Below are 288,358 nucleotides of genomic sequence, written 5' to 3' on the forward strand. Positions count from 1 at the left end.
TATACAATTTTTTTCTGTTTTGGTATGTTGCACAGTAAATTCACTTCCAGGATCAGGTTCACATAGTTCTTTTTGCAGATCACTTATTTTATCACAAGACATTATACTTTGTAAACACAAAATTTTTTTTGCTATCTTCATTTCTGTTTCTTATGAATACATCAACTGATTTTACCACTGAGGCATCAGTCATGTCTTCACTCAAAATTGTGGGATTTAATTGTTCAAAGCTTTTTTCACTTTGTTTGCACCTATGTCCCAGAAAAACAACATTCTCTGTCTTTTACATGAATATTTTTATTTATTCAACACACTTCCCTACTTTTTCATCTTAAATTGCAGTACACCATTCAAATAACTACTAACACTACCAGCTACCATTCATTAGAAGAAGAGGAAGAAGGAAACAAACTTAAAGGCAATATTATGAAAAGGAAAGAGGAAGAAATAGGTGAAGAAGAGATGGAAAATATGGTACCATACTACAAAAAGGATTTGATATGGCACTGAAAGTCAATCAACGACAGAACTATTCTACTTGGTACGTAGGATATATGAGGCAGGCAAAACACCCTCACACTTCAGAAGGAAAGTAACAATCCCGAGAAGACAAAGTGGACAAGTGTGACATTAACAATTCACTCATGCAAAATACACTCCTGGAAATTGAAATAAGAACACCGTGAATTCATTGTCCCAGGAAGGGGAAACCTTATTGACACATTCCTGGGGTCAGATACATCACATGATCACACTGACAGAACCACAGGCACATAGACACAGGCAACAGAGCATGCACAATGTCGGCAGTAGTACAGTGTATATCCACCTTTCGCAGCAATGCAGGCTGCTATTCTCCCATGGAGACGATCGTAGAGATGCTGGATGTAGTCCTGTGGAACGGCTTGCCATGCCATTTCCACCTGGCGCCTCAGTTGGACCACCGTTCGTGCTGGACGTGCAGACCGCGTGAGACGACGCTTCATCCAGTCCCAAACATACTCAATGGGGGACAGATCCGGAGATCTTGCTGGCCAGGGTAGTTGACTTACACCTTCTAGAGCACGTTGGGTGGCACGGGATACATGCGGACGTGCATTGTCCTGTTGGAACAGCAAGTTCCCTTGCCGGTCTAGGAATGGTAGAACGATGGGTTCGATGACGGTTTGGATGTACCGTGCACTATTCAGTCTCCCCTCGACGATCACCAGTGGTGTACGGCCAGTGTAGGAGATCGCTCCCCACACCATGATGCCGGGTGTTGGCCCTGTGTGCCTCGGTCGTATGCAGTCCTGATTGTGGCGCTCACCTGCACGGCGCCAAACACGCATACGACCATCATTGGCACCAAGGCAGAAGCGACTCTCATCGCTGAAGACGACACGTCTCCATTCGTCCCTCCATTCACGCCTGTCGCGACAACACTGGAGGCGGGCTGCACGATGTTGGGGCGTGAGCGGAAGACGGCCTAACGGTGTGCGGGACCGTAGCCCAGCTTCATGGAGACGGTTGCGAATGGTCCTCGCCGATACCCCAGGAGCAACAGTGTCCCTAATTTCCTGGGAAGTGGCGGTGCGGTCCCCTACGGCACTGCGTACGATCCTACGGTCTTGGCGTGCATCCGTGCGTCGCTGCGGTCCGGTTCCAGGTCGACGGGCACGTGCACCTTCCGCCGACCACTGGTGACAACATCGATGTACTGTGGAGACCTCACGCCCCACGTGTTGAGCAATTCGGCGGTACGTCCACCCGGCCTCCCGCATGCCCACTATACGCCCTCGCTCAAAGTCCGTCAACTGCACATACGGTTCACGTCTACGCTGTCGCGGCATGCTACCAGTGTTAAAGACTGCGCTGGAGCTCCGTATGCCATGGCAAACTGGCTGACACTGACGGCGGCGGTGCACAAATGCTGCGCAGCTAGCGCCATTCGACGGCCAACACCGCGGTTCCTGGTGTGTCCACTGTGCCGTGCGTGTGATCATTGCTTGTACAGCCCTCTCGCAGTGTCCGGAGCAAGTATGGTCGGTCTGACACACCGGTGTCAATGTGTTCTTTTTTCCATTTCCAGGAGTGTACTAACACAAATTATTTGGAGCATAATAAAAAGACTCGTAGAAACCAGACTCTGGGAAGACCAGTTTGTTTTCCAGAAAAACATATGAAAATGTAAAGCAATACTAATCTTATGACTTATCTTGATAGAGTAAGTACAAAGGCAAACCTATGTTTATAGCATTTTCACATTGGAAGAAAGCGTATGACAATAATGACTGGTATACACTCTTTGAAATTCTGAAAGTGGAGCAATGAGATGCAGGAAGCAAGAGATAATATGCAGCTTGTACAGTAACCATACTGCAGTAAAAAAGAGTCAGACGAAATGAATGGGAGGACATAACTGAGTAGAGAGTGGGACTAGTTTTTAGCCTATTCCCCTTGCTATTCTATATGTACACTGAGCAGCAGTAAAGGAAACAATGTGTGGAGAGCTTCATCAAGCCAGTTTTCAGACTAAAGACTGTGACAACATCTATCACTGAGTAGCTGTAGCTAATTGAAGTATTATACTTAAAAAATGACAAAGTGCAACTGAGACTCTCCTTGGGACATAAAGGAAAAAACTTGAATATCCTTGTGTACATTTAAGAGTGAGAATGGGTAACATAAGTTATGAAATGGGAACAGGTGAGAGACTAAAATGAATTTTTATTGGATCAGCAGAGAACTTACTGAGAAAAAGAAACTCAGATGAACATGTTTTTCATGTTCTTAGTGGGAACAAATGAGGTAGCAGAAAATGAAATCAATGACCGAGTGATCTCCCTCAAAAGACGGCTACTTGAGCTGAAAAGCGCAAATCTGATGGTCTTCTCTGTTCCACATCAATATGACTTGCCAGTCTGATCATGTGTTAACAAAGAAGTGCAAAGTGCAAATAAACAGATCCTAAATATATGTACAAGTTTCAAAAATGTTACGTTTGTGGACATAATCCATGTAGGAAGAAGATTCCACACACGTCATGGGTTGCATCTCAACAGACTAGGGAACGACTTAATTATAACACAGATCCAAAAAGCAGTGAACAGCAAATTGAATGTTTAGTGTTGTGCTACAGAGGCCATCCCTCTCCCTTGGGAGAATCAACATGAAATGCCGGGGCAGTAAAACAATACATCCGTAGGATGAGAGTGATGTTTTTCTCAGGACAATAACACCTTTCACCAGTGCAACACCAGATGCAAGTGTATGTGTTTTATATGTGCCTCAAAAAGACTTCAATCAACATGATAATAATTTATCACTTTTGTCATTATAACGTACAGGGTTTAGGAAACAAAATAGATGCTTGTGAATCATTTATCATAGGGCTATCTCCACATGTAGTAATAGCTACAGAACACCATAAAACAGTGGACAACATTCAGAATTGCAAAATAGAGGGCTATAGCCTAGTTACATTCTAATGCAGAACACATGATAAAGGTCATGGAATTGCCATCTACTCAAGAAAATGTAAGTTCATAACCATCGTGGAAAAAGTGCTATGGGGGAACAATTTCTGTGTTGACATTTCGAAGTTGCAATTCTTAAAATTGCATTTTACACTGTTCCTTTCTATGTCATAAGTGTATATAGATCTCCCTGAGGAAATTTTGGTGCTTTTCTGAAATCGGTTGATGAAGTTTTAAGTAAATTAATGTCGTGTTGTAGGAGTATAAATCTTGTCATACTTGGGAATCTGGGCATCATCACTTTACATGATGGCCAGGAAAGCAAATGTTTTACAGATTGTATCCTATCTTATGGGGCTACAGATCTTCTTGGACTAGTACCCACCAGAATAGCTAACACACATAGTTGTTCAGTTGATCATGTTATCACAAATTATGACTACATCTTCTCAACAGATGTAATAAATGGTCACTTTTAAGGTCATATAGCCCAAGCCTAGTGCTAAAATGTAATTCCAATTTCAAACCAAGAAAAATCTACGAGCACAGGTGAATAACGTCTGAAAAAATCATCCCTACACTAAGACATAGTTTAACCAGGGATCATGGGAATCAATTGTGACTACCATTGGGGTCAACAATAAATGGAACATGTTCACAGAAATTCTGACCGAGCACTTAAAGAGGGTCACGCCATTAAAAAAAGTCAGTATCTAGAAAATTCAACCTTCAAAATAAATAATTATTGTGTCATTAGATTTTAAAACAAAAGATCTGAAAGAAAAAATAGAAAACATGTATAGCTTACACAGACTGACCAACCCAGAGTTACATAAAGAACTCTACAAGCTGTACAAATATAAGTGCTGTAAAGAAGTCAGGAGTAAAAATCAAAAAGAATGAACCAACAGATATGAGGCTCAGACAATGTTTCAAAGACTTGTCAATTGTAAATAAAATCAGAAACAATAAAACAGAAACTAAAATTAATAATGTACAACTAACTGTGAATAATGAAGGTATATCTGATCCCCTTCTAGTCAGCAATATTTTTAACAATTACTTCACAGATACTGTTCAAAATTATGTCTCTATGAAACAGGACATACAGCAAACATTTGAGTCCAGTAACAAACAGAACTGCAGTACACTACCCGCAGTAAACACATAAGACATTCTGCAGCTTATTTATAGCCTCAGAAACAAAAAATCAGCAGGAGTAGATGAAATTTCTCCACATCTATTGAAGAAATGCAAACATGAGCTAATGAAACCACTAGTTCATATAATAAACTGTGTTTTTGAAGGCAAAATGTTCCCTCACAAGTTGAGACTGGCTGTAGATAAACCAATACACAAAAAGGGGGAAATAAAACATGTACAGAACTACAGACCCATTGCTCTAATATCAACTTTTAGCAAATTGTTAGAAGAAACAATATTAAAACAAATCCTGAAGCATTACAACAATGCTGACATTTTAAGTGATTTCCAACATGGTTTCAGAAGAGGCCAAATTATCATGTCAGCAGCAGTACAATTTGTCCATCATGTACTTGAAAAAATAAATGCAAAATCCAAAGCAGCAGGAGTATTCCTGTATCTCTCAAGGGCTTTTGCTAGTGCACATAATGACATGCTCTCATCAAAAACTGTGAAGAGTTGTGTCGCTGGAAAACTCATGCAATTTCTAGGAACATGTAAAGGGTAGACAACAGTGCATGGAGGTTATATACCCTAATGGAGAAATACTCAAGAGGAGGTCAAATGCACAAAATATACATTTTCGTGTGCCTCGGGGCTCCATATTAGGTCCAGTCCTATTCATATGCTATGCAAATTATTTCCCGAGTTCTCTTGACAATAAGCAGTTGATCACTATGTATGCAGATCATACATCTGTTGTCTGCTGTGCAGACATTGAGCTCAGCCTAGTTGAAGAGATACATAACTTTTGGTAAACCTCTTTGTATGTGAGGTCGTGGTCCAAGAAACTCTTCTGTTCCTGACGTTTCCTCCAGGACTGCACTGGACATCCTCAGAGGCACTCCTCTGCTGAGTCTTGCAATCTATGTATCATTCTATGATACATAATTTTATTGAAAAACCAAGAGCTCACTTTGAAAGAGACAACCTAAAACTAAATGTAGAAAAAATTAATATTATTCAATTTAAACCAAGTGGTCCAAACAGACAAAATACTATAATTGATGAAATTCTGGAGGTTGACTTCCTTGCACAAAGGTTATCATCCACAAGTTCTGCCTACTGGATGAGAAAGCCTGAGCCATTGCCAGATTCCGGCATTCTGCAGCTTTTAAAGAACTCCATCCTGAGGAATGGGAATTTTTGGCTGGAACCACATGAAGAATGCTTTAAGTGTGGGAAACACCATTCAGTACCACTCTCCTGGGCGAATGCGTTAAAGGTAGCAGGACCAATCCATGGATGACAGTGATGATTGAGAGTTTTGAACAAATGAGACCTCTTGCATGCTGCCTTCCTGGCCCACCCACAACTGATCACCTCATTTATGATTGTTAATTATGCCAGCCAATCTGCCATAGGTCCCATCCTTCAACAATGCCTTGAAGGTATCTTGCAGCCACTGGTGTTCTTTTGCATGAAGCTCCCTGAGCCACAGCGGTGTTGGCAATGTATAACTACTAACTCCTCACTGTACATGAGGTGGTGAAGTAATTCCTCTCCTGAGCAGAAGGACGGGCCTTCTTGGTATTTACTGACCGCTCCCTCCTTACAAAGGAAGGCATATAGAATTCCCCTCAACAGTTTTGTCAGCTGGAGTACATAGCACAATTTGCAGCTGACATATAACATGTGGTAGGTGTTGACAATATTGTCGCCGACTGCCTTGGCCACTCCTGCACCCTCACCACTGCCCTCGATTACACAGCTCTGCCTGCCGCTCAGGCATGTGATCCTGCACTGCTAAGACCATGCAGTGACTGAAATACTGGCCTCAACCTCCAACTGCACACAGTTCCTGTTATGGGCTTACACATCTGATGTGACTTTCACATGAGTTGTGACCTCCCAGGCAACTCCACCTAGCATATCCACTCCTACTTCCCCCCTGATTTCCACAAGGTGGCATTCAAACTCTCTACAGCCTGTCACAATCTGGCATCCATTCATCCATGGCCGTTATGCAGCAACATCTCATCTGGATCAGTATCCAATGGGACAGCACCAACTGGAACCTCACCTGCCACTTGTGCCAGTGCTCCAAGGTAGGCTGTCACGTGCATGACCCTATTACTGCATTCCCCCTAGTGAACTACAGTTTTTCCCATGTCCATTTTGACTTTGCAGGTCCCCTTTCATCATCAAACGGCCACCTGTACATCTCACAATCATTGAGAAGTTCGCTTACTGGCCAAAAGCCATTCCACTGTCTGACATCATGGCAGATATAGTCACAGAGGCTTTTGTGGGCACCTGAGTCTTGCACTTTGAGTGCGTCTACTGTGTAGTGATGGACAGTGGATGTCAATTCATATCTTCCCTGTTTAAACAGCTCACTGAAACTTGTGGTACACTCATCCATTTTATGACTAGTTACCACCCTGCCACTAGTGGCATGGTGAAGATATTCTGCAGGACCCTACAAGCACCCCTTACCTGTCAACCTATAACTTTGTCTGCAACACTGCCGTTAGTTCTCATAGGCTTGCAGGTAGCCCACAAAACTGACTTGGGTGTATATGCCACCAAAGTCGTGCACAGACAGCTGACTACAGTCCCTGGTGACATCATGGAGCCCCAGCCTGCTAGCACCACCTGTCCCTGGCCTTTGTACAGCACAGACTGCTTTGTGCACCTTTGCCCTGCAGCCCCAAATTGTCACAGCGAGTGCAAGTCCTTCATACATCCAGGACCTCTGCACATGCGTGCTTGTCATGCTCCAGGTGGACACCAGTGAGCCACTATTCTGCCTGCAGTACTCAGGCCCACCCCTTGTGTTCAAGTGTAGGGAGAAGACCTTTTCCATACATCTCCACAGCACTGCCATCACAGTATCCATTAATCAGTTGAAGTTTGCATGCATGCTCAACCACCCCTGCCCTCACATGCTGCCACACATTGAAACTGAGGTGACACCCTGGCCAATGCACCCAATGCAGCAGGCAGCAAATAGGACCCAAGAGGAGTGATGTTCACACCACCACCTGTCCCTATGCCACATGCTGCCCTGGCCCCACCACTATCCTCTGGCATCCTTCCTGAATCATGAGGTGCCAACACCATGCTTTTGACACTGAGGCACCTGTCACCTTCCCCCTGACATTTGCACATGCCTCATATATGGTTCATATGGCTCTGAGCACTATGGGACTCAACTGCTGAGGTCATTAGTCCCCTAGAACTTAGAACTAGTTAAACCTAACTAACCTAAGGACATCACAAACATCCATGCCCGAGGCAGGATACGAACCTGCGACCGTAGCGGTCTTGCGGTTCCAGACTGCAGCGCCTTTAACCGCACGGCCACTTCGGCCGGCGCACATGCCTCCACTGCATTGCTTGACCTGGTCTACCAGAAAGAGGTGGCAGCAGCAATGGGCACCTATGACACACGGCACTGGATGGTACACTTTATTTCACCCATACTCTCATGCTCTCTGCCAGGCCCTGCCCCTGCTATGCAGCATGTCCAACTTTTGCTGCTGATCATGGTGTATTGACTGGTGGAGCAGTTAAGTGTTACCCATGTGCCAAGCTCATGACATGGTGCCCCAGAGGCCACTGCACACCTTGCCACCACCTCCACTGTTGCCAGTGGCCCCACCCGTGTGACACAATACCATCCCCCACAGCAGCCCACTGATCGATGCTGGGAGCAGTCACTGCATCCTGCAACCTGCTTTCTCTTTGTCACAGAGGGGAACTGTGTGACAGTGTACTATTATGCATTTGTGCCCAACACCTATCTGCTCTAGCAACACCTATCTGCTCTAGCAGATGATCTCGCCTTGTAGCAGATGACATGTCACACACAAAAAAACTGCATCATGAACTGTATGCATCTGAGAACAAAAGTTTTCTCTGGCCTGCCATGCACCTCTTTGCTGCAGTGCATGAGATTTTCCCTAAAGCATGCAACAGGAAGCGTCCCCAACTCTCAGCACTTCCTGCACCAGTCCACACAATGAGTGCAGTGATTCTTTGGGTGCTAAGTTTATTTTCAAGTTGTTTTATTATCAAAACTTGCCATAGTGCTACAGCACAACCCATGGAGACATCAGTGGTCTCTATAAGGCAAACAGCATTGCAGACTCCAATGATGCCTCTGGAGGACTGGAGGTATCCTCTTCACTGAGCCCATTAATTTGTAGCGAGTGTGGCAAGATCCAACCTCTTTTATGTGAACTATATGTAAGCCACTGCAGTGCCACATGTGTTGCTTTTAGAGACTGAAATCTTCAGTTGCAAACAATGGAAAATCCAAGATGGAATAATGACAATATTATAAAAAGGATAGTTGCTGCTTACCATATAACAGAGATGGTGAGTCACAGATAGGCACAATGAAAGACTGTCAAACAAAGCTTTCTCCCAAACAGGTCTTCATCAGAATCGACAACATATACACACACACTTACCCAAACACAACTCACACACATAGCACCACAGTGTGGCCTTGACAACCAGAGACATGTATTGTGAATAATGTACACTCCTGGAAATTGAAATAAGAACACCGTGAATTCATTGTCCCAGGAAGGGGAAACTTTATTGACACATTCCTGGGGTCAGATACATCACATGATCACACTGACAGAACCACAGGCACATAGACACAGGCAACAGAGCATGCACAATGTCGGCACTAGTACAGTGTATATCCACCTTTCGCAGCAATGCAGGCTGCTATTCTCCCATGGAGACGATCGTAGAGATGCTGGATGTAGTCCTGTGGAACGGCTTGCCATGCCATTTCCACCTGGCGCCTCAGTTGGACCACCGTTCGTGCTGGACGTGCAGACCGCGTGAGACGACGCTTCATCCGGTCCCAAACATGCTCAATGGGGAACAGATCCGGAGATCTTGCTGGCCAGGGTAGTTGACTTACACCTTATAGAGCACGTTGGGTGGCACGGGATACATGCGGACGTGCATTGTCCTGTTGGAACAGCAAGTTCCCTTGCCGGTCTAGGAATGGTAGAACGATGGGTTCGATGACGGTTTGGATGTACCATGCACTATTCAGTGTCCCCTCGACGATCACCAGTGGTGTACGGCCAGTGTAGGAGATCGCTCCCCACACCATGATGCCGGGTGTTGGCCCTGTGTGCCTCGGTTGTATGCAGTCCTGATTGTGGCGCTCACCTGCACGGCGCCAAACACGCATACGACCATCATTGGCACCAAGGCAGAAGCGACTCTCATCGCTGAAGACGACACGTCTCCATTCGTCCCTCCATTCACGCCTGTCGCGACACCACTGGAGGCGGGCTGCACGATGTTGGGGCGTGAGCGGAAGACGGCCTAACGGTGTGCGGGACCGTAGCCCAGCTTCATGGAGACGGTTGCGAATGGTCCTCGCCGATACCCCAGGAGCAACAGTGTCCCTAATTTGCTGGGAAGTGGCGGTGCGGTCCCCTACGGCACTGCGTAGGATCCTACGGTCTTGGCGTGCATCCGTGCGACGCTGCGGTCCGGTCCCAGGTCGACGGGCACGTGCACCTTCTGCCGACCACTGGCGACAACATCGATGTACTGTGGAGACCTCACGCCCCATGTGTTGAGCAATTCGGCGGTACGTCCACCCGGCCTCCCGCATGCCCACTATACGCCCTCGCTCAAAGTCCGTCAACTGCACATACGGTTCACGTCCACGCTGTCGTGGCATGCTACCAGTGTTAAAGACTGCGTTGGAGCTCCATATGCCACGGCAAACTGGCTGACACTGACGGCGGCGGTGCACAAATGTTGCGCAGCTAGCGCCATTCGACGGCCAACACCGCGGTTCCTGGTGTGTCCGCTGTGCCGTGCGTGTGATCATTGCTTGTACAGCCCTCTCGCAGTGTCCGGAGCAAGTATGGTGGGTCTGACACACCGGTGTCAATGTGTTCTTTTTTCCATTTCCAGGAGTGTATTAACATTGATATGCAGGTGCAAAATTCTTTGATCAATGACAGCAGTCTGCACTCTTTCATGTTCAATGCAGAAAGTGATACATCATCCAGTTCTTATGTGCATCCTCTATACCATATCTTTGTGATCCTTACAGATGCCATGTCTTTCAGTTGACTGTCATTCATCTACTAATCTCTCTTATTATGACCCATAGTGCATGACCTGTATGGAGGGTTCTGGACTTTGTGGAGGCCATGGCGACAATACTGGAAGGTCTCATGAACCATATCCAAGTCAGTGGTTTGGAAACAGTTCATTTAGCTGTTTGCAGACACTGACAGCAAAACATAGTGAAGTGCCATTTTGTTTAAGTGTAACAATGTTAACAATTCCTCTAGCCCTTAATTATGGGAATAATGACTTGTTAATCATGTAAAGTTGGCTGTGCTGGTTTACCAGACCATCTAAGAAGAATGTTCCGAGCAGATTATTTGTCATTACTCCGCCCAAATCTTAACATGGGATGGATGGCACTTGATTTTCTCATAAAACTGCAAATTGTCTTTTGCCCCAAAAACCACATTATAATTTCATGACCTATAATAAATGACACACATACCAGAGAACATAATGTTTTTTGATCACTGACATGCAAGAAGAGTGAGAGCAGCATTTATATGCATGTACAGTTATTTCATGTCATGATCATTCAACTCATTCACTGAGAATGGCCAAAACCTTGAGATGTTCAGGTCTTTCTTAAAGTGTTAAATTTTAATATCGTCTAGTAATAAAGGGTAGATCTGATCAACAACAGTAAAAAACCATTGTACTGTTTTTGGTATTCATAACAATGTTTATCCACATGTCTTTTTTTTATTTATTTATTTATTGTTCCGTGGGACCAAATTAAGGAGAAGTCTCCATGGTCATGGAACGAGTCAATACATGAAATTATAACACAATAGTAGAAACAGATAAAATGAAATACAAGAAACGTATTCAGGTGACAATTTGTAAGTTTAAATAAAGAAAATCAACAATGTAACACTGGAATTTGCTTAATTTTTCAGTTCTTCCAGGAGCTCCTCGACAGAATAGAAGGAGTGAGCCATGAGGAAACTCTTCAGTTTAGACTTAAAAGCATTTGGGCTAGTGCTAAGATTTTTGAGTTCTTGTGGTAGCTTATTGAAAATGTATACAGCAGAATAGTGCACTCCTTTCTGCACAAAAGTCAAGTAAGTGCATTCCACATGCAGATTTGATTTCTGCCTAGTATTAACTGAGTGAAAGCTGCTAACTCTTGGGAATGAGCTAATGTTGCTAACAACAAATGACATTAAAGAAAATATATACAGTGAGGGCAATGTCACAATTCCCAGACTATTGAATAGGGGTCGACAAGAGGTTCTTGAACTTACACCACATATAGCTCGAACAGCCCGTTTTTGAGCCAAAAATACCCTTTTTAAAACATAAGAATTACCCCAAAAAATAATACCATATGACAAGCATATGAAAATAAGCAAAGTAGACTACTTTCCGTGTTGAACTGTCACTTATTTCAGATACTGTTCTAATGGTAAATAAAGCGACATTTAGTTTCTGAACAAGATCCTGAACGTGAGCTTTCCACAACAGCTTACTATCTATCCGAACACCTAGGAACTTGAACAGTTCCATCTCGCTTATAATATGCCCATTCTGTCTGATCAAAATATCAATTCTTGTTGAATTGTGAGTTAGAAACTGTAAAAACTGAGTCTTACTGTGATTTAGCATCAAATTATTTTCCACAAGCCACGAACTTATTTCATGAACTACATTATTTGATAATGTTTCAATATTACACACAAGACCCTACACTACCAAGCTGGTGTCATCAGCAAACAGAAATATTTTTGAATCACCTGTAATACTAGAAGGCATATCATTTATATAAATAAGAAACAGCAGTGGCCCCAGTACCAACCCTTGGGGAACGCCCCACTTAACAGTGCCCCATTGGGACTGGACATCACTACCACTCTCAATATTGCAGAGAATTACCTTCTGCTTTCTGTTCTTAAAGTAAGAGGTGAACCAATTGTAAGCTACTCCCCTTACTCCATAATGGTCCAACTTCTGCAGTAATATCTTGTGGTCAACACAGTCAGAAGCCTTCGTTAAATCAAAGAAAACACCTAGCGTTCACAACCTTTCATTTAATCCAACCAAAACCTCACAGAGAAAAGAGAATATAGCATTTTCAGTTGTTAAACCATTTCTAAAACCAAACTGTACGTTTGACAGCAAATTATGTGAATTTCAATGTTCCAATAACCTTTTATATACAACCTTCTCGATAACTTTAGCAAACACCAACAGCATAGAAATAGGTCTATAATTGTCAACATTATCCCTGTCTCCCTTTTTATAAAGTGGCTTCACTACCGAGTACTTTAATTGGTCAGGAAACTGACCACTCCTAAAGCAAAAGTTACAGATATGGCCAAGTACTGGGCTAACATACATAGAACAATACTTCAGTATTCTGCTAAATACCCCGTCATATCCATGAGAGTTCTTGGTCTTTAGTGATTTAATTATTAACTCAATCTCCCTCTTGCCAGTATCATGGAGGAGCATTTCAGGTAACAGTCTCGGAACACTTTTTTCTACGAGCGCTATATGATTCCCTGTTGGGACTAGGTTTCTATTCAGTTCACGTGCTATATTCAGAAAGTGATTATTAATACTGTACATATATGCGACTTATCAGTAACACGGACATTCCCACTATGCACTGATCCTATATCCTCAACCTGTTTCTGCAGACCAGCCACTTCCTATATGACTGACCATATGGTTTTAATTTTATCCTGAGACTTAGCTACTCTATCTGCATATCACATACTTTTTGCCTTCCTAATAACTTTTTTAAGCACCTTACAATACTGTTTGTAATGGGTTGCTGCATTTAGATTTTGACTGTTTCTAACGTTTTGATATAATTGCCACTTTGTTCTACAAGATATTCTTATCCCTCTAGTCAGCCACCCAGGCTGCCTGTTTGTGCTGGTACCCTGTTTTGAATGTTCTAATGGAAAGCAACTTTCAATGTCTAACTGTACTATGCTATTAATCTGTAAAGGAGCTTTTGGGAAGGGGGGCAAGAGGGTCTGAACTGTATATAGCATGTCTTTTCAAAGTTTAGTGACAAGGAATTGGTTTGGAATCATTTATTAATGGCCCTAAAAATTTCATTGTCTGATATTTCTAAAATTATGCTTGATCTGCTATTTATCTTCTGCAAACTGAATGCACTATTAATGAAAGGGCAATGTAAATGTCATGAGACTAGGGCCTCCCATCAGGTAGACCGGTTGCTAGGCGCAAGTCTTTCAATTTGACACCACTTAGGCGACTTGCGCATCTATGGGGATGAAATGATGTTGATTAGGACAACACAACACCCAGTCTCTGAGTGGAGAAAATCTCTGACCCAGCCAGGAATCAAACCCAGGCCCTTAGGACTGACATTCTGTTGTGCTGACCACTCAGCTACCGGGGGCGGACGTAAGGTGAATAATACACACAGGTAAACATAAAGGCCCCAAGATGGAACCTTGTGGGACACCATGTGTAATTAGTTCCCGGGTTCATGGTGACTGATAGCCTAGTACCAGACTGTGTCCTATTCACACTCTGCATTTTCTGTCAGAGAGACAAGATTTGAAGCATTCCTGTTAACCGTAATATTCTAATTTGCTGAGAAGGATGTTGTGATTTATGCAGCCTGTGACATAACACAGAATAGTCTGACAGCCTAATTTATTGTCTAATAAATGAAGTGCATTGTGGCTGTAAAAGTGAAGTTTAATGAAAGTTTGAACTCGTAACTTACAACTGTGTTTAATTAAAAACATGTACATTGTTTCTGTAACTATTTTTACAGAATGTGAGCACACATATGAGGACAGGTACCCTAAAAATAGCTGTGGCAAGCTAGATAATTATATAAAGAAAATCCTACAGAACCTTACATTCTAGATAACAGTGCCTGAATAAAAGTACGCGCTGATGAAGGAACATAAGATGACTGAATTCCCATGTTTTAGTCTGAGCTTCTTTTTTTAGGTACTTGGTAGGGTCAGTGTTACTTGTGTATGCCCACATTATTTTCTATTATATATTGCATATGCCTTTCAGTTTTCCCTCCTTTGCCATCTAAGCATCTGATATTCATACAATTGCTTTGTTAGTTTTCCTATATCTACCATCTCTCTTCCCTTAGTTGTCAGCTTCTACAGATTTTTATTTCACTGCTATCCAGTATTTCTTTGCCATTTTGCACTTTCTGACAGTATAGTTTTTTTTTTTTTTTTTTTTTTTTTTTTTTTTTTTTTTTTTTTTTTTTGCTATAGTCCCTTTTGTCTGCTCCATTTTATAGGTTCATCTTTTATCAGTTAAATTTTATATTTTATGTCATCCAAATGTCACTGCTGCCGTTGTCTTTCCGCCTAAGTGTTCCTCCTCTGGCTTCACTGTTTCACCTCTCAAATCTACATATTTCTGTTCTAATTCTCTTTCCTATTTCAGTCAATTGGTGCCTTGTTCTTCCTTCCAAACACTCAACATCCTCTGGTTGTTTCAACTTAAGCAGGTCCCACTGTGGTGCTTCATCTCCTACCTGGGGTTTTAAAATAAAATAAAGTTTGTTTTTGTTAATGTCGTTGATGTTAGCCTGCCACGAGAAAACAATATAAGGAAAACTATTTATTGTTTATGGCTCATCTATGTCAAAGAGATTTCCATGTACCCCTGCATTCCATTCCTGAAAATATTGTTCATCAAAATCACCTGCGAACATTCCTAAATAATTATAATGTAGTGCTGATTTCAAATTATGGTAGCCAACACACATCATAAGCATGAGGCATGTTCAAAAAGTAAGGTGACTTCATATTTTTTTTATTTTTATGAAATAATATTTATTTATTCATCAATATTCATGTTGTCCTCTTCAAAGTAACCCCCTTCAGATACAATACACTTGCCCCAACACTTCTTCCAATCCTTGATGCACTTCTCATAAGCACTTTTTGGTAAAGCCTTCATTATTTCCAGAGATGAAGTTTTTATTTCCTCAATTATTGAAAATCTTCATCCTTTCATAGATCTCTTCAGTTTTGGGAACAGGAAAAAGTCGCAAGGGGCCAAATCTGGTGAATATAGAGGCTGAAGAATGATTCTCATGTTATTTTTGGCCAAAAAATCTCTCACTAGCAACAATGAATGAGCAGGTGCATTGTCATGATGCAAAACCCATGAACTGTTTTTCCACAATTACGGACTTTTTTGCATATTGCTTCTCACAAATGGCACATAACATGAAGGTAATACTCCTTATTGATCATACAACCTTGAGGCAAAAATTCATTATGCACTACACCACGGTTATTGAAAAATATAGTGAGCAAAACTTTGATATTTGATTGAACTTACATGCTTTTTTTGGTCTTGCCTCTCCGGGATGCTTCCATTGGGATAACTGGGCTTTGGTTTCAACATCTTTACAGTAAACCCATGTTTTATCACCAGTTATGACCCCTTTAAGAAAATCAGGATCATCATTGATGTCATTCAAGAGCTCCTGCAACAGTTCTTCTGGTCAAAATTGAGAAGTTTTGCAACAAACTTTGCTGACACACATCTCATGTCAAAAACATCCAAAAAAACTGTGTGACATAAGCTGACCAATATGCCAACATCTTACAGTAATTTGACGATTTTCCAAAACAATTTTTTACGCAGCTTCGACGTTATCTGTTGTTGATATGCTGGGGCATCCATAGCAAGATTTATTTATTTATTTATTTATTTATTTTCTGTCCATATAACAAAAAGTTTTCGGACACTGTCAGGAAAATTAGATTATATTACACATATACAGTAAAACATTTACATTCTTTCATAACAACATATGGATCAGACACATGTCTGTACACATCATTTTTCAAAAGGGCACTACAAGTAGATTCCTCTATAGTGTAACACAGTTTAGCTTATATTTATAATAGACCTTTAAATATGTCTGCTTGTGTCTGTATATGTGTGGATGGATATGTGTGTGTGTGTGCGAGTGTATACCCGTCCTTTTTTCCCCCTAAGGTAAGTCTATCCGCTCCCGGGATTGGAATGACTCCTTACCCTCTCCCTTAAAACTCACTTCCTTTCATCTTTCCCTCTCCTTCCCTCTTTCCTAATGAGGCAACAGTTCGTTGCGAAAGCTTGAATTCTGTGTGTATGTATGTGTCTTCTGTTTGTGTTTCTATCGACCTGCCAGCGCTTTCGTATGGTAAGTCACATCATCTTTGTTTTTTATATATATGGCTTGATTGCATTACAGAATCAGCTTTATTAACAGAGTTAGTAAATTTCAATATGCGTTAGTGGAATGTGCACTTGGATTACCTGCAACTCTGAAACTAGTTCTCATATCACAGAGCTCTGATAGCCACTAATTCCATTTCAGCATTATCTTTAATTTGTTGGTTTACCCTTTATGAAATATCATGATCAAAGTGGACAATATAAAATGCCACTGTGTCATTTCTTCAAGTTTTGACAGTTCACATGGCTCTCTGTGGCCTTAGAACAACATATTGAAGCTATAATCAGCATAATGTGAACTACTTCAACAACTTATTACAGAAAGAAAAATGGCTAGGAGTGTACAAAATGAATGATATAAATGAAAAATTCGACTCTTTCATTGATACATTAACCCATTTCTTTGAACTTGCATTCCCACTGAAAACATTGACCATACGGGGAAACTCTAGAACAAACAGCTGGATCACAAAGGGAATAAGGGTTTCATGCCAGAAGAAAAGACTACTTCATGAAATATGTAACTCAAAAAATTCCTCACCTGTAGTATGCGCATACTATAAAAAATACTCCAAAATATTAAGAAAAGTAATAAAAGCAGCAAAAATAATGCGTAATGATGAAATCATTTATAATTCAGCTAATAAATCAAAGGCTATGTGGAGTGTTATAAAAAAAGAATGTGGAGAATACAGACAACCTTGGAAAAATATAACACTATCACAGGTGTTGCTGAAAATATGTTACAATCAAACTTTAAGAGCATCCAGGCAAATGAATATAAAATAAGTACATGTAGAGGATCAATGTACATCAGTTCTGTTTCACAAGATGAAGTAGCTAAAGCAATAAAAGGACTAAAAAATTCCAAATCAGCCGGTATTGATGGTATACCTGCAACAATGTTAAAGAAGAGCGCATCAAACCTAATTGAAGTACTCACACATTTATGCGACTGCTCACTTCAGGCAGGCACTTTCCCTGATGTGTTAAAAACATCAAAAGTTATTCCTGTATATAAAAAAGGGGATGAAGACAATGTAAATAACTACAGACCCATCACAATTTCCTCCTGCATCTCTAAAGTATTGGAAAAAGTTATGTATGAGAAACTTATGAAATTTACACTCCTGGAAATGGAAAAAAGAACACATTGACACCGGTGTGTCAGACCCACCATACTTGCTCCGGACACTGCGAGAGGGCTGTACAAGCAATGATCACACGCACGGCACAGCGGACACACCAGGAACTGCGGTGTTGGCCGTCGAATGGCGCTAGCTGCGCAGCATTTGTGCACCGCCGCCGTCAGTGTCAGCCAGTTTGCCGGGGCATACGGAGCTCCATCGCAGTCTTTAACACTGGTAGCATGCCGCGACAGCGTGGACGTGAACAGTATGTGCAGTTGACGGACTTTGAGCGAGGGCGTATAGTGGGCATGCGGGAGGCCGGGTGGACGTATCGCCGAATTGCTCAACACGTGGGGCGTGAGGTCTCCACAGTACATCGATGTTGTCGCCAGTGGTCGGCGGAAGGTGCACGTGCCCGTCGACCTGGGACCAGACCGCAGCGATGCACGGATGCACGCCAAGACCGTAGGATCCTACGCAGTGCCGTAGGGGACCGCACCGCCACTTCCCAGGAAATTAGGGACACTGTTGCTCCTGGGGTATCGGCGAGGACCATTCGCAACCGTCTCCATGAAGCTGGGCTACGGTCCCGCACACCGTTAGGCCGTCTTCCGCTCACGCCCCAACATCGTGCAGCCCGCCTCCAGTGGTGTCGCGACAGGCGTGAATGGAGGGACGAATGGAGACGTGTCGTCTTCAGCGATGAGAGTCGCTTCTGCCTTGGTGCCAATGATGGTCGTATGCGTGTTTGGCGCCGTGCAGGTGAGCGCCACAATCAGGACTGCATACGACCGAGGTACACGGGGCCATCACCCGGCATCATGGTGTGTGGAGCGATCTCCTACACTGGCCGTACACCACTGGTGATCGTCGAGGGGACACTGAATAGTGCACGGTACATCCAAACCGTCATCGAACCCATCGTTCTACCATTCCTAGACCGGCAAGGGAACTTGATGTTCCAACAGGACAATGCACGTCTGCATGTATCCCGTGCCACCCAACGTGCTCTAGAAGGTGTAAGTCAACTACCCTGGCCAGCAAGATCTCCGGATCCGTCCACCATTGAGCATGTTTGGGACTGGATGAAGCGTCGTCTCACGCGGTCTGCACGTCCAGCACGAACGCTGGTCCAACTGAGGCGCCAGGTGGAAATGGCATGGCAAGCCGTTCCACAGTACTACATCCAGCATCTCTACGATCGTCTCCATGGGAGAATAGCAGCCTGCATTGCTGCGAAAGGTGGATATACACCGTACTAGTGCCGACATTGTGCATGCTCTGTTGCCTGTGTCTATGTGCCTGTGGTTCTGTCAGTGTGATCATGTGATGTATCTGACCCCAGGAATGTGTCAATAAAGTTTCCCCTTCCTGGGACAATGAATTCACGGTGTTCTTATTTCAATTTCCAGGAGTGTATAAATAAAAACAGCATCCTATGTAATGAACAACATGGATTCAGAAATAAGAGGTCAACGACAACGGCTGTCTATGAGTGCATCAATTCCATCCTAAACCTGATGGACAAAAAACAGGAAACAATAGGAGTCTTTATTGACTTGTCAAAAGCATTTGACATGGTGGACCATAAAATTCTGCTATCAAAGCTAGAAAGATATGGTATTCGAGGTCTGTCCAACAAGTGGATCCGTTCCTTCCTGACAAATCGTGTGCAGGCAGTGTGCGTCAAGCACACAGATATTGAACTAAAAACTGTATCTAATCACTTATCTGACTATAAACAAATAAAATGTGGTGTACCCCAAGGATCCGTATTGGGACCCCTTCTGTTTCTTCTGTACATAAATGATCTAAGCTTAAATATTGATGCACACAAATCAATCATATTTGCAGATGACACCACGATTCTATTAAAAGGAGACGACGATGAACAGTTACAGCAGACAGTAAACACGGTCACGAAACAACTTAGCAGCTGGGCACAGAGTAACCAGCTTGTAATAAACAGTAAGAAAACCGTTGCTCTAAAATTCCACAATGTTCCTAACAAGGACATGTTTATCCCATCAGTCTCTATCAATGATGAACCAGTTGGTAACAGTACTGAAACCAAATTCTTAGGACTTTGGCTGCAGAGTAACATCAGATGGAATAAGCATATTGAATGTCTCAATACAGAACTGAGCAAACATGTTATCTTCTTTGTTCATTAAAATCATGCTGTAGTGAGAAAACAGTAATGAATGCATATCATGCGTACTTTCATTCTCGTCTTAGATATGGGGTCACCTTCTGGGGAAACTCTAAAATAGCTAATAGCACTTTTAAACTACAAAAAAGGGCCATTAGAATCTTGTTTGGGTGCAAGCCTAGAGACTCTTGTAAACCCCTGTTTAAGAAATCTGGTATTCCCCCATTACCGTGTGTATACATTATGGAAACCCTTTTGTTCTTTAAATTAAATGTAATAGGCAAGGACCAGAGGCTACAAAAAAACTGTGATATACATGAGCACTTTACCAGACAAAACAGGAACTTACATATGACTCAAATCAGCACAGCACTGTGCCAAAAAGGCACTTTTCACATGGGAGTTAAGCTTTATAACAAACTTCCTGAAAACATAAAAGCTATCACTGAGGTCAATACATTTGGAAAATCTCTAAAGTCATATTTACAGCATCACTGCTTTTATTCCATTGAAGAATATTTAAATTTATGAAATGTGTTATATAAATACTTGTGCGTAAAGTGTATTATTGTAAGCTTAAATATGTATTATTGTAAGCTTAAATATGTATGCCTTGAAATTACTTTCAGCCTGTATATTTATAACTTGACTTGTCCAATGTCTTATGCATAAGCTGCTATGTAGACAACAGGACCAATAAAAAAAAAGAAAAAAAAAAAAAAAACATTTTCCCACCCTCTGCCAATGACAGCCCATCTTCTGGAGTACTGTAAAGTATTCATCTCTAATAAGAATATATATCTGTCAGCAAGTTGTTCACCATCTGATGTGCACTAAATCATCCCTCATAAATCAGCAAACCACCATGTGACCACAAGTTGACATTCTTCTATCACACTGCCCACCCACTTCCACACATCGTCTGAAAAGGATTTCACCTTGTTATGTTACATCTCCTTAATCTTCTGTCTTCCTACAATTTCTTCAACCTTAATTTGAAATTCCCTAGCCAATAAATTATGGCTGAGTCTACATCTAATCAGCAATTTAATACCTGGTGTCTATATCACTTACCATTATATTATAGATCCAAAAACTTCAAGTCTCTCCAGGTCTTTCATATATGCAGCCTTCTTTCAAGATTCAAATACGAGGTGTATGTGATAAATTTCCATCTGTGTGTAATTCTACCGGGTGGCTCCCCCTTTCATTCCTTGCCCCAGTCCATATTCCACTATTTTTCCTTCTCTTGCTTTTCATAATATTGAATTCTAATGCCCAATCACAGTGAAACTTTCATCACTCTTAATGTACTGAATAAGTTCTTTTATCTCATCATTTATTCTTTCAGTCTCTGTATCTGCATAGCTAGAAGACATGTAAATTTGTAATAATGAGGTGGACTGTGGCATTGTGTTTATAATGACAGTGATAAGATGTACTCTACGTTCTTTGTAACAGTTTAACTGCATTTGTGTTTTCTTGTTTAGTATTAGACATTTAATTCTTTATAGATAACATTTGACAAAAATCTTGCTCTTCATAACACTGCAAGGCATCAAGTGACATTATATCTAACCTCAGCATGCCCATTTCTCTTTTCAAGTTCTTTAACCTATATACTTCATTAAGGCATCTAAAATTACAAGCTCTGACTTACAGTATGCCACACTTTTTCTTCTTTCTTTTTTCTTCTTTTGATGACATGCTTTTAAGTATTCCCCACCTAGTGATCTGAATGGAAGACTATTTTACATTTGGAATATTTTTCCCAGGAGGATGCCACCAGTAGCAATGCATGTCCTTGGGAAGCATAGGGGCTGTAGTTTCCTTTCCATTTCAGTTACACCACAGTACCTACATGGCTTGTCCAGCTTGGCTAATGTTACAAGATCAAACTAGTCAGTCATACCCTGCAGTTACTGAAATGGTTGCTGAAGTGTAATAATGCATCACTGCTCACCTAGTCATACAGCTTCAGATAATTTTGTCCATTTAGTTTCAGTATATTATACTTGTTAATGTTGAGTGGGGGTCATGGGGGTAAGCTGTTGGTCTTTGCATGAAATATCATCCCTGCATTTTGTAATTCTTTTCTAGCAAAGCGACCCCTTTGCATGCAATTGCATGGTATGCATTAGCCTCCAAGAACTACATACATTACCTTCCAAATAATTTATATATAAAACATGATCAACCAAAAAATCCCATCACATTTTCATGTTTCATGAGGTATGACAGAACCCCCCCTCCCCCCCCCCCCCCCCCCATGAACGATGGACCTTTCCATTGGTGGAGAGGCTTGCATACCTCAACAATACAGATAGCCATCAGAATCATCTTCACCTTAACACCAGTCCGTGTAACACATCCTTCATTGCTGTAATCCTACTGGCCTCAACTGCACTAGCCCCCATACTTCACATCCGATTTCACCATGCCCCAGTATCCTAATTTCATTTATTGTGTATCAACTCTCTTCCTCACCTTCTCCACCTCCTCTGTTCTGTCACACCCTTCTCCACATCATTGCAAGCCATAGTCAACTTGTGCTACATGAACTCACTGATGCTGGTGTCATGTTGCATTCCTATCCCATGCACCTGCTGCCTCATCCTGCCACATTCTTATCACATGCTGCTTCCTTCCCAGACATCACACAGTCATTAAACACCTTTCCCCAACTCTCCATCACACTCCCTGCCTCCACTGTGTGTGTGTGTGTCTGTCTGTGTGTGTGTGTGTGTGTGTGTGTGTGTGTGTGTGTGTGTGTGTGTGTGTTACACCAAAGTTTTTGGTCATGTCTATGTGTCTGTTGACAACACATCACCTGTGCTATTAAGTAAGTTGTTGCTTTACTGTTGAACAATCAATAACCTTTTACTTTCAATTTAATTATTAATATTTCTGTATTAAATTTAATAATATAGTCAGTCTGCCTTACATAAAATAAGTGGTTCAAAATCCTCTATCCAATCTGTCAGTGATCATACTTGCACCAAAATGCAAGATAACAGAGAGAAGGCTGAAATACTGAATTCAGTCTTCTGAAATTGTTTCACAAAGATTGTAACACAGTCTCTTCTTTCAGTTATCATAAGAACATTAAAATGGCAGGTATTAAGATAGCGAGTCATGGAATAGAAAAGCAACTACAATTGTTTTTTGTAGTGGAAAGACTGGATGAGATACCTATAAGATTCTACAAAGATTATGTGAAAGAATGTGCTCTCCTTCTAGCAGTAGTTTATTGTAGATTGCTGGAGCAATTAAGATACCTAGTGACTGGAAAAAGTGCATGTCATTCCCATTTTCAAGAAAGAACATAGGATAGGTACACATAATTGTAGATCTATATAGTTAAAGAGAGAATTCAGTTGTGGTTGCAATAAAGGCATCTTCAGACAATCCAGGAAAATTACAAAACCCAGCACAAACATAATGGCCATATACAAAAATTTTGTTTTATACAATTGACCACTCATTTCATGAGATTATTATTTACTTATAGTTTGGTAAGTGTTAAATTTTATATTTCTTACTATGGGAGCCAACAGAAGCTATCAAGGGCAGTGACGTACATTTTCACAACACTAGAACAAAGTGTAACTATTTCTGTAATAGAACAACGTTAAAAATGACTGATAGAAGTCGATATATCAGTGGTTTGATTTGGTATAACAAGCTACCAAACTCTCTAAGAACGTACACGGGAAATGTTTTTAAAACAAAATTAAAATCTTTTCTAATAGAAAAATGTTTATATTCTTTCAATGAATTTTGAGATAGTGATTGTAACATGAGGCATTAGCGTATCAGTTGTAATGTGATAAATGTAAAAAATAGACATAAGAAGCAACAGCTACAGAATATAGTGTATTTTATAAGTATAAATATAACCATAGTATTAAGTCTGACGTTTGCAAAAGCCATCATTACGATGGCTCCACGCAAAGAAAATGTAAATAAATAAATAAACGAATATGCTGGTTTTTCTTTATTAAATGAGAAACTATTTGCCGAAAACCACACAATAAAGCTTTGTATTTATGTACTTATGTGTTCATCCACAAATCATAGTACAATGGTGTAGGATTTGTCATGAGAATACTATGAAAATAAATAGCTCAAAAAATATACATACACACAGAATATGTAAGGGTGCTTTAAGAGAATAGGACAGGGGGCCCACAATGGCCTTGATGCAGGAATCGTCTCAGAATTTGACTTAAATGAGTTAGGAAAACCACAGGATACGTAAATCAGGGTGATGAAAGGAAGAATTCTGCTAACAGCTGGTATAATTGTTGTTTATTAAAACACAGCTGGTTTTGCAGCCTAAAGCTGCATCATCAGGTGCAACAACATTAAAAGATCATATAGCCACACCCATCACTCCTAGTTAAAATTTGCTGTTCAGTGAATATTGACAATGTTATGGCAAGAAAAAGGTAATGAAGATGTGTTCCATTCATTTAGGATAAAGTGCTGAGAGGTGAAATTTGTTTGCTGCAGAGCAGTGTTTTAAAATTTGCTTGGATTGGTGTGATGATAGACAACCCAAAGTTGGCCAAAGTAAATGCAGGTCACCAGGCTGCCCTTCCTTCATACTGATGCAGGCAAATTTTATAACATGGGTCTATAACAGCAAGTTTCACCTTTCAGAAATTCATCCTAAATGAATGGAGTAAGTCTTCATTACCTTCCACTCACCATAGCATTGACAATATTCATTGTATACTAAATTTTGACTGGGACTGATCAATGTGCATATGATCTTTAAATGTTGTTGCACCTGATGATACAGCTTTAGGCTTGAAACTGGTTGTGTTTTAATAAACAGCAATTTTACCAGCCGTTTGTGGAATTCTTCCTAACATCTTACCCTTCAACAGCTGTGGATGCCCGGGATATTAAATAGTTTGTGAAAAATCAGGATGGCCAGACAGGGCAAGTTCCATCCTCCTCAACATGAGGACATTGTCTTAACAACTGCACTGCTTCATTTGGCTGGTTCCTATTCTACAATGTTCTTTAATATAAATATCACTACTCAAATTAATGAGCCCTACTAATAACTAAGGAACCACTCTTTGTTCTAACTCCAGTTCAATCAGAAAGCTAACTTCATTTCTTTCAGAGGCGATATTCTTCATGCCCTCCTCAGCATCTGCCCGTAATGAGTGAGATATTGAGCTCAGGTGAATGACAACTATTGTGCTCTATAAATCTTGGCACATGATTTTCTTGCAAAAGTATTGTGATTTGAGTGGGTAATGTATTTATCGCCCTTCATTATTTCCCACTACTGTGAATCCCCTTACTAATCTTTGATTGTTTAGTAAACTTTACTTACAAATAACACTTTAGGTGCCTTTTTAAACAGGTGTTTTTTAAATCTCTTTCACATTTTGTGGCAGTTTATTGTACAATTTTACACCCTGATAGGAAATAATGTTTTTAGTTTTTTCTTTATTTTTCCTTGGTAAATGAAAGTCCAACTGGCTCTTCTTCCTGAATAATATATATTACTATTAGTCAAATACATAGTAGTATTTCCTTTATTTGCACAACAAATTAATAGATTTGCTCTCTGGTGCAGTAAGGATACCCACTTTTTTAAATAGTTCATTACAGTCAGCTCAACTACTACTTGTAGTTATTACTCTTTCAGCCCTTTTCTGTGTTTTAAAAGTTATAGACACATGTTGTGCCTTCAGTCTCCAGAAAAGTGTCCTGTAATTAAGAATATAACAACAAGACAATCAGTTATGACAAAATTATTTAATTGGGTAGATAAAAAATCTACACACCAAGCAGTGGCAGAACACACACATAAAAGATGGTTGTAATTGGCAAGCCAGTGGCTCCTTCTTCAGGTCGAAGGATTGAAGGAGAAGGAAGAGGAATGAAGGGAAAGGACTGGAGAGGTCTAGCAAAAGGGGTAGGTTTTGGGAAAGTCACCCAGAAGCATGGGTCAGGGGAGACTTGCCATACAGGATGATAAGGAAAGACTGATTGTTGGGGACTGCATTCATTCAGGTTTGAAAACATGAGAGCTTAAAGGTGGAAGACAGGGTAGTGGCTTTTCACTTTTATTAACTCATGCATGATGTTCAAGCAGTAATCTCTGTCTGGATATTACCTGTCTTCCAGCTTTAAGCTTTCAGGTTTTCAATTCTCATCCAATGCAGTCTCCAATAATCAATCTTTCCTTCTCATCCTGTACGGTAAGTCTCTCCTGACCTGTGGTTCTGGGTGACTTTTCCAAAACCTATCCCTTTTCCTAGACTTCTGCAGTCAATTTCCTTCACTCTTCTACCTTCCCCTTCAACCCTTCTACTTGAAGAAGAAGCCACTGGCTCCGTAACCTTGCCAGTTACAACCATCTTTTATGTGTGAGTTCTGTTGCCACTTGGTGTGTAATTAAGAACTGTATTTCACCACAAAATATTGACTGTTAGAAACAGATTATAGACCCTAAGAGCAAAACATGCAGATGCCATGCTTTTTGCCAGCATCTCTGTGTGTTATTCTATGTTAATTGACAATCAATATTCATCCCCAAATACTTCTTGCTTGTTACACCATCAATAAATTTATCACCTTTGTTTAATGTCACAGAATTGTGATTCCTCTTTATGCTGAAGTGCATACTATTTATTTTTTATGTTCACTGTTAATTTATTTTATACTGAACAATCATAAGCATCCATGAGAGTTTCTTTAGCTTTCTGTAACAGAAATTCTGGTATTTTAATAGTGATATGAAGAGAACTTTATCTGTCTTATACTATCTGGAAAGTATTTTATATATTTTAAGAACAGAATTGGAATTTATAAACTACCCTTAGGAACACCTGTGTTCATATGTTAACTAACTGAAAATTATTCTACTAAAAATTTGTTTAGCAGCAGAGGAATGTACACTCTCTACCTTCTGCATCTATTCATTTGCTATTCCTCCTAACAGCTCGTGCACCTAGCTTTCTTAGTAGAATTTATTGTCAACAGTGTCAAAATCCTTGGACAAGTCTAAAAATATGCATCTGACACAGTAATCCATGTCAAGATCTTCAAGTACCACTTATGTGAACTCGGTAATGGCTTCTCCGACTCTGGAAACCACATTGAGCTTTGTTAAAAATGGTGCATTTATTCATGCAAATCATTAGTCCATTCCTTTATGATTGATTCAATTATCATTTAGTATTAAAATAGTATTGAAACTGGTCTCTGTTTTTCAGTGCTCTTCCCATTACCTTTCTTTAATAAGAACACAACCTGTGCATGCTTAGGAACTTGGGAAAAATATGGAAACAAAAAGACTCATTCTCTGTGTTTGTTAATGGGCTTTGTATGCCGTCTACACACACCTTCAAAATAGAGACTGGAACCTCATCTATACCTGCTGACTTATTATTTTGTAACTTCTGTATTGTCTTCCTGACTAACAATATTTGTTGTGGGAACCAATGTCATTGTGCTTGCTATGTAAGTCATTGTCGGTGCTACATGTGTTTTAGGAAACTTTTGTTGCAAACTCTCTGCAATACCAGAGAAATAGTCATTTACATAATTTTCCATTTCTTGAGGATTTTCTATTCTTCTGCCCCTACCTTTGATTTGTATGTTGTTATGATTGTGTCTGCCTTTTCCCATTTCTCATTTTATGACATCCCACACTACTATACTATTATTATTTGTATTATACACATTCTTTGCATTATATACACTGTAGTGCAGAACTTAGGGGTGACAGTAACTTTCACATGAACTGCCACTGTTAAGTAACATAGCTAGATGAAACCTGGACCATACATAGAAAGAATTGCTGCAGTATAGTACAGAAGGTATCTCAAAGAAATAGTCAATGAGATTAACAGAAATGATACTTTTATTGAAAAACAATAATTACACTGAAGTCACCATGAACATTAGAAAGGGCAGGACATGGTTGTTAATAGATTGAAGGATCACAACAGACAGCAGTGCATGCACTAAAACATGCTCTCATGCTGGCCACAAGATTAGTGAGGGGTTCTTGTGGCAGGATGTTCTGTTCCTCAACCAGCATGGTTGACAAATACTGGATGACACTGTACAACTCTCAATCACATCCCACATATGTTCAATGGGATTTAAGTCAGGGGAACAGACAAGCTAATACATTTGCTGAGTATTCTCTCATTCCAAGAGTTGCTCCATCTTTGCTGTTCGATGCAGTCATGCATTGCCACCATAAAAAGTAAGTCAGAGCAGAAAGCATCCCTGAAACGATGCTCATGGGAAAGGAGTAGACAACCACAATAACATTTAGTGGTGAGTGTATCATGTTCAAAGATTTGGGGACTAGTACGCCCATGCAACATACGCTTTCCCATACCATAACACTTGGATGACCAAAACAATCATGATCAACAACGTTTCTGGGTGCCTTATATGTTCCCACTTCCATGTGAGAGTATGTCCAGAATCACTACTCGAACTGAATCTGCTCTCATCTGAGAAGAGCATGCAATTCCACTCCAATCCCTATACTCTTGGCACCATTTCAAATGGTCCTGCCAATGTGCAGTTGTCACAGAACACAATACACTGGTTATCAGGCAAATGCCTTGCATTCCTGTTGAATGCAGTTGCAGTTCCACACACTGTTTCATATGGGCTCCTTCCTGGCTGTTGCACAATGTAGTGATCATCTGCTGCTGTAGTTGACTGTGGTTGACAACCTCATCTCCTTCAGGCAGCACTGTCTGTGGCTCAGAATGTTCCTCAGGCTTGTGAAGCAATTCTGTGAGCAATACAAAACTACTGCATTACACTGGTCATTCTCAGGACCAGCTCTGAGGTGGACCAAGCCATGCCACTGCCCAGGGCAGAAGGTTTATGGGGGTGTGAAAATCTTAAATTCTAATATGGTTCCAAATGGATGAATTGACCAAGAGAATTAAAGTTTTATGTAGATGAAGAAGTGTGAGAATAAGCTGTAATAACAAATCATTTATAAAATTTAGTGTCTTACTAGAGACTGTCTATAGTATTGCGAAACAGTTGACAAAGGAAGCACTGAAGTTAGTTGCCTTGGTTGCACCTTTCAAAATAGCAAAGATCACAACTGGCAGTGGTAGCAATTCTGTTTCTACCATGCACCTACACAACACTTGAAATGTAACCACATCAACTTGAAAGACCCCACAGAAGCAAAAAACTTTGTAATAAAGAAATCAAGATAAAACTCAGCATATGATAGCCTAATGGTTCCTCACACACTTATAGGGGTATTGCTGAGAGAAACAATGTAGTAGAGAAAGAATAAGTAAAATATGAACTGACCATCATATGTCATAGTCCTCTGAATCCAGACAATGTGATTAAGGGGTGTTTACATGTGGAAAGATGTATGGTATCCTCCTCCCACTACTTCCCCTCATTTGAATTTGCCATTAATACCACTTACAGTGCTCTTCTTCTTCTTCTTCTCACAGTTCTCTAAATTAATTTTTTCTGTTATGTCTGTAACTTATTTGAAGTTATCTCTTTTTCCTCTTTTTTCCTCAGAGTTGAAGCCATAATCAGTAGATCTTACTATTTAAGATAACGCAGAAGAAACCTGTAAAACTATATTTTGGAGCTGAAGCAACTAAAATGCACGAACCGTTTATACAGTTTCATCATATTTCAGACTGTTTGCATTGCAATAACTTTATTTAGCATATAACTGTCACCTTTCATTAGAATAAATGAAAGTGCTTTTGGAACTACTTGCTTTGTGTCATAAATCTTAGTCGTGCCAGGTTGGAAAACATGACTTCTCGATATTCAACCACAGCCATTTTTCCTTTATGTACTATGGACACACTAAGTAGGCACTGGTGATTTATACACAAAATAAATAAATAAAACCATTTATATGTAAGTCACTCGCTGTCCTGTGACCATCCACTTTTTACAGCAGAAGTGCTGATGTTTCCATCGACAGCACAGTACTCAGTTGTTCTGGTTGTTACACAACTTGCACCACACGCTTTTCTTAGCTTAGAGAACAAGAAAAAGTGAACAGATGTTAGTTATATACTTTGCAAGTCTCATAACTCAATTTTGGTTGCATAATTAATTTTGTAGTTATAACCTGAAATATATTACACTGTAAATGTTTCATTACTGTCTCACTGACCAGTGCCCCATAACTAGCCTATCTCTGGTCTTAAAGCCAGTCAAAGACATGTGAGTAAGCATGGGTATGTAAAAATAAGACATCATGGAAAAGGGTGGTATCTGAAAATGGAAAATTGTTGGAAGTTCCACGCAATGAAAACTTTTTCCTTAAAGATAAGTTGCCGAGAATATAATTCCTCAGCATACCATTCAATGAAAATTAAATGACAGCCATTGGAGTACATCTGCAGTTAATTCTGTGAGGCTAGGATCTTTTTAGGGTAAAGTCATAGTTCAGACTTGCAGTATAGGAAGCACATAGTACAATTACATATTTTGGGATGTCAAGCTTAAAGTCAATCTATTTTATCAAAATATTACATAGGTCAAAAATTAAACTCATGAATTTCTGACTCATATGATTTAATTACAGCCCACAAATCATGTAGGTACATTATATCCATCTGCATATCGTTTAGTGACTGAAATAGGAATGGTGAGTATGAGTGGATGTAGCTTAGCATCCGATTAATGTAAAGCAAATATTGAAAAAGAAGAAGTTACCATTGTGATATTTCGCTTGTTATGAGACTAATGGTAAAATACAAATCTGAAGTATGAAACTCCAGTAGCAAACCAAATTTTGCAGAAGAACTAGTTACCATTCTGATATTCTGCATGTCATGAGACTAATAATCAAGTACAAATTTAAAGTATTCATCCCTAGTGATAAATTCTTGTTACAGGAGTGTGTCATTAAGTAATAAATTTTAACAAGGCAAAATATACTTTGAAATTCTAATTGCAGATATTTATCTGATTTTTAGCATTGTCCTCCACAAAAATCAGATGTCTTATTTGCTGTTTGCTGTCTGGAAAAATTCTGTGCATGACGTTTGGTTCTCTAAATAATGCAGATGACACCAGGCTTGCAGTTAACTTTTTATGATATTTGCTAGATTTGACACAAAGCACACCACAGTTTCACATACAGGTAACTTTGAAAATAAATGATAACATATGAGAGTTACACCCTGTGATCAAAAGTATCCGGATGCCCCAAAAATGGATGTTTTTCATATTAGGTGCATTTTGCTGTCACCTGCTGCCAGGTTCTCTATATCAGTGACCCCAGTAGTCATTAGACATCGTGAGAGAGCAGAATGAGGCACTCCACAGAACTCACGGATTTCGAATGTGGTTAGGTGATTGGGTGTCACATGTATCATACATTTGTACACTAGATTTCCACACTCCTAAACATCCCTAGGTCCACTGTTTCCCATATGATAGTGAAGTGGAAACATGAACGGACATCTAGAGCACAAAAGTGTACAGGCCGACCTTGTCTGCTGACTGACAGAGACCGCCGACAGTTGAAGAGGGTCATAGTGTGTAATAGGCAGACATCTCTCCAGACCATCACACAGGAATTCCAAAATGCATCAGGATCGACTGCAAGTACTATGACAGTAAGGCGAGAGGTGAGAAAACTTGGATTTCATGGTCGAATGGCTGCTCATAAGCCACACATCACACTGGTTAATGCCAAACAACACCTCGCCTGATGTAAGGAGCATAAACATTGGACTATTGAATAGTGGAAAAACATTGTCTGGAGTGACAAACCATGGTACACAATGTGGCAATTTGGTGGCAGGGTGTGGCTATGACGAATGCCCGGTAAATGTCATCTTCCAGCATGTGTAGTGCCAACAGTAAAATTTGGAGATGGTGGCGTTATGGTGTGATTGTGTTTTTCATGAAGGGGGCTTGCACCCCTTGTTGTTTTGCATGGCACTATCTCAGCACAGGCCTAAATTGATGTTTTAAGCACCTTCTTGCTTCCCACTGTTGAAGAGTGATTCGGGGATGGCGACTGCATCTTTCAACTCGATCGAGCACCTGTTCATAATGCAGGGCCTGTGGCAGAGTGGTTACATGACAATAACATCCCTGTAATGGACTTCCTGCACAGAGTCCTGACTTGAATCCTATGGAACACCTTTGGGATGTTTTGGAATGCCAACTTCGTGCTCAGCTTCACCGGCCAACATCGATACCTCTCCTCAGTGCAGCACTCCATAGAGAATGGCTGCCATTCTCCAAGAAAACTCCCATCACCTGATTGAATGTATGCCTGCAAGAGTGACAGCTGTCATCAAGGCTAAGGGTGGGCCAACACCAAACTGAATTCCAGCATTACCGATGGAGAGCGCCACCAACTTTTACGTCATTTTCAGCTAGGTGTCTGGATATTTTTGATCATATAGTGTACACTGACATGGAGCGTAACCAGATTGTGACATAAGTACAACAATGACTGGTGGGTGCTGCCACTGTTGATAAGTACATGACAACAATAAATGTTTTTCATTACATGGTTGATTGTATGAATCAAATAAATTTACAATTACACATAGATGATTTACGCAATCCCATGTTCATTATCTTGTCATAAACGTATCTGTGATGTTATACATAAATTATGTTTTGTATTTAATAAAGCTTTTCATATGTAAAACTGGGTTTTGCTTCATGCTGCACAATGTATTCTACAATGGTTTTATCACTTCATTTATTTTATTCCTGTCAAAAACATGTCTTCCTGTTATAAGGTATATCCAAAATATATAGCTGGTTTTTATCAGTACAGTTCATGAACAATGAAAGCACTGATGTTTCCACTTTGTTTGTAAGGTATCTTTTGAGCTCTTGCTTTCAAGTTGTACAATCAGCTGAAGTTTGTAGGTATTATTAATATCATATTGGCTGATGAATTCTGTGAAAGGTAATCATTTAGCTGGTGTTTCAAATCTGTACAAAATATGGTATCAATCTAGCTACTAAAGTAGTTTCACATGATTCATAATATCCAACCTGGTCTGCCATATTATACCATCTATCTTAGGAAGGTGTCAAATGAAAACATATTGATGTTCTTAGATTTTTTTTAGTGATCAGTGTTGTAACTTGGACACATAACACAACCAAGAATGTTAGTACAACTTTATTAGACTAGGGCACATAAGTCAATCACCATAACATGCACTGAACATAATAAGATAAGGCAAATGTATGCAAGCAGTAGTAGTTGAATATGAGTCTAGTGCAGCAGGATTTAAATAGGCACTCGGTCAAGGTGGGCTGTATCTAAAGTTCACATTATTTTCTTTCACAGTGCACTCTGACAGATGACATTGCACTGCTAATGTGCAGGGTTTTCAAGTGTGTGCACATTACTTCATTCCTTTTCCCCTTGGGAACAGCTTGGATTTTGCAAGATATCTATGAGGTCTTCCTCCATGAGACTATGACTGAGATGACGTGCTGGTACTGGCGTATATAGTTGAAAGTACTTGGGCCCAGGCAGCATCACAGTCCTCCTCCACCTGTCAACCCATACAGTAGGATGGGTGACATTGGCATGAGTTCCATGTCCACATCAGGTCCAGAGCTTGGTAATGGCAGCTGAGGTGGAAGAGATGGCTCCGGTGTGGACGGCAGCTGCATCAGTGCTGGTAGCGGTATTGGGGAAGTTGTACCAGGTCATCCACCAGTCACTGGGGAGCCTGCATATGTTGTGGTAGGGATGCAGCTGCATCAGGTGGTGCCCAGACAGTCATCCTAGGGTGTAAATGTGACAACGGCTGCAGGGGTTGTTGCCCTGCCCAGGCTGCAGGAAATGCAGGAGGATCCAGGGCTGACACCTGTGGAGCAGTTTAGTGGGGCTGTTATCACCGAATGATGTGAACCAATAGGAAGACAGATACTAGAGATGGGTAGTTTGCAAAGGAATGGTTCAACAAGATGAACGAAAGGACGGAGGAACAAATTCCAAGGAACGATCGGTTCATTGTTCATTTCGGTCGCGGCAGTCTACTTATAGTTCCTGGGAATGAGGAACGATCAGTTCATAGTTCACTTTGGGCACAGCGGTCTACTTATAGCTCCCAGGAACGAGGAATGATCAGTTCATAGTTCACTAGTTCACTTTGGTCGCGGTGGTCACTTCGGCAGTTCTCGTTCCAGCCTCGGTCGCCTGCTCGTCTCAGTCTCGGTCTCCCTCAGCCGCACTCGTCGTTCTTCGCATGACCACCTGTCTCAATTCCACTTCTGACTGCTCCTAGTTAGTTCAGTATCCAGTTGTTCATTTCATTCACTGTGCTCACCCATTTTACTTGTGTTCCAAACTGTTCTTGTACTTGGCTCTGGTTATTCAGTGTCCATGACCGGTAATCGGAAAGTAGTTTATAGTTACGTAAATTACATAAAATTATGTTGTATGTAATAGGTACGTCTTTTCAGGTAACAAAAGGGCATATCAGCTCACTTCATTATATCGATGAACAGCAGAAGTCATACTTATAACAAGGCAAGTTTTTTTGTTATTCATATATTTTTTGGTTTCATTGACTTGAATTAGAAACTAACTTTCAATAATTTGCTTAATTTTTAGTGTAAGAAAATTCATATAAAACGATTTTCGTGTATCTTTCATATACAAAACATTACATTTAGAAAGGCTCTAATTATTTTTAAGTTTGGATGTTTCCAATTTGCATTACTTGCTAGTTTGGTTTCTCTGAAAAAAAAATGAAGTGAGTTGTGGGTCATTTTGGCTCAGTAGGAAAAGCTGTGTCTCTCCATTTGAAAAGACATAGATTGCCATAAAATCGTATTTACTTATTATCTCAAAAACATTTGTTCAGAAGGAGCGTTCAAACCAAAAACCTTATTACTGCGAACTTAATAATTATTATTACTGGTGCATTAACTTTAATAATGCAACATAATACCCTAAATTTTACTAAGCATGTGACACAGGTATGATGAGAAAATCACATTTTATTTTATGCTGCCATAAAGTCTTTACTTCGCCTACGAACTCAGAGACAACGTGAAGTATATATAGGGTGTAAATGATTATTGTTTACAATATAGCATAGCTATGTAGTGGAAGTCGAAACGAAAAATTTTATACAAGACACTTGTGGTCTATTAAGTTGGGAAACAACCACCAACAATTTTACAAAACTGCATGAGCTATAGCCCATGCGCGTCACGTGAGATTTTCATGTTCTCTTCTCCAGCTCTCTGCACATCGTCATTGATTGTTTCACAATTGTTGCTTGCATTAGCTTGTTATTTCTTCACTGCGTATTTATTACATGTTTGTCTGTTTGTCGCATCTGCTCGTAACGAGCAACACATCGTCTGTAATTGGCGAGCAGTCTGTACTAGGGGCCGGTTTACCGTGCGCCACCCTATATTATTTCCTTGCGATCAGCCACACAACGCTACAGTTGGCTAAATGAGAGGTTCTGCAGAATCACAGAAATTACTTCTAAAAGTGTGTAAGAATTCTGTAATGAAAAAAAAAACTCTATACTCCAGCGGGTAGCCAAGTGCCCCCTCTTGGTGCCCTCCATCCTTCAGTCACCTACACTACTAGTTTTCAGTTTCTCCTAAGAACCATATACCAAGCACAAATGAACAGTGAATGAGTAAAAATGAATGGTTCCCAAAAAAGAGCTATCAGTAGTGAACTAATCCCTGAGGACGAACGAGTTTGACCATCTCTAACAGATACTGATCCAAGGCAAGGTCACATGGGGACCAAGTCAAATACTTTTTCATTTGCATTTTGAATGTTCTAATCAACCTTTTGGTCTCACTGTTGGACTATGGGTGGAAGGGCATAGCAAAAATGTGGTGAATCCTGTAGGCATTGCAGAAGGAGGTAAACTCCTGTGACACACACTGAGGCTGTTATCAGAGACCAGTGTTGCCAGAAGTCCTTCAATGGAACTAATTCAAAAGGACTGACGCAGTGGCAGGCACTGAAGTTGATGGGCAAAGGCCAGTATATGGGAATTGAGAGAATGTATCAATGACCATTATCCAACATGTATTAAGGTAAGGGCTGGCAAAATTGATGTGGATACGGTTCCAGGCCTGCAAAGGTTGTGGCCATGGAGAGAACATTGGCCGTGGGGCAGCTTGCTGCAGTGTGCATTGAGAACATGTTGTAACCAAATGAGTGATGTCGCCATCCAAACAAGGCATAAAAACATGACAGTGGGCTAACACCTTGGTGTGTGACACCCCTCCAGTGATCAGCATGCAGCAGTGGCAACACAGAGCTGAGGGGACCACTGTGCAAGGAGCTGAATAGTCCATAATTGGAAATAGAACACCATTAACTACAGAGAAACAATGCCAAAACACATAGCAGTTATGGAGGGGTTTTGATGCCTGCAATGGGGGCACCTCAGGGCTGCTATGTCATATGCTAGGTACCACTTTCCATAAAATTGGATTGGTAGCACTAGCTGGATGACCCAAGCACTAGTGACTGGAAAACCATCGACAGTTTGTTGAGCGCATTCTTCAATGTGGAAGCTGAGTAACTCCTCCCAATCAAAAACTGGGTCTGGATTGGCCAGAAGATTGCAGACCACACCAGCATTTGTATGTTTAGCTGTGGGGCAGAAGTTGTACTGAGAGAAGAACAGCGTCCAAAGCTGAAGGCAATGCACTGCTTTGTTTGGCAACAACACTGAGTTGTTAAACAGTGAAACTAATGACCTGTGACCCTCGATGAGGGAATTTTACATCATACAGGAAAACATGAAACTTCTTTAAGGCATAAACAATGGTATGGGCTTTTTACTCTATTTATGAATATCTAGTCTGAGCTGAATTAAGTGTCTTCAATGCTTATGCAATAGGCCACATGGAACCATCAGAATATTTACGAACTAACACCACCGTCCAGCCCCTGCTGGGATAAATCTGTTGCTAACATTAAATGTTGACCCGGTTGGTAGGTTATGAGTCAGATTGTAACATAGACTTCAGTTTAGAAAACGTTGTTTCAAACGCCTGTGCCCAGTGGAAAGATGTCCCCTCATGCAGATGTCATGGTTGTGCAATTGATGCCACCCCTGACAAAAACTGATGAAAATAAGCAATCTTACCTAAAAACGCTGGAGTTCTCTGACCGACGTAGGACACAGATGAGGCACAATGGCAGACACATTCTTATGAAAGGGTTTGATACCAGCACTAGAGACCTTGAACCCAAGATAAACAATAGAAGACCGAGGGAAGCAGCACTTTTCGAAATTGCATTTTAACACAGTGGCCTGTAACACCAAAAAGAGCATATGTAAGTTGTTGAAATGTTCAGCTGCAAAAGAGCCGGAGACCACAATATCATCAAGATAGCTAGCACAGCCAGTACAGACCTGGTGAGTTGTTTGAGAAACAGTAGAAATATCACTGGGGTGCTGGCCACATCAAATGGTAACCCAAAGTGTTGATACAAGTCAAAAGATGTCTTAATGACCAACAACCATTGAGAGTCAGCATCAATGGGAATCTGCAAATATGCATGGGAGAACTTGACCATGGAAAAATACTGACCACCAGCAAGCTGAGCAAAAACTTAGTCAGGGCATGGCAAGGGGCATGTGTTAATGATAGACTGATCATTGACAGAAACTTTGAAATTGCTGCATAACTGTAACTGTCCCAATGGCTTCTTGACAATGACTAGGGAGGTACCCATTCACCGGATGTGATCAGTTGGATAACCCTGCAGGCTGTGATGCAATCAAGCTCTGCCTTGGTTTGGTCATGGAGTACCATCAGCACTGGGTGAGCCCGAAAGAAATGGGGTCTGGCTGAAGGTTTCATGGTGATTTTGACATAACCCAAACCCACAGAAAACAAGATGGAAAATTCAGAGCATAAAGAGCCGAGCTGTGTATAACACACATGATATTTTATACACAGGGTGATTATATTTAAAGTTAAACTTCCAAACCGCTGTAGAAATATCACCACTGGTCACAATGATGTCAAATTGCAATGAGATATTGTCGGAGAAGGGGGAGAACATATGGCAGAAGAAAAATAAATAGTAACAGAATGTAGCAATAGAGGGTGCCGTAAGCATCATAATGTAATAGTAATCAACTACAAATGACAAATTAATCATACAACAATGCCCAAGGTGTATGTTTGATGTTAGACAAACTGTACTACTCAGTGTGCATGGGTGTATAGGTGTGATACTGTTAGTTATGTAGACCCATCAACCACGGCAAGGTCGTAAAACATCAGATGGGAAACATCGGTTTTTAATTGTACTGAGGCCAAAAACTGCATAAAATGCATCATTCACATCAGTTTTTAATTATTCTGAGATCAAAAACCTCATAAAAAGCAAAAGTCAAAATCAAATCGGATTGTTAATTTACGTGTGGTTGGCACAAAACATGTTCAATATGCTGTCCACCATTCTCTGCAACAAGTTGAAATCAAGAAACAGCACGTTCCACAACTGATCAAAGTGTTTCTGTGGTCATGTGTTGCACAATGCATGCCTTCAATACAGCTAGGTTTGCAATTGGAACACTGAACACAACATTTTTCAGATAGCTCCATAGCCAGAAGTCACACGGATTAAGATCAGGTGATTGCGACACCCAGGCTATAGGGAAACGGTGGTTGATAATTCTAGCATTTCCTAAATGGCACTTCAGCAGCTGCTTAATTGGATTTGCAATGTGCAGAGGTGGGCCATCTTGCATAAAAATGATCCCATCCACACATGCACACTGTTGGAGAGCTAGAATGATGTGGTTGCACAAAAGACACTCACAGCGCTTACCAGTGATGGTACAGGTAACAGGAACAGAAGCACCTGTCTCTTCTAAAAAATATTGCCTTATGATAAACAATGCCATAAACCGGCAGCATACAGTGACCTTTTTAGGATGAAGTGGTAATGGTTGATTTAAGTCTGAATTTTCCATTGCCCATATTTGACAATTATGTGTATTGACATATCCTGTCAGATGGATGTGGCCTTCATCTGTCCACAAAATCTTCCACGGCCAATCATTGTCCACTTCCATGTGAGCAAGAAATTCTAAAATAAAGATCTGTCTTGCTGGCAGGTCAACAGGAAGAAACTCGTACACATGGGTAATTTTGAATGGATAGTAAAGAAGGATGTTTCATAGGATTTTACACACCGTGCTCACGGGTATGTCCAATATTCAGGCAATTCTCCATGCACTACACATTTGCACACCACCACTCATCTCCTCCTGTATTGCTGTGGCCACTGCTTCCACTGACATCGAATCAATTCGTTTTCTCCCTCTACCAGGTTGCACACCAAAAGAAACCATCTTTCCGAATTTCTGAATCTTTTCTCCAGATTCACAGCAGTCATTGGACCAACACCTTTTTTCAAACCCTTCAGTGTCTGGAACTTCCGCAGAGTGATGTGTGCACAGTCATCATTCTTGTAAGACAGCTTTACAAGCAGAGTGCAATTGTGCATTGAGACAGTCATGGTGAACATCACAGACACGAAAGGAGGAAAAGCCATGTACCCGGCATGCTTATACCAACTTCAGTGGGTCGTACGCATGACAGGTGTTTTCATATACATATTATGACACATACAGCACCATCTATTTATCAATTTTCACACTATTTTTTTCTTCTGCCACACGTTTTCCCCTTTCTCCAATAATATTCCATTGCAATGTGACATCATTCTGACCAGTGGTGTTATTTCTACAGCATTTTGAAAGTTTAACTTTAATTATAATTTAATTGTATATCAGCAGCTAAGTGACAATGATGGCTTAAGCCATGAAGCTCAGTTGCCCAAGTCTTATAAGAATGTACCAGTTTCTTGTGACACCAATAGAACTCAACTCAGGCGGTATTGACATGCATCCGTTGCAGTAGTATTTCAAAAGAAGGTTGCACATTTTATCAAAAGAGAGTGAAGACAGATTGGCAGGTGTCCCAGTTGGTAAAGGGTTTGATACAAATGAGGTGATAACCAAGACAAAAAGAAAGCATGGCATAAGGTAACATCAGTTAATCCAAATGCATGAAAATGCTGCCGCAACTGTTTTTTGTAGGCTTCCCATTCTTCGACAAACTCATCGTAAGCCGGAAACAGTGGGGGATAAATGACCAGGATAGCAATAGGCAAAACATGAGGTGAAAGGGGTGTTGTGGCAGGTCACATAGATTGTGATGGACCCAAACTGGCCAAAACAGAGGCAAGCATTTCCAATATCTGGGTTTGATTATGTTGCACACCAAATGGCTCCTGCTGCTGACTGAAATGCTGCAATGCAACAGTAAGAACCCTTTGCCAATCAATCCACCAGCATAAAAACTCATCTGTAGCACGCTCAGACATCATAGATGCAATGGAGAACCAACCAGAGACTGAAAACTGCATGGAGAATGATCCCACACTTATCACCATTTGTGTTGTAACTTGGACACATAACACAACCAAGAATGTTAGTAAAATTTTATTAGACTGTGGCATCTACACCAATCACCATAACATGCACTGGGCACAATAAGATAAGCCAAATGTATGCAAGCAGTAATAACATGATGGCTGAGTGCAGGCATAGCATTGCAGGGTTTAAATAGTCACTCGGCTGTGATGTGCTCTATCGGAAGTTCACAGTATTGCTATTTTGTGGCACACTCTCACAGATGACAAAACATTGCAGGTGAGTGCAGCTTTCAAGTGTGTGTGCATTACTTCAATCAGCAATATTAAGTTTGTGTTACACAAGTAGAAATTCATGTAAAGGTAGTAACAACTGTCATGATATGCAGGGCTCTGGAGCATACTTTTGAGAAATTCATGAAACAGCTTGGTGCTTTGTTAAGCCTTTCAGTTTCTTAGCAGAATGAATTAATACTAACTGGAGACTTCAAATAAATTTTCTAGATTGTAGTTAATTTAGAAACATACTAGATTCCCTAGCCATCACATATAATCCATCACTCTTTGTACGGTCTGCAGAATTACAGGAAGCCATGCCAGTGCTGCTGATACCCTTTTTTGTGCCCACATCCTCGGTGTAAAATAATAGATTAAGTCTTCTAGTTATGTCTAGTCTCTCTCAGAGCATGATGCTCCACTACTGATTTTTATCATGACATGAGACAAATGTTGTTCCAAAACAACTTGTATCACCACTTTGCATTCACCTAAATTCTTGGTTGCAAGTGACATCAGAAAATCACACAAAATAAAGAGACAAGTATACTTTATCTAAACTGATGCTGAAAATCACTGAGTTATATCATTAAGCTTTTTATGGATGTTGTCATTTCTCACTTCTTTTCAATTCAATAATTCATTTTGCCATCTTCAGGTCCCATATGCTTTTTTCAAATCAATGAACTTATCGTATGGTGCCATAAAACTGTATGTCGTGAATCCCATTTGTTGTGCAACTGATTCATACGAAAGCGTTGGGATTCACAATATCCAGTTTTATGGCACTATACGATAAGTTCATTGATTCAAAAAAAGTGTATAGGGACTGAATATGGCAAAATGAATTGCTGAAACTGGTTGCTTTCAAAATAAAGTAAAATATCTTGAAGTGTATGGCTTTGTGTGAAGTTTATTGAATTGAAAAGTACATACCAGCCAATACCCCCTGGCCATTATGGACGAACAGAAATTTTTCACTTCTTGATGTCCACTTTTCTCTTGCACCCAGTCACTTTCTTGAAGGTTTTTCACATCAAAAAATCATTCTTTGAGCTTCTTGAAGGTCTTCCACATTATCTTTTTCATCGGGATCTCCTCCTGCTCCTCCTCCTTCTCCTCCACTGAGATGCCCACATCACAGTAGACATTTTGTTTCAGTTTTATTTTTTGTTTATTCTTTTTATTATTTTTTTAAGCATAGTCTCTTCTATACCCATTATTTCTCTGATCTGAGATTTCAAGTGTTGGAGTAACTCTATTTCTTCTGCAGGAATCTGTTTCTAAAGGAAAGAGTTCCTATTTGGATTTTTTTGTTCAGTTATCAGACTTCTGTCGTATGAATGGTAATACTTTCTACAGAAGAACAATGAGTACACAGTTTATTGTTATTTTTATTATTTTGTCACTCCACAATACTGAGTTTAATTGTCGTATTGTTCCACCCTTTGCCAAGCTCTATTATTTGTGTCTTCACTGTTTTTATCACTTTTTGTGAATATCACTCCACGTTCTTGAAAGCCTTACATTCTCTTATATTCTCTGTCCCAGTCTCTAGATCTTCAGTGTTGTCTTCACCAATCTGTAGCAATTCAGTTATTGATTGATTGTTGGGGTCCATTTCTCATATTCTTCTCTTGAAGTTTCAGAACGTAAACTAATATAACCTCAGTTCAACTTTTACACTTACAAGCATGTCACATTGTGTTCACCTAAAGACAATAGTGTTGGCTTATTTTACATATTTTTGCTCCTAATTGTACTAAGGGGTTGTCCCATGGGGTAGTGCATACAAAGTAAGGAAGTAAGTATGTTGTATAAATCAGATAACTGCATATCTTGCACAGGCCTTTATAGGTATTCCTACACCTCTGTGATCTCTGGACTTCTTGTTTTGTGTTTATATGTGACACAGATGTATTTATATAATTACTTGAAGTGTTTTTACTTAAACATCTTTGATGAGGCATAAGGGAGCTAACTGGTTACATCCAGAAAGAGAAACGCACATAAAAACCTTGGAGCCACCTGAAGAAGAGGGTGTAAGCCCTCATTATGTGCTGTGGGAGAAAATAAAAGTGTCCAACACAGAAATTTGTTTTAATTTGTCTTTATATCAGTTTATAAATCACAGTCAAGAAAGGACATAATATGGTTATAATATGTTAAGGTTAGTTGGGGTATCTGGGCCATGATTTTACAATGTGATCACGTAGTTCCTAATTTAGTACTAGCCTGAGAAGCACTAATATGTTAAATTAATATCTGAAATATCTTTTCTTATAATAAAACATGCAGCCTTCAAATATATTATACAGGAATGTAATTTTATTGATATTTAAACTTAAAGGGGAAAAAAGCCTAATGAGCCCAGGCACACCTACAAAGTAGGGAAAATGGGCCACAAGGGCCTTAGTTCCATACTAACTGTTGTTGTTTGAATTGAGGTAACTGAGCCTTTTGGCAAACATATAAACCCTATGAGAAAATTAATACAAGTCATTTCAGTGACTCTATAGTTGAATTATTGACAATGTAAGATAACACCTTCAAAGTGATTGGGTATGAAATTAATTCAAAATTTCGAATAACACAACTTTTATTAAGAAACAGGAGTTACAATTACTAGTAAAGATCAATCCAAATACAGATATTAGTATTATACCATATGTGTAGTTAAAAAATGTTAATAAATATTTGATAGGTCACTCAAATCATCAGTAAAGCTAATCATGTTCTTGAATCTAGCAGAGCTGCTTTTAAGAGGCTTTGACAGCTTCCTTACTACATCTTTTTTGGTAATGTAAGCCTCTTCTTCTGTTTCCATAAACTTCATTGTTTGGAAATGATGTCTGCAAAACATGACATCATATCCAGTGCTCAACTGGTTTGTCACTTTTGCTATGTACAGCCTGAAATTCACTTCTGATTTTCCTTAGACTTTGACAACACAATATTCACCCACTTCTATTGAATTCACATCATGTTCATCTACTTCACTGTCAGAATAACATACAGAAAATTGATTGCTTTCTTCACTTGTCTCTTCAGTGGTGTTATTAAGTTTCTTCCCTTTAATTTTTTTGCTGGCAGCAGGCTGGAAAAGGTTGATCTTTGCCAACTCTTTCTTCTTTTCTCTTCCATTCTGTTTGAGTGTCTTTCTGTTCGCTTCCTCCTGCTTTTCTGTTTCCTCTTTTTCTTTCATTAATAAATGTTGTTTTCATGTAATAATCTCTCAGTTGGTCACAAGTCTTTTACACTTCTTATCATCTGTTTCAGGTTTTTTCTCACTCTTAAGCATGTCTAATAACAGGTCTTTTGCTGCATTCTCCTGTGGGTGTACTGGCTACTCCTAATGGGCTTGCAGCTGTGGATTTGTAGCTGGTGGGTTTGTAGCTGTGGATGGAGGGATAGCAACCATTCTCAGTGGCGCTGTGTCTATAGGGTTAGAAGCTGAAGTGATTTCTGAAGACACTATGTCTGTTGAGTGGACGTCTATTTCCTATTTCTTGTCGGATGGTAGCTACCTGTGGTGGCACATTTGGATTTAGGTGTTTTTTTTTTTTCATCAGATCAGTATCTTGAATACTGAAGTTGGGATTGCTTCTTTGTTAACCCCCTGTACTTCCCAATCACAAATTCCAGTAGTCTTAAATCCATTGATAAGATTTGTTACGGGCACATCTTGGCTCAGTCTGGTTAACAGTGAGACAAATGTCTGCTTAGGGATTTTTTTGCATGGATTTCCTCTTTTCCATTTACATAATTCACTGTCTCATTTGGTCTTGAGGCTTTTCAAAACTGCCACATCGAGAGGATGTAGTAGGTGTGTAGTATGGGGAGGTAGCTTCATAATGGTGACTTGATTTTGTTGTGCTAGTCTAATCAGTTTAGTTGAAATATATGTAGTGTGACCATCATAGCTTAACAGCACTGGTCTTTCTTCACCTATATTTGGTAGAAACAAATCACAAAACCAATTGAAGAATAAAGTGGTTTCCATCCATCCATGTGCACTTGCTGAAACTGCTGTTTGCAAAGCAATTCTCCATTACATATTTTCCTTTGAATATGCACAGTAGTAGAAGCTTTTGTCCTGCAGCAGAACAGCTTAAGAGCACCGATGTACTTTCACACCCAGATGTTGTTGTTTCACATCTGCTTTTTGCGCCAACAACCCCAACAACTCTGGTTTTCGATGGATCATGACAAAACGAGGTTTTATCACAAATGAAAATCATCTCTGGTTTTCCATGAAGATTCAGTTCCCTTACAGTTTTTTGTAAAACATTAAAGAAGTTGTGTACTACCCATGGGTTGATTGGTCACACCTTATGTGTTCAATACTTTGTGGTTTCTTGAGTGACAAGTGGTGCCTAATTCTAAAATTTATAAACCAGTCTACACCAGGCCTCTGGTCTTTGAATCTACAAGGAATGCTGTTTTGTCTGATGTAACATTGAACTAAATCCAAAACTTTTTGTTGAGATAAGCCAAAACCATTTTCATCTATTACTTTCAAACAGTTCACAATCTCTTCTTCTTCAGCAGCAGACAAGAATGATTCAACACCACCACCACCTTTGCCATCTCTTGAAGTGAATCCTTTACCATGTGTGCCCAGAATATGATGTTTCAGTGTAGATCCAGGAACACTGTAGAATGTAGCTTCTCCCCTGGTGATTCTATTGCCATTCCGAACGTCTTTAATAGTCTTTTCTAAATCCTATTCAGAATAGTTAATGCTAGCCGAGTTTTTCTGACATTTGTTCTCACCATATCTGCAAAAAAAAGTTAGTGAGATAGTCAAAAGAAGTTTAGGCTAGGTTAAATTAAGTTTAGATTAGACAGTCGCAGTTAGAACTCAAATAGTAGACATTAGGTAAAATTAATTTAACACAATTCACAAGGAAATAATAAAAACTGACTTGAGTAATGAATTAAAGAATAACAATAATGATAATTAATGTACTTGGGGTAAATGGATATACTTGGGGTAAATGGGTCCTAGGTGGGCCCAGATACACCAAGCACTTGGACCAATTGCCCCATTTTTGACAAACTTTTGGGGTAACTGGGCCACCCCCTCAAACTTATAACCTAAAGGGTCACACATGCTTCCAGTAACATTTCAGGTGTTTTCCATGCTTCTACTTTATGCTAAATTACTTGTAACATTAATAATACTTACAGTGACCCCCTAGATATTCTGTCAAATCGTGATGACACCACGTTGCTATAGAAATCCAGCACTAAAAAATTCTCAAATCATGTTCTGTAAATCCCATCATAAAGAAGAGCCTGTGGGGATATGGAATGGGTCAGTTCATTAATGGGCAGAAACGGCCATTGCATCCTATTTTTATAAAATATGTAACCAACAAATTCTGATTGTTGTAATCTGTTAGTGCTGATAATTATGGGAACCACTTAATTTGTGTATATTATGGGAGGGGAAAAAGGCTGGTGCTTCTCTCATAGCAATCAGCTAGTGTTTTTATCTTATACTTCACATAGATAATGTTGTGTGGATGGCAAACCAAAGATTATGTTTTATTGGCAGAACACTTAGAAGATTTAACAGGTCTACTAAAGAGACTGCCTACTCTACACTTGACTGTCCTCTTCTGAGTATTGCTGTCCAGTATGGGATCCACTTCAGGTAGGATCAATGCAGGATACTGGAAAAGTTCAGAGAATTGCAGCTCATTTTATAGTTTTGATAAACAGGGGAAAAAGTTCCATGGACATCGTAAGGGAATTAGGGTGATAATAATTAAAAGAAAGGCATTTTTTGTTTCAATAGGATCTTCTTGTTAAATTTCAATCACCTACATTCTATGAATGCAAAAATATTTTGTTGGTGGCCATCTACATAGGGAGAAATGACCATTGTATTAAAAATAAGAGACATCAGAGCTTGAACAGAAAGACTTATGTGTTCCCTTTACCCATGTGATGTTCAAGAGTGGACCAGTGGATAAATAGCAAGAAGGTGGTTTGTTGAACCCTCTGCCAGTCACTTAATTGTGAATTGTAGAGTAGTCATGTAGATGTAGTTGTAGTCTTAACTTTTTTTTAATATTTTGAGATTTTCAATTAATTTTTGATGTCTGTGAGTAGAATGTTAAGGTGTTTTGCACCAGAATATAACACATTATTCTGAACCTTACACTGTGATGCAAAGTCTTGATGGAAATTACTTTTAGTTTTAGCACAGTGGATGTCAGTTGCACAGTTTATCCTAATCACACTCTTGTTAATAATTACAAATTCCATTAGAGAGCATTCATATACATATAAGAATTTTTAGGTCCCTGAAGAGGCCTGCACAAGATATTTGTTTCCTAGCTAGAGACATATTCTTAGTGCACTCTTCTGTGAGATAAATACTTTTCATACCATAGCTGCATTGCCACAGAAGACCTGGAATAGGATACTATTGCGTCAAAGTTTGCTAGCAATCCTGTCCTCCAGCCAACTCGGTGCTAAAGAGAAGGAGAGAGAAAGAGTTATGAGTGCAAAGCAGGCAGAACTGTGCCTGTGGTTAACTTATCTGCATGCCAGAGCCACCTCAATTCATTATTATTCATCAAGATGCTTAGGACCTTCACAAATGAAGCCTCATCTAATATGTCCCAATTGAGCATTTTGATTTGTTTGGAATTTCATAGTATGAAACTTTGTAAGATTAAGAGATTTAAATGGTTTGCTTTGAACCAGTTTTAAACCTGTCCAATGAATATACTTGTGTCATCAGTCATCAGCAAACATCAGAGTTTCTGAAGAATGTTCCAATGATCTGATTAAATCTTTTATGTAGGTCAAAACCAAGTCTTAATGGACAACTTATTTAATGTTTCTTATTCCTGTCATATCATTTGTTAGTGTAGCCAAATGTTCTCTATTGTTGAGATAAGACTTCATCCACAGAAGGGCAATGAATTTAATACCAATCAGTTTTATTTTCGCTAGGAAAATCTTATAACTAACACAACTGAAGGACATGGAAAAATTTCATACAGGCCAACATGATAATTTTTCTCAGTTAGTTAGTTACATGCTCCACACATCATCTAAATGATTCCTTTATCAAAATGTTGTGGAATGAGTCAGTTTACAGGGAGTATATGCATCATTAGTGTCAACATTAATGAACATATTACCTCAACAGGTTGACAGTTTTTTTTATAGGCTACCAGCTTTATGATAAAAATTTGTCCATTAAATAGAAGGAGTTGTCCAGTAGAAACGATTTTTAGGTTAGATTCAAAACTTTCCTTGCAACTTGTTTTTCTAAAACTGTGATGGATTACTTGTGACAGATTTCTTTAGTGAATATGTATATATATTATGATGATTCACCAACAACACTGCACTTTCGTGCACTTGCAGCTGGCGGAAAGCCCAAATATGCCTTCACATCACGTCAAAGAGCTCTCTCCCATCACTAAATGTATAATGGTCATTCTCTTCCGACCTACATAATGATCACAGTTGGACATCACATATTTATTAGTTCCATTGCTCACTTTTGTGTAATTGATACTTTCCTTCTAAATGAAGAGCTGCCCCAGGAAGTTATTCCGTAAGACATTACTGAGTGAAAATATGCAAAGTATGTTATTACCCTGATTTGTTTGTTTCTGGGACTAGCAATTATATAAAGAGAGAAAGTAGTTGAACTTAACAATCTGAGTAGCTTGTAACATGCATCTTCCAGATCACATTTACATCAATATATACACACAAAAATTTGGGGTATTGCACCTTGTTTACTGACTCTTGTTCATGTCCTATATAAATTGTTGGAATGACTACTTCTTGTACTGAACTGAATACTGTGTTTTTTCTCAAAATTTATGAAGAGTTCACCTTCAGAGAATCACTGAATAATTATTAATGATCTCTTCTATTTCTTTCTCTCTAATGGGATTTATTAGAACACTTGTATATCTGCAAAACAGTACCTATTCTGCATGATGAATTTTAAACGGAAGGTCATTCACATACCATATATAAGAAATAGGTGTGGACCTAAAATTGAACTATATGGGACTTCTTTTGTGATATCTCTCCAGTCACCAAAATTTTCTCTCCTTGCAACATTGTTTGAATTATTCAGCACCAATTTTTGCAGTTTGTTTGTCAAATCTGATTCAAACAAGTCATGTATAAAGCTAACAATTCCATAACACTTCAGTTTTTCCATAAGAGTAACATAATCTATGCAGTCAAACACCTTGGAAAGATCATAAAAGTATTTAAGGCTTGTAGTATCTGGTGAGTGACTGTATCAGCATCATTCTCACTTGAGTGCCCCTTCTGGAATCCAAACTGTAATTTGCTAAGTAAATCATTTCCACTTAAATGCAAGACTACTCTTGAGTACACCACTTTTCCAGATGTTTGAATGATATTCCTGCCATTTGAATGTACAGACACATTTATTTCATATTACAGTCCTGATTTTGGCCTTCAGCCATTATCAAATACAACAATGTTGGGTACAATTATACTTGATCAAGATGTATTGAACTAGGTGTCACAGTGTGTAGGTAAGTACAAAATCACCAAAACGTATGGAAGGCAGTGTAATATGATTGTAATATACCGACTGTGAGTATCAGTGAAGATGCACTACTAAAATTGAGCTGACAACGCTCTTTGCTGTGGAAAAAAAGCATCTAGTTTCTTTGCAATTGTTGGAGATAAGGAATGCATATTGGACATTGTGTTTTCTTGAGGTCAGATAAGTTTTGCATGTAGATGTAATTTGAAGTGCAGGGGTCAACTTGTAATTGCAATTATCAAGAATAAAAAAATGTTTATTATGAAAAAGAATGTAAGTATTGTCTATGAACTTTTATTCGATGTTGGATCCCTGGACCTTCATAAAAACTATTAGTGTGTTTAGTGATAAAGTGCACGGCGATTTCTTCACAGATTAACAATACTGGTTGAATCTGGTACTATCATGGTCCGAATGATGCGCAATATTTCGCCATCAGCTTGTGTATTCAAAACGTTCCCTAAGCAACCAGTTTGTTAGTAGAAGATACCACACTGCCACTGTTGTTCAACCTTCTCATTCTGAAAGTGTTTCGAGAAAAATCTTGTGGCAACTGTGAGTACTTTAGCTGCCAAGAGAGATGGAGTCTTCACCACGAGTTGTAGCAGTTTTCTGCCACTTTACCCTCTGAGAACCAGAGAAATGGAAACCTACAACTGTCAACTCATCCTGTACCTAACCTGTTCTCTCCTTACAGCAGCCACGGAGAAAACATAGTCATCTACAGTCATTTTTTTTCTTTCACAGATTTTATCTTAGACAGGCAAAAAATTTTAGAATGAATGCATCTAGACAAAAAAATCAGAAGAGAGTTTAAATGCAGTACCTGTATTATCTGTGTCAAAGTCAAAGATCAAGCAAGTTAATTAATTAATTTTTTTTCTTTATGATGTAGCAGTTCATTAAAGAGTGGCAGACCACACCAGCTAACAAACACATTTCCAACCCTAAAACAATTGAGCCACAGAATGAACATCAATACAGTAGTTACAGTTTGGTCCACTGCCCATGTAACTACTGTATTGATGTTTATTCTGTGGCTGAATTGTTGTATGACTGGAAAACATGTTTGCTAGCTGTTTTCCATACATTTTGGTGATTTTGTACTTATCTACATGCTGGGACACCCATTCAATCCATGTTGCCAATGACCTCACTCAACAGGGTCTAATTATGCCCAATATTGTTGTACTCGATACTGTGTGAAGGCTGAAATCATGATAGTAAAATGAAATAAAGAAGTTTGTATATTTAAGTTGCAGAAATACCATTCAAACATTACTATATGACCGCAGCCCAAAACCATGAAAAAATTATAAACTGTTTCGAATATTTCAGGAAAAGATGTTACTAAGAAACTGTACCATCATTATTCAAACCTTCCATGCCACCTTTCATATAAGTAGGTTTAACACTTATTTTAATCTGCCTGAAAAAAATTCCATATGTTAGTGACACATTACATATATCACTAAAGGCATTGCTTATTAAGTTAGAACAACTTTTTGACAGTTTGTTTGAAAGCCTGTCAACTTTTGGTTTTCATAATTTTTATAACTCTAGTCAAATTAAATCAGGTGATGCTGAGGGAATTAGATTAGGAAATGAGATACTTAAAGAAGTAGATGAGTTTTGCTATTTGGGGAGCAAAATAACTGATTATGGTCAAAGTAGAGGGGATATAAAATTTAAACTGGCAATGGCAAGGAAAGCATTTCTGAAGGAGAGAAGTTTGTTAACATTGAGCACAGATTTAAGTGTCAGGCAGTCTTTCCTGAAAATATTTGTATGGAATGTACTCATGTGTGGAAGTGAAATGTGGAAAATAAACAGTTTAGACAAGAAGAGAATAGCAGCTTTCAAAATGTGGTGCGACAGGAGAATGCTGAAGATTAGATGGGTAGATCACATAACTAATGGGGAGGTACTGAACAGAATTTGGGAGAAGAGGAAATTGTGGCACAACTTGACTACAAGAAGTGATCAGTTGGTAGGACACATTCTGAGGCATCAAGGGATCATCAATTTAGTATTGGAGGAAAGTGTGGAGGGTAAAAATCATAGAGGGAGACCAAGGCATGAATGCACTAGACAGATTCAGAAGGATGTAGGCTGCAATAGTTATTTGGAGAAGAAGAAGACTGCACAGGATAGAGTAGTGTGGAGAGCTGCATCAAACCAGTCTCTGGACTGAAGACCACAACAACAACAACATAACTTTATTAAATTGAATGAAGGGTGTTGGTGATATTTCTATTGTTAAAGTTTTGTGGAAAGGCATTTTTAATGTATTCTTGTACTTTTTCAGCTGAACCATTTAATCTTATTTTCACTGCTGTGTTTACAAAGAGACTGTTAAAAGTGCTCACAACTTCTGTATTACCAGTTTGTAACATTGTCATTTAGTATAATTGTAGCAGTACTTTAAACATTGACTATATTATGAAAAGGGTAGATTGCTATTCACCACTTAGCAGAGATGCTGAGTTGCAGATAGACATAACAAAAAGACTGTCAAACAAGTAAGCTTTTGGACAAATAGGTCTTCATCACAATTAGACAACTTATGCACACATACTCATGCAAACACACCTCACAGATACATGACAGAAGGCCACTGTGGCCAGACTGAGACTGAGTCTGGCCTCAGCAGCCAGAGACTGTGGTCATCTGTGTGTGAGTTCTGTTTGTGTCAGTATGAGTGTAGGTGTGAGTCTGTTGGTGTATGTTGTCTAATTCTGATGGAGGCCTTTTTGACTGAAAGCTTATTTGTTTGACAGACTTTTTGTTGTGTCTATCTGCGAATCCGCGTCTCTGCTATATGGTGAGCAGCAATCTAGCCTTTTCATAATATTGTCATTATTCCATTCTGGATTTTCCTTTGTACATTGGTGGTTGTCTTGTTTCCCATCTCACAATGTTCCATGTATTTTTAATTTTAATACCTGCATTATTTGTTTGTGTCAGAATGTGCACATTTCTGGACATTTTAATGATTTCCCATAGAATATTATACAATTTTTTGTAGAGTCCAAGTCTTCAGTTCTTCCAGAGTTTAGTCCATGAGATAATATAGTGCTTTCTCAGTAGATAAGCCTTTATAGAAGCCAAACTGAACTGCTGTTGAAAGTGGCTTAGTAGCCTATTTTAAGCCACCATCTCAACATTTCCGAGAATGTGGAAAGGAGGAAGAGGTCGCACGCAGATCTCAAATTTTGTAAGTACATGTTACTACCATATACTTCAGTCTTTCAAGGAACACTCTGACTCATCAACTAGTTGCAAAGATTTCTGGTTATGTAAGTCTTGTTGATTGATTTTTGATGGTCCATTTTCATCCTTGTGTTTTAAGTTAAGAATTCATAAAATCTATTGGCAATTACTTAAATTTACTATGATCTGCATCACTGCCATTGTAATTGGGAGTTGCAGTTGCTGTAATAGCTTAATTTGTTTCATGCCTAATAATGCACCAGAATGGCTTTGCTTTGAATTTGGAATTTTGGACTTTGTATGCATAGTGCACTTCTTTTGTCATACTGATGACATGGTGAACAAGTTTTGCAATACTGTTTGTAGTGCCCCTTTAAGTCATGATTAGAGTTAGTCTTCTACATGAAATAAAGCTCTCTCTTCCTAGGACAAGATACTTTGATCCCAGATGCTAGCCTCCCTTTCTCCCAGCCTTCATTGTAATTCACCCTGCCTTGATGGAAAGGAAAACTGGATTTATAGTGCTGTAAGATTAATTTTGGAAAGAATTATGTTGATTACCTACTACGTCTGACTTTGGTAAACCTTGTCCCATTGTTCTTTAGTGTTTTGTCTCTGAATAGCGTAACTGATTCAGTATTTATTGTCGCATGAACATGTATTCTTCCCTTATTAATTAAATCTGATTGATGGGAATGCTTGAAGGCTGCAATTTGATTATCATGTTCAAATGAACCATTTATTATGATTCTCAGATCTATTTCATGAAAGAGAGCTCAGTTTAGAAGTACATTATCAATCATTGTCACACCATGTCCTGTTGTTGCTGGGATGTTGCTAAGGGGAAAAAACTCAAGATTGACATCAGTAACTATAAGTGCACTCAGTCATAACTGTCTGAGATGAAATCAATATTGAAATTTTTACGTAATGTTGCTTTCTACTTGTTTTACTAAATCTTGTTAGTACCCTCTCTAATTGCTCAGTGAAGTTTAAAACATTTGCTATTGTGGTTTGTACATTGTCAGAAGTATGATCATGGATGTTTCCAAGCATGTTATTGAAGCAGAGCACTCAGAAAGCTGTGGAATGAAGTACTCTTTTACATCAGCGGCCAGCAACTATATCACACATTTTGTATACTGGTACACTATGTGATCAAAAGTATCTGGACACCCCTAAAACATACATTTTGTCCAAACCTGAGAGTAAAACCCAATCCATAGAGTGGCATCATCTGGGTTCCACTTGGAAGAGGAAACCAAGACTTTCACGAACAGCAGGACGAAAGGTGATGGCCTCCTTCTTCTGGGATCAGTGTGGTGTCATTTTCATTGACTTTTTGGAACCTGGCTCCACAATTAAGCGGGACCATTACTGTTTGTCAGGGTCAGCTCATCAGACTACACCATGACAATACTAAACCACATACAGCTGTAATGATGCAGTAGAAAATCAGGAAAATGGGTTGGAAAATTGTTCTTCTTCCTCCCTACAGTCCGGACTTGGTGCCGTCTGATTTTCACCTCTTTGGTCATCTGAAGGCCCACCTGCACAGTAAAACATTTGATAGTGAGAAAGACCATATTTCCTGTGCCAAGCGATGGTGTAAAAGTCAATCCCCAGAATTTTACCAAAGTGCATTTACGGCATGGAAAGACTGTTGGGCCAGATGCATCACAGCTGATGGAGGCTACATTGAGTAGGCTCAATGTATAGCTAAATTTCCACGTATGTTCACAAAAAAATTTCATTCTCCTCTTGCAAAAAAATAAAAAAAATTAGAGATGACTTTGCAAAACTTTTTGAATGCCCTTTGTATTACTGGCATACTGGAAGAATGGCAGCCTATGGTACACTGCTGACTGGTAGCTGGACCATAGGTGTCAGCTGAGGTTACAGCATCCCTCTTTTGTACAGAGTAGACAGCAGAGCAACCTCACTGTGTGGTTGTGATGTAGATGGCAGTCAAGGATACTGCAGTCTGGTCTTTCATTTTAAATTGTTAGGAAATAGGCAGCTGAATTCAGAACTGTTTTATTTCTCTTGAATATGATACATGTGGGAGTGAAAATGTGAAAGACATCTAAAACTATAACAGAAGATGAAAACATGAAGAAAAACTGTAAAGTGCTTTGAGGAACTCAGTGATTAAAGTGTATAAAACTGCTGGTGCCCATTATATGCCAGAATGGATAAAATGGAACTATTTAACTATGAGAATGTTTTTTCTGAGATGGGTGCCACAGTTGTTAAGTCCTGGCAAAACCCAAATGGAATAACAAGTTTCTAAGTGATGTTTGGACCACTTTAAGAAGAATCCCAAGTCCAAGGAGACAGGGGGAGGAGGGAGGGGGTGTGGGGAGCTGTGGAGCCTGGACTGGTGCAATGCACTCAAGACAACATGCAAAGGGTTCATTTGATAGATTTATAATTTTTTTAATGTTAATTTAAGAGAGATTAGTTAAATTTCTAGAAGTTCCAAATTATGGTGGGAAGAATACCATGTTTTTTGTTTGAAAGTAGTGAAAGGTGGTACTACTATTGGCTCAGCTATGGAGGACAGGCTTCCATTGTTTACGAGTAATTTTCCCTTCCATTTTATTGAGCTTACTAGTGTACCAAGGAACAAAAAAAGGGGGAGGAGCAGCCATTATTTTGAGTCTTGTTGATTTCCTTTGTGCATTTTTCAATATACTATTGTAAAGTTTATTATCAATTATATCTCCACTGTTGAGGTAATCAGATTCTCCAGGAATGTTCCACTACTGCGGTAATGAAACTCCCCATTACAGTCATACTAGTTAAATGCAACACTTGCTGGAGCACTGTTTAGCTTTGCAGAATACCACATGTAGTCCTGTGTGCACTGCATTATGCTCCTGTGATCACTTTCACAGTGACTTTATTCTCTTCATTATGAGCTCGTTGACATTGTGCTGATGGTATCCAAGATTATGTTAAGCCATTTTATAGTGCAAGAGTGGTGTGTTAACTGCATGATGAAGTTAGATGAGCTATAAACTAAAATTACATTTATTTAACATGGAAGGTAACACATCTTCCAGGAACAAATATTCAGGCTCAGTATGAGTCTCATCTCACAAACTTCAGACTTCATTCTGCTGAATCAGGAAACAACAATCATTTTTCATGGTTGGCAAATTGACAGGAGGCAGGAATTAATGTGTTAAATAGTCAAACAAGCAATCAGAAGTAGCTAAAATTGGAATTAATTACCAGTTTCAGTTTATTTTACTGATACTTAATTACAACATGCCAAGATGGTTCAACTGGAAGTTATTGCTTCCATTCATGTACATGCATGACTGTATTTACTTTTACTTAAGACTCTTTTGATGTATCACTATATGTTGTTTTAAAAATTATAAGACTTTGTTTTTGAGTGTTCTGTATTACAGAATTGGTAATCAGTGACTTTCCTATTTTAAAAATGATTTTCCAGCATGAATGAGGTACTTAAAATATGAAAAGGAATGGTGACATTGCTAAGAAAGGGCAATCTGCATTTGATATCATGATTTTTGTCTTTCAAATGCTGTTAAAAATAGCGCACATGATGAAGGTAGTGGCAGTAAAAAGATTCAAACTCAGCTTTAACCAGAAGTTCACACTTCACAGGAAAATTAAGAGGATGAAAACTTCATGCTGCCAGAATGGAAAAAGCAGCAAATGATTCTTGTTACAGTCACAATATTATTTCATCTGATTAGTATGAAATAGACAACATCTCTTTAGAACATAAATTCTGTGGATGTACTATATGGAAGAAATAATGTGTTGGAAATTTCAGTTTTGATATTTGTTCATTAGAGAAATTGAATCCTAAAAATGCTGAAATTAAAGAAACAGTTCAACATGATGCTGTTCCTCTCATTCTCCAGATTCCTGTTGATGCTTTGGCCACACTTTTCTCTATTTCATATCTGTACCTCGAGACTAGCTTGTGTGTAGTGACCAAAAATAAAACACTCAGATTCAGATTCAGATTCAGATTCTTTATTAGTCATTCAGCATTGTTACATGCAATAGACTTCGTCAGTTCACTTAACCTATTAATTTTACAAAAAAAATTTTACATATTTAAGTTGATATTGGGCATTTCTAAAAATTCTTCTAATGAATAGAATGGATTAGTTAACAAGAAGTTATGAACATTGTCTTTAAATAATTTGTCAGACTTGATTGACCCATTTTTAGACAATTTGTTATATATTTTAATTGCCATATACTTATGACTATTGTTAGTTTTAGCTAATCTATTTTGTGGCAACAGCAGAGAAGTACACGTTCTTGTATAGTAGCCATGTCTTTCATTTGTTACACTTAAATTAGGTAGTTCAGCAAGTATGTAGTTAACACTGTCAAGAATATATAAATTAATTACTGTTAAAATTCTATATTTAGTGAACAATGGTTTACAATGTGTTCTATTATCTACCTTAGCCATTACTCTGATTGCTTTCTTCTGGATCACCATAATTTCATTTATTTTTCTGCTGTTTCCCCAGAGTATTAACCCATACCTTAAAACAGATTGAAAAAAGGCAAAGTACACTGTCCTTACGTACTCAAATGTCACACAACACATCAGTCTCTTCAACAAATATATAACTCTTGACAACCCAACCACTATGTGATCAACATGAGAGTTCCATGTTAGACTGTTGTCAAGAACAATACCTAAAAACTTTGCGTTTTGTTTTTCTATTTTTGTAGTCTTTGATAGACTGAACCACATATTCTGGGTCTTTTCCTCATTTAATAGCAGACCATTGGAATTAAACCATGATGTCACATTTTCTTTTGCCAATTTCATATCACTTACAAGGTTATCAAGTACATGGTTTACAGATAGAAAAGTTGTGTCATCTGCATACATATATGTCTTTACATCTATATTTCCTGGTAAGTCATTTATGTGTACAAGGAAAAGAAGTGGTCCCAATTTAGATCCCTGTGGCACTCCATGTTGAACCTCGAGTATGTTTGACAGATGACTTCCTGAACTCACCACCTGGTTCCTTTTGTTGAGGTATGATTTGATGAGTTTTAAACTTTTATCACATATTCCATAGTACTCAAGTTTAGAGAGCAGAAGTGAGTGGTCAACACAGTCAAAAGCTTTGCTCAGATCACATAAGGTTACCTGTGCGTGCGCATGGTCCTCAAATGCTGCTAGAATGTCTCTGACTAAGAGCTCTATGCCATGTATAGCTGACCTTCCTTTTCTGTAACCAAACTGTGATGCACTTAACATACCATTTAGTTCTAGGCACTCATACATCTGCTTATATATTATGCCTTCAAAGACTTTTCCTAGTACTGGAATTAGTGAAATTGGTCTGTAGTTTGCAGGATCTAATTTGACACCCTTCTTAAAGACTGGAGTTACCTTGGATAGTTTGAGAGGATCAGGAAAAAACCCTTCTATGAGACACAGGTTTATAGAATATGTTAATGGTGCTGCAATGTAATGTATGATTTCTTTCAATAGATTGTTTGACATATTAAAAATATCTGTACTGTATGAATTTTTCATTTCTTTGACTATTTTAAGAACTTCATGTTGGCATACCTCTTTGAAGTGTTTCAATGATGATCCGGCCCTATTATGATTTAGGTTTGCTCTCTTCAGATAATCTATACATGTTACATTGGGTTTACTGATCAGCTTTCTGATATCATCAGCACAGCTTACAAAATATTTATTGAATGTATCTGCTGGTATTGGGACTGTCTTGTCGAAGTTTCTGACTTCACCTTTAACAGTATTAATTACTGACCAGGCTGTTTTGCATTGGTTTTTACTATTTTTTATGAAATTTGTGTTGTATCTTAGTTTCGCTAATTGCAACTCTTTCTTATACAGTTTCTTAGTGATTTTTTCGAGATCCTTAATTTCATTAGAATTGTTTGCTTTGGCAAGGTGCTTCAACAGCAGTAGCTTATTTTTTAGATTCTCCAGTTCTTTGGTGTACCAAAATTTACCTTTTCTTGTTTTATGGTATTTCTTTTGAACAAGATGGGCTTTTAAAATACCTGTTAAGTAATTGTGGAATGTTTCATAAACTGTTTGGGCACTGGAATCACAGTTTTGAAATAATTTGTCCCAGTTTGTTATGCTCAACTGGTGTGTTAGTTTTATGAGATTGTGTTTTGTTAATATTAAGGTATTAGATTTTTTTAACTTTTGTCCAGCCTTGCTCTCATTCCCTTTTATAAAATGTCTTAACTTTACTGTTAACATGGAGTGGTCTGAGAAAACAAACTCCTTTACCTTGGTGGAGTACATATCACGAGCACAGTTGACAAAAGCATTATCCAAACACGCTTGTAGTCTTGTTGGTTCTGAATTTACATGATGGAAGTTGTGCTGCCTTAGCATATTCAGTAACTTATTTACACTGGGTTTGTTACATGTTACATCAGAGCTTGAATTAAAGTCTCCCCCAATTACAGTTACATACTGTTTCCATTTCGTTATGTAGCAGAGTACACCGTCTAAATTATCTAAAAAAGTTTTATCATCTGAGTCAGGGGAATGGTAGATACATACTATGATAAGTTTCATTATATCACATATGATCCCGGTAATTTCAAAGTGTTTCTCTACACATGCCCAACTAAGATCTAGTTCTCTACACTCTATTTCACTTGAAACATAGATAACAGTACCACCATTACGGTACTGAGATCTGCAAAAACTGTTTCCATATTTATAACCTTCTGGTACATAGTATTGTATTTGTTCTGGTTTAAGCCAATCTTCTGATAGACATAAGAAAGAATACTTATGCTGTGGCAATGACTCATCCAGAATTTCAACTTTATTTTCAAGACCCTGAATGTTCAAAAATAGGATGTTGTTGTGACTTATCTGTGAGTTAGCAGGCTGGTTTTTCACATTTTTATTTTCTTCTTGGCTTGAAACCACAAAAAATTATCGCTGAATGACACAGATGTATTTTTCCTTTGGCTCCTCCTTAAGCATTGCTGTGTTGCTGCTCCAGTCGTTGTTGGTTCTGTTACTGCTGCTGCTTCTGCTGATAATGATGGTGCTGCTGCTGTTTCACTTATTTCTGGTGTTTGTTGTTCCATAACTGCTGTGCCTTTCTGTGAATTATTAACATTTGGAGTGTTCGCTTGCATTAATAAAATTTCACGTTTGTCTTGGAGAGGTGTAGCTTCACTGATTGCAGATTTCACATTGGATTCTACAGGATACACACACTTCCTGTCCATGAGAGGTATGACTTTTCTATCATCACACTGCACATTTGAGATTTTATTTACAAGTTCTAAAATTTTGGTTACTATTACGTTTTTTCCTAGTACATTTAGATGGGAACCATGTGTTGTGTGAAATCTTTTCCCTAAATTGCTGATGTTCACAAATGTTACATTTTCAAACCGCTTGCAAATATTTTGCATCTCTTTATTTGCTGTTTCAATTTCTTTATTTACACAGGACCATTCTATCAAGTCGTAACGGTGTGGCACTGAAAAAACAATAACATTTGTTCCTCTCAGCTCATACAGTTTTCTTTTTAGCGAGATTAAGAGATCGTTTTTTTCGTTCCTAGCTATATCATTTGATCCCGCCAGGAAGATGGAAAAGTCCTTTTTGCTCAATGAGGAAATTTTTTCTTGACTCATTGACGTAGCAGCACTGAATTTTGCTCCTGGTTTTATTGTACAGTTAAAACTAAAATTCTGACTCTTCTATTTTCTTTGTTGGTTGTTCAATAAACTGGAGAGCACTGTCTGGTGAAGTGTGCAGGGACTACAAGATGGCAGGACAAATCTGCCAGAGGCAGTGATGGGAGGCTGTGGGGGAGGGGAAGGGAGGGAGTGAGAAAGGAGAGGAGCAGAGGGGAGAAAAGACTGGTGAGTGTGTTGGTAAAGAGCAGTGCACAACCATAGTGAGACGATGTGTTTTTGGAGGATATGATAGAACAAAAGGGATGAAAGCTGTTGGGTGGAGGGTGGGGGAATGGTATGTTGTGGTATGTTGAGGCTGGGGTAATTTCAGGAGCAGAGAATGTGTTGTATGGATAACACCCATCTGCAAAGTTCAGGAAAGGTGGTGTTGGGAGAGAGGATCTAGATGGCCTGGGTCATGGAGCAACTGTTGAAGACAAGCATGCTATAGTTGCATATTGTGCCACAAGGTGGGAGATGGTAGTTAACCTTACTACACTTTCTCCTTTCCTGAAATTATCCCAGCCTCCACATATTAATATCTACTGTCCCCACACCCCGCACTCAGCAGTTTCTGGCCCCTTTGTCCTATCACCTCCTCCCAGTTCATATCACCTCACCCTCATTGTGCACAGGTCTCTGGCAACACCACATCATTTTTTCCCTGCTTTGTTCCTCTTCTTTTCCACTCTCCATTCCCTACTCCCCTTTCCCCCACAGCCTCTAGAAGCTGCACCTCGCAGATATTTCCTGCCACCTTGTAGTCCCTGCATACTCCACTAGAGAGTGCTCTCTTCTCCCTCCACCCATACTCCACTATCCCTCCACCTTTCTTGCTCCATTCCAGATTGTTGCTTTCGTTCAGTGCAATAGTTGCAGTCTGTCCACAGCAGCCAGAGATAGCGGTCATATGCATGTGATGTGTGTCTCCTAGCGTGAATGTGTGCATGATGTGTATCTGCTTTTGTGTGTGTGTGTGTGTGTGTGTGTGTGTGTGTGTGTGTGTGTGTGTGTGTGTGTGTGTGTGTGTGTGTGTGTGCATTTTCCTTTAGTTTCTGAAGAAAGCTCCAGTCTTTTCATTGTGCGTGTCTGCAGCTCAGTGTGTCATATTTGCAGTGAGTGGCAATCTATCCTTTTCATAATAATTGGTATTCCAACTTGGACTTTCCATTCAGTGAAATAAGTTTATCACTGAGGGGTGACAACTATTTTAAAGATTGTACAAAAAATATTAACTTTATTGTGGACCAGCCACTGTGATCTCTTCTTATAAGATAACCCGGACAAAGAAAGAGCCTCAAAGACTGTACACAGTTGGCTGTAAGTGCACTACTCATTTCCTTTTGTGCAGATCATGTAAGTCATACAATTTTGAAAGAATAGGAAACAGCCAAATACTACTCAGTTATTCTTTATGCAACTGCTGACTCACCATGTATTGACCAGGCTGTTTTTATTTTATTTTTCCTGAGTCTAGTGACTGAAGACAATTAGAAATAGCAGCATACAGTTTAAAAATGATTGGCTGCATTTGTTGATTGTCCAAATATATAAGTAAATAAAATGTGGTTTAACTAATAGCAAATCCATTATTCTCAAAAAGAAAAAGTTCCACTTAGTGACTGTAGCGTCCAGTAGTATGATGGCAGCAGTGTCATGAGTGGGGAGTAGAAAGTACACGATTAGATAATTCCTACAAATATTTTAGCTGCATTCTCATCTTCATGTATGTTACAACCTGAATCTGTGCAGTGTTCAAATTACTGAATGTTGTTCTCGAGCTGCTTCTTTTTTGGAATGTTTGAAAATTAATTTAATTTGTTTAGTTTTGCAATGAAGTACTTCCTAAGCAGTTGGATGCTCTGTTCAAAGCACATCACAGATTTGTTGATCTGCAAAAGTTGAATGTGTCAGAGCTTTTGAAAATAGCCTTCCTGGGATTAAAGAAGTTTGAAATAATGTACATCAGTACTTAACAGCTGAAATTTGGAATAGTATAAAGAGGATTGTAGACTATCTGAATACTTTTGAATGTATACCAATGTCATCAGTATGGTAAAAAGCTCTCACTGCCAAAATTAAAGAAGCCTCTCTCTACAGGCAGGAGAAGTTATGTTGGCTATTGCAGTGTTAAACATTAACACCCACTAAATTTAACAGCATTCTGAAGAAAGTGGGTAGATATTTTGCAGTAATGTAAGTTGAACATAGTTTCAACCTTCCCAGAAGGATGCTCCATTAAAAATCACTTTGTACACAAGGCAGTGAAGTGTGATAATCATTGTTTTACAGTGGTAGCTGGTGGGGCACAGGTAAAAAGTCAATAAACTTTCTAATGGCATTGTTCCGTATTGTTTGTCATATAACCTTTGTCTATATCATACTACTTAGAAAATACTAGAAAATAGTACACATGGTAATTATAAATTTATAATTATAGGTCTAATCCAAGAAATTTAAATTAACAAGTATTTTCAGCAAATAGTCTACTTCACTCATTTGAAAATCACTGTAAGAACCACATAACTCCAGAAAGCAGGACACTAATGAGAGATGGCCCAGATTGCTGTTTGCAACAATTCTTATTACCAGATGGCAGTAGCAGGTGGGAAGGAATGCAGTAAGGCATATGACAGCAGGATTGTACTACTGGTAGATGCCTGAAATAATGCAAGTGGAAATTTGATCTACAGACAGGGCTGTACTGAGGCCATGGTGAGATAGGCCCACCCAAAGTACAAGACACAGAGGGGGTATGAAAACTGACAGACAATGTAAGCTTGAAGAAGAAGCTTTCCCTCAGCACAAGACTGAAAATGTCTCAACAGGTGCACTTTGTTCATAGAGCTGCTGCCTGCACAGCTAGCCCATGTTAAACAATGGTGATTTTGCTGATACTTTGCTACAGTATTGTAGGATCTCAGACGTTGACCGCCAGGTCTTGAAACAAGTGATACGCTGTTTGACTAAAAGCTTTCTATTTTTGCCAATTTATGTCAACTAAGCTGCGAAGTGAAACATTAGTCTAGACTGCTTCAAAATATTTGACAGAATATAAGTGACATGGGAAACATATTTTGCATATAACATACCATTCATCTCACTTTATTTTGGTATCAGAAAAGTGTTAAATGAAAGCTCTCTCTATCATGCAAAGAGGAAAATAACATAATTCTCAAATACTACATAGCTGCCTGCAGTAACTGAATGGAAAAAATATGCAAGAAACAATCTATATTATAAAAGGAAAAAATCATTAATGTAATGCACTTGGCAACAGTAAGATTGAAGGATTTAAACTACAAATTGTTGGTGTATCCAAACTGTTCACATAAATTTTGCATGCTTTAATTTTCACCTATTCACACCTCTAAAGAATTTTACGGCTGTAATATGCTTTGAGTCCAATGAAGAAATTGTGACAGCTAATAGGATATTTTGCAGATCTTCCCAGTCACGTCTGAGGGATGGAATTTATGGGGAAAAGTTATCCAAACTGTACTGACATAAAAGTGAACTATGTAAAGAAAAAGTAAGTGGTCTTTTGCCTGGAAAAATACAGACTTTCACTGCAAAGCCTAGAAAATTGTGTGTCTGTAACAAGTAAATTATTTAATTTTTGAAACTCAAGAAGTTACATAACACATGTAACATCATTCCAGCTGACAATCCTTGAAACGTGTGTACTAACTGACTAAGTACAAAGGAAGAGCTACTGGAAAACATCCTGTCATGGTAATTATAGTAGTAAAACTCTGGAAGAATGTAAATTATTTGGGAAGTGCCATCCTGGGAATCAGTTTTTGCTTGTCTCAAATGTTAGTCAATTATCTTAACCATATGCCACCTTGTTCAGTACTGGACATTTAGGAAAGTGCATACTATATTGTTTATTTTTAAGTCTCTGCTGGTATATAAGAGCACCTCTTAAATAATTTGACATTTCAGAAGCTTCCTTTACCAGGATACTGATTAGCTGGCTATTTTTCAAGGAGCTCTGTGCAGATTGGGGGAGTGGCCATGCAAGTAAAAAATGGTATTCCATTTGAGTCCATAGACGTATCACAGCACTGCACTGAACGGATTTGAATATTGTGCAGGGGCAGTTTAATTTCGTGAAACTTAACTTCTAAATGTTGTTGTTTATAGGTCCCATAACTCTGACTTCAGAGTATTTCTGCTCAAGCTCAAGAGGATTCTTGATTCACTTTATATGGAGTATCAGATATTAGTTATATCTGGTGACTTCAATATTAATTTTATATATGATTGTGCAAGAAAAAGGATGTTGATAGATCTCCTAAATTCATATGATCTGATGCAGACTGTATTTTTTCCAACTAGGGTGCAGGGTATCAGTAGCACAGCCATAGACAATATTTTTATTCATTCTTCATTACCAGATGGGCATTCTATTAGTGAAAAGGTGAATGGCCTTTCAGACCATGATGTGCAAATTTTAACACTAAAAGGCTTTCAAACAAACTATGTACGACAGCTAATGCAATAGCAATAGAGAGTTTTTCAAACCTCACCAATGAACAATAGTGGCAGGATGTTTATAGTGCCGTTAACATAGATGACAAACATAATGCTTTCCTTAACACATTTCTCATGCTCTTTGAGAATTGCTTTCCATTAGAACGTTATACATTGGTACTAGCAGTAAAAGGCAGCCTGGGTGGCATAAGGATATTATGTAGAACAAAGTTGGAATTGGAATGTAACAATATTATGAGAAGGAAAGTTGCTACTCACCATATAGCGGAGATGCTGAGTCGCATATAGGCACAACAAAAAGATTTTCACACTTAAAGGTTTCGGCCAATGGTTTTTGTCAACAATAGATTCACATACACACAAATACACACACATGCAAACGCAACTCACACACATGACTGCAGTCTCAGGCAACTGAAACAACACTGCTCTGTGGTTTAGGTTGCCTGAGACTGAAGTCATGTGTGTGCGTATGTGTATCTATTATTGACAAAGGCCATTGGCCGGAAGCTTTAAAAGTGAAAATCTTTTTGTTGTGCCTATCTGCGACTCGGCATCTCCACTATAAGGTTCTTAAAAATGTTATTAGTAAGGCAAAGAGTATGTGGAAGGCAAGTAGAGTAACTAATTTACAGGATAAAATTAAAACCATATAGTCAGTTGTGAAGGAAGTGTTTGGTCAGCAGCACAAGGTTAATGATATAAAGTCAGTTCATAGTAAAAATATTTATATTACTGATAAATCAGATACATGTACAGTATTTAACAATCATTTTCTGAACATTGCTTGTGAATTAAACAAAAATTTAGTTTCTACAGGGAGTCATATAACTCTCTTGGCAAATGCCTTTTGAGATTGATGCCTGAAATATTCCTTTTTGATACAGACAAGGAGGAGATTGAGTCAATAATCAAATCACTGAAGACTAAGGACTCTCATGGATATGGTGGAGTGCATAGCAGAATATTAAAGTACTGTGCTGCACATGTTAGCCCTGTGCTTGGCCATATCTGTAATTTTTCCTTTAGGAATGGTGAGTTTCCTGAATGATTAAAGTACTCAGTAGTAAAGCTGCTTTATAAAAAGGAAGAAAGGGATAATGTATACAATCTTAGACCTATTTCTATGCCATCAGTGTTTGCTAAAGTTATTGAAAAGGCTGTGTATGTAAAAATAATTGATCATTTTAAATCACGTAGTTTGCTGTCAAATGTACAGTTCAGATTTAGACGTCATTTAACAACTGTTAATGTTATTATTCTCTTTTTTCTGTGAGGTTCTGGTTGGGTTGAACAAAAGATTTTGAATGCTATGCATATTTTTTGATTTAACTAAGTCATTTGGTTGTGTTGATCACAAAATATTGCTCCAGAAGTGGGACCATTATGGAATATGGGGAGTAGCCCACAATTGGTTCACCTCTTACTTTAAGGGTACAAGGTGTTTGTTTATAAGTGGTGGAAAAATTGAAATTTTTTATGTCTTTATTAAATTCTATAGTCTTTCCTGATTACATTTATATATGCATTATAGGGTTTCCAATTAAAAATGACCTATACACACCAAATTTTAAAGTTATGCTCATGTATGCCACCACACCCCTTTTATTTCTGTTACAGAAACCAGTATTATTCTGAAATGAACTGTGAACTTTCTGTTTCCAGCGATTATCCGTATGATACATTATATATGTTGGTAACAGTGCAGGTTTCTAGTGTCTGTAAATGATTATCTTTGCTAGTATTTACTTTCATTTTGCTGAAGCAGTTTGTTCACGTGTTACTGAATGTTTGTTGCCCAAGTGCTACATATATTTCTGGAATTACATATCCTTTAGTGTGCAATAAATACAAACTATGCCATACATCAAGAAATTCAATAAAAGGAAATTCTGTGGTAACCAGTTCACAAACAAAGCAAGCCACACTGTTGAAAGTAACCTACGTATCAGTTCTTCAGGGAAGAAACTCCGACATGGCACACCTCCTGGTGATTCAGATTTTTGTGTTAACAATGATGCTGTTTGTAGTGGATTTGTTGTTGTTGATGTGAGCATCTTATCTTCTTTGATAAAGAAAGTGGCAAAATGGAAGCAATATGATGGTGTAGGCTGTCTGGAAATAACTGAACAACAAAGTAGCATGAAGGGTTTTGCGTCAAAATTAGTTGTTCTGTGTAGATCCTGCAATAAATCTACCTTGAAAATTACTTTGAACATTGTGCATAATTCATATGATGTGAATTTGAAGTTAGTGTACGCAATGCATGCAATAGGAAAAGGTAAAAAAGGCTGCTCAAATGTTTTGTGGTTTAATGAACCTTCCTCCCCCTCCCAGTAGGTTCAGCAAGTATATAAAAATACTTAACGTTAGATATACAAAGTATCTAGGTGATGGGGACACTAAAGCTTTCAATAAAATTAATGAGTTCATTGTTTATGGTGATACCTTGGTAACAAAACTGGAGTGTTGTGGACATGTGCAAAAGAGGATGGGTGCTAGATTGAGGAAGCTATGAAGAGAAATGAAAGGAAAGTTGCTGTCTGATGGAAAATCTCTGTCTGGCCAAGGCAGATTGACAGAAAGTGAAATAAACCTTCTTCAGAGTTATTATGGACTGGCCATTGGATGAACTGCTCCTCTGAATGATGTTACAGCAATGAGAAAAACTGTATGGGCCACCTACTTTCATAAGTTGTCCCCAGATGACCACCCTGTGCACGGACTTTGCCCTAAAGGAGCAGGAAATAAAACCAATTTTTAGAGATCTGACAGACCCTGTTTTGCTTAGTAAATGTCTTCATGGGGGGCACTCAGAATACAAATGAAAGTTTCAACCATTGCATATGGGAAAGATTACCCAAGAAAGTTTTTGTGGGACTAAATACATTAAAAGTTGGTGTACTAGATGCAGTGATATGTTTTAATGATGGGATGATAGAAAGGTTGGAAGTCCTGAGAAATTTAGGCATAAAATGTGGCTCTAATATGGAAGATCAATTGCTTGCGCGTGACAGACAATGGTTGCTTGAAGCTGAAAGATTCGCTCTTCAAGTTACCAAAGAAGCAAGAAGTGCAAAAAGGAATGCCAAGAGGAAGCTTTAAAATGAAGAAATGCTGCAGGATGAAGACTATGCTTCAGGAATGTTCTGGTACACAGTTTAATTAGACTCATAGCTTCATTCTCAATTTCCTGCAATTGTATTTTTCAGAATTCAGGTACAAATAGTCCCTAAAGTTTATAAAGCATTGCTCTAATTGTCTTTTGTAGCTTGAAATAGTCTGTACTTAAGCAGTAGACCTAAGCTTTACTGCAGGATCAACTAAATTATAGAAAAAAATAACATTTTTATTAGGAAAGAAATTATAAAAATTAAAATGTAATGCATAATATTTTCTTATCCTTGTAATATACATAATAAGGGGAATGAAATAGGTCTAGTACTTCTTCCATCATGACATGCATATCTGGTAAAAATTTGGTCTCCTTCAAACGTATAATATTAGATTAAATGGTACTTCAATTTGAGGAAGCTTTTTGGGAAAAAAATGCATCAATTTCTTTGTAATTTGTTAATAACCCTAAGCAGGTTCAAAAATATTCAAAATACTTCTGATTTGTTTCGAAAGTGTGCTGCATTACCTGATATCAACAAAAAATCTGTAAAACACAAACATAAACAGTGCCTGAAAGAAATATGTGTTGATTTTTACATAATATTGAGCTGGAAAAGTACCCTGTATCCTTAACAATGACAGCAAAAGGTCATTATTCACAGTGTTGAGAATGGCTGCGATGTGGGGTCTGAGTGGGGTATGGTCAATTGGGGGGTGTCCCAAGGATCAGTGTTGGGACCACTCCTGTCCCTTATTTATATAAATGATATGCGCTCTAGTATTACGGGTAACTCTGAAATATTTCTCTTTGCTGATGACACTAGCTTGGTAGTAAAGGATGTTGTGTGCAACGTTGTCTCAGTTTCAAATAGTGCAGTTCATGATATGAGTTCATGGCTTGCAGAAAATAAACCAACACTAAACCACAGTAAGACTCAGTTTTTACAGTTTCTAACACACAATTCAACAAAACTCAACACTTTAATTTCACAGAATGGGCATATGATTAGTGAAACTAAACAGTTCAGATTTCTAACTGTTCAGATAGATAGTAAACTGCCATGGAAAGCCCACATTCAGGATCTTGTTCAAAGACTTAATACTGCCATTTTTACTATCTGAAAGGTATCTGAAGTAAGTGATGGTTCAACACAAAAATTAGTCTACTTAGCTTATTTTTATTTGCTTATGTCATATGGTATTATATTTTAGGGTAACTCTTCCCATTCTAAAAGGATATTTTCTGCCCAGAAATGGGTGGTTTGGGCAATAAGTGGTGTAAGTTTGTGAATCTCTAGTCAACTGCTGTTCACTAGTCTGAGTATTTTGATATTGGCCTCTCAAAATATATATTCTTTAATGTCCTTCCTTGCTAACAATATCATCTTATTCCCAGGAATAAGCACCTTTCACTCAATCAATACTCTGCAGAAATCCAACCTGCATTTGGATCAGACTTCCTTAACTCTTGTGCAGAAAAAAAAATGGTTCACATGGCTCTGAGCACTATGGGACTATCAGTCCCCTAGAAATTAGAACTACTTAAACCTAACTAACCTAAGGACATCACACACATCCATGCCCGAGGCAGGATTCGAACCTGCGACTGTAGCAGTCGCGTGGTTCCAGACTGAAGCACCTAGAACCGCTCAACCACACTGGCCGGATCTTGTGCAGAAAGGTGTGCAGTATACTGCTGTATCCATTTGCAGTAAGCTACCACATGAATTCAAAAATCTTAGCAGCAATCCACACACTTTCAAAACAAAACTGGAGAGTTTCTTCATGGGTCACTCCTTCTATTCTGTGGAGGAGTTCCTTGAAAACTTAAGCTGATACTTATATTATATTATTGATTGCTTTTACTTAAACTTATGGCTTGCCTTTTTTTGGGTTCATAAACATTTTATTTCTGTTGTTAATTTTATATTTTAATTTCATGACTTTGGAGATTTGCTGTTCAATTTGGTCCTAATGAAACAGAATATCATTTCCTGTGCTATCTAAGAGTGCAGTTCATAGGAATGGAGACTTTTTAGAGATGTGTTAAAACAAATCTCAAGCTGGTTTGCTAAACAGTGGACATATCCCCCCTGCCTAATTGTGAATGCTGGCTTCACTATCAGGTTTTGGGAAATGTTTAAACTTGTGATAGTACGAAGAAAACAAACGGAAAAGATATGAATATTCATAGTAATTGCTGTTTGATTCAGAGTACATCAAGATTCCAAGATTTTCTTTAAAAACACAGTTGTTGTGATTAAAAATCACACTACCTACAAATGAAATGGTCTTAGGAGGGGTGGAAATGGGCCCAAAAATGTGCAGTGTGGAAGTCTGGTAGCTCACTGAGATGTACTACTTCTTCCATTTAACACCGTGTTTGACCTAATGCAACAGTTTATAAAGGTCATGGCCCCAACAGGCTGTGGTTTTGCATGTCTATATGACAAATTCTCGTGGCTTTCAGCTGCAGCAGTTGTTGTTTTTGTTTATTCCAAAGCCTGGTTTTATGGAGCTCTTCATGCCACTCTATTCTGCACAAGGCTCTTCATTGTTAAGTAACTGTGCAGTCTACTTCCTTCTGAATGTGCTTACTGTATTCATCTCAACATCTATACTCTGCAAACCACTGTGAGGCAGATGGCAGAGGGTACATCCAAATGTGCCAGTTATTAGGGTTTCTTTCTGTTCTGTTCACCTATGGAGTGTGGGAAGATTGATTGTTTGAATGCCTCTGTGTGTGTAGTAATTATTGTAATCTTATCCTCATGATCTCCATGTGAGCAATACGTCAAGGGTTGTAGAATATCCTTCGAGTAATCATTTAAAGCTGGTTCTTGAAACTTTGTTAATAGGCTTTCTTGGGATACTTTAGGTTTGTCTTCAAGAGTATGCCAGTTCAGTTCTTTCAGCATCTCTGCAACACCCTCCCATGGATTAAACAAACCTTGACTATTCATGCTGCCCTTCTCTGTATATTCAATATTCCCTGTTAGTTCAATCTGGTATAGGTCCCACACACTTGAGCAGTATTCTAGAACCAGTCACACAAGTGATTTGTAAGCAATCTCTTTTGTAGTATGATTGCACTTTTCCAGTATTCTACCAATAAACCATAATCTACTACCTGATTTACCCACAACTGAACCTATGTGATCATTCCATTTCTTATCCCTACAAAGTGTTACACCCAGGTATTTGTATGAGTTGGCCAATTCCAACAGTGACTCACTGATATTATAGTCATAGGATACTACATTTTTTTCATTTTGTGAAGTGCAAAGTTTTACATTTCTGAATATTTAGATCGAATCACCAGTCTCTGCACCATCTTATCAAAATCTGACTGAATATTTATGCAGCTTCTCTCAGATAGTACTTCATCATCGATAATGGCATCATCTGCAAAAAACCTGATTTTACTATTAATATTATCTGCAAGGCCTTTAATTTACAACATGAACAGCAAGGGCTCCAACACAATTCCCTAGGACACAACCGAACTTAGTTCTACATCTGACGATGACTCTTCATCCAAGATAACATACTGTGTCCTCCCTACTATATAGACCTCCCATATTATCACACTTTCGACAATAAGCATAGGTGTGGTACTGAGTCAGATGACTTTCAGAAATTAAGAAACATTGTCTCTACCTGGATGCCTTGATCCAAAGCTTTCAGTATGTCATGTGAGAAAAAAGCAAGTTGGATTTATGTAATTGGTGTTTTCAAAATCCATACTGCTTGGCCCTGAGGAGGTCATTCTCTTCAAGATACTTCAGAATATCTTCTAAGATTCTACTACAAATCGATGTAGACAGTTGCAACCTGTGCTTGCTGGACACTAACTTTGGTGCCACTAACAGCCTTTACAGATCATCAGAATTTCTTTGGGTTTTTTGAAGTGTCATTTGACAATATTCTGCTATGGCAGTTACTGGGGGCATCACGCATTGCCCTCTTGACAGCCAAACATGTTTCATTCAGCATATCTCTATCTGTAGCCCTATTGCCATTTCTTTAGAAGTTTCTTTTCAGTTATAGTATACCATTATGAATTCTTGTAGTGCATACATATCTATCCAGTGTGTGGTCAACTATTCTTTTAAACTTGAGCCAGAATTCCTCTACATGCTCCTGACCTGTGCAGAAAGTTTCAAGTTCCTTATTGAGATATGACACTGCTGAGTTTTTTATTTAATTTACTGAACACATATATTTCTGCTTGTTTTAGTCGTCCTTTGTACTTTGGTTATCATTGTTGCCACAACTGCGTTGTGGTTACTGATACCAGTTTCGATGAGGACATCCTCAAGGAGGTCAGACCTATTTGTTGCCATTAGAGTTAATATATTTCCATCATGAGTGGGGTTCCTAACTATCTGGTCTAGGTAGTTTTCAGAGAAGGCATTTAGTAACATTTCACAAGATGTCTTATCATGCCCACCACTAACAAAACTGTAAGTTACACAATTAACTGTTGGATGATTAAAGTCTGCACCGAGGATTACAGTATGACTGGGGAACTTACATACAAGTGAACTGAGGTTTTCTCTAAAGTTTTCAGTCACATCAAGAGGTGAGTCTGGTGGCGATAGAAAAATCGAATTATATAATTATCTCACATGCACCTTCAGTTTCTATCTCAGTGGATTTGAGTTTATGGTGGCAGTCTCCCTCTATGATTTTTAACTCCTGCATTTCCCTCCAATACTAAGTTGGTGATCCCTTGATGTCTCAGAATGTGTCCTGTAAACCAATCCCTTCTTTTGTTCAAGTTGTGCCACAAACTTCATGTCTTCCTAAATCTATTCTCCCAGTTGTATTCAGCACCTCCTCATTCATCATGTGATCTACCTATCTAATCTTCAACATTCTTCTGTAGCACCACATTTTGCAAGCTTCTATTCCCTTTTTGTCTAAACTGTTTATTGCCCATGTTTCACTTCCACACATGGCTATGCTCCAGACAAGCACTTTCAGAAAAGATTTCCTAACACTTAAATTTATATTCAATGTGAACAAATTTCTTTTCTTCAGAAATTCTTTTTTTGCCATTGCAAGTCTGCATTTTATATCCTCTCTACTTTGGCTGTCACATTTATTTTGCTGCCCAAATAGCAAAACTCATCTACTACATTAAGTGCCTCATTTCCTAATCTGAGTTCATTAGCATCACCTGATTTACTTTGACTACATTTCATTATCTTTGTTTTGTGTTTGTTGATGTTCATCTTATATCCTCCAAAACACAGCCCATTCTGTTCAGCTGCTCTTCCAAGCCCTTTGCTGTCTCTGGCAGAATTACAATGTCATTGGCAAACAATTTCGTTTCCCTCATCTTTAATTCCTACTCAAAATTTTTCTTTGGTTTCCTTTATTGCTTGTCAATGCACAGATTGAATAACTTTGGGCACACGCTGCAACCCTGCCTCACTCCATTCTCAACCACTGCTTCCCTTTCACACTGTTCACCTCCTACGACTGATGCCTGGTTTCTGTGCAACCTGTAAATAACCTTTTGCTCCCTGTATTTTACCCCTGCTACCTTCAGAACTTCAAAGAGAGTATTCCAGCCAGCATTATCAAAAGCTTTCTCTAAGTCTACAAATGCTATAAATGTAGATTTTCCTTTCCTTAACATATCATCTTAGATAAGTCATAAGGTCAGTATTGCCTTGCGTGTTCCTACACTTCTCTGGAATCCAATCTGATCTTCCCCAAGGTTGGCTTCTATCAGTTTTTCCATTCTTTTATAAAGAATTCATGTTAGTATTTTGTAACTATGACTTATTAAGCTGATAGGTCAGTAATTTTCATCCCTGTCAGCACCTACTTTCTTTGGAATTGGGATTATTCTTGAAGTCTGATGGTGTTTCACCTATCTCATACATCTTGCACACCAGATGAAAGCATTTTGTTATGGCTGACTTTCCCAAGGCTATCAGTAGTTCTGATGGAATATCGTCCACTCCTGGGGCCTTGTTTCAAGTTAAATCTTTCAGAGCTCTGTCAGATTCTTCCCACAGTATCATATCTCACATTTCAGTTTCATCTACGTCCACCTCCCTTTCTATAATATTGCCTTCAAGTTAATCTCCATTGTACAGACTCTCTCGATACTCCTTCCACCTTTCAGCTTTCCCCTCATTGCGTAGGACTGGTTCTCCATCTGAGCTCTTGATATTTATACAGCTGCTCCTCTTTTCCCCAAAGACCTCCCTAATTTTCCTGTAGGTGCTATCTATCTTTCCATGAATGAAATGTGCTTCTAAATCCTTGCATTTGTCCTCTAGCCATTCCTGCTTATCCAGTTTGCACTGACTTTTTAAAATGTTTATATTCCTTAATGCATGCTCCTTTTTCTGTATTTTTATATTTTTTCCTTCACCAGTTAATTCAATATATCTTCTGTTACCCAAGGATTTCTACTAGGTCTAGTCTTTTTACCTATTTGATCCCCTGCTGCCTTCACTATTTCATCTCTTAAAGCTACCCATTCATATTCTACTGTATTCTTTTCCCCTGTTGTAATCAACCATTGCCTAATGCTCCCTCTAAAGCTCTCAGCAACCTCTTGTTCTTTCAATATACCTGATCCTGTCTCATCAATTTCCTACCTCTTTCCAATTTCTTCAGTTTTAATCTACAGTTCATAACCAACTTATGATCAGAGTCCACATCTACTCCTCAAAATGATTTATAATTTAAAACATGATCCCTAAATCTCTGTCTTACCATTATATAATTAATCTGAAACCATCCATTGTCTCCAGGTCTCTTCCACAGATACAGTCTTCTTTTATGATTCTTAAACCAAGTGTTAGTGATGAATAAATTGTGCTCTGTGTAGAACTCTTTCATTCCTTTCTCCCAATCCATATTCACCTACTATTTTTCCTTCCCTTCCTTTTCCTACTATTGAATCCCAGTTCCCCATCACTATTAAATTTTCATATCCCTTAATTGTCTGAATAATTTCTTTTATCTTGTCATACATTTATTGAGTCTGTTCATCATCTCCAGACCTAGTTGGCATATAAACTTTTACTACTGTAGTAGGCGTGGGCTTCGTGTCTATCTTGGCTATGGTAATGTGTTCACTATGGTGTTTGTAGTAGCTTACTCACATTCCTATTTGCTTATTCATAACTAAGGCAGATATATTCGTGATCCCATAAATCAAGTAATGCCAGAAAGATGTACATTTTGATACAAGCTTTACAACAAAGTAACTGATAGCATTGATATGCCTCTAAAATATCAAGGAGCAATATTATGTGAGGGATCTGCCCCCTTCCCAAATCGCTCCTGCAGTAACCATGAAGACAAGATTACAGGTATTCAAGCTGTGATTTTTCTCATGCTCCATATGAGAATGTTGGTGTAGTGACACATGCTCTCTGCCACGCACTTCATTGCAGAATATCGTTGCTGATGGAGATAAACCTCCTCAGAAGAAGAAGAAGAAGAAGATGAAGAAGTACTGACTACAAAATGACACATACAAAGTGTATGAAAGTAGGTGCAGCACGTCACTAGAAGTGCATTTTACAGACTCTTATATTGACTAGCTCACACATAACTGTAGTGGTGTGTTAAATGAATGTGCTGAAAAAATCCAAAAATATGTTTCTTCTATAGAAATATTCTATGAAGGGAAGTGAGTATCTTCTACATGGCCAGATTATTATTTAAATGTAATTCAAACAAGAAAGACATTCAGAATGAGAAAAAATATGTATTCGTTTATTGTGGCCCTTTTTTTTCACTTTTCTATAAATGGTTAGAACTGAATGAGATTTCTGTGTCATGCACTAGTTTCTGAGCTCCATTGATGTGGCATACTTAGCAACATCATACAAACGTGGCCAGTTTCTTCAGTTCCAATCACTGTTCCATTAACTATCTCTGAACTGTGTAGACAAATGTTATTATGCGTAAATTATCCAGACTTTTTAAGAAAATAAACTGATTTGAATTCAAAAGACAATTACAACCAAAATTACAATGTATCTATCTAGGAAAAAAAAACAATTTTTTGTTGATAATTCTTGTCTTCCTTGGAGTATGGTTCGCATGTCTAAGTAAATATTCCTAAATTGGTTTTTTAATCAGTTGTTTGATGAAAAAGCAAACATTTATAAGTACATAAAAAACACTTTATTTAAATACTTTTTACATGATATCTATTTCCATACAGCACAGAATATTAAGCTTTGTGTCACATCAACAGACATCTGTATAGAAAAATGATTATTTCCATACATTTATTAGGAGTTCTAAGGTTAAATTTCAGTCTTTTGAGAAGTCTCAGTGTTTGACACATTTTCCCTGTATTTAACATTTAATGTATTACATAATAAAATATCAATATGCAAAGTTGCAGGTCTCTATGACACACAAAGATCTGAATCTGCACCAGATTTCAATGTAACTTTCAACTGTTGATAGCACTATAATAATTCATAAAGCAACTATCACAGCTTGAAAATGCAGTTCACCTTACAGTTTCAGTTTGCATTTCTTAAAAGTATGTCTGTATTCATTGGCTTGTTAATAGCACCTACACTTCACATACTGTGAGCAATTTATTTTATATCTCCATTTTTACAGCAAAATTTTGTAAGATGTGGTAAATTTCCATCTGTTGAGTGGGAAACTAACAATTATGTAGTGGAATGGCATTGACAAAAGATTTTTAAAATCTTAATTAAAAGATAAAATTATTTCATTGATAATAATGTTTTATTTTGTCAATGTCAGTCACCTATTGAATGGTTCATCTTTCAGCCAGATTTTGGTAATTTTCTTCTCAGAATGATTTGTCATTGTAATATCATAAACTGACAAATTTCTTTACATACACTTTATTTGGAATTCCAAGCAGTTACCTTAACTCATATTACCCGGACGGATAATCTGCAGACCTGCGACATATTGTTTGGGCAATATCAAAATCTCCAGAACAAAATGCACACATAATGTCTCATTCCAACATAACATAAACTATGAACATGTCAACTGTAGAATAAATATCTCTGCTGGTGAGAAGAACACCACATTTTAAATCATTCCATAGACTGCAGTCAAGAGAATGCATGGAGGTAATAAAATAAATAAATTTGTACAAGGGAAGAGCCAAAACAATTGTAGAAAAGTATTTTCAAAACTATAAAACACTTGTGTAAACAACAACTCATGTTACTTACACATGTGATGGCTTTGAAACACATTTATTTATGTTTACATGAATATCAGTAAACAGCATAAATCTACATTTAAGTTCACTGCACTTCTATCAGCTTTGTTTGTAAATTTTAAGACTAGCAATATGACACCTTATAGGTGAACTTCATGCTAATTCTGCTTCCCATATTTTTTACTTCTCACAATATCCAGTGACAAAGCTGTGAAACCTAATTGAGCCATGCAAAAAGTGTTCTGTCTTACAATTGTTTCCAGAAGCATTTTGGTGATGGAGTTTCCCCTTAATGATATCTCATTAACCCACAATAAATATTACTTTTGCTTCATGCTTACACATATTTCTTTTATAACTGTAGTCATGATGGTACTTTTGGAATAAGTACTAATATTTTACCAAGTCATACTTCCTATAATACTACAAATAACTATTGCAAAAAGATATACTAAATTAAATGCCTGAGCAACTGATGTACAATTAACATAGACAAATCAAACTAACAATGAGCAATATAATACTGTTGAAGCTATACATGAAGATGCATGTACAAGATGAATCTTAATGAGAACTGTTCATTTAAATAAGTTGTGAAAGATGAAAATGTATGAATATGCAGGCAAACTAAATGATGTTCTGTAGTGAAAAGGCCATCACATTCTAATGGTGATACAGCTTCCTAAAGAATTCTTGCAGAACAAGAAGGTCATGTTTATCAAGATTTTCACTGTCTTCACTGTGGAAATTTCTCTTTTTTATTGTCTGTCCTGGACCTTCATCCTCACTGCCTGGCATATGCTCACTGTCTTCCCCATTGTCACTCCTTTCTGTGTTGTGATTTATCAATTTCTGTGAATTTTCAGTATGAACAGAGTATTCAGCAGCTGAATTAGAAAAATCATTTGGTGTAGTGTTATCAGTGAACTCTTCTGTTGCATCTGTAACATCTGTCGTACTTAAGATGGATGTATTTTCTTCCTCAGTTATTTTTTCTGCTTTTTTTAACCAGCTTTCTGGAAGTGTAACTGTTTCAGGAGTTGTTTTTTCCTGGCGTGATTCAGACACGTTTTGCTGCAACTCAGTTCCACTTAATGACACATTGTGTCTGAATGATACAACTTCTGGCAGTATTTTTGGTGCTTCATCAGTTGAGCTGCTGTTTCCTGTTATGGCTTTTATGTGTGAATCATGACTTGCGGACTGCTGATTTATTGATGTCCCATTATAATTACTTATCATTGTAGCAGGTACATCAGTTTTTGGTTGCTCTGTAACTTTCTCTGTCGTAACTGGTTGTTCAGAAGTGGGAAAAGTTTCTGCTTCCTCAGTCGTAATTTCTGTGGTGGTTTCTACATGTTCTGCATCCAGAAAACTGTCTGCAGCCACTTTTACTGCAGAAATTCTTTCCTGGGGTATACTCTTACTTTCCATTGAAATTTCTGGACTGGTATTGTCTTCTGTTGTTGTTAAATCAATATTTTCTGTAAAAGAACTTTCCTCATGGATAACTGATTCAGTTGTAAGAACGTCACCTCCCCCTTCAGCACTCATGTTATATTTTTTCTGAGATATTCCACTCTGATCATTTAGAAATCCAGTCATGTAACCCTTTTCCAAGAGTTTCTTTGTTTCTGCATCGTTTGTTTGAGCAGTAATAGTTGCTACAGAAGGCAGTGTATCATTTGTAACATTGTCCATTTTTAAAGGTGGAATCACATCCATTACCTTTTCAGTTTGCTCTTCTTTTGCACTACTTGCTTCTTCTTCATCTTCTGCAACTACTACATCCATCTGATGAAGTGCCATTTCATCTTTAAACAGTAACACTGGTGGTTCTTCTCTTATGAATGTATCTGATGCATCTGAGTCAGAGAGATGTGTTCTGCTTTGGACATCAGTGGGCTTTTGAGGCTTGACTTCAATATTTTCTGCAGTTTCACTAGATTTGTCATAATCTGCAACTGAGCTTCCATTTTGTGGGAGACTCTCAATATCATCTGACATTTTGTAACTTTCTTGCGAGATAAGTTTGCTGCTTTCAGAACTGTTTCCATTTATTACAGAATTATTTGCATTTCCATCAAGTATTTTCAGGAGCACCTCATCATGCCTTGTTGCATTTGTCATTGAGGAAGTATTAACAGTTTCATTGTTAATTTGAGATAGTAGGTCAGTTTCTTCTGTAACTCCTTCTAACGTAGTTAGATCAACACTCAAAGCTAATTCCTCAAATTCTGTTGTTGGAGTAGGGTGCTGATTGTTTGACTTAAAAGCTACATTATCTTTTTGGTTGATTATTATTCCTGTTGAAGTTTCATGTGGAATTTCTGTTGTAGTTTGACTAGACTCCTTATCATAATCTGTTGTTGAGACTTTTTCGTCAAATGCTGAGCCACTGTCTGTTACTCCAAAAGCTTCAATTGTAGTTGGCTTTCTGCTGTCATGTTTATCATACTTGTAAATTATTCTGTCAGTAGTAATTGGTGGTCTGTTATCATCAGTTGATTCTTCATCATCATCGGTTATTATTCCACCATCAAACTCGTCATCATCTGTGACACGTATATTTGTAATAATGGGCGAAGTTCTCTGTGTTTCAGCTTTTTCATTTTCAGTTAGGGAAAATTTTTCTTCGTTATCACTGGTACTGTCATTTTCTTCATTTGCTTTTTGTGTAACAATATTAATGTCAAACTGGTCTTTGTTTACTGACTGATTTTCTCTTGCTTCAGTCTCAAGCTCATGAGACTTAGTAATGTGATGAACTAAGCTCTCTGTTGTATAACTGTCACTGCCGATACCTTGAGTGGTGTAGGAATGTTCACTGGTTTGGTCTATTTCTTCTGTAACAAAGTCATTTTGTACATTATTTAAAGCCTCAGGGAACTCTTCATTTGCTCTTGGTTCGTTATCAAAACTTACTGAAACATTATCACTGTCAGGTTGAACTGTAGAAGTGATAGCACTGTGTTCTTGAAATTCAAGATTCACTGTGTCACCTTCTGTCAAATACTCCACTGTACTAGCAGTAGAAATATCCTGACCATCACTGGGATCTTCTGTCAGGTTTTCATCTGCATGAAAGGAAGTAACCGTGGGTAGATGTCCTTCATTTTTTGTTTGTTGGTTGGATTTTTTTACAAATGAATTTGTTTCAGCAAGTGTATTCCTTTCAGTAGCACCCAAAACATCTAAATCATTTTGAAATTCAGTTGTATGACCACCATTATTTTCAGACATCTCAGTTCTGAATTGTTGAGTGACTTTTTCTGAGTTTGCAGCAGCTTCACTTTCTAGAAGTTTCAAGGTAGTTTTGTCTGTTACATCTTCATTGGCACTATCAGTTATAGTCTCCAGGTTTGGTTGAATGGTTACAGTTGTTGAGCCTGGTATTTCTGCAACTGTCCTACTAGTAGTACTTGGTTTCTCATCTGTTATAATGTCTTTCACTGCTTCTTTGGAATAATTAGGTGTCTGTAGCATTTCAAACGAATTTGATTCAGTTGCTGCTTCTGTTACTTCATATGAAATCACCTCTTTCTGAATTATAGGTTTAATTTTGGCTGTATCTTCAGTGATCATTGGCCCTTCTTGCTCCTCAGATTTTACTGCTTCATCACTCTGTGGGACATCAGTTTCATGTGTATTTGATTTTGCTGTAGCACCTGAAACTTCTCCTAATCTCAAAACTCTTTCATCTGTATTGGTTGAATCCAGTTGCTGGTCTTCATCCAGTAGCAATGTACGATGTATGTGATTATCAGTGTCTCCTGCCATAGTTGGAACAGGAAACTGTGGACGTTTCCTATTTATGGTCTCTGTAAACATAAAAAAATCTGTTGATTTATAACTTTACATAGTTTTACTATACATTTAAAATAAAATTTAAAAAATATTGGCCAGTGAACTGATGTAATAAGACAAATATTCCTTTGAAACATAGATGCTTAGGCTATTTTGGATACTAATGTATTTGATGTTCTGCACTTTCTTTTCTGCAGTTTGGATGGGTTTCAAATGAAGTGACTTTAACTGGGTTGATGAACATTTTTAAAATGTTAATTTAGTGGCACAAATGTAAGATATTTCACAGAAACAGCTGCTACAGCTCACAGTGACCATTTATTATGTTCCTGAGGACAGGCAGCATTAATGTATGGTTCAATATTTGGTGATATACACCAGAGGAAAGAGAGTCCCCCATTCAGGTCTCTCAGCAGAGATTACTCAGAACAACAAATCTAACATCCTAAGAATTGAAAGCTGTAATGTTTGATCACTTAAGCAACTAAACAGAGTAAAGAATAGGTATATATATATATATATATATATAAAACAAAGATGATGTGACTTACCAAACGAAAGTGCTGGCAGGTTGATAGACACACAAACATACACACAAAATTCAAGCTTTCGCAACCAACGGTTGCTTCGTCAGGAAAGAGGGAAGGAGAGGGAAAGACGAAAGGATGTGGGTTTTAAGGGAGAGGGTAAGGAGTCATTCCAATCCCGGGAGCGGAAAGACTTACCTTAGGGGGAAAAAAGGACAGGTACACACTCGCACACACACACATATCCATCCACACGTATACAGATGCAAGTAGACATATTTAAAGACCTAAGGTAAGTCTTTCCGCTCCCGGGATTGGAATGACTCCTTACCCTCTCCCTTAAAACCCACATCCTTTCGTCTTTCCCTCTCCTTCCCTCTTTCCTGATGAGGCAACAGTTTGTTGCGAAAGCTTGTTTTTTTGTGTGTATGTTTGTGTTTGTTTGTGTGTCTTTCGACCTGCCAGCACTTTCGTTTGGTAAGTCACATCATCTTTGTTTTTTGATATATATATATATATATATATATATATATATATATATATATATATATATATGTGTGTGTGTGTGTGTGTGTGTGTGTGTGTGTGTGTGTGTGTTGAAGTTAGAGATAGTGGGAATTAGCAAAATGTGGTGGCAGAAAACACAGCATTTTTGTTTGTGAGTACAAGGTTAACTGCACAAAATCAAGTAGAAGTAATGTGCGAGGAGCTTGTAACACCTATATCAAATAGAAGCAGGTTTATATTATGCAACTTGTGTCTGTAATTATGAAATATTTATTCTTTGTTAGTTAAGGTCATTGATTTGTGACAGGAAATTTAAAGTTTGTAATGTGTACATGGAAAAAAGATAAATGATTGTTTAAAATGATGAAAATTTATAATATGTGTAAGTTTATAAGATAAACAATGTGTACTGGAAGCTGGTTCATGCTTAGGGCACTTGTATTGTAAAATGTAAAAGATGTAGTGAAGTCACTCCACAGGGAAGTGGCATGGCGCAATGTAAAACGTGGTTTTGGCGGTAGAACTGGGCGGCTCCTTGGTGTGGATGGTACGCAGTCAGTGGCTATTTGTTGCATGGTACACATCTTCAGATGTGGATTTGGCTGTTGCTTGGTACTCTTGGCAATAAGGAATGGCTCTAATAAGTTGAATAAATGTTACCAAGAAAAAATTTTACAGAGCATTAAAACATCAAGAGCCATGAGTACAGTTACCTGCCACGTCCCTTGCCACCACAACTTCGCCACTGCTCCACCAACTTCATACATACAGATATGTATCAGAGCATGGACCAGTTAATTTGTGTGAGTGATATTAATATTAATCCAAATGCTATTAATCTGTGTTTGGAGCCGTATCTTCTATCCTGATCATGAACCTATGCAAGGTCCCCTCCTAAGTGTTTATAAAACCAAGTATTCTGTTTCAAATGAACTAGTGATTTATTTATGTTTTTCACATGTGCAAGGATAAAAAAATTGAAGTTAATTAGAATTTTGCTAAATTATTCTCAGCTTATTGCAGAGTATCGTTTTGCTAAAGTACTGTGCCAGATTGTTTTAATGTTACTGTGTAGTCTCAAAATCAAGAACTCAGATGGCAGGCCAGTGTTAAGCAAAGAGGGAAGGTCAAAAAGTGGAAAGAATATTTAGGAAAGTGGAGGGGGGTAAAAATTGTAGATGGAGACCAAGCCTAGGCCACTGTAAATAGTGTCAACTGGATGTAGATTCCAGTAACTATGCAGAAGTGAAGCAACATCAAACCAGTCTTTAAACTGAAATCCAGAACAGCAATTTTATCTTTAAAGCATTGTTTAGATCCTTCAGTGTTGTTTTATGACACAAGTGTACTAACTGAGCATCCAACCTAAACCCAAAAGAAGAAGAACAGGTGACACCTGAAATGTCTCATCACTGTTTCACAGTCTCACAACAATTAATACTGTACAATTTTAAATAATCAAAATTATCTGCTGGTACCAGAAATGAACATTAAGGGTGACACGTGAACTGAATTAGTTTGAGTAAAATTCTCTACCTGGAGTTAACACAGAGAGAAACAACTCAAGAAGCTGGCATAAATTCACTTCATACTCTTAACCATTTCCATTGTGTTTGCTATAAGGTTATATTTTGCTGTCTTTAAGAATTTTCTCCTTGGTCAACACAGTTAAGACAAGAAAAATGTTTACGGAACAGTAGTGATCAGTAAGTTTCTTTCTTGTTTTTTGATGTACTATACTAGTCAATGCCAGGTCAGGACTGGTGTAGCTCATTTCCCATTTCGCTGAGAATAAATCATACCTGTACAGAGGTTATTATTATGATGAGGTCACCACCAGTCCCAAAGGCATTTTAAAGCTACTGCCAGTGGCTACCCATACCCTCCTCCCTCTGGGTGGACTCAGTGTACCCCTTCTGACTGAGACTAGTGTAAGTGCATGGTCACATATGACATTGTTTTCCAAGGTGTGTTGCACATCATGTATCAGAGGCAGGGCATGGGGGTCAGCACAGTATTTGCCTCAATGGGTATGGAAAACTGCTTAAAAACCACATCCAAGCTAGCCAGCATACTGGCACACATAAAAAATCTACTGGACGGATTCAACCCAGGGCCAGCACACTTCAGTCTCTCAGAAGCGAGTACTTTAACATGCTCAGCTATTGAGGTGTGTCACTAAGCTTCTGCCTGACTCAAAGTAAGAAATAAATTATTCTTACAATTCCATGAATGAAATATGGATTTTAGTAGCCAGTGCAACAGTTTGTCTGATCATCAAGACTGATTTTAAATTAGCAGTAGGAGATAAACAACAGTTATTTAATGTCATTAAAAAAGCAGCAGCAATCAAGTTAATTTTGTATGCTAAAATCAACTTGAGTGAGCATAAATAGCTTTTAGCAGTTTGACGATAGTTAATTTGAATGTAGCATCTAAAAGCTCCTTCAGTCACATAATCTAAATATTGATGCATTCCAAATCACTGAAAGCTCTTTTACATGACAGAAACATGGGACAGGACAATTTAAAGAAAAAAAGAATGAATGATTTTTTAATGCTTCCTGTTGCTCTTTGTGGCCATACTTACCCAGAGGAGGGCAGTGGTCATACTTGGGGCAGCAGGCACCTGGTTCATATCTTGGAGCACAGTCAAGTCTGCGATAGCATTCAAGTGCAGCACAGACTACATAACCACCTCTGCAGTAGCAAACATGGCACGGACGCTCAGCAGCTTGCACCTTTTCACCATTCTGATATATCTGCCCATTGAGCTCACATTCTGTAAGGAAAGGTCAAGTGTCACAGTGAGTACTTTACTTCATTGTCCTTCAACAAAATATTGTATGACTTGAATTTAGTAAGATAGTCAATAGAATCTGTGGCAAACATTTCCAGTCGCAGGGAATCACAGAAGATTTACCTACAATAAGATCTTAGCATGTAGACATACTGATACACATACTGACTGCACTGACAATGTGCAAATAATATGATTCCAATAGCAATGAAATTATTGTTTCAAAATAGCCTGTAAACAATTTTTCTGGCTGTTATGAACCATGCATGAAAAGTTCTCAGTTAACTTGCTGCATCAAATTTTGATAAAATCCCAAGCTTTTGATGACTACCTCCGTCATCTTCATCAGGGGTAAAACTGACTGTTGTGGACCGATGAGGCTTCCACTTTTACAAGCAGTGGACGGCTTCTCATTGGCTGGATGACGTCGTGGTGAAAATGGCGTGTGCGCAGATGGTGGCCTCTGTGTCCATAGATTTTGATTGCACGCTCTATCCAGCGTTGCTTGCAGCGCCATATCGCAACAGGCGGAGAACTGCGAGGAGTGTAAGAAGTCTCCCTCTGTGCTCTTTCTTTATCAATTGAGAGCTTACATGCATTGCTGAGTGCACAACCGGAGTCTCTGTTGAAGTTATTTTCACAGAGTCTAGTTTCAACTGCTTCCCTGATGACAGAGTCCCAAAAGTTTGAAGCATGAGCGAGTAGTCTTGTTTCATCGAATAAAATCTTATGTTTATTTAACAAACTGTGCTCAGCCACCGCTGATTTTTCTAGATACCTGTATTTCAGGTGACGCTGATGTTCAACACAGCGATCGGCAACAGTTCTTATAGACTGGCCCATATAATTTTTGCCACACTTGCAAGAAATGCTGTAAATTCCCAGTACTGTCATGCCGAGATTTTCTTTCACGGGTCACAACATTTCCTTAATCTTCCTGGGTGGCTGGAAGACTGATCTGATTCCTTGCCGGCTCAGGACTCTGCTGATCTTCCGATCTTGCTGGTCGTTGCTCCACGGAATGGTAGCCACGCGATGTGTTGGTCCTCTTGATCTGTTTGAACAGCGTCCTTCCAAGGTTTCTTCACCATAGTAGATCTGATATCACGATCAGAATATCCATTTTTTGTGAATACCGTCATCAGATGGTTAATCTCGGAGCCGAGATGACCCTTGTCCAAAATAGTCCTTGCTCTGCGTACCAAGGTATTCAGCATAGCTCTCTTCTGAGCTGGGTGGAGAAAACTATGCACGTTTAGATATAAAACTGTATGCGTCGGTTTTCTGTAAACTGAATGTCCGAGACATCCATCTGATTTTCGCTCCACCAGCACATCTAAGAAGGGTAACTTCTCATCCTTCTCCACATCCACTGTAAATCTTATGTTCTGATGTATACCATTCAAATGATCAACAAATGCTGGGTAGAGCACACAATCAAAATCTATGGATACAGAGACCGCCATCTGCGCACACGCCGTTTTCACCATGATGTCATCCAGCCAATGAGAAGCCGTCCATCGCTTATAAAAGCGGAAGCCTCACCGGTCCACGACAGTCAGTTTTGCCCCTGACGAAGATGACAGAGGTAGTCATTGAATGCTTGGGATTTTATCCAAATTTGACACGGCAAGTAAACTGAGAACTTTTTATGCAAGGACTCCATCGCGAAAGACTTCATAGTCATATCATGTTATGAACCAGACTGGTAATTTGCAGACTTTTTACTACAATTTGAAATTAATGTGCCAATGGCCTTGTCACAGTGGTAAAACCTGTTCCCATCAGATCACTGAAGTTAAGCATTGTCGGGCTCGGATAGCACTTGGATGGGTGACCATCCGGTCTGCCGAGCGATGTTGGCAAGAGGGGTGCACTCAGCCCTGGTGAGACAAACTGAGGAGCTACTTGACTGAGAAGTAGTGGCTCCGGTTTCAGAAACTGACATACGGCCTGGAGAGTGGTGTGCTAAGTACATGCCCCTCCATTATCCGCATCCAGTGACTGAGAGATGAAGGCATTTGCTTATATATATATATATTCAGTTCCATTTGTTGTTGAAATGGTCTACTTGAACAGTGCAACTAAACTGAATGAAGTATTTTGTGCATAGTAGACAATCACATATTGTGCATTCCATCTTCAAAGATCTTGGAATTCCTATATTCCCTTCCCTATACATCTGTTTATTAAATTTGTTTATTTCCAATTATAAAATCATTTTCAAATGATCTTGTGACTTCCTTAACCATAAAACAGTAAATCTGTCATCAATGCATAAGTTGGTTTGAACACCACAGTGTCTTTCTAGGCAAGGTCTCACAGGAGGTGTTATGCCCTTGCTCTCGTCTGACCTTTCAGTTGGCTTATACTTTAATTTGGCCTTCAAACCACAGTGCAACTTCGCATATTTCACTTTAACAAGCCATTGCCATAGGTGAAAGAAGTAATGAAGTGACTAAAAAAATCCTAGCTCCCTAAACTTTTGGGTTTGTAGTCTGCCACTTACACACCGAACCACAACCACAATACAAAATCTAAAAATAATTTTTATGTCGACTTCCACTCTTTGTCTAAGGTAAAGAGCATCTGTAATCTGGTGCAGAAATCTTCAACAAACTTCTGTGTGATGCAAAGCAAGAACTGGGAATTCCAAGAAGTTCAAAAATAAATTAAAAGCTCACTTCATTAGGCATCTATTAATCTGATTGTGTTGATCCAAGGGTCATTAATTCCTGTTAGCTGAATGCCATGTAGCTATGCTAGTTGTTAACATCTTTTTACAGCATGCCTGCAATAATTGTTGTTCTTTGATAATTATCAATATTATGCATAGCATATTCCATCAGTTCTTGGAGGAACATAGACATATTAATAACATGAATACAAATTGTTAATGTTCCATAATATTATTTCTTAATTCTTTATATGCAAATAATCTAATGGAAAAGAAATATTAGTTTTGAACATCAATACTTTGTATTCGACTTATTAAAATTATCAGTATGGTCATAAAGTAAAATTCATATGACATGACTGGTTGGAAGACCCTGAAGGGCAGATTCAGTTACCTAATGGTAAAGATTTTTCTTGTTCTCTGCACCCACAGGCACTTTCCTTCGCAAAGTGTGAGAGCTGTGAGTGTAACTGTACATAGCTGTAATGGTGTGCGCATAGTGTCGTGTCATGTTGATGTTGGGGATGATAAGAGAAGGGAGAGGGGGAAACCCAGTGCCAGCACATAGTCTAGTCCTCTCAAAGAGCACCAAGGGGCCCTCTGGGCTTAACACCCCCATCCGATGAATTAATCACCATCAACTATGTCATATGCCCTCACTTCATGAGCCACTGCAGAGAGATTTGGAATTTTAATCCAGGACATTTGCACAAAGACTGGTGATTATGGACTTCACACCACCATCCCTCCTGTCTCCACTGTCATGAAGGCAAAGGAAAAATTGTCAACAGTAGGCGACATTCCCGGATGGGCACCCAGTCAAATACTGGCCACGATAGTTGATTAATTTTGGTGATCTGATGGGAACCAGTGTATCCACTGCAGCCTAGGGTAATATGGTCATGTAAATATTAATTTAGTACTTATCTTACAACTTATTCTGGTTTGATCTTGTAAACATTAACGTAGTGGTAGGTGATAAACTGTGGCATTTTAATAGAACTGTGGAATCTGCAAGGTTCTTTTTTCCTTTCTTTTTTGCCAAAGAAGCTGCTTTACCCCTAATTGTAATGTCTGTAAGTTATCTTAAATGCAAATATTATAATACTTGATTATTGTCAATGGAGTATTTAGAATTAGTTTGTAACCACTGCTTCTCTATGTTACTGTATACCTTGATTTGTCTCATATTCGTGGAGGTCCTCCTTCATAATGGGATGAACAGATAACAGTGAATGAGAATGAAAATATCAAACACTAAACACATGCCTAATTGTCATTTGATTATGTCATCATCATCACCACCACCATAATCATCATCATCAACTCATTGTCACTAAGGCTACTGAGGGTCTACTTTAGACTTCTGCACATACTAGTCTTCAGCTTTAATTATTATATTATATCCTAGCAGTTTCCTGTTTTTAACTACCCATCTTCTGCCAGTTCATATCTAGCTTGTTTCTTTTCACAAAGAATTCGACAAAAAGATATAGCCTTAGTTCATATTTCATCAGACCATTGGCTATATGCTGTACTTATTCTTTTGATTTTGTACTGTAGCATCCTCTATGTCTCTTTATTCTTTTATGTATGTTTTACTATTTGTATCATCTCTACGTTTCCAACATGGTGCTTTCCATTACGGAGCAAACAAATCTCAATTTTTGACCATCTCAGTGCTATAGTACAAAATTGTTAAAGCTTTCATGGCTGCTTGTTGACAAATTGACTGTTGTCTTTTGTCTCAGGTTCTTCAGTCAACATTTGTGTTTTTCTAATGTTTTGCCAGCACGTGTGGCTGGCATAGCCAAAGCTTCACCCTCCAGTCTGCCACCAGCAATGGAGGGTGAAGCTTTGACAATGTCTGCCACTTGTGCTGGCAAAACATCAGAAAAATCACGAAACAAATGTTGGCTGAAGAACCCGAGACGGAAGCCAACAGGCAGTTTGTTAATGCAATAGACTTGAACAATCGGTACATAGTAATTGCAGATTTTACATTTCAAGTGCAATGGAAATTTACTTTTATATACAAGATTCAACTTCTCAGATGATTTCATCATTTTTGTTGTATTATTTTTCTCTTTTCATATCCATTTGCTCATTGTTTCCTTGCTCAAAGTATGTGAACTTCTCAACTGATCGTGTAACATTGCTGTTTTAAGCTTTTTTCTATATCTTTGAGTTCATAAAGTCTTTCTTGCAATTCTTCTGCAGCTGAAGCAAACAAAACAATATTATTTGCAAATCAAAGTTGGTTCTATAATATTCATTGCTGCATACCCCATCATCCACTGTACTCATTTAAAATCTGTTTTAAAGCAGAGTAACTTAACATGATGTTGCTGAAACGAATTTTGACTGTTCCAGCATCTTTATGCAACCTGATCGAAACTTCCTCAAATACTTGCACTGCATTACAACAAAATGATGATTGCGTTCAGCAATTTTGCCGAGATTTTAACACCCAACCACACAGAAGCTAGCAAACATTGTTGTAGAACTCTCAATAAAAATACAAAGAAGGAATCGTTTATTTATTTAATTGCAGAAAGTGGGTGCTGAAAAAGATAAAAAATCTCCCACAATACGCTCCTTAGACGACTAGACGAAACGCGCAACAAATTGTCGTGTTTAGCTAACGTATTATTGTGATTAAAAACAAGAATGATGATAATTCCCGACTTAACCATATGGTAATTTTTCTGCACAAGCTGTGTGTAACGTAGGGTGTACTGAAGGATTTCATCGTATAGTTAAATATTAAGGCAATTGAAGGTATTATTACAGTCAGTCGTCTGGGAATCTCTTAGCTCCTTCCTTATCCGAATCCGAGAAATACATTTCAGTTCTGGAAGTGTCACTCGCTACGTTGATAACGAGCCTATCAACAATAGAATCCATGAAGCCAACCAGGCGCAGCATTTTCTCTTTTTGTTATGACGAGCAGTTCTATATCCCGCCAGCGTTCGGCTGTGACGCGTGAAAAAGCTGCTTGCGTTAGTTCCTGTACGTCTGGCAGTTTAACAATCTTGTTACTTCTCGGGCCAAATCCCGCAACTTAGCTCCAGATCAGTTCTATTGGGTTCATATTGTAGTAGCACAATAGCAAACGTAAAAATGTAGCATTTGTATGACGTGCTCGATGCTGTGAAAATGATTGTTTTTCATGTGTCTGTGATACTTATCTACCTCTGTAGTATAAGACGATGGACATAGTCCAAATAAAAAGGATTAGGTTTTTCATTTTGCCTTAAAATTTTTCTTAATTTAAACAACTTTTATGAACAATATTCCAAAAAACATCTATTGTTAAGAATTTGAACTTGAAATGGAATCAGCAATTTCGCATCCATATGTAACTGGAAACAAGACGACGTGCATTATTCGTAAAAAATGATGATGAGTTTTATAATTACGAGATGTAGGTATTTCAAATTGAAGAGAAAAAAATGATGCTGGGGAGTTTAGATCAAACGCACGAATAACCACTTTCGGTTTACATGCGCTTTACGTTCAAAATGAGATTGTTATCAAATGTATAGTATACGCTGGGAAAACTTTAAAGCCGATTATCTCTGTGAATTTATGAAAAACATTAAGAACGGCCTATTTCTCGGCATTTTTTAACCGTGCTCCACGCGCTTGTTTCGCTGCGGAACAGAAAGCGGCCTCGGCCATGTTCATACTGTGCATTAACAGCGCGACAATCAGAGCACAACGATGCAGAGGCTATGACTGTACACGATTTTTGAAATAAAAAGTACGTAGCAATAGTGTGGTTACGAAAAACGTTGATGGCTTTTAATACATTTGAATATCTTAAAGTTTCATTTAACGTAACTTGATAATAAGATATCTAATACGTAAATAGGACCTACTTCCAAGTGCGTAAGAACACCAGTGTATGTGTGATACGGCTTCTGACCAATCTTCGCGTTTGTATTTGTTTACATCAGGTTTATTCTTATGATAAACGGATTATAGTCCGCTTTCTCGCAATTAATTAAAGCAAGTAATTGATGCCAAATTTGGTTGCACCGGTATATTCAGCTGAGTTCCAGTATAAAAGCACGTTTTTATTATTTAAATTAATTTGGGAAATTTCAAAAACTGAGGACAAAAAATAAGAAATTAATGACAGTTGTTGTCCTCGATCAGGAACGGAGGATAAAGCACGAAAATTGAGGACTGGTCCCAGAAAATGATGACTTTAGTTTAATGATTAAAAGCATAACGAGAGATTTGGGTTGTTGTGCCGTTGGATGTTGGCGGTGGTGGAGGGGGAGGATATCGGAGAAACCGATGGTAGTAAAAAAGAGGTAAAGCCATTTTTCAATTCTCGCCTAGAGCGGCAAAACACCTAACAACGGGCCTGTGGTCAAGATATCAGCATTAAAAGCCTCTGAGTGTGCGAAGTTCAAGTTCTGATTGTATCGTAGGATGTGTGTGACTCACCGCAGTGGTAGTCGGGGCAGCACTGTCCAGATCGCTGTACTGCACGACAGCCAGGGCTCATGGGACAGGCCATGGGCGAGCACACGAAGTCTGGCGGCATGCACACACACCGCTCGCACGCGTTCGCCGACGCCAGCGAGTCGCCCGCGCGGTACAGCACGTCGTCCACCACGCACACTGCAACATATGGAAGGTGCTATGTTGCTTGTGATGCAAATAAAACAAACACCTAAGTAAGTAATCAGCGCTCAAGAGGCCTCAGATCAGACAGCTCAGGTTCACATGTGACACGTACGACATTTTTTTTTTAACTACCGTCCTAGGGAGCTCTGTTGCTGAATTAATCTGGTATTTCACTCGCAGAAGAAGATGGATACGGTTTATCTCCTCGTTGATATCAAAATAATTAGGGATAGTGTTCTAGCTAAGCTGGAGGAGGTTCAAATGGTTCAAATGGCTCTGAGCACTATGGGACTTAACATCTGTGGTCATCAGTCCCCTAGAACTTAGAACTACTTAAACCTAACGAACCTAAGGACATCACACACATCCATGCCCGAGGCAGGATTCGAACCTGCGACCGTAGCAGTCCCCGGTTCCGGACTGAGCGCCTAGAAAGAGGCAGGATTCGAACCTGCGACCGTAGCAGTCCCCGGTTCCGGACTGAGCGCCTAGAAAAGCTGGAGGAGGATGGGAGAAAATAGGGTGGATACGAACTACTCAGTTGATAAAAACATCTAAGAAGAGTCCATAAATGTCCGAATACTGCAACATACCGAACAGGTAGAAGAGCGCGTGCATATATTTGAGGTAGATGAGTCCTCTGCACTTTGGAAAATGACAAATGTATGCGAGAGTTTTCATTTCGTTTTAACTCTTTTGTTTGAATCGGCTCACCCTACAGTTTTGTTACTAACACTCTTACATAATCTGGTCCGATACCATAAAATTAAAAGATAACAGTAGAAAGATAATCACTCACCCAGAACAAATTATGCAGTAGTGAAATGGACAAATTGCACTCATTGCAATGTGTTTCATGTAAACTTAAATGGTATCGCTAGATTAAAAATATCTTTTGAATAAAAATGTTTGCAACTAATGCTCATTATTATACACATTGGCTGAGAAAAAATAGTGAAGCACCCAGAAAACACGGTCGGATGTCAATGTAACTTCGTACACGTACACTCCATCGGCGGGTGAGTACGTAATTAGAATTTCAATTCTCTGTGACAGTTAGAACTGCAACCAGAGTACATTACTGTTGTTGTTGTTTAGTGTTGTTACCAGGCCTGGTATATAAGTTAGATAGGGGTGTGTGAATAGTGTCGGATCTCAGTGGTCATTGTGAAGGACAAGTAGATGCGGCGTACTCGAATGAGATAGTGGCTCTCCGTATGGCCGGATGGTCGAACTGTGAAATATGCAGATTTGTGGGGCATTCGGATGCGACAGTGGCCGACGTTAGATTGCACGGGAAAGTGCAGGCAGGCGTACTCGTCGTCAAGGTTCCGGTCGTCCATGCCTGACCACCAGAGAGAAGGATCACCCTACTGCCAGCCGATGTGGCCGAGCGGTTCTAGGTGCTTCAGTCTGGAACCGCGTGACCGCTACGGTCGTAGGTTCGAATCCTGCCTCGGGCATGGATGTGTGTGATGTCCTTAGGTTAGTTAGATTTAAGTAGTTCTAAGTTCTGGGGGACTGATGACCTCAGATGTTATTTCTCATGGTGCTTAGAGCCATTTGAATCATTTCATCACCCTACTGTGTACGAAGCACATCGGAACACCTTCACATCTGCGCCTGCCTTCCTGGAACAAATAATGGTCTCTTTGCAACATTCTGCGTCAACCTGCACCATCGGTCGGAAAAACTAACAGCAGCAGATGTACAGAATTACTGTCCCATGCATGTTGTTGTTGTTGCGGTCTTCAGTCCTGAGACTGGTTTGATGCAGCTCTCCATGCTACTCTATCCTGTGCAAGCCTCTTCATCTCCCAGTACCGACTGCAGCCTACATCCTTCTGAATCGGCACGATTTTTACCCTCTATGCTGCCCTCCAGTACTAAATTGGTGATCCCTTGATGCCTCAGAACATGTCCTACCAACCGATCCCTTCTTCTAGTCAAGTTGTGCCACAAACTCCTCTTCTCCCCAACTCTATTCAATACCTCCTCATTAGTTGTGTGATCTACCCATCTAATCTTCAGCATTCTTCTGTAGCACCACATTTCGAAAGCTTCTATTCTCTTCTTGTCTAAACTATTTATCGTCCATGTTTCACATCCATACATGGCTACACTCCATACAAATACTTTCAGAAACGACTTCCTGACGCTTGCATCTACACTCGACGTTAACAAATTTCTCTTCTTCAGAAACGCTTTCCTTGCCATTGCCAGTCTACATTTTATATCCTCTCTACTTCGACCATCATCAGTTATTTTGCTCCCCAAATAGCAAAACTCCTTTACTACTTTAAGCGTCTCATTTCCTAATCTAATTCCCGCAGCATCACCCAACTTAATTCGACTACATTCCATTATCCTCGTATTACTTTTGTTGATCTTCATCTTATACCCTCCTTTCAAGACACTGTCCATTCCGTTCAACTGCTCTTTCAAGTCCTTTGCTGTCTCTGACAGAATTACAATGTCATCGGCGAACCTCAAAGTTTTTATTTCTTCTCCACTGATTTTAATACCTACTCCGAACTTTTCTTTCGTTTCTTTTACTGCTTGCTCAAGGTACAGATTGAATAACATTGGGGAGAGGCTACAACCCTGTCTCACTCCCTTGCCAACCACTGCTTCCCTTTCATGTCCCTCGACTCTTATAACTGCCATCTGCTTTCTGTACAAATTGTAAATAGCCTTTCGCTCCCTGTATTTAACCCCTGCCGCCTTAAGAATTTGAAAGACAGTATTCCAGTCAACACTGTCAAAAGCTTTCTCTAAGTCTACAAATGCTAGAAACGTAGGTTTGCCTTTCCTTAATCTTCCTTCTAAAATAAGTCAGTAGGGTCAGTATTGCCTCACGTGTTCCAACATTTCCACGGAATCCAAACTGATCTTCCCCGAGTTCGGCTTCTACCAGTTTTTCCATTCGTCTGTAAAGAATTCGCGTTAGTATTTTGCAGCCGTGACTTATTAAACTGATAGTTTGGCAATTTTCACATCTGTCAACACCTGCTTTCTTTGGGATTGGAATTATTATATTCTTCTTGAAGTCTGAGGGAATTTCGCCTGTCTCATACATCTTGCTCACCAGATGGTAGAGTTTTATCAGGACTGGCTCTCCCAAGGCTGTCAGCAGTTCTGATGGAATGTTGTCTGCTCCCGGAGCCTTGTTTCGACTGAGGTCCTTCAGTGCTCTGTCAAACTCTTCACGCAGTATCATATCTTCCATTTCATCTTCATCTACCTCCTCTTCCATTTCCATAATATTGCCCTCAAGTACATCGCCCTTGTATGAACCCTCTATATACTCCCACCTTTCTGCTTTCCCTTCTTTGCTTCGAACTGGGTTTCCCTCTGAGCCCTTGATATTCATACAAGTGGTTCTCTTTTCTCCAAAGGTCTCTTTAATTTTCCTGTAGGCAGTATCTATCTTACCCCTAGAGAGATAAGCCTCTACATCCTTACATTTGTCCTCCAGCCATCCCTGCTTAGCCATTCTGCCCTTCCTGTCGATCTCATTTTTGAGACGTTTGTATTCCTTTTTGCCTGCTTCACTTGCTGCATTTTTGTATTTTCTCCTTTCATCAATTAAATTCAGTATCTCTTCTGTTACCCAAGGATTTCTACTAGCCCTCGTCTTTTTACCTACTTGATCCTCTGCTGCCTTCACTATTTCATTCCTCAAAGCTACCCATTCTTCTTCTACTGTATTTCTTTCCCCCATTCCTGCCAATTGTTCCCTTATGCTCTCCCTGAAACACTGTACAACCTCTGGTTCTTTCAGTTTATCCAGGTGCCATCTCCTTAAATTCCCACCTTTTTGCAGTTACTTCAGTTTTAATCTACAGTTCATAACCAATAGATTGTGGTCAGAGTCCACATCTGCTCCTGGAAATGTCTTACAATTTAAAACCTGGTTCCTAAATCTCTGTCTTACCATTATATAATCTATCTGATACCTTTTAGTATCTACAGGGTTCTTCCATGTATACAACCTTTTTTCATGGTTCTTGAACCAAGTGTTAGCTATGATTAAGTTATGCTCTGTGCAAAATTCTACCAGGCGGCTTCCTCTTTCATTTCTTAGCGCCTAGAACCACTCGGCCACACCGGCCGGCTGACAGTATCGTGGTGCAATTTTTCAACAAGACAATGCTCAGTCACATTGGGCACGCGTCTCTGTATAGTGAATGCGTGATCGTGAGGTACCCTATGGCCACTAAGATCCCAAGATCTCTCTCCAATACAACATGTGTGGGACCAGCTCGGACGTCAGATCCTTCCCTGTCCCAGTGCCCAGGATATCAAGGAACAATTACAAAAGTTTTGGGCGAGTTTGCCAGGAAAGAGGATACAGTAGCTTCATGGCAACCTTCCAAACCGAATTAGTGAATGCATCCAGGTGTAGCGTGGTATTGATAAGTGAGCTCACTAGCAATTTCTTTCTAAATTTTACTCGATATTGCAATCATTGAAATTGCATCACATACCTCCTCTGTTCGTAAAGTTTTGTTTCGTCCTCCCCTTCTGCGTGCTTCACTTTTTCGTCAGGCAGTGTACTTTCTTTTTTTAGAACACATTTTAGTCATCCTTGTCGCAATGTTCAAGATAGTAGTATATATTTTGTAAAGTTTCGTAATGAAAACAAAATAGTGATCTTTAGCTCAACATTGCTACAAGCCTGTTACAGGGAGTGGCCATAAGAAAATCGCAGGTTGCTGCTTGTTGCGAAATTCAGATACTGGCGGTGAGGGCAGTTTTTGGTATACTGCGGAGTTCGAGTGGGAAGTTCCTTTGAATACATTACAAAAAATTCCCAGCCCATCCATCTCCCGTTACAGCTTGTCTCTAATGCTGTCTTCATCGACGGGACGTTAAAGCCTGATCTTCCTTCCGCTCGCTACAAAATCACATTGTGAGTGTGTTTCTGTATTTTTCCCACATTGTTTGTTATCACAGTAGTCATATGAGGTGCTGACATCGGCAAACACGTAAGTCAAGACGTTAAATTTGTGCGCTCTCTAGGAAGCAGTTTCAGTTCTATTAATAGGTTTCGAAACGTACAAAACTCGTGTAAACAAATTCTTATACCAGGAACAGGTGAAACTTTGCCCGTTTCATCAATATGTAGACAAAAATTTTAGTTGGACATTCGTTTGCTATAAGGCTTATCAGAACGCGTCAACATAGGGTACATAGCCCTTTCTTTATGTCCTTACAGGGTGTGGAGATGATGCTTAAAGGCATTTGACATTTAATGTTATACTTAAGGGTTATCGTGGCTCGTTGTAGACGCAGTGATTTTTTACCTCACCTTCTCGGGTTCGACACTTATTTTTCCTGTTGTCGCCGTTAGGTCTTACGCCGCGCGAATATCTAGAGGGGCCAGTGAAATTAAAACTTCCTCGAGTGTTTTCCGGGTCGATAGAACCCCGACCAATGCCAACCGTAGGATGAACGATCTTTATACACAGTACAACCTGTAGCTGTTTAAACGTGGGCTCTAGACATCGTAGGACTTCCCGGTTTGGAGTCTGAGTTTTAAGCGCCCTGTGGGTCCTCGCTGTAAACCACTTGCTGAAACATGGGACATGGCATCGTATAATTTTTCAGGTTTTATACTATCCTCGACATTTGGTATGGCAGTTGTAAGACACTGGCATGAACAACAAGACTAATATACTCATTATGTTCCTCATCGTCCGAGTGGCAGCTTCCGTCAGTGGCCAAGGAAAATATCGCAGCTGTTTTTGCTGACTTTGTTTGCCTCTGGTAATTCGGGGAGGTCTTATCGATCCTACATAACGCGAAGGCTCCAGGGTCGTTTTGAGTCAACGGCGGCACCTGGTCGATCGATGTGTCAAGCGGCCGCCGCTCACGTAAACAACACCGCCACCGGGGAGAAGCCACTTCCTCTTTCCCCTCCCCTCCCCCCCCCCCCCCCCGAAACATTGCAGAAACTACAGCAAACTATGGCTTACATTTTAGTGTCCTCGAATCCCTTTCCCCTCGCTTACTTCTGTCGAAACTAACGACAACGAGATTCAAGGCACATAAAAGATTAATTTTTATAAGTTGAAGTCGTCACTAAAATAGCTTGACGGTCTGGAAAGTGGCTAAAATGTACACGAAAATCTTTCACTCTCAGGCGTCTTCTATTTATTACGGCATTTGAAACTCAGCATTTAACACCACTGTATTCCTTTGTGTTTCAGTTTTTACTTTCTCACACATATTTTGAGAAGGACGAAATGATTCCGCCCCAGACGGTGCTTGCTATATTCTGTATTTGCTGTTGACCAATTTCAGCTCTTATGCCACTGTCAAGCGGTTAATAATGCTTGGCTGGGGAATAATTTCGCTTTTTTAAAAAGGACATTACATTCGCCACTGACTTATTTATTTCGCTATTGCAATTTCTACAGTCAACGGCGAATATGACGTCCTTTAAAAAATCTACATGACTGTGAACCCAGACCACGAGAAGCTGATCAATAATTCAGTTGCTTTTCTTCTTTCAGGTAACTCAGCGATATAAAGCAGCATCGTTTCGTTCAGTCACAATACTACTGACGTGAGTAATCTGTTACTTTCTATCTATGAAGAAACCTTTCTACCTTAGTGCCGCAGTCATTCGTGCTTCATTTGAGGAATGTTCTTCTTGAACATTAGTTTTTGACGGTTTTTGTAGAAAACGAGCTACGGTAAAAACTACTGACTTCCGCTGCTCATAGAGAACAAATTCTTCAAAGGGATAACCACACATCTACTTAATTACTGAGAAAACTTGTATTTCCTAGCAAATTTCGGGAAGATATGCAAAAATTCCGTGAGGAGGCAGAGCAAAAACGGTGATTCGATTGAGAAATTCCTTATAATGTAAAACCGAAACAAGAGTTCTAAGAAATTTGCGTTGCCACTAAACAAAAAGCGACTTCATGGAGTTATGTTTTTGTAAGGTAGGATGCATTACGGAGCATGCCTTCCACCCCACTTGCATAAAGCGCATTAGAGAGAATGCCGCTCGTACTGCTTACGGTTGATTTGGATATACTTCCCAAAAATAATAACGCAAACAAAAGTAGCTTCCAAATATGCAACTAAATCACAGAATCTAAGAAACCGAGAGAAGTTTGCAGTAAAATATTAGCATACAATACGTGGCTTTTATTAGTATCTTGTGTTCCAGTTACAATCCTACAAAAAATAACATAGAGAAAAGGTGTCTCAGAGTAATATCAGCAAAAATTTTGTTTTTCTGTAATTATAAATACTGTTTTGATGTTAAATTCTCAGTGAAGAAAATAAAAATTAAGGATTAATGTACCAAGTATAAAGATATAGAAATCTTAATACAGAAAGATTAATACTGCAGCAAAATAAAACGCAGCTCTAAAAGTAGGTGAAAAAAGCTACATGAAGGTATAGAGGAAAGCTATGGTAGCAGCACGAAAGATAGCGAATGACTCAGCTATCTGACAATGACCTAATGAAAAAAAAATAAATGTGGGCAGAAGAAGGCACAATAAATTCGTCGTAAAAATCGAAAGAGGAACTGCTGTTTTAAATCATATCTTGAAAATACCGCAATGCGTAATGCCTTTCTTCTAGTTCACAAGTGGAATGGCGAATCAGTTATGATTGGCCTCGTGTTTGACAAGAGTGAAATTTGAGTTACTGTTCGATAACCTAGTCAACAAATCGCTTCTAGCGGGTGCAGAGTTGTTTTCAGCAACGTTCCTGCTTCCTTACTCTGTGTTTAACAACGAAAACCTGTGGAAGAGACAGCCGGGAGATACAGTCCTAATTTCGCTCTTATTGTTTATTTTAGATATTGGGGCTTGATGCATCGGTTTATTACTAGACATACGTCAGATTGATTACATCACTTTCTCTGGTAGATTGTTTAGGAATGTACACGTGCAGGATGCTAAATAACGGCAGTCATATTCTGACAGTAAGTCATATTTACTTACCGCTTTGTTCATTGTCGTACGTTGTATTCTGTACACCGTACCCAAACGTGTTCTCATCCTTGTTGATGGGAACTGAAACATACAAAATATGAACTATTAAGTTTCAAAATGAAGTGAAAACACATTGGCTAGACTGGGAGAAAAAAAATAAACAGTCACTAACACTATTTTTGTTACAACAAAAACAAACTTGCTAGTCCTTTCTAACAATCACAGTTGCAGATTGTTGTTGTTGCTGTTGTGTTTGGTTCTCAGTCCAAAGACTAGTTTGATGGAGCATTCTCCCTCCACCCCACCTTACACCCAGTAGTCTATCCTATGCAAGCTTCTTCATCTCTGAATAATTACTGCAACCTACATCCATAAGAACCTGAACCTGCTTACTGTAGTCATGCCTAGATCTCCTCTACAATTTTTATCTCTCCCCCCCCTTTCATAGACACACGTCTCTCTTTTACCAAACTGACTATTCCTTGAAGCCCCAAGGTGTGTCCTATCAAACTATTCGTTTTTTTTTTTTCGTCAAGCTGTGCTATGAATTTCTTTTCTCTCCACTTCGATTCAGTACGTCCTCATTAATTATTCGATGTACCCATCTAACTCTTATAGCACCACCATTCAGAAGCTTCTATGCTCTTCTGGTCTGAACCGCTTATTTTCCACGTTTCGCTTCAGTACAAGGCTACATTCCAGAAAAATAACTTCAGACCAGACTTAGTACGACTTAAATTTATATTCGAGATTAACAGATTCCTCTTTTTCAGTAATACTTTCTTTGCTATTGCTTGTCTGCATATTGTACCGTCTATACTTAGTTCATCATCAGGTATTTTGCTGCCCAAATAGCAGCATCCATCTGCTAATTTTAGTGTCTTATTTCCTAATCTAATTCCCTCGGTAGCGTCTAATTTAATTCACTATATACCATTACCCTTGTTTCACTTTTGTGGATTTTCATCTATAACCTCTTTTCAAGATACTGTATATTTCGTTCAGTTGCCGTTCCAAGTCTTTTGCTGTCTCTGACAAAATTACAGTGTCATCGGTAATCTCAAAGTTTTCATTTCTTATCCCTGACTTTTTATTTCTTCTCTGAATTTCACCTTGGTTTCCGTTACTTCTTGTTCACTGTACGTGAGTCCGCCCCTGGTAGCTGAGTGGCCAGCGCGACGGAATGTCATACCTAACGATCTGTCTGCTTTCGGCAACGGTGGGGCGAGGACGTACGCTGCGTCCCGCCGTGCGCGACCGTGAGCGCTTGCTTGTGTTTACCTGCTCGCGGCGCGAGTTGTATTTGTTCCAAGTTCAGTGCGACTATGGCACACACATGGCGCCACGATACGATCAGATTACGTTACAACCAGATCACGCGCGTCCTCGAGCCTATGAAATAGAACAGTTCATACGCGACGATCTACGTTTAGATCCGTCGACTGTCGTCGGAATACATTTTTCTATAATGGCGAGCGTCGTTTATGCTAAAATGATCAGTGCAGAGGTCTGCGCGACAGTGGCGTCTAAATACGCGAAGTCTCTCAGATTTAAACATTCTGACGGGCATATCGGTGCAGTGGCGGTGGATCATGCAGGCATGGGCCTGAGGACTTTAAGGGTTTTTGAGCTCCCCTTCGAGGCCCCAGAGGAAGTTATCAAGGACGCCTTTTGACCATGTGGCAATGACATCAGCCACGTTGCAGAAAAATGGCAAACTTTTTCATCATATAAGGTCTATAATGGTGTGCGCCAAGTTAAACTTGAGCTCAAGAAACATGTGCTGTCCTATTTGAACATCGGTGGCTGTCGGGCAATCATAATGTACGACGGTCAACCGAGTATCTGTTCCAGATGTGGGCAGGACGGCCATGTTCGATCGGGCTGCTTACAACGTAGACTTATGCCGACACCAGTGGGAGACTAGGTTTCGCCGACGGGGACGACAATCCTGCCCCTCACCTACGCTCAGACGACGATGCGCACCATAGATGAGGAAGAAACGGGCGGGTGGGCACATCCATCGACGTCAGAAGGACCAAAGGACGAAGAGGGAGGATCCCCGATGCCGACGCAGATGTCGCCCCCTCCACACCAACAACAGCAGTAACAGTCCCACAGAATCCAGACGCAACATAACATTCAGGACGCGATGGACGTGGACGCGAACATTGTCCCGATTGCGGCTTTCCTAGCGGAAGGTGATACGACGCTGGATTACATCCCACATTCGGATACGGATGTCCACATTCGAAAGCAACGTTCGTTTCAACGACAAGCGACGTCGGCGGACCCCTTCTGACGATTGCCTCCTACGCACGGCTGGTCAAGAAGGCGACATTTCGTCAGATGACATGGATGCTGCGCCTGCTGAGGATCTAAGTGGTGTAGACGGTTCGTTTGCCTATACCACGAGTGCCCAGTTACTTCTTGCACCACAGATGCCGCAAGTCGCGTCGATGGATGGCGCTTAAGCACTAAAAGCATTTTTTTATTTTCCTACAGGCAGCATCTATCTTTCCCCTAGCCATGCCTGTTTCCACAGCTTAGGATTTGTCCTAGTCGTTCCTGCGTAGCCATTTCTCATTTCCTGTGTTTCATTTTTTAGACGTATGTACTGTCTTTCGGTTAGTTGATTTGCAACATTTCCACATTTCCTTTTTTCATGTACATTTCTGACGTCGTCAGCGTGGAGGCGATCTGTAGAATTATGAACACTGAATAAATTTTCAGCTGCCAAGATCGCTAAAATCATTTAGTCATATAGATTACCGGTTTCAGCAAATCTCTTTTGCCAACTTCGGATCTGCAAAATATGTGACCGATACAGTAGCTAACATAACAGCATACGTAATCATATCCAAGATTTGCATTATATGGAATAACAACATACCTACGTTGACATTATTACACAATTTCTCCTTCACTAAGTAAGTGGTGCTATACGATGTATGTCCATGGTCCGTCTTTCATTCCATTTCCCCAGTCCATGTTCTCTATTTTTTCCTTCTCTTCCTTTTCCTACTATCGAATTCCAGTCCCCACCCACAATTAAAGTTACTCCTCCCTTAACTATCTGAATAATTTCGTTTATTTCATCATACATTCTTTGAATTTCTTCATCATCTGCGGTTCTAATTGGCATATAATCTTGTACGATTATGGTAGGTGTTGGCTTCGAACCTATATTGGCTGCGATACTGTGTTCACAGTGCTGTTCATGGTAGCTTGCCCTGGTTCCTATTTCCTTATTCATTATTAAGCCTACTCCTTCAGTATCCCTATTTAACTTCATGTTGATAACCTGTAGTGACCTGACCAGCAGTCCTTCCTACCACCACACTTAACTAATTTGCACTGTATCTAATTACAACCAATCCATTTTCCTTTTTAAATCCTCCAACTTCCCTGCCCAATTTAAGGGATCTAACATTCAACGCTCCGACCCTTAGAATCCCAGTTTTATTTTTCCTGATGACGACATCATCCTGAATAGACGCCATTCGGCAATCCGAATGGGAAACTATTTGACCTCCGGAATGCCATCATAATTTAACCGTACAATAGAGCTGCATACCCACGGCTTTTCGCAGTACCTATGTGGCAAGGGTAAATTGGCTAATGTTGTCCCTGCAACTACTGAAATGGCTGCTGCACGTCTTCAGGAGCCACGACCTAGTCTGGCCTCCCTACAGGTACTCCTGCCGCTGTAGTTGCACCTACAGTTCGGCTATCTGTATCGCTGAGGCACGTAAGCCTCTCCACCAACGGTCTTACGGGACCAAACTGCTAAGGTCATCGGTCCATAAGCCTACACACTACTTAATCTAACTTACGCTAAGGACAACACACACACACACACACACACACACACACACACACACACACACACACACACACATGGCCGAGGGAGGACTCGAACCTTCGATTGGGGGGTCCGTGCGAACCGTGACAACGCGCTAAAGACCACGCGGCTACCCCGCGTGGCAGCAAGTCAGAATGCCACCTCCAACAGGACCAAGACTGGCACTGCGATTCAGACCAACCGCTGAGCTGCTTAAAATACAATAAAGTATTCTTTCATTTGTAAACATTTCTTGTCATAACATCGACGGCTCGTCCAGTTAAAAATTTTCGACAGCAAGATACGACCATACATAAACAGAATCCCGCGCAGAGGTCGTGTCCGGATGTTGCAAATTAGCTCGTTAATGACTTTCGTACAGAAACTTCAGGTAGCCGGAACACTTAGTGAAAACGGTCTAGCACACAATTCTCATCTGCCATTTGACAGTAAGTTTCAAGAACAGTGCATCCTTCGATGCAGAGTGAAAAATTCGTTGCGGAAGCTCGTTAGCGGTTTACGAGAAGTCTCTTCAGTAATAGGGCCACAAGTCTGAAAGGTAATCGCATTCGTCATAGGAGGGCAAAGAAGATCTGCGTACCTCTTTAACAGCTACTATCCAGTTCGGAATGGGCTGGCCAAATTTCAAGGATTTGACTTGCCAGACCAAAGGAATACCTGTCGTTGAAATTTTCTCATACCTAACAGTAACAGTCTTAGCTCACAGGACGTAGGAATTGTATCTTATACGGGTAGATTTATAATATTGCGTTCTTGTTAAGATGATAACAAACGGCAGACTGTAGTTGGCCAACAGCTAGTTGCAGACGTTCTGAATTAGCTTACTTCACACCTCATTCAACGAACTCATTTCTGTGTTGCACAAACATCATGTAGCTCCACCTCACTCCCGGATTCATCCATGCATGCATGTACCTATCCCGGGACGCTTTCTGATATTCACGATGAACACGCCACGGAGTATTACTCACAGTCTGCCAACTGTAACGGGATAACTTTCTAAGCAGAAGCCAGCTCTTCTCCAGATGTACCTACAGTGCAGTTATTTAGTTTGAACAGCGCATTTCTTTACCAGAAATGACCCTGTTGCCTTCCCTGGATCTGTGAACTGACTTACCTAGTGCCGGCCGTAGTGGCCGTGCGGTTCTAGGCGCTACAGTCTGGAACCGAGCGACCGCTACGGTCGCAGGTTCGAATCCTGCCTCGGGCATGGATGTGTGTGATGTCCTTAGGTTAGTTAGGTTTAATTAGTTCTAACTTCTAGGCGAGTGATGACCTCAGAAGTTAAGTCGCATAGTGCTCAGAGCCACTTGAACCATTTTTTTGACTTACCTAGTCTCAGGAGGGACTAGAGTTTAACGTGGACTCCGAACCACGATGGACATGGGCGTTTTTCGCACAACCAAATCATTGTTACACTTGAAGAAAGCGATAAGTGATATAAGAAATCTGGCTCATGACTGAACCCAGGACCTTTTGATTTGATGCCTGACACTTATTATATTAAACTACCAACCATCTTTGCAGCACTGCTAACAACCCTGGACCTTTGGCGCTATGAACGAGTGTCAAACGAGTGTCCATACGCCTTGGCTTGTGCCCAAGATTGTTTAATCTTTTTCTCATGATCGCTACACAAGATGTATGATGGAGGAAGCAGGATAGTCGTACAGCCTCCCTCAAATACCAGTTCCTTATCCAGGAAGGGTAAGCGAGAAGAGCGTCGCTTTTCTTACAGTGATTCCTGTTTATGTTCCCTGAGCATCTCAGCTGCATATTCGTATGGGCTATACGAGCTGCTACGGTCGTAGCAACCCGTCCCGGAATTACTAAGATGCCTCCTGTCGGACATACTTGATAATGACTGTCAACGCTCGAATAGTACTCTAGAACTGGTAACAATAGCATCCTGTATAATATTTCTTTTACAGATGCACTGCACTTATCCAAAGCCCTTTTTTCGAAGACTGCGATTCATCTTCCAGACTATTGATTTTGTGTTCGTCCCATTTCATATCGCTTTTTAGTATTAGCCCTACGATGTGACGGGCTCGGCGTTGCAGCTCGGACGTTGGAGCTTTCAAAAAACACTCAGTCAGCTGTACCTTCTTCAGTACAAAATTCAGATAATGACTGTGCTCTGCGCCTGTAAATTTGTAAGCAACTGTTGGCTAAAATCAGAGATACAAACTACATTAAACATCTTTGGATGCACTATGAAGCCATCTTTCCCTTCAGTTGTTACGTGAGTAAACAGAACTTCGGTAACTGGACTAGCGTCCACTGAAGGGTACGAAAGTTACCGTATAGTGTGTAGCACTTGTCTGAGAGTTTGCGAGGTGCTGCTGTCACTGTATTTCTGGACCTTAGGTTAACATGTCAGAAACGTTGGTGACTCCAAGACACGATACATGTTCACATCTCGTCATCCAGCACACCTTGTTTCACAGGATGGAGTCATCTCGAAACCTGCCGGACAGTGTATGGCAGTAGTGAAACGTTTGTTTAGGGATTCTGTGATTCCAAGGAATGCTAACGTCACTTACCCGTCAGACTGGTCTCCAGACCTTCCAGTCTGTGACTTTATGTGGAATCTGAAGAGGATCGTGTACCGGACTAAGAATTCGGGTGCAGTTCAAGTTACAAATTGAAGCAGAAATGACTTACGTCCTAGATGACACAGTGCCCATTATGCAAAACCTGCAGGAACGACTTAGTTAATGTATGTGACAAAGTGGACGGCATTGGTCTGATGTAATTTTTGAAAACTGATGCCTAATGCAGTTTTCAGTTCTGCGTGACATAGTTTGAACCTAGAATAAAGTTTTGTAACGTACCTTAAATTTTTTAAAATATTTTAAATATTTCGTTTCTTTGCGTCTTAGTGCACGAAATACTGATATTTGATAGTGTCAGCGTGTTTAACAAGAGAGACTATTTACCTGATGCGGCGAGAGTGACAGCGGCGAGTACCGACACCAGAAGCCTCAGTGGCGCCATTCCTGACACCTGCAACAAGAGAGGAAGGCGTAGCTTGAATCACTGATAGATGCCATCAAATGGTTCAAATGGCTTTAAGCACTATGGGACTTAACATCTGAGGTCATCACTCCCCTAGACTTAGAACTACTTAAACCTAACTAACCTAAGGACATCATACACATCCATGCCCGAGGCAGGATTCGAACCTGCGACCGTAGCGGTCCCGCGGTTCCAGACTGTAGCGCCTAGAACCGCTCGGCCACTCCTGCCGGCTAAATGTGAAGGGCGTTGCAACAATGCTGCGTCAGTATCAGCCAGGGTATTGCATTGGAGCAAGTCACCATCCAAATAGCGAGGAGAGATCGGAAATCGCGTCTAGTGCAGCAGTTCAACGAACCCGCCGCATATGGGCGGAAGCTCACGAGCAGGATTTTAAAATACCTCCCTGGACTTTAGTTCCCATTCGTATCCTAGTTGCGTACCAATGAGGCACTTCGATCGTAGTGTCAGCGGCACCCACCTTTTAACTTTTCTTTTTAATGTGTGGTGTAAGTGAATTACTGTGGCTGGACTGTCTGGATGAAGAAGTAAATAGGTATTGTGCTCTTTATTTACTCGTAAGAAGGACTTCGTGTTCAGGGTCCATGAGCCCTTCCATGATGGTGGTTTCTACACGTTTTTGTTGGCTACTAAGGAGTTTCGATGATGGCGTGTTGCACCCAATTTCGGAGCTAAAGTTGTGGGGCAACAGATCCAACGTAGTCCAGATGGCGGTTGGTCGGCCAGAGGTCTTCGTTGGTGTCCAGGAGCGTACACATTGTCTTCCTGATGATGTCCAGGATGGGTTCGATGTCCATTTCTTGATGAAGCTCCCTCGTTCGTGCTCATTGAAGGCCTTTGAGAATGATCCGAAGACAGAGATTTTGCAACACCTGTATCTTTTTAATTTTTGTGTTGCTTGTGGCACCCGAGGAACAGCAGCCATGTAACGTGGAGTGCAGGACCGTTGCTTGGTATCGCTTTTCTGCTAATAGAGATATGAGAGCTGGCGAGGAATGGGTACAAGTAGTAAGACTTCTCCACATCACGTTTCTGTGATGTTCAGCTGTCTCTATAGGCGACATATTGCCGCGATGATTGTCGACTACTCGTTAACAACGCAGTGTCGTCTGCAAATTGCGCGAGAACAAACTGCGGGAGCACCGGCATGTCGTTCACCACCCTTTAAATAATGTGAGAAGCGCTGCTCACAGCAGGTGCCCACGAAGACCTAACGCCATCTGACAGTCGCTTCCATCGCGTTTAGCTGCTGCGTGTTGCAAACGGCTGTTGTCGAGAAACTATCACATAGTCAAAATGATGCGATTGTTAAAAGAAATGGGAAGACTTCCAAAGCTCGGACGCGTCGTATGCAGTGTCACGCGTGCAGCTGAAGGTGCACGGAGGTGAGCCGGATGAGCCTTCCTGCGGCGTCGGCGTCCTTCGGCGGCGGAGGACGCGCTGGGCAGCGCGGCGCGTGGCAGCCGACCCGCGGCCCGCAGTGACCACGGTCAGGCGAGGCGAGGCGATGCGCACCGCGGCGCTGCCGGAATCGATGGCTGGCGGCCGCGGGCCGGCGCCGCGCGGGTCACCTGCCGCCGTATCGATCACGCTCCCAACCCTCTCCCTCCCTGTGCCCACGTCCTTATGACAGCTTCGCACCCTCACCATCTTCCATCCCGAGTTTCTGTGTCAATGTCACCAACAGCTATCCCTGGTCACGGAATCGATCGCTAGGGATGAACCTAGCTCCGATTATCTGGAGAGCCATTTAGGATTCTGATAGGCTGTCACACCAACACCAGTGGAAAAATGATCCTATCGGACCACAAAAAGGGCGAATTTGCTCCTGTTTAAAAGTCACTGACTGAAAAGTGGCGTACCAGCTGCCTCGTTCTACATTACTCAGCACTTTCAAAATTTTCCCAAAAATTTTGGCATGCGAACATATTCGCGCCCTCTGTAACATTCAGCTCCCCTCTAACTCCTACAAGCTCCGCTAATTGTAACGCGCTCACATCCACTAGTCCATCGCTGTACGACTCTCATAACCATCTGTTTCCACTTGCCCATTGTCACTCACTCATTCATCCAACTTACTGTTATTATCTGACTACTATTGTCTCACTGTCACTGCCTCCCCCTTGCTCTCTCTTACTGCAACTACCTCACCCATTACTTTCCCTCCCTGCTGTCTCCTTTTCACTGTCACTATCGCTTCCTCGTTGTCATTGTCACCAACTCTGCTTCTCACTGTACTCACTCTCACTCACTTCCACTTCTTCCTTCTCTTTATTCGTCTGCCGGCCGATGTGGCCGAGCGGTTCTAGGCGCTTCAGTCCAGAACCACACGACTGCTACGGTCGCAGGTTCGAATCCTGCCTCGGGTATGGATGTGTGTGATGTCCTTAGGTTAGTTAGGTTGAAGTAGTTCTAAGTTCTAGGGGATTGATGACCTCAGATGTTAAGTCCCATAGTGCTCAGAGCCTTTATTCGTCTCCCATTAGCACTGTCCTCTTCACTCTTTTCCTAGCACTGTTCTGTCACTGACAGCCATGTTCCATCGCCACTGTGTTCCTCTCGTACTCTCACACTGCCATTGTCTCCTTCGCTTTTTCTATACTACAAAAGTTGTGTTCAGTCTTCCAGTATTTACTACTTTTCCGTCTCTTTCCCACTACCAATGTCTCCTTCTTTCTCAACATAAAAAAGGGCGAATATATTCGCAAGCCAAAATTTTTCAAGGTGTTGAAAGGTAGAATGAGGCAGCTGGTATCCCACTTTTCGGTCAGGGTCTTTTAAAGAGGAGCATATTCGCCCTTTTTGTGCTCCGGTGGAGCATTTTTCCGGTGGAGCATTTTTCCGCTGGTTCTCTCCTTTTCGCTTCTACAGCAGGGCATGTCTTCCATATGAAAAGAACTTCACGGGTCAGTAAAATTTTGCTAGTTTATTTATGTGAAACTGAAATAACGCTAAACAAATTTTACGCACCAAACCGGATTTTACGTGCACAAAAATTTTGCATGTGCTTCAGTACTACAACTTGGGGTTCCCAGAACTCTTCTGATAATAACTGAGACACATTAGAACATATTTCTCCATGCTACATCGCTTTACAAACTACGTTTGTGCCTCACAGTATTTTACGAGTACGAGTAGAGTAACTTCGAACCTCTGTATCTCGTAAACGAATAAAGCCACCAAGATAATTTTTTCAGAATTGTTCGATATCGGTATCTTAGGAATAATATCGCAATAAATTTTAGGCATCTGCTGTGAGTAGCCATCTTGGAATCCGCGGCTCGGCCTTGGTATCCAAAAGCCATGTTTTTGGGATGTTTCTTGGTAACGGATAAAAATTTTTGAAAATGGAAAGATGACGCTTTTAGATGAATGCCTAGAGAGCAAACATTTAAAATTTGAGCAATTGTTGCGGTTAGTTATTTAGACATTAGCTGCTCACTGCGAAAAAATGGTAAAAAACGCTTTTTCCTGGTTGCATAGGAACTGATCGTGAACTAAATAATGCCTTCATACGCCCAGTAAGGCGCACCGTAGAACACATCTAATGGAAAAGAACCAACAGATTTTCTCCTTTTGCGTAGACTGCAGGAAGCTTATACTATTCAAACTTTGGTATAGCGCTGTGGGAACAGTTACATAAGACGATCCTTCCGTTGAGTATGAAAATGGTCCCTAGTCCAAGGGCTACCCAGAAAACTTTATCCTACCATTCTGTCACCAATAGAAGCTGAGGTATGAGCCCCCGAAGAAACCCTTTTTTATACGCAGCGTTTTGGAACATGTTGGTAAGGCATGCTGTCACATACATACCGACTACTATAGTCCGCAACCGTAGCTCAATGGTAAACGTCTTTGGCTGCTATGCAGAGGACCTGTGTTCGATAGCCAGTACCGTGAGGCATTTTTTCTTTGTCGGAGGACGCTGCCAGGGCGCACTCAGCCTCATGAGGCCCCATTTGAGGAGCTAATTGACTGAGAAATACAGCCTCCAAGGTTTAAGCAGCCGACAACCACCGGGAGAGCGTTGTGCTGTGCCAATACCCCTTCATACTGCGTCAAAATGACTCCACTGGCAGAGGATGATACGGCGGTTGGTCGGGCTGACTCTCTCAATTGGCCCATATGGGCAGGACGCGGAACTTTGCGTTTTACAGACACTACTGCAAAGAAACGAGAAATTTCATGTAGCATGAATAGTTCACTCTGCAGAGTGGTGTGCGCTGTTTCGATTCTTCGTAACAGGTTAAAACAGTGTGCCCCACCGGGTCTCGAAACCAGAGCGTGCCGCGCGGGGTAGCCCCGCGGTCCAAGACGCGTTGTCACGGTCCGTGCGGCTATCCCCGTCTGATGTTCGAGTCCTCCTTCGGGCAAGGGTGTGTGTGTTGTCCTTAGCTTAAGTTAGTTTAAGTTAGATTAAGTAGCGTGTAGTCTTAGGGACCGATGATCTTTGCAGTTTGGTCACATAAGAGCTTACCACAATTACCAATTAAACTAGAGCGTTATAATTTCGTGGGCGATGCTCTTATCGACTGAAGTATAAGTATCCAAGCACGACTCATGATCCGCCTTATAACTTTCGTTTAGCCAGTTCCTCTCACCTACTTTCCACACGCTAGTGGAGTACCACTCTTGGAAGAAAGATTTTTTCGAAGAAATCGCTGAGCCACTATCTAGTGGCTGTTTACAGAATGAATTTTTCACTCTGCAGTGAAGTATTCGCTCTTTTTTTATTTAAGTTTTCGTGACATACTACAATTGTGCACCTTCCCGGAATGGGAATCCAAAAGTTTAGCGGACTCTTACCAGTAAGAGTTCCAGTCCGATACAGTTTCGTATTACATGGAAATTACTGCTGAACTTTTAAAGAACTAATTGTGTTCAGAAGTTTCTAAAATGTTTTCTAGCCACCAGCACAATTTATGTGGATCTGTAAATTACTTTACTAACTAATAATCATGTTAAGAGGTATCTAAAAAACTGCTGTATACAAATAATAAGGTAAAATAAAATGGTGAGTGATAGCTTCCATCCCTACGAAGTGCAAGCGTCCAGTTCCACGTTGATTGCTTAATTTTGTATTCATTCGCTTCATTGTTTTACGTTTATGGCAATTAATTTCCCACCTACAAAAAAAGTTGAAGAGATAAATTAGACAGAAATAAACAAATAAACGTCAGTAGAGATAAGTTTCCACCTTTTTTCATAAATTGGGAGAGTACATCTATAGGAACCACTGCTGAACTGGGTTCGCGAATGCTACATGCCGTCCATGCTAAATATGTGGCACCGCGAAGACAGGAAGTAATATTAGATTTCATACTCCTCTTGGTGACGAGTACATTAAGACGGAGAACAAGCTCGGACTGGACAGAAGTGGGAAAGAAAATCCTTCTTTCCTTTCGAAAGGAATCATTACCTGAAACTTCCTGGCAGATTAAAACTGTTTGCCGGACCGCGACTCGAACTCGGGACATTTGCCTTTCGCGGGCAAGTGCTCTACCATCTGAGCTATCCACGCACGACTCGCGACCCGTCCTCACTGTTTCAATTCTACCAGTACCTCGTCTCTGCCAGTAAGCAAGCGCACACTCTGCTGCAGAGTGAAAATCTCATTCTGGAAACATCCCCCAGGCTGTGGCTAAGCCATGTCTTCGCAATATTCTTTCTTCCAGGAGTGGTACTCCACATTCCTGTGACGGCGGGATACTGATTGCTGGCGCTGACAATCAGATCTGGGAAAGTGCTGTACAAGTAGCACTAGCCAGTAGCGGAATTTAAATGATGGACCGATTTCCATAGCCTATGCATTTATTACTACTAGGACTGTTGATATTTTTAAAAATATCTGGAATCCGATATATCGATATTTAAAAAATGGATGTCTTGTCAGCCTTCGATTAATCGAAAAAGTTATCGATATATAGATGGAAGAAATATCGACGTACCGGCCAAAAACATATTGGCTGCGCATTATAAGTATGCTGCTAGTTTTCGAGCTGTATATTTAAGTATTGATTTATCACTATATATTCTGTACATAACAAGCTAGTAACGTGCTTATTCTCTTTAGAACAAAAACTGAAAGGAAAATGATGCATCTTCACGCTTGGGTATAACAACTTTGCTAACAATGGTAACTGCAGCTAAGTGAAACAATAAAAAGGTGTCCGATGGGTCCGTCATTATGTTTCGTCACATATCGGATTTTTCTGGAACGCTTCATGTCGACTTCCCTGTTTTTTCCTGCAAACGCCAGTGGCCTAGCAGTTGCACTGCCAAATTGCGTCGTGAAGTTAAACGTTGCAGTTTCTGTTGGTAGCACCGATCGCCGATTACGTCAGGATTTCCCCTCACACGTATCCGCCCACCGCAAAGACCAATCTTGTCATTTAGATTTTTGTTCGTCAGTTTCAGCAACTGATTTTAAAGAACGTCCATGTGGAGAAATAGCTCACTAGTTGCGTTAAAAATTGTTTTTAACGCTACTGATGTGCTGTTTCTTCACATCAAATGTCTTGCTCTTCCTTTCACACCGCCACCCACCTTCCCTCCCTCCCCCCTCCCCCTCCCTCCCCCGTGCAATCGGACTATTTCTTTGTGCCCCCTATACTTTCATAACACAGTCAAAGAAAAATACTGGACGTGATGAAAGCTCAAAAAGTAGTAAGACTCCTTCACACAGTGAAAGTAAAATTACGTTCTACTACAGTTTCAAAAGAAGAACTTCAAATATTTATCGAAAATTGCGAAAAAAAAATAAAATAAAAATATCAGCACTCGATATTGCCATTTCTATATTGAGATATCGCCGAAAAGAATATCGCCGATATTCTTAGATATTTTTTGGAAAAAATATCGTTATTTTATCAACTGCCCTTAGTACTACAGAGCACTGCAAAGATGATCGGGAATTAAAATGTAGTACCCTGGGTCCAGCCTGTCGATAACGAACTATACCATACCACTTCCCTTCGGTTTGCTACGTAAATTAAGATGACGACAGTTTCCCTCGGTGCAGGGAGTCAGGCGCGAGGTGATAACAACAATAGCAGTACAAAGGGAAACTAGTACCCTGCGCTGTAGCTATCGGATCAACAGAGTTTAATTCTTAACTTAGGAACTCTACAGAAGGGAAACCAAGTTGTAAGCAGTTTAGAACGATAATGAGGATTGGTTAATATGTCTGTCTGCGCACTTCCATCGAAGAAGACACAAGCTGTAGCTAGGAAGAAGAAAAAAGTCGTTTTATTTTATAGTAAGTTTCGGTTTATTTTTCAAGTACTGTATGATCTTTATTTTTGTCTTATTCATTGTTTTCCGGTGTTACGTTGGATATGAAAATATGTAGTATCTATCAGCTCTTTTTCTTTAAGTGACTTATCGTGTTGTGTGATTAATTTAGCCGGCCGCGGTGGCAAGCGGTTCTAGGCGCTGTAGTCCGGAACCGCGGGACTGCTACGGTCGCAGGTTCGAATCCTGCCTTGGGCATGGATGTGTGTGATGTCCTTAGGTTAGTTAGGTTTAAGTAGTTCTAGGGGACTGATGACCTAAGATGTTAAGTCCCATAGTGCTCAGAGCCATTTGAACCATTTTTTTTGTGATTAATTGTTAGAAGCAAACCAAGGAGGGCCTATGGTATTGAATCTTCGTTCTAAGGAGATTTGTGCGGAAATAATTACGTGCTTGCAATGCTGAAGCGCCATATTTGGTGGTTTTCGCATTTGTATTTGAGAACTACGAAAGTATGTAGTTTAATTTAGGATCCGTGTTAAAGATATCTCAAGAACGCGTCATTTTTGCACGATTTGTTTTCCATTAGATTCCGAAAATGTGACTTCGGCGAATAAAACTGTTACCAGAATGGTGTTCCTTGGAAGAAGCTACTTTCGTTTGTTGTCACATCTAGGGCTTAAGTTGATTACACGGGAAAGGAATTGCCATTTTATGGTTATAGGCGAACTCAATGTTGAAGAATAAATCTACATCACAATCATTTTGTAAACTGCTGCCCTCAAATTTACATTTTTTCACATGAAGAAGGTGCCAAATTATGTGTCATTTCGTAAAAACCATAGAATTCGAGTTATGTCGTTAAAAATTGCCGATTTCACGTTATATTTTGCGTTATCGCGAAATTTTCCTGTCCCTAGCTATGTTGACACCGTGCGGAGAATACCCACTGCGTTGGCAGTAACGAACGCATTTACTGACGCTGCGGAAAGGCTTGTGGTCATGCCATGGAACTGTTTCGTAGAAGACTCACCGTATAATACGCGTCGGCAAAAAAAAAATGAAGGTTCTTCAGGAGAAAACGATTCCATCCGATGACCAGCAGAGATGGCACGAATACAGCTTACGATTTACGGAACTTCAGTAACAATAGCATGTTCCCCTAGCGAGAGAACCAAATGTCTGATAACCATCACCATGGGTCTACTGCGGAACGGTGCAATGGACAGTCCGCAGCATTCATGCCAGGTGCCGACCGTGGAAAATCTCCGACGAGCTGCTGTCGGCAGCAGCCGGTATCGAGATGCCTCTCTGTCCGCGGAGAATGCCGATGGCCTTTTATTATCGGCGCCACGGCGGCTGACCGCTCTGCGTGGGTGGTGCGCCTCATAATTCGCTATTGTTTCGCCGAGACCCCATTACCTCTCCTAATGACCTCGCGCCCTCATAATTTGTCCGCCCACGTCATTCTCGGTTACAGCTTTCGTGGACACGTCGCGCGTCTGAAGGATCGCGTTTTTCAACGTACTGCGCCTCAGCACAAAGGGAGCGTTTGATCTGAATATTCTATCCTGGAAAGAGACGTAAAGGACTTGAAATTCCATTTTAGTAAAGCGTTATAATCAGCAATAACATCGCGTGTGTGCTACTTAGCGCTTGTAAATGAGTCGCTCGCGTGTTTGCTGACTTTTCTGTCTTTTATTTTAGTTGCGTATACAGATGCTCGCGTTGAGCAGAAATATTGTTTCCCCATGTCACAGTCACGTAATGTATCCTTAAAAGGGGCTCTCTGATGAAAAATAGCCTATTCATTTCAAATACGCCTTGCCAGAGAAACGTTTCAAAGACCGAACGTATTTCTATTACGAGTTATAAGGAATAATGGGAGAAGTTATTGAGATTTATCTTTCAGACATGATACATAGTTCCTAATTTAACGTATGCGTAAGAAATATTGACTATTTCCGTCTTCTGGTGTGGCGCGCAGATTAACAAACATATTCTGTAACATCTTCAGCATTGCTCTTCAAACAGCGATCCCCTTCCCTATCGCCTTTAACCTCCTCCTCTTGTGGCTCCCCTCTCATTACTTTTGCTAGCTGCTTTCAAGTGTTCTTCGCTGTTATATTGTGAGGGAGAAATATTAGTGCGACCTGTATATATCAAAGTTTTAATATTCGTCTGGTACAGTGGACATCTTTGACCTAGAAATAAATTAAAATGGTTCCTGGCCCTCAGTTACGACCAAAGTCATCGGGAGGTTTGTCTTGGTCACCTAGCGAATGCCGGGATTGTACATCCCATCCTAAACATTGCCGATTGCGATCCCCTCAGCCCTGCTCTCAACTTGCTTGGATATTTGGCTCAAAGGACCAAGTCCTACAACAGTTCGTTCTGCTCTTAACGAACTGGGAATGAAAGATGAGAAAAAGAAACCTTTCGCAAAAGGAGCGACGTAGGTGTACTGCACTTGTCGAGCGGATCATAGAGTATACTCTATATACACAGATAATTACATTTCCGCATACACCAAGATATAAATTTGTGTGTGCGATGTACTATCGCATAATTAATAGTTCCCATCACCCGCTTCTGACCAAGATTTTAGGGAAGTTTCCTTTTGTTGAAGGCAAATACTAGAACTGGAAATCCCCTCCACAATATTCTCAATTTCGATTCCCTGTGCCCCACTACCGCCTCGCTGAAAACTCCCTGACTATATGGTGGGCGACTATCCGAGCAGCCTGTTCTACTGAGAGAATAAAAATTATATTAAAAACACTGCCGTTGTTACCGTCATGGGCGGAATATTGAAGTTATATGTACCTCTGTCCACCGTTCAACGTTTTGTATCTTCTCATAATTGTATAAATCCAACTGTTGGCATAAAGTTCACACTACAAGACTCAAATACTGTCGTATAATTGCTAAATGACTTTAGTTGCCTTACTATTCCACCACACATTTAGAATGATGAATTTATGCACACATCTGTTCAAATGAATACGTCTCATGAAGGGCCACCAGTATGAGCTACTGTGCTCCACATCTTAGTGGCATGTATTTCTTTTTATTTACTTTTTTTTTCTTCTTGGATGCGCCAACTTAGGACCACGATACAATCTGAATTCCTTATTCGCTGTTTTTTTCTTTTCTTGTCTCTCATCTGTTCGCTATGTTTTTTCTTCTTGTCTCTGACCACATCAGACCTATTTTCTTTACTCTTCTACCTTGGAATCCTTCCACACTCAATACGTTTTTCCTAATCAGCTCCTGCAGAAAGTGTCATCATTTCTGTCTCTATGCTGTTCATTTTTGGAACACAGCCTACGAGCAGCCTAGAGACAGAAGTGATGACACTTTCTGCAGGACCTGACCATCATTTTGCAGGACAGTGCTCAAGCATGTACAGTGCAAGCTGTTACTGATTTGTTAGACGGATGGGGCTGCTAAGTGCTATACCACCTACTGCACTCCCCCTTACATAAGCCCTCGTGAGTTCAACTCGATTTCTAAACTGAAGGAAACACTTCATGGCATTTGCTTCATAACTGCTACAAATTCGTCGGGCAATAGACGGCGCCGCTCGAATTGTCAACACAACTGGCACTGCTAAGAGTATCCTACGACTTCCACATCGCTGGCAAGGGGTTACACACAACGCTGGTGACTACTTTGAAGGTCAGTAAAACTTTGAAAGACGTATCTATTTTGTCGAGCTGTAAATAAATAGTTGCCACTATTAAAGTGACGACCTTCGTATACCGTTCAACAATTTAAAAAATTGATGATAATCACTGTTTTTCTATAAATCGTTCTGAGAGCTTTCAGGAAACAGACGGAAACGCTATAGGTTTCATTCAGGAAAGATGAATGTTTAAACATGATATCCTAGGGATGAAAACAATATCTTAGTGAAATAATTACCTCCGCAGCGACGCGCACAGTATAACATTAGTCTTGTTTTCCAGGAAGTGTAAGGACGCACAGAGGTAGCCCCGTGCCCATATCTCACGTGGCAGTGCGGTACGCAGAAGTATCTAGTCTCAGTACACACGGTCGCTCAGTTGGCTGGCACGTTGCCCACTACATGGCGCCGCAGAACTTGAACCCGCCTCTCGCGCGCTTCCCACTGTGCCTTTAACACTCCGCGAGCCAGGACGGAGAAAAAAAGGTTTTGCGGACGAACACTGCGGACGTTCCCGCGACCCTTTTCTAGTCTCAGCGAGTGAAGGCAAAAAGTACACAGAATTAAGATGCGAAATTTGCATATTATAATTTATACTTTCACTGTTGTTAAAATGACAAATAATTATCTAAGTACCATATAGCTACTCATTAAAATCACAGTTCCGGCGTCCGAATTCCAGAGGCAGTAGATACATTAATTGTTGTCTCACAAAAATTGAACAAAGTTATTTATCAAAATAAAGGGTGGGGACTCCTGCCAAACCACTAGATCCTCTTCACTAAATAGTAATAGTATTGATAATAATAATGTAAGAAAGGCAATAAACAAGACGTTGAAAACTACAGAAGAATTCATTTACTACCAGTTACATATTAAATATTTTCGAAAATCTTAGTAACAGAGACGAAACAGCATTTAACGTTATTTAGGTGAATATTAAGAGGGTTTTAGGAAAGGCAGGTCATGTTTTGAACAAATGTTTGATCAGAAGTGAACCATTCGACACAGATTACTGAATTCAATAGAAACTGTAATAATATTTGTTGATCTCAAAAGGGCCTTTGATTCCGTTGAAAGACAGACTGTAGATAAAATCATCCGAGAATTTGGTGTAAAGTTTACATTAGCAAATCTAATTCGTGAAAGAGTTACAGACACAGTATCTGAAGTGAAATTTCTGGGAGAAATATCTTTGTCATTCGAAATAAACATAGATGTACGGCAAGATGATGATCTGCCCAATTCTTTTTAATTATGCTCTATAAAAACAGTAAGAATTTGGAATGAAAAACTGAATGAATATAAGATTTTACCTATAAGGATGGGAAGAGGAAACAAAAATATTGAAATAAACTGCCCTGCATTTGCAGATGACTTTGCTATACTTTCTGCAGTAACACAAGTTAACCTTTTAAAGCATACAGCCAATAGGACCGGTTAAAGAATTTCTGCAGAGAAAACAAAATTTTTTACAATTATTAAAAATGCACCGTAATTTCTGAAAACAGATATTGGACAAATTGAAAAGATTAAAACATTCAAATATCTTAGGAGGTAGTCCAAGAAAATGTTTTGGTAAAAGCTGTTATAGAGGAAAGGATACAGAAAATGGGAAGGCCATAAGATAAAAGCAAAGACTTTTAGAACTAAAAATACCAGTCTAGAAGTGCAAAAATAAGGCATTACAATACAGCAGTGAAACTAGAATGTCTGTATGCAAGCGGATGTCTAGGATACTGGAAAGGTGAATCATTAGGAAAATGTTAACCCCATGAAAAAGTATGGAAGGTTGAAATTACATGGTAACGATGAAATTTATCGAAATATAGAAAACATGTCAGCAGTAATGAGAAAAAGAAGACGTATTTTATGGACATATATATAGAATGTAAGACAGTCAAATATTTATGGAATAAGAGGTCAAAAATAAGTTGAGTCCATGAAATAAAAAAAGAATTTAGAAAAAATATAATACGAAAGATGAAGAACAAATCCTCGTGTACACACAACTTGATCTCAGACAGATGCCAGTATCGTACTACTACTCCTTAAAATTACGATGGATCGCCTATAACAACGGCAGTAACTTAGGATTGTACACTTAGCATTGATAATAAGAAAATGTAATTTTACTGACACGACATAACCTGTTATTTGTTTCCATCTCACTCTATTCACACGAGATCACGTGATTTATTTCTACTTCCAGATCCTTTGTTCTCTCTCTCTCTCTCTCTAAACGTGTTTTCATTTTTTTTCCCTTGAATTCAGAACATTTTTGGTATTTCTCAGTGTATGGTCACTTAATTCATTATGCATAATGATATTTTAACAAAACTGGTAGTACAGGTGAATAACTTCCTGTTTAAACGAATTTTGCAGACATCTGCTCCCATTAATACATTTCTACCCTTATTGAAAACTAGTTTTAAATTAATAATTTTCAGAATGAATTTTTCGTTCTACAAGTTAGATGATGCTGCAGCGAAATTTCCGGATAGATCAAAACTGCATGACAGACCAGGACTCCAACCTATACCTTACACGGGCAATGTTATTTGTAACTATTCGGGCGGGAAACGCGACCAGAGTTCACAGCTTCAATTTTGCCAGTACGCATGTACTATTTTAGCAACTCTACAGGATCTCCCCGTATACCTTGCTGGACTACCATTCCGAAGAGAAAGGATATGTCGGAGACGACACTTTGTGGTTGTGTTTGAAATGAAATTTCCTCTTTGTGGCAACATAGTATGCGTTATTATAAAAATTTGTTATACATTCACATTAAAAAATTGATTTACAGTAGAAAAAACGATGTTTGTCTTGACTGATTAATGAGTTGTGGGACTTCAAAATGATTTAAGTAGTTGGTGTAAAAGGGCGCTTTAGTCACATAAGTAGCAAAGTACAATAGCAATTCCGTAAATAAACTGAAATTAGATTATACTAGTTAAAAGTTGTGACACTGAATTTTAATGTGAAAAGTCTTTAAGCTTTTTAAATAAGACAAACGTTATTAACATTCTAAATTTTTATTCTCCATGTCTACATATTTATTTCTCGGCATAGTCACTCCGGTGACGAACATTTCTCCCAGCGAGAGACCAATCTGTTAATATCGTCACTGTACAATGTTGGACTTTGTTGACGGGGCCACAACATCACCCCTGCTTGTATCGTTTCTTCAGTATCAAAGTGAAGTTCTCGAAGGTGTTCATTAAGTTGTGGAAACAGACGAAAATCGGGTGGAACGAAGTCGAGACTGTACGGAGGATGATCGATGATAGTGAATCAAAGGCGTCGGATTGTTGCAAACGTCGCAGCGCTCATGTGTGGTCTGGTACTGTCATGCTGAACGGGAGAGTGCTTCATGTGCGGACAAACTCTTCGAATCCGTGCTTTCAATCTTTTGAGTGTCTCGCAGTACCTTGCAGACTTTACGGTGGTGCCTCTAGGTAATAATTCCAAATTCACCACACCACCTTGAACAACCCAGAACACTGTAGACATGACTTCGCTTGATGATGGCATGGTCTTGAACGTTTTTGGCGTTGGTGGTTCTTTGAAGCGGAACTCCATTGCTGCTCTCTTTTTTCGGGGTCAAAATGGTGAACCTTGCTTTTAGTAACTTGTTTACGGCACGCTGTTTCTCAGCACTGCATAGTTACCTTACACACCACCGTGTTACACGCTGCAGTTCGGAGCCTCTAGCGGCAGAGGATTGCAAGTTGCGGCGGCGAAACGGGGATTTCTTTTTCTTTATTGTTATTTATCCCCCTTGCTCCATAAGGAGGAGGGTGGGCTGCTAGCGGTACAATTCTCCGCGCTTCAGCCAACTGATTAAAAAATTTACGGTTAGAAATGCAAAATTAAATTTCGGGCTGTTTTCTTTTTTAAATTAAAAATCAAAGACGGATAGTTAAACAACGGAAATATATGTATTTTAAAACACATCGCAGGAAGGTGAAATTCTTCTGATAAAAAACGCCGAAGCACTTCTCTTTCACTTAAAATCTGAAGGACCTGCACGAGGTTGAGAAGTTTTCTGGAGGGTTGAGAGGTGTGGTAGAGAGACAGAGGTCTGTTAGATAGGAAAACTATGGAGATGAGAGGTAGAAGTTGAGGTGGATGGTGGGAAAAACAGTCAGTGGGAAAGACAGACGGTGAGGAGTAGCGTGTCGTGTGGATAGGGTAATGGTGGTAAGAGGAAATCGATAAGGATGGATGGAGAGGGAAAGGAGATAAGTGCCCTGATGTAGAATGCCATAGGTGGGGAAGAGTTAAGGTTGGTACGAGGAATAAATATCGAGGCGGATCTCGTTGTTTGAGAGGGTGTTTGTTGAAGTGGGATAGGATATGGATTGTCTGTAGGTGTAGGGACGGAGGGATGTGTTTGTGAAGGCGCAGCAGCATACCAGGGTTGGTGATCTGAGGGTAGACAATGGGGTAGTTGGAATCTAGTTTGCGACGGACAGTATAGTAGATGCGGAGGTGTTGTGTGTGGTTGAGGAGGGGTGGAAATTTGATGAGATGATAGAGGATCCAGGTGGGGGAAGGCAAACGGTGTGGAAAGCGAGACGGAATGCATGGCGTTCGAGGAGTTGGAGAGACTTACAGAACTTCGGTGGGGCGGAGATCCTTGGCGTATTTGCACAGCAGTGGACTGGTCGGATCACGGTTGTGCAGGTGTGGAGAATAGAGTAGTTTTAGTCTATTGTGGACTTGTTGTTGGATGGTTAGTAAGCTAGGTTTCCACGTTAGTTGCTGGTTGATGGTTAGTCCAAGATATTTTAATGTGTTGATTAGCTGGATGGGACGGTTATAAATGGTAACGTAGAAGTCATGGACGCGGAACGTGTGTGTGACTCGTCCTATAATTATTGCATGGGTTTCGGAGGGGTTGATCTTGAGGAACCATTGGTTACACCGTGGGGTACACTGATTAAGGCGAAATGGGGAAGTTGAAGAAGCAATATGCGTGATATGTAATACCTCAACCGATATTGAGAACAGAATAAAAAATTCAGAGGCGTGCTTTTGAGGATGCCGTCGTATGTGATAAATTAGGACTGTGAGTCCACACCTACAGTGAGTTCAGATACGAGTCGGTCCATGAGTCACGTTCAGGTAGATCACCGAGAGAGGTGACCCCGTGCTGTGACACCGAACTCTTATTCGGCAGGATTGCAGTTCAATTCCTCGACCGGCCATCCAGGTTTCGGTTTTCCGCGATTTTCCTGAATAACTTAAAGCGAATGGTGGGATTGGTTGATTTGGGGGAGGGGACCAAAAAGCGTGATCATCGGTCCCATCGGATTAGGGAAGGATGGAACGAAAGTCGTCTGTGCCCTTTCAGACGAACCATCCTGACATTTGGCTGAAGAGATTTAGGGAAATTACGGAAAACCTAAATTAGGATGGCCGGACGCGAGTTTGAACTGTCCGTTTCATCGTCCTTTATGATGGTACATTGTAATAACTTGCTAGGACATGATGATAACATTTATGTTTCCAGCACATTAATGCATCGATGATTTCGCAGGATCACACTGTGCTAAGCCACGATCTGAAGCCCCGTATCGTTTGTGGATCGCTTACCAAAGGCCGAAGCTATCCGAAGAGATGGTTCAAGTGGGTGTAGAATTGAGGATGGTTCATTACCTCTCACCACGACAGCATTTAACTTACTTCAGGGTAATCACGATTTGCCGTGCAGCAAGAAGACGCTGTTAAGAAAGCTATGGACCTTTTTCTGCGAAATATCCCCAGCCAAAGCCCCATTTTGTCACAGTTGTTGGCGTCAGACAGCACCGTTCCCTTGCTAAGGAAGAGAAGAAGAAGAAGTATAGCTTTGACGCCCCATATGATATTCACTGTGGTTGGCTTCTGGGGTGCAATTGTTCTGGATTCTTTGATCGGGCGTAAGAGTCATGTTGCCGTACCATCCATATTTGCCTGATCATTGATGCCACATGATGCATCCATGTTTCGTCTCCGTAAATGGAATGATTCAGGAAAAGCGTTCCATCAGGAACCCCATGTGATGCCTGCGAGATGTAATGCTGTCTTAGCGATTTTCTGACCTTCTGAGCGTTGAGTTGCATCCAATACGACTACGTCTCTTGACAGCTGAGTTACTCGCAGACAGTGTTTTGCTCATCACGTACTTCTGGTCTATCATCACCGAACTGTTCGCACCGAACTCACACACATCGAACTGAGTATGTTTTCTGTTAGTGAGATGCCATACAGATGCTTACAAAAATCTGACACTTTGCGTAAGTCTTTTAGTTCAGTTTCGATCAGCATAGCCATCTTACAAGTGACAGTGCAAGGGGCCCAAGCATCGCATTGTGCCATCTAACGCCAGCGTGCAGACGTCATGGCCGTCCGCCGCGGTTCCAACAGAAAATTTTTGAACAGTTCATGGAATATAAGGACATGGAAGAGTCTTGTACTCCATTTCATTAACAGATGCTCTTCACTTTCCTTCACACCTCCCAAATAATGTTAAACTTCCACTCGGTTTCCCTATTACTGGTTTCGTAACTGCATGTCATTTCATATTACTTAATATTGTTACCCCTGGATTTATAAACGATGCTCCAAGCTTGACAAATTTCTCGGTAATCTGATACCGCCGAGTTGTTTCTGTTTTTACATTTATGTATTTCTTATTTAGATTGACCAGATTAAGGTCTTAAGGTCCTCTCCTACATCAGTCCATGAACAGCACGTACCAAAGATACTACAAAACATTCCCAATAATATAACAATAATTAACAGTAATAATAATGAAGGGCATTTAGAATGACATAGATTAGCTTAGCACATTTTAGGCCATGTTTAGTACCATCAGAGCGGAATGGGTAAAGGAAGAGGAAAAGACTGAAATTACAGTGACAGTGGCTGTTAGGAAAGAACAGTACATACATAGAGAACTCTACCGATAAGGGACTGGGAAATGTTGCGGGGAAGATGGACTGACGATAGTGAGCTGCATGGAATGTGGGAGAGATGGCTAGTGTGACAGAAGGTGGATCTTTAGCTGTCTTTTGAAATTTGTAAGGATGTTTTGAGGAAAATTGTTGCAAAGTCGGGTCCCCGCTAAAGAAAATGGTTTAGAGAACATGGCAGTTTTATGTGATGGTGTAGAGAGAATTTTACTTGGTTCAAAACGTGTGTTTCTGGTTTTCCGTTCCGATAGTAATGCAAGAGTCGAACACAAATGAGGAGTAGTGCAGTGATTGAGAAGATGATAGAGCAAACATTGTGATAGTCTCTACGCGGAGCGTAGTTAGGATAATTGTACGTAGGCTGGTGTGATACGGTCGAAAAACCATACGTTACAAATATATCGTATACAAGCATTTATTTCCAGTTTCAGCCTGCCTGAGCTTTCGTTTGAAAGTCCATGGAGAACGATATCTCCATAGTAAGTACGGGGAGTATTAGTAGCTCTACGAGCTTCTTTTGAAGCTCGAATGGAAATACTTTTGTATATTTCTGTAGTGAGTGAAGTGACACTGACGTCTTCTTACAGACTGCTGTTGTGTGTTCAGTCCATTCCAAGTGATGGTCCAGAATTATCCCCAATTTATGGTCACTGCCTTCCCTGTACACAACAGCATCTTCAGCGAATAATGTGAAAATGCTGCTGACCCTGCCTGAAAATTGTATGCATGTAATGAGAATATTAGCGTTCCTATTACGCTTTACTGGGCGCACACGAGGTTATTGTAGTTTCTGTTGGTCATCCAGTATCCGTTACGCTGTAATGTACTGAGTTGTAGCAGTAGAAGGCTGTTCATATGCTCATGTCTCGGTTGTCAATGGATCGTGTGGTAGCCTTTTTGAAACGGAACCATTACTGGTTCCAGAAAGCAATGACATTGTGTTCGAGCATGAAATCCTGCAGGAAACTGAAGTTAGGGATATTGGTGTGTAGTTCTGTACCTGCGTGGCTTAATGGTTAAACGGTGTTAAACGCAGAAAGATCCTTATGCCTAAATGGGTTTTTAAAGGCGTAATTCATTGTTTCGCAGTTCTGTCTGTTGTCTTCAGTTTCGAAATCAGTCTGGTTTAGGAGAGGCAATGGAAGGTTTTGACCCTTCGTATTCATGTGTCCTCTGACAGCAGCAACATCATGATGTGAATGATAAGATGAGTTATCAGAGTCGACTCTGATTCACTGATCACGCAATTTTCCATCTTTTGATTAAATAAAATGACGCAGACAAGGACGTTTCATCATTTAATGTGCATTGGATCAATCACATTTCAGTAAGACCTCGATTTCCAAAGAAAGTGTTGCGGATCGTATGAACCGTGAAAAGAGTTATTAAAAGAAAGGACGGTCGGAATTTTTAATCTATCACTGCAACTCACCAGGACGGCTTCAACCGCCGTTTGCGTGAAACGAAGACTCGCGTCTGGCCATTGCAATGTCTCTCTATCTGTGTTGCTAGTGACGTCCTTCGGGAATACTCGTGGCTTTTGATTCTTAGAAAGTGATGTTACAACTTTTTATCGTATCTCTCTTAGAATCTGGCGGGTTTGTTGAGTAATATTTCTGTACTTGAAGCTTCATAAAAGTTTATTGTACAGGTCTCTAGAAAAACGTATTATTTGGATCAAAAATTTATTTCCTTTTTTGTGTAACAAAAAATCTGTGAACTGGTGCAGAGGTAAGACACTCGAAACAGCAGCTCAAATCCTCGACCAGCCACCCAGATTTAGGTTTTCCGCCATTTCCTAAATCGCTGAAGGTGAACGTCGGTACTGTTCTTCTGAAAGAGCACAACCCATTTCCTTCCCCGTCCTTCCCTTACCCGAGCTTGTGTTACGTCTCGTCGACGACGGGACTCTAAATCCAAGCATTCCTTTCTTTCTTCCTTGCTTTACTCGACTGCAGTGCCGCAAATGAAGGGCGCCGCGTGCTAAAAATTATATTTTATTTATTTTTAGGAGTGGAAACTCCTGTAAATCTAAAAACTTAATCAGTGCGAGCAATAACTTTTGTCCAAATTTAACGTAATCTGCTAAGGTAGCTCCGTAATAACTGACATTACAATTATTAAAATATTTTATAAAGGACAGTAGGACTCGCATAAGATTTTCGTCAATGTCTTTAACCGTAAAGTTAATGCGTCATATATCAGACGCATAGTAGACTCTGTTACTATGATTATGAAAAGATTTGACCCTTCTGCGAAACCTAAGAAGATGACGAAACGAGCTCTTCCACAACCGTCCAAGAGGACGATACTGATCTTGGTAGGTAACAAGAAATAGTGGTACGTATTTTTTCGTATGTTTGTTAAACGTATAGCAATGCATTTAATATCAAGCATGAAATTCTCGGAAATGAATTCTGTTTTCATGAATAATATGAACAATTTTCTCTCGCTGCGACAACGAATGCTTAATTTCGCGTTCAAAAGTAATAAATTTTTGAACGAATTACTATTTATTCAAAAGTAATAAATTGTTGAACGAATTACTTATGATCAGTAATGTTTCGATGTAAACTTAGAAGCATTTTTTTCGGTGATGGTGTAAACTAAGAAATATGTACCAGTCTTAACAGAGTATCGGACCCTACCGATTTTCCGCTCATACTTCTATAGGCTAGTGCAGCCTGGATTATGTATTACCCGTTTTCCATGTCTTTTTTATGTTCTGTTCTAGCCCAAGCACATGATTATACAGGATGTAACGGGTATAAGTGAAGATTTTTGGTGTGTGGTAGCTTAATATGTACACACGTCAGTGTGTTGATTATTTTTTCTGTCTCGAACAGTGTTCCCCCCAGATATGTCACATAACGTACTAACTGATATTTTCTGCAGGGTCGTAACTCGACAACTAAGTGGACTGTGCCTGTCTAGACTAACAATTCAACAACTGACATGCTGCGAGGTTAAACTAAGCGTTAATGGCTTACTCATGCCGCTTATACTTAGAGGTACCACCCAATTTAAAAACATAGATGTAACAGCTATAATTAGTAGCGTCCAAATACCGTAAATACTGGTGTAATGTTGTTCATTACACTGCCTTCAGTCACCAATAGAAGTGTCTGCATTTATACCCATCACACCCTGTATATTGCTCCTACTTGACTATTATTTAATCATTTATTGAGTTTAAAACTGTGAATACCGTAAAGGAAACAATGCGCCAGCACTCAGTCTCCATCCACAAATTATGCATTATTTTCATTGCTCTATTTTACCCGACATTTAAAAAAGACCTTTCCTAGGACGCTTTTATGTTCATGAAAATTACGTTTCCAAGGAAGAATGATTACGAAGAATCTGAGGTACGGAATGATTGCGTAGAATCTGAGGCATGCAGATTCAATCAGATTTTTAGACATTCTTTCTTTTTGTCTGTTCGTTCTGGCATCATGCAGTTCATGAGTCTTAGAAATTAATAGCCATTTGTTATTTTATGTTTTTGACAACACAATCTGAATACTGCTCTCTTGTCACGCGACTTGGGAGCAATTAGATAAGAGATGAAAGATACTACCCTTCTGAAAACCGTATGAAGGAAAACAGAGGCCGAAACAGCTGTTTCTGGCACTCACCTTAAAAATAGCCCGAAGATCGCGAAAGTGTGTGTGTTTGTGTGTGTGTGTGTGTGTCTGTGTGTGTGAGAGAGAGAGAGAGAGAGAGAGAGAGAGAGAGAGAGAGTTATAAGGAGGGGGGGGGGGGGGCGAGAATATAGACAAAAGATACTTGAAGCTATGTGACTGAAATTCGTTGACTTTAAATACATCTTCCCAGGAGATTCGAATATTTCGTAATTTTGATTCACCATCTGTATAGTTTAGCCGCTTAGATTTCTCTCAGTATTTTTCTGCAGTAGTTCACTTAGATTTATGTTTTTCAATATGTTTTTTCCAGTTTTGATTGCACGTGTCCACTGAAGATTAATAAAACATATGCATATCTTTTCTACGACGTCGAACGGTGACGTGCGTTTAACTTTGGCACACAAGCATACTTTGTTGGTTCACCATTGCTGCGCCTGTTTCTAATGGGGAGAGGAGAGGAGGGCGGCAAAGTGTGGCTCATTATTGCACTTCTTTACAAAAATAGTTAATAACAGCATCCATGGCGAAGAATGCTCAAGAAATAGTGAACTACGTAAAAATCTATTGAGTTTCAAAATGTGAAGCATTGTAAAATTAAAGACACCATCCACAAAGATCATACAACAGAGTATTTTCAGTTTTATTAGCGGTTTTGCCATTTTCTGCGGTACTGCGTGATTGCTGCAGTCACCTTTTATTGCCAGATCTCCTAGTCTTGGTCTTCCTCAATGCTTTAGATCCTCTGTTGCCTGGTTCACTAACGGTTAGGTACTGCTGGTACATCACATGAACTAGTTTCTTGTTCTGCTTAGATTTACGAACTGTGTCTTTAGCTATTAAAGACATACATTAGAATTTTTAATACTTCATTTTAATTTTTTCTTTTCTTTCCATTTATTTAGATTTTTCGCAGTTCGTAAACAGAACTGTGGTTACTGCGGTGGAGAAAACCAAAGTTTTCTCTTCGGTTTACAGACAACACTGAAAGTTTGAATAAACTTTCAGCACTAGCTCACACGACTCTTCAATGTGGGGCCGTGTGCCATTAGCGTGACGCTTCATTATTTACGGAGGTAGGCGTGCCTACATGTATATATTGTGACGACGGGGCGTGGGAGAGTGTCGCCCTATTCGAGAACCTGTGGCCAGACACCAGCGAGTAAGCCACCGCTGGCCGTAAGCGTAAGCGCGAACGGACTGAAACATTTACGAAACCAAGAGACAACTACCGTTACCCGTATGACATATTGCAAAGTGCTTGCCCACAATGGAGGCTGGTTGGGAAATTTGACTGTCATAGGGCGTTGTAGAACACGAAACACTTTTTTACGTTGAACGGGAGAAACAATGTCCAAGCAGTCTTGTGAAAAAGAGAGAAGAAGTAGCGATTCCCTTTCAAAAATCGGCACTAACGGTCGAGAAAGGCATTTGTTGACCACATGCTCTCCAAGTACTGCCGTCCAGCGTTGCGGTTAGACAGGCAGACAAATGTAATAGAGAATCGCAGTGATACGGGGTTCGTTTCTTTCATGTTTTGGAGAATAGGTCAAAATACCGTAATATTACTAAGAGTAAACATGCGTGATACTTCGCATTAATGTTGCCAAGTAGGTGACTGATTATTAGTTTACTGTTCAACTTCGTAAATCATTACTGGTTCTATACCGATGATAGTTAATTCCGTGTTCCGTAGATCATCTGCACATTCTGTATCGAAATGACGTGGAATGAATTAGTGATGGGATGGCAACAAGAAGATACGTAATAATGGCCAGTAAAAAAAGAAGAATGAGACGAAGGTAATATGATTACGTGTATACCTCTTTAGTTGCACTTAACGTTTATGTATATTTTTCTGTAGTTGTGGTACCTCTAAAGGTATTACTCTAGCTTAGTATGATTAATTGCTGAGCCAAAGTACTTCAATTTCGGTACCCACGTTTACCACAGATCAAGTTCAACATTAAGGCTAATTACTCCCACTCTTTTAGTACGTAGAGAATACAAAATAATGAACAACTATGATGAGGAGGCAAGTCTTACCGGTAAATAACCAGGGCTAGGGAGGCGTGCTTGAGTCGGAAAAGCAGTGGGAACCCCCTGGGTTCAGTACGGGACGTTATAATGTTTTAAACCGTGTATCGAGTATCTGAATACTGAATGCAAAGTTATACTTTATTGTGCTGAGCTCACCTCAGGCGTGACAACACATGATAATTCTTGTCGAGATTCCGAGTACTCTTTCAATGTGCTGCATAAATTATACTGTCCGCTAAAGTAAGAACAACACACATTTATAGCGTGTTGGTTTTTCTTCTGTTCGTGCTAAGGGAGAAATAGGTGAACACTATATTGAAGTCACGAAATATTTGACATTAAGTGTTAGATTAATGATACATTTATCAACATGCACAACAGGTAATGAAGATATTAAATGAGTTCACTGCAAGAAGGCACAAAACTGAAACTAATTCGAAAGTATCGGCAATGGTTTCAGTTTATTTGGAAAATTATGGAGAAATAATTTGCCAAAATAAATAGATAATAGAGTACTGCCATACTTTAGTGACTGATAGGTTACTTGACTAATTTGTTAGGTAATTTGGAGGATACCATAAGGAAACATTATATTTAATATATATTTCTTGTTATATTGTTGAATCAGTAGTTAAGAGAAATGATTGACATTGATATACAGATGCAGAATTAAATAATTGCTGAAAAAGCCTACTTCATCCATAATAAGAATTATTAAATGAAGAAGAGGTGGATTAAAATAGAATGTTTGGTTGTTACAGTGACTTACAACGAGATCAGCGCTATGCTTACCTTATATGCTCAGTGTCAACCTTAGGGGGATGAGCAGGTTTCCTATCCTTAGAAAGACGGTTTCGTGACCATTAGCTGCTATTTTGTCTGTAAAGAAAAAAACAACATAATAAATCATTGGTTCACTAGTCTCAAAATAAGCACCTAATGCGTAGCACGTTATGAATCTCATGGTACAGATATGACAACTTTTTTGTATCCCTGGTAGCATTGCATCCGGAGCCACATGAATTAACAGCTATGAGGTACTGCTGAGCGCGCTGCTGGACAACCACGAAGCGCTAATCCTGCTACCAATATAAGATGAGTAAACTGTAATGGGTTAGATGGTTGGAAGCCTCATCCCAGTCAGATGAAACTAATTCGTATGTACGAATTTTATTGTGCTCTTTGGTTGCAAATTAATAATACATTTTTTAAGTCACGAGTCTTATGACTGGTCTGATGCGGCCCGCCACAAATTCCTCTCGTAAATAACGCATATGACTTAGGAAATCAACCCAAGAAGTTTGCCTTCCCAAAGTTCTATCACTCCCTGCAAATCTTTGAAGATTATGGACTCGCTTCGTTTTCTACGTCTATTCACTCTTCCCAACAGAAATACTATCCCAGCTTATCAGATACTCCTTCCTCCTCAAACCATTGAAAATCTGATAACAATAACTTCAACGCTTCGTCCATAATTTCCAGTCCTGTTATGCTTCCGACAACTATAACAACCCAAACCCACACCTACGCACTCTTTAAATCTTACTCATATCCACGCAACCCTGCTGACATCTGTCCTTCCTAGCAGATCTAACCAACCTCTCGATATCTTTTCCTTCATCAGGACTTTTTCCTTTACCTTTCCTTTTTTATCTTTTTTCCTCGCTTCAGCCCGACCTCCACCGATTTGCTTCATCTAAAGTTACCGTGCTTTCTTTACCACAAACTCCTCACACTGCCAATTAAGCCTCAACGCAAACCACCTATTCTTTTACTGTCCCCACACTGCAGACATTCACAACATCTCTTAACATTCCCCGTCCCCGTCACAAATTTTTATTCCCCAGTGCGAATGGTTTCAGTGTAGTACTTTGCCTACCAATATCATATACAGTGCCATGAACCTTTTCAGAAAAAAATGCAGCCAACAATAACATGATCCATTAGTATCTTTATAGTCCTTGTAAACACTTTAGCACTTCCGCAAATTTCACTGTTCGTGTACAGTAGCAAGCGCTGTCTCTGCTTGTCACAAGTAATGCTTTCTCGATCTGTTCGCTAAAGAAGTACTGTACAGTTACGGTAAGCCTTAATTTCGAGGGAACTCCTTTGAAGAACAGATTCAGAATAGAGAAATACATTCGAATGGAAGCTGTGAGGGTAAGTTGTACTTGTTGATGCCAGCGTTTTGCGAGGGAATCAAAAACTCTGTTGCTGCCTTTACCGCTTGACGCTCCGACAGTATGGCAGGTGGCTTACCAGTTTTTGCGAAAAATGGTTCAAATGGCTCTGAGCACTATGGGACTTAACATCTATGGTCATCAGTCCCCTAGAACTTAGAACTACTTAAACCTAACTAACCTAAGGACAACACACAACACCCAGCCATCACGAGGCAGGGAAAATCCCTGACCCCGCCGGGAATCGAACCCGGGAACCCGGGCGTGGGAAGCGAGAACGCTACCGCACGACCACGAGATGCGGGCCCAGTTTTTGCGCCATTGACGCTTCAGTTTCATGTGTCAGTAGCATTTGCTTACGGAAGGCAATCTCAAACTAAGTCCTTTAAAATATAGGTACTGCATCGACCGATACTGTTGCTGCCGCCAGTACTGCAACTGGCCATTGCTGTCTGTAGATTATTGAGAGCCTGATCCCGAAATATTCATTTTTTTGTGATGAATCATGGTTGCATTTTCCGCTGAATAAACGACTCAGGAAATCCTCATCAGTACATCAAGTGCCTCTGCCAGATGTGGGAACAGGAAAGAGATGTGTAATTTATGCAACACGAATTACTGGTCGATCTTTCTCCGTTTTTGCACGTGATGCTAAATAGTGTTACGATTTTCTTGGACTTCTTTCAGAGGCCGCACCCACTGTTTCTCTCCTCTTACACAGCTAGGCGTACCGCCGCACTGTCCCAGCAGCCCTGAGTGCCACGCAAACTCTGGAAGTCCGGAAAACATATTAGTTGACAAGTGTCATCCACAAGGTGGAACTCCGTTTGATTGGTAGGACAGATGTTCCGAAAGAGACTTCTGAGTACAGTGGAGTGCGCGCTGCGGATCCGGACAGACAGTCACGTCCAGGAGTGTAGTTCAGTCCCCGGCGCCGTGCAGCGGCGGTGGGCGGCAATTGCAGGAAGCTCTCCAGACTCCGAGTGGGAGCCGCGAAGCCGAGCCGCTGGGAAACACGTACAGACGCTTCCGTGCCGCGGAGCGCCGCCCGCCGAGCCGCGCTGTTGCCGTCACGAACCCGGGAAACGGGGCCCCTGCCGCCGAGTGCCCAACCATGGAAACGTCAACATGTGCGCCGTGCACAGAGAACCATTTTAAGATCGCATCTGAGCTAAGGTGATTCCCAAGCCGCTGCTTCCTTCCATTCGTTATTGAACTGTTGTCATTATATGACTGGTATTATTTCGTTTTCAGACATGCGCCATTTCCTTGGAAGGAATCTTTCCTTGTACCTTAATATGTTTACTAACTCCAGTTCATCTTCTACCAATGATGACACCGATTAAGATTGTGTAACGGATCGGGACTCGTACCAGGAGCCTTGTCTTTCGCGGCAATGTTGTAACCGATCATACAACCTTGTACAAATTAAACAGAATTTTTGAACAACGGCTTAACTATGATTAAATTAAGATTGTTGTTGTTGTTATGGTCTTCTGTCCAGAGACTGGTTTGATGCAGCTCTCCAGGTTACCCTATCATGTGCAAGGTTCTTCATCTCTGAGTAATTGCTGCAACCTACATCCTTCTGAATCTGCTTAGTGTATTCAACCCTTGGCATCCCTGTACGATTTTTACCCTCCAAGCTTCCCTCCAATACTAAATTGGTGCTCCCTTGATGCCTCAGAACGTGTCCTACCAACCGATCCCTTCTTCTAGTCACGTTGTGCCTAATTCTATTCAGTACCTCCTCATTATTTACTTGATCTACCCATCTAATCTTCACCATTCTTCTGTAGCACCACATTTCGAAAGCTTCTATTCTCTTCTTGTCCAAACTAATTATCGTCCATGTTTCACTTCCATACATGGCTACACTCCATACAAACACTTTCAGAAACGACTTCCTGGCAAATCTATACTCGATGTTATCAAATTTCTCTTCTTCAGAAACGCTTTACTTGGCATTGCCAGTCTACATTTTATATCCTCTCTGCTTCGACCTTCATCAGTTATATTGCTGCCCAAATAGCAAAACTCATCTACTACTTTAAGTGTCTCATTTTCCAATCTAATTCCCTCTGCATTACCCGACTTAATTCGACTACATCCCATTATCATCGTTTTGTTTTTGTTGATGTTCATCTTATATCCTCCTTTCAAGACACTGTCCATTCCGCTCAACTGCTCTTTCAAGTCCTTTGCTGTCTCTGACAGAATTACAATGTCATCGGCGAACCTCAAAGTTTTTATTTCTTCTCCATGGATTTTAATTCCTTCTCCAAATTTTTCTTTTGTTTCCTTCACTGCTTGCTCAATATACGGATTGAATAACATCGGGATAGGCTACAACCCTACCTCACTCCCTTCCCAACCACTGCTTCCTTTTCATGCCCCTCGAATCTTACGACTGCCATCTGGTTTCTGTACAAATTGTAAATAGCCTTTCGCTCCCTGTATTTGATCCCTGCACCTTCAGAATTTGAAAGAGAGTATTCCAGTCAACATTGTCAAAAGCTTTCTCTAAGTCTACAAATGCTAGACACGTTGGTTAGCCTTTTCCATAATGGGTCTTCTAAGATAAGGCGTAGGGTCAGTACTGTCTCGCGTTTTGTAACATTTCTACGAAATCCAAACTGATCTTCCCCAAAGTCGGCTTCTATCAGTTTTTCCATTCGTTTGTACAGAATTCGTGTCAGTATTTTGCAGCCGTGACTTATTAAACTGATAGTTCGATAATTTTTATATCTGTCACCACCTGCTTTGTTTGGGATTTGAATTATTATATTCTTCTCTGAGTCTGAGGGACCGAGATTGTAAGTAAAATTTCTACATTACACATAAAACAACAAGTGCAGCATCCGTACATTCAGTTCTTTTATAAAGATCTTCAGTAATTACACATGGGAAGAAAGTTTTTCAACTTTCATTTGGGAAGAAACTTCCTCCACACTCTTTAACTGGTGGCATTCCTGTGCAGCGTTTTTCTTTTTCGGTACTGTCGTTCCTCTTCCTGAGTGTCCCACCCCTATTTAATCATTCTGCAATTAACGCCCTCACTTGCCCATTTTTCCTTAATCAGACGGGACCGATGACCTCGCTGTTTGGTCCCCTTCCTCAACCTAATTTGCAGGCGTGTTGGAGTCCGAAAATTCCATTCAATGGAAAACATTTTTAGTTATATTTTTGGCATATTAGTTTAAAGATTCGAAATAATACCGTCGATGTCATATGAATAAGGAAAACAGATACACGCTCTGGACGTTTTGTGTACGATACCTTATAATTAGAGAGAGGAATTCCACATTTACATAGAAGTATACATACACTCTAAAAAAAGAAAATAGCTGACTTAGCATTATCTGAATGGGACGGAAATCGGCAGACGTAATGTACATGTACAGACAAACAAATAATAACAGTTTATGCAAGAGAAGGAGCTTCACAAATTGAGCAAACCAACAATACGTTGGACCACCTCTGGCCCTTCTGGAAGCAGTTACTCGGCTTGGAATTGATTGATAGAGGTATCGGATGTCCACGTGGGGGATATCGTGCCAAATTCTGTCCAATTGGCGCTATATATAGTCGAAATCCCGAGATGGTTGGGGGGCCCTGCGCAACGTTCTCAATGGGGGAGGTATCCGGTGACCTCACTGGCCAAAGTAGGGTTTGGAAAGCACGAAAACAAGCAATAGAAACTCTCGCCGTGTGCGGGCAGGCATTATCTTGCAGAAATGGAAGCCCAGGGTGGTTTGCCATGAAGGGCGACAACTGTTCAAATGTGTGTGAATTCCTAAGGGACCAAACTGCTGGGGTCGTCGGTCCCTAGACACTTAAACTAACTTATGCTAAGAATAACACACACACACCCATTCCCGAGGGAGGACTCGAACCTCCGGCGGGAGGGGCCACGCAATCCGTGACCTGGCGCCTCAAACTACGCGGCCACTCCGCGCGGCGAAGGGCGACAGAACGGGGCGTAGAATATCGTCGATGTAGCGCTGGCTGAAAGGCAGCTGCTATGAAATGAAATGACACCACAGACCATCACTACTGGTTAGCGGACCGTATGACGGGGGGCAGTCAGGTTAGTTTCCCACCGCAGTCCTGGTGTCTCGCCGGCCTGTGTGACCGAACGGTTCTAGGCGCTTCAGTCTGGAGCCGCGCAACCGCTACGGTCGCAGGTTCGAATCCTGCCTCGGCCATGGATGTGTGTGATGTCCTTAGGTTAGTTACGTTTAAGTAATTCTAAGTTCTAGGGGACCGATGACCTCGGATGTTAAGCTCCATAGTGCACAGAGCCATTTGAACCAGATGTCCCCAGAAAAGTCTTCTGACTGGAATCTCGTTGACTGAAGTAGAACTGTCCTCAGTGATGAGCCCCGCTTCGAACTGATCCCCGGTGCTACTTATCGGGCTAGATTAATATAAGAGGTAGAGAAGATCCAACTAAGAGCGGCACGTTTCTTCACGGGATCGTTAATACGCGCGAGAGCGTTAAGGACATACTCAAAATCTCCAGAAGAGACACCACGGTCAGGTTTTGTGTTGAAATTCCGAGAGCTTAAGTCGGTGTGGAGGCAGTGGACGGAGTGCGAAGTCGGGAGACAGCAGCAGCTGTAGTGGTGCGCTGCGGCGCGTGGGCCGAGGACGCAGAAGGCAAGCAGCGGCCGGCAGCCGGCGGCAGCTGCTGGAGCCCGGCTTAAGGCCGGTTCCCACTAGGGCTGCCGCGCGTCAAAACGGCGCGTCAGCGGCGTGGTTGCCATGGAAACGGCGTCAGCGGCAAGGCGCGGCGGGCTCTGCGTCGCGGTTTGCCCATGTCGAACCGCTTCCGCTGCCGCGTGCCGCGCTCCAGGTGCGCGCCGCCAATCACAGAACGCGCTGAGCGTGACGTCAGGTACGGCACCCCGGGCCACACGAACTTTCGCCGAACCGCTGGCGCGGACGCGGCGGCAGCTATGAAATACTTATCATCCGATTCCAAGGAAACTATTCGGTAGAAAAATTTGATTCTTGGGCATGTTACAGCCTGATATCTTCTCTCGATAAAGGACCGAATTTCTTTTCGTTATTCGTCGTGGTTACTTGCTGTATCGCATTTACGTAAACCTTTACACGAAATTTTAATGAGTGTGCAGAGGTAAAAACGCATTGCGTGGACTTTGCGTACAGTTCATTTTAGGTAATACATTATTGCGTATGAAATTTAGTCAACATATCGAAATTGTTTTTAAAGCTGAGAGCAGATCGATAGCTATCACCGTTGTCGAGATATTGTCTGATATGTCGGCGGACGGGCTATGCCGTGACCGCGCGCGGGTTGCTCGGCGACGCGACCGGTACTTCGTCCTGCTCGTCGTCTACCAAGATATGAAAGTAACTACATAGCCGGCCGAAGTGGCCGTGCGGTTAAAGGCGCTGCAGTCTGGAACCGCAAGACCGCTACGGTCGCAGGTTCGAATCCTGCCTCGGGCATGGATGTTTGTGATGTCCTTAGGTTAGTTAGGTTTAACTAGTTCTAAGTTCTAGGGGACTAATGACCTCAGCAGTTGAGTCCCATAGTGCTCAGAGCCATTTGAACCATTTTTGAAAGTAACTACAGTTTTTCAGAAGGGATAGATGAATTTTTTTAAACGGCATTAATAGCATGTCGAATGAGAAGTTAAACCGAAACTAATTTGCTGGTATGTCATAAGATGTAATTTACTAAATATGTAGAGCTATTGATTATTTCCTTTCTTTTTTCTTTATCCAGTGTACTTTACTGATTCAAGACGCGTTTCGCCTTTTACTTTAAGGCATCTTCGGTGGAATCTAGAATGATTCAGTTTTGTTTTGATATGTGATACTTGGAGATTATAAAACAGTTCACATCTTTTTTTACGTGAATGACTGATTACTTTCAGTGAATCGAATTTTTGGCGGACATATACGTTTCCCCTCACCTGGTCACATGCTGGAGGTTGAACTAAAACTTAGATTATGGAACATAAGCACATTTTCATGTTCGCTCTTTTTTCTTCTGCCACTAGCAGTAGACGTTTTACTGAAAACTCTGATTTGACGTCGAAACTACAGTGTGTTCACCTCATGTCCCTTCCTGTCTGGTTTGTTTATGTACATGTTGCCAAACTGCAGAATTATATGCTGAAAACTAATGTTTGTTTATTTTCGTTCTCCTTATATCTGTGTGTGTGTGTGTGTGTGTGGCTAGCCGGTGATAGTTGTAGAAAGTTGAAAGTGAATCCAGTAGTTGTCAGACAGTGGTTGAAAGATTTGGTGTTCAGCTGATTTCAGTTTTGGTTTAAATATTTTGTGGAGGAGTGCATGGAAGAGTAAATTCACTGCTTACATTAACAGATAAAATAGTAGAATAGTATTTCAACAGATGATTATTATCATAATAGTGTCAACCAACCCCTTTGTCCTCACTCTTTGATGCCCCATAATACGTCCTGTCAACTAACCCCTATTGTTGTCAAAGTTGTGCCATAATTTCCTCTTCCTCCTCTATTTAATTCCGTACCTCTTCTTTAGTCACACGACCTCGTATCTAATGTTCAGCATTCTTATGAATCACCACGTTTTGAAAGCGTCTATTGTCTTTTTGACAGAACTGTTCATCATCCACGTTTCACTTACGTACAAGGCTGCACTCCACACAAATACCTTTGTAAAATAGTATCCAACCATTAGAATTTATATTCGGCATGAACAAATTTTCTTTTTCAGAACGCTTTTCTTGCTATTGACAGTCTTCAGTCAGGTTTGCGTCTGCATCAGGAAATGCCTTACAATTTAAAATCCGGTTTCGAAAACTGTTCGAAATATATATTATTCTTTCGTGATTCTTAAGCAAGGTGCTGGCGATGATTACATTATGCTCTGTGGGAAATTCTATCAGGTGGCTTCCACTTTCATCCCTTCCCCCTAGCCTTTGTGTTCTTACTGTTTCGTGTACCTGCTACCGTATCACATTTTAAATTTTTGTCTCGCTTAACTATCTGAATAATTTCTTTTGTCGTACATTGTTTCAATGTGTTAGGAGATAGTGAACAATCGTGAACGGTAGTCATGAAATCTGTTCATGGTGAAATGAGAAAACATGAATAATGAAATATGTGAAAGAGTACATTGTACAGAAAATGAAAAATTGGTATGTCTTCACCCAACTTCGTCTTTCCTTCATATAGGTGTAAGATATAGTTAATCAAACGCACCGCGCGTTTCGGTGGGTCCCAGCCCGTACCTCAGTGGCTGTCCGTCATTGGCTACCGCTAACGTCTGCCGCTTCCAGATGGGAACGCCAATTCCGCGAGCCGCCGCGTCAACGCGGAAAACGCTTGCCGCTGCCGTTGCCGCACGCCGCGCTGCCGCGCTCTAGTGGGAACCGGCCTTTAGTCACGGCGCCCACGCGTGAAGCCGCCGGCCGTCTGGCTGCACGGCGCGTCCTCACCAGACGTCGGTCACGCCTAGCCCTGCCCCTCCCTTCAAGGCCGTGCACGAAAGCTGCTCGTTTACTGTACGCAGTGGTACCTCTGGAGATACAGGGGTTCAACAAGAATACGGAATACTGCGAGATCTCAGGCCTCAACATAAATGCACACGTTACCCAAGTCTACAGGTTGCGCTGTTGTGTTCGATCACGAACAGCACCTGTGCAGTATCCTGAATGGCGTGAGGTCAGTCGCTTGACTGCGCGTTTCGGCGCGGGCCTGCCCGTTGCCGGCGCGCCGTAAGGCACGGAAGCTCGCACTGGGGCGTATCGCTCTACGTCGAGCGTGCCGCGGCAGTCCTCACTCGGGGAAGTGATGCGTCTCTTATAGCCTCTCCTTCCCAAGTGGCTCTTTCCGCCTTCCCGTGGTGCCAGACGTCAAGCTTGGCATTTTGCCTTGCGTCAAAAGCGAGAGCTGCGACCCAACCCGATGCGAAAGCGAAGGGTGCGTGGCACAGGGGGAGCTGTGTCGAGGGACCGAACATCAGTCCCTTTTGTTCGCAGGGTACAGACCATCACGTGCCCTGCATGCCGGCGATCTCGTTTGTCGGCGTGGGATCGCGGCGCGAGTCGGCAAGGGCGCTTCGCCGCGCCCCTGGGTAACCGGGGCGTGTTCTGCCAAACCCAGGTGGTGGTGACATCGCCTGGGCCAGGTTAGATGGGTCCAGACCGCCGAACGTCTGGGGGACCGGCGCGCCACCTGAGTAGGAGTGGGTCATTGGCCAGGAGGTGGAAACTCGGGCAAGTAGGCGGCGAAGGGCGAGAGGTGCATCCGCCTCTCCGGAGTGCGGGGTGCACTTGCCGAGGAGCGTCGCGTGAAATCGTCGATGACGGGGACACCGAGGAGGACCAGTGCGCTGGTGACGGTGCGCTGAACCTGGCAGCTCGGAAGTGCCCTTGACCTAGGGGCGAGGTCGGTGGGCGAGCTGCAGAAGTCCCCCCCCCCCTCCCCCCCATGCCAGAGGAGCCGGTCCGGGGCAAGAGACGGGCTCCCACCCCCTTTTTATCACTCGTTGAATCATGGCTACAAACGAAACGAGTGATTCGTGTGCGCCTCAACGAGCTTCCGTTGCGCCTGATCCCTCTCCCCAGGACGAGCAGGGACAGGCAGAGAATGAAACAGTCATGGAAAGGTATACGAGAATCACGTCGCTCATGGAGCAGCAAATCAAAAACGGAAAGATAAGCCAAGCAGGACTTGCCATTATCAAGAACGAGCTGGCAGCTTGGGCTATTGCCCACGCTAAACTAGAAGGTAGGGTAGAGGAACTTGAAAAGCAGAACGATAGATTAAGGAGGCAACCGACAAAGACGTGGGCGGCCGTGGCCGCGCAAGCGCCCACTAAGCGCCCACAAAACACGACAAAAGACACTATTGAAAAAATGACAGAGAGAACAGACACAGCAGTTTTCCTCAGGACACTGCCTGGGCAAGACACAAGTGTAAAAAAAAATTCAAGAATTATTTACAAAAAGCATAGACCCTGTAAAAGACAAAATCAGAATCAAAGAAGTAAAACCGAGCAGAAACTCTGTTATCGTAGAAGTAGCCTCTGAGGAAGATAAAAATAAATTGCTGAACAACCAAAAACTGAACTCGGTGGTCAAATGCGAACCACCGAGGAAAAGAAATCCTCTCGTCATACTATATGACGTTCCAACAATAATGACTAATGACGAACTCTTAGATACAATTAGAAAGCAAAACTTTGACGAAATAGACGAAGAAGAATTTAAGAACTGTTTCAAATTAAAATTCAAGACTGGGCCAAGGGGTCGTGATGTTGTACATCACGTCGCCGAGGTATCAGCGCAAATGTGGAGAAAAATAATAACAATGGGCAGAATATATGTTGGCTTTCACGCCATAAACACAAGAGATTATGTCGTGGTACCTCGTTGCCACAACTGTGGTGACTTGGATCACGTCTTAAGGCTGTGCACCAGGGAGCCGGCATGCACCAGGTGTGGGGAGCACGGTTATGGCCGCAAAGACTGCAAGGCGGCGGCAGTCTGCATACCATGTAAGAATCGCGGGAAGAAGTCTTGCGGAGCCACAGGCAGGAATTGCCCGACATACAGAATGTTGGAGCAAAGGTTAATTTCTAGAACCGACTATGGCTGAGCCCGGCATACCGAACAGGATGCCAAAGCGAAAGTCCCCGAGCAAAAGGAGGAGGGACGCCATGAGGGCAAACAGATTCAAGGATTTCTTGAGGTCGCTCTCGGGCGCCACTAAAACTGAAACAAAAGATAAAGCTATACAAACCGAATTTCCAACTATGGACATTGGCACACAAACCGATCTCCCCCTCATGGCCGAAACTCTCTCCTCTGGAAGCCGGGGAACAAAGCCGGAATTACACCAGCAACGGCAAGGGCATCCTGTGGCTGTGGCAACGCTTAAAGACAATCATATCAACCAAACAAATCAACAACCCATACAAGAAAATACAGTAACAAGCTCAAGTACGAGCCCCACTGTACAAAGTTCACCAATAGTCAGACTGCCACCAGTTGATCCAGTCAGGGTGTACCCCAACTTGGAGTACACCATGCAACTATCCAGATTGGAGCAGCCGGCTACCCTGACCACTGCCTTACGACATGTGGTCCGCGTAGGACATGAAGACGGCAGAAAGATAACCTTCTCGGTTATGGAGGCTGTTGACAGAATCCAGCTAAAATCAGTGAATCTTCCCACCGACTTCGGAGCCTTGCGAGATCTGCTCAAGAAAGTTTTTGAAAGACGAGGTGAGAAATTTGATCTTAACGACATTTACGAACAATCAGTAGTAGCACACGGACGGATTGCATTCGACTGGACTAAGACTTGGCCACATGACCGAATACATACGTACTTCCCCTAATGACGAAAATAACTATTGGACAGCTTAACACTCACAACAGCAGACTCGTTATGCAAGAGCTCCGAAGGGAGGTGGAGGAAAGGAGACTAGATGTACTCTTTCTACAGGAGCCATACTCCCTGGCCGGAAAAATAGCTTTTGCTGCCGCGAGCTGACAAATAGTCAGCAGAGGGGACGACCCGAAGGCAGCAATTATAATTGCAAATAGACTCTTGAGAGTCACCACGCTCTCACAATTCACAACGAGCCACTGTAACGTCGTGGAGCTTCAAACCCCTATGGGGACCATAACTCTCATAAACATGTACTTCCAGTACGGGGATAGCATAGAACATCACATAGACCACCTAGCGAGAGTTACCACGGCGTTACAGGGAGGAAAGATCGTGATAACAGCTGATATCAATGCCAAATCCCCCCTGTGGTACAGTGGCACAAGAGACGCTAACGGCGAAAAAGTTGAAGAATTCATAATGGCATCACAACTTGTGGTAGCAAATAGGGCCGGCAATCCTCCTACCTACGCTGCAGGGGGAGGACAGGGCACAAATATTGATGTCACCCTTGTAACTCCAAATATGGCAAACATTATCCAAAATTGGAAAGTCATAGAGAACGCCACCACAAGTGACCACAATCTAATATGTTTCACCTTGGGACAAAGAGAGTGCCGCTGGGCCACGGGGTGGGAGGTGCAACTGAACTACAGGAGAGCAAATTGGGAACGTCTAGCGAGGGAGTGTGACATTCCTCCATTACCAGAAGGTGACATGCAACTGCACATAGATGTAGACCAGAGAGCAGAGGAACTGGTGAATGCAGTGACAAGAGCGGTGAAGGCAGCCGTACCGACAAGGAGGAGGGCCATAGCGGCCTCTCCGTCACCATGGACTGCTGAACTGGGAGAACTGCGTCAATCTGTCAGAAGGCTGAGGAAGCACTACCAGCGCAGTGTCGTCTGGCAGGAACGACAAAGGTGGCAGATGCTATATAGAGAGGAAAAGCGGAAGTTCCAAAAGGAACTGCGCGAAGTCAGGATGAGAAGCTGGGAAAACTTTGTGCTTAACCAGCTAGTCACTGACCCATGGGGGCTTCCGTACAAATTGGTAAGGGAAAAAATCCGCTCTCCTCTGGAACTATCAACAGTCAGGCACGGGGACGGGATGACGGAGTCCTGGCAGGAGACTGCAGGGGTCCTCCTCCGGTCCCTGTTGCCTGACGATAATGCGGATGGGGAGACAGAGGGGCAGAAGCAACTTAGAGACGAAGATCAAGAAGAATATGTTAATGAAACGGCTGTCTACCCCTTCTCAGAGGAGGAGGTGGCAACCCATATAAGATCACTGAAAAAAGGAAAAGCACCTGGGCCAGACGGCATTGTGGCGGAGGTAGTGCAGTTTCTGGCGCCTCAGCTAATTGCGCCACTAACACATCTATATAACGAATGCCTCAGACAGAGAAGATTCCCGAAGAAATGGAAAATGGCGAACGTAGATATTATAAACAAAGGACTAGACAAGGAGCCTGCAGAAGTAAAATCCTACAGGCCGATTTGCCTGTTGGCAAAATATTAGAGAAATTACTAGCTGACAGATTGACAGCACACCGAGTGTTGTGTGGGGTGAGTGACAGGCAGTTCGGGTTCAGGCCGGGGCGATCGGCATCTGATGCAATTGCCCTGGCGGCCGAGGTCTGTGACTCGACCCCGCACAAATACGTGGTTGGCATCATGGTGGATATCAGTGGCGCCTTTGACAACCTGTGGTGGCCTTCGCTCTTCTCCTGCTTGCGGGAGAAAGAGTGTCCAGGGCCACTATATGGTTGCCTGAGGAGCTATTGTAAGGATCGGGAGGTCTGGTTATCATCGTCTAGCGAAAGAGTTGGGAAGGTAATTACCAAAGGATGTCCCCAAGGTTCTGTCTTAGGACCCCTTTTTTGGGACATCCATATAGAGCCTTTACTAGATAGATTGCAACAAAGTAATGAGGTGCTAGAGGTGATAGCCTACGCGGATGACCTCCTTCTGTTGGTCGGTGGCCGTAGCCGCGAAGACATTGAACCGAAAATAGAGACAGCATTAGACAAACTCCAACAGTGGTGCCACACGGCTAAAATGACGATTTCACCCAGTAAATCCACCTACTTACTACTAAAAGGACAACTCATCAGAAATCCGACAGTAAGAATAGACGGTTCACCAGTTCTCCGACGACAAGAGACACGCTACATGGGAGTTATCATTGATGAGAGGTGGAACTTCGGAAAACACAGTGATACTGTCACCCAAAGAGCCCTTCAGATATTAAATAATCTCATTTCAATAGGTCACAAAAGATTTCATCTTCCTCCACACTTAATCAGACTCTATCACAATAGTATTTTAACCTCAGTTGTGGGCTATGGCTCGGGAGTCTGGGCGCACAGGCTCACGAGGGTTGTGCCCGCCATGGCCGTGAGAAGGGTCCAGAGAAGCATGGTACTAAGAGCAGTAGGTGCCTATAGAACATCTCCGGGGGGGGGCCTATTAGCCATAATGGGGCTCTGCCCCCTGGACATAAAGATAAGAGAGCAGGCGGCGTGGTATTGGGCCAAGAAGGGAAATTATGAAAAGATTGCTGACATTATGGGTATTAGAGTGAGGGATAAGAGAGAGATAAGGAAAAGAGGGGAGGAGCTCTGGCAGGAGACTTGGGAGGCAGAAGAGACGGGACGAAGAACCTTCCAGTTCCTACCTGATGTCAGGGAACGACTTGGACTGAAGTACTTCGAGCCTACGCGAGGGTTGATCCACTTTCTCACTGGCCATGGACCCTACCCGACTTATTTATGTCGATTTGGGAAGAGGGCAACACCAGCGTGTGACTGTGGTGATCCGGAGGGTACACCCGAGCATGTTGCCAACACATTACGAGACAGACTACCCAACCGCGACACATACCAACTACTCAGACAAGAGGGAACATTTCAGACCTTAAACACCTTGGCTAACGAGGTATCTCGAAAAGTTCTCATTGACTATTTAGGTGAGATACAATAACCACCAATTGCCTCCAGGAGCCCTATTCCCATGCCGCCTGTGCGTGGACTGGCCGACTACATCTAAGTTGGAATCCGCCACGTGCAGGACTAGGGGGAGTAGGGAACAACCACCGATCGTGACACACACCGGATTTGACGTAGGATAAGTTAGTTTGTAGGACTTAGCTATAGGAAATTAAGATAGGGACTGCAGCGAATTAACATCGAGGCCTGCCCAGTGCCAGGGGCATGCTCTTCGAGGTTAGCTCGAAGAGCAAGGCAAATGCAAGTAGGTTTATATCTTTACTGGCACACATGTGACGCTGCAGAATACATATACAAATTAAATTAGTCATAGGAATAGGAAATAAATAGTATATGTAGATATTAGATGCCCATTGTGATTAATATTAATATTAACTGTAGCTCACCAACTAATACTAAACTAGCTGCAACATTTCAATACAAATGTATAAATGTTAGGACCCACTAATGTAGTAAGGTAGTGGGTTAATTTGTATAATTATAATGGTTTTGATAATAAAGAAATTTAAAAAAAAATATCCTGAATGCACGGCTACAGGACAATTAATCTGAAACCCTACTGCACGAATCGAGCGCTAGCCGGTTCTTCGGCGACATGAAACACGGTACCTAGGAGTCATCATTGATGAAAGGTGGAACTTCGGGAAAAACATTGACACCGTAACCCAGAAAGCCCTTCAAACACTAAACAATCTCATCTCCATCGGACACAAAAGATTTCATCTCCCTCCTCCCCTCATCTCATAAAACTATACCATAATAGTAGCCGGCGTGAGTGGCCGAGCGGTTCTAGGCGCTACAGTCTGGAACCGCGCGACCGCTGCGGTCGCAGGTTCGAATCCTGCCTCGGGCATGGATGTGTGTGATGTCCTTAGGTTAGTTAGGTTTAAGTAGTTCTAAGATCTAGGGGACTGATGACCTCAGATGTTAAGTCCCATAGTGCTCAGAGCCATTTTAACCATTTGAACCATAATAGTATCTTAACATCAATAGTGGGTTGCGGCTCGGGAGTCTGGGCACACAGGCTCACGAGGGTTGTGCCCGCCATGACAGTGAGAAGGGTTCAGAGGAACATGATACTCAGATCTGTGGGGGCCTATAGAACATCACGAGGGGGAGCCGTATTAGTCATAATGGGGCTCTGCCCCCTCGACTTAAAAATTAGAGAGCAGGCTGCGTGTTTCTGGGTTAAGGAAGGGAACGTCACGAAGACAGAAGAGATATTAGGCACTGGGGCTAGGGATAAGGGTGATATTCGGCAAAGGGGCGAACAACTATGGCAAGAACTATGGGAGGCGGATGAAACAGGGCGTAGAACTTTTGAACTTCTTCCAAACATTAGGGAACGATTGAAAATGACATACTTTGAACCCACTAGAGGACTAATCCATTTTCTCACTGGACATGGGCCATACCCGACATACTTATGTCGGTTCGGGAAAAGGGCCACACCCGCGTGTGAATGTGGTGAACCGGAGGGTACCCTCGATCATGTGATCTACGAGCGCCCCCTTTTCAATGATGTTGCTTCCACATTACGTGACCAATTACCTGCCTGTGGCGCATACCAACTAATAAGACAACAAGACACTTTTCAAACTCTCAATAAACTAGCAGATGAGGTATCACGAAAAATGCTAAAGGAATACCTGAGGGACATAAATTAACATAAATCAATGTAAAAAATTGAGACATACTAAATACCGAATACGCGCCCTACTCCTATACCGCCTGACTTTCTCGTAGTCTGGTATCCGCCACGTACAGAACTAGGGGGGAGTGGGGAACAATATCACCAACTAGACAAAGCACCGGATTTGACTTAGGTTAGAACTAGTTAGTAGGACTTAGATTAGGAAATTAGTTATTAGGAACCTGCAGCGAATAACATCTTGGCCTGCCCAGTGTCAGGGGCACGCCCATCGGGATTAGCTCGATGGGCAAGGCAATAAAGTAGGTTTATATATCTCTGACACAACTGTGACGCTGCAGGCAGTAGAGTTTAGTCACGATATTATACACTAAATACTAATACCTGTAGGAATTTAGCTGCCCATTGTAATTAGTTATAGCTGTAGCTCACAATTAATTTAGTTATAATTAGCTGCATTTGATGTTAAACAGATCAGGACTTACTAATCATATAAGGTTCAAATGGTTCAAATGGCTCTGAGCACTATGGGACACAACTTCTGAGGTCATCAGTTCCCTAGAACTTAGAACTACTTAAACCTAACTAACCTAAGGACAACACACACATCCATGCCCGAGGCAGGATTCGAACCTGCGACCGTAGCGGTCGCGCGGTTCCAGACTGTAGCGCCAGAACCGCTCAATCATATAAGGAAGTGGGTTATGTTGTATAATTATTATTGTTGTTAAAATAAAGAATTTTTTTAAAAAATATCCTGAATGCGTTGCAACTTTCAGTCGTAGTCAGAACAGTGTTCTGTGTCGTGAGTGCATTATGTCGGGGTTAAGTGAATTCGAATATGGGCAAATTGTTGGTGTTTGTAACCAAGGGAACCAAAGTTTTCCATTTTCGAGAGGACTGCATCGAAGATTTATACCGCGTACAGTAAAAAGGGGAAAATCATCCGTTAAACCTAATTAACCTAAGGACATCACACACATCCATGACCGAGGCAGGATTTGAGCCTACGACCGTAGCGGTCGCGCGGTTCCAGACTGAAGCGCCTAGAACCGCTCGGCCACACTGGCCGGCCTGCCTCGACTTTACTCCCTTGAAAACCATACAGGACCTGCATTTATCCATTTCGAGACGATTAGGTTTCATATGTGAACAGGTTTCGTGCACCATATTAGACATGGTAAAATGTTTTGTTTTCCGGTGTCTAGTCCCTGTAGCTTACTCGTAATCAGTAGATACTCGGTTGTCATCCCTGGCCGTTTCACCTTAGGATGACCGTTGTAATGAACTCGTAAATGAGAACATTCCTTTATTAAAATCCTGATGTTCTTGGACTACGAAAATTTCCTGTACAAAAATGAACACCAGTTCTACAAACAGAGATGTTGAGGAACTTCACTCGCTCTGTTCCTTTAAGAAATGTAGAGCGTCGTAGACAAAGGGGCTCCGGTTGGTACCGTGTTCTTTGATTTCGGCAAGGCATTTGACACAGTTCTGCACTGCCGTTTAGTGAACAAAATACGAGCTTGCCGAGCATCAGACGGATTGTGACTTGGTACAGAACTTCCTTCCAGATATAACGCAACAGGTCGTGGAGTGTTATAGGGCCGCTGCCATTTACGATTTTCATTAATGATATAGCAGAGTGGTCGCCAAACTTATGACGCTTCTGAGCTACCGAAAGAAATAAAGGCAGAAACAACAATTTTCTTTAAAAATCGTAAATTTTTTATTGCCTATAAGCTTACTTTTCTAACAAAATAAGACGTGAAGTTTAATTAAATTTTATCTTTGAAGCAGTGAAATAATGAATCTACAGACTCTATAAAATGCAGAAAATGCAGTTTTGATTAATTCTTAGTCTGTGTAATAATTTTTGAAACTCGGAATGACCTCTTTTTTTTTTTTTTTTTTTTTTTTTTTTTTTTGAGAGAGAGAGAGAGAGAGAGAGAGAGAATCCAGTGAGAAATCCTTTTCAAACCCTGAATGAATGAACTGTTATGAAGCAACGTTCGTGAACTGTTATGAAGCAACGTTCGACGTTCGCTTTCTTTCCAACTGATACACTTGGATAGCACAGCAAACACACACATTTGTTCAAAAATGTTCAAATGTGTGTGAAATCAGCCGGCCGAGGAGGCCGAGCGGTTCTAAGCGCTACAGTCTGGAACCGCGCGACCGCTACGGTCGCAGGTTCAAATACTGCCTTTGGCATGGATGTGTGTGATGTCCTTAGGTTAGTTAGGTTTAAGTAGTTCTAAGTTCCAGGGGACTGATGACCTCAGAAGTTAAGTCCCATAGTGCTCAGAGCAATTTGAACCATTTTTTTGTGTGAAATCCTAGGCGACTTAACTGCTAAGGTCATCAGTCCCTAAGCTTACACACTACTCAACCTAAATTATCCTAAGGACAAACACACACACCCATGCCCGAGGGAGGACTCGAACCTCCGCCGGGACCAGCCGCACAGTCCATGACTGCAGAGCAACAGACCGCTCGGCTAATCCCGCGCGGCACACACGTTTGTCCTTCCCTGGATAAAGAAATAATCGGTTACCTATTCCGAATGAAAGTGATAAGGTTTTTCCTTTTTTCTTGAACAAACCATCATTAGAAAAAACCTAACTTAATAAATCAATAAATATCAACACTAGCAAATGTCTGGAACACACGAAAAATGCAACGTGCACAACATCATGCGTGTACATTCAACTATGAGGCTGATAATGTATTATTCTTGATTGATAATGGTAGTTATGCGAGAGAAAGAAGTTGTTGTTGCCGTGAGTGGTCTAGTTCAGTGGAGCAGTCCACGTTCGTCAACATGAGCATTACCGCGATCTGTTTGAAGATGTCCCCGCGAGCTATTAGTGTAACATTTACTGCTCTAGTGGATAACTTTGGAGGCTGCGTGAGGATATTTGCGGATGATGTTGTTATCTATAGAAAGGTTGCAACGCCAGAAGACTGGCAAAATGCGGCAAGACCTCGCAAGAGGATTGATGACTGATTTAGGAACTGTCGGGTGATCCTGTTCGTAAAATAATGTTGTGTATTGCGCAGAAACAGGCGAAGAGGTTCGACAGTTCAACTGCACTGTGGGTGACAAATCAGTGGAAACAATAACTACCATAAAATATCTAAAAGTAATCACCCGAAGCGAACTGAAATGGAAATGAACTCATAAAGAAGAAGTAGGAAAAGCAATTACCAGACGGAGATTTTAGGGGGGGGGGGGGGAGGGAATCTTAAGGAAATGTAATTCATACACTAAAAATATGGCTCACAAAATGCTTGTGAGTCTGGGACCGTTATCAGGGTGTAACAATAGAAGAGTTATAAGAGATCAAACAAAGAGCGGTGTGTTTCGCCACGGGACCGTTTACTCTTCAGGAGTGCATTACGGGGAAGCTCAACAACCTCCAGTGGTAGACGCTACAAGAATAGCGTTGTGCATCACGAAGAGGTTTATTGTCAGAATTTCGAGAGCTTCCGTTCCAAAAAGAGTCGGGCAACGTATGCTTTCACCCACATGCCTCTCGCGGAATGATCACGATGAGAAAATTAGAGAAATTAGATGTACAGAGCTTTACCGACAGTCATTTTCCGCACGCGCCATTCGTGAATGGAACAGTAAAGGGGGAAAAAAAGAGATAGTGGTACCAGAAGGAACAGTAAAGGGGGAAAAAGAGATAATGGTACCAGAAGTATCCTCCGCCGTACATCGTCAAATGACTTGCGAGGTATAAATGTAGACGTAAATCAGTAAATGAGTGCTTTGTTTGTTTGAGCGAATACACTGTGTGACGAAAAGTCGTGGGAGAGGGACTGCGACATGAGTCTGTCGCCTACTGCTGCAGCCTATGCGATGCATTTGTCTCCGTACATTCCTGGCAGCGATGGGCTCCTGACGCCCACATTCAAATCGGCCGTGATCTGAAGCAAAGTAGAACATCGATCGCCCCACATGGCTCTGTGTCGGCGTCGTGTCGTCCGTTCGTCAAACGCTTGCGCTCGTCCTGTGCGGCGGTTTAGGCGTGCAGAAATTACGTCTCTGCGATATTCAAGATTCACCATAGACACTGTTCACTTCGCAAACCCGAATTCGTGTGTTATCTCCGAAATGCTGTGACCCATACGTCTTGCATCGATTTTCATCCCACGTTCAGTGTTGCTTAACTCATTTTGTGGTGCCATGTTCATTACTCACATTCGTGTATCAGACTGCCCCGATACTGGCGTCATATGCAACATCGAACCACAACATCATACGTCTCATCTACATGTTGGGATCTATCTGGCGTATCGAAGAACTTCGTCTTATTACAAACAGGTTTGAAGTTTTATTCGATTATTCGCGCTCATTCGATGAGTCCAGCGTCGTCTATATGAAGATGCGAATCTACACAATACTTTTGTATTGCTGATACTTCCTGGGATTCGTTTCTTGCCTTAGTTGAAACCAGCGACCCACCCCAGCTTCTCACGAGTACCATTGGGGATCTAGGCCGGACAGTTTGTCTCCCGTAGCAGTAATGGACTATACATGGTATTCTAGGAGGAAAGGTCAATATTCAGGGATATGGCAGGAGCGATCATTCGATGCAAAAAGTCTAGTAAACATGGACTCTGAAATGCGTACCTTGAGAGCTGTGAGCACTTCTTCATCTTCGGTACTTTGAGACAAATCTGTTCCAAAGCTCTTGGCATTCAAAACTTCGAAAGGTGGTGGCGTGGACCAAAACAAGAAAAAAAATGTCCGATAAACGTGGGCTCGAAAGTGCATACCCTAAGAACTATGAGCATTGGTTCATCTTCGCTATTGTGAAACACATCTCTCTACTGAACCGGTGCTCAGAGCTCCTAAGGCGAGCATTTTAGAGTTCATGTTTATTAGATATTTTGTTTCGAATGATCGTTCCTGTCAAATCCCCGAATACTGACCATCCCTCCTCGCACATCGTGTGTATACTGACCTTCCTCGTGAATTAGTCTACTTATTATTGAAAATGTATCAAAATCACTACAGTATTTCCTGTGATTAGCATTCATATACAGACAGAAAAACGCGACATGGGACTTTGATTTAGCAATATGTATAGATTTTTCCCCGTCTTATAGATCACCCGCAACCGTATGTGCCCGTGAGGAAATAATAATTCTGACATTGGCTGCATTCGAGCATTGAAATGAGTTCAATGGCGACAAGTGAAAGTAAGTGCCGGACAGAAATTCGAACCCTGATTTCCCCTTTTACGCGATCGGTCACCTCTATGGTTTCCGCTACTGAAACGCGCTTCCCGTCCAACTCAAATTCGCGACTTGTCGCACACTACTGATGTAGCGCCCCCTTCAGTGTCTGTTCTTTTGGATATGTCCGAAAGAACAGACACCATACACGTAAATATACACGCCTCGACAGCCATTAAAGATAATTTCCGTGCGATCCACTGTCTCTCCCGAAATCTTGCGGGAATCAGCGTAAGGCTGCGGTTCAGTAAGGTTGGTGGACAGTGGCGCACTACGAAGGTAGTGAGCGACAAGTTGAGACCGCTCGCATAATGCGGGAAATCCGGGTTCAAGTCCTGGTCTGGCACAAATTTTCACTTGTCGCCGTTGAATTGGTTCCAATGCCCGAATGCGGCCAACGTCAGAATTTCTATTTCATCATCTCCTGTTGTTATATCTCGAACATCAAAAATTAATTTGGGACCCAAAACTCAGTTCGGCAGCAGCTTTTATGGTTTTTACATTTCTAAACAGCCGTCAACACTCGTCTACATCTAGCAATCAACCGTATCAAAGCTACAACATGTTTTTGGCGCATGCGTCTGATGACTTCTGCACTATAAAGTTACGTTTTCCGTAAGTGTAACTTCCTACGTGAGGCAGTCTGTCAGCAACTGGCACTGGTGGGCTGTCTCTCTTCGATATTCGGTCTGCCAGCGTAAAATCAACAGTGGCGTTTCAAATGCTCCTGGAGGGCATCGGATTGCCGTGGAGAGGGGGCGCGGGCCTTTCCGGCACTCGGACAGACGCGCCTGGACCGGCGGGGCCATGAATATGAAGCAGGCGGCGGCAGGCGGCAGGCAGGTAGGTGGAGGGGCCACACATAAATCCCGGCGCGCCGGTCCAGCTCTCTGGGTCAGCCGCCAGCCAGTTGGCTGACGAGACTGGCGCGCTGGGAGCACCGGCTGCGACATCTTCTCAGTTCGGAGCCTGCTGTTCAGTTCGTTAGTGCTACGTCCCGATATTGCAGTTTAAAGACAGAAACGTCGATCAGTTGTAGAATTTTGGAACACGTATTAGTATAATGACTTTTCTGGAGACTAGAAATCTACTCTGTAGGAATCAGCATGGGTTTCGAAAAAGACGATCGTGTGAAACACAGCTCGCGCTATTCGTCCACGAGACTCAGAGGGCCATAGACGCGGGTTCCCAGGTAGATGCCGTGTTACTTGACTTCCACAAGGCGTTCGATACAGTTCCCCACAGTAGTTTAATGAACAAAGTAAGAGCATACGGACTATCAGACCAATTGTGTGATTGCATTGAAGAGTTCCTAGATAACAGAACGCAGCATGTCATTCTCAATGGAGAGAAGTCTTCCGAAGTAAGAGTGATTTCAGGTGTGCCGCAGGGGAGTGTCGTAGGACCGTTGCTATTCACAATATGCATAAATGACCTTGTGGATGACATCGGAAGTTCACTAAGGCTTTTTGCGGATGATGCTGTGGTATATCGAGAGGTTGTAACAATGGAAAATTGTACTGAAATGCAGGAGGATCTGCAGCGAATTGACGCATGGTGCAAGGAATGGCAATTGAATCTCAATGTAGACAAGTGTAATGTGCTGCGGATACATAGAAAGAAAGATCCCTTATCACTTAGCTACAATATAGCAGGTCAGCAACTGGAAGCAGTTAATTCCATGAATTTTCTGGGAGTACGCATTAGGAGTGATTTAAAATGGAATGATCATATAGAGTTGATCGTCGGTAAAGCAGATGCCAGACTGAGATTCATTGGAAGAATCCTAAGGAAATGCAATCCGAAAACAAAGGAAGTAGGTTACAGTACACTTGTCTGCCCACTGCTTGAATACTGCTCACCAGTGTGGGATCCGTACCAGATAGGGTTGCTAGAAGAGATAAGAGAAGATCCAACGGAGAGCAGCGCGCTTCGTTACAGGATCATTTAGTAATCGCGAAAGCGTTACGGAGATGATAGATAAACTCCAGTGGAAGACTCTGCAGGAGAGACGCTCAGTAGCTCGGAACGAGCTTTTGTTGAAGTTTCGGGAACATACCTTCACCGAGGAGTCAAGCAGTATATTGCTCCCTCCTACGTATATCTCGCGAAGAGACCATGAGGATAAAATCAGAGAGACTAGTGCCCACACAGAGGCATATCGACAATTCTTCTTTCCACGAAAAATACGAGACGCCATACGCCGTCAGGTGGCTTTTGGAGTATGGATGTAGATGTAGATGTTTTGCCATGTAGTTATTTAAAAAGTTCTTTGTTCAAACTGTGACACTGCACTATACGATGAATGGGCCGCTGTGCATCACGGAGAGGTTTATTCGGAAATTTACCCATTATCGTTGTTCCCACGCGTCGTTTCGAGAATGAGACAGGGAAGATGAGAGTTGTAGCAGGAGTAGCTTCCACTACACAGCGCAAAATGGCTTGCGGAGCATAGAAGATGATGTAGAATACTTTATCCACATCGCACATGGCAATCAGTCACTGCTTTTAGTATTAATTTATTTGATCAGTAACATCTTAATGGTATCGAGCTTTGCTTGGATTTTCAACGTTGGCAATACATAAATTTAGTAACGCCGCGTTCTCATACTTCTGATTTTGTTTTTCGGTGACAAATTTGTGTGTCAAACCGTCAATTTCATCTTTGATAGTGACTGGATAAATTAAAATCCATGGAGAAGAAATAAAAATTTTGAGGTTTGCCGATGACATTGTAATTCTGTCGGAGATAGCAAAGGACCTGGAAGAGCAGTTGAATGGAATGGACAGTGTCTTGAAAGGAGGATATAAGATCAACATCAACAAAATCAAAACGAGGATAATGGAATGTACTCGGATTAAATCAGGTGATGCTGAGGGAATTAGATTAGGAAATGAGACAGTTAAAGTGATAGATGAGTTTTTCTATTTGGGGAGCAAAATAACTAATGATGGCCGAAGTGAGAGGATATAAAATGTAGACTGGCAATGGCAAGGAAAGCGTTTCTGAAGAAGAGAAATTTGTTAACATCGAGTATAGATTTAAGTGTCAGGAAGTCGTTTCTGAAAGTATTTGTATGGAGTGGAGCCATGTATGGAAGTGAAACATGGACGATAAATAGTTTGGACAAGAAGAGAATAGAAGCTTTCAAAATGTGGTGCTACAGAAGAATGCTGAATATTAGATGGGTAGATCACATAACTAATGAGGAGGTATTGAATAGAATTGGGGAGAAGAGAAATTTGTGGCACAACTTGACTAGAAGAAGGGAAGGTTGGTAGGACATGTTCTGAGGCATCAAGGGATCACCAATTTAGTATTGGAGGGCAGCGCGGAGGGTAAAAATCGTAGAGGGAGACCAAGAGATGAATACACTAAGCAGATTCTGAAGGATGTGGGTTACAGTAGGTACTGGACAATGAAGCAGCTTGCACAGGATAGAGTAGCATGGAGAGCTGCATCGAACCAGTCTCAGGACTGAAGACCACAACAACAACAACAACAACAATGACTGGAAGCGACTATGGTGGTTCTTTGACACAGTAAATAGCGAAAAATATTACATTATAAATGTAGAGTCACTACGATAATGTTGACGCTTAATTGGGATGTGAATCCATGTGAAGCGAGTTGTGAAAATGTTATGAAGTCTCGTTTCCCACTCGGTCTTTTTAAATCACAGAAAATATATACCGGCGTTTGAATTTTATTCATTATTTTATACCTATTATTTCTAGCACTGCAGTTAAACTTTCACTAGAAGTTTTGGGTTTGTAAAAGTCGTCCTTCTGCGAAACCTAATGTTTTCTTTTTTCCTTTTCTTATTCTTTATCCATACATGTTTCGACACCTGTCTGTCATCCTTATTGAGCCTCGTTATATTTCTGAAACTGAAGTAATTTTTTGGATAAGATTGTGCAGATTGGCTTGCTTCTAAGCAATTTTATAGAGTGACGTCGGGTCATGTTTTTTGTCATATTATACGTCCGTGGCGTCTTTTTTAGTGGGTTATAATATTTTAGACAGTGTTTTTTTGGACACTTTTTTATTACACTCTCACCTAGTATCGCAATTTTCATACACATTAACATATATCTCCACACAGATCGAGAGATGTTATATTATTGAACAAAAAAATTAAAAATAAAGTGTTTTCGAATTCTGAGTTTTGTAAAACTAAATTTAATCGACAGACGCAGAAAAGCGGCAAAAAAAGTGTCCAACATCAGCAATATGAATATTTAACAACAGGATTTATGACTGATGATACTGGAGTGTTTACGTTAACGAGATAACATAAAAATAGTTATGGGAAAGTGCAATAGAGCTACATATAGAAGTCAGTGTTTAACAATTTATGTACAAATGCATTGTTGAACAGTTACGAAAATTGCTAACTCATGTGCATATTATACTTCATTCACAAGAATGCTGTTAATATTACGGACAATTCAACATCATTCAATCATAGAGAGCTACAATGAAGAGAGTTTAAAAAATCTTACAGATTTTAGTTGTTTGATTTGGCCATTAAGACTACCTCGTAGTCCTTTGCTGTTGTGAATGAAAATTGGTAGCTTTTTGCCTTGTCAGCGTTGATCAGTGAAACCGCGTAGCGTGAAAAGCGCTGTACCTATAAAGCGAATTTTGAACGCCGCGGTAGGTGCGGTTAAAACAGAAAGGCTTCACGGTAAAATGAACCTCGTGCGTAGTTAATATGAGACATAAAAAGCTGATGGCTTAAAACGAAAGGAGGCGGCCGCTGCGGTAGGTCGCGTTCTTAGATGCCGCTTCTTTGCTGCGAAATCTCAGCTTTAATGCGGCCGTGGAAATAGCTTGGTTCATCTTCGTACGCATCCAGTAGTATGGAACAGGGCTATTCGTATATCGAGCAGTGGATGTTGAATGGCATATTATGACGAGTATGACTATGTCCTTTGGTATGTAAATTTTGTTCATCTGACTTGACTCTTCTACCCGTCTCTTTATCTGAGAGCGGCACTTCACAGCCTTCGTGCTCAGTTAAATGCTCTATGTATTCCAATTTCTACCTTCCCCCTCAGTGTAAGCCGTTTACTCTTTCTAGTAACATGAAGGTTAGTCCCTGATGTCTTAGCACATACCCCGTCATACTATCCCTTATTATCGTTAGAGCTTTCTGCATATTACTTTCCTCGCTTTTTTTACTTAGAATTGTCTCATTTCTTATCTGACCATAACAGTAACAATGGCTTAACCATGTTTCGGACGGATGTTTTTTTTCACCTGTTTGTGCAGCTCCTGGTTGGGATAGACAAGAATGGATTAAGGAATCAGCCGTGAACGTGTTGAAGGAATCGTCATAATATTCGCCTAAAGTGATTTCAAGTAACGAGGCAAGCGGATATCAGTATGGAGATGTTGTTGATGATGATGATGGCGGTGGTGGTGATGAAGATAGGACTTAGTGAGATTAACTGTGGGATCTTTAAGGCCCTAGGATTGGAATATAAGCTCCACTACTCCCGATTACGATTCAGTGCGTGAACCACTTTGCCACCTCGGTGCCTGCCATGTAGCAGATGGATAAATGAAGAACAACGATCCTGGCAGTTACAAGAGAATAGGCGAAATGATAAAAGGCCAAATTGACTCATATGTGATGAAAGTGAAATTTGCAGACTTGTTCGCCTAACGTCTGAATAAGAAGATACAGGGTGTTTCAAAAATGACCGGTATATTTGAAACGGCAATAAAAACTAAACGAGCAGCGATAGAAATACACCGTTTGTTGCAATATGCTTGGGACAACAGTACATTTTCAGGCGGACAAACTTTCGAAATTACAGTAGTTACAATTTTCAACAACAGATGGCGCTGCGGTCTGGGAAACTCTATAGTACGATATTTTCCACATATCCACCATGCGTAGCAATAATATGGCGTAGTCTCTGAATGAAATTACCCGAAACCTTTGACAACGTGTCTGGCGGAATGGCTTCACATGCAGATGAGATGTACTGCTTCAGCTGTTCAATTGTTTCTGGATTCTGGCGGTACACTTGGTCTTTCAAGTGTCCCCACAGAAAGAAGTCACAGGGGTTCATGTCTGCCGAATAGGGATGCCAATCCACGCCGCCTCCTGTATGTTTCGGATAGCCCGAAGCAATCACACGATCATCGAAATATTCATTCAGGAAATTAAAGACGTCGGCCGTGCCATGTGGCCGGGCACCATCTTGCATAAACCACGAGGTGTTCGCAGTGTCGTCTAAGGCAGTTTGTACCGTCACAAATTCACGAAGAATGTCCAGATAGCGTGATGCAGTAATCGTTTCCGATCTGAAAAATGGGCCAATGATTCCTTTGGAAGAAATGGCGGCCCAGACCAGTACTTTTTGAGGATGCAGGGATGATGGGACTGCAACATGGGGCTTTTCGGTTCCCCATATGCGCCAGTTCTGTTTATTGACGAAGCCGTCCAGGTAAAAATAAGCTTCGTCAGTAAACCAAATGCTGCCCACATGCATATCCCCGTGATCAATCCTGTACACTATATCGTTAGCGAATGCCTCTCGTGCAGCAATGGTAGCGGCGCTGAGGGGTTGCCACGTTTGAATTTTGTATGGATAGAGGTGTAAACTCTGGCGCATGAGACGATACGTGGAGTTGGCGTCATTTGGACCGCAGCTGCAACACGGCGAACGGAAACCCGAGGCCGCTGTTGGATCACCTGCTGCACTAGCTGCGCGTTGTCCTCTGTGGTTGCCGTACGCGGTCGCCCTACCTTTCCAGCACGTTCATCCGTCACGTTCCCAGTCCGTTGGAGTTTTTCAAACAGATCCTTTATTGTATCGCTTTTCGGTCCTTTGGTTACATTAAACCTCCGTTGAAAACTTCGTCTTGTTGCAACAACACTGTGTTCTAGGCGGTGGAATTCCAAGACCAGAAAAATTCTCTGTTCTAAGGAATAAACCATGTTGTCTACAGCACACTTGCACGTTGTGAACAGCACACGCTTACAGCAGAAAGACGACGTACAGAATGGCGCACCCACAGACTGCGTTGTCTTCTATATCTTTCACATCACTTGCAGCGCCATCTGTTGTTGAAAATTGTAACTACTGTAATTTCGAAAGTTTGTCCGCCTGAAAATGTACTGTTGTCCCAAGCATATTGCAACAAACGATGTAATTCTGTCGCTGCTCGTTTAGTTTTTATTGCCGTTTCAAATATACCGGTCATTTTTGAAACACCCTGTATTATCTAATATTTATATAACACCGCCATTATTATTTTAATTCATAAGGAAAGAAACAGCGAAAAAGACAACAATTTCGAGTTCAACACTCTGTTCTTATTGGTGAACAAACTTTTTTGTTGGACTACTCATTAACTGCCTAAATAATACGTGAATCTGTAACAAGCATAAAGAACAAGGTTGAGGTAGATGTACGTATGACACAATAGGCCATCTACTGTAAGGAAAATCCACAATAACACGATAAATGCGGAAGTAGTGTTTGTCTATAACCGTTTCACCACTAAATCGTTGAACCGATCTCTATGAAATTGGGTATGATTGAACCACGAGGAAGAACATGGCCTACTTTAGAAAAGATGTAGTACAATATATTTATTGATTTCAAGACTATTACGGGAATTGGGGCAACTTATTTACTGTTTGAAAAAGCTGTTTAGTCTTTGACTATTGAATTTTGTGATTTTTGATAAATGCTTTTCGATGGTTGATATGTTCTATGGAATACGATTCAACGTAATGAATAAAATGATTATCCGCTCCTCAACATGTTTAATGCATACTTCTGTACTAATAGTATTGATTCGGAAAATAACTAGGTCTGTTATTTTTCACAACTACATCGCTAAGTCGATGTCGATGATTGTATTATGCAGATTGCTTGGTCCGTAAGTAAGAAATAGGTTACATTAAGTAAAAAAAGAAAAAAATGGGCCTCTAAGAGGATGAAGCTGGGAATGGAACATTTTTTTTTTACATTTGTGAACATAAACTATGTTAAAAAATTATTAAATTAGTCCTATAAGTTATATGTATCATTTGTAGCTACTTCAGTAGCGCGATCGGTAGAGGGGTGCGGGTGCCCCTGCCTACGACCCTCTGCGGCTGCGTTATGCGTGGACGGGGTGGGGGTGGGGGGAGGATTGAGGGGGGGGGGGGGGTGTACTTCACTAGCTATGCTTAACCAAACAGGCAGACACACGAGGGCAGCTGACGTAACTGCAAGTACAATAGCTTACTCAACACCAATCATAACAAGACTACAGATACTCAGTTGTGGGGTTGTTAGACGAAATAGTGAGTATAAACTTTTGACGAAGTGTTCCGAAGAGTTTGCACTGGGAGCTCTTCGAAACATTAAATGAAATCGACATATATAAATTTATGATGAAACACTCACAAAGTAAGTACAGCTTTCATTAAATTTACAGAGAGTGGAGAATATGCAGTTGAAGTCATAATCTGCTAAGTTGACTTAATTTAGTGAATTCCATTTTCTGAAAACGTGAAACTGATTTATAATTCTCCTTACAAGTCAGTAAACTGCGATGACAGACGGATATGAATCGAAACTTAATTGCGGCGCGTAGTGGCGCAATTTAAGGCGCCATGTCACGGATTGTGCGGCCCCTCTAGCCGGAGGTTCGAGTCCTCCCTCGGGCTTGGGTGTGTGTGTTGTTCTTAGCATAAGCTACTTTAAGTTAGTTCAAGCAGTGTGTAAGTGTAGTGACCGATGACATCAGCAGTTTGGTCCCTTATAAATTCACACACATGTGAACATTTGAAACTTAATTGGACTTAATTTATTTTATTTGCTTCGACTGCCGAAGACTTTCTATAAAAAAATGCCTGATATTAGTGGCATGAGACTGTGATTGAAATTTAACTAGGTTGAAAGGTGTGCTGAAAGGAAGACAGTTAAGATTAGTGATGATTTCCTTATGCTTATGCAAACATATGTGTGCTTACAGCAACGTAAAGCCACAACCTTTTGACTCTTGAAAAACAAAATGAATAAAATTGTTGAAGCTTATTTGGGAATTGAATGCAGTATTAAAAGTAAATTCCTGAAATCAAGCGGCAAGACTACAGCCAGCTTGTAAGTCCTACCTTACAGCAGTGAGGTATGAACTTTCACCGAATAGGTATCATCCACCGTTTGAATCCTACTTAACTGACAAAGGAAGAAAGTATTTTGGGAATAATACGGTTCAAATGGCTCTCAACACTGTGGGACTTACCTTCTGAGGTCATCAGTCCCCTAGAACTTAGAACTACTTAAACTTAACTAACCTAAGGACATCACACACACCCGTGCCCGAGGCAGCATTCGAACCTGCGACCGTAGCGGTCGCGCGGTTCCAGACTGTAGCGCCTAGAACCGCTCGGCCACCCCAGCCGGCTGGGAATAATAAAACAGGCATATGAAGACAAATAAAGAGCTAGTAAGAGAAGTTAAACATTTCATTATGATTGTTGTGAAAGGGAAATGAGCTGTGTTCCTATCTAGACGAAATGACGGAAGTATGACTAAAAAAGTTATCTACCGTATTCCCAGATAATGACTTAATGAAATTCGCGTGGATCATAACAATGAAACGTTAGAAGCACGGAACATCTTAAGAATCCTACTAAATACCTACTTTTAAAACAATTAGACGGAATACTCGAAGTCATGAGCAGAGGAGCATCACTGGAATGTCACCCTATCTAGGTTTCCTCCTGTTGAAGTGAAGCTACACTCATAGTGGAATCCAACAAAGTCGCAAACCAAACACTGACACCGGCTGTACGCAAAATGGAGAACATTTACTTTTTTTGTAAATCGATTATATATAAATTTATAGTGGGCGTGATCATAGGACTCGTATTTTAGTCGCAAAATTAACCATCATTAATACTGATTAATCATTTGAAGAGACAGTAAATAATTTTTACCCATTCTCGTTTAACTAGAATAGATATTGTAATGCTTGGTACAATATGAGTTAGGAATCTTCTTCTTTTTCTAGTACCTTTGTTCGGCGTCGTCGCAGAGTCAGCATGGTTATTTACGTTTAGGGGGTCCCCTTCCAGCGAGTACCCCGTTACCTTCCGTAATGCAATATGCAATCTGTGCACCCCAACCGTCTGCAAATAGTGGGCCGGCCGAAGTGGCCGTGCGGTTAAAGGCGCTGCAGTCTGGAACCGCAAGACCGCTACGGTCGCAGGTTCGAATCCTGCCTCGGGCATGGATGTTTGTGATGTCCTTAGGTTAGTTAGGTTTAACTAGTTCTAAGTTCTAGGGAACTAATGACCTCAGCAGTTGAGTCCCATAGTGCTCAGAGCCAACCATTTTGCAAATAGTGTTGTTCATGTGAAACTGAGCAGAAATTTTTTTAAATGTTTGCAAATCAAGGAACTGAGGTGGAACTTGTGTATCAGCTCGTCAGTCACCTAGTGGGAAGTGGGAAACCGCCTAAAAACCACATCCAGGCTGGCCAGCACACCAGTCCTCATCGTTAATTCTCCGGGCGGATTCGATCTGTGGTCGGCACACCTCACCATCTGGGAAATGGCTTTAAAACATGCACGGCTATCTGGGAAGGTACAGTATGAGTTAAGAATATTGCCACAAAATACACTACTGGCCATTAAAATTGCTACACCAAGAAGAAATGCAGATGATAAACGGGTATTCATTGGACAAATATATTATACTAGAACTGACATGTGATTACATTTTCACGTAGTTATGGTGCATAGATCCTGAGAAATCAGTACCCAGAACAACCACCGCTGGCCGTAATAACGGCCTCGATACGCCTGGGGATTGAGTCAAACAGAGCTTGGATGACGTGTACAGGTACAGCTGCCCATGCAGCTTCAGCACGATACCACAGTTCATCGGGAGTAGAGACTGGCGTATTGTGACGAGGCAGTTGCTCGGCCACCATTGACCAGACGTTTTCAATTGGTGAGAGATCTGGAGAACGTGCTGGCCAGGGCAGCAGTCGAACATTTTCTGTATTCAGAAAGGCCCGTACAGGACCTGCAAGATGCGGTCGTGCATTACCCTGCTGAAATGTAGGGTTTCGCAGGGATCTAATGATGGGTAGAGCCACGGGTCGTAACACATCTGAAATGTAACGTCCACCACGATGTCGACAAACACGGATGGCTGTATGCTGTAAACAGAACCTAGATTCATCCGAAAAAATGACGTTTTGCCATTCGTGCACCCAGGTTCGTCGTTGAGTACACAATCGCAGGCGCTCCTGTCTGTGATGCAGCGTCAAGGGTAACCGGTCAAGGGTAACCGCAGCCATGGTCTCCGAGCTGATAGTCCGTGCTGCTGCAAACGTCATCGAACTGTTCGTGCAAGTGGTTGTTGTCTTGCAAACGTCCCCATCAGGGATCGAGACGTTGCTGCACGGTCCGTTACAGCCATGCGGATAAGATGCCAGTCATCTCGACTGCTAGAGATACGAGGCAGTAGGGATTCAGCAAGGCGTTCCGTATTACCCTCCTGAACCCATCGATTCCATATTCTGCTAACAGTCATTGGATCTCGACCAACGCGAGCAGCAGTGTCGCGATACGATAAACTGCAATCGCGATAGGCTACAATCCGACCTTTATCAAATTCGGAAACGTGATGGTACGCATTTCTCCTCCTTACACGAGGCATCAAAACAACGTTTCACCAGGCAACGCCGGTCAACTGCTGTTTGTGTATGAGAAATTGGTTGGAAACTTTCCTCATGTCAGCACGTTGTAGGTGTCGCCAGCGGCGCCAACGTTGTGTGAATGCTCTGAAAAGCTAATCATTTGCATATCACAGCATCTTCTTCCTGTCGGTTAAATTTCGCGCCTGTAGCACGTCATCTTCGTGGTGTAGCAATTTTAATGGCCATTAGTGTACATGTATAGATGAATTTGTGTAATGGTATCGGGAATTACTAATATAAAAAAATAAGTGATGCATACGAGTATCATACCTGCAATAATTTGAGTAATAAAAATTTTCTGATTGGAGAGACAAGAGGAACCGGAGGCGGGGAGCAATTGACAGGAAAATGAAGGACAACGACGAGTTAATCTGTATTGTCGGCACAAATCCGTACATATTATAAAACTGTATATATGTGTGCGTATGTTACCGGACGCTGTGGGCGATCGGTTGTAAGCGTTTCAGTACGGAACCGCGCTGCTGTACGGTCGCAGGTTCGAATCCTCCCTCAGGCATGGATGTGTGTGAAGTCCTTAGGTTAGTTAGGTTTAAGTAGTTCTAAGTTCTAGGGGACTGATGACCTCAGATGTTAAGTCCCATAGTGCTCAGAGCCATTTGAACCATTTAAAATCATAAATTTACCATACTGCAACGACGCTTGAGAAGCTGATGTCTCTCGCGCCACTGAAAGTGAATTCTGACAGAGGTGTTTAGCTTGGGAATGAAACGAAAGGGAAGGTGTAGCGCCGCCTGACCACCTGCCGGACAGCCCAGCGGCCTGTTGCTTTATGTCGAGGGCCGGCTGCGTGTGTGGCCGCCGACGCTTCCCCGCCCGCGGCGCCTTTTTCCAATTACTGGAGCTCTGTTGTTTATTAAGCGAGCCCTCGGCCCCTCGTTTCCCATTAGGGACTAAGGGAATACGCGCCCGAGCTTCAAATGCACCGGAAGGGATCCCATGTCTGCAGCCGTTAGTCGATCTGAACAAGTCATCTGTATTTACCAATTTCTGATTCGTATTATTCGACAGATAATTGTATCTCAGTTGTACTTAACAGATACGCCTGCATCATAGTGTCTCTCACATTGATGTACTCAACAGCAGTCAATTCCGGTTGTAACGTGTCACGACCAATGTTCACTTGCATTAATTTTATAGTGCAGGTATATTGTACAAGTGAGCAATTATGCCACTGATGGTGGTGGTGGTGTTGTTGGGATGTTTAAGGGGGACTAAACAGCGAAGGTCATCAGTCCCCCATGCCACTGATGTGCTATTCACATAGCAGTATGTAGATTATTTTCGTTTTTCTTTCCGTTCGTTGTATTTTCTAGTCTCGCGAGAAAAATAATCGGCTGTTTGGAAACGAAGCACTATCACGGAGCGGACAGTTTGATAGAAGTTTTCGACGTGTCCTATTCAAAGGAACACCCCCAACATTCCCTCCAAGTCATTTAGGCCAACCATCAGTTCAGTCGGCCAGGAGTATGAATATCGCGTCTTCTGGATAGGACGCTATAAGCATAACCTTCCTTGACGTTTCAGCGCTTACTCTGAAAGTAATGACTGATGTTTCAGTCAGTGCAGCTACTGCCAGCAGATAAGCACACCTGAAATTGAGAAATTATGCTTGCGAACTTCAATCAAGATGAGCGACACATCCATCGAAGAAGATAGTGTGAAGATTTACTTAAATGAGAAAAATTCTATTTTGTGCACAGTATTTGCTTGATTATAAAATATTGCATTCCGAGCGGAATGATCCAAAGCTAACATATTTGGAAATCGAGTAAATGATCAAACTGTGTTAAGAAGGACGAGTACCAAATGTCAGAGAAGCAAATACACAGACTCTCCGAAGTACATCCTCGTATATGCAAGTGTATTCTAAACGAACGTCCTTACCGGACGTTGGCAGGTATGATCTGTGTCGCTGCATGGAAAAAAAGCATTTTAGATACTTCGAAAATGCAATCGATGGATCTCAAGGAAAAAAGGAAACAAACAGACGAACAATGTACAGTAAAGACGGTGTCTAATGCAGGGGACTGAAACTTTTACAATTGTTAGTTGGCAGCCTTGCGAAGAATGCTAGTCATTCTCCATTAAAAGTTAGGTAAATATAACGTCTAAGGTCTTAACTACATGGCAGTTCTGCGATACGATTTTTACTTTCGGTATGTGCTCAACCGTCAGAAATATTCGCTCGAATGAACAAACAATTCGGCAGTAGTTGTACGAACCATGTTAATTTTCACGAATGGGTGGAAAAGTTTAAAAGTGGTCGCAAAATCGGTTCTCCGGGTGTCTGGTACCATTATCGACCTTGGCTTTACAACGTCGTATTGATTCACCTATCCAAGACCACCGACCACTTGCAGTTGAAGAAATTACTGAAAAATGTCCAGTAAGTGTTGGCACAACTCATGCCATAATTCAAAACGTACTGAACTACAGTAAGATTTGTGCAGGGCTAGTGCATAGAGCTGTTCATCACAAATAACAGAGATTTCGGTTTTGCTACGAGCCCAAAAAACCTTTCATTAACGAATGTGATGGATTTTTGGTCATCATTTTAATCTTTGATGACTGTAGCATTTTGAGCCGTAGTCCAAGAGCCAAACCATACAATGGCAACATCCTGAGCCTCCTGTTAAGTAAGAATTCATAACGCAACAATCGACTGGTAAGATCACGTTTTGGAATGCCCACAAAAATTTTTTGTGATTTTTCTGTAGGAATAATGAACTATCAGTAGCCTTTACTACTTAGGCATGATTATTAACAACATCAAGCCCACGCTGAAAGGAAATATCTGGGACGGTAGTAGAAAGTGAAGCTTCTTCCTCAAGACAACGCTCGATCTCATACGGCACTACGAACGCTGGAAACTATGGCGCAGTCAGTTAGGAGATCCTACCTCATCCTCCTTACAGCTCATATCCATTCCCCTTCGGAGTTTTATGTGTTATAGTGGCAGTAGGTTAAACGGCAGCGAAGATGGTACAAAATTGGCTTTGAAATCTAAATGAAGAATTCTTTGCTGAGTCTCGTAAGTAGTTGGAACAAAAGCGTAGAAGTTGGTGGTAATAAAATGAAAAATTAGACTAAATTGTATTTATTTAATAAACCATTTTTGCTGTATATCATCGGAGCTAAGATATTCCAGCAGTCATGTAATGCTGTATATTAATAAAGTTGTATTTACTTATGTAAATCGTCGATAGTTTCCTGGTCACGCATTCCAGTTAGCTCAAAGTAAGAATAGTTATTTATTCATACTTGGTTAAGCAAGTGCCTAGTGGAAAACAAGAGCGACGAAACGGAATAAAACATTGTCATAATGGGGTTGTTAGAGGTATAAGTACTGAATGTATGTGTGTACCGACATATCCATTTTGTACAGTTCCCTAAATCTATTTGCAGACGGTTTATTTATCATATTACGCTCCCTTCAGACATTATTCTTCATTAATTCACACACGTGATTACGACTGTGCTCGTGCGTAGCAGCAGTGTTTTCGTCTTTATGCATGAACGCTTCGTTGTTTATTTTCCTTATCCGTCACTTTGTTGATAAACCTTACCAGCGTCGAGGACGTGCACTTTCTTTGCTTGGTACTGCATGTGTAGAATAGTTGTTGTGTTGCTGTGTTTTCCCAAGGACGGCGTGGTAGCCACACATTCACGGCGGTCGCATTAGTCTAATTCAGAAGGCACGAACGTGAGTAACGAAATGCAATATTTCAATACCCAAATTAAGTAATAAATCTGAAAGTATATTGTAAACAATATTAATGTAAAATTTTGATGCCAAAAGCTTACTCAAGCTAACAGGGACGTATGGAACTATTTCTTTGTTTAATTTCATTGCTTGTGAACTGAGACATCTTATGTAAACGTATTTATATTTGATGAAGATCATTTTTGACACTTAAGTGTCGACAAAAGTTCGTTGTAATAGATTTCTTTTATGTATTCAAACCCTTTCGCTACACCATTTTCGAGCATTACCGGATAGTGCATGTGTCATTATTATCACATATGTAGTTTCTTTTAATAGCATGTAAATACATAAAACTGCAATCAGTAACTTTTTTTGAATAGTTATTTATTGTTCCTTGAAACGGTTTTCGAACCTTTTCAGGTTCATCCTCAGACGGTTTTCCGGAAGTTACATATCTGTTTCTAGCATAATGCTGGGTACTGTCTTGCATTATTTCACACACTTTTACACGATATGTATGCATTTTACAGAATATTATATATATATATATATATACTTTTACACTATGCATACGTATTCTGTAAAAGTGTGTGAGGTGATGTAGCAACTGGTCATCACAATGGAAGCAGACAGATGGACACTAACAGAAAAAAGCTGCCCTTATTGTCGCAAGCCAGCACCCGTCATTATGTTAGAAATAGATATGCAGCTTCCGGAAAACCATCTGAAGATGAACATGAAAAGGTTCGAAAACCGATTTTAGAATAATAAATAACTATTTAACAAAAAGTGACAGATTGCAGTTTTATGTATTTACATTCAATAAGAGTCACGGGTTCCAAAATATCCGTAACGGATGAGCTTGTAGCCTCTTACGTACAACGTTTTGTATGTTGATGTAGGCGAGTGCTATGACCGATCCACGATGTCACCGCAGCGTAGGCCTATAAAAGAACACAAGTGAGCACACACACGCAACGGTGGCTGGATGAGAAAGGGGGCAGGAAACCGTTTCGATCTAGTGATGGAAGCAACATCTGCATCTACATAAATACTCCGCAAGCAACCGTAGGGTGCGTGACCGGGGGTACCTTGCATCACCACTATCCATGCCCTTTGCTGTTGGTTGGTTGGTTGGTTTGGGGAAGGAGACCAGACAGCGAGGTCATCGGTCTCATCGGATTAGGGAAGGATGGGGAAGGAAGTCGGCCGTGCCCTTTCAGAGGAACCATCCCGGCATTTGCCTGGAGCGATTTAGGGAAATCACGGAAAACCTAAATGAGGATGGCCGGACGCGGGATTGAACCGTCGTCCTCCCGAATGCGAGTCCAGTGTCTAACCACTGCGCCACCTCGCTCGGTCTTTGCTGTTGCATTCGCAAATACAGCGAGGGGAAAACGAATGGATTATCATAGAAAACGTAAATGAGGATGTCCGGACTTGGTTTAGACTCCGTAATATGTTTTTGTCTGCCGCACCTCACCTGCTCGAAAACGTTAGAAACAGCGGCAAAAGAGAAGTACAGCTTTGCGACAGCGTTTCGCTACTGATTGCCCAATAGGAATTACATTCAATTACCACTGTTAAAACACAACAGCCCTCTTTCTGCCTGCTCACGTTAACCTATCACCGCACTAGTCCCATTGATGCGTCCTACAGCGACAGGGAGAGACAGAAATATGCACTGGTGAAAAAAAAACGCAACAGCAAAAAATAATTAATGTAGATTAATGAAATTTGGGGAATACATATGTCTAGGTAACATATTTAAGTGAGAAATATTGGTAGGTCACAGGTTAATAGAAGCGGGAGATTAACCACAGCAAATGTGAAATGCTGGTACATTCGTAAACGGCGTAAGCGCCAGAATGTTGAATGCAAGCATGCATTGTGTTGTACAGGTGCCGGGTGTCAGTTTGTGGGGTAGTGTCCAATGGTTCTTACACATGGTCGGACAATAGAGGGACAGTCTATGCTGCTTGCGGATGACGCTGGAGTTGTAGTCCGATGGTGTCCTATATGTGCCCGACTGGACACTGATCTTGTGATCGAGCAGGCCGAGGCAACAAGTCGATAGCCTCTAATGCATGCTAGGCTACAACAGCGTTATGTGGGCAAGCTTTATCCTAATGGGAAACACCCCCTGGAATGTTGCTAGCGAATGACAGCACAAGACATCGAATCACCAGACTAACGGAGGAATTTGCAGTCAGTGCGCGTGGTATAACCACGACAGTGCGCCTGCCGTCTTACGATATCGCATCAGAGACCGTGAGTGCAGGTGTAGGTCCAGTGTGCCTAGCACGCGGACAGATTGGTTGCAGGCCCTCAACTGGGCTCCTTCTAACCAGCATAAGCCATCACTTGTTAATTCGAGATACTGTCCATTCCGTTCAGTTCCTCTCCATGTCCTTTGCTGTCTCTGACAGAATTACAATGTTGTGGGCGAACCAAAACGTTTTAGTTCTTCGCCGCGCGGTTTTAGCCGAGCGGTCTTAGGCGCTGCAGCCATGGACTGTGCGGCTGATCCCGGCGGAGGTTCGAGTCCTCTCTCGGGCATGGGTGTGTGTTTGTCCTTAGGATAATTTAGGTTAAGTAGTGTGTAAGCTTAGGGACTGATGACCTTAGCAGTTAAGTCCCATAAAATTTCACACACATTTGAACTTTTTTTTTTTTAGTTCTTCTCCCTGAACTTTCATTTCCTTTCCAAATTTCTCCCTGCTTTTCTTTACTGCTTGCTTAATTTACGGATTGAATAACGTCGGGTGTAGGCTACAACCGTGGTTCAAATGGCTCTGAGCACTATTGGACTTAACTGCTGAGGTCATCAGTCCCCTAGAACTTAGAAGTACTTAAAGCTAACTAACCTAAGGACATTACACACATCCATGCCCGAGGCAGGATTCACACACATCCATGCCCCAGACAGGATTCGAACCTGCGACCGTAGCGGTCGCGCGCTTCCAGAATATAGTGCCTCGAACCGCTCGGCCTTTACGGCCGGCCTACAATCATGTTTCACACTCGTCTCAGCCACTGCTTTCGTTTCATGACTTTCTACTTTTACTGCAGCCTGATCTCTGTGGAAGTTGTAAATTACTTTCCGCTTTCAACGGACAGTCATCATTGTCAAAAGCTTTATCTGAACGTACAAGGCCGGTCTCGGTGGCCGAGCGGTTCTAGGCGCTTCAGTCAGGAACCGCGCGACTGCTACGGTCGCAGGTTCGAATCCTGCCTCGGGCATGGCTGTGTGTAATGTCCTTAGGTTAGTTAGGTTTAAGTAGTTCTAAGTTCTATGGGACTGATGACCTCAGAAGTTAAGTCCCATAGTGCTCAGAGCCATTTGAACCATTTTTTTGAGCGTACAAATGCTACAAATGTGGGTTTGTCATTCTTTGTCCTGTCTTGTAAGATAAGTCGTAGGGCCAATATACCCTTACGTTTTTCTTCATTGCTCCGGTAACCCGGCTGATCTCCCTACCAGTTTTTCGATTCTTCTGTAAATAATTCGTGTCAGTATTTTGCAAGAATGACTTATTAATCTGCTAGTTTCCCAAATATCTACTCACTACACATATTGTGGTGCGTGACTTAAGGGTAACCAATATATGAACTAAGCTGTAACTGCTACAGAAGTTCACATACCAGCGCATACCAGGCTGGTCATGGCCGTCTTTGAACTGAAACTTTTTGTTCGGACAAAGGGAAGTGTAGCAGTCGATGAAGCGGTAACCAAAGCGGATGTCTCTGTAAAGTACCCCCGTCCACATAGCGCCGCGTGCGTCCTTGGGTACAAGAATGTGCTGCCATTATAAACGGTCAGTGGCAATGTTAATGGCGGCAGGGAGTGTGAAATACGCGGGCGCCGCGGCTGTCGGCCGGTCCGGCGGGGCCGGCCGCGCCTCGCCGGCGCCTCGCACAACGCGCCGTGACGGCCCCACAGCGAGCGCCGGCGCTCGCACACGTCGCCTCCGCTCTGCATTTGGAACACTAGCCAGGGTAAGTACGTCTGCAGCTCCTTAGGGATTTCGCATCAGATTCCGCCGTGAGCCACAGAGGTGTCTCGCAACCGCACAAGAACTGATAACGATGCTGTCACGAAATGTCGGGAATGGTTGTGTCGTGGAACAAGAGGAACTGGGTGGCATGTAAGCTTCTACCAAAGCTCTAATGTACACTAAGGCGACAAAAGCCATGGAATAGCAATACGCACGTATATACCGGGTGATCAAAAAGTCAGTATAAATTTGAAAACTGAATAAATCACGGAATAATGTAGATAGAGAGGTACAAATTGACACACATGATTGGAATGACATGGGGTTTTATTAGAACAAAACAAAAAAAAATACAAGAGTTAAAAAAATTCCCGACAGATGACGCTTCATCTGATCAGAATAGCAATAATTAGCATAACAAAGTAAGACAAAGCAAAGATGATGTTCTTTACAGGAAATGCTCAATATGTCCACCATTTTTCCTTAACAATAGCTGTAGTCGAGGAATAATGTTGTGAACAGCACTGTAAAGCATGTCCGGAGTTATGGTGAGGCATTGGCGTCGGATGTTGTCTTTCAGCATCCCTAGAGATGTCGGTCGATCACGATACACTTGCGACCCCAAAGCCAATAATCGCACGGACTGAGGTCTGGGGTCCTGGGAGGCCAAGCATGACGAAAGTGGCGGCTGAGCACACGATCATCACCAAACGACGCGCGCAAGAGATCTTTCACACGTCTAGCAATTTGGGGTGGAGCGCCATCCTGCATAAACATCGTACGTTCCAGCACGTGTTCATCAGCCAGGCTGGGGATGATGCGATTCTGTAACATATTGGCATACATCTCACCCTGCACGGTAGCAGTTACAAAACCAGACTCACGCATTTCCTCGAAGAAAAAAGGCCCGATAATGGTAGATGTAAATCCAACCCATACCGTGACTTTCTCGTCGTGCAATGGGGTTTCCACGACAGTTCTAGGATTTTCGGTAGCCCAAATTCTGCAGTTGTGGGCGTTGACAGACCGTCGGAGCGTGAAATGAGCTTCGTCGGTCCACAACACGTTACTCAACCAATCGTCATCTTCCGCCATCTTTTGAAACGCCCACACGGCAAATGCCCTCCGCTTCACTAAATCGCCTGGTAACAGTTCATTAAGCCGATGAATTTTGTACGGATAGCATCGGAGGTTACGCCTAAGTGCCAACCAAACAGTAGTGTATGGAATGCCGGTGCGACGTGCGACTGCACGAGCGCTGACTTCCCCGTGCATAGACGAACCCGCTACAGTCTCCATTTCTTCCTGAAATGCCTCATCAGCATTACGCCTTGTGCTCGGTCGGCCACTACGGTGTCTATCGTCTAAACAACCCGTGGCTTCGAACTTCGAAATCATTCTCGCCACAGCTGCATTTGTCAACGGACCTTTACCCGTTCGAATCCCCTTCCTATGGCGATAGGATCGTAACGCTGAACTAGCACATTCCCCATTCTGGTAATACAGCTTCACTAAAAGCGCCTTTTCAGGTAAGGTCAACATGCTGCGACTGCTGGCGCATCTGATTCTCTCTCTCATTACAGCTCCTTTTAGACACGATTGTCATGCGCAGTCACTGACGTTTTGCTGTCCAGCGCCATCTGTCGGACATTTTGTGAACTTTTTTTTTGTTCTAATAAAACCCCATGTCGTTCCAAGCATGTGTGTCAATTTTTACCTCTCTATCTACATTATTCCGTGGTTTATTAAGTTTTCAAATTTATACTGACTTTTTGATCACCCGGTAGATGGCGAAGTATCACGTACTGTATGAAAGAGAATTGCATTGGCGGAGCTGTCATTTGTAAAACAGGTGATTAATGTGAAAAGGTTTCCGACGTGATTATCGCCGCGCGATGGGAATTAACATACTTTGAACGCGGAATGGTAGTTGGAGCTAGGCGCATGGAACATTCTTTTTCGGAAATCGTTAGGAAATTTAATGTTCTGAGATCCACAGTGTCATGCGTGTGCCGAGGATACCAGATTTCAGCCATTATTTCTTACCACGGACAAGAGTTGTCAGAGCTAACAGAAAAGCAACACTGCATGAAATAACCGCAGAAATCAATGAAGGATGTATGAGAAACGTATCCGTTAGGACAGTGCGACGAAATCGGTTGGCACCAGACGACCGACCCGACTGTCTTTGCTAACAGCACGACATCGCCTGCAGCGCTTCTCCTGGGCTCGTGACCATATCGGTTGGACCCGAGAGGACTGGGACACTTCAGCCTGGTCAGATGAGTCCCGATTTCAGTTGGCACGAGCTGATGGTAGGCTTAGAGTGTGGCGCAGACCCCACGAATTCCTGGGCCCAAGTTGTCGACAAGGCTGTGTGCAAGCTGATGGTGGCTCGATAATGGTGTGCGCTGTGTTTACAAGGAATGGTCCTTCGATCCCACTGAGCCGATCATTGATTAGAAATGGTGATGTTTGGATACTTGGAAACCATTTGCAGCCAACAGCAATGCAATTTTTATGGCTGGAATTGCGGCGTGTCACCGGGCCACAGCTGTTCTCGTTCAGTTTGGAGAACATTCTAGCCGATTTGATCGAATTATTTGGCAACTCAGATCACCCGACATGAATTCCATCAAACATTACGGGACACAATCGAGAGGTCAATTCGTGCACAAAATCCTGCACCGGCGAGACTTTCACAATTAGAGACGGCTTTAGAGGTAGCATGTGTGTGTCTGAATTCCTAAGGGACCAAATTGCTAAGGTCATCGTTCCCTAGACCTACACACTACTTAAACCAAATTAAACTAATTTGTGCTAAGAACAACACACCCATGCCACATGCCACGTCGAACATCAGGCAAAAGGAGGTCCGAGGCGATATTGGTAGGTATCTCATGACATCTGTCATGTCAGTGTGTATGACTGTGCGTCGGTGTACCCGTCCGGAGACAGTTTAAATAGAATTTTCGAAGTGTATGACCGCGCAGTGATCTTGGAGACTCCAACTTTTCCATCGCCGTTGCAGTGACTAATATGATCTCGTTATCTGTACAGTACCGTATGTTGCATCGTCACAATTACTGCATAACTTTTTTTTTATTTACAGGCAAACATCTGTTCGCCGCAGAAGTTTTCCTCGTTCGTGGTTTTGTTTCTCTCTTGTCCAGATTCTTGCAGTGTTGCTCTTTTTATAATCTCACCGTTCTCGTCGACATTACAGATAGAAATTATTTGCGAACTTGGATAAATATTCTGGAAGTGGCGACCCTACTGAAGAAAATAAAAATACTGGACAAAAAATTTGTCCCCATCTCTCTCTCTCCTGGAGACATAATGCTAACACCGTGTACCAAGTAACTACGGATGTAATCTTCATACGTCAATTCGGCGAGGAAGACAGTCCACGAGTTTCTTCAAGTATACCATACCCAGTTGAAGCCACTCATAGATAATTATAACCTGTAGAGTTGCAAAATGGTGGGGGTATTGATTGCTACATTTCACCCATTGTTCCACATAGTTCCAAACATTCCAGTGAGATGTAAATTGGGCGATTTGGAGTACACATATTTCGTTCCGGGTGGGTGGGGGGAGGGGGGGGGGGGTTTAACAGGGTGGTGACAGGAAGGGCGTCCGGCCAACCCATAAACTAAGCATGCCGGATCTGTTCATAACGATGCCGACCTTGCGCTGAGGCGGGACAAGAACACAAGGAAAAGAAGACGTAGAAGAAAGGACAATATTTGACCATCGAAAATGTTGAAATAAACATTCTGGTTCACGTTCCCGGTAACGTGAATGAGTGGACTAATACCATGTTTGTAAACACCCCAAGACGTCACAGAACAACCTCCACTGCGCTATCGGTGCACACGATGCCTTTCACCACTTGAAAAAAGACAAATCCCGACTCGTCGGACCACACTACTCGCCTCTCCAGCCAGCTACTCTCCGGCTTCTGTGTTGTTTGGTCCTCGTCGTTGAGCGCGTCTAAACAACACACACACACACACACACACACACACACACACACATTTATTCTGCAGAATATCTACGCCTCACATTCGCATTCATCTGAGGGGCTTCCATTGCTTCTTATGTATTATGAATTTCGTCTGCTAGTATTCTCAGCTTGGAGCGCTTTGTACCGCTTGGGCCATAGCCTTTAGCGAGTTATCAGGCTCGAAATTTTGTACATGTGATGATAGAATTGGTAAGAACTATCAGTTACCTTTCATGGTATATATTTTTCGCAGTGACTGGTGGTTGTCATGTGCTAATGTGCTATCCCATACTGTAAATATCGAACTAAAATTACGTCATTTCTCGTTGAATGCGATCTGGGAATCGCACTAAAATTAGGCAATTTTTCTTCGAATGTGATCCGGAAATCGGACTAAAATTACGCCATTTCTCTTCGAATGCTTGCTGGTATGCAAATGCAAGGGACAAAACCATGTTTTGTAGAGCTCTGCCCGCATAACTAGAAACCAATGCTGAGTGCTTAAATGACGGTCAGCTGCACTACAATAAACTCAGAGATGGGACACAGCTGTCTGCTTTCGACTGTGTGACAGGATGTCATCCCTTCACGCACTATGAGTGCTGCGTTGCTCACAGCACCAGGTCAGTATTTTCCTTTGAAAGGCGTGTAACGTATTATGCAAGAGTAGAGTATGAGGGATTTTTGAGGAGCAGCTGACGTAATGCTGCCATGACTGAGTGATCAAATGCACTGAGTCGGGTTGTTTGGGGGAGCAGACCAAACAGCGAGGTCATCGGTCTCATCGGATTACAGAAGGACGGGGAAGGATGTCGGCCGTGCCCTTTCAAAGGAACCATCACAGCATTTGACTGGAGCATCTAAGGAAATCACGGAAAACCTAAATCAGGATGGCCGGACGCGGGCTTGAACCGTCGTCCTCCCGAATGCAAGTCCAGTGTCCTAACCACTGCGCCACCTCGCTCGGTCAAATGCACTGACAGTCTATTCGTCGGATAAGGTTCGATTTCCACTCCTATCATTTCTTTTTTTTCCCTTTTATCTTATTCCTCGCAGTGTTAAACTATTGATTATAAAATTTAAATATATTTAAACAGTTCAGTTTGTATCAGTAAAAGTATTACGAGGGTTGGAACTTTAATAGTGGCAACTATTTATTTACAGCTCGTACAAAATAGGTACGTGTTTCAAATTTTTACTGACCTTCACAGTAGTCACCAGCACTGTGTATAACCCGTTGCCAGCGATGCGGAAGTCGTAGGATACTATTAGCAGTGCCAGTTGTGTTGACAGTTCGAGCGACGCGGTCTATTGCCCGACGAATTTGTAGCAGTTCTGAAGCGAATGCCGTGAAGTGTTTCCTTCAGTTTAGAAATGGAGTTGAACTCACGAGGGCTCGTCAGGGGAGTGCAGTAGGTGGTATAGCAGTTAGCAGCCACATCAGTCAAACAAATCAGTAACAGTTTAGACTGCACGTCCTTGAGCACTGTCCTGCAAAATGATGGTCAGCTCCTGCAGAAAGTGTCATCACTTCTGTCTCTATGCTGTTCATTTTTGGAACACAACCTACGAGCAGCTTAGAGACAGAAGTGATGACACTTTCTGCAGGACTTGAGCACCATTTTGCAGGACAATGCTCAAGCACGTGCAGTGCAAGCTGTTACTGATTTGTCTGACGGATGGGGCTGCTAAGTGCTATACCACCTACTGCACTCCACTGACTTAAGCCCTCGTGAGTTCTGCTAGATTTCTAAACTGAAGGAAACAGTTCATGGCATTCGCTTCAGAACTGGTACAAATTCGTCGGGCAATAGACCGCGTCGCTCGAATTATCAACACAACTGGCACTGCTAAGAGTATCCTACGACTTCCACATCGCTGGCAACGGGTTACACACAATGCCGGTGACTACTTTGAAGGTCAGTAAAACTATTTTGTACGAGCTGTAAATAAATAGCTGCCACTATTAAAGTTCCAACCCTCGTATATTCAGTTTAACTACGATTATTACTGTTGTAAGTCAATAGGATATGGGTCATTACGTTGTAGCATAATTTTAAAATTTTGCTCTATCCGCCATTGATTATACAGCTAGAAATTTCCTTTTAAAAAAATTGGTTCAAATGGCCCTGAGCACTATGCGACTTAACTTCGGAGGTCATCAGTCGCCTAGAACTTAGAACTAATTAAACCTAACTAACCTAAGGACAACACACACATCCATGCCCGAGGCAGGATTCGAACCTGCGACCGTAGCGGTCGCTCGGCTCCGGACTGTAACGCCCAGAACCGCACGGCCACTCCGGCCGGCCAAATTCCCTTTTACTGTAGTGGTCCAACAAGTAGCAGTTGTAACAGATTTGGCCCGAGATTGGTTTAGAATACGGGAATACTTTAAAGAAAATGACGGAAGTAATTGTTTTCAGTGTGTTATATTGAGTTATACGTAAAAGCAGTGAAATACTTCCCTCCGTATCTGAATTAAATTCTTCCAAGGAATGTTTGTCAGGCATCTGCTGCCCTAAGAACTCTATATGCAAGGTGTCCCAGGAGGAATGGCCAGTATTCAGGGATTTGACAGGAACGATCATTCGAAGCTAAAATTTCTAGTAAACATGCTATAAAATGAATACTTTAAGAGCTATGAGCAGTTGTCGAATAGAGGGATGTCTTTGACAGTAGCGAAAATGAATAAGTGCCCATACTCTTAAGGTATTAACTTTAGAGCCCATATTTACTGAATATTGTGTTCTTATTTTGGTCCCTATAACCAACTCTCAAGATACGAAAGGCAAAGAGCTTACAGTAGAAGAGATCTGTTTCACATTATCGAAGAGGAAGTGCTCGCAGCTCTTAAGATATGCTGTTAGAGGCAGTGTTTACTAGACTTTTTTGCTTCGTTCCTCCTGGGTCACCCTGTATACAGTCGTCTCGTTAGAAGCAGCCCCGTATGAATATAATGAATATATCTAGATATTTGAAGCTTATGAATGATTTCGAAGATGACCATGTGACACAGCAAGACGTCACAGACGCTGGACTCGTCTTTAGGAAGACGAGGTTATAGATTGCAGTACAGCCATTGTGGTTTTAATGTCCGATTGTTCTTCCTATGTCACTTGAGGCGAACAACGCTATGGTAGCCTAACTCGTTGACTGCCACGAGACCGCCGCCGGACACAGGAGTTCAGTGGGTATGGTATAGTTCAGTGCATTAATTCGTTCTTCTGGCGCCACTGTACAGGAAATCAGCTACTATATCTCGTTCAAGGTTTTGAACTTTTTTTCACACCGTTCCAAGGTGTACTGTACAAACTGAGTAGAGCGCATGGCCGCCGGAGGATATACGGCATCAGACGTGAAACTAACATCTGCTGGGTCCATCGGCGGGCTCCCAGTAGTCAACGTTTAAGCAAGATCGCTGCGGGAACGGTTCCAGAAGCCTGTCAAATCCATGTTAGTGCCCCGTCTTCAACGACTCTGTGTCTACAGGATTTCAACTATGATATCGATTCCTTCCATGATTCCAGTGATTGTTCTGTGATAGTGCAAACAAATACACAACTGGCCATTAAAATTGCTACACCACGAAGACGACGTGCTACAGACGCGAAATTTAACCGACAGGAAGAATATGCTGTGATATGCAAATGATTAGCTTTTCAGAGCATTCACATGAGGCAGGTGGCGACACCTACAATGTGCTGACATGAGGAAAGTTTCCGACCGATTTCACATACACAAACAGCAGTTGACCGGCGTTGCCTGGTGAAACGTTGTTGTGATGCCTCGTGTAAGGAGGAGAAATGCGTACCACCACGTTTCCGACTTTGATAAAGGTCGGATTATAGCCTATCGCGATTGCGGTTTATCGTATCGCGATATTGCTACTCACGTTGGTCGAGATCCAATGACTGTTAGCAGAATATGGAATCGGTGGGTTCAGGAGGGTAATACGGAACGCCGTGCTGGATCCCAACGGCCTCGTATCACTAGCAGTCTAGATGACAGGCATCTTATCCGCATGGCTGTAACGGATCATGCAGCCACGTCTCGATCCCTGAGTCAACAGATGGGGACGTTTGCAAGACAACAACCATCTGCACGAACAGTTCGACGACGTTTGCAGCAGCATGGACTATCAGCTCGGAGACCGTGGCTGCGGATACCCTTGACGCTGTGCACGAATGGCAAAACGTCATTTTTTCGCATGAATCCAGGTTCTGTTTACAGCATCATGATGGTCGCATCCGTGTTTGGCGACATCGCGGTGAACGCACATTGCAAGCGTGTATTCGTCATCGCCATACTGGCGTATCACCCGGCGTGATGGTATGGGGTGCCATTGGTTACACGTCTCGGTCACCTCTTGTTCGCATTGACGGCATTTTAAACAGTGGACGTTACATTTCAGATGTGTTACGACCCGTGGCTCTACCCTTCATTTGATCTCTGCGAAACCCTACATTTCAGCAGGATAATGCACGACCGCATGTTGCAGGTCCTGTACGGGCCTTTCTGGATGCAGAAAATGTTCGACTGCTGTCCTGGCCAGCACATGCTCCAGATCTCTCACCAATTGAAAGTCCTGGCCAGCACATGCTCCAGATCTCTCACCAATTGAAAAAGTCTGATCAATGGTGGCCGAGCAACTGGCTCGTCACAATACGCCAGTCATTACTCTTGATGAACTGTGGTATCGTATTGAAGCTGCATGGGCAGCTGTACCTGTACACGCCGTCCAAGATCTGTTTGACTCAATCCCCAGGCGTATCGAGGCCGTTATTACGGCCAGAGGTGGTTGTTCTGGGTACTGATTTCTCAGGATCTATGGACCCAAATTGCTTGAAAATGTAATCACATGTCAGTTCTAGTACAATATAATTGTCCAATGAATAATCCGTTTATCATATGCATTTCTTCTTGGTGTAGCAATTTTAATGGCCAGTAGTGTAATATCGGATCTTTTCGACTATTCAGTTTTTTTAAACATTTGTTTATGTTGAGACACAGCTGTCAGTCATAAAGCGTTGATCATCTGCATGTCTCTCTGTGTTTCTCTTGTGATTCAACCTTTTTGCATATTTGATCTTGGTCTACATATCTAAATATAACAACTATTAAGTGAAAAATGCTTGCCAGTGACGCAATTATTCTTACATTCTAAAAACAATTTTGCTTCATACAAAACGGCATCTTAGCTAAAAGTTATAGTAAATGCCTGTGAAATATCGGATAGCGTGAAAAAATCTATATCCACTTTTGTAGTCTGCAAACCACTGTGAAGTACATGGCGTTGGGTACGTACCATTGTACCAGTTGTTAGGGCTTCTTCCCGTTACATTCACGTATGGAGCAGGGGAAGAATGATTCCCTAGACACCTCTGTCTGCGCTGTAACTAGCGATCTCTACGGCAGATAAAGTTTGGGAGTTTACTACATTTCTCACGTGAAGTTAGTATTTGAAACTGTAAGCAGACATTCGCAGGATAGTTTGTGTCTGTCTTCACGACCTTGTGACCATTCATGCTGCTCTTCTTTCTATAGCTTTGTAAATAGCCTGTTTGTATGTTGGCAGCGCTATAGACTGTGTTAATATCTCTGACAGCGCTCTGCACACTCGGCAAGAGATTTTTTGGTTGGACGGACTAGCAGTTAGCGAGTGGAAAGGGGAAGTGTATGGACATGATAAACGAGGCAAAGTCTTATTACATTAACAACACAAAATCACTGTTTATGTAGTGACCTTACTGTTGTACTGATCGTTTCTATAGCTCATGGAAAACGGAGCGAAGGTTCATCCGATGTCTTATTGGAAGTACTGCGTGCCAAAAGGTGTCTGAATGCTGCTTGTTACCAAATAATGAAATGCGAGATAAGCAGTTCCAAAATCCGCTCACGGCTCAACCTACCGTTTTATATTGCTGTCGATCGTTTCAGTAGATATGTTCATGCCCCATTATACTCGACGTCTTCTTTTTGTGATACGTTTGCCATTACCTGTCGCAGTGTGTCACGATCTACTGCTCTCCCTATTTCCAATTTAAGTAGTTCGGGATGGCTGAGCACTCGTTCTACTAATTTCCTGCTTTTTGCCCTCACGGGTATCCATATATTTCTTTATTCGGTCGTTATTTCTACCACTTTTCCATTTCGTGCTAAATGTTTCCATCTAAATGTAACCATCAATTTGCAGAACCCTTTTTTGATTGCCCAGTTCTATGTTTTCCTGGTATGCAACATCTACTTATCACATCCATGTAGCTGTGCTTCAAAGTACATCCAGTACATTGTTCTCCATTTCTAAGTCACTGTTTAACACTAATATAGTACCTTAGGGAGGAGCCATTTCTTCTATAGAAGCCTACCTCATACGTATTCCTTGCTTCGGTTGTGTGTTGTAAACTTGCTTCCAAAGGAGCAATACTCTGAATTATTCTACTGATTACTTTCTTTGGTAAATTGTTGATGGTGAACAGCAACCAGCCACAAATTGGTTTTACGTTACTTTATTCAAAAAGACCCGTTACCGGTTTCGAATTTTTTACAGTTCATCATCATACAGTTTTTTCATCCTTTCATCAATACAGATTAGTTTACACATTTGTAATTTGTAAATTATTGTTTATCCTAGGGCAACTCACAAGAAACCTGTGTATAATCTATATTGATGAAAAGATGAAAAACCGTCTGATGATGAATTGTTAAAAATTCAAAACCGGTAACGGCACTTTTTGAATAAAGTAACGTTAAACCAATTTGTCGCTGGTTGCTGTTCACCATCAACAACTAATATTATGTAACATCCATGGTCGCCAAACATGTCTGTCTATGACAAAATTACTTTCTTTGGTGTTTTTTCTTACATAAATTTGTATTGTTGACCACTTATTGTAGATCTGTAATCTACCTTAGCAATTGTAGGACTGAAATTGCCACATACATGTCAATACTGGACTCTAAGCATTTATGATCACCGTCCATTATGTAGCCACTCTTTCTTTAAAATGTTTGTAAGTCATTTAGGTCAGTGATTTAGAAGTGTGGAGACTGTAGCTGACCATGCTATAGCAGCTGCATTTATCTGCTTGTGCTTTTATTGGTAGTGTGATGGATGATGTTAAGTGAGCGAGTATGATAATACGGTGACTGTTACAAACAAGCAAAATTAGGAAATAAATAAAAAGATGTCAGATTAAATATTTGGATGCATATTGTACTTCCGAGGATATTTCGTTAACAATTTTCTATTGAGATAAATTCAGCTTCAGACATTTTACTTTGGGAGTTTCAAGTCAAACATTTTTATTCTTAGAATCGAGAAGATGAAGGATGCAAGGAAGCATAGAGACGGACCAATATTTCATTTGGACTAGGTTATGAAAGTAAATCATCAGTGATCTTGTGAAAAGAAAAATCCTCGATTTCACGTCGTGTTATTTAGGAAACTGACGAAATCTAAATAAAGGTGGCTGGACAGGAAATTGAACTCCATTTTTTCATAATGAGATTCGATTATGTTAAGCATCGCACCAACTCAGTTGATCAGACAGATCAGGTGCAGGTACGTTTTTCAATAACCCAACCCATTTTCCTTCAGGTTTTTAAACGATAGTATTTTTAGTTTCACTATATTAAACAACCTTATCGGGTTTTTTTCATGTTAGCCATAGCGCCTACTGCTGGAAAAACCGAGAAAGTGAAATGAATCCGTCTTTTCTGTAACAAATTTTATTCGCTAATATGGAATTCGAAGCACAGATTCATCTTCAGGGCTTCGTGTGGCTATTGATGATCCTTCAGTGTTGCATCAACACCACGGAAACAGATATAACTTTCAAGTAAAACCAGGAAGATTATTATGGCGTTATATGCAATAAAAAACAGCGCAGTTCACAAATAGATGTTGACGTCAAAATGAAGATTCTTCAATAGCCAACTGAAGATGAAGCTGCGTTTCGAAATGATCATTGGCGAATAAAATACGTTTCTGGAAAGGCAGTAGACAGACTTCGTTATTCCCAGCCTTACTGCTCTTAAGTAATGAGTTGCAAGTACGCATACCATCTTCATTCGGTACCTTTCGGCTCGTTGTTTATAGAGGCCTTCACTGCAGCACTCCTCATCATTAAGAGCTATTACAATTAAAGAACAATTCCACGGAGGATGCTCAGCGCTGTTAGCTTAACACGAGCAATTCGGAGACGGAAGTCCTACCTGTAGAAATTGATGGAAGACTGCTTCGCTCCGGAAATAGGTCTGGGCCGACAGAGAAAGCACCCACTTAGCAGATTGCCGGGAGACACAACTGCCCCGTGGGGCGGCAGTGGAAGCAAGCGGGGGCGCAGCTGCGCCCATATCTCGCTGGCCTCCCCAAGGACCGGACCTTTTCCAACTTCAGTCACAGCCTCGTCTCTCGAACGATTTCCGCTACTGATACAGACGCAATAGGACCAACACCACAAAATCCATCCTACATGGTCTGTGCTCGAAAACAGTTTTTCTTTGGTTTGGTTCATTTATGACTGTTTCCTTTGCTATGATGCCCATATACCAAATTAATTGAATGAACAACATCCAGTAGATTCGACTGCTCCAAATTCTATCAATCTATATGGGCCCGTGGTTAAGAGGAACCGTGGAAGGAACGAGGTTAAAATCCCTGGCTGGCTATCCAGTTTTAGGTTCTACCTGATTTGCCTAAATCACAAGACGAATACCAGAATCATTATCATGTTAAGATTGCACCTGATTAGCGCTCGCATCCTACTTCACTTTTCATTCAAATTAGTGCTCCGACACTTATGAACTGCCAAGAAGATCTTAAACTCTAACTTTCCTTTCTTTTGCTTTCAACGGTGTTTTTCCTTAATGTTGAGTGACATACTTTAGCCCCTCGAAAATCTAATAGACCACTTTATTAGTGGGTCATAAAAGCTCAAATATCGATAACTGAAAATGCCGATTTATCAACTGAGCGATAGGTGCTCATATAAAGATGCAAAGAACTTTCAGGAAGTAGCAAATCTCGAGCAAACGGAAACAAACTCAAAGGTTGAAGTACACGCGCGTGTACGATTGTTGTGGGCAAAATGTCTAAACTGTACATAGATTCATCGTGACAATCGTAAACAAATGGTGTCAACAATTTTGTCAAGGCCTTACAGACGTGTCTGGATGATAATGGGGAAGATCCAGATCTTTCACCATGCGATTTGCATCTTTTTGGCAAGCTGAAAGAACGTCTGGGCAGAAAGAGATTTTCCAACGGTTAAGACGTTCACACAGCGGTTCTCATATGACTCCGTTTACTTCGCTTGCTATGATAATGTGTATTTTACTTTTCGAAACAAACTCTTAAATGATTTTGCTACGACCGTAGAATGGTCAGACTAGCTGCGTGGATCAATCTTGGCTTTTCAATGTTGTTTGCATTTTCGATGGAGTGAATGTGACAGTTGGAGCCACACAATGGTGACATATTATTGTGTTATTTTTCTTTGTTCCTTTTCCAACATATTAAAGCAGCATCGAAATTTGGTTTCACAGAAACTGAAAAATTGAGCAACGCGTGGAGATCGCCAATGTTATAGCTTGAAGTACCTCCAGTTACGTCACACATCTGATGAAGGCATGGAGACAAGCGAAGGGTATGTCAACGACTTTAGACGACCTGTATATTGTCACTTCGTCGTTGCGTACCTAGTGCCATTCTGCAGCAACACAATGCTCGTGGAAAATGGCTCGCTCCACCCTGTAGCCTCTAGGAGGATGTAATAGCATTCGTTGCCCTGTTAGCTGATGGATGTGCCAGTTGTTTGGCACACATAGAACGTACTGGCAACGGAGTTTTCTTCGCAACTAGTCATTTTCACAAATACTGGAAAGTATTCACATCTGATACTAATAACTGTGGGCAAGCCATACATGTTTAATGTACGGTAAAAAGTGTAGCAGGATCACTCACTGTGTAAATAACGAGTCTACAATAAATACTTACTCCGTGACGGTAAAATGAATATTTCCTTTACATTGTAAGGAGAAGTAGACTCTAGAAACTCTATTTCTATTGGTCCAAGTTATTTAGTAAAGTTAAGTCACTAAGAAAAGTGAAGAACGTTCATCTTCACTTCGCGGGGTGGCGTAGTAGCAGTAGATCCCTAAACAAAGCGATAGCTATATAACGGAAGCTTCTGTTCCGTCTGTAATGATCTCTGTCAGTAGACGTTTAAATCCTAAACCTCATATTCCGTACAAATTCACCATTTACTGATCGAATAGCTTATAATCATGGACATCATTCAGAAAGAACATTAAATGGTGTACATGTTCCAACATTTGAAAAAAGAAGCCCAACTATCGTATGTGCTGATAAAAAAAATTACGTTGAATACACTACAGATTATGGCAGCACTTGCGATTTTGCTGCTAGGATGTACAGGTAAGGGTAGTCTTTGCGCTTTGCACTCACTGCTTCTGTAAGGATAGTGAGTTGGCAGCAACAGAGAACGTTTGTCCGCTAATATCTAGGGCCACCAAACTACCGATCGAAAGTGAGTTGCAGGTGTACTCGTTTTTCACGTTTCTCTCAAAGGAAATAAGAAGCCTGCGTGAAGTGACGTAGGGTGATATCTTGAATGTTTGTGTCAGAGAACATACAAGCGTACTACGAGGAGGAATTCTTTCCCGATCGAATAACTATCGTGTATATAGAGAACGTATAAACGGCTAGCCAAAGTGTCAAAATATCTACAAAACGAAACCGTGAGCAAGACGCACGAAACGAAAATAAAGAAAAACAAAGCGCCATGAAGTCAACAAAAGTTTCATATTGCACTATAAAGATAACAGAGGCAGATACCAAATGAAAATCCAGTGCCGGTACCATTCTGATGTCTGTAGTGTTGTCCACGGTGATCTTATTTCTTATCAAAGTGATTGCATCTATTCATTTCTCGTTTTGTAGTATCTACGTCGAGAGCAATGTTTCAAAATAACAGTGTTAATTAAATTCACTGTATACTCTTCAGTTTGTCTCCTTTTCTTATATTACGGGTAGTACGTGTAAGTAAACTTCCCTTTATATTTCGTGTAAGAGGTATATATATATATATATATATATATATATATATATATATATATATATATATATATATATATATATATATATATATAAAGCACGTGTGTTCACCATTCATCTTTCTCAATAACCCGTATTATTTCGTTATTGCGAATCAGTGACAGAATTGTTAATTTTCCGTCTTATAGAGACTGCAACAGATAATAACCCTTTCTATCTCCTCTCAGGAAGACTAGTGCTCGCAAATCACTGTGAATACAGAAGGTAATATGTAGTCAATTTCTGTGATCCCTCTCTGTGCATTGAAATCCGTTCATTGGCATTGACAGCAGAGGGCTGTCTAAAGTGAGTGACTCACCAAGAAGGATTTTCAAAAGGGCTCTTGCTGCAGGAACATAGGTATGAGAATTTGCTCTTGGAGGAAACGAAACATACCGCTGTACAATATGAAGGAGCGTTTCAACGTTTTTCTATCATATCCTTTACTTTGAGTGCACATATTCAGTGCTGAAATAAACCACTTTGAAGGAGCAGACTGAAGTTACGAACTTACGTAATCACTTTGGAATTACATCGGCTTGTGGGCTGACGTAATATTTCTTACAAGAGCACGGCTAAGGGGTGTGTTTCCAGTGCGATCTGAAATTGCAACCATTAATGATCGAAGTATCAGCTGCCATCACAGCGGTATCGATTGTCGATGTGCGTTCGGAGCTACAGTGTGCGTCTCTTGCTTCAGCTCGTTGAGAGCGGCTGCCGACAACACGACAACTTCATTACCGGCCGACCCGCGAAGTTCACAGGTGTAGTAACAGCCAACGAGCGTTATCTGTTTCCTGGTTCCCAAGGCAAAACCCTACACCATTTATTTTCGACCATGGGAATGTTTTCGACTCAGGTGTTCGGGAAAGAGAAAGGAAAACTCCGTCGTTTTGCCTTTGTACGGTGTTACGTAAATGGGCCAAAAATTGTTGTTCAAAGCCTGCGTTGTTTGACGAGAAAAGCAGTCTTGTTCGCTTATTTTTTCCACGCGTGACAGTTATTTCAGCATATACTTCCTGACATAAATATAGCGACTTGTCTACACACACCAAAACTAATTTATGGTTGCAGTAATGTTAAACTGAATCCACCGAACTGTTTTCACGTGCAGTTTTTTCGAAATAATCTCAATCTCTCCTTTCCACATTAACACTTTAAATGAAACCCTCGTTACTTTTGCTTTGACTGTTAAATCATTAATTCGGCGGCAATACCTCTCCGGTAATGGACTTCGATTTATATTTCCTTCAAGACAGAAAATAGATGCTAGGAAGTTTGCATAATCATTACTTGATTAGTCTCACTCAAAACTACGCTAGCGCTTCGTCTCCAGTAATAACAATAGAAAGGAGACAAGTCAGCGGGCAGCATAAGTATTAGAAAACCTACTTAGTAATTCATAACTGAAATATGTGGATCGTCATTTGAAAAACTAGAAACATAAGGAACGTACTGTACGCATTCCCTACGAAAATGAAACAGCTGTTAATTTATGTCATTCTCACGACATCTACATCAGTTGTTCTTAGAAATGACGTAGAGGTTTCCTGAAACAATCTTTCTTATAGGATTTCATCTCACATCAGAGACTGAAGTCTTTGGTTATTCACACAGATGATAAACTGAAGCAGCTTGAGTATATTTGCTCCTTTAGCATCTATGTTTTCTGTGTGCCTACAGATCCACATTAAGTTTGGAATATGTTACACTAAGTAGTTTGCTTCGTACGCAAAAGTTTGCTTTTACTACGAACACAGATGTATGTGCCTCGATTATTTACGCAACACACTTGCATAATATTAGCGTAAATGCAACTACGTGGCTTAATATTCAGGAATTGCAGAGTAGTTTAGAATTTTAGTTGTACGGAATAATAATCGCTATGGGTGATCGAAAAACGTTTCCAAAGTAACACTCTGAATTAATAAAGTACATTTTCACTTTCCCGTCGGAATTTGTAACTGGTATCGAAACCCAATCCGCTGTTACAATAGCTGAAATATTGATAGCTCGTATGCAGTTTCGTACAGGCGTTAGCGTAATGCTGTCCTACGATTTTCATTTAAAGAACGATTCAGATGACTTTATCGTTAGTATCATCCAAGAGGATCATCTTATTCGCTTGAAACTAAAAGCTCCGGCCTATCCTCAGACGAATAAATAGATGTTTAGGAGACGGCTACGAAATTATAACGATCCACCGATTACGTCTTTATTACAGAGTACATCGGAACAACGATGCGAGATGTGCAAGCCTGTTGAACAAGATGAGGACAGCGGACGAAAGAATTCGTTACCCCTAGGAGACGTCATACTGATACGGCGAAACACCGGCTCTAGCCTGGGTAGGGACTTCACTTCGCGAGGAATACCCTCTGCAGTTTTATATAAGTATCCCATATCCACCTGAAGTCAGAAATTGTACACATCCCTTAGAGTTCCCAGATTTCGCACAAGTTGACTTCCACGATTCAGCCCCTGTCTTCTGTGTGATAGATGTCGGATGAGTGACGTAGGTTAATCGATGAGCTGTAGGATGCCTTAGTGTCCGTCAAGCCAGGAGCGGATGCGTCCAACATTTTGAACATGGAGATGTAGAAGAAGCAACACTTGATCACAAAGAAATGTGAAGTAAAATTTCTGATTCCTGTTTAGGGAAAGTGATGGTATCAAAACCACGCAGCACATTTTTCCCTTCACAATGTTCATTTTGAAATGGAATTAAGGACGCCGAAATTACTGCAGGTTCGTTTGAAATTCAGACTTGAAATTCAGCTGTGGAAGAAATTATTTCAATTCAGGATTTAAAAGCCAATTGAGAAAACATTAATGGCATCAGTGACTGCTGCGAGTGGAACAGAACTCTACTGCTGTCTGTATCTTCAGAGACAGGGAGCGAAGTGGCGCAGTAGTTACAAGACACTGAACCCATTTTCGGAAGAAGTGGGTTTCAAAACATCATCGAGCCACCTTGATTTTGGTTTTATTTGGATTTTTTAGGTCGACTAAGGTAAATACCGGGTTACCCTTTGAACAAGAACCCCTCCTCTTCCCATCCTCATCCTCTTCTCACGCTCGTCTAGTCCAATGATCTCGACATCGGTGAGGCTATGAACACTTTATTTTGCTTCCTTCGTGGGCACTCTCACCAGTCTTAGACTAACGAGCGTAAATAGACTGCGCTCTAGACTACCCAGCTCAACCTTTACTCTGCAGTGTTTGGTCAGCAACAGTTTAGTTAGACACACTGGTAGCTTGAAAGATATGGGTGCTCTTGGCTTTTCGGCCGTTGTTGTTAATCATGTCTCGAAGATAAAATTTTCAAGGTGCCCATCAGGATATTTATAGTGTGTAACAGATGACAGAATGATCACTACTGCTTTTCATATCGCGTAGTCATGGGAAGACAGCTGTATTTTTGTAAGTGTGGAGAGTCGTGACAATCAAGGAAGTGAACAAAGCGATGTCGCAGTCAATGAAGCTGATAAAGCACGCACTTAAGGAGAAGGCAATGTCCCTACACAAACTACTGTGTGAACACTCTCAAGGGAAATGTCCCTTTGCAAATTAGAGAAAGAGTGGTTTGTGGCTGTGAATAGTAAACTGAGGGCGTGGTAACTGAAGGAAACTTCACAAACCAAGTTCGCCAAACAAACATTTTGTTGGATGACCCGTTTCGAAGAGCCATGCTGTTATCATCGGATCTTATCTTTCGAATTCTTACAACATGTAATCCATCAGTGTTGCAAGTCGCTTCACATTTCATATGTGCACGCCACTATCACGATGATAGCCCAGCTCTGTTGAAACCGGTCATCCAATAATTATTATCATTTTTTCTAGCGATCTTGATTTGTGAAGTGCCGGCCGAGGTGACCGAGCGGTTCTAGGCGCTCAGTCCGGAACCGCGCTACTGCTACGGTCGCAGGTTCGAATCTTGCCTCGGGCATGGGTGTGTGTGATGTCGTTAGGTTAGTTAGGTTTAAGTAGTTCTAAGTTCTAGGGGACTGATGACCACAGATGTTAAGTCCCATAGTGCTCAGAGCCATTTGAACCATTTTTGAACCATTTGTGAAGTTTTCGTCAGTTATCATATATTCCATATCGCCTCCAGACTGCAAATGTCAGGAATATATAAATTGAGAGCCCTAAAAGTACGAGGGTTGAATGAAAAGTAATGCCTCCACCTTCGTTAATTGGGTTTGGATGGGAATATTTTAATAAATCAAACGCAGAAATAATCGTTAGAATATGATCTTTAATGACCAATATTCACTTTTCCACATAATCACCAGCCAATTGGATAATTTGTGCCAACGATGAACAAGTTTTCTGAAGTCGTCACGGAAGAAGTCGACACTGTTTCCGCAACCACAGTCTCGCAGTTCTCTCAACGTCTTCATCAGAGGCATAATGATGTCCCCGCAGATCGTCTTTCATTATCGGGAACAGATGGAAGTCGAACGGTGCTAAATCTGGACTGTAAGGAGGATGCCGTATGGTGGTGAGATTCATTCTCTGAAGTTCTGCTGTGGTGGCATGTGCAGTGTGTGGTTTGGCATTGTCATGTTGCAGGAAAAAAATTTCTCTTTTCAGTCCGGACCCTTGATAGCCGTCGTTTCAGAGTTCGCAGCGTTGTGATAATACGACGATCGTCCTGAATAAATCTGTCAACATTTTGCTTGTGAAACTCGGTGTTTGCTGTCGCAGGACGTCAAACTCTTTGTTTGTCACTCAAGTCATATGTTCCCGCCTCAACATCTTTAAACGTACTCGTACAACGACGTACAGTACTCACATCAACATAATCACCATAAACTGCTTTCATTCTCTGATTAACCTCCTTTGGGGTGACACCTTCTGCTATCTAGAAAAATGTTCAAATGTGTGTGAACTCTTAAGGGACCAAACTGCTGAGGTCATCTGTCCCTAGACTTACACAATACTTAAACTAACTTATACTAAGAAGAACACAGAAGAACACACGCACCCTGATGCCCGAGGGAGGACTCGAACCTCCGGCGGGACGGGCCGCGCAGTCTGTGATATCATGTCACGGGACGGATGGTCACCTTAGTGACATGGCGCCTCAAACCGCACGGCCACTCCGCGCGGCTACTGTCAAGAATTCAATGACTGACTGCACGTGGCTTAAATCGCATTGACCTACCGTCTGCGCAGGATTCCATACTTTACGCTGTAACAACACAACCATTCAATGCTAAAGCCTCCCGCCAACTGGAGCTGTAGAGAAGAGGCTACGGAACAATCCAGTACCTGCCGCATACCAATGCTGCCAACTGTTGAAAAGTTACGAAGGTGGAGGCATTACTTTTCAGTCAACCCTCGTAATTAATTAATTAAATGAACGTCACTGCAGATAGTCAGTTTAAAGAAGTTGCTGTTAGAAGGCAAAGATCAGGTCACTGCACTCTGACGTGAAGGTCTACCAGTGAACGCTGCTAGTGGTATATCTATTTCTGAACGCCATTTTTTATTCATTACATTCTGATCACAGTGCAGCCCCATGCTTAACTGAGGACATGCTTTCTGTTACAGGAGATGATTTGACGGTTGTGGAACAAGTATTAGGAGTTACCCGGCCCTTCTAACTCATCCCCAAATTTTAGAGGGAAGTTTTGCCTGTGACTCATTCGCTGGTTGAGATGAATCAGCATTCACTGACAACAGCAATTTTTCTGAGGTTTGTAACCGATTGTCGTTGATGTGACACTCGTCTCCGGTCTCTGTCGCTTAGGATTTATTAATGGCCAATATTCTTCCACCGTGGTACATAGCTACGTTTGGATACCATTCCTTATAGATACATCGCAAATTGGGCAACTTCATTCACAATGTGTTCATGGGCATGCCCAAATACGATGGCCAGTTTGTGCCATTATATCACGTCCCCACGTGGATCCTTCCTGCTGCGCTGGTACCATATGATCGATGTACACTCCTTTTCACTGCCATTACTTAAGTCAGCGGTATATAGTCACATGACTACCTGTTGCCGTGTATACACCAAGTACAGCGTTCCAAAGCCACCACTGAGCTCTTCTAAGGGTGTAATTAATATTTTGTGTGGTAAGCTTATGTTACATGTTCTGCGATGTTGCGGTTAATTATTTCGGACAGGCGGGATCGACGGGAGGCTGACAATCGCCTCGATTTGCGTCCTGTATTCGCAGCCGCTGACAATACATCCAGTCATCTGTTCCGGCCGGGCGCGCCACACAGCGCTTTGCCGCCGTCCGGGGAGCGCCACACAAAGGGCGGCGTTTTTTCCATTTATCTGCAGAATTCCAGGTAAATGTGACGTTAGCTCACCGCCCGTGTGCATTATCACCGGCCTGCCTGCTAACCTCGTGTTCCAGCTGATCGAATCGGACGTTCGACGTCGCATTGACTAAGTTTATTCGCGCGAACAGAGTCGTTTCCTCTACCACCTATGACGATATCCCGTGGCCGTTAGCAGAAACGCTACGTGACGTCACGCTAAACAGAAAACCTCGCCAGGTTTTTTTACTGTCGTGTACACTGCGGAAGTCCGAACAGCTAATCGTGAAAACAGCAGAGCGTTCTTCGATCGGCTTCAAGCGCACAGGCAACACACGAGCCGATCGAAGGGCCTTACTCCAAGGTGCAATAATATTGTGGTCGACTAGTACTCGTATCGGTAAATAGTCTTCCCTTTGCTTTCAAATGTCGTCATCTTTCTCGCCATGTGTAGCGCATTGCGACTTTCGTTGTGATTTCTTCACAACCGAAAAAATCCACAGAACTTTGAAATAATTTCAGACCTCTTACACTGATCCTTTCTGTAGCTGTATTATGTCTGAGATATGATAAACTGCTCATATGACTCTACATTACAGATTAATACACTTAACTATTAATGTGCAGTGAGTTTTATAAGTGAAGCAGTGAAGTATGCCGAATTTATATTAAAGTCAAACGTTTACTAGAGTTATTGTATTTGTAAAGTGGTGTGTGATCTCAATTTCTGATTTTCTACACTAATGGTACAAATGGCTCTGAGCACTATGGGACTTAACATCTGAGGTCATCAGTCCCCTAGAACTTAGAACCACTTAAACCTAACTAACCTAAGGACATCACACACATCCATGCCCGAGGCAGGATTCGAACCTGCGACCGTAGCGGTCGCGCGGTTCCAGACTGAAGCGCCTAGAACCGCTCGGCGACACCGGTCGGCCTATACTAATCTTGTTCATAATATTTCTTCGCTTTTTGGTGTATATAACGTGGTGTCGTATTTCTGAGAAGAGGAAACCCTCCGGCTATCCTGAACAGTTTTCATCACTTTTCCGCAGATGGCTTCGACGAACGTCGATACGTTACTTTAACAGGCCACGCCCAATTCATTACCAAACTCTTCTCCAAATAACCTTGTGCTCCGTTTGTGCTGCGCTCAACGTCGATGAAACAAATTCAGAATCTTGGTATTTAATACAAATTTTTTTGTCTGTTACTACAAGTTAAGTCACTTGTGACAATAAGTCCTGCTATGAAACAGCAGTGTTTGGATTGAGTAACAAAAAGTGCATAAAAACTTGAATGACACCTAGAGTTTAGACTAATAATGGTAAGTGTACGGCGTTAGGTGTATTTGGAGGTTATTTCTCTAAGGTTTTAAACACTGAGGCACGACTAATTACGAAGACTTCCTGATGAGCAGATATTCCGTTACTGTTTTAGCAATTTTGTTCATCGAGTCACTATGTATCATAAAAGTACACTGCAAACGTGAATCGGCGCTATTCAACATCCATGACGAAAGAAGCTGTTTCTTTCATGTCGGGATTTCCCGTTGGCTTATGTGCATAACGTTATCTGCTCTGGTGCTATTCCCGGGAGAGTGACGTTAGCCTGTTGAACAAGGAATATCCAGCAGACTCGATCGTAGGCATGGACTCTGGTTAACGGACATGCTATTTGTAATACAGCTTTCTAGAAAAACAAAAGTTTCGTTTCTTTTTTTTTTTTCAGACAGTTTCCAGCAACTTTAAAGGGAATGTCCTATTTGCCACGACGATTTTCAGGTAGTTTTGGCCATACTTATGAACGAAGTCGCGAATTTGATAAATGTACTCAATCTCTGTAATATCATACTATTTGGTCAGAGTGTTATTCTTTTGAAGAGAGTAGCAGCGTGGCTGGGTCTGTCCGTACTTTGTTTGAGAAACATGGAAGCTAATCTGCCGTGTAGCGAGGCAGCATTCTTTCAAATAGGATGTTTTGAGGATAGAAAATGAGATTATATAAGTGGACGAAAGTCCAAAGCTTAATTTTTAAGGTAATCCAGTTTTTTTATGTCTTTCTAACTGTATACCTTCTCACTGTTACAACGCCACACATGGTTACATTTTCTTGTAGAAATCTTACAATGCAACATATGATTTTGTATTGTAGTTGAAACAATTGTCAAGGAAAGTAATTGTACGTAGAAAAGTTATTAAGAAATACATACATCAAAAAAAGTTTTGCATGACCCCGGTTTCCAGAACTCTTGAAGACAGACGTTGACAGTGGATATTGTATCACTGACACAGTCCCTTTGACTGTTCAGAGATGTCACTAAACCCGCCCAAAGATGTAAACAACCGTGCATGATCAGCGCCTATTACACGGAGGGGGTCCGACAGCCAATCAGTTCCAGTCATTCCACCAGGAAGGAGGTACACGGCTCGTGTTATCTGTAGTTCCACCATGCCTACACGTTCGATACCACGGTTCGATCGCGTCCGCACTGTTACTTTGTGCCAGGAAGGGCTCTCATCAAGGGAACTGTCCAGCCGTCGTGGAGTGAACCAAAGCGATGTTGTTCGGAGATGGAGGAGATTCAGAGAGACAGGAAATGTCGATGACATGCCTCCCTCAGGCCGCCCAAGGGCTACTACTGCAGTGGATGACCTCAACCTATGGATTATGGTTCGGAGGAACTCCGACAGCAACTCCACCATGTTGAATAATACTTTTCGTGCAGTCACAGGACGTCGTGTTACGACGCAAACTGTGCGCAATAGGCTGCTTGATGCGCAACTTCAGTCCCGACGTCCATGGCGAGGTCCATCTCTGCAACCACGACACCATGCAGCGCGGTACAGATGGGCCCAACAATATGCGGAATGGACCGCTCAGGATTGGCATCACGTTCTCTTCAGACGGAGACGTGTTTGGAGGCAACCCTGTCAGGCTGTCCAGCGAGTGCAGCAAGGTGGAGGTTCCTTGGTGTTTAGGGTGGCATTATGTGGAGCCGACGTACGCCGCTGGTCGCCATGAAGGCGCTGTAACGGCTGTGCGATACGTGAATGCCATCTTCCAACCGATAGTGCAACCATATCGACAGCATATTGGCGATGCATTCGTCTTCATGGACGACATTCGCGCCCCCATCTTGCACATATTATGAATGACTTCCTTCAGGATAACGACATCGCTCGACTAGAGTGGCCAGCATGTTCTACAGACATGAACCGTATCGAACATATCTGAGATAGATTGAAAAGGGCTGTTTATGGACGATATGACCCAACAACTACTCTGAGGGATCCACGCCGAATCGCCGTTGAGGAGTGGGACAATCTGGACCAATAGTGCCTTGATGAACTTGTGGATAGTATGCCAGAACGAATACAAGCATGCATCAATGCAAGAGGACGTGCTGGTGGGTATTAGAGGTACCGATGTGTAGCGCAATCTGAACTACCACCTCTGAAGGTCTCGCTGTATGGTGGTACAACATGCAGTGTGTGGTTTTCATGAGCAAAAAAAGGGCGGAAATGATGTTAATGTTGATCTTTATTCCAATTTTCCGTACAGGTTCCGGAACTCTCGGCACCGAGGTGATGCAAAACTATTTTTGATGTAATTAAACATGTATAATTAAAAAACAGTTTTGATCGCAAATTTCTTTTAATCGGAGTGACCGGTTTCAATCCTTAAGGATCATCTTCACTCTCCATAACGGCAGGTGTACTTCCATGGAGCAAGCTACGCCGACCCACGACGCTGAACTGAGCAACCCTTAAGGACTGAATTTTTATTTATTTTCATGACTTTGTTTGTACATTCGTATTGCACATCGCGAGTTGAGTACTGAGAAGCATTTTTATGAAAATGGATTAGATGTCGTCTTTCATTGCACATCGCAACTACGGCAAAGGAAATTTGATTTTTGACTGTTAGACGAGCGTTCCGTGCACACAGGTATGTCGATAAATTTAATTACCATCAAAGGTCATGTTCGTTGTAAGGCACAGTGGTTGTCAGAGTGTATTTGTGAAAAGAATATCACATCAGTTCAGGGGCTTAATACGGGTAGTGGATTTCAGTAAAGTTTTATTCTGTGAATTTTCAAGCAGTTTTATGTGAAAGTCAGATACGTTAAATTTTATGTTCATTTGCTCTGTAATTACAATAACAGTTCTGGTGTATCCAGTGTCAGCAAGACTAAAGATAAAGATCGCCAATATTCAGGGCCAACATTGTAATCTGATCATTTTGTTTTGCAGTCAGATAGCATAGATAAATTCCATCGGAAACGGACTGCCCTCTCGCAGACCGTGTGTTTGTTGTACCGGTTAGTGTGGATTTCGCTTCGTGTAGCGTGTGCACCCCACATTTCTTTTCGAAATTAAATTTTCATGTGTTCTGTTGCCCTGCACGAAAATTTACACATGTCGATATCAAAACAAGCCTTACACGTTCCTTAGATGCCAACCAGACACTTACAAAAACGGTTCTAGGCGCTTCAGTCTGGAACCGCGCGACCGCTACGGTCGCAGGTTCGAATTATGCCTCGGGCATGGATGTGTGTGATGTCCTTAGGTTAGCTAGGTCTAAGTGGTTCTAGGTTCTAGGGGACTGATGACCTCAGCTGTTAAGTCGCATAGTGCTCAGAGCCATTTGAACAAAAATACGCGCTACATTCAAACGTTGTACAGAAGGTGAGGAGTGGGAATTATAAAAATCGTTGTTTATTTCACATACAGAAGAGAATCGGCTGTATAGAGTGGCTTTTACGTACATTGTACTGTACCACAACACATCGAGCGTTTTTTTAATTATTGCAGCTATTGCAGCGTAATCCTCACTCGTGACCAGTCTGTAGCACAGTTTTTGAATCCTTGATGTGAGAAGCATAAATGCAGTAGCTGAGGTACCTACTAATTACATATATCAGATAATATTCTGTTTTTCTATAAACTTCTGTTGACACTGTTATACAGTTGTTGTGGCAATGCTCAATCTTACTGCACGAAGTTCCAAAAATACCATTTTAATTTTTCATTTCTATTATCTGTCTTTAACAGTGTCAGATGCTGCAGTTATTATGTACCGACATTTCTCCGTTGGTAAAAACGATGGAATGGGGAAGAACGAGAAAAGATAACTCATTCTTGCAGTGCACAAATGTACAATCTGGACTCGAGATCACACGGTCTAGCAATCTGTTCCAAAGGATGGCAAGGAGGAGATGACAGTCAGCGGCATGTCCTAATAGGTGCAGCGATCTATTTAACGTAAGAGGATAAAAAATCAAAAGTGAGTGACTGAGGCGTAATGAAAGGAAAAACAGAACTTGCGTGGTTCAAAGTAGCCAATGCTCCTGGGTCGGTGGTTGGACCCTGCGGCGGCGAACTACACGGAAGAAGTGGTGCGACGCTGCGATGTTCGATCCCGTTATTCTTGTCGAAGGCCGCGACGACAACCGGTACACGCGTTGCGTTAGCGATTCCTCCTGCTCGGTGCGTCAGGTGAGGAGCGCTCCTGCCCTCTCCTTGTCCATGAGTCGGACGGCGCCGGGCCAGCGACCTCCGGCGGAAGGCGACTCACCATTCCCCCAATGACGCATGCGCCACTCCTGCTTCACAAGTCTTATCTGCGCTACTTCGTGTATAACAAGTCCGATACCAGCACTGTTATGTGACTCAGAACACAAAATGTTTCTTATTTACTGAAATCCGGCGTATGGTGACGATGCCTCGGAAACGCAGCATTGTCATTCTCAATGGAGAGAAGTCTTCCGAAGTAAGAGTGTTTTCAGGTGTGCCGCAGGGGAGTGTCGTACGACCATTGCTATTCACAATATACATAAATGACCTAGTGGATGACATCGGAAGTTCACTGAGGCTTTTTGCGGATGATGCTGTGATATATCGAGAGGTTGTAACAATGGAAAATTGTACTGAAATGCAGGAGGACCTGCAGCGAATTAACGCTTGGTGCAGGGAATGGCAATTGAATCTCAATGAAGACAAGTGTAATGTGCTGCGAATACATAGAAAGAAAGATCCCTTATCATTTAGCTACAATATAGCAGGTCAGCAACTGGAAGCAGTTAATTCCATAAATTACCTGGGAGTACGCATTAGGGGTGATTTAAAATGGAATGATCATATAAAGTTGATCGCCGGTAAAGCAGATGCCAGACTGAGATTCATTGGAAGAATCCTAAGGAAATGCAATCCGAAAACAAAGGAAGTAGGTTACAGTACACCTGTTCGCCCACTGCTTGAATACTGCTCAGCAGTGTGGGATCCGTACCAGATAGGGTTGATAGAAGAGATAGAGAAGATCCAACGGAGAGCAGCGCGCTTCGTTACAGGATCATTTAGTAATCGCGAAAGCGTTACGGAGATGATAGATAAACTCCAGTGGAAGGATCTGAAAGAGAGACGCTCAGTAGCTCCGTACGGGCTTTTGTTGAAGTTTCGAGAACATACCTTCACCGAAGAGTCAAGCAGTATATTGCTCCCTCCTACGTATATCTCGCGAAGAGACCATGAGAATAAAATCAGAGAGATTAGAGCCCACACAGAGGCATACCGACAATCCTTCCTTCCACGAACAATACGAGACTGGAATAGAAGGGAGAACCGATAGAGGTACTCAAGGTACCCTCCGCCACACATCGTCAGGTGGCTTGCGGAGTATGGGTGTAGATGTAGAAATCACAGATCGACGCTTATATTGTTAGCAATACTCAGTCACGCACAGAAGGCAAGCATTGCAGTACAATGAAAGGTGTTTATTTGTACAAATCGCGAGACAGATACATCTGAATTGTTTTATAAATTTCTCTACCAGTAGCATAAGAAAAATTACTATAAAGCGTAGTGAATTGGCTTGATATTCTAATGATACACCTGTAATAATGTATACCATAGACTTCTTATATGCTGAGAGACAACTTACGAATTAGTTTCACGGCACGGCAGACGATACATATACAAGTTACTACCAGTGACGAATACGAAGGACTTGTTGGGTATCGAATTAGAAATTTTGAGATATTGACAAATAAACTGCAATCAAGCCGTGAGAAGGAACCATCGTGATGAACTAGGTAGCAAATCTAGACCATTTCCGCGCTGAAATAGCGCTACTTTTGTTACATACGGAACATTATAGTGTTTAGAACTTGAACCCGGTTTATGTAGAGACGTTCTAGGCTGTCGTAGGCTGGCCTGTCCGAGTGGTCGAGCGGTTCTAGGCGCTACAGTCTGCAACCGCGCGACCGCTACCGTCGAAGGTTCGAATCCTGCATCGGGCATGGATGTGTGTGATGTCTTTAGGTTAGCTAGGTTTAAGTAGTTCTAAGTTCTAGGGGACTGATGACCTCAGATGTTAAGTCTCATAGTGCTCAGAGCCATTTTTTTTGTCCTCTCGATTATGTCCCGCAAATGATCGAAGGATTCATGTCGAGCGATCTTGGCGTCCAAATCGAGTGTACAGAATATTCTTCAAACTAACAGCGAACAACGGTGGCCTGGTGACAAGACGCATTGTCATCCATAAGAATTCCATCTTTATTTGGGAAAATGAAGGCCATGAATGGCTGCAAATAGTCGGCAAATACCATAACATAACCATTTTCAGCCTATTATCGGTTCGGTACGACCAGAGGACCCAGTCCAAGGCCTGCACTATTATGGAACCACCACCAGCTTGCACAGCGCCTTGGTGACAACTTGGATCCGTGGCTTCGTGTGGTCCGCGCCACTTTCGATCCCCTCTGTCAGCTCTTACCGACTGAAATCGGGAATCATCTGAGCAGGCCGCGGTGTTCCACTCATCTAGGGCCCAACCGACGAGGTCACGAGCCAAGGAGAGACGCTGCAGGCGATGTCGTGCTGTTAGCAGAGAAATTCGAGTCCGTCTTCTGCTGCCACACAGCATTAATGCCAAATTTTGCCGCACTGGCCTAACGGATACGTTCGGCGTACGTTCCACATCGATTTGTGCGGTTATTTCAGGCAGTGTTGCTTGTCTGTTAGCACTGACAACTCTACGCATACGCCGCTGCTCTTGGCCGTTAAGCGAAGGACGTTGGCCAGCGTGTTGTCCGTGGCGAGATGTAATGCCTGAAATTTGGTACTGTCGATACACTATTGACACGGTGAATCTCGGTATACTGAATTCTGTAACGATTTGCGAAATAGAATCTCCCATGCGTCTAGCTCCAACTACCATTCCACCTTGAAAGTGTGTTAAATCCCTCCGTCCGGTCGTAATAAAGTCGTAAACTATCTGACATGAATCACCTGAGTTCAAATGAGAGCTCAGCCAATGCAGTGCCCTTTTGTACCTCGTGTACGCGATACTACCGCCATCTGTATATGTATACAGGGTGTTACAAAAAGGTACGGCCAAACTTTCATGAAACATTCCTCACACACAAATAAAGAAAAGAAGTTATGTGGACATGCTAGAGCTCATTTTAGTTTCGTCAGTATGTACTGTACTTCCTCGATTCACCGCCAGTTGGCCCAATTGAAGGAAGGTACTGTTGACTTCGGTGCTTATGTTGACATGCGACTCATTGCTCTACAGTACTAGCATCAAGCACATCAACAGGTTAGTGTTCATCACGAACGTGGTTTTGCAGTCAGTGCAATGTTTACAAATGCGGAGTTGGCAGATGCCCGTTTGATGTATGGATTAGCACGGGGCAATAGCCGTGGCGCGGTACGTTTGTATCGAGACAGATTTCCAGAACAAAGGTGTCCCGACAGGAAGACGTTCGAAGCAATTGATCGGCGTCTTAGGGAGCACGGATCATTCCAGCCTATGACTCGCGACTGGGGAAGACCTAGAACGACGAGGACAAGGACACCTGCAATGGACGAGGCAATTCTTCGTTCAGTTGACGATAACCACAATGTCAGCGTCAGAGAAGTTGCTGCTGTACAAGGTAACGTTGACCACGTCACTGTATGGAGAGTGCTACGGGAGAACCAGTTGTTTCCGTACCATGTACAGCGTGTGCAGGCACTATCAGCAGCTGATTGGCCTCCACGGGTACACTTCTGCGAATGGTTCATCCAACAATGTGTCAATGCTCATTTCAGTGCAAATGTTCTCTTTACGGATGAGGCTTCATTCCAACGTGATCAAATTGTAAATTTTCACAATCAACATGTGTGGGCTGACGGGAATCCACACGCAATTGTGCAATCACGTCAACACAGATTTTCTGTGAACGTTTGGGCAGGCATTGTTGGTGATGTCTTGATTGGGCCTCATGTTCTTCCACCTACGCTCAGTGGAGCACGTTATCATGATTTCATACGGGATACTCTACCTGTGCTGCTGGAACATGAGCCTTTACAAGTACGACACAACATGTGGTTCATGCACGATGGAGCTCCTGCACATTTCAGTCGAAGTGTTCGTACACATCTCAACAACAGATTCGGTGACCGATGGATTGGTAGAGGCGGACCAGTTCCATGGCCTCCACACTCTCCTGACCTCAACCCTCTTGACTTTCATTTATGGGGGCATTTGAAAGCTCTTGTCTACGCAACCCCGGTACCAAATGTAGAGACTCTTCGTGCTCGTATTGTGGACGGCTGTGATACAATACCCATTCTCCAGGGCCGCATCAGCGCATCAGGGATTCCATGCGACGGGGGGTGGATGCATGTATCCTCGCAAACGGAGGACATTTTGAACATTTCCTGTAACAAAGTGTTTGAAGTCACTCTGGTACGTTCTGTTGCTGTGTGTTTCCATTCCATGATTAATTTGAGTTGAAGAGAAGTAATAAAATGAGCTCTAACATGGAAAGTAAGCGTTTCCGGACATACGTCCACAAACATATTTTCTTTATTTGTGTGTGAGGAATGTTTCCTGAAAGTTTGGCCGTACCTTTTTGTAACACCTTGTATATCGTTGTCCCATGACTTTTGTCACCTCAGTGTACATATAGTACAAATAGTTGTGTCAGTGAGACTTACACTTGCCATCGCGTCGTACCGCTGCGAAATTTCGGCAGTAACAATGCTAATAACAGGAAAGTTATCTCAAATATGAAACTAAGTTGTCGATTTGCAATAGTGACGTAAATATGGTCCCGGCTTTCTAAACGCAGGCGTGAAAATCTCCACGGAGTTTACGGAGCTGAACTGTGGCGGTCGTGAGTAATGTGCCGCGGAATGTGAACGCGGCATGACGAGCGCACGTCGCCGACCTGAAAGGTCCGACCCGTCTGCCGCCTCGCTTTCTCTGCGTCAGGGGCGAGCGTATCGCAATGTGTCCCACCTGTGACGAAGGGAAACATGTTTGTGCTGAACACGCATTTTCTGCTCTGTGAATGAAAATAGAGTTTGAGTGTTCCATTCGTATTCTGTGAATTAACGCGGTATAGGTGCAAGAAATGACAGATACTACTAGCAGAATTTAACAGCTTCTTACGTAAAATCGTGAAAGCCTAGGAAAGTAAGCAATAGCGCAATAATACCGTATAAAGTTTTTAAGACTTTTTTTGCATCTAGTACTGAGATTTGATGTGCCTTTTTCTGATACGACGCCTGTCCAGTTCACTTTTGGATATTATTTTTCAATGTAACTTACACAATAGAAATCTGCGACATAACGATATCAAATACAGTCCATACACGCCGAAGACAGCAAGGTGAAATGCACTTGTTTTAATGTGCAGTTATTCGTACAGTACATTGCAAACAACCGTATCATTTTCTGTCAAGCGCACAAATACAATGTGCGTTCAATAAGTAAGGCAACACATTTTTTCCTGGCCAGTTAGGTTGAAAAAATGCAGAATTTGCTGTAGGACACCGTAGAATATTCCCGCTTCAGTCCCTGTAGTTTCATGAAGTTGCCACAGATGGCGGCGCTCTACGCAGCTTTCAAAATAGCATAGACCTATCATTGAGTTTCTCTTAGCAGAAAACGAGAACATTGCAGATATTCATAGGTACTTGCAGAATGTCTACGGAGACCTGGCAGTAAACAAATTCACTGTGAGCCGTTGTACGAGATGTTTTCATCATCGCAACAAGATCCCGCAAACCCGTCCGATTTCCCGCGTGCCGACCGTCCGCACACAGCTGTGACTTCTGCAATGTTGGAACGTGCTGACACTCTCATTCGATGTGATCGCCGGATCACAATCAAGCACCTCGCTGCTCAACTGGACTTCTGTGATGGTAGTGCTGACATACTCGTCCAACTGTTGGGGTACTCAAAGGTGTGTACTCCCTGGGTTCCACGCCGCCTAGCAGAAGACCACAAAGAGAATCTGTCTGGCCAAATGAAGCATGCTTTCTCCAGGAAGCAGTACGTGGATGACGGAGAGGTTATTGTTGCAGAAAGACGTTGTCTCCTACGTCGATAGTAAGTGGTACCATGCGGGCACACAGACTCTCCCAGAAAGTAGCATAAGGTCATCATATTCAAGGGAGACTATGTTGAAAAATAGGGTTTAGTAACCAAATGAGCGAGAAATAAAAGGGTGTATTGGAATCTAGAATAAAACCAACCTGCTCTAGAACAAAAATGTTCTGCATTACTTTCTGAACGCCCCTCGTATTATTAATGTGAAAATTTTCTTTGAAATTTTGCACTTGCTAGAACAAATGTCGGCAGAAAGTTGCTATCGTGTGTAGTAGCACAGTGGTTAAGACGCGGTTCAGACATTGTCCTCGAAACGAGTGGTGTTCCGATCACCGTCCGACGATTCTCTAAATGATTAATTGTAGCAAATTACGCAACGGTTTCTTTGAAAAGGCCCCGATGAATTCATTGCTGTCCTTATCACTTCCCAACTTGTGCTCCATCTTTAATGAGTTTTTCGTCGACGCGGCGCTAAACTCCAATCTTCATTTCCTTCCTTATAGTGCGATGAATGCTCATAATCAGTTTCAAGCTTAACCCAGGCTGCTCCTGCAGGGGATTGAATACGGATAGCTGCGGCATGCAGAGCTGCGCTTGGCATGGTATTAACTTTCCAAGCATTAACTAGATTCCTTGCCAAATTGTATGAGTAAAACAACATTGTAGACTGCAGATAAACCGAACAATGTTGTCGTGTCGTTAACAGACTATTCATGTATTAAATAGTCCAACCATCCTGCTTAAGGTTTCGCATGGTTTTCTTGAACAGCTTCAGGCAGACGCCGTGATGGTTCCTACTACAAGGCCGCGCCCGACGTCTTTCCCCAGTCTACCATTAAGTGCGTGTCATATGGGTGGATAGGTATTTTCTGAAAGGTGTATTGGAACGTCTTTCTCACTAAACAGTACTGTGATACGGAACATAATATAATTACAAAACGCAATAACAGTACAATATATGTTAGTTTTTATTTTTTTATTTATTTTTTCCGTACTTTACATTTTGGTCGCCTAAATTTTTGGAGGGTTCTGTGGGACTTGAAATTGTAATGTGCAGAAAAAATTGTTACCGATAAATTTTAATTCGGCAGTAGAAAGTTACAAAAATGGAACTCATCTAACGAGAAGAACAGTGTCATAACCCGATTTGCTAGAAACTTCCATCCGTGGAAGAGCAGCCCAAATAAGTGAACACGTGTCTCGAATCATCACAAGGCAACAGACAGTTTCTGAAAATACGGACTTCAGAGTTTCCAGATAATGAAGATGCGTTTCACACTCACTACTCAAGTCCGAAGAAGGTTACTACACAAATGATCCTTATTACATTTGAGGATACAAGATTAATTGTAAAATTACAACTGGGTTTCACGATAAGTATCATTGATTTATTACATAATAAATGTGTGTATGGTATTTTCAGCAGTTACAATCTTTTTAAATTCTCAAATTGTTATATCACTTCTTAATTCTGATACTTTATTCTTGCGGTTATACTTCAGGAAGATGTGGTACATTCTCTTGGATGATAACAATCGTAGAAACCATTCGAAACATACAAATTCCGAGCACCAAGAAAACCGTGCCACAGCTAACGACCTTCACTCTGGAAAGAAACGTCGTAAACATTGCCGAACATTCCACGTGCTAGCAATAATTTCGCTGAAAACCACGCGTAACGGATCACCTTTCCGAAAACTGACGCTTGAAATTCATTACGAACCAAGATACACTACAGGAATTTCGCCGAATACAATTTCAAATAATTTTTCCCTTCTTTTATTACTTTTTTCTTTCGTTTATTTATTCACAAAACATTTAATTAATATACATTGATAAACATTCGTGTGGTAATCTTCTACGGGCACGGGTAAATAAATGAAAAACAATAATAATAATAATAATAATAACAATAATAATTGGGGTTCGAATGCGGGGTGGAAAAGTGTGAAGCCACGACGCTAGCTACTGTGCCACTGTTTCGGTTGGACTGTTTTCTCGCTAAGGAGCACATAAATTACCTCAAAAACTTTGACCGTCTTTTTCTCAGAAACAGTCAAATATCTACGGATAAGCAGAGACACGTGTTCGCTTATTTTGACCCCTCTGGCAGTGAGCGAAGTTTCTGGGAAATCGGGTTGTGGCGCTTGCCATGTTCTTCTCGTCATTACACGTTATACATGTTTCAATTAGTAATATGATCACACGCCATGAGAAAGTTGACTGAGGTAGCTAAAAATTCGTAATAAAGTTATTAACTTAAAGTTTAGAAAATTTTAATTTCATTAAAGGTTAAACAGTCATTGCTCGGATAGTAAAGACAGTTCAGCTCTATTAGGGCACAATTCCCATGGGCCCAACCCCCAAAAGTGCAGCTCTGAATCCAGTCTTCTTCGAAGGTACAATATTGTTTCATGTTCTTCACTGAATATTCTCGGAAAAAAAATGTTATCCGCTAAAACAGGCTTTATGTCCACCTCTTTGTTTTCCCCTAAAGCTTTGTGTATCTCTACTTCTTGAAACTGAATATTTCTCTCTCGCTTCCCTGATTGCCATTTCAAAAAATCTAACTTTTCTACGGCTTCCTTCACGTTATTCTCATCACATTTATGTTGAGACTTCTCCTTTGTGGTATCTGTTTTTACCGGTACATCCCGAAATAACTTTGTCCGGTACAGCCTGAACGTACCGCTGTGATACTTTAAAATCCCCATTGTTATTATTTGCGCTAGCAACATCCACAGTCTACAATGTAGAGAATAATATCAGTTGTATTTTGAGAAACAACAAAAATGTAATATTACCGACTTGCAAACAACACAGAATACTCCAAAGTAAACTTCGTGCACCGGAAAACTACTAGAAACAGGTACATGTTGTCATTCCGAAGAGCACTGTTGTTTTAATTCAGAACTGCGAGTGCGGTCCTGTTCTTCAATAACACACACTGCAGTGGCGTGACATGTGCTCCCAATAGCGCTAGAACGGCTCTTGTCCAATACACGCTGCTCTTCCATACTATCTAAACTTCCTCTAAATGCCTGTATGTATCAATTATATTTTTAATTTTAATCTGTAATAAGATGACATGGCCAATATCGTTGTAGAAGTGATCCACACTTGGACGAAAGGAGCAGCCGAGCTTAGCACCCCATCAGACAAACGGATCTACCATCGACAGTGTAACAGCGTCGTCACATGCTCTCTCCATGGGAGACTGTGTGGAGGTTTCTAGGTTTAATCCAGGACACTGATGAGAAGCTTTGTATCATCTCACCTCCTCCACTGCCGACCAAACAATTTTTACGATAATTTCTTCCACCAGCGGCCAGCTTCCTCTAGTGTTCTACAAATTACCATGCGATAGCTGGTAGTATATATGGTTCGTAACGTCACGAAATGGCGATTGTTCTCGTAGATGAAACTGCTGACAGACTGTTACGAGCCGATTGTCCTGGTGTAACTGTTACTATATTTTGTGGTCTACATGAATGCGTGAGTCTTAGGCGACAGCCGTTGCATGCCCGTCGATACGCAGCAACGCACGCACGCACGTACGCACGCGCACGCAGGCCTTGCTCCACTGCGTAAGCGCGTTCTGTGTACACGCCGCTCCACAACCCCACTGGCCCGAGCGCCGCTGCTTCAATACCCACGGCGCGCGCGCCTCTACAACAGGTTTATTGTTCGCTAGTGGTAGGCGTGCCTGCACTTTGAATAAACAGCCCAGACTAGTAGCAGTCGGCCGCCATAGTATTCGTGTAGCATCAGTGTCCCGTAGAGTGAAGGTCTGGGTTTCTTGCGTATTTAAAGCCAAAATCCCGCTTTTGTTACTTAATTGTGTTACTAGTCTCCTAATGTAAATCAAATAATGAGCGTACTTTTTGTTAGGTACCACACATAACACTGTAGATTCTTGTAAATAATAGATTTCAGCTATCAGTCGTCCTTTTTAAATTTTATTGACAGATCTAGATTTCAGCTAGAAACTAGCCGTTCTCAGTGCTAAGAATACAAGAGGTACATAGTTGGATGATGTCATAAAAAAGTTGCAATTAATGGCTTAACTCATATGGTTTGTATATTACTTACGACTATCATTTTTGATCAATGCATATAATGCCTGTTGGTCGGGCTTCATCCACAGATACGACCCGCCTTCCGCAAACAGTAGTATTCAGTGAACTGTGGATGAAGCCCGACCAACAGGCATTACATCCATTGATCAAAAATGGCTCTGAGCACTATGGGAATTAACTTCTGAGGTCATCAGTCCCTAGAACATAGACTACTTAAGCCTAACAAACCTAAGGACATCACACACATCCATGCCCGAGGGAGGATTCGAACCTGCGACCGTAGCGGTAACGCGGTTCCAGACTGTAGTGCCTAGAACCGCTCGGCCACCACGGCCGGCAATGATAGTGGTATGTAATATACAAACCATAGGAGTTGAGCCATTAATTTACAACTTTTTTATGACATCATCTAACTATGTACTTCTTGTATTCTTAGCATTGAGAATGGCTAGTTTATAGCTGAAATCTAGATCTGCCAATAAAATTTAAAAAGGACGACTGATAGATTTCAGCTATTATTTACAAGTCAATAACAGTCGCTGCATGCAACACCCTTCTGAGTGGAAGGTAACCTGACTATAGATTCTACTTAAAAATACTTCCCGATTATCCGGGTTTATGTAGACCCGACACCTCAAGGATAACAGAAAAACAAGAATAATCCAAAATACACGTTTCTATCGGAAACTGCTACCGCATTTACAAAACATATTACGTATCACATCTGAAATTCGACTATACTATCTAAACGTTACTGGCTGGAAGTGACATCTCATCTAAAAAGTTCTTTTACGAGGGGCAGGTCTTTTTCTTCGGAAAGCATGTTGGTTTGATTCGTCATTCTTTTGGCTACAAAACCCTATTTTTCAACATAATCTTCGTTCAATGCAACGGCCGTAGCCATCCATGTACTGCTTCCCGCAGAGTATGTCCTTCATTAGGCCAGACATATGGAAGTCGGAAGGTAGGAGATTCGGGCACACACCTTTCAGTACCCCGACTGGTGGACGAGTATATCACCACTACTAACAGAGACGCACAGTTGTGCAGCGAGGTGTTTGATTGTGATACGTCGATTACTTCGAATGAGAGTGTCCGCATGTTCCAACAGTGCAAGGGGCCACAGCTGTGTGCGGCAGCTAGGCACGCGTGAGATAGGACACCTTTTGCGCGACCTTGTTGCGATGATGACAGACGCCTTGCCTAGCTACTGGCTGTATTCTTTCACCACCAGGTCTCCGTAGACATTCTGCAAGCGCCTATGAATACTTGTGATGCTCTGGTTTTCCGCCAAAAGAAACTCAATGACAGATCTCTGTTTAGAGTGCACCTCCATTATAGACGCGTATTTGAGGGCTACATGTAGCGCAGCCACCTATCGGAACTTCATGAAACTGTAGGGGCTGATGACAGTACATTCCACGACGTCGCACAACAAATTCCGCATTTCTTCTACAGAAACTGGCCGAGAAAAAAGGTGTTTTAATACTTATTGAACATCCTTGTAAAACACAATGTACATCGTGCACATGAATCTTGTCCTGCGTACTCTAATAACAGGTGAACGCATTTCAGTGCCTCGGTGTGCGTGAAATGGGTTGTGCTTCTTCGAACTCTTCCTCTACTGAAGTCTTTCATTATCACATCAGCAACGTTTAGCTGCTTATGTTTTTAAACCTCTCAAACGCTTTTTGGAAATAAAATAAATTTTGACTGGTAACTAACCTTTTTCTTGAAACTTCCTGGCAGATTAAAACTGTGTGCCGGGCCGAGACTCGAACTCGGGACCTTTGCCTTTGGCGGGCAAGTGCTCTACCATCTGAGCTACCGAAGCACGACTCACTCCCCGTCCTCGCAGCTTTACTTCTGCTAGTATCTCGTCCCCTACCTTCCAAACTTCACAGAAGTTTCATATCAGCGCACACTCCGCTGCAGAGAGAAAATCTCATTCTGGAAACATCCCTCAGGCTGTGGCTAAGCCATGTCTCCGCAATATCCTTTCTTCTAGGAGTGTTAGCTCTGCAAGGTTCGCAGGAGAGCTTCTGTTTAGTTTGGAAGGTAGGAGACGAGATACTGGCGGAAGTAAAACTGTGAGGACGGGGTGTGAGTCGTGCTTGGGTAGCTCAGGTGGCAGAGCACTTGCCCGCGAAAGGCAAAGGTCCCGAGTTCGAGTCTCGGTCCGGCACACAGTTTTAATCTGCCAGGAAGTTTCATATCAGCGCACACTCCGCTGCAGAGTGAAAATCTCATTCCGGAACCTTTTTCTTGAATCTAGAATACTTCAGCCTACGTGTTTTCATTTTTTTCATATATTGGAAAACCCGCACCCTCATAACCGGAAGTGTCCTGTATATGAGACACGAGCAGTGGGTACAGAGACAGTGCAGTTGCCGTAGCGGGTTATACATAAGTAAGCGATATGCCATTTATTTTTGTACGTCGTTCCGAGGATTTATCTCGACGAAAGTTGACGTGCGTATGACATTACCCGCCCCCCCTCCTCCCTCCACCACTGCTTTGTCAACGGAAACAGCATAACAACATTAACGTACTTTAGCACTACATTTTACATTCCGTGCATTTTATGAGTCGGTGTTCGTTTTTCTGCACCCTCTTGGCCGGCGCGCAACCTCCCGAGCCACTTGCTTCTCATTTGTGCAGCGGCGGCGGCAACCAGTGTCTCTGTAATTGCCGCATACCGGCACGCGACGGCGCTGCCCACGCCGGCTGGGTCAAGGTTCCCATGTCAGCGATTGTTCCGAAAGGCAGATGTCAACCACATTTGCTTAACCGCGCTGAGCCGGCGCACCTTGCCTAAAGACAATGGTACCTGCTTGTTAACTCTCTCTTATTGTTTGCGCTCGTATCTCTTGCGTTAAGAAGCGCAAATGTCTGTCACTATCCTGCTCCTTTTAGTAGTTTGCGAAATACAGTCAATCATTTAAATAGTATCCAGTTTGTCCGCTGCGCTGCCTACTATGTGATGATATTACTACGCTATACAACATACTTCAATGAATTTCCATCACTTAAATCTATTCTATTTTCTGCAACACATATTTGCTCAAATGGAGCAGTTAAGAAACTGATTACACGCGAAATAATTTCGTGCTACTGCCACTCCTCATTTCAGTCATTTAGCTTTCACTTCTTGACAAATCCCAACCTTACATTCTACTCGCAGAATCTGGCAGAAAAAAACATTTTTGATGATGTCAGGAATCAAAAGTCTAGAATATGTAAGGAAGGCAGAAACGTAGAATTTAAGGACAAAATGTACTTGGATAAGATCAAGCCACACGGGAGAACATAGAATGGGGATGTGTTGATATATTAAGCAATGATGAAATACCAACAGTTGCCAAAGGGACTAATAAAAGGATACTGGATCACTGTGTTCGAAACTGATGCTCGACGCGCCAGACGTACAGGGATAATTCAACAAAATAACATGGCTTCAAAGGAGGTAACGCAAAACAATCTCTTATGAAACACGAGCACTCATTAATCTGACTGACTAGAGCTCTTGTATCAAACATAAAGGCGTTTCAAGAAATGATAGCATAATGGCATATTTTTGTGGCTTAATATCATTCAGTAATAGGGGCTCCGTGTTCTCTAGCGACGTATTGTTGCGATTGCGTTAAGTGTCTTATTTTCGTCATTCAGTTTGATACTGCCCTCTGCGACTGCATCTCCTGTGGCAATCTATCACAGAGTACTAGTTAAACCAACGTTCTGAATTATCTGTGCTACATATTTTGCTATATATTTTTCCTATTGATCAAGTCGTCTGCGAAGCTCTTTTATCAACAAAGTTATTCCCAGATGTGTTAACTGTTACGGCGTAAAGTCAGCGACGGCACGCCAGTCGGGAACGACAGAGAAGAGACGCCTGTGAGAATAGGTCAACCAATCGCATGCTGACCGACCTCCCTACAGGACGACAACGCGACAACAGCGGCACCTAGGTGAAGAGGACATAAGCGCCGCGCCCGACTGTTGGCAACACACTTCGATAGCAACCTCAACGTTAGCCACTTCGTTCGCCGCCGCATCGTAGCCTCTATCATTAGATATCTCTACGTAGCACAGACTTGTGTTTGTCTATTCTGAATAGTGATTATTTTGTATTTCGCCCTTTGATTGCGACACATGCATCAAAATATTGTATTTGTCTTGTTGTAATAAAACTCATTAATACGAGTTGTTTGATTGTTTGTCTAGTGAACCGAGAATGCAAGATTCCTAGACACAACATTAACAAGTGTCCTATCATCCTGTTGTTTCTTCTAATTAGTGTTTTCCGTTAATTACTTTTTCGCCTATTCTGCGGAGTATTTCCTCATGTGCACTGCCCAGACACTTTTAAGTGACCACCTGTCAAAAGCCTCAATAACCACCTTTTGCAGTGCGGACCGCTGCGAGATGCTTAGGAAGACAGTCAGTGAGGCTCTGGAAGGTACCGACATAGATGTGGAGTCATGCCGGCTTCAGTGGCGCGTGGACAGCTGCGCTAGGTGTCTCGGTTTGGGAACCATGGCGCGAACAGCGCGACCGAGGTGGCCCCACAGATTCACGATTTGGCTTAAATCAGGAGAGCTTGGTGGCCAGGGGAGTACGGTAAAATCATGTTGCTGCTCACCGAAACACGCACATACACTGCGTGTCGTGTTCCAGGTTGCGTTCTCCTGCTGATAGATGCCATCAAATGGTTCAAATGGCTCTGAGCACTATGCGACTTAACTTCTGAGGTCATCAATCGCCTAGAACTAAGAACTAATTAAACCTAACTAACCTAAGGACATCACACACATCCATGCCCAAGGCAGGATTCGAACCTGCGACCGGAGTGGTCGCTCGGTTCCAGACTGTAGCGCCTAGAACCGCTCGGCCACTCCGGCCGGTATAGATGCCATCGCGCAAGCCAAAAAACAAACTTCATGTAGGTGTGGACAAGGTCCCCAAGGATAAAGGCAGACTTGTCTTGATCCACTGTGAGTTCCATGATGACATCACCTAGGGAATACCACGAAAACATTCTCCACAACACAATGCTCTCTCCTCCTCCGACGATTTCAGACGTTTCAAATGGTTCAAATGGCTCTGAGCACTATGGGACTTAACATCTGAGGTCATCAGTCCCCTAGAACTTAGAACTACTTAAACCTAACTAACCTAAGGACATCACACACATCCATGCCCGAGGCAGGATTGGAACCAGCGACCGTAGCAGTCGCGCGGTTCCGGACTGAAACGCCTAGAAACGCTTGGCTACCGTGTCCGGCAGACGTTTCATGCCGATGAAGCATATAACGTGATTAATCTGGAGAGGCCACCTGTTGCCTCTCAGTGGACGTCCAGTTGTGGAATTGGCTTCAAAATTCCAGCCTTCATTGCCGAAGAACAGCAGTCTGCATTGGTGCTTCAAGCAGACGCCCGCTGCGGAGGCCCATATGCAGCAACGTTCGCTGGAGGCTCGTTGAGGAGACACTGTTGGCAGCCTGTTGGTTCATCTGGGCGGTCGGTTGCTCCAAAGCTGCACATCTGTACATCTGTTCGCCCTCACATATCTCCGCAGCCGTCGTTCACCTCTGTCATCGATGGCCTGTGGTGCACCACACTTGTCGCGGCGCCGGTTTTGCATTGCGCCATTTTGCGAGGCACGGTATACTTTAACCATTGCAGAACGTGAAAAGTTTACAGACTTAGCCGTTTCGGAAGAGGTTTCACTCTTGGCCCTAAAGCAAATGATCATGCCATTTTGGAAGCGCGATAAATCGCTCTATCCCCGCATTGCGACAAAAACTACACTGTTTTCCGCATCGCCCCGACAGGCTTAATATATCCTCCACTACTAGTGCTACCATTTGCCGTCTGTGAGTGGTTACTGCACGCTGACGTCGGACGCAGGCGCTGGTAACGTTAATGTGACTGGACCCTGTATAACTTCACCAGCCCACTTTATCTTCTGTATCCTTCGATTCTCTTCTTTTTCCGTTTTCCCACGGTGCATGATTCAGTTCCAATAGTGCTGTACTGCAGGCGTACATTTTCAGGAATCTCTCTCAAGGTGAGGTCTCTGTTTTGTACTAGTAGACTTCTTTTGGGAAGGAACGCTCTCTTTGCCAGTGCTAGTCAGCTTCTTACATCCTTCTTTCTTCGTCCGTCATGCGTTACTTTGCTTCCAAAGTAGCAGAAGACAGTTTCCTTCACAGTTCCCAGTTTCTATGCTAAGTTTGCCACGAATCTCAGTCTGCTACTCCTTAACACTTTCATCATATTTTGGTTTACTCTCAACCTATATTCTGCGCTCAGTGGTTCCATTAAACAAGTCCTGTAATTCGCCAGTGAATTTTATCGTTAAAACCCCGTTTACGCTGAATTTGAATCTCAGTTGTGAACCTTTCTTTCATTTACTTCAGTGAACAGTAGAAATAACGTTGCATCCCTCTCTTGGGACTTCATAACGAAGCACTTTTCTTGTGGCCTGCCATTATTAATGTTCCCCCTTGGCCCTAGTACATATTATATAAGGGCGATCAAAAAGCTTCCGTTTGAGGACGCTGCTGCAGCGTATTTGCAACCCAACGCGACCCGGTTACTGGTACGTAAGCACCTACATCTACACAAGAGATAAGCGTGGCCTTTGAACGGAAATTTTTTAATCGCCATTTATTAATTACCCCTCTTTCCTTATCGCGTATACCTACTTTTCCTTGGTTTTCAAACGCCGTATACTGCTTTACGTTAGCGATCGTTTTTCATACAAGGGCTGTTTGGAAAAAAAGGAACGACTGGTCTCCCGTCAAATATAAGTGACTGCCGAGAGATATCGCATGATCTCATGTAACCCCACGTAACGTAACTGTCATGCAGTTTCTTCTTCATGACAGTTCTCGACCGCATACTGCAGGAGCAATGAGGACACCCCCGGAGCCTTTGCAGTGGGAAGTGTTTGATCACCCACCGTATAGCTCGGACCTGGCTCCCTCTGATTTTCATCTCTGCTCAAATGAACTGCTGGCTATGAAAACAACTTTTTGGCAGAGACAACGGGCTGCAGTCCAGCGTAGTAAATTGTCGGTAAGCACAGGATGCTGGCTTCTATGACGAGGATATTGAAAAGTTGATCGAACGCTAGGACAGATATCTACGTCGGAGCGGCGACTAGGCAGAGAAGTAGCTGGAAGGCGTAGTTAACTGTTGCAAATAAAATAGTTTTGATTATCACTGTGGTTTCCATTTCGGCGATCGACCGTTCCTTACTTTCGTAAGAGCCCTCGTAGTCAAGGAAGTCGTATGAAACTGTCCTTATTTTTCTTTAGACTTGGTTCAGTATCTCCTGGTGCCTTTACTTTCTTTAGAACCTAACTGATCTTCATTTAGAAGATCTTCAGTTTCCTTTTCGACTATTCTGTATATGATTGTTATGGCAAGAAAATTGGAAGCACGAGCTTTCAAACTAGCTCTCCGATAGTTCTCGCATTTATCCGCTCTTGCTGCCTTCGGATTATGTAAATTATGTTGTTGTTGTGGTCTTCAGTCCTGAGACTGGCTTGATGCAGCTCTCCATGCTACTCTATCCTGTGCAAGCTTCTTCATCTCCCAATACCTACTGCAGCCTACATCCTTCTGAATGTGATTAGTGTATTCATCTCTTGGCGTCCCTCTACGATTTTTACCCTCCACGCTGCCCTCCAGTACTAAATTGGTGATCCCTCGATGTCTCAGAACATGTCCTACCAACCGATCCCTTCTTATAGTCAAGTTGAGCCACAAGCTCCTCTTCTCCCCAATTCTATTCAATACCTCCTCATTAGTTATATGATCTACCCATCTAATCTTCAGCATTCTTCTGTAGCACCACATTTTGAAAGCTTCTATTCTCTTCTTGTCTAAACTATTTATCGTCCACGTTTCACTTCCATACATGGCTACACTCCATACAAATACTTTCAGAAACGACTTCCTGACACTTAAATCTATACTCGATGTTACCAAATTTTTCTTCTTCAGAAACGCTTTCCTTGCCATTGCCAGTCTACATTTTATATCCTCTCTACTTCGACCATCATCAGTTATTTTGCTCCCCAAATAGCAAAACTCCTTTACTACTTTAAGTGTCTCATTTCCTAATCTAATTCCCTGAGCATCACCCGACTTAATTCGGCTTTATTCCACTATCCTCGTTTTTCTTTTGTTGATGTTCATCATATACCCTCCTTTCAAGACACTGTCCATTCCGTTCAACTGCTATTCCACGTCCTTTGCTGTCTCTGACAGAATTACAGTGTCATCGGCGAACCTCAAAGTTTTTATTTCTTCTCCATGTATTTTAATACCTACTCCGAACTTTTCTTTTGTTTACTTTGCTGCTTGCTCAATATACAGATTGAACAACATCGGGGAGAGGCTACAACCCTGTCTCACTCCCTTCCCAACCACTGCTTCCCTTTCATACCCCTCGACTCTTATAACTGCCATCTGCTTTATGTACAAATTGTAAATAGCCTTTCGCCCCCCCCCTTATTTTACCCCTGCCACCTTCAGAATTTGAAAGAGAGTATTCCAGTCATCATTGTTAAAAGCTTTCTCTAAGTCTACAAATGCTAGATACGTAGGTTTGCCTTTCCTTAAGCTATCTTCTAAGATAAGTCGTGAAGTCAGTATTGCCTCACGTGTTCCATCATTTCTACGGAATCCAAACTGATCTTCCCCGAGGTCGGCTTCTACCAGTTTTTTCCATTCGTCTGTAAAGAATTCGCCTTAGTATTTGACAGTTGTGACTTATTAAACTGATAGTTCGGTAATTTTCATATCTGTCAACACCTGCTTTCTTTGGGTTTGGAATTATTATATTCTTCTTGAAGTCTGAGGGTATTTCGCCCGTCTCATACATCTTGCTCACCAAATGGTAAAGCTTTGTCAGGACTGGCATTCCCAAGGCTCTCAGTAGTTCTAATGGAATGTTGTCTACTCCGGGGGCCTTGTTTCGACTTAGATCTTTCAGTGCTCTGTCAAACTCTTCACGCAGTATCATATCTCCCATTTCATCTTCATCTACATCCTCTTCCATTTCCATAATATTGTCCTCAAGTACATCGCCCTTGTGTGGACCCCCTATATACTCCTTCCATGTAAATTATACTCTTCCGCAAATCCGATACTGTGTTTCCAGTGTCATACATTTTGTACGCGAATCTGAATTATGGTTTAGGTGAATGTTCCCTTTGATTTTAGGATTTCTTAAGGAGTGGTGTCTATCCCTTCTGCAACGGTTTTATCTTTTAAGACGTCAGCAGACAGTTCTTCCCCTCCGTAGACGTCTTCAGTGTATTCTTTCCATATATCCGCTCTCTTTCCTCTGTATCTCACAGTAGAAATAGTTAGACCTTTTGACGCCTTTCCCTTCAAATTCATCGAAATTATTCTGATTTCTGTGTCGGCTGAAAATATCCTTCCCACCAGCATTTCGTTATCGATATATTTAAATTTTCCTGCGGGCGTTTTGTTCTAGGTTCCTAGTACCTCGTACTGATTTCATTCCTAAATGATTTATCGATCGATTGAAGTATTTCTTCTGTTGCCTATAGTTTCTTCGGAGCTACCTTGCTTATATCCGCTTTAGTCTGGCCAACTCCTATGACGACACTTTTTAGGAATGTCGATTTCTCCTCAACTGAATTACTTAATATGGTATTGAGTCTCGCAGTATCTACAGCCTCAGAGAACTTCCAACTCAGATCACCAGTTATTCAGTATCCAATTTCCTTGAACGTTGACTCTTCCTGGCGATTAAACTTTAGTCTACTCTTTATCGGTACTAAATTAAGATCTGTGTCTGCAGCTGTCCCTGGATACTTCTTACAATGCAGTATCTGATTGTAGACTCTGTATCATCATGACATAATTCAACTGATACCGTCACATGTTTCCTGGTCTCTTTCGAGTATACTTTTGCTGTGATTTTCTAATAATTTTGTTATAAGTATCTGAAACTGAAGCAAAACTAAAGGACTCTTTCTCCTATGTCACTCGTATTCCATAGCTTTCATTCTTCTGTATCTGTCTTCTGTTTCTTCCCCTACTATTCACCCATCAACCATGATTATTGGATTTTCATCTTCCTTTAATAATCCTGCGATCGTGGACATTCGGTATTATATGTTCATGGAATATATTTAATATGGTATGCAATAAACTTCCCGATTCTGCATGCTATTCATCGAGAGACCTTTGTAATGGTACTGTAACATTTCAGATACTTCAGGTTATGTGATGAAATTTAAGAAGCAATTTACGTAACCTTATTTGTGTGTTAGTGTAAAACAATGTTGCTGTTAAGAATTATAAGTTGCAGTTCCCACAAAGAGAATTTTCCTTGATTATGAAACATGTTCCGACCAATAATGACATTTTTTCAGCGTGGTTTCCAAAAATTATCTCCTAAACGCTGTAGATTTCCTCAACACAGTTTTCAAAAGGACTGGCACAGAACTAAGTCTTACCATTATATTTCTGTTCATCATAAAACGAAGTTGCGCTGCGCCTGAGATTTAAGGGGAACACCACGCCAGGTGGGTTAAAGAGTCGCTCCATGTTTGAAGGGGAAGTTCCAAGGCAGCGCGCTGCAAAATATACGTAAGGTTATCAACCAACACCACGGTCGACTGTGGATGTCAAACACCTGGATAGACCTTTTGTGAAAGGGACAGATTTACTTCTTCACAGAAAAGAAATTTGTTAAGATTATTAATTTATTTGAATTTTCGTCAGTTATAACGTCCATCTGTATTCTTCTTACTTTGCTCGCTCTCCATACTGTAAATAACTCCTAAAAATGCTGCGTTTGGAAATCATTAATTTTTTCCTCGACTATACTTCGTGTGGTAACCGGTCCCTTATTAGTATCTCCACAAGAAGCTCTCAGCAAATAAAGAGAAAATCATAAGCTGATAAGAAAATTCTAGTCAAGAAAACACCGAAATTCTCCTTTCTTCTGCGAAATACAGATAGCTGCAACATATCGTGAGTGAATTACAATTTTCCCCAAAGGTATAACTAACTTCCTTGGTCGTAACGCTACGATGTTTCACTGAGTCTCATCTAAATCAGTCGCTCTTTAACAATTAAAAATATATCACTGTTGTATATAGCTTGCGATCAAAAGTATGTCCTTACTGCCCCTCTTCTCTTCAGATTCAAACTATAGTCCATGTCGTTGTATTAGCAGAGAATTGTTTAAATATTAACCCATAGTTTATTTTCTGACTACAAAATTTTAAAGGGTAAAATGGAAGTCTCTTGCGAAGACTGTATAGAAAACCATTTTTAAAATAAACATTTTCGTTTTTTGTCATGAATTTTCGCATGATGTACACGTAAAACTTATTATGAGTGTAGTTTTGTCAAGAACAGTTTAGGGAGCGGATAGTTTCAGACTCTGGTGTACTGTGAATTAAAACATCTACATAAGAATCAAGCTTGATGGGAACTACGCATTTGTGGTGCAAAAATAGGAAAAGAGAATTCACGTTTGGTTTGTTATACACATAATGCGTTACCTCAGCGCAGCAGCTCTTCAGAAAATTTCAAATGGAGGACTATCTAAATTATCTGATAGATAATCAGACCGTGTAGCATTTTTTCTGGTAAACAACGACGTGAATCTCACGATCTACACATGTTCGGCAGTTTTAAAGAAGTGAAGAACGTGAAGCATTAGGCACGAGTATCTCAGGAGGAGGTGGCTGCACTCTCTATCAAGAAACTCTGTTTACTACAGATTTCCCGGATCGCTTTAACCATCCCGTATTGATTTCTAAATTAAGACGCTACCAAATTGTTCTGTAATAATTAACTGATCCGAACATGTGCTCCGTAACTCGTGATCTTACTCACAACATTGTATTTATAACGCTATATTCACCTGACCCGAATTCTTGTTCCTCCTGCCACCGATCTTCACTAATTCCTACTATATCTAACTTCAGCCTATCCATTTTCCTACTTAAATTTTCTAACGTACCTGCCCGATTAAGGAATCTGACATACCACACTCCGATCCATAGAATGCCAGTTTTTTTCTCCTGATCACGACATCCTCCTGAGTAGTCCCTGCCCGGAGACCTGAATGGGGGACAATTTTATCTCTGGAATATTTTATCCAAGAGGACACTATCATTACTTAACCATACGGTAAAGCTGCATGCCTTTCGGAAAAATTACAGCTGTAATTTCCCCTAGTTTTAAGCCGTTCACAGTACCAATACAGCAAGGCCGTTTTGGTTGATGTTAGAAGGCCAGATCAGTCAATCATCCAGACTGCTGCCCCTGCAAGTACTGAAAAGCCTGCTGCTCCTCTTCAGGAACCATACTTTTGTGCACCCTCTCAACAGATGCCCGTCCATTGTGGTTGGACCAACGGTACGGCTATCTGTATCGCTGGGGAACGCAAGCCTCCACACCAACGCCATGGTTCATGGTTCATGGGGGAGGACCTGTACATATATTACATTTTTAATTATTTAAGAATTATATATAGTGGCCCATTAAGTCTTTCACAGCAGATGGATAAAAGCCGCGCCTCCTCGCTCACACCACGAGAAGCGGCCCTGTGGCTACAACACTGTACACGCATTCTGTTTTGTGGTTCCTGTGCTTTTCGTAGACCGCATCAGTTGAATGCTGCCAGGATTCCTTCAAAATTGGAGCGATCACTTCCTTCCCTTGTCCTTGTGGAACTGAGCTAGAAATGACCCCGAGATGTAGTAGCCGTTAACGTACAATGTTTCTTTTAATTTCCTCTCTCATTTTCCGCGAGTCATTATCTTTGTAATTTATCATCAAATGCTGGCTTATTGTACGCTTCTATCTTTATCTTTCTCTACCTTCTAAGCAGTATTAATGTCTACTGGCAGTTTTACTTACATTTCTGCTTTGTTTCGTACCACATCATTAAACTCTTGTAAAAGTGTCAAAAGAAAGTAGAAAATTACTCATTTAATTACGGCCATATATGTATACATGAATATGCAGTAGACTATGCCTGCATATCTACCCGAACGCCGCGAGTGAGTTTTGTGATCCACAGTCTGTGCATTAAGAACCGCATCATTAGAATGGCGACGAGTCGCACGTAATTATCGCGTGTTAATTCCGGTCGTCGCTTGCTCAGCTCTAATGAGGTAACTTTATAGCCCGGTGCCATTAATTCGCGCACCGGCTTTCGTGTTACAGGACGTGGTGATGGCGTATCCTCGCCCCAGGAATTAGTGCTCGCTCACCGCTGTCAGGCACTTTGCAGGTCACTGACTGACTGCCTCGTAACTGGCTCCGCAGAGGGTGATTTCCGCACCGAGCAGCCTGTCCCTGGGCAGCGCCGTGAATGGGCTTCCGGATTGCGACACCTCGGCCGCCTGTCACTCTCTTGTCCTTTCAGGCCGCATCCCAGCGTTGCTTCACCGCTTCCAACCTCGATTTTTCTCGGTTTTGAACGCACAACAACACTACCTAGTGGTTTTCTTTCCAAAGGTGTTTCAGTGGTCGAACATTCAGATCTTCAGCATAGAAATTTGCACATGTGGCAGAACTGTTGTTCCTGAAACTTTTAACCGCATCTACACGTCAACGAAAGTTTTGCTTCACCCCTTAATTTCGAAATTCATGGCACAGAAAAGAAAAATGGCTCTCATGCATGCATATATTTACCTGCAATGTGCGTAGAACACAAATTAAAGAAACATTTGTGTAACGACAAAATCGTTGGTTTTCCATGAGCGTTTTTTCACAGCACTTAGTAACTTCCATACGTGGTGGAACGTACACTTGCTTGGATTCAGGCTTGAATCCGTCGTGGCATACCATCGTTGTCCAAACTGCCCCACTCTTCAGTGACGATTCTGCGTAAAACGTTTAGATTCAGGGGTCGTTGATGACGTTCAGAAACAGCTCGTTTCAATCACTCCCACACAAGTTCGACAGGATTCGCCCCCCAAGAGCAAACAAGTCACTCCATTTTGGTGATCCTAGCATGCTACAGGAACGTGTTCGAGCAGGACGCTCAGCAAGCACGTTACCATCCAGCAAATTGTTGGCAAAATGTTAGCGGTACGGTCCCGCTATTGGGTGCAGAATGTCATCCCTGTGTATCAACGAGATTGCCCTCGACAACCACGAGAGATTTACGATAACCCCATGCAATGTCACCCCAGAACAGCGCTCCACCATCACCTTTTTCTGTTATTGTCTCCAACGCGTGCCTGCGAGGATCAGTGTGCAAACAGATTCGCGTTTCATATCTAAACAACAGCCGACATCAATACTAGGGCGTGAATTCTACATAACTTCTTGTACATCTGTAACGGAGTCCACAGTGTTGTGGTGTACGACGTGGTGCTCGCCATGGTCGTCAGGCGATTTCTAGCGTTCAATCGTCTCCTAACAGATTATCTGTAGCCTCTTCGAACGATGAATTCAGTTGTCGAGTACTCAGCCAACGATTGCTTGGACTCAAGAGTCATAAACATCGATCATCCTGGGGACCTCTCGAATGTGGACGTCCTGTATGGTGTAAGTCCTCAACAATACCTGTCAAGTGGACCACACTGCACCGCAACACTTCGACGCCACTGCACACGTCGACCTGTTTCCCTGACTGAAAAGCCATCTGTGCGTAACGTGACGATGCAGACCTGACCATTGGTTGCGACTGTCGTTCGTAGGGTGATGGATGTTCATTCACTTGTTCCACAGACGTCTCTAATGCGTCTCTACTGGTGTTTACATTTCTACTGAAATCCTGCAATCCACTCAATAGCAATACACTCGCACGACGTATCGGGATGATGCAACGCTTTTCGTGATGTGTGTATACTGGCAGTTGACAGATGTTTCGTTCTTCTGCCGATATATTATCGCCTGCTTCTTTATTCGTATGGTTTCCAGATGGCTCGCGGTGCTCGATTTTATTCACCCAGAATGGGGGAGATTGGTTCAACTCAGAAATCGACCATTCTGATTCCATTTTCACGGGGTTCCCCAACTCGCACCAGGACATGTCCCTATTGTCTTTGTCTCAGCCCATTCATTCCGTGAATTACTCCAGTGCTTCGTTACTAATGATCTCAATGCCGATGAATTCTTACGAACAAAAAGTGTAGTAAAGCGACAGAAGTACACTTCAAGATAAAACAGGCGTAACTCGATATTCAATATATGAAACAACAGGTATTGTTTAGAGTATATCGTACACTTGAAAATGGCCTGGGTGTCGAGCAGGTCGAGACAAACACGTTTTTATGTAATCGCATCTGCTATTTAATCAGATAGCGTACATAATTTATATCTCCTTAAAAATCATCCGCATTTTGTGGCCGAATGTAATATCTTTCTTAAATGTGGCTGTTGTTTTCTGTTCCTGATGGTATCACCATCAGTAGCCAGGCACAGCAGCATTTTGTATACAGATACCAACATGTTACATGTAACGAAGCTCAGTCAAGGTGCTAGCTCTGAAACGAGTTTATAACCTTAAGAAAAATGTTAAGAGAAAGACCGCTGTGGACCAGAAAGGAGGAAATTGCTCTTTATTCGGACTTTAAGATAACCTTCAAATCTTATTGGCGAAAATCGTTTCGTAGTATTCAACGGTTAGCCGTTCACATTGCTTCACCTGTGAAGCTGTTTTCTCCTGCTTTAAAAGTTTATCATTACGCAGACTTCGTATCACTCACAGACCCTAAATCATAACTGAATGTTTGCTCATTAGCTATTAATCGACGTCAGAGACAAATCGCGCATTTCATTCAGCAGGCGCACCTAATTTCTACTCTTTAGGCTTTGATTTTCTTCGAATGTGGGCAGTAGCAATAGACAAGAGAAAGAACTAGCTGTTAATTAACCCGCTACATGTAGAATGCGCAATTTCATTCCAAAATCAGGCTCATTTAATCTTGTTTCGCAGTTGAGTTGGAATAACGGAACATATGGCCTGCTCAAAGTTTTCTATCTGCAGCATTATATCTTGTGATAAGTCAAACATTTTCCCTGGATTTCATATTATATTGTGGTCAGCAGCAGGAAATTCAAAAACATGTAATGAATGAATGAAACACACGGTGACTGGGGTGGTGTGGAAATAGAAAACTCGGTTTTTGTTCCAACGCGAATGGAATGTAGACCAGGAATCTGTGTTCTTTATTTACATTCATAGGGTTTTACCAAAATCATCAAGAACTTTATCGCCGTATTTTTCCTAGAAAGCTATGACAGCCATTCCCTTTAAACTGGACGGAAGGAAAGTCGGTGAAGGTGTGACGCGTCGTCGACGGCGCGATCGTTACAGACGTGGTTCAAACATATGTTGGCCCTGAATGGATAGCCATACGTATCATTGCCTGTTGAACGATTTGCTCAAGCGCTTCCGCCAAATGATTAAGAGAAATCACAGATAACCTTAACCACTGCGGACGGACGGGGATTTGAATCATACACATTGCTCAGTGTCTTTACTAGTTCGGCACCTCATTCGTTCGTTAAGTAGGGGAACTACAATGTCTATAACTGTGTTTCTATCGAGAATGATATATGCTAATAAAACATGAGGGGACTGTAATTGTCACCCACCCGTTAGTGTCATATTTGCTTAGATCGACTTTAACACTTTGTTACCATAACTTTTTACAGTGTCAGGTAACTATAACGCTGTTTTATATTTACAGATTGTAGTTAATCAGCAGATATATTTAGTGAAACGTATATCGCGGCTTAGATCGAATTTCATCCACCAGCGAACTACATTGTCAACGAGACAATCGCTATAGTATTCTTGTCAGTAGTTGAGGACGCTGTGTCTCCGTGAGGCAGGCAACACAACATTAGTAGCCAATCCAGCTGACGAAAAAAAAACCTGGGTCGTCTGTTGCTGACTGCCTATTTCGTGCAATGGCAGTTCTCATAAGCACCGCTTTCACAGTGAACTATGGAAAGTGGTGTCAGCCAAGGCGTGAGACTGACGTCAGCCACCTTGCTCCGGTACAAACATTCCGAGAGAGAATTTCCGTTTTGATGGCCACAGAGATGCTGGTGACATCGTCTCCTACACAAGAAATGTGCGGTGCCCAATGTACGCGGAATGTGAAGTTGTTCTTATAGCTCTGAATCGTTATTGCATTTCTTTGTTCCGTCAGCTGTAATACTAAACAAAGAATCTAACACAGCATGCATGTTATGGAGCCTCTCAGGGTATAGTATTACAGACAGTTTCTGTTCGTTGTGAAAGAGGTAGTTATACGGTAGTAGTCGTGATGCATTTGTTGTGTCTGCCACGCATAAACCATTTTCATGTCTTGTGGTAGGATCTACGTTATGGCCAAATTATGTCATAATAAAGTTTTCGTTGCAAACTGGGGGTAGCTTTCTTCAAAAAGGGGGCTATCTGACTAGGAAACATCACCAGTACTACACAGTTACCTGATCTTCTTACAGACAGCAAAGCGTAATAATTTCCTCCACTGTAATTGTCAGTTCACAACGATGGTCATCGCTTACCTCTCCTAAAAGACTGTTTATTCCGGAACATGAAAGCAATTATCTAGTAGCCCTTCTGAAAGTGCAAATGGAAATAGCTTCCTTTTCCTTCCTTGATTTTGCTACGCATGTAATTAAAACGAATGTTTGTGTACTTTGTTATGTATTCCGTTTCCTTATGTAGATGGAGCGAAATAAAGGTAAAAGATAGGACGGAGGTTCAGAGCCTATTCCTCTGGGAAAGCATCAGGTGGATGGTCCAGTCCTCTATTCGACAGATGGAAACCGTAAAGCTCCGATTACTCTACAAAAGAGAAACGGAAATAGTCACAAGCATCTACAGACTGATGTCATACTTGGCTTCTAAAGTATCCAACGTCCACGAAGACACTTTAAGAGTTTACGAACAAAGGACAGTACCAAGCTGCGCGGTCTTGTTATCATTTCACTTGCTATTTTGTCTTATAGCCTATTCTGATTACTCAGCCAAATAACAATTAGCGAAGTTTTTTACACCACCTGTCGTGGAATGAAGCTGACCAGCTAGCGATCACTCCGACGGATTACATAACAGCTAGCCAACTTAGTAATCTATTCCTGTTGCGAATGTGCATTAAAATTTCTAATTCCTTTGTTGTTTGAGTAAATACTTAAGTGTCCGACTGAGGTGTTACTGAATAGACCCTGCTCGATTTCTTACGTTGCCGAACACTCACTGTCTTCTTTCCATTCGGGGCAAAAATTTTTCGTCGGATTTTCGACGTGTCTGTGTTTCATCTACAACGCTACCGAAGTCGATTTTTAGTGTCATGGCGCAGACTCCCGTCGCCGTTCCTCGAATGATAGACTGGAAGTTGTCTATGGTTTGTGTAAGGAACCTTTCAGGATTCAACACACCAGTTCATAGTGAACGAATCAGTCTGTGGGTAGAAACTGAGGTCAAGACTTCCTCGCATTTAAGCAGTGTTGTTCATAAGGAAACTAAGTCTAGTTATTTAGTGACGCCCAGTAAATTTGGAAAAGATTGATTGAGTTTGTCTATACTCGTTTTGCTGGATCAATTGTGTTGATCTCCGATGGAATAAGATACCGCATAGCTTAAGACGAGGACTTGTATTCGGGGATACTACAGTTTGAATACTCGTCCAACGATGCTTATTTGGATTTTCCGCTGTGGTTAAAAGTCCGCTTGAACTCTAAGTTCTCCCGTAACTAACGGCGTACGTCATCTCAAAGTTCTTAGAAAAACAAAACCGTGCTACTTCTAATAGCAACGTGCCTGGAAAGGCACTGCGGTGTTCAAAACAACCGTCGGGCTCAGGACAGCTTTAGGATCGGACAGTTTTCCCTTAGTTCAGTGAAATTATGGATCGAATAGCTTCCACACGCCTAATTACTCACCAACGACACGGTACTGAACAGGTCTCAACGCCGCCTGTTTATCAGGGCGTTCTTCAGTTGTTCATTCTCATTCCACCCTCCGTTTTAGTCATTTCTTTTTCAACATAGCTGGTTAGAAATGGTTAAAATTGCTCTAAGCACTATGGGACTTAACATCTGAGGTCATCAGTCCCCTAGAACTTAGAACTACTTAAACCTAACTAACCTAAGGACATCACACACATCCATGGCTGAGGCAGGATTCGAACCTGCGACCATAGCGGTAGCGCGGTTCCAGACTGAAGCGCCTAGAACCGATCGGCCACACCGGCCGGCACAGCTGGTTAGAAAGACACGACGTATGCCTTTTTTAGTTCTTATATGAGACGCCAATGGATTGGGAATAATAATACCCCTGAATATACAACTTCCATAGCCGAAGGAGTTGTGTCATGTTGTGAAGACTGACTGCAGCAGTGAGGACATCGTTTTCACGTTTGTTTTATGCAGCAGTGGCTGCCGTTAGATATGCGTCGATACGCTGGATTCTGCCCAATTATTCCACTGTTCTCAGTATTCACAGAACTATTTTGTTTCTTCGGCTGCGACTTCTCTAAGAAGCACAATGGAGACTCCAAGAAAATATCTTAAATCATTCTACTCAAATAGTGTTTTCTCTTGCTTCCATTCTAACCCCTCTTTGTTGCTGCTGCAGGGTAGGCATTGCAACAAGATATTTTTGTTAACTCGTTCTCACTTTGTGAAGCATTTTCCAGTGCATTCTCCACAGCAACTCTTGACCAACAACTCAGCCGCGTCTGAAACAAACACTCGCTCGCTTGCTTATTGTTAGGAGAGGTACATCATTCGTCACTAGAGTAAATTTCTGGACACTGTTAACCAGCCGAAAGGAGCTTGACATCAGTGTGGACAAACACCAGCATTCCTTCCTTCCATCTTAATTTGCAGCAGGTTTTGTAATTTCTGCGACCATATGCTAGAGACTGGTCACAGGACGAACTACGGTAAGGATGACACACTCTTTTGTCGAACTTGTTTATTCTCGCTTGCAGGAGCGCCGTGTATCTCAGACGAGACTTAAAGGGATAGTGCCACACAGCTTCCTAGGTCAGGCCTGAAGATGCTCACGTGTCCTCACTGCTTCCATTCTACTACATATAGGATTAACACAGCAATATGATGCGAGTGCGTTGACGTGGCCGCTACGAATGGTGTGGCGAAAGCACGGCGCCGGAAGCGCCCTTGGACTCGCGCGAGTCATCAGCTGCGCCGGCAAACGTGGACGGCTGTCTTGGCCGCCGCAGCATTATGCAATGGAGCCTGCTTCACGGGCGGCGTGGGGACCGGCGTACGGTAGCGTGTGTTCCTGCGGACCCACCGCCGGGCCGTTTTGTAACCGTGGCAGCCGAAGGCTGACGCTGGGCTGCGTCTGGGCAGTGTCTTGGGTGACTCTCGCGCCGACGGCTTGTAAACTTTTGCCGTCGCGGAACTTCACCTATGAGGAGGTGTGGTAATTCCAACAAAATACCTAACAAATTGCTTTGGTAGAGTCTCAAATGCACAGTACAAACGCACAAGTTTAATAATGTACAGGACGTCGTTCACTTTGGCGCAAGGCGTGTCATAAAAGCAATACCATTTGAGAAAATATGTCTCAAGAACATTTTTGGCTTCAACATAGAGGAAATGGAAATAGTTCGAGCTTGTGTCCTCTTTATCTTTTTACAAACACTTTTCTTTTCTGTTGAATTCTAAGTACTTCAGGTGATGAAAACAGGTGCCAAATGTTGCTGTTCGAAATGCCGCTGCATCCTGTTTACTGTGGATGAAGTATAGTAAATGGAAGCAAATAGAAAATGATATAATACATGTAGCGTACGTGGAAGTCGTCGTTCCTATACTTGTTCAGTGACACTACGCTTAAACGATCACGCAGAGCTTGAGGAATACGTCATTTCTGTGCGGCAGATCCCGGCGGAGGTTCGAGTCCTCCCTCGGGCATGGGTGTGTGAGTTTGTCCTTAGGATAATTTAGGTAAAGTAGTGTGTAAGCTTAGGGACTGATGACCTTAGCAGTTAAGTCCCATAAGATTTCACACACATTTGAACATTTGAATACGTCATTTATCGCCAGCTGAAAATTTACAACAGCAGTAGTAGAACATTGACAGGATACTCTTACGAACAATGCAAAACACTGCAGCTCACGCGATACCCACTTATTAGTCTTTTACTTTCGAAATATGTAGAATGTATGTTACGGTCAGGAGATAGCAAGATTCTATGGCCGCCAATACTCGCTGCTTCTTTTAGGATGGGAGTGTAGCCTTCTGCTACGGACGCGATCTAGCAAAAAAAGTGGTCAGTGCAATGCTAAACAGAATTAGAACCCAACACAGCAGATGGGCATATTTTTTATACAAATGGTGTAAGCAACCATCCCCACTTTCTGATAGCGGAGAACCACAGGCTATCAGACAGAGCACAGAAAAAAGTCCCACAAGATAATATCATGGTAGGCCAGAAGACTTCCTGCAGATCACTCGAAAATCGATATATTATATAAGTGCACTAGATATTTGCGTATAAGATTGTATATTGTATATATTATGCTCTACATGTTATATATTTTTATGTGTCAGAAAGCCATACGTTAAATAAGTAAATAAATAAATTATTGTACTCTGCTTAATTTACTCTAGGCATCTTAACATGTGACCTTGGAGTACTGTGTGGAAGCGACAGTTGTAAAGTGTTTAAACTGACTAGCCTCTTTAGCTATCTACAATATTGTCAACAGCTTGATCGAGAACTTAAAAAAACAATCCTTTTTAACAAACAATAAATCACTTAGAGACGCGAGGATACGGTGGTAAAAGTTAACTATTCTTTTTTTACTGGCCGCTTTCGAAGGCAAAGTGTTTTGTGGATTCGACAAAGGAAACTGGTACCAACTGTTGTTTATAAAGGCCGAACTTCATTGTCTTAGGTCGCAGGACTGAGAAATTTGCAAGATGTTGTATTTCTAAATATTTCTTTTGTCTTTCAATTAATTTATGGCAAAACGCGTGAACCATGGGCAATGTTTTTCTAACGGTCAGCGCCTCTGTGAAATGAATAAGAAGCCTGTTCTTTGTACGTCATTTTCGAGACGATCACGTTTCTTTTAAAACTGATGGCTTCATTGTATGTTAATGTGCAAGTTCTTCGAAGCAAAGATAAAGCCGAAATCAGTTTCTGAGTACAATGTGTTGAGGCTTCAGATATAAGAAGCTTCAAACACGGGGTCAATTTGCACCTGTCAGTCTAAAGGAATTCCACTTTCACTTGAAAATCCTACTTTGGAAAATGACTTTCCCCTAAGGGTGTTATTTGCGTTGCTCGGAGAGAATACAGTCGTTCACAACAGAGTACAAAATTTTTATAAATTATTTTTACAGGTAGGTGACTCATCAAGATCGAAACCCTCTCACGTTAAATTAAATTTCTTCTTTAATGGTGCAAAGTTTCAACTTATATCATGCTTTGAGAACACTAAGGGACACTTACAGCTGTTCAGAAAGCGACTACGATATTTCTGATGCTGTTCTGTGCAGCATGTTTAAACTAGGCGTAGCTGAATTCAGAGTGAGTTGCTACTTGATTCTGTCCTCAAAAGAAATAGGCATAACAGGGGATTCTGAAACAGTTTTTACTTACCCTCGAAAGCAAAACTTGGCACCCTCTTAAGACTGTTTTCGACCATTAATCCCACGAAACTGCCCACCAACATTTAGTTTTAAAAGAGCTTCGCCTTCACTAACAGCTAGAGAGACATTCTTTTTCGCTCTTTACAAGTCTCCTGAAATGAGGGTACCTGAACATGAGAGGCTACTTGTCCTTGCGTATGACGTAAGTTGTGGGACCGCAAATACGGACAGTCTAAAACTAAGCACCCACGTATTCAGCGAAAATGTGTCATCCTCTCTGAGGGACTGCGTGACGCTGTCCCATGTATGACTTTCCAGTATGTTAAGTAACACAGAGACTGGCAATTCGTAGCAATGAAGTTTCTTAAGCTTGTAATGGCCTGATCGTGAAGACATTCATCGGACGGAGAAGTGCATTTAGGATTGCTAAAAACATGTGTCCAAGGCCAGTTGGGTTTCGCAGTCTTGAAATGCAACAACGCATCTGTTTAGAGATTTTAGAATCTGACAAGCGAAACACAAACGTGCACGCTGTTATTCTTATTCGGGCAACACCGAAAAATGCTACTATTTAATCCATTTCAACAGAATTGAGACGGAAATCGTAAAACGATGAGTGATGCCTACACAACGTTATAATGAAAAGCCATTTCTAATATCTTTTGTTGCCTTTGACCTAAAATTGCTGAAGATTACTTTACCTCGTGGCACGTCAAATCGATCATATACTAAGGTTTGTTTTCAGCATGAATATATTTAGTACCGTATTTGAGCTTTCTCGAAAATGAGAAAGTGTTGACAGCCACAAAAATAGATGAATATCGAAAGGCGTAGGTCATATGGTGTTATGTTTTATTTTGGACGAGTCCCTTCTTATAAATTTCTTGAAATGTTTGTAGCTCTCGTTCACTCCCAGGCAGAACCAGAAGATTATTTCTGTTCTTCAAAAGTGTGGTTCAAATGGCTCTGAGCACTATGGGACTTAACTTCTGAGGTCATCAGTCCCCTAGAACTTAGAACTACTTAAACCTAACTAACCTAAGGATATCACACACATCCATGCCCGAGGCAGGATTTGAACCTGCGACCGTAGCAGTCGCGCGGTTGCAGACTGTAACGCCTAGAACCGCCGGCCACACCGGCCGGCTTCTGTTGTTCCCTCATTGCTTCAGGTACAAATGAATATAACTGTATATCTTAGATAGGCTGTGGTGTTGAGACCAATGTAAATGAAAGGTCAGTATCTCTGATAGATGGTTGACGCAACCACATGATGAATTTACTTTGGTAAAAACTAAAAAAAAATAAGCGAAACCATTTTAGTAATATCCGAGTTAAAGGATATTTCGGAATGTTGGTGTTGTGAGCTATACGATCGAAAGTGGAAAAGAGTTACAGAAAGATATTTCACATTGTGTTGGATTTTCGAAACGAAATTTCTTCATACACTGAAAAAATTCGTCGAATGACAATTGTCGCTACAGTTATTAATACAGCACCTTTTACACGTTGCTCATTTAACAGAGGACGTTCTTGGATACCATAAAACACCATCATAGAAGGTCACCCCTTGGTCCTTTTCATTAGTACTCGTCAATATTCGGGTCATTTGCAGTATTCGGGTCATTTGAAAGTAAACCGTAAAATAGTATATCTCTTAATAAATGTGTAAGTTCAAAAGAGCCTCGTTTCAGTAGGAGGATATGCCTTATACGGTCAAAGTGTTACTTCAGCAACAACAAATGATAAGAAGTGACCGTAAACAACAAACCACGAATACATCAAGGCATACTTTGTCAGCTTCTTTCATCAAGCGCTATGATGCTTCATAAAAGAGTGGCAATGCGTAATGAAAATCTGTATGACCTTCAGTCTTCGAGTCATTAATTCCCAGCAATAATGTAACAATATGATAAAAATTACGTCACAATTCGTAGTCACCTGTCGTTATCGACGCAATTTATCAAACTAAGACGTCACTTACAAAGTAAAGTTCATAGACATGCCACGAGATCTTCTCAGTTTTCAGCAATGTAACAATGCAAAGATGTCCGTCATAACTATTCCTTTCCATAGGATTCTAATTTCGGCTACAAGAAACTGATGCACGTACAGCTTGGCACATGATGCAATTCTGAATGGCGAATTCTTTCACCGAAACTGAGGGACTAAGCAAACAGAGAGCCTGAAGTGACTTAGTCCTTATATTAAGTGATCTCTCAGAAGTCTTACAAAACCGCGACAGAAAACAGGTTAGTCATGTTGCTGCCACCGTCGATTCATGGCTAAATTTATTGGTTATTCTAAGATAACAGAAAACTAGTGCTTTGTACGTCGTTTTGATCGAAGTCTTTAAATTAGAGCAATAGCTTGGATGATTAATGACTGGGAAGGAACTCTGACATAGCCTTTCTAAAGAAATAGTTCTAATGTTCTGCTGAAATGATTTTGGTATTCAAGGTAGCCGGACGAGGCTTTAAACCACGCTTCTCCTGTATAATCGTCGACTGCGTTAAACGCTACGCGACTGCGCTCGGTTTGTCCGTCAGATGAGAACAGCTCGATGGCACCTGTTGGTTAAAAAATATCGAAGTGAAGTCCCGTAGTACGAGGACTTTCATGCACGACGGTAACTATAATGCGGCTTTCTGAATTATAACTCGTAGGAAAAGTACATTCCTCGTCTACCGCGTATTTCGAAAGCTCTATGTGAAACTTGCAAGTTAATTCTGGGCAACAGACATATTTGAGTTGGAACTTGTCAAATAAGAAGACATAATGAAAGATCAGATTCGTGCCAGTCGGTAGGCTATGATTAGCTCCCACAGTATCATATGTATTACTTTGCGATAGCATAAACATTTCAGCTGAAGAGTGCAAACTCAAACGGAAGGTGCCGCTTGTTGCAGGCGAAAATTGACTGTAACCTGGAAAAGTAATCGGCTCTGCTTGTGAATCTCCAGAGTATCACGGCCTAGTTACGCGTGCTGTACTCACCGTCTTCGGAAGGATGGCCGTGTTGTGGTCGTGCGCTGCGTGACTGCTCTCCTGTGAACAGCGTCGGCGTCGTCGAGCAACTGAGGCGGAGAGCGACGAGTAGCGCGCCTAGTAGCCGAGTCGCGGCGCGGCTCCGGCGGCGCGCATGCGCCCTGGGCGCAGTGCGTCCTCCGCCGCGATTGGGGTGTCGCGGGGTGGGGGTGCTGCGGCTCTCGAACTTGACACTGAGTGCAGGTGCTCACGCGGGCTCCGGCAGCCGCCGCCGCTGGGGTGACTCCCAGGCGCGGCCGCCAGAATTAATAGAGGCCGGCGCGAAGAATGGCCAACCTCCACGGCACCTCCTGGCCTTTCTCCGTGTCCTCACTGTTCAGCACGACATGCATTCTACACATCTTTGCCTTCCGTTATTGAACACGCGAAGAATCACTGACACCGTCCTTCAGCCTCCATGCAAACTCCAATCTTTCTGTTTTTATCTTCGTGTACGAGCAAGCAATATATTAGTTGACTCCTCTAGAAACGTACGGCTTTAACATTAAACCACACAGCGAAGGCAATACCTCTCATGCAGCGTCTACTACTGGAGTTGGCTGAGCATCTCACTGATACTTTCACTTTTATTAAACGAACCTGTCACGAAACGGGGTGCTCTTCTATGGTCTTTCGTTTTTCCTCCGTCACTCTTATCTGGTATGGATCCCAGACTGACATGCGATATTCAAATATTGGTCGAACAGGAGTTCTGTGAACTACCTGCTTTGTGGGTAGACTTCACTTATTAGGGATTCTTCCCACGAATGTGTCTGCCATCTGCCTTTCCTGCGATTAGTTTTTTTTATCGTCGTTCTACTTTAAATAGCTCCGTACACACCCTCTTACATATTTAGTTGACGTGATTGCTTCCAGTGACTGCTCTGCAATCTTATACCAAGACAATAATGTCCGCCCCGATAGCTGCGTGGTCAGCGTGACGGATTGCCGTCATATGGGCCAGGGTTCGATTCTCGGTTGGGTCGGAGATTTTCTCCGCTCAGGGACTGGGTGTTGTGTTGTCTTCATCATCATTACATTCCCATCCGGCCCGCAGGTCGCCCAACGTGGCGTCGAATGTAATAAGACCTGCACCAACGCTACCGGACCTGCTCCACAAGGGGCCTCCGGGCCAATGACGCCAAACGCTCATTTCCATTTCCAATACAATAATGGGTCTTTCTGGTTTTTATGCACAGTACGTTATTTGTTTGGTCCTGCGGCCTTCATTTTCCAGCCACTTTTATGTCGCACAATTGCATGAGAAATTTGGGTGACCTTATTTGAGATGTAACTTGTATCAGGTTATATTGCGATCCCCAATGTACCTAACACAATTGCTCGAGGGCATGATCTTGAAGGGCGATCGTTATTTAGGCTGTTACCCGCCCTGACCCTCGACTCAGGTACACACTTGGATGGCGCAAAAGTCTTCGTTTATGCCTTCTGATAATGAACTGAGTGTCTGTCACAGCAACGTAACAAAGATCCAAGTTTTCCATTTCCAGGCAAATGTTTCGAATTGATTCGAAGTGACTCTCTCCTAAGCCCTTGAGACAAACAAACATCTGGCACACACGTCACAATTATAAACAATTTGACTGACTTTAGTACCTCCTCTGTCTTGTACTTCTCCTAATCCTCTCATTTCCCTCCTCTTCTCGAATTATCTATCATACCTCATCCACTGTACTCTATATTCATTTTATTTCAATTTTCCATTGTAACACCCTACCCGTCACTTATCTGGTTTTGGCGTGTTTTCACCCCAGCTAATTGATTGACAGATAAACAGAGAGTGCTAAACTGCCGCAATATCGGATAATGCAAAGAAAGTAATAAGGCCCTGTGACTCCTGATTGAACTGCAGTGGCAGTGTTGATATTAATTGATTCAGAATTGATCACTTTTAATTAAAAAGGGGTGCACATTGATGTTATATTCAGCTATTGAACACCAGATGCAAATGTTGAACATAAAATTAATTAAGAAAGTGACTTGGGATTTAAACTACTTGATTGAAAACAGATGCAGTCGATTAGCACAAATTTATTTTAACTCCCGACCTTCAATCATCACATTACATGACTCTGCTATCAGGCAGTGGTAAAGCGTGATAAATCAAAATTAATTCCTATCGACTAACCGAGGCGTAATGCGAAGTGCGAGAATTCCCCAATACACAGCCCATCAAACCCTCGTGGAAACTTTGCCGACGTGATCCGACAAATTAATCAGTGGCCTAATTCAAGCCGGAGTGGGTGCAATATCACCGAATTCAGCGTGGCGGGGCGCCGTCGTCGTGAGGACGTCGGCCGGCCTCGTGGTGCTGCAAGGCTGTGCTCGTCTATTCACTCTTAGCTATCTTGCTCAGTACATAGCTGAACCAAAACTTTCTATCTCCAAGCTCAATCGTTCCATTTGCTAAGTCCTAAACTTCAGAGATGCTCACTCTTTCTCAGGCGAGTAAATAACACCATGTCTGGACTCTAGGGAAGCTGGGAACAGAAGACCACTACGGAGACTTCTCCCAGTCCGCTCTTCGCCTCGGTTTCCCCTCCAGCAAAATCACTTACGCCAATTGCAGTGCAAGTCATGTTAATTATGTATCGCTTCCCAGTGCCGACCAATGCCTGCTCTGGGAAGTGAACTATTTCCCACAAAATTTCCCTTCCTCTCAACTTCTGCTATTTAGCTCCTCCCAGGCCACCCATGAAGGTTAGCATGTGCACAAAACACCAATTTTTGCGGAATTCTGACTCCCAGGAGAGTACTTCAAATTCCTCCGTCCTACGTTCCCATCGGAGGCCGGCGTATTTCATTCTGTCGCTCTTCACCTGATTTACTTCAGACTCTGCGGACCGTGAATTCAGCGTGAAGTTGCTGTAGTCACAAACACGCATATTTTGGCCTCTGTTGACCGCTCCACCATAGCTTTGCGCGGCTTTCTTGCATGTTTCACTGAAAATGGGATGACGGACATTTATCAACAGGCGTACAAGTTCTCCATCGGCTTCCCGGTACACCAACATGGGGTCAACCACCCACTCACTGTCACTCATCTTAAGGCAGCTGGAGGCCCCGCACCATTGCCGCTTTCTCAGTGCTTGACCCGCCCTAAGCTGCCTATTGTCGCTTCCCTTCGCCGCACCCCAGCCGGCCACAGTCAACTCTGAATACTTCCCTGGGATAAACTAGCCTCCAGTAAAGCGACGCGTTTCCACAAAGTTTTCAAGTCGTGTAAATTACTTTAAAACCATCACCCGACATTAATTATTCCAATATGTCCAAACTATACCCTCTACAAGATGCATTGTGCCTTGTCAGTCATTTTTGTTCAGCCCTACTGTTCGCTCAACGTGAGTTAGGTGATCCTTAATGACTTCACGTAAGGGGGATATTTCTTGACATCTTACACCATTTATTCTAATTGGTTTGTTATTCTGTTGTTTTATTGTATGTAACTCTTCCCTGTACGTAGGTTTAATGTTTTGTTGTATATCAGCCTACAAATTCTTTGTATTTTTAAAGTGTAGTACCATGTTTCAAATTTCGATTTGTATTGTATTGTATGTTAATTGGGGGCCTAGAAAAGACTGAGAGGCTCCATCCCCGTCGCACCCGCAGTTGTCCACAACCCCACAATGACTGCCGCAGTCTACTTCACCTCTCCGCTGTCCCATACCAAACCACTCGTTCAGGGTTATTGTGCGGTTCTGCCCCCCGGTGGACCCCCCCCCCCCCCCCCCGCCCCCAAGAAACATCTCAAACCAGACGAGTGTAGCCCATATGTTTACGTGGTAGAGTAATGGCGGTGTACTCGTACGTGGAGAACTTGTTTACGCAGCAATTGCCGGCATAGTGTAGCTTAGGCGGAATAAGGGGAACCAGCCCGCATTCGCCGAGGCAGATGGAAAACGCCTAAAAACCATCCACAGACTGGCCGTCTCACTGGACCTCGACACAAGTCCGCCGGCGGATTCTTGCCAAGGACCAGGTGCGTTAGACCGCACGGCTAACCGAGCAGGCAAATTTCGATTTAGTTGTAAAAGTATTTGGACCTGAAATGTAATTCAGTTGATCGTGATGAGCCCCCTTTCTTTTATTCTTTTACATGACCTCAGGCAGAACGAATTGCATCCCAAATAAGGTGTCACGGCAAGTAATGTCATACCATCATTTATTTCACTTTTATTAATACTTAGCTTCAAGGATATCCTCTAAGCCACTACTTCAAATTCTTTAAAATGTGGACTGTGTGTCAGACGTTTGTGTATCTCACTGAATTCTAACAAAGTCAGTTATCGTCATTTGTTTGCAAACGGAAAATTGGAACTGTAGAAACCCGGAAGTGCAGAGTGAACCTTCTGCAACCTCCAGCCACTTTCATCTACAACAAACCGAGTTCTCGTGCCTCTGCCTGATGCACCAATGTAAAACTTGTAACAGTAAATGTAGATGGGCGTTATAACTCACATTTCGCATATAATATCTTTGATTATGTAGTACAAAAGCTTGTCACTCTCTTTGATCCCAAATTATTGTCTCTTGTTGGCCACGTAACTCGAAAACCGGATCATAAGGCACAAAACTATTGTAGAACATCAGCAGTTTGTATTTTACTCCTTAATCACGCATTAACTAGATTTGTGAAGTATGAATTTAGAGGTCTTCGATTGTTTACTGTTGATTTAGACATGCAATGCACCCTCTTCAGGCCCGTCTGCGATAAACGTGGTAATAATGAGGATAACCATGCTACCGCCATAACACTCAATAAATAGCACTGAAATCGATGTCCGCTTGGATGATGATGATGATGATGATGATGTTTGGTTTGTGGGGCGCTCGACTGCGCGGTCATCAGCGCCCGTACAAAGACACAGTTTTTTCACAGTCCAGTCTATCCACTGTCACGAATGATAATGATGATGATAACACAAACACCCAGTCCGTAGTTAGAGAAAATCCCCAACCCGGTCGGGAATAGAACCCGGGACCTCGTGATCCAGAGGCAGCAACGCTAGCCACGAGACCACGAGCTACGGACGTCCGCTTAGGTGAATCCGTTCCTTCCTGCTTGTTGTATTGACAGTAACAGCACATCAACTAGACTTGATAGGAAATAGGAGGTTCACTTATTTCCTACCAACAGTCTACTTGATGCGCTGTTGCTGTCAATACCACAAGGAGGAAGGAAGGAATACATCATACCGAACATTGATTTAATTGTGCGCTTTATTGAGTATTATGGCGGTAAACGGTAATCGACATCGTTACACGGTATGTCATTGGGGAAAGTAAATCATCCGCAAAACGAAACATGACCTTTAAATACAGCTGAAGGAATCATTTATAATCCAAAAAGTTTAGTAGCAGTTGGTGGTCTCCGGTCAAAGACGGATATACAAAGATTAAACATTTTATGTTCCAAGTTACATATTAACATTTATTGTTCTGCCAGGAAGTTTCATATCAGCGCACACTCCGCTGCAGAGTGAAAATCTCATTCTGGAAACATCCCTCAGGCTGTGACTAAGCCATGTCTCCGCAATATCCTTTTTTTCAGGAGTGCTAGTTCTGCAAGGTTCGCAGGAGAGCTTCTGTTTAGTTTGGGGGGTAGGAGACGAGGTACTGGCAGAAGTAAAGCTGTGAGGACGGGGCGTGAGTCGTGCTTGGGTAGCTCAGTTGCTAGAGCACTTGCCCGTGAAAGGCAAAGGTCCCGAGTTCGAGTCTCGGACCGGCACACAATTTTACTCTGCCAGGAAGTTTCATATCAACGCACACTCCGCTGCAGAGTGAAAATCTCATTCTGGAAACATTTATTGTCTTACGAATAAGTTTAGATAATTAACTCTCAATTTTACGTGCTTCAAATTTGTATAGCGGAGTGTGCATTTCTCCAAGCCTGGTCCATTAGAAATTGATTCGCTTTTGTTTGGCTAAAAAACGAAAAACAAATTAATTAATGAGATTATTACAATTAAATAGTCCTTCTGTTAGAACCACTATAGCACTTGCTCATAACATATTGTGATTGGCAATGCATATAGTCTTCAAACAACTTAAGAATGCCATGAAGTTTCGGGATTGCAGCCGGATTACCTCGACTTCTTGCCATGTTATTTCGGCTGACAACCATTCCTCGATCTTCAGGTGAGTGTTTTGCAACGGAGATTGCTAGTTCAGACCGCTAACATTATATCAAAAATCGGTACGAAGACACATGCGGAAAGGCAGCCGCTACATGATTGACCTCAGCGAGTTTTGCTTCCTCTACTAATACTACTGCATCTTCCGCCTGCTTAGCTGGCTGGTAACGTGCTTGCCTCCCATGCAAGCGGGCCCGGGTTCGATTCCCGGCCGGGTTGGAAATTTTCTCCGCTCGTGGGGTGGGTGTTGTGTTGTCCTCATAATCATTTCATCCTCATCACCGGGGCGGAAGTCGTCCAATGTGACGTAGACTGAAATAAGACTTGCATTTGGCGGCCGGACTTCCGCGAATAGGGGCCTCCCGGCCAACGATGCCATACTCTCATTTCCATTGCTGCATCTATAGCGTACAAGCACATGCAATGATCATACTACATTTGCGCTCTCTGCCGGATTGCACACTCGCAGAATTAAAATTCAGATGTCAAAATCAATAAAATTAACCGTCGTAGACGTGTCATTAGTTAGAAATTAAAGAAATTTCGGAATGCAGGGACCGCATTCTGTATGTGTGTGGTTTTAGCAGAAATTGTACGTATATTGTCGATCCATACATTAGTTAAGTATATGTCGTTCAGAAATTCCTGCCAGTTGATCCTGTGTATGGACACATACACTGATGAGCCAAAACATTATGATCACGGCCCACCACGACGTTGGATGCCGCCTGGTGGCGTTGCGGGCACGTAACGCAGTAACAAAAGTACGTAAGCAGAGCAGATACGGACGGGGGATCACCCTAGCGAATATGTCGGCCGAGAATGGGGCAAGTCCATTGAGATAAGCGATTTTGACAAAGGGCAGATTATAATTTACGCCCAGCCTATGAACGAGTATCTCGAAAACGACAAAGCTGGTCGAATGTTCACGTGGTACTGTTGTCAGCATTACGGAAAGAGCTAGAAGGACCGTGAAACTAGCACTAGACGCTAAATGTTTGGACGTCCACCACTTTTCACAGAACGTGGGGTTCGGAGGTTTGTCTGTTCTGTAAAGTAGGATAGATGGTAATATGTGGCACCTCTTCACAATTCTGGTACAGGCACAAGTGTTCCGGAGCACACCGTTCGTTGTACATTCTTGAACATGGAGCTCCGCAGCACACGACCCCTACATGTTCACATGTTGACCCAACGACATCGTCATGGGGCAGTAATTGAAGACACACTGACAGCTGCGAACCATCTGAATTCCTCTATGCTTGATGCCATCCCCGACGGCGATGTCGTCTTCTAGCAGTATAATTGTTCATGTTTCGGAGTCTGAACCTTGCTACAGTGGTTTGAGGAGCATTATAGTGAGCTCACGTTGATGCCTCGGAGGCTAAATTCTACTGATGTAAAGCCTATGGGACTCACCAGGGTCGCTATTGGGCGCCGTCACTGCGTACCCATTATTCACGCGAATTAGATGTGTGCGAGACATCAAGCCCCACATACCTCTACAAACCTAGCGACTAACTGTCGGTTCCCTAATACGCAGAATCAATGATGTATTTCGTTCCAAAGACGGAGAAACAAGCTTTTAAGTAGGTGGTCATAATGTTTTGGCCCATCAGTGTATACTGCTTGATATTATTTTATAAATATCTGCATTTTCATAGAACTCTTATTTCTATGTATTTTGTATGTCAGTGTGTTATTGCAGACATTCTCAGCTTGTTTTTCTGATTTTGGGCAACAGTGAAACAGGGTGTAAAATTTTACACCTCAGTCGGGTGAAATGCAAACATCGCAGACCCCATTCGAAAGTAAAAGCACGAAGAACCTAGAAATGAAAAATTTTCGATATTTGTAGTGCTAGTTACAACATTTATATTTCATGAGTGACTGATTACAAAAATTATGTATTCTTTTTGGATGTAGACATTATGGTATGTTCTCTACATGAAGCAGTCGAACTGCAAGGAAATAGCGAAAGAAAATATGTCGTTTAGCATGAAATCGATTTCAAGGGAGGTGAAAATGCAGGTTTATATTTGTGACGAAATATTTTACTTTCTGTAATAGACAGTTATTTCGAACCAGTTCTGCGTACTGAGCAGTTAAATGAATGAAAAACACGTCGGCGATGGTAAATAAAATTTATAGCCTCCTAAGCCGGAATATATAAGCACACTGTTTTGAAATTTTGAACTATCTATTACATTTCTCGAGAATTATAGTATTAATTGACGCTGGTTGGGATGGTTAAAAAACACAATGGCCACAATGATTTTCAATGTCTTCCTTTGACTTTCATTCGGAAAGCGACTGCGCATAATATATCGCTTGTGCGGAGAAATACAGGGTGTCTTATAACACTGTCGGCTACTATTAAATTAGTGCTATGCCAATAATGTTATTCCTGTGGAAGGAATTTTTGTGATCGTGACTGTGTGCAAGGTGTCGGACTATTTTTCGGGTCTGGAAAGATTGCTGTCGAGAGGAAACCATAACAAAACAAACAAGTATCGAACCAAAGTTCAATTACTTATCAAGTAAACTGTACTTACCTAAAAGGAAACGATCGCCAGACTAATTAGGCGAAGTTGTACCCAGTACTAGCATGGTTCAGAAAGAAAGTTAACTATTGAGATTGGCTTTACTTGATACTGAAATACTATTTTGTTGATAAGATACCAGACAGTAGCACAGCTTAGCAAGTAACGTACCAGTGATTTGACTTGAATTACACAGGAGGAGTGTTAATGCAATAAGCTTACTATCTTTACATTAAAGTAGGAAAATAATGATAATTATAGGAAAATGATTAATAATTGTGGAGCACTACCGACTGGATGAGAGGTTCTTTCGTCAGTTTAAATGTAGGAGGTTACCACTATTGAAATAGTAATGAAGTAATTGTTTTTTTGTACTGATTATTATTTTTATTTTCAAGGTACATTCACTTCCTTATAGTATTTAGCTCGAGTGGATCATGTGATACCTGAATCTAGCATAGTTTGAATATTTGAAGGGCTTATTTCAATAGTGGTACAAGTCCATTACCTTCACTTTTCTGCCTATAATGCTTCTGAAATTAATGATCCAAACAAAATGACGTCTCTAGGTTCATCTCTAGCAAGAAGCCATATGCTTGAATATCTCAACTGGAGATTTTTCAGCGCTCATTTAACTTTAGGACTCTGTATCTCAAAGTGAACAAAAATAGACATGTACCACTATTGAAATAAGCCATTCATTTGTAGCCAGTTGCTTATTTTTGATTGCTGTTATTGTAATAAGACATTTAAATCTATCGGTAGATTCAGATCGAGGGTGAGCACTTTAGTCACAACACAATATGGAAATCGGAAATTTGTGGTAAGTTCTATGGGACCAAACTGCTGAGGTCATTGGTCCCTAGGCATACATACTACTTAATTTAACTTAACTTACGCTAAGGACAACACACACACCCATGCCCGAGGGAGGACTCGAACCTCCGACGGGGGGAGCCGAACATAATATGGGAAACACTGTTAACTACATAACACATGAAACTGTAAACAGTATTATTTCAGTAAGACAAATCTTTGATCTGAATACTTTAAATCTTCTCTTAGTGCTTATACTTTAGTGAAACTTCAACTGTCCATTTATGAAAACTAAGTAAAGTATTTCAAAACTTATGCTCACTAAATAATTATGTAATTTACAACTGCACAAAGTTTATTAACTTTTGTTAAGGAAAACAATTCCTTTTCAGTTCATTATATTAGGATACTCCGGTGTATCGTAGTACTTGAGATAGCACCCTGTCTAGGTAAACGATTAAGGATAATATACGGTGGCTCAACACAAAGTTTACAGAACCCCAAAATTATTGTGGGAAACGAAAACACATAACTGGTCCATGCAGTTATACAGTACTTAACTGATAATTTGAGATGGAGGTGGTGGCAGCGTCGATCTTCTGTGGTATTCAAAAAAGGCGGCCATAGTATCCATGGCTCTTCCTGTTTAAAAAGCACTGAAATTCTCTCTTAGTGTCGGATTTTCATAGTCCAGAGCTAACCTAAGTATGCCATGAATAATAAGCCGATTTACTTTCACATCCGAGGCTATGTTATGTAATCTTGCAGTTCTTCTCGCCTCTTTCAGTTCACAAGGTGCACGCTCTTTGCCTGCTAGCCACAGACTGACTCACGCGACAAATGAGCTTTGCATTTCGACCGCCAGATCCATCTTTTCTATTCCCGTATAGCTAGTTCTATTGCGGAAGGACTTCCCTCCAAATTTTACGTGATTACATTCTTTTACACCACATTACTTTTGAAATTAGATTCATTGATTAATTAAAATTACATAAATTATTATAATTATCGATGAAACATTTACATGGACGTTACATCAAAGAGCATGGTTGCACAGAAGCCACATTAAATAAAAACAGAAGTTAGATAAGACAATTATGTCATATCGATTGTAAGGTTACAATCTTCACCGAAATTACCTATTTTCAGTTTGGTTCCAACACAAAATTAAATGAAATAAATTTATTTCCTACTTAAAAATAAACTATATGTTAAATTTAAAAAAATATTAGAACATCAAGGGAAAACACTTTCACGTGAGCCCTTGCGGAGACGCGAAGAATGTCTAGCCTGTATTCAATTTCCACCCAGATTCGCTGCACCATGTCCAGAGGGATGGTACCGATGACTTCCAGAATCCGAGTACGGAGGTCTTGAGGGTCCCCCACTGCAGAGACCAACACTCTGTCCTTCGCGTAGCCACAAAGTCCAATGGTGTGATGTCAGGAGAGTAGGGAGACCAATTCTCGGGCCCATCTCATACAGTATCCTTGAAATGTTCGTTTCTGAATTTTCCGGACATCCAGAGACCAGTGGGGTGGAGCACCACCTTGTTGAAATCAAAAGATTCTTGCAGGTCTTCAACCTGAGGAAAAGCAAACATCTCCAAACTTCTGGGTACGTCCCTGTGACAGTCTCTTCAGCAAAAAAGAAGGGACCAGTTATCTTGTCGCACGTGAGGGCACACCAAACGTTCACTATCGGGCTATGTCGCACATTTTTCCTGATACTGTGTGGATTCTGTGACGCCCAAATGCGAACGTTATGCTTGTTCACAGTTCCAGAGACATGGAATGTGGCTTCATCAGAAAACTTGGCAGTTGACAAGAAAGCAGGATTCTGGTTAACTCGATTGAGTATTTCACATACAAATCCGTTCCGCCGTTGCTTGTCATCAGCTGTATGGCCTGCAGAATCTGCACCTTGTATGAAATACAGAGGCAACCGCTTTTTGAGGACTTATGAATAGTTACAAGTGTTATCTGAAGTTCCCATGAAGCCTGACGATTTGTGTGCCCTCCGTTGGAACAGTTGGCGGACATTCTCAACTTGGTTTTGGAAACTGGAAAGTTCTATGGGACCATACGGCTGAGGTCATCGGTCCCTAGGCTTACACACTACGTAGTCTAACTTAAACTAACTTGCGTTAAGGTCAACACACACACCCATGCCCGAGGGAGGAGTCGAACTTCCGACGAGGAGAGTGTGGGGCGGGTAAAAGTTAATCTGCTTGTTTGTTCGCTGTTTTTCTCACGCGAAGGGAAACATACTGCCCGTAGTTTCCAGTCTGTACGGCCACATTCTGGTCCAGCCCACTGAAAGAGAAGTTTCTATCCTCCTATTTATTTGCGGGATCAGGACTATGATTTTAAATAAAAGTATTAAGTTCCAATCAAAATTGTTTTGCGTAAAGTTTCTAACATACAACACTTGGCAATCCACTATTGGTAATTGAATGCAAGTCTTTCTATTCTAACAGCACATTTAGCAGTTCAGAGGCGACCTCTACGGTACGTAGTCTTGTCTTTCGCCCTGACTAAAATTAAAAATTAAAAGTAAATGTTCAAAATCAATGCTCGCCATAAAAGTGGAAATAAAGTCACCACTTGCCACGCGGAATTGTAATTCGTACTGACGGCACACTATCAGTTACTTTGGCGAATTCTTAGTGATCCAGGACGGTGTACAGTCCTCGCGAGTTCACTATCCGTTTTTACCGCAAAATACGCGCTTTGTCGCAGCTCAGCTCTGACGTTATGCGAGGAAGAACGCGATCCGTTTAACACACGTCGATCTTACAGTAGATGAATACGAAGTGAACCTTAACTACTGCCTCCAGGGCTGTATTTATACAGGTGCCGGAGCGGATGGCCGATGAAACATCTGTTGTCTACGGCTATCTGCATACTGCAGCAGCCTCCGAACGACCGCTTTCTCGGGCACATAAACCTTAATAATATAGTTATAAATTACTTCAGAAACCTCTTAATTTTTATTTGTATTCAGTTAAGTTGTTTGAGTTCACCGAGAAAGTTTCAGCTCACTAGAATGAAAACTTTGTCTTCCAGAATTTTTATAGTGGAACTAACTGTAGATCGTTACCTCTGAATCACATGTTTACTAGAACTTGTCAGCAGTTATTAATACTGCAACTCTCAAATTTGGAATAGCTGTATCACTTGGTATGTTTTATCATCCACTTTAACGAAAATTCTCCATCATTAAAAAAACAGGTACTTAATGTACAACAATTGGGTATATTTTAGTTACAAAATTGGTTTTTACTTAATTACTAAAAAGCTATTAGAGGTCGCTTAACGTAGTCTCTCAGTTATTATTTTTGGGGTGAACTGAAGTAGAAAACAAATTTTCATGTTTCTAAGTCCATTATTTAGCGCCTCTGATTTTTCCTAAAAACGTGGATTCCAGTGTTAATTTTTGTTATATGGTTTTGGAAACCTGCACCACTTACTTATGGGCTCTAGCTGCACCTTCTGACCAAATTCTGGGTTTCTAGCTTTACTGTTTAGCACCACTTATTTTCCTCTTAAAACGGCATTTTTACGTAAATTGTTAAGTCTAGAATACAAAGACTTGTTATTTGGGACATTATAACACTAAACGACATTTTAACAAAGTTTTAAACATAAATTTTGATTTTTAGTTTCGTACTTAATTGTGGTGCAATACTTGCGCGCTACGCGCAGACGCGTTTAGGTGACGTGCGCTACTAGCAATGAACTGGGGAAGTCCCGGCACACTCGCTCGCCTCTGTATCTCACACACGATACAGCGCTTGGTTTGCTTCAGGAGCCGTGCGAACCATGGTAAGGCGCCTGGGGACCACACGGTTACCCCGCGCGGCGAGCTTGTTTTTCATAGTGTGTCCGAAACCCTGCATGCCGCTTCAGGATGTTGCCAGTGTTCAGAAACTTCGTGGTGCTACTTTCTCGTAAACAGAACAAAACTGCCTTTGCACCATAACAATGGATTTAAGCTCTGCATACCAAAGCTCAGTTTTTGCCTTCTCCTGAACTGACTCCATTTTCGTTTGGACGGGCAAGTCAGATCTGAAACAAAGATTTACTGTTGTTAAACAGCCTCAAAAAAATAGTGCATTTTAGTATAGACACCCGCTACAATGAGACGTTTTATTTGTCTTTCTTTGTATTTGAGGTTTCAGTTGCTAAAAGGAAATGGAGTGATAAAATCCACAGTATCTTCACGATCCGAGGAAAGTACACTGCTGCACACAATATAAACTCTACGTACCATTTATCAGAAACAGGCGGCATTGAAAAGTCGTAATAAAGTTTCGTGCCGAAAAGAAACAAAGAAATTCAACTCTATTAAAATTCGAGCTTGGCATTGTTTACTTTATCAGCAACTAAGCACATTTTGTGTCACAAATGTCACTATCTCTCTTGAACATGAAAAGCCGTACGAGTATTTCAGCTACTAAGACTTGTTCGATGCCGTTGTTAACGACTTAATTATGTTCAACCACTGTTAAGTCCCTCCTTCATATTCAATTTTATTACTGCCTATACGTGCTCGCGTTATTTTGAAATGTTGCTTACTCCTGTTACCCATTGTTCACCTTTCGTTAAAAGGAAGTTGTTCGCTGACAACGATTATCGTGTGTGCACTGATAGGATATTGTTCTGTTAAAGTTGTCAGAGTGGTAGAAACTGCAGGAACATAAAATGTCTTTGTGAAAATGAAACGTACTGCAACCGGAAACTCACTAGCCACAAAAAAATATTTCGACAGAAGTCGTTTCCCGAAATGGTCTCATAAACGGATATGGCTAAGATTATCGAACGCGCGCTGATAAGATATTCTTTTGTTAAAGTTGCCAGTTTGGTAGAAACTGCACAAACATAAAATGTCTTCGTGAAAGTGAAACGTACTGCAGCCGGAAATTGACTAGCCGCTAAAAAGATTTCGGCAGAGCTCGTTTCCCAGCATGGTCTCAAAACAGTTATGGCAAAGTGGACAATGTCCAAATCGTGAAAACGGTTATTGAAGGGACCTGTGAGTATAAATAGTCAGTGTCCGAGGGATCCGTATATTCTGAGAATGCTTTTGACTAGGTTCAAGAGAATAGCCCTTGGTTAACAAGCTGATTCACTTTATGTTAGTGTACTGAAATATACGTATGTCAATCTGCAACTTCCGCTACACTTCATCAAGATAGTGAAAAATTCACAGTTGAGGGAGGATATTTGCAATGATTTTCGATAATGACAGAATTATTCTCAGGGACAATATTCAGACCATTAAACTGAGAAAACTGGAACATTCATGATTTACCAACGATTGTTTGCCTACTTAGCAGCAAATGCATTAACTTAATAGACCTAGTATGAAACAAAGGCCTGAAAATTAACTACATTTACTTAAATAGCGTGCAACGAACACATTCATGAGGAAATTGTAAAATTTGAACACCCCAATTATGAGGTGACCATATTTTTTGAAATTCGATTCATCTTTTTGCTAATCAACAAATAGCTAAAAATTTCGTATCGGTAAATGAATATCCAAATTCACCCTGATCTCAGACCCAGTATTTATATAGCAGTTGATAATAAAAAACACTAGTATGATAAAGAAACAGTCTGGAATAATATTGCTCTCATCGGTAAATCATGTGGAACAATGTAGCGCAATCGGTGAAGAACATAGCTCTCAACGATGGTGACTACTGAATAAGAACATTTTCGAGCAGAGAAATAACGATGCCATAAAATAAAAGGGAATCATAAGTTACAGATCAAAGGGAATAATTGTAGGTCTGTTGTACAATTCAATCATTGACGTACGAATCATCATCTGGAAAAAATGACGTACTCAAACGGAGCTGACAATCATTTTGCAAGTAGCACAGAGCATATTATGACCATGTGTAATAGAACATTTATTCAAAATAGAAGATACATCAGAATCCTGTTTCAAGACAAGGACTCGGAAATTTCAGTTTTCAGTATAAAAGTTTGCATGCCACAAATTCTCTCACTGACATTTCACTGCAGTCAGACTGCGTCATATGATCCCTCAACGGGCCCATCGGTACCGATTGACCTCCGTGTCATCCTCCGCCAATGCCGACACGGGGCGCGCTACGGAGGGGAGTGGGCTCTCCCGGCTGTTCTGTTTTCGTGTCTGGAGTCGCTACTACTCGGTCAAGCAGCTCCTCAATTGGCATCCAGAGGCTGAGCGCACCCTGTCCCAGCCCTACCACCAAGGAAAAATTCATGGCAGTAGTGGGGGTCGAACGTATGCAGTCAGCCGAGTTGATGACTGACCTACAGTGGCGGACTGACATCATGTTAACAGATATAAACCCCGTTATGCAAATGAATATTTAAAAGGAACACTTAAAAGATCAAACAGAAAAATTCTGTAGAGTGCACTTTATAAAACCATAGAAGCAGTTGCTGAGTTTTGTATTTAGGGCAGTTGAAGACTGGATGAACAACAAAAGAAATAATCACAATAGTGCAGATGGGCTGGAATGCTTTTGGTAAGCTGAATAAGGTTTTCAAAACTAAGCTTCTGATCTGTTCGGAAAGCTTATAAACACTATCTGTAACCGGTTTTGACTTGCAGTGATGAGACATAAAATTTTAACATGAAATCACCCAGGAAATGTGGACACTCGGTTATCAAAGCAGAGATACATATTGGAAACGACAAGAATAGGGAACAAATCGAAGTGGAAACCGGGTTAGTTTCGCTAGCAAATTCACATGAATTTTGGAACTGTTGTTATGCATTTAGGCTATTCTATACAGGGTGTTACAAAAAGGTACGGCCAAACTTTCAGGAAACATTCCTCACACACAAAAGAAAGAAAATATGTTATGTGGACATGTGTCCGGAAACGCTTACTTTCCATGTTAGAGCTCATTTTATTACTTCTCTTCAAATCACATTAATCATGGAATGGAAACACACAGCAACAGAACGTACCAGCGTGACTTCAAACACGAGGACACATGCATCCAACCTCCGTCGCATGGAATCCCTGATGCGCTGATGCAGCCCTGGAGAATGGCGTATTGTATCACAGCCGTCCACAATACGAGCACGAAGAGTCTCTACATTTGGTACCGGGGTTACGTAGACAAGAGCTTTCAAATGCCCCCATAAATGAAAGTCAAGAGGGTTGACGTCAGGAGAGCGTGGAGGCCATGGAATTGGTCCGCCTCTACCAATCCATCGGTCACCGAATCTGTTGTTGAGAAGCGTACGAACACTTCGACTGAAATGTGCAGGAGTTCCATCGTGCATGAACCACATGTTTTGTCGTACTTGTAAAGGCACATGTTCTAGCAGCACAGGTAGAGTATCCCGTATGAAATCATGATAACGTGCTCCACTGAGCGTAGGTGGAAGAACATGGGGCCCAATCAAGACATCACCAACAACGCCTGCCCAAACGTTCACAGAAAATCTGTGTTGATGACGTGATTACACAACTGCGTGCGGATTCTCGTCAGCCCACACATGTTGATTGTGAAAATTTACAATTTGATCACGTTGGAATGAAGCCTCATCCGTAAAGAGAACATTTGCACTGAAATGAGGATTGACACATTGTTGGATGAACCATTCGTAGAAGTGTACCCGTGGAGGCCAATCAGCTGCTGATAGTGCCTGCACACGCTGTACATGGTACGGAAACAACTGGTTCTCCCGTAGCACTCTCCATACAGTGACATGGTCAACGTTACCCTGTACAGCAGCAACTTCTCTGACGCTGACATTAGGTTTATCGTCAACTGCAGGAAGAATTGCCTCGTCCATTGCAGGTGTCCACGTCGTTCTAGGTCTTCCCCAGTCGCGAGTCATAGGCTGGAATGTTCCGTGCTCCCTAAGGCGCCGATCAATTGCTTCGAACGTCTTCCTGTCGGGACACCTTCGTTGTGGAAATCTGTCTCGATACAAACGTACCGCGCCACGGCTATTGCCCCGTGCTAATCCATACATCAAACGGGCGTCTGCCAACTCCGCATTTGTAAACATTGCATTGACTGCAAAACCACGTTCGTGACGAACACTAACCTGTTGATGCTACGTACTGATGTGCTTGATGCTAGTACTGTAGAGCAATGAGTCGCATGTCAACACAAGCACCGAAGTCAACAGTACCTTCCTTCAATTGGGCCAACTGGCGGTGAATAGAGAAAGTACAGTACATACTGACGAAACTAAAATGAGCTCTAACATGGAAATTAAGCGTTTCCGGACACATGTCCACGTAACATCTTTTCTTTATTTGTGTGTGAGGAATGTTTCCTGAAAGTTTGGAAGTACCTTTTTGTAACACCCTGTATACTATGAGAATGATGTGGCGAGTGCCTAGCGTCGAATCAGTATTTGATTCTGAAAATCTATAATTTGGAACTACATTTATAATGGTAAACGCCGCATTGGTGGCCAAAAAATTCCTGCATAAAAAGTCACCCTCATTCCGCCAAAGGCCTTGTCAAAGAGGGCAGAGGAGCGAAGAGAGGTTCAGGGAACTCTCTTGCCTTTGGGAAGAATCAGCAATGATCAACGACATGAGGATGCAGAAGGCAATGGAAACCACTTCATGAAAAACATATAACGTGTATCCACAGGATATGTGGCCTGTAATTGAAAAATGTCATGTTGATCTCTCCATTGGCAAAAGATTACGGTATAGTCTCGCTTTCGGATCTCCGGGAGGGACCATGAGAAAAAGACTGAATAACCAACGAAAGGATAACGTTCTACGAGTCGGGGTGTGGAATGTCAGAAGCTTGAACATGGAAGGGAAGCTAGAAAATCTGAAAATGGAAATGCAAAGGCTCAATCTAGGTACAGCAGGGATCAGTGAAGTGAAAAGGAAACAAGACAAAGATACCTGATCGGATGAGTGTAGGATAATATCAACAGCAGCAGAAAATGGAATAACGGGAGCAGTATTCGTTATGAATAGGAAGGTAGGACACAGAGTGTGTTACTGTGAATAGTTCAGTGATAGGGTTGTCGTCATCAGAATCGACAGCAAACCAACACCGGCAACCACAGTTCATATATACATGCAAACGTCGCGAACTGAAGATGAAAAGAGAAAGAGAGAGAGTCTATGAGCAGCATTAGCCGGCCGAGACACAAGCAGCAAACGGGAAGTAACCGATTTTGTGACTTTTACTAGTTCCTAACCAGGGGCGAATTTTATAATATTATCTGCGTGCTTTAATAGTTTAGTTTCTTGAGTTTCTGCGTGTTAATTTAATATCTAATAGCCACAGTTCTCGCGTTTTCGTTTGCGTCGGAAAGTAAACCGATTTCGTGACATATTGCATATACCTAATCAGTGCCGAATTATTTAGTTTTACCTGAGTGCTTCGTTAGTTATGTTTTTGAATCTCTGTGTGTTAACCTAATTGAATAGAAACAGTTCCTGCGTTTTCGTCAGGGTCTACAGTAGAGTTGCACAGCACGTGTCGATAGTCCGTTTATCTGCGTAGTTTAGTTTTCCACGGTATTTAGTATGGACAGGGACTGCGATTGCTGAGTGCGGATGCGAGCCGAGTTGGTGATACTTTGCTCTCAGCTTCAGGCTGTGATGGCTTCGGTTACACAGCTTGAGGCTGCAGTGGATGGGCACCACTGTTGTGGGCCGGCTGTGGGGATCCATCAGACGTCCAGCACGTCCGAATCCTCCTATCAGTCCTCATCGTAGCCAGCCCAGTTGCTGCTCGCACTGAGGTTGACCTCTCACCTGTGGTCGACAGGGAGGTCGTCCGGGGCGTAGCAGGCGGCGAAAGATTTCCCAGGCGGCCGCAATGTGCACTCCGTGTGCATACGGGGTAGAGTCATTCCAGATGTTGAACGGGTCGTCCCAGACGCCATGAAGAGCAAAAGGTGCAGCCAACTGCATATGGTGGCTCACTTCGGTACCAATGATGTGTGTCACTTTGGATCAGAAGAGAGTCTCTCTGGTTTCGAGCGGCTAACAGAAGTGGTAAAGGCTGCCAGTCTTGCTTGCAACATGAAAGCAGAGCTGACTAATTGCAGCATAGTCGAGAGGACCGATTGCGGACCTATGGTACACAGCCGAGTGGAGGGTCTTAATCAGAGGCTTAGACCGTTCTCCAGATTCCTCGACTTGGGCTAAAGGGCAGTTGGATTTCGGGTTCTGCTGAATAGGTCAGGTGTCCACTATACGCAGGAGGCGGCTACACGGGTAGCAGAGACTGTGTGACGTGGACTGGGCGGCTTTTTAGGTTAGAGGGTCTCGGGAATACACAAGAAGGACTTCAGTCACAAAGGGTGCAGGCCGAACACAGGAAGAACGTAGATAAAGGAACCATCGGTACAACAGTTGTAAATTGCCGTAGCTGTGTTGGGAAAGTACCAGAGCTCCAAGCGATAATATAAAACACTTATGCTCAAATCGTTATCGGCACTAAAGCCGGATATAAGGTCAGCCGAAATTTTTGCGAAGAAGCTAACGGTGTTCCAAAAGGATAGGTTAAATACGCTTGGCGATGGCGTGTTTGTTGCTGTTAGAAGTAGTTTATCTTGTCGCAGAATTGAAATACCTGGTTCCTGTGAGTTAGTATGGGTAGAGGTTATTGTTGGCAAGCGGAATAAAATAATAATTGGATCCTTTTACCGAACTCCCAATTCAGAAGATACAGTTGCTGAAAGATTCAAAGAAAACTTGAGTTTAATTTCAAACACGTACCCGACTCATACGATTATAGTTGGCGGAGCAGTTAGTTCATGAGTCCACGCGAATAGTAAACGGTTGTGAAAACACACTGGACGTCTTAGCAACAAATAATTCTGAGTTAATAACGAGCATCAAAACGGATACAGGGATTAGTGAACACAGGGTTGTCGTAGCGAGATTGAACATTATACCCCCAAGTCCTCCAAAAATAAACGAAAAATATACCTATTCAAAAAAGCAGATAAAAATTTACTTGACTCCTTCCTGAGAGACAATCTCCACTTCTTCCAAATTAATAATAGAAGTGTGGCCCAGATGTGGCCTGAATTCAAAGAATTTGTATTATCAGCAATTGAGAGATTTATACCAAATAAATTAACAAACAACGGAGCTGATCCTCCCTGGTACAAAAACCGGGTCAGAACACTGATGCATGAAACAACGAAGCAAACATGCCAAATTTAAACAGACGCAAAATCCCCAAGGTTGGCGGTCTTTTACAGGAGCTCGAAATTTAGCGCGGATTTTAATGCGAGATGCTTATAATAGTTTCTACAACGAAACTTTGTCTCGAAACCTGGCAGAAAATCCAAAGAGATTCTGGTCGTATGTGAAGTATGTTAGCGGCAAGAAACAGTCAATGCCTTTCTGCGCGATAGCAATGGAGATACTATCGAAGACAGTGCTGCCAAAGCAGAGTTACTAAACACAGTGTTCCGAAATGCCTTCACAAAAGTAAATATTGCAGAATTCGAATCAAGAACAGCTGCCAACATGAGTAACGTAGAAGTAAATATCCTCGGAGTAGTGAAGCAACTTAAATCACTTAATAAAAGCAAGTCTTCTACTCAGACTGAATACCAATTAGCTTCCTTTCAGAGTACGCTGATGCATTAGCTCCATACTTAACAATGATATACAACCGTTCGCTCGACGGAAGATCCGTACCCAAAGATTGGAAAGTTGCACAGGTCACACCAATAGTCAAGAAAGGTAGTAGGAGTAATCCACTTAATTACAGGCTCATATCATTAACGTCGATATGCAGCAGGATTTTGGAACATATACTGTGTTCGCACATTAACTCGATGAAAACGGACTATTGACACACAGTCAACATGGGTTTAGAAAACATCATTCTTGTGAATCACAACTAGCTCTTTATTCGCATGAAGTGTTGAGTGCTATTGACAACGGATTTCAATCGATTCCGTAATTCTGGATTTCCGGAAGGCTTTTGGCACTGTACCACACAAAAGCGGCTTGTAGTGAAATTACGTGCTTACGGAATATCGTCTCAGTTATGGGACTGGGTTTATGATTTCCTGTCAGAGAGGTCACAGTTCGTAGTAATTGACGGAAATTCATCGAGCAAAACAGTGATTTCTGGCGTTCCCCAAGGTGGTGTTAAAGGCCCTTTGCTGTTCCTTATCTATATAAATGATTTGGGAGACAATCTGAGCAGCCGTCTTAGGTTGTTTGCAGATGACGCTGTCGTTTATCGACTAATAAAGTCATAAGAAGATAAAAAAAATTGCTAAACGATTTAGAAAAGATATCTGAATGATGCGAAAATTGGCAGTTGACCCAAAATAACGAAAAGTGTGAGGTCATCTACATGAGTGCTAAAAGGAATTCGTTAAACTTCGGTTACACGACAAATCAGTCAAATCTAAAGGCCGTAAATTCAACTAAATAGCTAGGAATTGCAAATACGAACAGCTTAAATTGGAAGTAACGCATTGAAAATGTTGTGGGGCAGGCTAGCCAAAGACTGTTTTCCATTGGCAGGACACTTAGAGAATGTAACAGATGTACTAAGGCAACTGCCTGCCCTACGCTTGGCCGTCCTCTTTTAGAATAGTGCTGCGCGATGTGGAATCCTTTCCAGATGGACTGGCGGAGTACATCGAAAAAGTTCAAAGAAGGGCAGCACGTTTTGTATTATCGCGAAATGTGGGAGAGTGTGTCACTGAATTGATACAGGATTTGGGATGGACATCATTAAAAGAAAGGCGTTTTTCATTGCGCCGGAATCTTCTCATGAATATCCAATAATCAAATTTATCCTCCGAATGCGAAGATATTTTGATTGGAGTTATAGAGAACTGTGAGGGTGGTTCGATGAACCCTCTGCCAGGCACTTAAATGTGATTTGCAGAGTATCGATGTAGATGTAATACAGTGCGTAAAGGGAAATGAAAATCTAATAATCATGGAGGATTGTAATGCAGTTATACGGGAAGCAGTAGAAGAAAAGGTTACAGGAGAATATAGGCTTGGGACAAGCAATGAGAGAGAAGAAAGCCTAATGAGCTCTGTAATAAATTTCAGCTTGTAATAGGGAATAAACTGTTGAAGAATCACAAGTGGAGGAGGTAGACTTGGAAAAGGCCGGGTGAAACGAGAAGATTTCAGTTAGATTACATCATGGTCAGAGGGAGATTCCGCAATCGGATACTTGATTGTAAGGCGTGCCCAGGAGCAGATATAGACCCAGATCACAATATAGTAGGGATGAAGAGTAGGCTGAAGTTTAAGACATTAGTCAGGAAGAATCAATACGCAAAGAAGTGTGATACAGAAGTACTAAGGAATGACGCGATACGCCTGAAGTTCTCTAAGGCTATAGATACGGCAATAAGGAATATCTCAGCAGGCAGTACAGTTGAAGAGGAATGGACATCTCTCAAAAGGGCAATCACAGAAGTTGGAAATAAAAACATAGGTACAAAGAAGGTAACTGCGAGGAAACCGTGGGTAACAGAAGAAATACATCGGTCTGTCGATGAAAGAAGAAAGTACAGGGGAAATTCAGGAATGCAGAAATACAAATCTCTGAGGAATGAAATAAACAGGAAGTGCAGGGAAGCTAAGACAAAATGGCTGCATGAAAAATACGAAGAAATCGAAAAAGAAATGATTGTCGGAAGGACAGAGTCAGCATACCGGAAAGGCAAAACAACCTTCGGTAAAATTAAAACCAAGTGTGGTAACAAGAGTGCAAACGGGAATCCCACTGTAAAATGCAGGGGAGAGAGCGGATAGGTGGAAAGAGTACATTTATGGCCTCTGTGGGGAGGGGCAGGGGGGGGGGGGGGACGGGAAGATTTCTCTGATATGATAGAAGAAGAAACAGGAGTTGATTTAGAAGAGATATGGGATTCAGTATTACAATCAGAATTTGCAAGACTTAAGATCAAATAAGGCAGAAGGGATGGACAACATTTCATCAGAATTTCTAAAATCGTCGAGGAAGTGACAACAAACCGACTATTCACGTTGGTTTGTAGAGTGTATGGCATACCATTCGACTTTCAGAAAAATATCATGCACACAATTCCGGAAACTGGAAGGGCTGACAAGCGCGAGTATTATCATACAATCAGCTTAACACCTCATGCATCATAGTTACAGACAAGAATAATATATAGAAGAATGGGAAAGAAAATTGAGGATGTGTTAGATGACGATCAGCGTGGCTTTAGGAAAGGTAAAGGTGACGGAAAGGTAATTCTGACATTACGATTGATAATCGAAGAAAGGTTAAAGAAAAATCAAGACACGCTCATAGTATTTGTCGATCTGGAAAAAGCGTTCGACATTGTAAAATGGTGCAAGATGTTCAAAATTCTGAGAGGAATAGCGGTAAGATATAGGAAGAAAAAATTAATACGCAATACGTACAAGAGCCAGGAGGGAATAATATGAGTGTACGAACAAGAATGAAGTGCTCGGATTAAAAACGGTGTAAGGCAGGGATGTAGTCTTTCGCCCCCTACTGTTCAATCTGTACATCTAACAAGCAATATGAAAATAAAAGAAAGTTTCAGGTGTGGGATTAAAATTCAGGGTGACAGGATATCAATGATATTATTCGGTGATGACATTGGCATTAGAGTGAAAGTGAAGAAGAATTACATGATCTGGTGAGCGGAATGAACACTCTGATGAGTACAAAATATGGATTGAGAGTAAATCTAAGATAGACGAAAGTAATGACATTTAGCAGAAATGAGAACAGCGAGAAACTTAACGTCAGGATGGTCATGAAGTAGGTGAAGTTAAGAAATTCTGCTACCTAGGTAGCAAAATAACCAATGCCGAACGGAGCAAGGCGGACATCAGTAGCAGACTATCACTTGCAAAAAGTATATTCCTGCCCCAGAGAAGTGTACTAGTATCAAACATAGTATTTAACTGGAGGAAAAAATTTCTATGAACGTATGTCGGAGCACAGCATTGTATGGTAGTGAAACATGGACTGTGGGAAAACCGAACCAGAAGAGAATCGAAGTATCTGACATGTGGTGCTACAGACGAATGCTGAAAATTAGGTGGATTGGTAACGTAAGGAAGGAGGAGGTTTTGCGCAGAATTGGAGAGTACAGGAATGTGCGTAAAACACTGACAAGGAGAAGGGACAGGACGATAGGACGTCTATTAAGATATCAGGGAATGACTTCCAAGGTACTAGAGATGGCTGTAGAGAGCAAAAAATGCAGAGGAAGACAGAAATTAGAATACATACGAGGTGCGACAATAAAGTAATGGGACTGATGTGAAAAAAAAATGTTGCTTACTGTTTTAGTCAAGTTTAGTGTAGTCTCCTTCAATGTAATTCCCTTCTGATTGCACACACTTTTTCCAGCGCTTCTCCCATTGATGGTAAATCCCTGGAACTCATTCTCTGTAATATCCTCAGAGACCCTCGTCACAGCTTTTTGGACAACTTGTGTTGTTTGAAAATGGTGTCCCTTGACCGCCGTTTTGACTCTTGGAAATTGAAAAAAGTCGCACGGAGCAATATCTGGTGAATAAGGTGGCTGTGGTAGTACTGAAAATTGTTTTGATGTTAAAAATTCCTGTACTGACAGGGCAGTATGGGGACCATTTTTGCACAAATCTTTCTCATACCAAGATCTTCAGTTATTATTAGACGAACCGTTTCTCAATTGATCTTCAGTTCTTCTGCAATCATTTTCACGGATAATCTTCGATCAGATCGTACGAGTTCACGCACCCTGTCTAAGTTGACATCCGCCCGTGAGGTTGATGCTCGTCCACAGCGTTCTTCATCTTCAGCATTTGTTCTGCCTTCACTAAACATTTTATGCCAACGAAAAACTTGAGTTCTTGACATAACCTCCTCTCCAAAAGCCTTCTGAAGCTTACCGTAATTTTTCGTCGCGTTTTCACCCAATTTAACTCAAAAAGAAATGTCATATCGTTGCTCAATACTATGCGGTTCCATTTCCGTGACGAGAGACAGAAACACATGTTAACTTATTACAGCACAACTCACGACTGAGCAGTTGCATCGATGTGCCACTTGGACTAGAAGCAGCTTATAGACCAAGGTCAAAGATACTGTGCCTACGCAAGCCTGCAGGGTTGCCACATCTTGCAAAGAAAATCAGTCTCATTACTTTATTGTCGCACCTCGTACAGCAAATAATTGAGGACTTAGGCTGTAAGTGCTATTCTAAGACGAAAGACTCAGGAGAGGAATTCGTGGCGGGCCGCACGAAACCAGTAAGAGGACTGATGACTCAAGAGAAACGTCGAACAAGGCGCAGCCTCGCCAACCGTCAGTCCAGAGAGAGCACTGGTGTTGAGCCGAACCTGGCTGCGGCCGCATAGCCCGACATCCCCGCGCTCGAGTCGCAAGACACGTTCCGGCTCGTTGTACAGACCATCACTGAGGTTGTCACTGCAGAAGTGACGGCCAAAATACAGGAGACTCTGGAGAAGAATGCGAACGAGATCCGCGCTCTGAACAAATCATTAAAAGAAGCTGAGGTTAGGGCACGGCAACTCAAACAGAAGCTCACCGAGAAGTCTGACGAACTTCAGCAATATGAGAGATGCAATAATCTCAGACTGTTCGGGATTTTTGTGAACAACAGAGAGAATACAGACCAACTGTTGAACATTCTTGCCCGAGAGAAGCTAGGCCTGCAAGTGACACTGAAATGACGCAGAAGTCAGAGAATCGGGCGATGAAGATATATAAGTGGAATATACGTGTACACAGATCAAACCAATTAATAGAAAGTGCCTGATAGGTATCCTGTACAAGCCTCCCAAAGTAGGCGGGTTTCTCTGCTTTTATAATGCTCTTTTAAGTCTCTAAACGACATGCGACCGTGTAATTATAGCTAGCGACATTAACATGAATTTTCTGTACAAAAGTCCTTCCACTGTGAGATTTAAGCGGGTGCTTTCTTTTTCAATCGTGTAGCTACTTCAGCTTACTCCTACCAATCATATCAACGGTAGTCACAATGTCATAGATATATTTGCAACGAAATCCCCAAACAGTGCTCCTCAAATATCTGTACCTGGCGTGTCCACCTAAGACATAACTTCGTGACATACTCGCTAGAATGCCCCAGAAGGAAACTGCAACTAACTACATTCCGAGACTTTAAAGGCATTATTAATTGATCTGTAATTTTAACTCAGATGCAACACATACAGTCTTGAGACAAAAAAAGACGCCGCATGAAGGAATTATCTGAAAGGGATGGTAATCGGTGGACGTGATGTACATGTACAGATAAACAAATGATTACAATTTAAGAAAATCTGGTTGATGTATTCAAGAGAAAGAGCTTTACAAATTGAGAAAATCAGTAACGTATTGGTCCACTTCTGGCCCTTATGCAAGCAGTTATTCGACTTGGCATTGATTGACAGAGTTGTTGTATATCCGCCTGAGAGATATCTTGTCCAATTCTGTCTAATTGTCTCGTCAGATCGTCAAAATAGCGAGATGTCTGGAGGGCCCTACCCGTAATGCTCCAAACATTCCTAATTGGGGAAAGACCTGGCGATCTTGCTGGCCAAGGTAGTGTTTGGCAAGCACGAGGACAAGCAGTAGAAAAACTCGCCGTGTGCGGCGGGCATTATCTTGTTGAAATGTAAACCAAGGATGGCTTACAATGAAGGGTAACAAAACGGCGCATAGAATATCGCCACCATATCGCTGTGGTGTAGGGGCGCCGCCGATGACAATCAAAGGAATGAAATGGCATTCCCATTTGTCAGGTCGTAAGGCAGGCGGCAGTCAGATTGGCTCTGGGGCGTCTCCAAACACGACTTGGCTGGTCATCGGGGCTGAGTTCGAAGTGGGACTCATCACTGGCGACAATTCTACTCCAGTCAATTAGATTCTAGGCCAACACCACTGCAAACCGTCTTGTTCGTGTACAGAGGTCAATGTCAATCAACACAAGGAGCGCCTTGAGCTCAGTGCCCTTTCGGTGAGCCGCCTATTAATGGTCCTTGTGGTTTCTGAAGCACTGGCTACACGTCAGATCGATGTAATGATGAATCCGAACCCCTTAGCGTCGCTGTGACGAATGTTCAACCCTCTCGTTTTGTCGTCTGTACAGGTCGATCGCTTCCTTCTTGACGCCGTGTTCCTCTTAACGCTGTGTTCGGTCATGATTCACCCTTTCCTGCCAACATCGTCAAATACTGACATCGCTCCTATTGAAATACCGAGCGATTCGTCGATTATTCCATCTGGCTTCTCTGAGGCCAACTATACGTCCTCTCTCAAATGCTGACATCTGAGTACTCTGAACGAAATTCGCTGATATCGTCATGTCCCATGTTTACAATCCTTGCCAGTTGTGCGATGAAATTGCGCTGCAGCCACGCACATTCATCCATCGGCCGCCAAACGCTCATTTTTGGGGGGACGTCTTTTATTCCCTTCTCTGATATAAGCGAAAAACTTCAATCGTTTACTAACAAATTTACTCAGCTATATGACAAATATGCTCCCCTAAAGGTGGGAAAAGTATGATGAAAACCGGCACCTTGGTTAATCGATGAATTAAAAGAGCTCAGTGACGCTGCACATCAGGCATACATACTACACCCCGCGCCTGAAAAACACTTTGCTTACAAACAGAAGCGGTACAGAATCAGTCAAGCTTTGATAAACGCAAAAATCAACGTGCTCACACATTAACCGACAACAGAAATAGAGAAGCTGTGTTATGGGAAAACCTGCGTGGTCTTGGTAAATGCAAAGTAAAAGCTGCAGCTGATCCCATTGTCCCGGCCGAACAACTGAACCGATATTTCAAATTACCTACAACCACAACTGAACCACCAAAGAAACAGACTCATTGATTACTTAAAGGAGGTAAACGACTGCAGCCACGAAAAATTGTGTTTAAAGCATGTTACTTGCAATACCGTCAAAAAAGTCATTATGCGTATCAGATCAGCCTAATCGGGTCATGATAGCATCACAGTCCAAATGATGCAGGTTATTATTGATCCACTACTGGCCACCATAACAAATATCTCCAATCACAGTGCCCTGAGACCTGGAAACGGGGACTAGTTAAGCCACTAACTAAAACAGATTCCACGGCATCATCAGATTACCGATCTATCTGCGTTCTTCCTGCACTGTCGAAGGCTTTAGGATATATAGTCCACGACCAGCTAACAAACTAGTTAACTGCAAACAACCTACACACAAATACCAGTCAGGCTTGTGTAAACATCGCGTCACAACATCTGCTTTAATAAAGGTAGCAGATGACCTACCCAAGAAGCAACTATCATGTGTTTCCTAGACTTCAATAAGCCTGTAACACTGTCGATTTCGACATTTTACTTGCTGAACTAACCAGCCTAAATTTCTCACCAAGTGCAGTGAAATAGTTTTGCTCACATGTGATGTCTCTCCATAAATCCATCATGCCCAGCACCATAAAGTCACAATGAAGGCAGGTAGTACGAGGCGTCCGCCTACGGTTCGGTAGTAGGTCCTGTACTCCTCGCAATGTACATGAATGATGTGTCGTCAGTTTTGCCCTACTGGAAATACCACATATACGCTGATGACCTCCAGTTGTGTATAAGTGCAAAACCAATGAACGTGAAGACACTTATCGAGAATCTAAATACCGACTTGTGTGCACTGTCAAAATGGGCGCAGAGAACAGAGTTAAAGCTCCATCCATTCAAAACACAAGCGGTACTGGTTGGTCATTCTCAGCTACTTAGCCCGAAACATGGGGAATCCCTACCATCTTCAAGCCTCCATGGGACGAATATCAAATTCGCTCCTTCAGCATAGAGTCGGTGGTAATAATAGATGGAAATCTGAATTGGACTGAGCACGTACCTGCAATGTGCAAGAAGAGATGAGCCTCTATGCCCTACAAAAATTTAAAAAGCTATATCTCTTGACATGAAAAAGAAGTTTGTAAGAAAACTTATACTTCCAATTACGGATTGCAGCTATTTGTCTCCCGCAAGGCCTTTCTCAGGAAAGCTGACGGCGCCTGGAACTGATTATGAATGCCTGTATTCGTGATGTTCGACTCTTTGATCATATTTCACCGTCACACGCACAGCTATCCTGGCTGAGACCATCGCAGAGATTTCCATATCCTCTGCCTTCTCTGCTGACTTATTAACGAACATTGTCCCTCATATCTCTCCTCGACCTTAACGCTCTTATCTGAACTACATGGCAGATACCCCCGTTCCCGTTAGAGCAAAATCCTTTCTGTCCCACTCCATTGTTCAGCCACTTCCTCAAAGTCCTTCTCAGTAGCAGAAACCGCCTCCGAAGTAACTTCCTGCTTTATATTAGCGAACTGAATAACATCGCCAGTTTCAAAATACAGCTAATGACGTATCTACTAGGGCAACAACAACATTTAGCATTGTCCCTGTACGCACTCGTTACCCTTGTACCTCGTTCTTTCCAATCAGATCCTCCTCTTTTACCAATATTCTTAGCTGGTGCAGTCTCCTTAAATTTCCTTTCCCCAGAACTCACTATATCAGAAAATATCAATCTTGTATACCTGTAAATACTTTTTATTATGATTCTCGTCGTCAGTTGTTACGATGGCAGGTGGCCAATGCTAAATAGAAACATGTATTGCAGTTTTGACAGTGAAGTCGGTAAGGAGCTGGCTGCATAGTCGGTATCCGCGACGACTGAAATAATTAGTAGTCGTCGGTAAAACATAATATATATTGTACTTAACTTGTATTATTGGCTTCTTCGTATGCTACGTACATATAATTACAAAATATCTAGAGAGGCATTACTTATGCCATACTTGACTAAGCGCCTTGTCAGAGGTCGATATCTGCAACCCCTAACAAGTGTGGTATCGAAATTTGGTACCACACTTTTTATATTTACCACTATCATTGTTGCTATTATTGTCATTCCCATTATTACTATTATTATTATTATTATTATTATTATTTCTTTCTCAGACGTTATGTCTGGTTAAAAAATGGAAAGTGACGCGGATCTTGATCAAGCGTGACTTCCTTTTAACTGTACGGTATATGTTACATTGCATTTAGGAACTTTTGGGTAATTGAACAAGTATCAATAATTACAGATTTCTGTAATTGTATATATAAGTTTGGATGTAGCTGTATTGCGTTGATGTACTGGTGGATATTGTGTGGTATGACTCCTGTAGTTGATAGTATAATCGGTATAATGTCAACTTTATCCTGATGCCACATGTCCTTGACTTCCTCAGCCAGTTGGGTGTATTTTTCAATTTTTTTCTGCTGTTTTCTTCTGTATATTTGTTGTATTGGGTATGGATATTTCGATTAGTTGTGTTAATTTCTTCTTTTTATTGGTGAGTATGATGTCAGGTTTGTTATGTGGTGGTGTTTTAACTGTTATAATGGTTCTGTTCCAGTATAATTTGTATTCATCATTCTACAGTACATTTTGTGGTGCATACTTGTATGTGGGAACGTGTTGTTTTATTAGTTTATTTTGTATGGCAAGTTGTTGATGTATTATTTTTGCTACAGTGTCATGTCTTCTGGGGTATTCTGTATTTGCTAGTATTGTACATCCGCTTGTGATGTGATCTACTGTTTCTATTTGTTGTTTGCAAAGTCTGCATTTATCTGTTGTGGTATTGGGATCTTTAAAAATATGCTTGCTGTAATATGTGGTGTTTATTGTTTGATCCTGTATTGCAATCGTGAATCCTTCCGTCTCACTGTATATATTGCCCTTTCTTAGCCATGTGTTGGATGCATCTTGATCTATGTGTGGCTGTGTTAGATGATACGGGTGCTTGCCATGTAGTGTTTTCTTTTTCCAATTTACTTTCTTCGTATCTGTTGATGTTATGTGATCTAAAGGGTTGTAGAGGTGGTTATGAAATTGTAGTGGTGTATCCGATGTATTTATATGAGTGATTGCTTTGTGTGTTTTGCTAGTTTCTGCTCATTCTATAAAGAATTTTCTTAAATTGCCTACCTGTCCATAATGTAGGTTTTCATGTCGATAAATCCCCTTCCTCCTTCCTTTCTGCTTAATGTGAATCTTTCTGTTGCTGAATGTATGTGATGTATTCTATATTTGTGACATTGTGATCATGTAAGTGTATTGAGTGCTTCTAGGTCTGTATTACTCCATTTCACTACTCCAAATGAGTAGGTCGATATTGGTATAGCATAACTATTTATAGCTTTTGTCTTGTTTCTTGCTGTCAATTTTGTTTTCAGTATTTTTGTTAGTCTTTATCTATATTTTTCTTTTAGTTCTTCTTTAATATTTGTATTATCTATTCGTATTTTTTTGTCTGTATCCTAGATATTTATAGGCATCTGTTTTTTCCATCGCTTCTATGCAGTCGCTGTGGTTATCCAATATGTAATCTTCTTGTTTAGTGTGTTTTCCCTTGACTATGCTATTTTTCTTACATTTGTCTGTTCCAAAAGCCATATTTATATCATTGCTGAATACTTCTGTTATCTTTTGTAATTGGTTGAGTTGTTGATTTGTTGCTGCCAGTAGTTTTAGATCATCCATGTATAGCAGATGTGTGATTTTGTGTGGGTATGTTCCAGTAATATTGTATCCATAATTTGTATTATTTAGCATGTTGGATAGTGGGTTCAGAGCAAGGCAGAACCAAGAAGGACTTAATGAGTCTCCTTGGTATATTCCACACTTAATCTGTATTGGCGGTGATGTGATAGTATTTGAATTTGTTTGGATATTAAGTGTGGTTTTCCAGTTTTTCATTACTATGTTTAGGAACTGTATCAATTTAGAATCTACTTTGTATATTTCCAATATTTGCAGTAACCATATGTGGGGTACACTATCAAAAGCTTTTCGGTAATCAATGTAAGCGTAGTGTAGTGACATTTGTTTAGTTTTAGCTTGATATGTCACCTTTGCATCTATTATCAGCTGCTCTTTACATCCTCGTGCTCCTTTGCAACAGCCTTTTTGTTCTTCATTTATAATTTTGTTCTGTGTTGTATGTGTCATTAATTTCTGTGTAATGACTGAAGTTAATATTTTGTATATTGTTGGTAGGCATGTTATGGGGCGATATTTAGCTGGGTTTGCTATGTCTGCTTGATCTTTAGGTTTCAGATACGTTATTCCATGTGTAAGTGTATCAGGGAATGTGTATGGATCTGCAATGTAACTGTTAAATAATTTAGTTAGATGTGAATGTGTTGAGGTGAACTTCTTTAGCCAGAAATTTGCTATTTTATCTTTTCCAGGGGCTTTCCAATTGTGAGTAGAATTAATTGCTTGGGTGACTTCATGTTGCAAAATTATCACTTCAGGCATTTGTGGTATCGTCTTGTATGTGTCTGTTTCTGTTTGTATCCACCGTGCATGCCTGTTATGTTGTACCGGGTTTGACCATATGTTGCTCCAGAAGTGTTCCATGTCTGTTATGTTTGGTGGATTGTCTATTTTAGTGTGTGTGTTATTTATTGTCTGGTAAAATTTCTTTTGGTTTGTGTTGAATGTTTGGTTTTGTTTCCTCCTATTTTCACTTTTTTTGTATCTTCTAAGTCGTTTGGCCAATGCTTGTAATTTCTGCTTCTTTTCATCTAATTGCTCTATCGCTTCTTGTTGTGAGATTTTACCTAACCTTTTTCGTTTTTTGTGTGATATTTCATTTCTTATAAATTGTGTTAGCTGTCCGATGTCTTTTCTCAGTATTTCTATTCTGATCTGTAGCCTGTGTTGCCATGCTCGTTTTGTGTGTTTCTTCTGTGTGTTGGTTGGTTCTGATCTCTGCCTAGTGTGTATATTTAGTGTAGTGAGTGCTCCTATATAAATCAGTAGTTGTAACTCTTCCATAGTTGTATTTTCATTTATTTTGTTGTGTATGATTGTGTTGATAGTTGTTATTGTTGTTTCGACTTGTGGGTTATTTGGTGGTCATGGAAGAATGGTCTAATGTCTGTATTTGTGTCTTTGTATTCTATATATGTCAGCTGAAATTTTTCTTCTGTGTCTAACATGTGTTCACTTCGTGCTCTATTTGTGCTTGTTCTGGTGGCTGTCTTAAGATTTCGTTTTCCTCTGATTGTTTAATTGATGCGTGTTGTTCTTTGTTTGTTTGCTCTGGGATGTTTGAGTCCATTACTGTATTTTCTTCTTCTTCTGATTGCACATTATTTTGTTCTAGTATTTGTTGTACTTGTTGTTTGATGTTTTCTAATTCTGACTGTTATTTTTGATTATTTCACGGATCTGATCAGCTAGTCGTTGTTCTGTTATTATTATTATTATTATTATTATTATTATCACTATTAGTGGCAGGTGCTGCAGTAATACAAGTACTGATAGTACTAACTTTATTAGTTTGTAGTATTATTTACTCACATTGACAGTTCTGACACTCAAATCATTTCAGTACTATCTGTCATACTAAAATTGCCATTTCTTAGGAAAGCATGACATAAGAAAGGTACTGTGTGTGTAAAAACCTGGTTTGATGTAAAATAGGGCCTGGTGGCTCTAATCAGATCAGTGCAATGAAGATGAGTTTGAAGTGGCCAGGACTTGTAGCCAGGTGTATGGATGATAGACTGACAATGGAAATTCCTTACTGGATTCCTTGCTATAAGAAATCAACGAGACGTCGGCTAAATGTGAAGTTTGTAAATGGCATCAGAAAACAGGCAGGAGCAACGTCAATGGGTACAGCTGAATCCTGTATGGAAAAATGTCTAGAAGAGGTTCACATCCAGCAGAGGGCGGCAAGTAGCTAACTTTATTGACATATTTTCCAATGTTTCGCCCGTCATGCGCGACTGAGCAACGTGTGTATAGTTCTTTGTTTTTGTGGTTTCATCTAAGCCGTCATGTAGCGCATGGCTTGGGAATACAGTCTCCAGTTTACGCTAATATAATATACTTCTCTTTTTTAACTGTTTTTCTACGGCTTTACTGCTTAATTTCAGATCTTCCCGCAGCTCTGCTCTCTATTTTAATATTAATCCAGATATAAGTGAGATCACTATATACCAGTGCTTCGCAAAGGGGTTGGTACAGACCACTGGTGAGCTTGAAGGTATCTAAGGGGGCGTTACTGGTCCATGGGGGTGGAGGTTCCGGCTGATGATGACAATTATGACACCACATAACGAGAAATTAGTGTCACTTCATCAAAATCAGGCTTCTCAGTAGTAACAGTATATTAATTTTAATAATATACATTTGTCACTCATTTTTGAGTCTACATCAATATTGTTAACATATTTTAATGAAGAAATATTAAGAAATCTGATCTTTTTTGCAACAGATATAGTAACCTTCGCCAAAGAGGAACGCCATCAGGTCGCTGTAGGAAAACATGTGTTGTGCTTGTTGTTGTTGTTGTTGCTGTCTTTAGTCCGAAGACTAGTGTGATGCAGCTCTCCATGGTACTGTATCCTCTGCAAGTCTTTCCATCTCCGAATGACTGCTACTACTACATACATCCATTTGAACCAGTTACTTGTTTTCGTCCTTTGGTCTCCCTCTACAATGCCCCCCCGCACACACACACACACACACACACACACACACACACACACACACACACACACTTCAGTCTATTACCAAATTGACAATTTCCTTGTGCCTTAGGATCTGTCCTATCAACCTATACCTTTTTTTAGACAAGTTGTACCACAAATTCCTTTTTCTCCCAATTCGATTTAGTAACTCCTCATTTGTTATTCGATCTACCCATGTGATCATCTGCATTCTTCTGTGGCAACATATTTCAAAAGTTTTTATTCCTTTCTTGTCTGAACTGCTTACTGTGCACGTTCCACTTCTGTATTGGACTACGCTCCAGACAAATACGTTCAGGAAAGACATCCTAACATTCACATTCATACTGGATGTTCACAAATACCTCTTCTTCAGAAATGTTTTTCGTGCTATAGCCGGTCGGCAGTTTATACCGTCTTTACTTCGGCCATCATGCGGGAAATGATGAAAGGAAAAAAAGGTTTATCGCTTACTGCATTTTCGCTGTCCATGCAGTAAAACTGCCGCATGAAGCTTTAACTTATTATTTCTTTACTACGTACTCTGTTTACAACACAGTTCGCAGACACTGATGAATTCTTCTCGGGATATCAACCGAGTCGTGGCGTAGTCTTGTCTCAGTGTTTCAATGATTTTCGTACCCATCATCTTCTGGCGAAGTGATGGGTACGAAACCCATTGAAACGCTGCGACAAGACTACGCCACCACTCGGATGATAACCCGAGAAGAATTCATCAGTGGAATACGCCGAGAGAGACTGAAATCGCATAGTTCGCAGACAGTAGCCATATACACCACTGGATGTACCTGCAAAATTATGACATTGTACAACACATAGTTCATGTGATACGACATTGTATACATTGAGCTGCGTAAAAACGAAACTGCAGGGCGAATTTGCTAGATATACAGGTGAAATATTCGTACAAATACGTGTGAAATATGATAAAAATTCGTGAGCTATATATGACACGTAAGTCAACACCATTGGTATAAAGCTCATCCTAAACCCTTGGAACTATATTTGGTACACACATTAGTTACTGTATGGAGAGAAGTACTGTGGAGTTACCAAGCATGAGACTCCAACTGGGGGAAGGGTGATAACGTGGAGGGGGAAAGGCAGAGGAGAAGATGGATAGGCAGCGATGGGGAAGGGGAGATGGGCACTGATAGGGGGAAGAGGAGAGGGACAGCGAGATGTGGAGTGGAAAAAGGACAGAGAGAGGGGAGAGGACAAGAAAGACCGAGAAAGGAAAGAGGAGGAGACGGACAGAGACAGGAGGAGAAATAGATAGGCAGAGAGAGGGGGAAGGAAGACATGAACAGACAGAATGGTGGAGGAAATGGACAGAGAAAGGGAAGAGGAGGAGATAGACAGAGATAGAAGCAGGAGGAGATAGACAAAGAGTACGCGGTGTAGGAAGTGGACACAGAAAGGGTGGAGGAGGAAACTGACAGATAGAGGGGGAAGAAGGACAAATAGAAGACTGGAATAAATACATACCCAGGCAAAGCCGGATACTTGTCTCGCACCTTGATAAAACAAGAATCACAAACGAATCATATACACTACTGGCCATTAAAATTGCTACACCACGAAGATGACGTGCTACAGACGCGAAATTTAACCGACAGGAAGAAGATGCTGTGATATGCAAATGATTAGCTTTTCAGAGCATCCACACAACTTAAGTGTGGTTAGGTTGGCGCCAGTGGCGACACCTACAACGTGCTGACATGACGAAAGTTTCCAACCGATTTCTCATACACAAACAGCAGTTGACCGGCGTTGCCTGGTGAAACGTTGTTGTGATGCCTCGTGTAAGGAGGAGAAATGCGTACCATCACGTTTCCGACTTTGATAAAGGTCGGATTGTAGCCTATCGTGATTGCGGTTTATCCTATCGCGACATTGCTGCTCGCGTTGGTCGAGATCCAATGACTGTTAGCAGAATATGGAATCGGTGGGTCCAGGAGGGTAATACGGAACGCCGTGCTGGATCCCAACAGCCTCGTATCACTAGTAGTCGAGATGACAGGCATCTTATCCGCATGGCTGTAACGGTTCGTGCAACCACGTCTCGATCCCTGAGTCAACAGATGGGGACGTTTGCAAGACAACAACCATCTGCACGAACGGTTCGACGACGTTTGGAGCAGCACGGACTATCAGCTCGGAGACCATGGCTGCGGTTACCCTTGACCGGTTACCCTCGACGCTGCATCACAGACAGGAGCGCCTGCGATGGTGTACTCAACGACGAACCTGGGTGGACGAATGGGAAAACGTCATTTTTGCGGATGAATCCAGGTTCTGTTTACAGCATCATGATGGTCGCATCCGTGTTTGGCGACATCGCGGTGAACGCACATTGGAAGCGTGTATTCGTCATCGCCATACTGGCGTATCACCCGGCGTTGTGGTATGGGGTGCCATTGGTTACACGTCTCGGTCACCTCTTGTTCGCATTGACGGCACTTTGAACAGTGGACGTTACATTTCAGATGTGTTACGACCCGTGGCTTTACCCTTCATTCGATCCCTGCGAAACCCTACATTTCAGCAGGATAATGCACGACCGTATGTTGCAGGTCCTGTGCGGACCTTTCTGGATACAGAAAATGTTCGACTGCTGCCCTGTCCAGCACATTCTCCAGATTTCTCACCAATTGAAAACGTCTGGTCAATGGTGGCCAAGCAACTGGCTCGTCACAATATGCCAGTCACTATTCTTGATGTTTGTGCTATCGCGTTGAAGCTGCATGGGCAGCTGTACCTGTACATGCCATCCAAGCTCTGTTTGACTCAATGCCCAGGTGTATCAAGGCCGTTATTACGGCCAGAGGTGGTTGTTCTGGGCATTGATTTCTCAGGATCTATGCACCCAAATTGCGTGAAAAGGTAATCACATGTCAGTTCTAGTATAATATATTTGCCCATGAATACCCGTTTATCGTCTGCATTTCTTCTTGGTGTCGCAATTTTAATGGCCAGTAGTGTAGTACTCATTCGAATGAGACGTGGTTCATTCATAATAAGAAGATATTTTTCCCGAGTTTCCATCGCTGCTACAGAGAGACTTGCGCTGTGGCACTGTCCGACGTTTCAACAGCCCGGCCGCTCGGCGCTGTGCGAAGTGTGTGCCTGCTGCCCAGACGATGGCTCAAGTAGCGGGTGCAGTGGGCGGCAGCGCACGTGCGCCGTAGATGAGAGCCGCCTGTCGTCGCGCCTTTGTTCGCGGCGCTTGCAATACGGTCGGCTGCTGGCGCACACAATGACCAACGTGCCTGACGCTGCTACCTGCCGGCGACAGACGGGCCCGAGTGTCTGGACCCGCGGCAGCCGTCGCCCTCAGGGTTCGTCCGCGTAGCCCGCGGCCGTGTCCTGATGACTCGCCCCGAGGCTGCTTTCCCAGCGGACACAGATCACTACACAACCTGTCGCCAGTGTACCCAGACGGAACAAAATCGCAACATCAAAAAATAATTCATGTGGAGTAATGAAATTTCGGGAATACATTTGTCTAGGTAACATATTGTAGTCATTAACATCACACGTTAATGTTAGCGGGGGATAAGCAATTGAAAATGTGAAATGGTGAAACATTAATAACAGGTGTAACCGCCAAAATGCTGAGTGCAAGCATGCGCACGTGCTTGCACCCTGTTGTATAGGTGAGATGGAGTTCCAAGCTCGTTGCACCAACACCGACTCAAAGGAAGGCCTCGGCGCTTGTTCGTGACGTCACGTCAGCTAGGCACGGCGAACGCCAGGTCTGTTGCAGGCATACTCATAATGGTGGTGTCTCCCTCTCTGACACAGGGAAATGTGGAACTATTGACGGTAGTTGACCAACACACATTGTTCTGAGAGATTTCTGCAATCAATTAATTGTGCAATTCATTACACTTCTTAACAAATAGTGTACTCCTGAACTTAAATTTCCACCTGTTTAAGGACTGATATACACAAACAACTTCATGGTCCAGCAGCAACAGAATTCGTGCTTCGTTTCCTTATTTGTAAATCTGAGGAAGTTACGTTTGTACTGGGTTGCTTTTACAAGAAACTGTGAACATATTGGTGCTCTTCTTTAGGTATCTTGGTTGACTATGGGGTAAGGAGCACTGAATGTTAATGAAATATCTTGCGATTGTACACGTTGGGGAAGGGGGTGGGGGACAGAAGAAGAGGCAAAAGAGAGATACTTGTTTTATCAAATAATTTTTTTTATCTTATAAGTTTCTCCTTTCAGTTGCAAGAGGGGAATATTTATCTTTTCTAATGTGCATGTTTAAAAAAGTTTAAGCCCAGCAGTATTTTCGATGTATGATGCTATTTTGTTTCCTGTTTAGAATTCCTTTCGTTGAAAACGTCTGTAATCTAATGACTGGCAACAGTTGGACATTTACACATGTAAATTAGCTCACATTTCCAGTAACGATGTCAAACGAAAATAAATAAATAAAAGAAACGAGTTCATTGTAAGGGGGTTGGGGTAAGTTTCGATAACAAAATGGATCAAGTAAATATAGTTTCTTGAATGTAAAATTTCCGAAGCTTGCAATGGGGCAAAGCATCTTCTTATATTGATCTACGTTTGCTTCGACAGGATTCAGTAATACAGAACTGTGATCTTCATTTGTAGCTTTACGATAGTAAGAAAATCTTTCATCTAAATGAAACTGCAGAATCCAAAACAATACCAAACAGTTTGTCCAAAAATAAGAGATTTATAGTGATAAGCACGCCCAGGCGTTTCTGCCTGCAACAAACCTGGCGTTCGCCGTACCTAGCTGACGTGACGTCACCAACAAGCGCCGAGGCCTTCCTTTGAGTCGGTGTTGGTTGCACTTGGTCGGTCAGTACAACGATGTCGTCCGATTATGTCCCATATGTGTTCGATTGGAGACAGATCTCGTGATCGAGCAGGCCAAAGCAACATTTCGACACTCTGTAGATCTTGGGTTACAACAGTGGTATGTGGGCGAGTATTATCCTTTTGGAAAACACCACTTGGTATGCTGTTCGTGAATGACAGCACAACAGGTCGGATCACCAAACTGATGCACAAATTTTTAGCCAGGGTGGGTGGAATAACCGAAAGAGTTCTCCTGCTGTCATACGAAATCGCACGTACACCAGGTGTAAGTCCAGTGTGTCTATCTCGCAGACAGTTTGGTTGCAGGACTTTAATTGGCTTCCTTCTAACCAACACATGACCATCACTGGCACCGAGGCAGAACAAGTTCTCATGAGAAAACACAACAAACCACACCCAGCCCTCCAATGAACTCCTGCGTGACGCCACTGAAGTCGCAAATTGTGGTGGTTTGGGGTCAGTGGAATGCACGCTTTACAGGGCGTCTGTCTCGGGGCTGTCCTTGAAGTAACCGATTTGTAACAGTCTGTTGTGTTACTGTGGTACCAACTGCTGCTCAAATTGCTACTACAGACGCAGTACGATACGCCAGAGCCAAAAGCCGACATGATGGTCTTCCCTCTCGGTAGTGCTACGTGGCCGTCAGATGTAGGAAACTCGTATCAACTTTCGTTTATGTCGAACAACACTTTTGCCGTCAGTGCATTTTCCCAGTTCCATACCGACAGGTGGACCTCCATGTAAACAGCCTTCCAACATGATTTTTAAACCAAATGTCAACTATGATTAAATTATGTGCTGTGCAAAATTCTACCAGAGGTATTCCTCATCCACCCTTTTCCCCAGGTCATATTCTACTATTTCTCGTTCTCTTTTACAATCGAATTTCTGCACAATTTTCGCCTCTCTTGACTATCTAAATAATTTCTTTCATCTCATGATAGTTTCCTTCCAGTACCCATACAAACTTGTACATCTGCATCTACATCTACATGATTACTCCGCATTTCACAAATAAGTACTTGGCAGAGGTTTCATTGAACCGCCTTCAAGCTATTTCTCTACCTTTCAGTCTCGAACGACGCACGGGAATAACAACCACTAAAATCTTCCTGCGTGCCACCTCTGATTTATCTTATTTTATCATGATTATCATTTCTCCCTGTTTAGGTGGGCGAGAATATTTTCGCAATCGGAGGAGAATGTTGGTAATTCAAAGTTCACGAGAAGATCCTGCCGCAACGAAAACCGCCTTTATTTTAATGATTGCCATCCCAATCCAAGTGTCATGTCTGTGGTAATCTCTTCCCCATTTCGCGATAATACAAAACGAGCTGCCCTTCTTTGAGCTTTTTCCTTGTTCTCCGCCAGTCTCATCTGATGCGGATACGACATTGCACAGCAATATTCCAGAACAGGGCGGACAAGCGGATTTATGAGGTTTTTCTGTGATGTATCCTCTCTTGAAACCTAAACATGTTCACAAGTGGAGATGAAAACTGATTATGAATCAAAAATCGAATTTTCGGGATATCATTCCTCAGGTGCAAATTTACATCATAGCCGTATAGTAAGATTATATCACATAACTACTTTAGAAAATTCTTCCACAGTTCTTTTAACCAGTACTAGTGAAAAAGAGAGGTAGAGATAAATAGAGAGAGACACAGACCACACAGAGATACTGTATATATTCTAAATAAGTACATTTCTATTTTCATCATTCTGTAGTGTTTGGTGCTTTCTGGAGTGTTCACCCACTGTCTTCCTTAACAGTTTTTACCTTCTGCAGCTCCCTGTAATTCCATGGAAGTTACTCCCAGATTCCTTAACACATGTCCTGCCATACTGTCCCTTCGTCTTGTGAGTGTTTTCCATATCTCCTTTCTTCGCCGATTCTGCTGAGAACCTCCTCATCCTTTATCTTCTCAGTCTACTTAATTTTTGATTCTCTGCTTTTCCGGTTTTCCCAAAATTTACGATTCACTACCATACGAGTACAATGCTGTGCTTCAAGCCTACATTCTCAGAAGATTGTCGTAGAGCTTAACTGTTACAGAAAATCGTAATCGCAGGGACAGCCACTTCAGTTCTCTTCGGTTTGTTGCATCCCACATAGAATGCTTAGGAACACCAGGAATACGTTGAAGGTGTATATTAGAAGTTCTGCATACATGTGACGGCAGTACGTGCAGCTAGAAGCGCATGACGTGTACAAATTGTTGGACGTCAGGGTCGCTTCTAAGAGAAACGTCTTCGATTCTCCCGTGAAACATTTTAATATCCTTAAATAATGTTAATAAAGTTGTGTTCAGTTTCAGCCGTCATACCGTTTCTGAAGACCATTCACTTTCAGACTCTGTCGTCATCTCTCGACATCAAAGGTAGGCAAAATTTCAGACTCAGTATTATCATAATATACAAACTATATTTCTGCCAAATCTGATGTAAAATCGTTTAGAGAACGAGTTCTTAAAACTTAAAAATATACCCCACGTCACGCTTATTAATTGTTTAATAAAATATAAACGTACAAGGAAAAATTTTTAGATACCTAATACGAAAAGGATAGTGAGCTAAAAAACAAAACACGTACAGGTCAAACATTTGTCGTTGTGGTTCATTCACCACGATCAGAATAAAAAGTCTGCTTCTTCGAAATTATTTCCCTGTACATGTTCGAAACGCGCCACTCTCAACGGTCGCAATCTCCATCTCCATCTCAATGATTCGGCGCACTGCAGTTACTCCCAGCCACACGGTTGTACTGCTTGTCTGGAACAGGTCTTTACGATTGAGAAGATAAATGTATTTTAATTTCGACACGTCCACAGAGTCCCTCTACTTCGTCAAATATCTCTTCGAAACAGGTTTTCATTGGCATCTTGGCCATATCTGCCCTTTCTGTTTATGACAACCTCAAACGAACAGTTCCAGCTGATGATCAACAGGAATTCTACTGCACAGGAAGATAATGCTTCCTACTGTTCAAAGTAGAGTCTGAAGTATGATGCACGTTACACTGCCAAAGACGACTCATGTTAATTACTAGAAAATCATGTAATTAACAATGGGTCAAACACCGATGTGAGGGAGCCCTCACCTACGCATAAACCCAACAAATTTGTTTCGTACGGTAAGGAAACAAGGTGACCTAACTCCACCATTGTGCTCGATGACATTATATTTCAGTAAATGTACTTGTGACTTATTCATTATGATGTTCTTACATAGACAAAATTTTCTTTGTGCAGTTAGTGAATTACTTTTATTTGTGTAATGGATGCGATGTTATGCACCCCAGAGAGTGACTAAACTCTCCTTTCATTTCTTGTGTGCATCCACTCACTGAGCTGTATAAGATGCGTTGGCATCATGTATAATAACTCCATAGAGGTATCAATTACTAAACGGCTAACACGGGGCACAATCACCCAGTTCCGATTTCAGGTAACCTATCTAAGAACTGCTAGGGCAACAAAAAAATTGATTTTAAAAAAAGAAATCTCTCTCCCTCTCTAATAAACACACACATTGACAAAACAGTTGAATGCAGAAAACTGAGAATGTTGGTAACAGAAAAACAAATGAAACTCTGTATTAAAAAGATGGCAGTTACAGTGATGTGTAACGTAAACAGTGAACTGAAACTGAACTGCAAGATGTCCACCTGGTTGCCAGATGAGTAAAAGCAGTTCGCTTAGACGCAATGAATTAGAAGTTACTTACGTACCTTTCCATTTCATAAAAAAACGTTAAGGAACTGTTTTTAAATCTATAACCTAGATGTGAAACCATAACCTATGTATAAAAATGGACAAATCATGTAATATTTCAGGACACCCACTGAAGATGCCTTGTAAAAAAAGGCGAAACGTGTCTGGGTGCATAAAAAAAATAAAAATTTCGATTTGAGGCATGCAAAAAGGCATTTTCTTTCAAACAACTGCAATTTATATACAGCTGCTGTGAAAATGGCCACTACAGGAAACGTGTTACATACACTCCTGGAAATGGAAAAAAGAACACATTGACACCGGTGTGTCAGACCCACCATACTTGCTCCGGACACTGCGAGAGGGCTGTACAAGCAATGATCACACGCACGGCACAGCGGACACACCAGGAACCGCGGTGTTGGCCGTCGAATGGCGCTAGCTGCGCAGCATTTGTGCACCGCCGCCGTCGGTGTCAGCCAGTTTGCCGTGGAATACGGAGCTCCATCGCAGTCTTTAACACTGGTAGCATGCCGCGACAGCGTGGTCGTGAACCGTATGTGCAGTTGACGGACTTTGAGCGAGGGCGTATAGTGGGCATGCGGGAGGCCGGGTGTTCGTACCGCCGAATTGCTCAACACGTGGGGCGTGAGGTCTCCACAGTACATCGATGTTGTCGCCAGTGGTCGGCGGAAGGTGCACGTGCCCGTCGACCTGGGACCGGACCGCAGCGACGCACGGATGCACGCCAAGACCGTAGGATCCTACGCAGTGCCGTAGGGGACCGCACCGCCACTTCCCAGCAAATTAGGGACACTGTTGCTCCTGGGGTATCGGCGAGGACCATTCGCAACCGTCTCCATGAAGCTGGGCTACGGTCCCGCACACCGTTAGGCCGTCTTCCGCTCACGCCCCAACATCGTGCAGCCCGCCTCCAGTGGTGTCGCGACAGGCGTGAATGGAGGGACGAATGGAGACGTGTCGTCTTCAGCGATGAGAGTCGCTTCTGCCTTGGTGCCAATGATGGTCGTATGCGTGTTTGGCGCCGTGCAGGTGAGCGCCACAATCAGGACTGCATACGACCGAGGCACACAGGGCCAACACCCGGCATCATGGTGTGGGGAGCGATCTCCTACACTGGCCGTACACCACTGGTGATCGTCGAGGGGACACTGAATAATGCACGGTACATCCAAACCGTCATCGAACCCATCGTTCTACCATTCCTAGACCGGCAAGGGAACTTGCTGTTCCAACAGGACAATGCACGTCCACATGTATCCCGTGCCACCCAACGTGCTCTAGAAGGTGTAAGTCAACTACCCTGGAAAGCAAGATCTCCGGATCTGTCCCCCATTGAGCATGTTTGGGACTGGATGAAGCGTCGTCTCACGCGGTCTGCACGTCCAGCACGAACGCTGGTCCAACTGAGGCGCCAGGTGGAAATGGCATGGCAAGCCGTTCCACAGGACTACATCCAGCATCTCTACGATCGTCTCCATGGGAGAATAGCAGCCTGCATTGCTGCGAAAGGTGGATATACACTGTACTAGTGCCGACATTGTGCATGCTCTGTTGCCTGTGTCTATGTGCCTGTGGTTCTGTCAGTGTGATCATGTGATGTATCTGACCCCAGGAATGTGTCAATAAAGTTTCCCCTTCCTGGGACAATGAATTCACGGTGTTCTTATTTCAATTTCCAGGAGTGTATGATTAGTGACCGAATGTTTAAAATTTAAAATGCTGTAATGATATGTTCATTAAGAGGTATAACCTTACGTTAAATGTTTAACACAGTGAAACAAGTATTAAGTTAGAAACTGTGTATATGCCTTGGGCCAGTGTAAACCATTGCGAGCAAATACCCGGACTATATTCGTTAGTATTTGGGAATGAGGACAATTAGTGGATTATAACAAACTTTAGCTAGTTGCCATATAAACTCTTACTACTGTAGTAGGCATGGGCTTTGTGTCTATCTTGGCCACAATAATGCGTTCATTATGCTGTTTGTAGTAGCTAACCCGCACTCCTACTTTTTTATTCATTATTAAACCTACTCCTGCATTACCTCTATTTGATTTTGTATTTATAACCCTGTAATCATCTGACCAAAAGTCTTGTTCCTCCTTCCACCGAACTTCACTAATTCCCACTATATCTAACTTTAGCCTATCCATTTCCCTTTTTAAATTTTCTAACCTACCTGCCCGATTAAGGGATCTGACATTCCACGCTCCGATCCGTAGAACGCCAGTTTTCTTTCTCCTGATAACGACGTCCTCTTGAGTAGTCCCCGCCCGGAGATCCGAATGGGGGACTATTTTACCTCCGGAATATTTTACCCAAGAGGACGCCATCATCATTTAATCATACAGTAAAGCTGCATGTCCTCGGGAAAAATTACGGGTGTAGTTTCCCCTTGCTTTCAGCCGTTCGCAGTACCAGCACAGCAAGGCCGTTTTGGTTAATGTTACAAGGCCAGATCAGTCAATCATCCAGACTGTTGCCCCTGCAACTACTGAAAAGGCTGCTGCCCCTCTTCAGGAACCTCATGTTTGTCTGGCCTCTCAACAGATACCCCTCCGTTGTGGTTGCACCTACGGTACGGCCATCTGTATCGCTGAGGCACGCAAGCCTCCCCACCAACGGCAAGGTCCATGGTTAATAAAAAAAATTATTCAGGTAGTGAAGGGAGACGAAAATTTAATAGTCATGGGTGACTGGAATTCGTCAGTAGGAAAAGGGAGAGAAGGAAATATAGTAGGTGAATATGGATTGGGGGGAAGAAATGAAAGAGGAAGCCGCCTTGTAGAATTTTGCACAGAGCATAACTTAATCATAGCTAACACTTGGTTCAAGAATCATAAAAGAAGGTTGTATACCTGGAAGAATCCTGGAGATACTAAAAGGTATCATATAGATTATATAATGGTAAGACAGAGATTTAGGAATCAGGTTTTAAATTGTAAGACATTTCCAGGGGCAGATATGGATTCCGACCACAATCTCTTGGTTATGAACTACAGATTGAAACTGAAGAAACTGCAAAAAGGTGGGAATTTAAGGAGATGGGACCTGGATAAACTGAAAGAACGAGAGGTTGTAGAGAGTTTCAGGGAGAGCATAAGGGAACAATTGACAAGAATGGGGGAAAGAAATACAGTAGAAGAAGAATGGGTAGCTCTGAGAGATGAAGCAGTGAAAGCAGCAGACGATCAAGTAGGTAAAAAGACGAGGGCTAATACACTCCTGGAAATGGAAAAAAGAACACACTGACACCGGTGTGTCAGACCCACCATACATGCTGCGGACACTGCGAGAGGGCTGTACAAGCAATGATCACACGCACGGCACAGCGGACACACCAGGAACCGCGGTGTTGGCCGTCGAATGGCGCTAGCTGCGCAGCATTTGTGCACCGCCGCCGTCAGTGTCAGCCAGTTTGCCGTGGCATACGGAGCTCCATCGCAGTCTTTAACACTGGTAGCATGCCGCGACAGCATGGACGTGAACCGTATGTGCAGTTGACGTACTTTGAGCGAGGGCGTATAGTGGGCATGCGGGAGGCCGGGTGGACGTACCGCCGAATTGCTCAACACGTGGGGCGTGAGGTCTCCACATTACATCGATGTTGTCGCCAGTGGTCGGCGGAAGGTGCACGTGCCCGTCGACCTGGGACCGGACCGCAGCGACGCACGGATGCACGGCAAGACCGTAGGATCCTACGCAGTGCCGTAGGGGACCACACCGCCACTTCCCAGCCAATTAGGGATACTGTTGCTCCTGGGGTATCGGCGAGGACCATTCGCAACCGTCTCCATGAAGCTGGGCTACGGTCCCGCACACCGTTAGGCCGTCTTCCGCTCACCCCCCAACATCGTGCAGCCCGCCTCCAGTGGTGTCGCGACAGGCGTGAATGGAGGGACGAATGGAGACGTGTCGTCTTCAGCGATGAGAGTCGCTTCTGCCTTGGTGCCAATGATGGTCCTATGCGTGTTTGGCGCCGTGCAGGTGAGCGCCACAATCAGGACTGCATACGACCGAGGCACACAGGGCCTACACCCGGCATCATGGTGTGGGGAGCGATCTCCTACACTGGCCGTACACCACTGGTGATCGTCGAGGGGACACTGAATAGTGCACGGTACATCCAAACCGTCATCGAACCCATCGTTCTACCATTCCTAGACCGGCAAGGGAACTTGCTGTTCCAACAGGACAATGCACGTCCGCATGTATCCCGTGCCACCCAACGTGATCTAGAAGGTGTAAGTCAACTACCCTGGCCAGCAAGATCTCCGGATCTGTCCCTCATTGAGCATGTTTGGGACTGGATGAAGCGCCGTCTCACGCGGTCTGCACGTCCAGCACGAACGCTGGTCCAACTGAGGCGCCAGGTGGAAATGGCATGGCAAGCTGTTCCACAGGACTACATCCAGCATCTCTACGATCGTCTCCATGGGAAAATAGCAGCCTGCATTGCTGCGAAAGGTGGATATACACTGTACTAGTGCCGACATTGTGCATGCTCTGTTGCCTGTGTCTATGTGCCTGTGGTTCTGTCAGTGTGATCATGTGATGTATCTGACCCCAGGAATGTGTCAATAAAGTTTCCCCTTCCTGGGACAATGAATTCACGGTGTTCTTATTTCAATTTCCAGGAGTGTAGAATTCCTTGGGTAACAGAAGAAATATTGAATTTAATTGATGAAAGGAGAAAATATAAAAATGCAGTAAATGAAGCAGGCAAAAAGGAATACAAACGTCTCAAAAATGAGATCGACAGGAAGTGCAAAATGGCTAAGCAGGGATGGCTAGAGGACAAATGTAAGGATGTAGAGGCTTGTCTCACTAGGGGTAAGATAGATACTGCCTACAGGAAAATTAAAGAGACCTTTGGAGAGAAGAGAACCACTTGTATGAATATCAAGAGCTCAGATGGCAACCCAGTTCTAAGCAAAGAAGGGAAGGCAGAAAGGTGGAAGGAGTATATAGAGGGTTTATACAAGGGCGATGTACTTGAGGACAATATTATGGAAATAGAAGAGGATGTAGATGAAGATGAAATGGGAGATACGACACTGCGTGAAGAGTTTGACAGAGCACTGAAGGACCTGAGTCGAAACAAGGCCCCGGGAGTAGACAACATTCCATTGGAACTACTGACGGCCTTGGGAGAGCCAGTCCTGACAAAACTCTACCATCTGGTGAGCAAGATGTATGAGACAGGTGAAATACCCTCAGACTTCAAGAAGAATATAATAATTCTAATCCCAAAGAAAGCAGGTGTTGACAGATGTGAAAATTACCGAACTATCAGTTTAATAAGTCACAGCTGCAAAATACTAACGCGAATTCTTTACAGACAAATGGAAAAACTGGTAGAAGCGGACCTCGGGGAAGATCAGTTTGGATTCCGTAGAAATGTTGGAACACGTGAGGCAATACTAACCTTACGACTTATCTTAGAAGAAAGATTAAGAAAAGGCAAACCTACGTTTCTAGCATTTGTAGACTTACAGAAAGCTTTTGACAATGTTGACTGGAATACTCTCTTTCACATTCTAAAGGTGGCAGGGGTAAAATACAGGGAGCGAAAGGCTATTTACAATTTGTACAGAAACCAGATGGCAGTTATAAGAGTCGAGGGGCATGAAAGGGAAGCAGTGGTTGGGAAAGGAGTGAGACAGGGTTGTAGCCTCTCCCCGATGTTATTCAATCTGTATATTGAGCAAGCGGTAAAGAAAACAAAAGAAAAATTCGGAGTAGGTATTAAAATTCATGGAGAAGAAGTAAAAACTTTGAGGTTCGCCGATGACATTGTAATTCTGTCAGAGACAGCAAAGGACTTGGAAGAGCAGTTGAACGGAATGGACAGTGTCTTGAAAGGAGGATATAAGATGAACATCAACAAAAGCAAAACGAGGATAATGGAATGTAGTCAAATTAAATCGGGTGATGCTGAGGGAATTAGATTAGGAAATGAGACACTTAAAGTAGTAAAGAAGTTTTGCTATTTAGGGAGTAAAATAACTGATGATGGTCGTAGTAGAGAGGATATAAAATGTAGACTGGCAATGGCAAGGAAATCGTTTCTGAAGAAGAGAAATTTGTTAACATCGAGTATAGATTTAAGTGTCAGGAAGTCGTTTCTGAAAGTATTTGTATGGAGTGTAGCCATGTATGGAAGTGAAACATGGGCGATAACTAGTATGGACAAGAAGAGAATAGAAGCTTTCGAAATGTGGTGCTACAGAAGAATGCTGAAGATAAGATGGGTAGATCACATAACTAATGGGGAGGTATTGAATAGGATTGGGGAGAAGAGAAGTTTGTGGCACAACTTGACTAGAAGAAGGGATCGGTTGGTAGGACATGTTTTGAGGCATCAAGGGATCACAAATTTAGCATTGGAGGGCAGCGTGGAGGGTAAAAATCGTAGAGGGAGACCAAGAGATGAATACACTAAGCAGATTCAGAAGGATGTAGGTTGCAGTAGGTACTGGGAGATGAAGAAGCTTGCACAGGATAGAGTAGCATGGAGAGCCGCATCAAACCAGTTTCAGGACTGAAGACTGCAAGAACAACAACAAACTTTACACAGAATTTCAAAACTTTGTGAAACTTCTTCTCGCAGGCACCTGCCTCCTCCTCCCCCTTCGCTCAACACAAAATCATGAAAGGAGGAAAGTTTTTCGCTTAGTACAGTTTCGCTGCTCATGCAGTAAAACTTCAGAACTAGGCATGAAGTTTGAATTTATTACATCTTTGCAACACATTTTGGAGACAGTACCCTCATATACCATTGAATGTACTTACAGAATGATATCATTGTACGACACATGGTTCAAGAGATATGGCGTGACACAAATTCTTGAAAAACTAGCTTTTACTTAAAACAGAGCACAAATTACCCAGACTATGAGAGCCGTTAGTGACTTCCGACAGACTTTAATTTCAAGCTTTTTCTAAATTTGTTTCCGCTTACGATTTTAAGATCTGATATTTAACTTATTAACGCTTCTGTAAGATAATCAGAAGTTCGAAGTTTTTTATGCGTGGGAGTTAGATTCTTTAAAGAATCGGGGGATTACTGGCAAAGCTGCTAAACTCTTCGCTGATGTACACTGTTAGGCTGAGATCTCTACCTCCGTGTGGTTGTATTTTTCACTAGTTAGAGGTGGGAACTGTTGTGATGTGCTCAGGAAGACAGTGGTCTGTATAGGATTCTTTTTATATTTTGTTTTTGCTGGTGACAGCAGCCATCAGCGACGAAACAATAACAGCACCTGAAACTGGCCTCTGAGCAGGTAGAATAAGTATTGTCTGACCGTGGACTTGTTTGCCGGCACCACAGGCAAATACAATATTGCTCTGCCCGTGTCTCGGGGCTCCTTTTGTTGCGGACAGCAGGTAGATGGGAACCTGTTTCGCCCGTAAAGCACGTGCACTACCTGGCAGTGACTGTGAAAGGCAGTGTTAAAACTGAACAATATACGAATTGTACGACGATTTATTTATTTATTTTTTAGCGAAAGAAGCTATGCTCCTCCGTCAGCATTTATTGTTTTTTCACATTTGTTGCAGGCGCATTAGAATAAAGACCGAGGAAACAGGGCAACATCTATCTGTTCTAATCGGGCAAATGTCACTCAGTGCTGATCCTCACTATTCCAGTACGGAAGATCTTGGACGGTATTCGAGTACGGTTCCTCCCACGCTGTTAACAAATCTACCTTGACCTTCGTTGACATCTTGATACCATGCCAGAGTAGATATACATCAGTAGGAAAGGCTGTGTTGTATTTTTTTCGTGCTGATATATACTGTTGTCCACCTCCGTAGCTGAGGGGTCAGCTAACTCTCATGCAGGAGTCTGCGGCTGGTTGTCAAGTGGTTAGCGTTCCAGCCTCTGGATCACGGAGTTCCGAGTTCGATTGCCGGCCGGATCGGAGATTTTCTCCGCCCAGGGGCTGAGTGCTTGTGTTGTTCTCGTCATTTTATCATCATTCAGAAAAATGGCGAGAACTGGCAGTGCAAAAGATGGGGAATTTGTGCAGGGCCTGATAACTGCGCTATTGAACGCCCCGCAAACCAAAATCATCATCAACCGTTATGCGGGGGACCCGGGTTCGATTCTCGGTACTGCCAAGGATTTTCCCTTGGTGAGAGAAGTATGGGCTACACTCAGTCAGCCTCATGATGCCAGTTGAGGAGCTACTTGACCGGGGAGTAGCGGCTCCACGGTCTGGAAAGTCTGCAGAATAGCCGGGGGAGCAGCGTCCTGATGTCACGCCCCTCCATATCGCATTCACATGAATCTGTAAGTCAGAGGACGACTCGGCGACCGGTAGATATCCCTAGGGCTTTCACGGCCTGACCAGAAGCTCATTTTACTTAATTTTATCCATTTTGAAAAATCTACAATAGCTAACCACATGTATATTAATAAACACAGACTCGACGACATCCACAACAGCCTAACTGTTCTTCACACAGAACCCAACAGTAAAAAACTTAATCTACTAGAACAGTTAGAAATAATGCTACACAAAGAAAAATATTCCGAAAACTTGTTGAATGAACAAACAGAGTTTAACAGCCACAATTTTTTCTACACCTTTAAAAGGGCTTTTTTCCTGAGGAATCAAATCTATAATAGTACAAACAGCTGACAACCTACAACATGGTGCCAAATAATTATTTTAATAATACCTGTGTACTAGTAATACTATATCATATTATCTTCTGTGAAACAAGAAAATCGATTATATTTAGAAGTAGAACATCTGTATGAACGAGAATCTTTGGCATGTTTACGTTCTATTACTACAATGTGCGAAAAAGTGTGTGACTATGTATATATCCCAGTATGTACTGCAAAATTAAAGATGTTTATTGTGTATACCAACTGCACAATAGAAGCAGACATCATACAATGTTAAACTATAAGTTAGTTTCATATTATTAACGCTGTTAAACTTATATCTACGATATACCATGTTGTAACACAAAAATGTAATATCAACAGGCAAACAACTAAAAAACCTGATGTAAATCACTAAAAAGCACCTGAAGATAAGCCTCCAGGGCTCTAAATGCAGTAAATAAACGCAACTTGTGATTGAAGGCGGTTTGTTCTTCATTTTACAGAAGCTCATTTGTTTATATACAGGGTGAGTCACGTAAGACGTAACACCCCTTTTATTTCGTGAACGGTTACACATATCGAAACATGGTTATCCGTAAATGTTAGAGTGTCGAGGGTCACGTATGTTTTTGTTTGGTTAATGTTTTTAGCGCTTGTGCCAACGAAGATATGAAAGCAAGTACGTTTTTTAACCATATACTTTTTGTAACTGCATGCGATATCTCTCAAGAAGACAATTGCAGTAATATAGTGTTTGTTAATGTTCACGTTGAAAACTGTCCTAAAAAATTCGAGAAATGTCTTAGAATGTGAGAACGCAGTGGCTGCAAACGGTATTATCGGTGCAAATA

The 288,358-nt window shown here is 41.7% G+C and overlaps 1 protein-coding gene across 1 annotated transcript; it reads right to left on the minus strand.

Moving 5' to 3' along the window:
* Nucleotides 1–76,217: 76,217 nt before the first annotated feature.
* LOC124789840 (serine-rich adhesin for platelets) lies at nt 76,218–235,240 on the minus strand. The gene is made up of 7 exons (XM_047257342.1): nt 235,152–235,240; nt 131,475–131,561; nt 107,016–107,082; nt 100,218–100,289; nt 92,059–92,235; nt 84,711–84,902; nt 76,218–81,100 (listed from the first exon to the last, which is right to left on the minus strand). The coding sequence occupies exons 3-7, from the start codon at nt 107,071–107,073 to the stop codon at nt 77,943–77,945; spliced, it is 3,657 nt and encodes a 1,218-aa protein (XP_047113298.1). The 5' UTR covers nt 107,074–107,082; nt 131,475–131,561; nt 235,152–235,240; the 3' UTR covers nt 76,218–77,942.
* Between the last annotated feature and the right edge of the window lie 53,118 nt (nt 235,241–288,358).

This window comes from Schistocerca piceifrons, chromosome 1 (assembly GCF_021461385.2).
Source record: "Schistocerca piceifrons isolate TAMUIC-IGC-003096 chromosome 1, iqSchPice1.1, whole genome shotgun sequence".
NCBI lineage: Eukaryota > Metazoa > Arthropoda > Insecta > Orthoptera > Acrididae > Schistocerca > Schistocerca piceifrons.

Coding starts and splice junctions, on each gene's coding strand:
- LOC124789840 (XM_047257342.1), bottom strand. CDS start 107,073: ATGGCGCCACTGAGGCTTCTGGTGTCGGTACTCGCCGCTGTCACTCTC. Junction 100,290..107,015: donor TGTCACTCTCGCCGCATCAG/GTAAATAGTCTC, acceptor TGTATGTTTCAG/TTCCCATCAACAAGGATGAG. Junction 84,903..92,058: donor CTGCCCCGACTACCACTGCG/GTGAGTCACACA, acceptor CTTTCCTTACAG/AATGTGAGCTCAATGGGCAG.